The 288,358-nt window shown below is 30.0% G+C and overlaps 1 protein-coding gene across 3 annotated transcripts; it reads right to left on the bottom strand.

Annotated features, from left to right (window-relative positions):
* Positions 1-120,953: 120,953 nt before the first annotated feature.
* LOC147068210 (lachesin-like) lies at positions 120,954-263,015 on the bottom strand. Of its 3 annotated transcripts, none has more exons than XM_085952656.1 (11): positions 262,842-263,015; positions 261,444-261,677; positions 232,709-232,815; positions 192,715-192,922; positions 187,453-187,614; positions 166,134-166,262; positions 147,828-148,002; positions 141,382-141,491; positions 141,221-141,283; positions 135,516-135,728; positions 120,954-121,263 (listed from the first exon to the last, which is right to left on the bottom strand). In XM_085952656.1, exons 2-11 carry the CDS (start codon positions 261,523-261,525, stop codon positions 121,181-121,183), a joined length of 1,332 nt encoding a protein of 443 aa, XP_085808782.1. In that variant the 5' UTR covers positions 261,526-261,677; positions 262,842-263,015; the 3' UTR covers positions 120,954-121,180. The 3 variants fall into 3 exon arrangements, with proteins under 3 accessions (XP_085808782.1, XP_085808783.1, XP_085808784.1); XM_085952657.1 differs by having other exon boundaries at positions 261,444-261,659; XM_085952658.1 differs by lacking the exon at positions 135,516-135,728.
* Between the last annotated feature and the right edge of the window lie 25,343 nt (positions 263,016-288,358).

The raw sequence follows: 288,358 nt of genomic DNA, 5'->3' as shown, positions 1-288,358 counted from the left end.
AGAAGTGTATTATGGAAGAAAGAAACAACAAGTAGGCTAATCCTAAAAATATATATAAATATGAAAGATAGTACAGTATTGCCAGTGGTTTTTTGGCATCACTTTATTATAATTAACTTCATCTTTGTACAAGAAAGTTTTTTTTTATCATCCTTGGTATTTCTTCTATTAATTATGATTCGTGTCCTGATATCAATAGTCTACCCACTACACACGTCACACAGTAGGCAGTATATATATCTTGAAAACTACGTAACTATTTAATATGTGTATATTCTATAACCGGTGAAGTATTATTAATTGAATGGTGTTTATATGGTAGATATAATATGATGTTTTTCAAGGAAAACTTTGTTTCAAAAGCATATAAGGTAGAGTATTGTTAGTCATTATTAAACAAGGAAAGGTCGTCATAACATAATGAAGTTCGAATGAGTTTCTAGAAACCCATGTTTAAATAGTTCCATAGTCAAAAAGGATATATCGTATCTTATTGTTCATTGAAAAGTAATTCAAGATGGTACCAAATATATGAATATGTGCTATCATCTAAGCATATTTGATTAAAACGTCATGTGCGAAGCATTTCAAAGGTTTGACGTTCTGTATTAGTTTGACGTAGGTATTCTATTGATGTCTGAGAGCGAAATTGAAACTATTGTTCGCCATTATATAGTTTGCAAGTATATTATGTTACCTGCCTATCGAATATTCATATTATTTAATTAACACTCTGAATCTTGATTACAGCTCTGGAGGTTTAATTTGGTTGTATATGGTTATTTATATGGATTGAAATGAAATTTATAATAATTTTGAGCCAACAACCGGCTACAGACAATACATTGATGTGAGCTCATTTGATATTCACGTAAGGATAAACATATCATCAGGATACGTATTTTTTATTCATGCAATATAAAAAAAGTACAAAATAAAGTGAATAAAATTTAGATGCTTACCACACTAAAGAAAATGAAAGTATGTTTTACCCAGAGCCGAATTTACGCTTAAAAAGACCTGGGATAATACAAATTGAGGCTAAATTGAAGTAATTTTGAATCTGAATGTGAGTTTTTTAAATACCCTTCTTGCTTTTTTGTTCGCAAAATAACATACGTATTTGATAAAAAGCAATATATATTTTTTTTAAATATTTGAAACTTTATTGAAAGTAAATTATTTAATCGATTGGGGTCAATGGTATTTATTACGTAAGTAATTTTTAATTTGTGACAATATGTATGGAAAATGATCTTTCGTCTTCAAAATTAATTGAAAGTATATAAACCGAGAAAAAGAGAATCTAAATGTTTAGAAAGCTCGGTATCAATTTATTAGGCTATCGCCCTTTTAGCCCCAGAGTAAATCCGGTGCTGGTTTTGCCGGCCAGTGTAGTGTGGAGGTAGCTAGTAGCCCATATGAAATGGTAATAAATGATTTTAACTAAACTGGCTGTTTTAAAATTAATAGATGTTATGCTTTTTTCTACATAATATGTTTATTTTAATCGAGAAAATAAGTCTTTATTAGGCTCAGCTCACCCGTTTGTTTAACAAATTTATTCCCTAAAAACCGTTGAGAGATTCGATTATAAATATCATAATTCTTAATATAATTCCCACACTGCGGTGGTCTATCTACACGGAGGTATTTACCTTTTGTAAGTATTTTTATTCAACAAAAAAAATATTTGGTGAAAATTTGTAAAGAAGGTGTTTAGGAATATTTACGCGATAAAACAGCTTGTAAACAGTGATCATTCGACCCTTGTAAAAATGTAGGAGTTTTCCCGCAAAATGTCGTATAATCGGGCTTTCCTCGCCATTCGTGAGATTTTGCGAACAAATATTGGCCACACGATTACGTCCATTGTCCGAAGCACAGTCGGGGGACCATTGTGTGCCTCCGGAGACCGTATAATCCTAAGCGCTTGTTATACCTACAAATACCACTCGATCGGTAAATATGACCGCGATACGAAAGAGGACGAAGGCTTTTGCCCCCTTTGGTTGTATCTTTGGGTATGTTTGTTACGGCTCATTGAAACTGTTGGAACATCAAATGCCTCACTTTACGTTTTACATTTCTTTGCAATACTAGGAAGAGAAGAATCTGTTTATTCCCCTTAATTAAATACATTTTTTGCCAAAAACGTTTTATTGCACGAAACAGAGCTTGACAACAGTTAAATAATAAAAAATAAGAAATTCTTGTATTTAATAACAATTAGGCAATAAAATAAATTAAATATTCTGATTTATATTCATATTTCACAATATACCGTAATTTTTTATTAGTTATATAATATGTACGATTTTTTTCTTCTTTCGACCATGTCCGATCCTAATAGGATCATATGGACCTCCACAGAGTAGAAGTTTGTATTATCATATTTTGTTGACGAGATATAGATATCAGCCACTTGATCAACCTATTAGGTCCATACCCTGACAGACACAAATTGAAAAACAATATGTGTACTTACTTGCCAGACCCAGGATTCGAACCTGGGACCCAGGGCGTTATAATCCAACGCTTAAACCGCGCGGCCACCGTGGGTGTACGAATTCTTACTGTGACATTATGTTGTTTAACCACTTCACCACGAATGTTTCTCGAGTTCAAGAAAATAAGTAATATACAAGGCTAATAATATTATTGTTACGTTTGCTGTTGTTGACTGTATAACATGGTAATGCTTCCTCTCGCTCGGCCACCCTCCGACTGTCTTATTTCGTGCCAAAACTATCAAGTCTTGCGGTAATGTGGTATGTTAATAGCCAGTGGCGCACCCAGGATATAATATTGGGGGGGGCCCAAGGAGGAGAATGTAAATTAGTCCCATAGGCTCTTTTTCTTCTTCACAGACTAATTTATCGTTTATCGGTCTTTTGTCTATTGCACTCGGTGTACCTACACCATGGTCCTAACATCCTGAAACGGGCCCTCAGGCTAGGATATTTGGCGGCCCCCCTACCTACCGCTAAGATTAAAGGCAGTGTGAAACACTAAATTAACGTTTTCCAAATTGTGTTTTAGTTCAAATCAAGGGTACTTATACGGTGAATTATTGGCGATTTTTAATACATCTACTTTAATAATGGAGCTGTCGAGTATCGACACATAATAATCAAAAAATATATTGCACAATTATATAAGTAATTGAAAATGGTCATGGCCATGAAGAATAATAGCAGGCGACTTTTTTTACTATTAAAGTTAATTTATGATGTGTGTTTATCTCACTTATCTGGTCAACCCGACACGCCGGGCCCCCAATAACCCAGGCCCACAGGCTAGAGCCCTGTCAGCCCTCCCAAGCTATGACCTACACCACTCCGGAATTCGGGTGGACACGGAGAATTTTTTGACAGTTCCATTAGGGATTGGGTTTCTAAAAAACCCCGACATTTTCGAAATTTTTGTGTTAGAAATTAAAATCTAAGAAATTTTTCCATAAATGTGCTGGTGAATTACATTCTGATAATTTTTATTTTGGGGGGTGCCAGGGCCCCCTGGCCCACCCCCTGGGTGCGCCACTGTTAATAGCATCAAATTATCCTTGACTAATGTCACAAAATCAAATAAATTGTCGCATGTGATACAGCCCCACCGTTTTGAGTCGCGTGCGATTAGTCACAAGTGGGTTAAAGTTTTTTGACTCAGTGAGTGTATTTTTTATTGAAAAATTTTAGTGAAAGTATCTCTTCATTTATGAAAGTTGAAATATTAGTGATATATTGTACTTCCATTGTCTGCCGTTTATTTGATTTGTTATTTCCAATTTCGATTAAGTTTCGGCAGACAAATATCTTTTAATTTATTATGTGATTTTATGGAACAATATGATGATCGGATAATAGATGTTTTGATATATCCAAAACACTATTGAACAATATCATAATAGTTTTATCCAAATTCTGTGAACGTATTGTGTATAAGTATACAAATTATAATTACGGGTGTAGAGAATAAGTCATTTGTAAAATTTGCCGAATATTATTTAATTACTACGTAAACACTAAGTAATTTTAAGAAGAGTTACAAAAACCTCACACTTAAAAATTACAATGAACTAAATCAACGGTGCCTAATAATTGCAAAATCTATGATAATAATTCTTGTAATTTCCCACCTTCTTTCATCACATTTAATCCACTGGCCTTTTATTATGAGCATCAATCATGAATACGCCATAATTTGTAATGACATAATATTATTTATAAATTAAAAATATATTATATTGTTTACTTAATTATCATTAACCAAAGATATTTTGAATAAGTATTTTTTTTAAATGAATATGTGAATTGAGTATCTACGCGATTTTTTATTGTGTGTATTTGTGATTTTTTGGTTTATTAAATTATTTATCCATTTTTTTTGTGTTGTGTATTTTTTTATTGAATATTTATGTCAGTGTAATATTATGTTCTAGATCCATTATCTTAAGAGTCTTTTTTCAAATTATTAGAATACAAAAGTTGGGAAAAGTGTAAAGATATGACGTAAAGGAGACCACACTAAATATAGAAGATTAACCACATTAGAAAAGTCTGTAAACCGAAACTGAAAATAATGTCTAATAGCTATAGATAAATTAAAAAAAAAACAAGTTAGGCTATTATAATATTCACAGCTTTGTTACAGTTAACAAATCTTTCAGAAATATTAGGAAACCGATTCTTCTATTTTATGTCTTGTGACATAATTGCGATAGGGAAATTTTTCCGAGCTAAAAAAACTTTTATCTTGGGTCTATATCTCTTTTGTTTATATCGAATCAATATTTTAAATTATTCATGGGATGGAAGAGAGCGGCAAGTAATGCGAAAACACAATGGTAGAAAGCGGTATAAGGATTTTGGAAATATTCAAATCTATTGGGATTACTAGAATCGTATGTAAGTCCCCGTGAAAAGAATTTGTCTTGAAATATTTACCGTGTAGCTTCTATTGAAATGTATATAAATTGTATAGTATTTTAGGATGAGATTAGTCAAGGAATATTAAAGTAAACCTTTGATATTTATCTCAAGAATATCATAAATAATAAAATGAAAGTTTACTATTTTGATGGACGATAATCATTGAAGACTAAGCACGCATGTACCAAATTATTTATTCATTCTCGGAATTTAACTGTCTTTCGTATCTAAATATGACAACATCAGAATATCACTTATTGTACACTAATGTAAATGAAAGTTCACTTAGAATAGCTTCAACTTTTTTAGCAGGGAACTTTTTGTTTGCCTATGAAAGTTCTTCAAACAATAAAAAAGTAGTTGTGGGAAAGGTATACTGATTGTATTAATTTAATGGACATTGTTACTAGTTTATGTTTTTATGTTTTTAATAAAACGCCTTTATCTAGGTAGTACTTACAAGTCATCATAATATACCTATTTATATAATAATGTTTTAAATGTGCAAATAATAAATAATGTAATTATACATGTAATTTGTTTTGTATTTTCAATAATAAAAATTGGATATTTACAATAATACTATAGAACAATTACAAAAATTCAAAGAAATCATGTGGCTGAGGTTTGAATATTCTTGCGGCGAAATACTATATTTTGTGCGGTGGCAGACTACCAGTAACGGGAACTGAAAAAAGCGGATCATACAGTTTTTTGCAAATTTCCATAGTAACGCACGTATATATTAATATCAATAATTTAGTTGCTAGGACCCACTTAGCAACCAATAATAAGTTTTACTTTTTATGGATTTCTTCCGAAATAACTTTTCATACAAAACAGAATTAACTGAAAATGAAAAATTCTACTTAAAGATGCTAAAAGTATTAAAAAATGCATTGGCATCGTGTTCTGATATATCCTAAAAGTTTCAACGGGAAGCTTGTTAAAAATCAATTGCAAGATTTGTACCGGACAAATAAGAATACGAGCTAAGAAAAACGTTGTAAAATAGGTGATATTAAACCTTGTTTTTAATTTATTCCCAAAATGGTTTTGAGTTGTAGGTACTTTATTGAATTGTCGCAGAATATCTGAACTCTGGTTAGGAATCAGTGTTGTATAGTATAATAAATTGCATGTTAATTTGAATAATGAGAAATGAAAAATTAATATTAATAATCATAAATGCACGATTATAATGTGTAATCACCACAAAATAATTTATTGCCACAACGTAATGTAATCATCGTGCATGCATAGCGAGCCGGCTCTCTGCGATGTTTGTCGGACACTATAATTTTCTGGCATTTTCCGTTGCAAATATTTGTTCACAGAAGTTTGCGGAAAAGCTCAACTCATCTCATTGTTTGGATGGAATTATAATCGGGCGGTTACGCCTCAAATGCGACAATCCGCTGGATGTGTTTTGATAATAATTCGCGCTTTAATTCCCTTGCCTACCCAGGTAGGTAATGATTTTGATGCCGCTTTTAACGTATTGTGTAGGTAAGTAATACTTCAGAGATTTGAATGAGAGGATCTGTAGTTTTTGTTTGTTTAATTAAACAATTTATTATACAAACCGTGTTGAAGTTTTTAGATTTCATGTTAGATGACACCGGTATTTCACAACCGGTATGGAATTATTTATCTCGGTATTATACCGGTTTAAAATATCTAAAATACCGGTATTTTCGATATTAAGAAAGCATACACGTTAATGTTTTTCGAAAATGAATTTAATGTTATTTTATCATTGCTTACTACTTTATTGTATATTAAATTGAGTGTAAGTATAAGTTTTATGCTGTCAAAACGCAAATATATTGACTTTAACCAAAAAACGTTATATAATACTAAAACAAAATCTCTCAAATCTACTTAATGAATTGTGGCATTGAAATAACATATAATTTTGAAAAAGGAAACATTCTTGACAAATATCAATTATTCAATAATTACTATTGATCCAACGTTGGTAGTACATCCAACAAACATTGAATTTGAGAGACATTTACCTGTACCCAGACTTATAAATAGTATTTATAAAAATTAGCTGTTTTATATTATTATGATGTATAAGTACATATTTATTTTATAAAAGTCAACATAATAAAATAAATTAAGGTAGGTACATTAGGTTACTATAATTAGTGTTGTAAATAATTTTTAATAATTATATTTATTGATAGGTACTTACTTAATACCGGTATTCAATAAGAAATACCGAAATACCGGTATTGATATATTCATTCGGTATTGCAATCCCTAATGACACTGCAATGTAGTTATACTTTAATATTATATTCGATGTATTATTATGTACGCATTATGCATTTATTAAAAAAAAACAATGTTTATAAAAAACACATTCTTTATACATACCTTATATGGATTATATTTCATCTTAACAATAAGTTGTGAATACAAGAAGTAACTAATAAAACGACTGATATTGATGTCATCATCATCATTAGCCGGAATTGATCCACTGTCGGATGAAAAACTTTCTTAGCTCTCTTCTCAGTCTGTAGTTCTGAGCTGCCTATTGATATCTACCGAACGTTAGGAGTTCGTCGATCCAGCGGGTTTTAGAGCGTTCCTGTGGTCGTTTAGTGTACTATTATATGACAGAATTTATCCAGCTGTTGACCATTCGCCGAGCGACATGCCATCTCATTGGAATTTCATCTGGTTGGTGACATCACACATTGCGTTAACTTGTCTGGCTCCTATCAATTGGTTTATATTATGCTATTTCCGTGTTGTAATTAATATGCACATTTCAATGTCACATTTTTTATTTATCTTACATTAAGGGTCCATGTTGCTTAAGCAAGTTGTAGTAGCACGTATCGGTTGAACACGCTTAAGACAGAATGTTAGGATACTATTTAGGCGCCGAAATATGCTCCATGCCAGTTTTGGTGCTTGTTGGTGAATTATTATTTTATCTTTACATTATGAAACAAAAAAAAAAAACGCATTTTTTCATGCATACGCATGACGTAGGCCATTCGGGACTATTTTGTCACTGAATCCATGCAACCAGTCCATAGATAAATTCTCATATCTCTTCCCGACCTTACCGAAGCGCCTGTTTATATTGCGGTGCATATCGTAATTCTGTTTATTATACGCCACGTTGACGTTACGAGATTACTATATTGCGATTTAAATTATTTGTATCAGAAAGAATAAAATAAAATTAAAACAAGTTGATTTTTTAATGTTTTTATGAACTAAGATATATAAAATTAATTCAAAACCACTTCAAGCTCTTAAAATATTGTTTCTATGAGTGATAGAGTGTATACAGGGATTGTATAATGTAATGATAAAAACATTAAAATCTTTGAATCGTATCAATACAACCAATTGTTATTTGAGAGAGACGCTCGAGAGGGTCATAAACGGCTTCGTATGATGCCATTTTTATGAAAATGCTCTCAATACATCATGAATATTGTGTGCAGTATAAATATAATGGCTTGATAAGGATTTCGCAGCTGCTATGTACGACAACTTACTTGGGTTGGTTCGCGCGGAGCGAGCAAATAAAATTAGCATCACCGTTGAAACATGCGGCACTTTTTATGGACATGCTTATCGAATACGGAAAGTATTCGTGTAATGGTTTATTTAACGAGCGACACATATTTATTTAAAACTTTTCTCAATGCGATTTTACGTTGCAAGATAAACTTTCAACAACAAACTTGTGAATGAAAAGGCAGCGATATTATACATTGAAGAAACATTTATGTACCTGTATTATTTAAAAACTATTTTTAAGAACTCTATAATATGCTTCAAATACATTATGATAGATGTCGCGTATTGTTGATATGAATGTGTTCATGCCGTCACGGCGACATATTTAGTCTATGGTTTCGTCATTCCGAAGAATATTTTCAATCATCACCATCTCTATAAATTCAATGATGGATAGTGCCAACTTTAATGTATTAGTATTTTTAATTAATATTCATTATTCATGCTGATTTCAATTCATTTTAACAATTTCTACGTGTGCATTCGTTGAAACTACTTGCCGTATTACACCTATAGATAATTTTTTGAACATAACCCAACGTGGAGACCATAGATAATAGACAACATTCTTATAGAAATTACATAGTGCCAGCCGCTAAAAACAAAAAACACGTGATCAGTCAAAAATGTGTGGGCATGTAGAAAATGATAAAAAACTTTCATGAGTCATACCGGTGTCGATGTAGTGCGGCACGCGTGAAGTGACATCATTGTTGTCCTGGTGATTTAGGTAGATTTTGCTAACTGACAATGTTCGTTTAAAGCTTCAAAATGTGTTACGGGATGGGAGAATCAGTCTGATATCATTTTAAACACCAAGAAAAACGACAATACATATATTTTTTCCCGTAGCGCCAGCTTACTGTGACATCACGTGATAGTACGCGACGTGCATCATAATACTATATTTGAACCTTTAATCTACCCTTTCGCAACCGACACGACACTATTTATATATAAAATGACCGGATATGTCACGTGCAGCTCTCAGGGTAGTATATCATGCCTTATTTTGTGGTTGTGATAACCTATGTGTCCATTGCATCGATTGTCTGGACAAAGTGCCCACCACTACCCGTCATATATGCACAACCGTGGATATGCACGGCCGCTTTCTATGAGGATTTAAACGTGTCTGAAATAAGTGATTTTAAGTGCTCATTCCGTCCCGAGACGGAGCCGCACGGGACTTATGCTGCAACCATGCACCGTAGTGCTTAAAGAAGAAAGTTAAGAAAGAAAATGTTTGTTTTTGGACTGGCTCTGCTGTCCGCTGACGATAAGCGCTTTGTATACCCGCATACTGAGTGTCACAAATTGAAATGGATGAGTCTACAGAAGAGTCGGGACTATCCCGCTCCCCATACGACGCTGCAAATTTCTCAAATGCCGCAAAGTTGGCCTCGATTGCTACCAGATCTTCATGACCAATTGGGCCCATGTGAGGACGAACCCTGGCAAACAGCTCCGCTCGTTCGAATACCATAAGCGGGCAATCCCAGAGGATGTGTTGTACATCTTGGTGGTCATGCCCGCAGGTACAACCCGGCCCATCTACTATCAAGCCAAACTCGTGGAGTCGGGCGGCGAACGAGAACAAAAAGAATTCAAACGGGGAAAATGTCTGTGCTTTAGATTCTTCACAGGGAGTCGTTAGAGGACCGCACACTACTTACCGTCCTCCGCGATCACATTACCGTACGTCGTTGCTTTTGCAGTAAAAAGCTCTCATTTCCCCGTATAATATCATTATGTTCATATAGTGCTTGCAATAATTGTCCACAAGTAATTGTCGGGTGCACTCAGTCTAAAATTACACTGTTTCTCAGTACCTAATACTCGATACACTGCTAGATGATAACTTACAATAATTGTCGGTCCTTAGTCACCATTTAGTTCAGTATTCATTTAGTCCATTCGTTAGTACTATAAGAACATACAAACTAAATACTTTACGCTTCAAGAATCAAGGATAGAAAAAATAACACATATAGAATTGTTATAATAAACTATAACTGTTGCATGTTTATTTGATAAGAAGACTAATTCATTTATGAAACTAAACATATTATGAACATTGATCATACAAGATTATACATATTACTCTGTCATTACGATCTAACCTAGATGAGGCAAGTCTAATAGTATTATGACCTTTGTATCTCCATTATTGAAGGATGTGATTTCTTTCTGTGGGGTGCTGTGTTTATTACACCATATGAATTGTGTAGAGTTTTTTTTATAGTATGGTGAGGGAGGCATTAAATATTACATTTATTTTACTCTAGTGGATAGAAACTCGGTATTGAAATCCCGGGAGAGATTCATATTTTGTTCAACAAGAAAACCAAAGTAAATAACTTACACCACTATCTCTACTACAATATTTTATTTTGTCATTTTTGTCCGACACGTCAAGTGTTTAAGTAAGTAAGTAACAAGAAATCATAACAATAATATTATTCATTTGTGTTTCTATCAAATTTTTATGAATTCAATTAAGTATTTCATCAAAAAATCCATACTACCAAACTTCAACGAGTTGTAATTAATTTGATAAGTGGTTACAAAAATATTGACAATCTGGATATTAAGAGTTTTAATTTTAAAGTATGATATAAACTTTTACTCGTTCATATAATTCAATAATACAATATTTTTCTAAAAATCATATGAAACGTATTCAATTCCGGGTTCATAAAAAAACAACACATAATTTTCGATCTATTTTGACATAATGTCTAAGCCAAAGAAACATCTCGCTCGAGGAAGTTCATGGATTGCAGGACTAGAGCTGCTTTAGACTGAGAGTGAGAAGAAGGATGATTGGCGACGTGACTAGCTATCATCGGGTGTGTGGAACTGCATTCTAATTGTGGATTTACTGAACGAGCTTCCACACAAGTATAGCATATGTCTGAACCAAAACTAGTGGGGACATTCCAGATAGTTGATATGATGTATACATCCTGCTTAAAAGAATCCTCACTTTGCGACTGCGATGTGATGCAGAGAAACACATCGTGGAATTCTGAAATATGCCTTCCCCGGAAGAGTCTCAATGCCAAATCAGATTGATGCTTTGCCGGACTGTAACTTTTATGTCAGTACAATATTATGTAATATCCGGTCATACAGAAATTTTGAGTTCGATACACGGATAGATCACAGTATAGGTATACCAACATGCAGTTTTCTCAAAACCTGGGTGCTTATGTGATTATTTCACTTCTACTACTACACTATTATCATTCCGCATAGAGAGCTGTTGCAGTGTTATAATATATTATATATACTATCAAGAGAAAATTATAACAATAACTAATATTTCTGACTTTTTAATACGCTGTAATACATTGTAGGCATTTTAAACAAGTCAGTGAAAATCAATTCTCTGTTGGAGGCTGTTGAAAAAATCTCATCGGATCATGAGAATTATATAGTTGAGTCACGCATACTTTGTAGCTTATATAAATGTATATTTACAACCTTTTCCTAGATAATTCTATGTAATGAAACTATCCAAGCAGTGATACAGGCATTCAAGAAAGCATTATTTATTTAGTCTCTTCTTTTTCTGTTCGAAGCTGGGTACTTTGAACCTCCTGAATTGTTAAGTCGTATAATCTATCATGTTGCCAACGACTACGGTTGCTTTCCTCTCTACTGCTGTTTTATAGGTAAAACTGTTTCCAAGTAATGGATACGCCTGTATCGGTGTAACTAATTCCTTTCAATTATTTAATTGTTAGAAATGCATCGATTTAATTTTTTAATCGTAATTGTGAGTATATTTCAACTTTATTTTCTACAAATTACACCTATCTGCTTATCATCAAGCATCTACATTATATTAATTGATAGAGCGACCGCAAAACCTGAACAAAAACGATGCATAAGTGCGAGTGAGAAAGTATTCGGCACCCTTATAGTCTCTGCGACACGCGCTAGAGTAAGATAAAAGGTTTACAGATATGTAGAAGATTTTGTTGTCGGCGTAGCCGCCAAATCTTAGTTTTTTGCTTAACTAAGCGTCGATAACCTGCGAGCGCGTGTTGCTAAAATTGATATTTTTTGTGTTAAACATAAAGTCAGTGGTAAATATTTTTAGTTAATTAAGTATAAAAGATGATTCTGTGTGCTGTATTAAAATGTGGTAGCCGTACAGATAAGCAAAAAGATGGTATTACGTTTCATAGGTAAGTTGATACATGTTCGTGATAATTTATTTGTATATTATTATATATTTTTATATCAAGTGACCGTGTTTCTTTAAAATAACTTAAAATATGGATATTTTTACCTAATGGTTGCATTTTGACCGCTTAAAAATACTATATAACGTTAAAAAATAGAAAAATATATTTTAATTCTGAGCGTATAGTGCGAGCACTTTGGGCGAGCACTAGTGAAATGATCTATGGTCACGAACATTTGTATACGAATGCGTTCGCTCGTCCACAAACCAAACGCACGGCACGCAGCTTCATTTAGCAATGCAATGGGTGGCGTCTAGATGTATCTATTGTCTAAGAGCGACCGTCTTTTTACAAATACAAAGTATGAACCTGCGGTTGCTCAAAATATGTATTTTTAATACGTATTTGTTTCAGTGCAAGGATGACCGATTGGCTAACAAAATAATATTCTTCGTAAAAATCCAACATGCACTGTTTAGAATAATTACTTGTACTCATCATCACCATAATCAGCCAAGGTTAATTCACTGTTTAATGAAGGCCTCTCTTAAATAATGTAACTATTTTTGGTACGTAATCGTTTGTTATTTCGTACAACGACTTAAATTGGCAATTTTGTCAATCCAGCATATTTTAGGATGGTTCTGAGGTTATTCTATGTTATTGGAGTACCACTACATGACTGAATTTGTCCAAAGATTGTCACTAGCCGAGGTGATATCTTCGACCGACTGCCATTTCATTAGCTCGCTGATCTCTAGACACTCTTGTCTAGCTTTATATCCATTGCTGTATTGTATCACGTTGCGTTATGTTATATAAATACAACAACATAAATCACAGGACATTGCATCTTCTATTCATTGCTTGTAATATTATTAATAAAGTATTGCTTTGTGTAGTATATACTAAATACTGTACTTTACATTGTACTGTCAATAATGTGTACTACGGTAAAACAAAATATACGTTATAATTTAAGATTTTGAAGTTATAGGGTTATCTACATAAATACACGTAAATGTTATAATCCATTAATATATAAGACAATATTTTTATAATATGGATCAGAAAATACATCGTAAGAAATAATTCCTACCTATAGCTAGTATAAGGGGGACTATAAAGATTAGGGTGACATTGATAGACCCCTATTATATCGACTATGGTGAAGTCTATAAACCTGTGAGTTTGTCAATAAATGAGATTAGTAGTAATAATTTTAGCTTAGCAACTAATTTTTAGATACATTTGTTATGAGTTACCATGGTAAATATGTTTTTATAATGTAATAATCTTGTTTTTCTGCTCCTGACCATTTTCCATATAAAAAATGAAAACTATAATAAATCTATTGGCACAGCAATTAGTATGACTGAAGCTAGCGTATTATAAATATGAGGTATTATCTGAAGATTATTTGATTTTATTCAGTAAATCGGTAAGTACTTTAAATAAAAAAAGCGTGCTGGAATACGTTGATCATTTAAAAATATGTACATAATCGTATTCACCTTTTGTTCAATTATGTACTAATTTATTAATATCTATATTCTTACACTGAATGTACGATGATTATCAAGGAAAATTAAATAGGCGTCGACTTTATAAGTCTGTGATGGTCATTCAATATTTAATAATGTTTAAAGAGATTTTTATATAACACTTATGAGCAATTAAGCTAAACAAATAGTCAAAACGTATAATATTAAAAAATATTTAAAGAATGTAATAAAAAAATATAATACAAAAATACATATTTACATTTAACCCATACGATAGATTTATTACAAAATATAAAATATCAAGTCGATTTACACTTCTTATTAAGTAAGCAACATGCCATGGTGTATGACGTATGTCGTATACTATAGGTACATAATTATTTTGGTACATATATTTTATAAACAAACAAACAAAGTGAATAAATCAAAATTAGTAACTGATTAAATTATTAACAAAAAAATAAAATAAAGTGTGGTTAAGTTTTACGTCTTCGTCACAAAATAAATCCATGTATTTCCAAATATATGTCCAATGCTTTAATAAAGATGCTATGCGGTATAGTCAATCTACACCACTTAAAGTCTCCCGACCCTCTTTCCTACCATCAGTCTATTGAAAAGTGATTTGTTTGACTGCAATGGGTCATCCTACTTTTACCTTACCGTTTCACTGTCTCGTTTTATGTATTAATAATGAAAGAAAAATATACAATTTTTTCAACAGTCACTATGGTAATATTTATTTTACATTTATTATTTATGCCCTAAGTCTTGCAAACCAGTTCTTTTGTAGCAGTTTTTGTACAACAGATAATACTAGTTTATCAAGAAAAATGAAGATAGAGGATAAGTTTATTTGAAATATGATGGATGTATTAGATGTTGAGTTTATGTTTGTCTGTATTGGACTGTCATTTTTTGATCATAATTATTGTCCAAAAGGTAGGTGACAAACGTGATAAATTCGAGGTTTCCGGCAACGCCCATGATAGTCGAGCGGATAAAGTGTCAGCCGATAATCTCGTGGGTTCCGGATTCAAATCATATGTCTAGCAACAAAAAAAATACATGCTGTTTTTTCAATGTGTGATCCAGAGTATGGACTAATTAGGTTAAGCAACTCGCTAACATCCATTTCTCGAAAAAATACAAAAATTTGTTCGATACAAATTTGCCAAATCAAGGATGGATCAAATCGAGATTTCCACGGGTCTTCTACTGACATAGGATAATATGTGTGGCACCCAATACCGAGAGGCGTGAAGCCAAGCTGTGTGTAGTCAAATTATCCGTGTCATGATCTTCAATCATGATGTTCTGATAGAAGAAGAAGTAGATTATGTTTATAAAAATACATACATTAAAAACAAACGCAAATATTTACATTTCACGTATTATTATTCTATATTAAACACTCATTAAAACCTAACAAGGAACGTTTATAATTTGCAGGAAGTAGTCATGTAGGAGAAATGTTAATTTTCATTAAAATAAAATACGTGTTGAGGCAGAACAAAGCTCGCAGATAAGACCTGTATGACCTTTTCCCCTCTCAGGATTCCAACATTTCTGCAGGGGGAAAAACAATAAAAGAAAATGCCACGCGGATGCAATATAAAGGGCCTCCAAGAGATGTTTATCTTATCCCCCTGTCTGAGGAGATACCTGCGGCGATGAGAATTAATGTTCCTATAAACATATATAGAAAAACATTGTGGTCATTCTTGCGCAAAAGGACACGTCGTTTGGGCATTATTGCTCCCAAATATAAAGCGTACAACTTATTTCAGCGTGTTTTTCGCAAAATAGACCGCAAATGTGTTGGGAAAATTCAGTCTGAAATCGGTTTAAGTAACATTTTTATTACGGTTTATTCCAAAATTTTATAAATACCTGCTAAAAAATATTGGAAAAATCATTTTTTACTATTTCCTTAAAATAACGAGATTATTGGTTTATAATGCCGTGGATCCGCGTTAAAATCCCGGATTTGGAAAATTCACATATGTATTGTATTTTTGGAGTTAGATAATAATATTATTATGTATCCAATAGGTTTAACAAGAGACTAACATCCATTTCACACAAAAACAAAAATACAAACTCTACTCTGAAGGTTCCGACACGATCCTCTTAGGATCAAACATAATGATATAAAATAGGTAGTATTGCATAAACATTTAATATAACTGCCAAACGATCAAAAAAATTGTTATATCTAATATTGTACAATTATTTTGGCAAACTGAGGCGCTGAATCAATCCATTAAAAAATATCTTATTTTCTTTTTGACCATATTCGATCCTAATAGAATCATATATTACAGATTTTTTGTTTTTACGAGAAATGGATGTTCGTCATTTGCTGAACCTATAAGGTCTATACTCTGACTCCAAACACAGATTGAAAAACAATATGTGTACTTTCCAGACCCAAAAATTGAACCTGGGTCCCACCACATTATAAGTCAACGCATAAGCCGCTCGGCCATCGTGGGCTATATAGCTTTATATTATAATTAGGTAATAATTTTGTGCACTCAATTTTATTAAAAATGAAGTTGCACAAAAAAAGTAGAAAACTCTTCGATAACAATATTTTTTTATGTTAGTTTAAGTTTAATAACTTGGCGATGTAAAACCAACAAAGTGTGTGAAGAATAAAATTACTAAACATTTTAGACTGCCTTAAAGACAGTGTAGTTTGCCATTTTTTAAATTGATAAGAACAGATGAGTGATAGAAAATACAACTGTACCTGCATTATTACTTTGTAAATTTGTAAGTAATAATATATACATTTTGTTATAAACTACTTAAATTTAAAATGAAAGAAAATAATTACCTTTGTTTAGATAATTTTTGGTCTAAATTTAATTATTTTTTATTAATAATTATGTTGGTACGATTATCTAATTTGTGATACACATTGATACATTGGAAGCTAAAGATGCGCCTAGCACGTAAAGATTAAGGTGGCCATTTGATGTAATTAGCATGCTATTTAAATATTATAATTAAAAAGTAACTATCTAGTCAGCAGTCAATGTGTTGTGCGTGATATTTTTTTATTGTCTTTCATTACACAGGATTCATCTTTTCAAGCAGTCAGTTTTTGTATCATGTACTTTAAATAAATCAACCTGTGAGAGTATATTGCAATGGCAGTGCAAGATTTTGCAATCTTTTGTTTCGTCTTCCTTTATTCCTGCGTCTTCGCTTTTCCAAACGTTGTATTTTGTAAAGCAATTCCTCTATGTTCGAACATAAACATAGTTTTAGCAATGTTCACTTACATAAATAATAGAGAAACAAATTCTAAATAGTATCGTGACATAGTGCAATTATTATTTTTTTTAAGAAAAATCACACCCAATGGCTCTAAAATAATGCAATATTTTTGCAATTAAATATCAATGCTGGATTACGCAAAGTATTCCAAAAAATATATTACATAATATAATTATAAATTTTTATATATATTATATTATTAATGGTATTGATTATTTTTTTTAAAATTTTGTTTATATTTTATTTTGTTTATGCTGTACATGCTGTGGCCCTCCAAAATGTAGTTTTTAGGGTGTGGCCTTAAAACAAGACCACATAACCTCCGGCTAGCTCATGTTTAATCTTTATTATTTAAGTATTTTTCTAGTGGGTCCAAAAAAAGTAATATGTATTCTTCTTTCAAAAACTGCTACCTCCTATTTTTAATTCAGTTTGAGGCGGTGAATTTCACTACCATAAATCACCTACCACTCATGGATTCTGGGTTTAAAAACATATTATATATTGAATGAAAATAATAAAATATTATTGGTAGGTACATGTTATAATATATAAATTATTATGTAAAGTCATTTTCTACATAATATGTGGGATTTGAACTCATAGAGACGGCTTCAGAAACGGTGTATGAGCGATTACTCCAGCATGTGGGGTTCAAAGTAATTGTTTTAAGTATAATATTTACATTAATTATGTTTTAAATAAAAATAACGATTTCAATTATTTGAACAAACTAAAAATTTTAACAACAATAACATTATTATCATAGTAATTATTACTGATAATGAAATGTACAAATATATAAGATTATTCTTACATTTTTACAAGTAAAAACTGTTTCCGGGTTGTATTATTTTCAGAATATTGGTTTAACTTAAAACGATATTGCAGATTTCATTTTGAATATATCAGAAACATCTGAGATAAGAGCTTCCGTAGGAGAGAATAATATATTATTAAATATTTCGATATCATAAAATTCATTCTTACAATAACTGCGTTGTTTTTCCTTGATATGAAAATAAATTGTTCTAAGAATACTTATATAAATAATAACTACTAATATTTTCTACATAAAACATGTTTATTTTTTTGGATATTTGATTTGTTAGTAAATCATCATTTTGTTAAGCATATTGAGGCAAAATATAATTTTAAACTATACCTAAATTTATGTTGGTTTGTTATATGTTTCCATAGTAAAGTTCCGTTATAATAGATGAATGGATGATTGCAAGATGGCCGCGCGGCTTAAGGGTTTGCCTATAGCGTCGTGAGTCCCAGGTTCAAATCCTGCGTCTGGAAAGTAATCAAATTGTGTATGAAGCGAATATGAACTTAAAGGTTGAGCAAGTGGCTGACATCTATTTCTCGTAAAAAATGTGTTTATACAAACCTCCACCCTGTGGAGGCCCATATAACCTTGAAGTGATTTGTAAGTACATATTTCGATTAAGTAATAGTAACATAATTTGTAATTTGTTTGGAGTAGGTAACTGAATGTTTAAATATAATTTAAAGAAAGCATTCGTATAAAGTTTTTGCACATCTTTGCATTGGGGTAGATCCAATACGTATTGTGATTTTGGAAATCTAGGTATTTTTATCAGAAATATTTCTGGTCAGACGAATTTGATCGTGGGTTTGAAGGGGCTCAAATATAAATTGTTGTGACAATTTAAGTGCTCGGGGAGGGACAAAGTGAAGTTATTGGATGAGACTCAGCCTTGCTTGAGTTTTTGTTTTATTAGATGTTTATAGCCTGCCTCACTTATTCTTGCTTCAAGTTATCGATTTTCGATAAACGTTTCCCACCAATTGACAAAGGATATTAATAATCTCTTTAGAATAGTTGATGAAAATTTAAAGTAAAACTAGAAATTATTGAAATGTCGTAATTATTGAATTACCACTGCACTGATAAATTATTTAAGGTCTACCATACCAGTTACTATCAAATCTTTTATAAGTTTAAAAAAAACTTATCAATATAACTGAATGTATACGAAGATGGTGTTTGTCCAAAAATTGTCAACCCAGCAATTTATGCTTTATTTAAAGAATCATTCAAAAGAAAAAGAATAGTATAAATTATGTGTTTTTAATCAATACTGATAAATGAGAAAGGTTTAATGTTTGAGTAATTACTAAATGGATAGTCAAATATGTAGAAATTAGTATCTTATCACTGATTTTATATCAAAATACACAAAAGTAAAAATGATTGGACATTTAGATCTCTTGAAATTTAATTATTCATATATTGGTTCCTAAAGGGTAAATTGTTCAATCACTGTGTGCTATGAGTATTTACGTATTCATTTAAAAATATGCACCCTTAATGTAAGATAATTTCAGATACTATAAGTAACTCAACGTGGTATTTTACATGGTTACATGTTGGGCGTAACGCGAAAAGACAAAAAACAATGGAAAAATAAGCAGTTCCACACAGACAGCGGAAGAATAATAAGCGTTATAAAAGAGGTCGCCAAGCAAATGGGTCGGACATATTGCTCGGTGAGTGAATAGTAAAGAAGAATAAACAACCACAAGGGTGCTCTAAGCCCCACTGGATTGATGAATGTGTCAGCAAATACCTATGAATAGAGAATGGTATAATGCTAAATGAGGGTTTCGTACAGCAGTGGATTGAGCCTAGTTAATAATAATGAAACTAAATTTATATGGTTTATATACTTATTCATAATTGTCGGGACCTCATTTCTGAGGCTCGTGACCCGGATTGGTCAGCCAACTGATAGTTATTCCCTAGGGTTGGTTCCACATCTCTCGTTATTCAGCGGCACGCAGGGCTTGTGCCAAAGAAAAGCCATGGAATTCTTTAGTTTTTCTAGAGGGAGGATTTTGTTGTATTTTACGACCTTCAATTTATTAAATTTATTTTGTTTAAATTACATCCTTTCTGTGAAATATTTAACCGTACTAAAATATGTAACTCTATTTTTAAATTATAAAAAGAGTATTATGATTCTAAATTACCATCTTGGTGTAATTTATAAAATATTTACATAATTTAATTGGATTTATTCTTGAAACATTGGTAGCATAATAGACCAATCATGCGAGAACCTATTGTAGTGAATTCATCAATAAACGAATATGATGTTGTTCTTAAACAACATGTTTTTATTTAGCGTTCATGATCTGGGGTATAAAACGATCAAATATCATATCTTTTGAAGTCAGACTATGAAGTTACTTAAAATTGCACACAGTGGTGCAAGTAATTCAAATTAGCAGTGTCAAGTTGCAGCGAAGCGTTGCTGAACGCGTAGAGAAATTTGATAAAAGAATGAGCGTAACACGTCGCCCCGTAGAGCCCGCGTAGCTCGTAGCCAGTTTGGTATGCTCTACGCTGCACAATGCCGCAGTCCGCAACACACCTAATTGCCCATGAATATTGGATAATCTTGAGTCACCTGAGTACTGCACATACACGAATATGCTTTTAATGTGCCTGAACCAGTCGCCATGTTAAGTACAACATTTCCCCTTCGCGCTGGACCAACCATTCAAATCGTTTTAATGAGCAAACAAAAAACGTTATGTCAACTCAATAAAAGTTAAAGCTCACATCTTGGTCTAAATTTAAATAAATATTTTATGTAAATGAATATTTTACTACTATTGTGGGGATTAGTTGTAAGAGATTTTTAATTTTTGTTATTTTTTAATAATCTGGTAAAAGTACATTTATTCACCATCGTCAACTGTAACATGCAGCATTTTTTCAACTAATATACATTAATATTATTAAAAGTCAGTTGAAAAGTCAGCAAGCCGATATTAACCAAAAGCATAACATGATTTTGCAACTTGTATACTTACAATGAATTTTAAGCACACATATGACATTACCATTTTCTTTATCAAGTATGTTAAGGTTATACATGTATTAGTCAGTATCATGATGGTAACGTTTTCAATATAACTGCGCCACGAATATTTTTTATCATAACTGTACAATTTTAAATCAATAAAGATAATGTATTATTAACCAATATTTGTGTTTGCGACTATTTTTATTGACTTATAAACTTTTACTTATAAACATTTCTTTGAAAAAACCAGTTAGGTATAAAATAATGCTTTCATACATATCAGTTCCATGTTTAAATCCTTTTGCACGTATAGATAGTACGTGGTCATGTGAAACTGCTTCTAATCTAACTAATTTTTTTATTATAATGTTTTACTATTTGTAGGTCGCCAAGCTTTGGCGGTCAACGGCTGGTCGGCCCCAAGTGGACACATTGACGCCAGTAGATGTGTTCATAGCAAAAGTTGGGAAATGCCAAACTGCCAGCAAGTCCCATATGCTGGCCTCCCCGCGGTGACCTCCTGGCAATGCAGCGTACGCTGTAGCTAACAGCAAGGGGCGAAGGGTGACTGACCGGCGCCATAAAACTGGCCTTCTGGCTAAGGGAAGGAAATCCCCGACAGAAAAACCTGGTCGAGCCGACCTTCAGGGCCCTCGTGGCTCAGGCCTCGGGAGCGCTAGGCTAATCACCTTGCCTCCTTAAACAAAACAGATTAACAAAACACCTACACAGCAGCCTCGGACGACAACCGGCTCTATAAAACGACGACCTTGCATGGAAATGGACAATGAAACAGGTAGAGTAATCCTCTCTAACAACTCGAGTATGTGCATTGGGACATATAATGTTCGCACCCCCGGAAAGGACCTGCATGCCACACGCATCATGCATACCTACAGTGTGGACATCCTAGGGCTGAGCGAAGTGCGCTGGAAAGGAGCTGGGAGAAAGTTGATTGAGGGTTACTCTATTGTCTACTCAGGTCAGGAGCAATACCATCGCCAGGGAGTGGCAGTATTGATGTCAAAGAGAGCGGCCCGTTGCCTTGTAAAATGGGAACCAATCTCGGAGAGACTGATACGTGCCTCCTTCAAGACGCCTGGTAGCTCCTTGACCGTCTTTCAGTGCTACGCCCCCACTGAGGATGCCGACGCGCAGACAAAGGATGTTTTTTACAATTCTCTCCACGCGGCAGTCTCCGCCATCGCTCGAAGAGACCGCGTGATTGTAATGGCGGATTATAATGTGAGAGTAGGAACAGACCCGGTGCTTGGCCCCACGGTGATGGGACGGCTCGTAGAATTCGCCACTCTGAACGAGCTTGTAGTCGGAGGCACTGTTTTTTCCCACAAAGACATTTACAAATATACGTGGACGTCTCCTGATGGACGCACAAGGACGCAGATTGACCACTTCTTGTACAGCTTGAAGCATCAAAAGGAATTTCTCGACGTGCTTACTTACAGAGGCGCCGATATCCATAGCGATCATGAGTTACTTATTGGAAACATCCGAGTAAAACTCAGTCGCCAGGCGAGGCCTCCAAAGCGCGAACGAATTGACGTTGAGAAGCTCCGACGCCGAAGAATTCGGACCGACTTCGAAACTGCTGTACGAGATAGTGTAGATCGTATCTACGAGCGGCACAAATCTGAATCCGACCTCATTGAGGCGGATTGGAGCCTCATAAAGAGTGCGATTGTGTCGTCGGCTCGTACCGTCCTTGGTACCAGAAGGAGTGAGCAGCTAAAGTGGATGTCTGACGAAACGTGGGTTGAAATTGGTGAACTAGCCAGGCTGAAAGCCCTGAGAGACAAGGAGACAGACCCCGACCGAACCGAGGACCACCGGACTGACTACCAGACTCATCACAGGGTAGTCAAACGATCCGTGTGGTTGGACAAGCGCAATTTTATAAATCGGCAAATTGAAACGACAGAGGAGGCATCAAGCAGAAATGACACCAGGAAACTCAACCCGTGAAGGGCGGCTCTCGTGGTGCAGTGGGTAAGGCGCTGGTTTTCCACCCGAGAGTTCTGGGTTCGATTCCCGGTCATGACAAAAACATTTATGTGTTTTTCTCAAAGCCTGGGTGTTTGTGATTGTTCAAAATTACTAATAACCACCTTGTACGAAAAAGCAAGGACATGGTTATTAATAATTCTAAAAAAAAAAAAAATCACCCGTGAAGTCTGCGGCAGGCGACCACCGACTCCCAGTGCTATTCGTGGTCCCAGTGGAGCAATAGAGTCTGACGCAGAATGCATCAAGAAGATTTGGAAGAATCATTTCTGCGGAGTGCTGAACCGCCCACCCCCTTTGGATCCCTTTGACATATCTGCGGAAGCTTTACTTTTGGACATTCCCCGAGCGACCGACATTTCCGATTGCCCGCTCACACATGCCGTGATAAAATCGGCTGTGAAAAGGCTCAAGAACGGAAAGGCACCGGGGGGAGACGGGATTTATCCTGAATTCCTCAAGTACAGCTTGAGCGCAATCCTGCACCCTATGTTTCATCTGATGACAAAGGTGTGGGAAGAAGAGCGCTGCCCAAGGGACTAGGTGAACGGTGAAATCATCACACTTTTTAAAAAAGGTGACCCTCTAAGCTGCGATAATTACCGAGGCATTACGCTACTCAGTGTTCCGGGAAAGATTTTGGCAAAAATCATTTTGATGAGAATAAGAGACCCAATAATGCACGTCCTCAGGAAAAACCAAGCTGGGTTTCTACCTGGTCGAGCGTGTGCAGACCAAATCCACAACCTTCGATGTCTTCTCCAGCAGAGCCATGAGTTGAATAGTCCGATGGCTTGCTGCTTGTGGATTATGAGAAGGCTTTCGACAGTCCGCACCGCCCTTACCTCTGGATGATACTGGGAGCATACGGGATCCCTCCCAAGATCATTGCCATAATCAAAAGCCTGCACGAGAATAGCGAATGCTGTGTCAGAATTGGAGACACTGTCACGGAATGGTTCGGGGTCACGACCGGAGTCAGACAAGGTTGTGTCCTTGCACCGTTTCTCTTTATCATTCTCTTTGACTTCATACTACGGAAGTCAATACCAAACGACCGAGGCATACCTGTTACCCCCACGGTGAAGCTATGCGACCTGGAATACGCCGATGATGCTGTCCTATTCGACAACTCAATCGAGGGCATTCAAGAGACAATCAACAGGTTGCATAACAACTCCTCTCGCGTTGGTTTGAAAATCAACACGAAGAAAACCAACGTCTTGTGCAATAGTACCTGTCCCTGATCCAGATTTCTCTCTGATTAGCGATGGACAAAGCATCGAGAGCGTCGACAGCTTCAAGTACCTGGGGGTACACATCACGGGAGATGGCATTTTGCAGAAAGAGCTCGCTATCCGAATGGGAATGGCTGGAGCAACATTCAACTCGATGCGAAATGTCTGGGACTCACGATTGTACTTGGTCAAAACCAAATGCCGCCTATTCGACGCTTGCATTCTGACGGTGCTGCTTTACGGTAGCGAATCATGGCACCTTACTAAGGCTCAGAGAAACCGTATACTGAGCTTCGAAAACAGATGTTTGCGACGAATACTGGGTGTGCGGTGGTATGACTTTAGGAGCAACGAGGAGATAAGAGAACGTACCAAGCAGCCTCTCATCACGCTAAAAGTGAAGAGGCGATGTTGGACCTGGCTCGGCCACGTGCTGCGGATGCCAGTAGAAAACTTTTACCTGGCTTGCCTGTTCTTCAAGCCGACCGGATTCCGGCGTCCTGGAAGGCCGCTAAATACAATCTACAGAGTGTATACGGCGGAGCTACGGGATGCTGATTTGACCTGGAACGAAGCAAGAAGACTGGTGAGCGACAGGGATTCTTGGAGGCGCCGCGTAGTGTCCATATGCTCCAGTTAAGGGGCGGATATGGGCAAAGAAGGTCGCTAAGCAGATGCAATAGCAATGAGTCGTACATGTTGCTCGGTGATTGGACAACCGCTGGAAAAATACCGTCATACAGTGGTACCCAAAAGGTACTGCCTACAGGGACGCTTTAAAATCCGCTGGATGCACGAGCCCATAAAGTTTGGTGGATGTACGTGGCACCAAAGAACTAGGGACCGATCAGAACGGAGAGAGCTAGGAGAGGTCTTCATCCAGCAGTGGATCGACCCCGGCTGACAATGGTGATGATTTGTAGTAAACTCGTTTTAATATCAGTATCTCGAATCTATTTATAATATACTAGCTGAAGTACCCGGCTTCGCACAGGGTCGCTTCGTGGTTATATTTATCTTAGATATTTAAAAAATAATAAGAGGTAATTATTTTTTTAATATTAAAATATCTGTGTAATACAATATATCAATATGAAAATAATTCTAATAGGAGTAAAGGTCAAACAAAAGAACACTAAATTAAAATCGAATCCAAAATACGCAAACGTTATTAATGTTATTAATATGCACTAACAAACCAAAATTGGATTAAACGAACTTTGTATTTTATATAATACTAATTTAGAAACCTTTGCAGGTGTGCGCACAACAACTTACAAAAATTTCATCGCAATCAGATGAATAGTTTTATCAATTCAGAAACCTTGGCGGGCGTGAGCACAATACTTGATCAAAATTTCATTGCAATCGGATGAATGGTATAGGAACGCATACGAATAGAAGAAGAAGAAGATGGTTGTACTAATTCAAAAACCTTTGCGGGCGTGCGCACAACAACTGGTCAAAATGTCATCGCAATCGGATGAATAGTATAAGAACGCACACGAATAGAAGAAGATAGAATTGAAGAAAAAGATGAAGAAAATAGTTTTATCAATTCATTAACCTTTGCGGGCGTGAGCACAACACTTGATCAAAATTTCATTGCAATCAGATGAATGGTATAGGAACGCATACGAATAGAAGAAGATAGAATATAAGAAGAAGATGGTTGTACTAATTCAGAAACCTTCGCGGGTGTTGTCACAATTACTGACGAAAGTTTCATCGCAATCGGATGAATGATATAGGGACCATACGAATAAAAGAAGAAATAATGAAGAAGAAGAAGAAGAAAAAGATGGTTGTACTAATTCAGAAACCTTTACGGGTGTTACCACAAAAACTGATAAAGGTTTCATCGCAATCGGATGAATGGAATAGGAACTCATACAAATAGAAGAATATAGAATAGAAGAAGAAGATGGTCGTACTAATTCAGAAACCTTTGCGGGTGTTGGCACAACCACTGACGAAAGTTTCATCGCAATCGGATGAATGATATAGGGACCATACGAATAAAAGAAGAAATAATGAAGAAGAAGAAGAAGAAGATGGTTGTACTAATTCAGAAACCTTTACGGGTGTTACCACAAAAACTGATGAAGGTTTCATCGCAATCGGATGAATGATATAGGAACCATACGAATAAAAGAATACATATATAATAAAGAAGAAGAAGAAGATGGTTGTACAAATTCAGAAACCTTCGCGGGTGTTGGCACAACCACTGACGATCGGAATCGGATGAATGATATAGGGACCATACGAATAAAAGAAGATATAATGAAGAAGAAGAAGAAGATGGTTGTACTAATTCAGAAACCTTTACGGGTGTTACCACAACAACTTATGAAGGTTTCATAGCAATCGGATGAATGATATAGGAACCATACGAATAAAAGAAGATAGAATGAAGAAAAAGAAGAAGATGGTTGTACTAATTCAGAAACCTTTACGGGTGTTACCACAACAACCGATGAAAGTTTCATCGCAATCGAATGAATTGTATAGGAACAATACGAATAAAAGAAGATAGAATGAAGAAGAAGAAGAAAATAATGATTTTTCTAATTTAGAAACCTTCATGGGTGTGCATACAACCACTTACCAAAATTTCATTGCAATCGGATGAATGGTATAGGAACCATACGAATAAAAGAAAATAGAATGAAGAAGAAGAAGAAGATGATGATTTTTCTAATTCAGAAACCTTCATGGGTATGCATACAACCACTTACCAAAATTTCATCGCAATCGGATGAATGGTATAGGAACGCATACGGGACAGACACACAGACAGACAGACATACAGACAGACAGACATTCATTTTTATATATTAGTATAGCCTATACTCTTCGCGAAAGTGCAAGCAATAAGTTGACAAAGTTTTATCGCAATCGGATGAACGGTATGGCAGTGCATTCAAAACGAACAAACAAACAAACAAACCCACAAACAAATATTATTTTTTATATATTAGATACCAACAATTAAAAATTACGTTTATCGAACATCGATTACTTGATTTTTAATTGCGATTTTTTCTAATGGTATTACTTTTAAAGTATCAAAAATATGGATTGTAAAAATGTAGTTTCAATAATTTTATATTGTTTATACATTTATTATATTAATATATATAAATCACACTATTCAAGGTAGTCATTTTACTGTGTATCTGTTTGATTTTCTTCATTTTGTAGTCGAGAATTACAAATGATAGTTTTATCAGGAGAAAAATCTTTGCGATAGCGGTAAAGTGAAAACCATAAATTTTCATATAAACCGCCTGTACGTTTTTCTCTTGTGGCCTGCTCTCCGCTCATATTACAAAAGGGAAATAGGTACGCAAAACGTGTTAAGGTAAAATATGAACTGGAGACAACTTTGCAAACACTCTAAGACACATTTTTATTTTTACGCGCTACGATTCAATTTTACAAGCGATTTTTTAAAAATACCTCAAGAAATTCTTGAAATAGCCTATTCTCAAACAAAATTTTTAAGATACGGATAAGAAATAAAATAACCAGGCTTATACCTATTTTGTAAATTTTGGAACACTATATCTTTTCTTAAATAAAAAAAAAAACGCTTATCTTGGTTCATTTATTCATTCATTTGGCTGCAGGCATTAAAAGACAATTTATAAATATACACAAACAATTCGTGGGTCGGGATGTGAAGTCAGGTAAGTCACAAATTGTCATTTTGAGATATAGCAAAAACAAAGTTCAAAAAATTCCCCACATTCCCCTAATTATAGTTATGTTTTTTTATGGATAACAAATCAAAGTACATGTAATTGGCTTTCAATTATATGTCCTAGAAGTATTCTAACTATTTTTTTTCATTAAAACTTAATTGGTTTAAAAAAAAGGGAATTGACTTAACTGGAATTGCACAAAAAATGATTGACTTACCTTACTACGCACAAAGTAATATTGTTATTTTTTCATGTTAATCCGACTAATATTATCAATAAAATACACATTTTATACATAAATCTTATTGGTTTATTGAACAAAATATTATATAAATTTAAAAGTAGCATTTTTATAACTTTTTTTTTACTTTAATGTTATTTAAGTAGTGAAAAGGCACACAAACCTGAATATTATAAAGGTTCATCATTATCATTAAACTTCAGTATGGATTTCTTCAATGGTATCAGGTTAAATATCACTGATTATCTCAGATGTCTCAAGTGACTCATAAAATTCTCTATAATACGGTGAAATGTAACGGTGAAATGTATGGATGTAAGTCTATGAAATCTTTCGTCTTGTCTCGTTTTATATATGAAATTTGTTAAAATGCAGTCGTCTCGTCGAGAGTTCTTTTAAATTTCACTATTCCCGGTTTGTGTTTGTTGAATTGAAGTCACCTAACATCTCTCCAAACAAACTTATTCCCATCTGTGTCTATTTTTTTGAGTAGTTTTGAGTGGTCCTTTTAATCGATTCGAGTAGTTAAAAAATCTGCACGAGTCATTTCAGTGACTTTAAAAGGATTTTTCTTTGCAACCTCACACATTGATTTGGCCCAATCATGAGGATGTTCGATCGTTCCACAAATGTCTTTTTTTTCTTCTCAATTATGCGATGGTTACTATCGCACTCCATATGTGTGTGGCCAGGGACTAAAAAGTGTGATCAATTTTGTTTAAAGTCTCAGAATGTTGTACTGCTATCATGCACATTACAGCTACGTGGCTATTTTTGTTTTGACCCGCACATCTATCAGAATACATGATCACATGCTTAATATTATCATGTATTCCCTTGGTTAGGTATTTGAACAGGCATGAAGCGATATCGTTAGCTTCTCTATTAGCAAGAGTCTCATGGCATACATAGCAATATCCCTGGTTATTATCACAATCATGCACTGTCAAATGTCGTTTGTAAAAGGCCAGGAACTTTGCTGCATGTCAAATGTTACAATTTGGCAAGAGGAATCTTGCAAGTACTCTTTATCACAACTTTTAGCTGAATATGCAAAGTCAGCTTCGTCATGATGCTCTTTCAATTCCTCACGATTTTTATTTCTTTCTTCATCGTTGGTGGAATTCTTAATTCAGTTAAGTTTATCGCATTTTTGACAAGTATCCTTATTTGGCCGTTTGAATGTTAAGTTCGTGCCATGGAATATTTCTGCGTATAAACGAATATTGATGGGATTAGAGCTAATACTCTTCAAATATTGAGAATACATCACAGTTATTGTCAAATGTGGCGTTAAGTATTTTCTGAGAGTCCCTTCTAGAGTAATGACTCTCATAATGATGGAATTGAGAGTATATGTGTCTTTGCTATTTGCCTATCTTCTTCGCTATCTTTGTTTTTAGAGATATTTTTCCTCTTGCATCTTCTTGAATAAGTACCGGAAGTAGTCGCACGTTTTTTTCTCAAAACATATTTAAAAAAATGTGACTTTCACGTAATGTTTTTAGTGTACATCCTTTACAAATTGGTTTCTGTAACAGTTCAACAGTCAAATAATATTGAACTGTTACTTGGCAAAAATGTTGTTTTCCTGTTCGCTTTGTCTGATACAACTTTTTTTCGTATTTATAACTTCCATTATAGGTACATGTTGTGTAACTTTTGCCAGTATTTCGTGCAACATTTTTATCATTTCTGAAGGCTTTGTATCATCCCTTAAGTTAAATTTTTGGTGATTATTACTTCTCAATCGAGAACGAGGGTAACAGGTTAAAACATCGTTGTGATGTGTAATCGTGGAAGCACTATTTGAGCAAGAAGGGCGTGGTTCTTCAATGTCGGTAAATTAGACTGTAATAATTCTTGAATATTAAAATCAGGATCTTTTATGCTATCAATGAATCGTCAACATACAAGTTATTGGAGTATGTGGTTGAACCTAGAAGCAAGATTATTTGTTTGGATATTGTGTACGTGTTTTTAGATTTAAATAAATCAAATTCGATAAATTTGGTATATTTTTTATTATTTACAAATTATACACATACTTATTTATATAAGTCATAATTTATTATAATATTTTACTTAGGTTGTATTGTTATTTTTTTTTTCAAAATTTCTCAAAATATCTTTAAAAATACGTTAGATTCACCAAAAGCAACACTGAGTAGGTATGACGTTTGAAGGTAAGCCAACTATGAGTAGTAAGGTAAGTCACACAAAACGTTGACTTATCTGACTACTCATGTGATTTAGCTGTGTACACACCCCGTAAAATAAAAAATATGTTTTGACTGAAACTGCATCTCGCAAATGGTGAGACGTACGGCTTACCTGACTACACACAACGAAAGATTTTTTTTTTTTAGTATAGTGGCATTCATATCTCATTTTTGCTGTTTTATGACTTACCTGACTACACATCCCGACCCACGAATTATTAATCATAGACACCAACACAAATTTATATTGTTTCACATAATTATTACTAGAGATGCACCGGTAGAATCCAAGGATGGCATACACAATGCAGTTTTGAACTACATAGTAAGTGGTTCGAATTTCTCCGAACCGACATGAAGAAAACGGATTTATCATCTACTTATATTATACTAAAAATACATACGGCATGTTTAAAGCGTATATCTTTAAAGCTCACAATTTATTTGTAAAAAAGTTGGGAACTTGGGAAATCCACTATAGGGTCTATTAAAAGATGGGAACTTCATCTCTGATGCTTTCCCTTTATGCTAACAGACTAAACTTCTCCAAACCCATTGTTCCCATAAACCAGTTCTACTCTTGCCGAATAGAAAGATTTTTTTTTATGTTAACCGGCGTATATAATGGGAACCGATAATGTTATGATGGTTAGAGATGATGTTAGGAGGTTTAGAGTTTAGCGATACTTTTTTATACTATCTTAGAGTCGCTGTGTCACGCCTGAGTTTTAGTGAAGGAACATCTGGTTATTCGGACAGCCATGGCTAAGCAAAAAAATGCTTATGATAACCCTGTGTCAATTATGAATAGTGCTTTATTTTTTCGCATTTTATTTTTAAAACTAAAAAATGTCGATAAATTATTCTAGTATATTTTGTTATATTCAAACAATATTTAAATTATTTGAAAAGATGATGTTGTTCGATATGCACATATAGTAAATAAAATAAGTTTATCATTTTTGTGAGTAAGTAAGTCATAAGTGAAATTGACGTCTTTACTTTTTAAAACTTTATTAGCAAAATAACAAATCGTTCTTAGGTACCTTGTAATATTTAACATTTTTCATATAAACTTATCTTGTGTTGATAAAATCGTTACTTGGTTATGAATAATATATGACTGGACATAAAATAACACATGGGAATCAAAATTGGGAACCTATGAAGATCTTTCAGAGGATCGTTATCTGTAAAACCGTAAAAAATATTTTATTAAATGGTGTATGTATACAACCCCGAAAGCCTTTACGGAAGGCTGGCGTGCTATTTTTGGTATGTTGTAAAAATGCGATACTTAAAAAAAGATTTTTTTATTCGTTGGAATCGTCGATCTATTTTTCACAAAGGTATAATATTTTTTTTAATCATTCGAGTCTATAATATCTAATTCAAAGAACTTTATTACAAACTAAATATTTCACCGGTCAGCGTTGAGTTAGAGTATGGGTATTTTTGTGTCTGATGGAAATCTATTTTTATCTGGATACCAGACCAGCCGCAAGTGAATCGATATTGAATAATAAAAAACTAATTCTACATGCAGTTGATCCATGATAATTGGTTATTTTACCCGATAATTTCTTCTGGACACGAGCTATAAAGTATCCAAATATACTCGTATGATATTAAAAAAAACACGGTGGCCTATTAACCACGACACGTGTCGTCGGTCAAAAACTTTCTGGAGTGGTCAATCCAAGTCATTTTATTGGATATGATCAGTCGATATTAATCAGGAAATTTGATGGCTTGGATTATGTTGAAAAAAATATTATTAGGATAACATAATTAAAGTTTTTTTTTTTTTTTAAATAAAATGTATTTAAAAAGTCACTGTTATTTATATGTAGGTAGTAAAAAGACATGTTATTATGAAATTAAAAATACTTAATTATGTTATGTAGTATTATTTCAATAATTGTATTTATTCCAATACAGTTTTTGTCCTTATGTCATTATCAATTGATGATTGCAATTGAAAATTAAAAATATTTTAATATAGAAATCGGTCTTAGAGTAAATTGGTTTTATAAATAATAGTAAGTACAAAAAAATAATTTAATAACTGAAGTAATTAAGTGTTTGTTATTTCTCAAAGGTAAAAAAATAACAACATACAATGCCTATTTCTTTAAATAATTTTAATAAACATTAAATTTAATAAGTACAGTAGGTAATAATAAGTAGTATACAATAGTTTTGATTACTTTAAAATGTACAGATGATTTCATTGTATTTATTGTCAGAAACATTCGAGTAGGTAAATAAGCAATACATAATATTAATTATAATGACAATAGAGTGGCACTATAATGACTTAAATATTATTTACCCTATTTATTAAAATATTAATAAACATACAAATCAGGGCTTAAAACACAAACGTAAAAATATTTTGATTATGAAAAGTACTTCATGTATTTTTTAACGAGAAAATAAAAATACGTCTTTTATCCACCGCCAAAAGTTTTGTATGGTAGCGTATATAAACAGTATGTATGTCACATTCGCAACCTAATCTAAGAAGAATATACGGAATATATGATGCCGTATTTTTATGTGATATTTAGCCATAAAGTTTGTGATCTTCTTTTTATCCAAGATTGTCAAGTTGGCAAACAAAGCTACCTGGCATTAACTTTCCCCCACTTTAGCAACTCATAAGATGATAATAATGACATATGGACCACAACTCAAGTGAACGCCCTGAAGGGACAAGCTAAAGGAGAAATAAGGCAGGACAAGGGATGACAGAAAACATGTGAACGCCTTTATGAGGAGAGAGCCAGTGTAAAAAGTATGAACATATTTTTATATTAGACACCCTTCATTGAGTTAATTATAATAACATCTGGTAACGTTATCGTGAAGTGGTTTTAAGGTGTCTGTATTTCGTTTATTGTGTGAAAAAAAAATGGTAAAACCTTTAATGTGCACAAAAAAAATAAAAAGGTGAAATGAAGCTCTATTTTCACCAACTCATAATAAACAAACACGTTTAAACTGTTTATTAAAAAACAAAAGAGTAATAAATAAAATTATCACAATATAAAAATTGTTCGATGGTTTGGGCAAGAAAAAAAATAGTTAGAGCCGAACTAAATATTGTTGGTAATAGCGACCACAGACAATACATAATATATTATAGGATGGTCTACGATTTTTGTACAGTAAAAAAACTACATAATATAAAATCTGATAGTCCAAATATAAATGTAGGTATTCATTAATTCAGAATACATCACTGTCATAAATGCTCGTATACATAATATCTATTGGTTTACAGAGGTGATTATGATTATTATATTTATTACCTCTAAGAACTAAACTTCTTTGAGATCTCGTATTTAGGCATAACTCTTTTTTTATTTTTTAATATATTTATTAAACATGAACATTGATTATCATGACATGAAAATTTTCATCCAAAAATTTAAGACTGTTTTATTGTACACACACACACACACACACACACACACACATATATATATATATATATATATATATATATATATATATACGTAAGTATGTGAAGGTAATTCTCATATAATAAAAAGAAAAGTGTATAACGATATTAATATTCAAATGCTATAAAACAAGTTATATTTGAAAATTTCAGAATAAGGCACCAATGGTAAAATGTTTTAAAAAATCAATTATTTTACTTTCAGAATAATACTGAATACGTATGATATGGCAAGATGAAGGAAGATTTTCATATATGAAAGTGTTCGTCATTTCCTGAGCACCGCGCCGGATCTTCGCGCTTCAGAAGATTTTTTTTATAACCATGCATGACGAACAGAGAACTTTTTTTATTAAAAAAAAACTTTGGAAAAGTAACGACGACGAATACTAACAAATTTAGCACAATTGTAGATAAATTATTATATAGTATATACGTTCCAATTTAGGGGACAGTACGAATCTTGACATTATGAATTAGCCCGGAATAGAAAGAGTAGTTAATAATAAATTATAAAAAACATATTCAAGCTATTATAAAATAACATTTTTAAAGATACCGTTACCATTAACACATCACTGGAAGAATTATTGACGATTATATAGTGTAGGTTTATGTTTTCGGGAAAGTATATAGCAGGAATGTCGAACCTTTTTATTCATGTGTCTTAAATTAAATAAAGAAAATAACCAAAAAATAATGAAAAATGACAACAAAAACAATCAATTAAAATGTATTTTAGTACAATTTTCAATTTGCACAATACTTTTTTGTGAATATTTTTTTCATTCGAGTGAAATTTTTGATGTTTCTTACATTGTATCAGTTATTTGTATGGTGTGGTGCAAACACGTAACCAAAGGTCAAGGAAATTTCTTAGTTTAAGTTTGATATAATTTATCAACGAAAATAGCTCTAAGCAAACATTCTGTTAACACAATATATAAATATATTAAAAAATATATTCATTTTTATTATAAAAAATAGCATACAAAATTAGAAAATAACCTGCATCATGCCACATAAAAATAGTCGACGTATTTATCATCATTAGTATATAGATTTGTATATTTTTTACTAACTAGAATTATAATAAAATATAAAATTATTTTGAATTAGTCATAATCAAACAAAATATCAATACAGATTAGATGTTAAGTGATGACAATTTTAATACAAATATTAAAACGTTAAATTTACAAAAATAAAATATATATGTATATACCTACTCTCACAAGACCCGAAAGACCTCCAAGGTAGAATGCAAGAACTCGCGGATGTCAGTCAAACGGTCGGTCTAAAGATAAATGTCTCAAAGACAAAAGTGATGAGGAACTGTTTTTCGGACCCTGCGATTATCTGTATTTCTGGTACCCAACTCGAGCAAGTCAGCAGCTACATCTATCTCGGACAGCAGGTGTCCATAGACGGAAGCATGCACGATGAAATTGCTCGAAGAACAAAGCTGGGATGGAGTGCTTTCGGATGTCTGAATAGTATCTTCAAGAGTGACCTACCATTATGTCTTAAGCGTAGGATGTTCAACCAATGTGTGCTACCCGTGCTCACGTATGGCTGCGAGACGTGGACCCTCAACACGAGAGATGTCCAAAAGTTAAGAGTCACACAGCGAGGCATGGAGAGGTGCATGTTGGGCATCACGCGAAAGGACCGTAAGAGAAACGAATGGGTTAGGAAGCAGACAAGAGTACGCGATGTAATAGACGTTGCCAAACAGCTGAAATGGAGATGGGCGGGGCACATTGCTCGCCGAAAGGACGGCCGCTGGACAAATGCCGTCATCCAATGGTACCCAAGGGGTACGAAACGGCCACAGGGTCGCCCTAAAAGCCGCTGGATTGACGAACTGGTAAAGTTCGGCGGAAATACGTGGCAGCGAACGACACAGGACCGAGAGAGTTGGAGAAAGCTTGGGGAGGCCTTCATCCAGCAGTGGATTGACCCCGGCTGATGATGATGATGATATACCTACTCGAAAACATGACTAAGTTAATAATTATGATATGTACAATGTTTCTTTCAAGTTAATAATCAATCCATCACTTACTATCCGCAGAGTACCTACATTAAAATTTAAAATTTAATAGGCATGCAAACATGATATTCCTGCAATATGCAATTAATACATTATTTATTTCTTGAAGTTTCAATCTTATAGGGATGTGTTTGATGTAAAATATATAAATATTGCATTACATGCGTAATGTTAAAATATTATTGTGTGTAATTTGGTATTAATAGTAAATTAAACTTCATAGCTTTTAGGCACGTATAATATGCATAATTTGAATGTACCTACTACCATTGATTGTTTTAGTATATTGGATGAAAAAATAGCTATCTTGCAACTGTATAAAATAAGATCATTTAAAATACACCTTGTCGTATTGTTTACACTAAAAACTAATAGCCTTAATTCTTATACAACGTTATCTAAGTAATTTGTATTCTGTGTTAATTTTGAAAATAAAATTAGTTCGTTATCTCTACATAAAAAATCTCACTGGAGATAAGTGAAATTTGGGAATACCGAAATGCGGTGAAAGAGAATTCTAAATATAACAGATATTTTCAAGGAAGGTTTCTTTGTTTAATTTAAAATGTCGGTTTTGTTGTAATAATTATGTGTATTTTTAGTGAGATTTTTAATGGAATATCTCTAGATTAACTCTCGAATTGGGTGAGAATCGTATACCAACATTACTCGGTATGTTTGCGTAGCGTGGATGTGATCATCCAGGCGAAATGCTATGCAAAGCTCTTCGCCGTGTATTCGGGAATGATAAACTGACGCGAGTGCGAGTGCGTGGGAAGAAGAAATGTCACCATGCAGCGCAACGGTCTCTATTTACATATATTCCTCCCTTACTTCATCTCTGAAGAGCCTCTCACCCAGTGCTGTCCTTTCAAATAACTATTAACTATATTCATGAAAGACCATTAAGTAGGTATTCGGTTGAAAGCGTAAATATTTAAAAAAAAATGCACAAATATACAGATAAAAAATTTACAATTTCATGAAATATTTCATATAATTTGTATTATGTGGTAAAATTAATAAACATATTCCTTTTCATTTATTTTATCCTAGATTGAATTGATGAGTGGAATACAACAATTATAATAACATAAACATTCGTAAAATAGTTAGAACTATTACATACTTGCATTGGCGGGCTTAGGCCCGAAAAAGTGGTAGGTCAATTTTGAATATATTATTTTTATTTGCCTTTTCGTTGTATATTTAAAAGACGTATTGCAAATTGGCTTTTTATACATTATAGAAGAAATGCTAGAAATTATTATAGGTAGGTACTTACCTTTCAAAAAAAATGACAATTTTTCACATCGCCAACCCATCTTTAGCTGAAATTGCACACAACACGTTATAATTTTTTGTAAATTAAGTCCACTTTTCTTTCTTAACATCTAACTCCTCTTGGCTCATAACATCTTTGTTTGTAGACGCTTACCATAGTAAAATGTGTTATTCTTTATTTCGTTTAAAATATAATGCACACAATTAGACATTTTAAATTTAAGTGTCAGTTCAAAAAAATAAACCGTTGCGATAAACAATGCCACAAAACTTCGCAAAACGGTTATAAATCACTAAAAACCAAACATTATGTATCTGTTTATATAACAACTGTACCTAATACTATTTACATGAAATTAAAACAATCAAACACATTTAATAAATACTCCGTTGATACCTAGTAGCTTTTTCAACTGACAGAAAAAGTGTTGGCGTAGTACAAGTCGTACATCGTAGTTGACGTTTTATATCTGTTTTATTGGACACATTGAAAATGTATATCTATTTCATTCTTGGACATTGAGCAAAATGTAGCCTAATGCTGAGACAAAATATGAAGAAAAAAATAGCTAACTTTGTGTTTTCTCTCCGTCTCACATATGAAAAATGAGAGAGAAACAAATATTTTATTCCGGCATATTCTCAAATGACCGAGGTGAGCGAGTCAACGTGAGATATGTGTGTATGGTAATTACACACATGACGTTTTAGTCGATAATAATAATTATACTTGACATTGTACATAGATTGTAAGATATTTATTTTTGGAGGGTCATTGACCCTTTGGCCTAAAGAGCCAGCCGCCATTGCATACGTAGTAATTCACTACATATTATAAAAAGGGGAATATATATTCGCACAATTGAATAGACTGTTTTCATAAAGCGCTGACAACATTTAAAAAGATGTTCGTCACATCGGAAATGGATGATATTCACAAATCAACTACAACACTCAAATGATCGATTTGCACTAAGGAAAAAGTAGTCTTCACGTAACAATATACTATTGGAACCAATTAATCGTAAAAGAATACAAACACTATGAAAATTAGGTTTAATGATTTTAAACAATATTTTGGCAAAACATAAGTATGTATTAGGTACCTACTTTCAGATTCAAATAATACTATAAATACCTATTTAGAAAGTGACGTTAATTAAAACTTAGGTAATTGTGCCGCAGATGCCGTCATGAGCTTTTATGATTTTTTTTACGAAAACAGTTTATTCCAGTAGACAATTATAATAATATACCTTTTTCTGTCGGCACATAGGTTTTTCGATCCAATAATTGTTAATTTAAAATTTGAAATGCTCATAGATTTTGATACTTCATTATCACAATCTAAGATTATATTATTAGGTACCTAATATTAGGTTGGGGTAGGTTAGGTTATGTTAGGTTGGGTTAGGTTAGGTCAGGTTAGGTTAGGTTAGGTTAGGTTAGGTTTGCCAGGCTGATGCCCAACACCGGTGGACCAAAACATAAAAGACGGAAGCTCTACTCCGAGGTGGTCCACTCTGTCTTACTGTACGGCGCCCCAATATGGGCCGACGCCACCAAAAAAGAACGGACAAAACTCACCCTGGCAAGGGTGCAAAGACGAAGCGCACTGAGAGTCGCCTCAGCATACCGCACGGTCTCGGGAGATGCCATACTGGTGCTGACTGCCATCCCGCCCATTGACCTGCTCGCTGCCGAAAGGCAGGCAGTGTACAATGGGCGGAAAAGAGTCGATGCCAGGGAACTGACGATGCAAAAATGGCAAGAAAAGTGGGACGCTTCCGCAAAAGGCCGGTGGACGCATCGGCTCATTGGTGAGCTCATGGCTTGGTGCCAGCGGAAACACGGCGAGCTGTGTTACCACCTTACGCAGCTACTCACAGGGCACGGTTGCTTTGGAAGTTATCTTCACAAAATAGGGAAAGAAGTGACCTGCGAGTGCCACCACTGCGGAAGCATTAAAGATGACGCCGAACACACCCTGTTTGCATGCCCTGCATGGGAGGAAGCCAGAAACAGTCTTAAAAGCAAAGTCGGCGAGGAAGCAATGACGCTGACAAAAATGGTTCCTTCCATGTTGGAAAACGCTGCATCATGGTCGGCGTGGGTGAAGTTTGCATCGTGAGTGATGCAGAGCAAGGAAGAGGAGGAAAGATCCCGGCGAGGGGAGAAAGAGTAGCGGCATAATATAATGCAAGGTCATAGCTGCCCTCCTGAAGCAATGCATAAAAGCGGATTCCGGGAGGGCAGCTGGGAAGAGGAGGGGGGTTTTAGTGGGTAAGAATCCCACACTACTACCAGTCAGTCGCCGCTGACTGCTGGTGGTGTCTTAAGAAGATTTCCCCCCGCCACAAAAAAAAAAAAAAAGGTTAGGTTAGGTTAGGTTAGGTTAGGTTAGGTTAGGTTTGGTTAGGTCAGGTCAGGTTAGGTTGGGTTAGGTTAGGTTAAGTTGGGTTAGGTTAGGTTAAGTTATATTAGGTTAGATTACGTTAGAATAGGTTAGGTTAGGTTTAGTTAAAAAATGATACTTATACAATCTCATGACGCCATCTGGGCCACATTTACCAAAATTTATATCGATGAACCGACAAAGATATACCTAGGTGGTGTTATTTGGTTGTAGATTTACATCAAATAATATATGAACGATAGCAGCACGAATATACACATATTTATATTACTGCGTTAAACATTAATTACATTGACACCTAAGCATAATTTTTGCGATTGCCTTCTAATAATTTGTATTGCTGCTACAATTATTAGTTTGACATTTGTGAATTTCTACCTTTTCTGTGTGCGATATATTATTTGTCGGTGAAAACAATTTTACAAATGTGTGCAGTTGTCAAAATTGAGTGAATTTATATTTACAATGAGTGATTTATGATTTTTGTTTTGTGATACAAGCTATTTTATGTGATTTCATCTATTTATTTGTGAAATCATTTAATATATGTGAAAACTACTTTCCAAATGTTAAAGTTTTTTTTTTTTGTGAATTTTGATTATTGCATTGTCCGATTAATTCCCACCCTTATAAAAATATTTATTATCAATCATTGTTATAGTTTATATACCATTATAAGTTATTGGGATCGTTAAGAGGTGGGGAAATGAAAGGGTTAGAAAATATAATAAAGGGGCTACTGGTAAATTTCCAAGATGTGATAATAATTGGGTACAGGAGTATTTACGTTTAAAAGTTGATTTGTGATGAGCTTCTAGCATTTAGGCTTTTAAACATTGTTAATAACTTGATGTGTTTGTTGTTAATTTGTTTTTATTATTTGATAGGAATTCTCAACATTTTTTTTTACCTAAATTTAACTAAGCATACAAATTAAGAAAGTGTTAACTCTTATGCATATAATATGACAAATATTTATAACCAATTTATATATAAGTACAATATAGATACAATTATAATCATTGAATATTATTATATAATATTAAGTTGTTAATAATCTCTTGAAAAGTTTGTAACATTTTCGTTGCGGAAACGGAAACGACACGGCAGCCAAATTGAAAACAGATATTCTCAGTATATCAAATAACATTGTGAATCAAAATCATTAGATGTAGCCGTGGAATTTTCAGTTCTTTTTTTTTGTCCTTTGATTACTAAAACTGAATCAAAATAAATTATATGGTCGGAATCATGTTAAAATATTCAAATAAACAAAGAAACATTATTGTGCATATGCGTTTTAAATTAAATTTTAAATAAGGTTAGAGATCAGCATATTAGTATATAACATAATATACATCCCTGTATTAAGAGTATGTTATAGGTCTTATTCTCCCATCCAAGTATATATGACGGGTGGTGGTGGGCACTTTAACGTAGGTCTTATTCTGCAGGCACCAAACTAGAAGACTCCAACCTTCGCACTGGATTAGCCAGTTCCCACCGGCCATGGCAACTTCGCCGCCAGACTCCATGGGTTTGGCTTGATAGTAGATGAGCCGGGTTGTACCTGCAGGCATGACAAGGTGTTGAACACATCCTCTGGGAATGCCTGCTTATGGAACTCGAACGAGCGGAGCTGTTTGCCAGAGTCCGTCCTCACACGGGCCCAATTGGTCATGGAGATCTGATAGCAACCAAGGCCAACTTTGCGGCATTCGAGAAATTTGCAGCGTTGTATGGGGAGCGGGATAGTCCCAACTCCTCTGTAGACTCATCCATTTCAATTCGTGACACTCAGTATGCGGGTACGCAGGGCGCTTAACGTCAGCGGACAGCAGAGCAAGTCCAAAAAATAAAAAATAAATCTTTCTTAACTTTCTTCTTTAAGCACTACGTGGCATGGTTGCAGCATCAGTCCCGTGCGGCTCCGTCTCCGGGCGGAATGAGCACTTAAAATCACTTCTTTCAGACACGTTTAAAGCGTCATGGAAAGCGGCCGGTGCATATATGACGGGTGGTGGTGGTGGGAACTTGAAGGTCTATTTTACGAGGTAAATAAATTGTTTGCACAATATTTTGTGTATACTGGGCATCATTAATGATCTTTGTAAACTTTACCCAGATTTCAAAATTTTGCTTATTTGTCAAACACTACGAATATATTTTTTTTCGGTCATAACTACAACTGTATATGCCTTTTTAAATAGTTTGGTGTCTATGATTATATTTATGTAATACTTACGGTTGCTACGATCGAATAAAAACTAGATAATGTAATTCCAGGTTTATCATTCTCGATGCCGTTTCCGATATTGGTACAAATGTTGGTAAAATATGAAAAACAATTTTATAAAAATAATTTGCAGATACCGTAACCATAAAAACATTTTAATATTGAGAAATAATGTAGGTATAAGTGTTTTTTATTATTAAATAGAGAAAAAAATCCATATGAATTCTAACTTCTTACCAATATTGTTAAATTATCGTAAAAATCGTAATTTCTATCAGGCTTAATTCATATTTCAGTTTAGACAATATGTCACTTTTTTATTTCAAGAAACTTTGCTATTTTAACAAACAGACAAACAAAACAATACAAACTAATTCTGCACCACAGGATTCTAGGTTTTTTAATTCCTGGATATTATAGTCAAGATGTTGAGTGGAATTTTGAAATTTTAAGCCCTATTCGAAATATAGCGTTCAATTTTATTAAAATAAAACGATTTTAATAAAAAAAAAATTGTCATCAAGCTGTTAGGAGGGAGCGGTATTCTATTACGTCAACGGGTTCTACCACCTTGGGATACCACTGGTTTCGCCCGTTTTTTTTATTCAAACGGATATAACATGGACGCAGTGTATCACGAGGAAGAGACATTCATCTTAGCTCATAGCTGAGAGAGCATGTTTTAGGGTTTATCTGCGTTTTACCCGCGTATGTCTTCTTTATGGCACGCGTTTACCTTTGCCGAAAGCCTTTTTAGTGGTTGGTTCATACACGTGTGTTACTGCCTCTCATGGTTATAGAAAAAAATGTTAGTATCTGAAACGTTTTACCTGCTACATTGAAATACTTGTGTATGTGTAAATATTTACATACATATATGCGAATAAAAAAAATGAAGAAGAAAATATTTCTGAGAATATTATAAAGATTGCCATCACCATCACCATTTATACCATTCAATATGACCAAACTATTTTATTCATTTATTATTTAAAGAATTTCGGTACACAAATTGACCAACGTACTGTTGTTTTTATTTAATAAAACGCAATTTTTTTATAGTACTTATTCCACTTTTAATTAATATATTACCAACGTACATTAGTATGATTCACATAAACGTTCTAATCAAATAAAATTTCCATCTATTGAAACAAAAAATTTAACAAACTAAAAAAATGTTATAATTTTATGACAACCGAATGATTAAATAAAAAAATAAGTTATTTGTGAATCTGTAAGTGTTTACCTACTTATTATGTACACATTACCACTTGAAAGAATGCTGCTTGATGAAAATAATTTGATTCATTTTGAAGGAATTGCCAATTAGTATATCTAAGCTTTTTCGTATAAGTTATTGGACAATTTTTTTGGAATGTACAGTATTTTGCAATTGTACTTTAATAAGTTTGAAAGAAATTGATTATATGAGTAAAAATAGAAAATGAATTTTAAAAATATGTTATTTATAATATATTACTAATATTACTTAAACTATAACTATTATAAATAATGAAAAAATATAGATAAAAACAACTACTAGGTATCTACTTATTATTGTACTTGATAATTTTATTATTATAATTATATGATATAATAATTAAGTATTATTTATAGCAATAATTGCGTGAATACAAATTTACGTGTACCTATTAGGTACTTACATACTGGAGATGCAAATATTTTATTTTGCATTGTTAAATGTTTCAAATTCTAGTTGTAAATTTTTGTTTATAAAAATCACAATAATTATTAAATATGTGTTTTCTTTTAATGATAATTACTAGAAATAAAAGTTTATACAAAAGTTTAATGTACAATATTTATTCGAAAGATTTTAATATTATTTTCTAGCAATTAAAAGCTGTGTGAGTTTCCAGGGACCGAGGGAAATATTAAACTAATAAAGCGTATGAGGAGCATTGCAGGGAAATATTATCATTATTTTAATTGCCGCATGATATGAGCTCCATTTTAAATGATTTTGTATACAAAACGGATACCTACTTGTTGAAATGATCCATAAAAATGTGGGTATTTTAAAATTGTAGGAATATTAATTTAATTTTTAGTAATCTTTATTATTAATTTGAAAAGTTAGAAACATAATCAAATATAATAGGTATATAGGTATCTTTATTTAGACTACCAGTATTTCTCTTGCTTATTTTCTGTGTAGGTACCTACTAACTTGAAACTCACTACTCAGTTGCTAATAATATATGTATATGTAATGTATTTCGTCAGGGGCGTAGCACAGTATTTTAGTATCCAGGGTAGTCACAAAAATGCCCTCTACGTAATTCAAGTCTTATTTATACACACTTCTACCTATACTATCTATAAATATTTTAGTTCACTTGTGTATGGTTAGAATCAACAGATTTAAATAATACAAATTTAATAGCCCATAATGTAAGTGATTAAAAATGGACACCTTCTTAAAACTAAACAATACATTCAAGGATTCTCTTATATGCGGATTTAAGAATTAAAAATATTTTTCTAAGGTATTTACAAATTATGTTTGTTCAATCAACTGAATAATATTAAAAAAACATGTCATCGTATTTATTTATGAAACAAGAACGTTTTTCTATGTTAATAGTAGCATTTAGGTCATTGTATGCTAAATAAAAATATTTTTAATTACATATTATGTATCGTACAAACTGATATTTATATTTTGTATAAACGATACATGCTTCACCTTTGGGTACAGCTATGTATGACATAAAAATGCCCCAGCCAAAGAAAATAATACTACTTGTTAAAAAATGACAGTGATAATAAACGAAAGATAATTTTTAAATGAATATTAATAATTTCTTAGTGTAAAACGCTAACGTATGGTGTATATTTTCAATTTACCCAATAAATATGTTTCACATACAGATTCTTCATACTTCCTCAAAACTAGGACAAAGAACATATTAATTTACAAAATATAAAAATTTCAGATTGCAATGCGTGAAGGTAGTGAGAATAGAACTGCCTAATTATACTGAATGTTCCTAGTTTGATTCGTCAGGATGCTAATACACCTATGTAATTTTCGTATGCGTGCTTTTTTCACGTATGTCAATTATTTAATTGGGGTTAAATTATTGTAGCCATACGGACAAGATGATAGCTAATATTAAATGTACGTCATTTTTCTTAAACAAAAGATATCATTATTATGATATAACGTTATATTTCCAAATTTAAATTTACAACACAAAAAGAATAAATGAAAGCATTATGGCAAGTCAAAAATAATGTCAGTCAACCTTTGTCAGAATCGCATTATTAAATTTATTATTCGTAAGCCGTAGCACCACTGAAATGGCAAAACAAAACACTGTTCATTTACCATATCTGCAGTGAGCAGTCGCGGGTGAGATGTCGGAATATTATAACGCTTTTCTGCTTTCATACATACGGAGACATGTTAGTGTTCTTCGCTCACCTGTTATATCATACACCACGCGAGCATTATCCGCAAACGCGATTGCATTGCCGCGCAAAGCTGCTTCCGTCTCCGTCCGTTCCCATTATCAGAAAAGGAAGTGAGTGACTTACTAATTTGTAACTGTTCCATTACAGTTCGGATGGAATGTTCGTTTAATAATTATAATAGATGTAAAATAGGGTCATCAACAAAATCGCTGTATTAATAATAAATAATCGTATTATGAAATAGCATTATTATTACCATATTATGGTTATAATTGGTTTGTTATATTTTTATTGGATCCTTGACTTAATAGGGAGGTGATAAAGTTTTTACCTATTTATTGTATTGTTTGTTGTATAAATTGGAGTTAATTTAGTGTTCGTTTTTATAGAAATATATATTAGGTGTACACACTTTGGGTGCAAACACACATTATAAAACAATATGTGGATTTGTCAGTAAGGGGTTTTAACCAGGGACGACATTATAAGCCGACACGTTACCGATTCGTCATCGTGGGCGTTTAGGGCCGATAAGGAAACAAATTAGTACCTATTATGTATTGTTTTTTATTTTGACGTAATAAATATATATAATATTGTATATTTTTGTAAATTTGAAAGTAACTAAACTCTTTACTGACTATGTTATTTTTTAAGGGGAAAAAATTGTTTAAATCATTGAGATATGCAGTTTGAGATAAGTTTCTATATAAGGTGGATATTCATTACGTGTCATTTTGAGTACCACTTAAATTTCGTAATAAAGAGAATGTTGATTTGTTACAATAAGTCGTTGAAAACCAAAAAGACTTTATTTGAAAACACCCGTGAGAAATACATATTATATAATGAAAAGAAAAAATCTTTTTGAAAAAAAATATGACACCCATCAGGTTCGAACCCGCCCCTCTGGAATTTGTACTCTTGTGCCTTGACCACTAAGCTATGTGTGTCTTATCTACTTTCAGAAGTTAAATTTTTGGATTGATTAAAAAGACTTCACATAATAGTAGACAACCACAATATGTTCTCTGATTCTGGAATAATAACATAATAATTGTACCTCAGAGGCAGACAGATGCAAGTGCCAAATACCCAATTTTTCAGGAGAGCCAAAAAACAATTTTTATTTTAAACAAATACTCATATCTTCCAAGAAAATATACATAGAATGATCATTATTTTTTATATTCTAATTCAATTAAAGTACTTCTGGAATATGTAAGAAAGGAATAAATATAATACAATTTTATATCTAAAAAAAAAACGTAGTGTGGATTTGCATCCTTCTGCCTCTAAAAATATTTTGTTAATGTGGATTTGTATCTTATTTACCTAGCCAAAATAAAACAATTTATAACTTTAAAAATTTTATAGGTATAAATGTAACAAAGCAAAACACATTTAAAAAAAAAATATTATGTCAAGCCTGGAGGCCCGGGCTCAGGAGGGCCCCGATGTGGCGAGTCGACCAGATAAATGAGATATACATACATCACAAATTCTCTCTGATGTGGTTGTACGATACAATTTTTAATTGTCTATCGATACTCGACAACTCCATAATTCAAAAGGATGTATTAAAGTATACAAAATAACACTACAAAATAACACTACAATATAAACATTAATTTTACCGCGTACACCATTTGGAAAACGCTACTGTCGAGCATCACTCTGCCTTTATCGTTAGCGATAGGTAGGGGGCCTAAATTTGTCCAACGATTGTCCTTTCTTCGAGCTATGTGTCCAGCTCATTTCCATTTGAGGTTTTTAGCAGACTCTATCACATCATAAATCCTTGTCTGTTCCCTTATCCACTCATTCCTTTTTTTGTCCTTTTACGTTATGCCCAGCATGCACCTTTTCATATCACGTTGTGTTACTCTAAGTTTTTGGATCTCTCTTTAACTTCGGGTCAATGTTTCACACGCATGTGATTACGGGAAGCACACACTGGTTGAACACTTTGCGCTTTAGGCACAGTGGGAGGTCATTTTTGAAGAAATTATTCAGGCGGCCAAAAGCACTCCAGCCTAGCTTTACTCTGCGAACAATTTCATCAAATATACATCCATCTATAGACACTTGTTGTGCCAGATAGATGTAGTTTTTCACCTGTTCGAGCTGAATACCATTGATGAGGATCTTTTTTGGCCCGCAAAGCAGTTGAACATGACTTTCTTCTTTGATACATTTATTTTCAAGCCTACTCTGTTGCTTACTTCAGCGTGTTCCTGCATTCTGCTTTGGAGGTCTTCTGAGTCTTGCAAACTACTATGTATTGTCATCGGCAAAGCGCAGATGACTCACGTATTCTCCATTTATGGGGACCCTTGTCATTCCAGTCAAATTGCCTGAATAAGTCTTCAAAGATAGCTGTAAATAGTTTAGGTGAGATTGTATCACCTTATCGGACTCCTTTGCTGATAGGAAATGCGCGATGGTTTATGGAGATGTTGCTGCGCTACTGTATATATTATTGAAAATATTTACATAGCTCCCGGGGATTCCTTGATTTCTGAGTGCATCGAGTATTGAAAATTTCTTTATGGAATCGAAAGCTTTCTCATAGTCTATAAAACCCATGGATAGCGGCAGCTTGTATTCCTGTTACCGCTCTGATTTCTCTGATGACTTGGATATGGTCCATAGTGCTGTATCCTCCTCTAAAGCTTGTTCCCTGGCTGGTTCTCGTCTAGTACATATTGCATACGGTTTGAGAGAATTTTATCTTAGTAGATTATTGGATTTGCATCCTTCTGCTTCTAAGGTAGGTATGGCATTTGCATCTTTATGCTACGCCTTATAGCAACTAGGACTTGCATCTCTCTGCCTCTAATAAATAAAGCCTTTAGCATGACGATTCTTAAAACAACTCATTTTCCCCAAAAATGGAGTTTCATCCGTCTGCTTCTGAGGTAAAGATATTAGATGATAATATATAGGTACATCATCCATACTCATTTTGTCCAGTGTTCTTAATATTAGGTCTTTATATGAAATATGTACAGCGATACGCTCAAGTTTTTGGTTATAACCTAATCTTCTTTATCTGGTAAGAATGTAATCTCGGATAAGTTTTCAATATGGATACTAATTATAGTTAATAAGATTTTAAATGTTCACAATCTTTTGACGCGATACTTCGCGCGTGACCGTGGCTCCTACGTTTGGTCTCTGCCAGTGTGAATACCAACGAAAAAGTAGTGTCTTCTGCATTGCGTATCCGGCACATTCCAAGTTCGTAAATATGAACGGATCAAAACCCTGTAATGTGGTAAGTAAATATTAAAATTGTTCCAAGAATGAATTAGTACTTTCGTAACCATTACTTAAAGTGCTCAATCAATCTTAATATTTATATAACATGTTATTAGTAAAGACGGTTGATAAATGATAAAATTTATAACACTAAGTGGAATGCACATCTATTGTACCTACTGTTTTTTTTTATTTTTCACTGATAAAATAGCAATCTATGGAAACTTCAGCTAAATAATTTGTCACTTCATTAACCAAAGAGCATCATTGTTTACGCAATGAGAATAATTGATATGGATACGAGTAATACATACATAATAGGTTGTCATAACTCATAACCGTGGTGGTCGATAAATATTGTATCCCGAGAATTAATCATAATATAAAATAATTGTGACTTTACTACAGCAGTGACAAAAGTACTGCCGTTATTAATTTATTTCCTAATTCGTCCTCGTATGAAACCAGTTAAACCTGGTGTGTAATTTAATTGTACGGCTTTTTGAAAATAAAAGTTTGAGTTTATAAAATATCTATTTGTTAATTGTTTTTTCCAAATACTGAAGTATGGCATAACTTCCAGAAAGAGGTCTAGACAAGAGGTTAGAGAATAATTTATATAGTGCATTTGAAATAAAACTAATATTATGAATATTGGGATATCATTACATTGTGTGGAGTTTAAATCTAAATATGTAGTATTGATATGTCACTACTTTCTACAAACTGTCTAGTATAAATTAGTGGACAAAAAATGTGTCCTTTTTATTACACTTGCTATGAGAATAAGTAAAGATCAGAAAGACCCTGTTTTTCGTGTATCATTTATGATTATGTAGCCTTTTTGGATACTACTTAACGAAAACCATTAAGTTCCAAAGGTTAAGATTTTCAACAGAGTGGCAGGAAAAAGAGGCAGATGAATTGCGCCAATAGAGTAAGCAGGTGCCTAAATGTAATTATTGGAATTCATAAGTATCCAAATCAAGTCTAGCAGGAGATATAACATAATGAAGACAGGTGTTCCAGGGTGATAACCATCCTTATATTAAATTAGGTCAAATCAAAATGTATAAAAATTACAATACTTATAATTATTATAATATATAAATATTACTATTATGCACAACAGAATAAAATGTTTAAACCAATGCCAGAAGAAGAGTTGTACTTAATATTTGCATTATTAGCATATAAATTATTTAAAGTCAGCAATGTGTTTCTATATAATGTAATCTTTGTAGTTGAAAACGTTTTGTTGGGAAACTGCATTTCGCACTGTACGTTTTTTGGCGATGCATACTACCGACTTTTACTGTATACGCATTGTCATGCTTTCCTCTATAAATAGGAAAAAAATGTTTTTTTTTTTAAACGGATACTATCATGATTATTTTACATTTCCTTTATGTTGGAAAATATTTATAACATATAAGCTTTACATTGACAGTGTATTATTTGGTATATAAATAAAGAAAAATAATTTTTGGCACAATTTGATGAATGCAATACCTAGTTACCTATGAAGATAGTTTTTATTTAACATACATACATATAGAAAGAATGATGTTACGTATAAACATATAAACTCGGTAAAAAAAATCTAAAATCACGGTATTGTGGTGTCATCCGTTAATTTATTGAGAATTCTTTCTTAAAATGAATAAAATAGTTGTACATGAATTAGTTTTCTTATTTAGTATGTATATTTAAGTATGTGTTGTGGTGCTTGAGAGACATAAGATGACCAAAAAACGCCCCAAGATACATTGTGTGAAAGAATTATTAAGGTTCCATGGAGTTGTTTGGCAGCAAAGCACAATGTACTGCGAATGAAAAAAAAACCTTGATGAGGTTTTCATCCAGCGGTGGCTTGAAACAAGCTGTTTATGAAGTATAGGTAGTACAACTATTTTGTATAAAATTAGATATCAAGAATCAAATATAATAATGTAAAGTGTGAAAGAAGCTGATTTAGTGCTTTAATTACATTTTTATAGTAAAAAGGTAAAGAAATATTCGTTAAAAAATCTATGAAGTATTTTAGCAAGCGAAAAGAACTTTTGCATAAAGTGAAGAAAGAAAATTTTAAAAATAAATAGAAGAGTAGCTACCACTTCAAACTAAGGAGAATAAAAGAGCAACGGTGTCGTATTTATCACTTTACACTGAAAGAAATCTGATTAATTATTAGTGGACGCTAAAAGGGTACGAGCTTTGGACGGATAAAACGAAAAGACTCCAAAGCAAAGAAATGTGACTCGGGCAAGTTTTTCAACCCCTAATTTAATATACTAAAAAGATGGGAGTAGACGAGTGGTGTGAGCGAGGTGAGAAGGTGGCGTGGGGGCGTTAGGGGGCGCAACTTCACGGGCGCGAGACAGATGAGCTGAAAAAGAGGGGCGTTAAACTGAGCTCGCAAACAAATCAAGTGAGAAACGACAGGGGTTGCCGAACTTTTTGAGAGGCAAAGTAGGTATCCATTTTCCTAAGTGCGTTTGACCCTTTTTGTATACGTATTTGGTCCCGTTTATATTTTTGCTTCAACTTTTTTGAGCTCGGTCGGTTTTTATTTCAGTAAAATATGTTTGCATCCTTCCAGACATTTATTTTAAGATTCCATATTTTAGTTCTATTTTTTTATGATCTACGAGAAAAATGTTGTAACATTTTTCATAGAATATCCTACGAAGTAGGTACTCTATTTTTTCTAAATATTTCACAACAATTTGGTAGTGTCTACCAATATATTATTTAAATTTGAATACTTATTATAACATTTATCTTATATTTTATTACGTTCGATCTTCAAAAGATCATATGAAGCTCCACAGATTAAAGGTTTTTTTTACAATACATTTATATTAGCCACTTGCTTAACCTATTTGGTCCATACTCTGGATCAAAATATACATTGAGAAAAAACATCATGTATTCTTTATTGCTAGATTTGGGATACGAACACGGAACCCACGATATTATAGGCCAAAAGGTACTCATTAGTTTTAGTTGTCTATTTGATTTGATATATGAAATAATAGATAATGTCGGAACTTCTTACATATACCTTGTACACACACACACATATATATATATATATATTATATAAATAATAAATAAAGTAATATTTTGTTTTTTCGACTATATACTATTCAATAGTATGGGATCTGAATCGCCTCTCGATGATATTTTTTGTTATTTATATTTTACAAGAAATGTTTGTTAACCTTTTACTCAAAGTATTGGGGTAATGGTTTAAACCCAAATAGACACTGAAAAAATAACTTGTAAATTTGACAGACTCTACTAACTAAATACATGTCATTCATAGGTAAATATTATTCTGTAGACGATTCTCTTACAGTTATTCATAAATTCATTCATGTAAATAAATTATTGGCGACACTAATAAAAATTGAGTCACATTTTTGATTTGATTGGTTCAGCACGCAAGTGCTTTTAACATTTACACTGACAATCATGACGGGATTCTTAACCCGAGTCACTTAGACAATAAAAAGAAAAATTAATTTTAGAATTTAGAAAACTTGGATTTATTTACAGTATTTACAATACAAATCTTAGAGTGATCCGTGACGTACGTTAGTAATTAAAGTAATACCTACTTTGATTTCAAATACAAAAGCCGATCGCCAATGTAGCACAATTTAGAAAGCGCTTTAGTGAGTATTAAAGAGCTATTTGTTAAATTTGTCGTATTATATTTTCCCAGAAGTGTTTTCAAAATTATGTGTATGTACAGTAAAATGGTTTAATTTATGTGAAATAGTGCAATTTTGTGTACAAGTGTTTTTTTTTATATAATATGTAAATATGCGATGTTATGGTAGTATGATACTATAAAGTCCAGTGCTAAAATAAATAACCGGCATTGTTCAGGAATTTCAAAAGTTTGATAAATATTTTATCGGCTACAAACTAACAACTATAAGCCGGTGCATACTATTGTGATTAAACATTGAACTATCGATAAGAAACATTGCATGCAAAATGCAACATTTAACTGTGTTATCCACAGAGGGAAAATCCTCTCATGTGAACTTTGATAAATTACTATGACAACTAAAAGCCTTATCATATGCAAATAATAACCGCTGTACGATTTGTTCTTTGAAATTTATGTATGAAACAGATAAAGATCGCCGCATCAAAGAGAATTGAAAATGCATACTTCAAAATGTTTAAAACAGCCATATTGAAATCATAATAATAATAAACTATTGTTATTTTTCGTTTTTACATAAGTTTTAATAAATTTGACCTTCATTTCTTTCTGTTCTTATAGTAGAACTGGAATAAGTAAAGTTTCATACGAGATAAATAATAATAATAAACATACATATTTAAATTATAATTTTAGAATGTTATGCAAAAAATAAATATAATTCTCTATTTTGTCTTAAGTATATAATTATTTATTTTGTAGAATTCGGATCATCAAAAATTCTTATAATCAAGATTTTTCACTTTATTATATTACTATTTTAATTTTATTAAATATTGAAAAGATGAAAAATACGTACAAATAAGTCAATTGGCTACCTATTTATTTTTTAATACGATGATGATTCAACAGAATTATATAATTAGTTATATTGAATTCCACAAATCTTTTTGTTGGTCGAGTATCGGATTGTAGGTATTCATTACAAAGATAAACAACTGAAATAGATACTATACTATACTAATAGATACTATTTGTAAAAGAGTATAATTATTCTAGTTTATAAATAGAGCCTAAGAAAGTCACGCTAAGAAGAAATAATATTACAAATAAAAAAAAAATATTAAATAATAAACAGGTCAAAAGGTTAGTCTCACTTTTGTTATGGCATTCTAATAAGAATTATATATTATGTTTTTTTATACTCAAACTGGGACACTGATTTTTGAATTGTCAGTTAGATGTTTATTTTCTCTACTTAGGATACTAAGCATGATTCTGAATTACGCTCTATATAAAAAATAACGTAAATAACATTACAAGTAACAATAATTTTTCAGTTGATTTTTGTAGCATTTATAACTAGTAATTATATTACTTTGTGGTATTGACTTGCAAACACACGCTAAAGATAAAATATTTGCACACCAAATGTAAATACGTACCCGAAAATGTTTATGCGTACGCACAAACAAGGGAGAACGTGCAGGACGCAAACGGCGCCTTTATTACAATAAAAGAGTTAATCTAATACTACTTTCGCCGGCTTCTGATCCAATTTATTAGTCGTTTCATCGGCGGGGTTGTCACCTAGCGCACCCTTGCAATATATCCTCCCTTGCAATCCTCTCGCGCCTACCCCTGAGTCCGCCTGATTAGCTGCTTAAATATTTAAGTGGACGCCCGCCACCTGTGCCGCCCAGACAGGGGGATGAGACCGGGGTGCCGTCGTCCAGAACTTTATTTATTTCCTTGTTTATTTATTTACCTGCCGGATATACTTCGCGCCGGAAAATGCTCGATTGGAAAACTTAGGTGATGATAGTTGGTATATATACGATTTGGCGTGGTTAATTGATGAAATATTGGCTAGATAAGTGGACAGTTATTTGATTAGTGTTTCTGCTTTGCTTAAAATAAGCTTTGATCAGTATATCAATATTAACTTGCATTTAATAATTATCTCATTGAGATTATATATTATATTTACAATGTCATATTCTATGTTCATATTAATAACGTGAATAAATTCTTATATAGCTAGACAATTAGTGTCATAATATTTTACACAATATGTCAGTGTCGTTTTTTACCAAGCAGATAAGTGAAATATAAAAATTACTCATCTCTAGTAAGGTTAAAAAAGTAATGTTATAGAAGATAAAATAAGCTTATAGTGTATTGTTTCAGCATATTATGGTAGGTCTTATGCTTATAAGATATTATTAGTATTATGAAGCCTAACCCAACCTGGATAGAAGCACTGTACAACACGGTTTAGTTCGAAATTAATACTCGTAACAAGAATAGAGGTGATGTATATAAAACTACACGGGATTTGAGTATAAAAGTTCAAAGATCCATATCGTTTCTAACACTTTATTGTGTTTTACTGCTACTGAGAGAAGAACAAGAGATAAAAGACGAATAAAGTAAAAAGAACAAAAAGGCATCCCGGTAAGAAATAACGTTCATGAATTTTCATATTTCATGATTTTCAGGAGATAACTTTTCTTTTATTCATAGCTACAGCAAGTTGGCGTGATGCAAAGCACAAGTACACATGGCTGAAAGTAAAGCTTTTGTTATTCAAATCGTATTTCAAATTTTTCTTAGGAAAACTTAAAAAAGTTTACCTTGTTCATAAAAAACAGATTTTTGCAAGACAAGATGTTTTGTGTCACCGATATTTTTTTTTAACCAGAAAGATTGTTGATAACTTTAATTTACAACTAGTTATTATAAATATTCATAACATTGTAATTTTCATAAGGAGATTATTAATTAGCCTACATTACAATAAGTCTGGTATGTAATAATATTCTATGATTGTTAAAAAATATTTTTATCTTTGAAATGCGAATTTTAAGAAGTAGTTTTGGGGTTGTTTAAGAATTGAAGACATTTGGAGGTTGAGGTATACTGAGGAATTATACATCTACATAGTTTATAGTGGTGAAAATATCCGTTGCATATGAACGTGCAGACTGAAACGGTTTGGCCACGCGCATATAATTCCGAAAGAGTTACCAGCATTGCGGGATTCATGCGCATACCCTGAGAAGCATGGATGGCCAGAACTGAGATGGCTGGACTGCATTACAGGAGATTTAAAAATGTTCGACAAAAGTAACCGAAGAGTGACGGTGTTGGATCTTCTAGGATGAAAGAATTTTTAAAGGAAGAGGATCAAGACCCGCCGATGGATATAGTGCCATAGATAATAATGACAGAAAAATACTTATTATTTCAGATAAATTTTTACTTCTTCTCAAATATTACATGGTACCATGGTAGGTAAAATTTAGCTAAAATTTTCTGAAAATTACATATCATAAGAAGTCATCACATGAGAAATATACATGCATGCTAATGATAATATAATATCCATCGAAGCTACTAAACGAATAGCTTTAGGGATTAGAACTTACTTTTTCCTCATACTGATTCTGAGTTCCAAGAATGTCAATGAAATACTAAAGTAATGATGTATAACACAATTATTCGTATATTAGGTAGTATCATACGGATGTGTATACTAAACCATATCGGTGGCGATTGTCAACTCACTTGATAGGTTAAAAATATAGAATCTGCGATGCATCAATAATTATCCTTTTAAAGACAGAAGAGTAAGGAGAATCCCATATAATGATAAACAGGTATCTTTGATTCTCCGTACATATACAACTATTAGAATTAGGTGGGCGGAACCAGCAACGGATGAATGACTCGCAAATCCCTCCAAAGGACTGTTAAAATACAAAGACTTCACTAGAGAGGTAATATTATAAAAACAGATTCAAAGCAGTCATTGAGGAAGAAGGAGATTCTGACTGTCCGTTTTTGTTTGTAAGATTATAATTCAGAAATGACGAAACCAATATTGATGAAACTTGTACAATTTATAGAGTACATTGTTTATATAAATTTAATACAAACAAAATAAAACTTCTAGAAAATAATGTACCAGCTATCGTGGTAAAATAGCAGCGGTGGAATGATGATGTGAAGTGCGAGAAGAGCGCGCGCCCAAATTTCGCATAACGCACTTGCAACAATTATTTATCATTATAATTAGATAAGGTAAATTAGTCAGATAGTGGAGAGATGTAAAGTGCAGATAGAGGGTTCGTCTCATTGATTTGAATAAATTAAAATCGAATCAGTACCTACCTACATATTATATTTATTAATTTTGAAAATATATCCGTATTTAACGCAGACAAAGTAGCAGGCTATCGCAAGTATAATATTATATAATTATGTCATATATATAAAGATAAAAAGATAAAGAAGAATGATTGGGTATGTAGCTTCACCTATATATTACAAAGAGGATTAGAAACCTTGCAAGTTGTGCAGAACGGTTGTGTAGATAAATGTTTCGGTGTCCCAGACTTCTTAAAAATAAAAGCGAACAACAAATGGGGAGACATTATCTTCCATTCGTCATCTTTGTCTTTGTGGCAAGCTGCGGGCTGTAAAGCGGAAGTTAAAAGAGATAAAGTATTGTTGATAATATTTTCAAAACAAGTAGGTTCTATGTATGTTAGAGGACCGTCATATTAAATGCAACAAGTTAGATATTGCAGATACCATAAAATGTTATCCGCGATATGACATTATATGATATATATTATCATATCATTTACATATTATGTATACTTATAATAATCACACTATATCATAAAATAAGTCATGGATTACAAAATCAGTATATAACATAAGTTTAGAAAAAATCTTTTTGAAAAAAGTAAGCCATCCCGGCAGGGAATCGAACCCAGCATCTCCTGGGTTTACGTCCCGTCCATCACATTTACCGTTATGCTACGCAGTGATATACTAATTGCGATACATTTTAACTATTGGCCTTTTTAATACCTACTCATCAGCGTTCTTCTAAATGAAGATACTTTGGCAATCGGTTTGGTACTTTAAAAAGATTTTTTCTATTGGTTATAATATGTTTTCTCAGAAAATGTTTTTCAAAATTATGTATGTTCAATTATCAGAATGGTAGATTCTTAAATCTTGTGAATTATTCGTTAAATAAAAGAAATAGTTAATTATAAATTATTAGCAAGTTCAAGTAAGTTACATCATAAAAAATATAGGAGAAATCCACAACGTCGGTTAAAAATTGAAGTAATTGGTATCTACTTTGATTTAATAAAGCAAAAACCGATTGCCAAAGTAGCTTGATTTAGAACGCTGATGAGTAGGTATTAAAAAGGCCAATAGTTAAAATTTGTCGCAATTAGTATGTCACTGCGTAGCATATAGGTAAATGCGACGGACGGGGCGTAAACCCAGGAGATGCAGGGTTCGATTCCCTACCGGGGTGACTTACTTTTTTCAAAAAGATTTTTTCTCATAAAGTATTTTTCAATATTATGTATGTTCAATAATCATAATGGTACATTCTTAAATCTTGTGAATTATTCGTTGAATATAGGAAATAGTTGATATACATATACAAAATTAATACTATCGACGGAGACTAAGTACCTACTTGACGGTATTTAAGTTTGAATTCTAATTGTTTTAAGTTTTTTACTAGACCATGTTCTACTCGTTTCGATTTAGGACGGCATTTAGCTGGAGTAAATAATATGCTGTTCCCACTTTGTCATTTTTCTTGCGCATTGGTCAATAATAATATCATAATTAATACGTGGTGATACTTAATATCAAAATTGATCAGTACGATTTAACAAGCGTCGGTAGAATTTTAATTTTAACAGTATTTATTTTTTAATAGTTATATTCCAGTAATTATTAAAGGACAGTATCGTAGATTGATATTATTTAAACTACGTGGTTGACTTATTTATGACGTTTCATGTGTGAAAAATACGTATACAATGTCACATACGGCAAAATACTAGGATATAATGTTCGATTCAGCTAACTGTCTTCATATGTTATTAGATATGCCATAACTATAAGTGATTGTTCACCGACATTAAAATACTTACTGGTTATTATACACTAAAAAATATATAACAATGCCATAAAAATATCAAAGAACATGAACTGTCAATTGAAATGCTAGGTAGAAAACTTTAAAAATACTGAGTAATATGTATTATAAATAAAAAAAAATACATAAAAAGGCAGGGAACATAAATTTACTATGGGTTAATAATAAATATTGAAATACTAAGTGATTTGAGCTTTTGATTCAATGGACAATGATTGCTTGTAGTTATATTTCTATTTTATGACGTTTATATTCTTTTTCATGGTATTACTTATTCCATACCTATTATTTAATTAGAGATGTCTTAAATTTCAGCAGTTTGGTATTAATGCATTGTATTAAATCATTTAGTTATACTTACTAACCTAAATGATTTATTTTCATATTTTTATTTGATCAAGAATTATTGCTCTTTATTTTATGAGGGTTTAGAGAGTGCTATTTAAATTTACGATGTATAAAATATTTTATTGACCATTGATCAATTCTAATTTGTTGCGAAGAAGCGACTGGTGGTCACAAATTTATACTCGAGAGATTTCACCACACCTTGAACCGATAGCCATAAATCTCTTCAGCTTTTATTAACAGACTGCCATACAATTGAATTTCAATCCAATCACTAGTACAATGCGTAAATAATAACCAAGTCCAATTTGTTATATGAATCAAAGTGACACAAGGCCATAAATAATTTGGTTTACGTATTCGATCCGCGTTCATTTTTCGCCCATGTGTTTTAGAACTAATTTATGATGTGAGAAGGACTAGGGGCGGCTTATGAAGGCTACTCACCCTAAATCCTTTAATATTCAGATGGAGCGTCAGATATCGCGCAACCTTCCTGCGCTTACAACACACACGGTTAAACCAAATATTGTAAGGCAAGAGTTGCTAATAGTATTCACCGCATGCAAAAACCCACTGGGAGTTGATTTACTTTGAGAGCGTGGCTATATAAAGAGCAATTCGAAGTAAACCGTGTTAACTATGTTAAAAGATGTGTACCGGCTATGGCCCGTAACCGTACATGACATCTTATAAATTCTCAGATACCTGTTACTATGATTACATAATTTCATCTGAAATACCTTCTCTAAGTTAATTTATCTCAAAGGTTACAAAGTAAATTTCATGATACCCAACTGGCTCCATCTGTTATATTGTAACGCAGTAAATTATCGTATGTGTGTAATATTTTAGGTTATATTGAAGACAAAGCATCATAATAGATTCCTTATCATGAGCATAGCATACCGTAGCATATTAAATCTTTCAACATTAAAATAACGTCACTCCACTAATAAATAACATAAAAAGTTCGCCTGAAAAATATGTAGGTACCAACCTACACCTATCTTTAAGTATTTCTTAAGTAGGTACGTGCGTATACGTATAAATTAATATTAAAAACGTAAAAAAACATATTCGATAAGGGTTTAAAAATAAAAGTCACAGTTAGAAATAAATTACTTTAGTTAATATTATTTACTTTTATAAAATTAAATACATATTTATATATTAAATTTACTTTTTTTATGATTATATGGTCAAATATTTTAAGATTAAACATATCCAGCAAATGTATTAATTATAAAAGTATGTAATGTAAATGAATATTAAAATAAAAGCAAAGTAATCGAAATTTAGGGAGAAGCTGAATAATTAATCATAAGCCGCCATTAACATTTTCTTAGTACATAGTTAAACTAGAAGTAATTTTGAAATTCGTTAAATTTTTGAATTCATCATCCATTTAAAATATGCCTACAAGGTACATACTTTCTCAAAAACTTATTCTCGTGGAAAATACATTAAATATTAACGCATGTGAGATTTTCATTAACTTTTCAACATAAATATTTACATACAAAAGTTTTCACTCCCAAGAGACGGTGTTTGGTATAGACAGAGTAGATTTTGCCGATCAAAACTCGATAATTAATATACAAGATGAGTGATTGTTTTAGCTCTAAATAAAGATATTTAAAAATACATGTAAGTTTATTAGATTATTTTGAAACCGCACAAAGAAAACCAAAGAAGTAACGAGAGCAATCAAAAACTTCAATTATAATTTTTATAATCAACCCTAAACCCTAAACGTATGGGTTTTTTTCAGAATTTACGTCCGATTTATTAATCACTATGTGCATAATATTATGCAAAGTATATACTTTTTTGAGAATATAAATAATATAATATATTTAAATCATAATACCTTAATTCTATTTAAATTCCAAAAACAAGGATTTCAAGTTAATCATAATTACATTTGCTAAGAATACATATATTTCTTAAATAAAATAAAATATATTATCTTCATTAACAGATCGTTAATAAGCTTCCAAGTGAATTTATAAAATTATTTTATTTGGTTAACCAACAGGACCAATCACAGTATATAATATTGATAAATATACGATATATGAATACCTGATGGTCCCAATAATAATAAGCAGATACAACACAATTAAATAAAACAGTAAATACAGTTATGAAGTTAATCGTATACAGTAGTGGGAATAATTTAAAATAACGAAAAAAAATTCTAAGTACATTTTATAAGGAATTAAAAATATAATATGCAAATAGTATGCAAAGAAAGAACACACAATATATCTATCTATCTATCTATATATAAAAAAGAAAGTCGGGTTAGTTACACCATTTATAGCTCGAGAACGGCTGGACCGATTTTTACGATCATTGATTTGTTGGATTTGTCTCAGCCCCGAATAGCAGAATAACTATTAAAACATCGGAAAAATTCACGGAAAAGAAAATTATGAATAAAATTAATTTTATCATACATTTTGACATTTTGAACAATGAACCATTCGCGCATTCGAAAATAAAAGAAAATCACAAAAAATTTAAATCCGTATACAACGCCATCTCTGATACATGACAGAAGCAATAAACAAGAAACAAACAAACAAAAGAAAGAATGATAGTCGAAATGTCTAACTGTCAATGGTGTAGTGTGCCCAACATTTCGTGCTTCATGTCAACAGCTCAATTTGCTTGAAAACGATACTCATTGCGATTTATGACAATCGCTGAAGCAATTGTTTCTGCATCTCTAAGTCAGATACGCACTTTATTTACTATCATTATTTCGACATGCTTCCCATCGAATCCACCTGAACTGTAGAACAAATACAAGGATGACATGTCAGAAGACATTTTACATCGAATTCGTGTCAGTTCAGGGAATCCCGATCTCGAGGTGAATGAGGAGATACATAACCAGGCTTTGCTTTTGATCGAAGACATGTGTTACCTCACGTGCAGCAATTTGTTAGTTATGAATGCCAACGCCACGTCGTGGAATGTACGACGCTTTCAATCGAGAATTGGAACATGAATGTGAATATTATGATCGAGATGCATTGAACCAATCAGTTCGAATGAATGTGCCACTGTTGAACCCCCAACAGAAAGAAGTGTACGATCCATCAATGAAAGCAATTAATGATGAAAATGGTGGCTTATTTTTCCTCGAGGCGCCCGGTGGATGTATGAAGACATTCCTCATGTCATTGATTTTGGATACTGTGAGTGCGAGATCTGAAAATTCTGTAGCAAATGCTTCTTCTGGGATAGCGGCCACGTTGCTGGAAGGATGCCGAACGCCTCATTTAAAGTTGAAATTGCCCTTAAACCTGCAAAAGACTGAAAAACCGACATGCAACATTGCGAAACACTCAGTAATGGTCGAAGTTTTGTTAGCAAGTAAAATCATCACCTGGGATGAATGTACAATGGCGCACAAACGCGCATTGAAAGCACTTAATCGACCTATGAAAGATCTGCGTAACGACTCAAGAAGTTTTGGAGGCGCAATGATTCTACTATCTGGTGATTTCCGCCAAACACTACCAGTCATTCCAAGATCGGCCGCTGCCGATGAAATAAATGCTTGCCTCAAATCATCGACTCTGTGGCACTATATGAAGAAACTTCAGCTGACAACAAACATGCGAATTGCATTGCTAAACGATCCATCTGCAGAAGATTTCTCCAAGCAATTGCTGACTATCGGTAACGGCCGTGTTCCTGTTGATGAATCGAACGGATTGATTTCGTTTCCGCTGAATTTTTGCAATTTAGTCTCAACTATGGACGAACTCATCAAGAAAGTGTTACCGAATATCATTGCTAACCACAAAAATCACAATTGGTTGAGTGAACGAGCATTCTTGCGGCAAAAAACAAAAATGTGGATCACTTAAACTTCACAATTCAAAATCAAATCGTTGGTCCACTGCATTCCTTCAAATCTATCGACTGTGTAACAAACGAAGACGAAACAACCAACTATCCAACTGAATTTTTAAACTCATTGGATCTGCCTGGCTTGCCACCGAACAATTAACAACTGAGGGTTGGCTCGGTAGTCATCATGCTTTGAAATCTAAACCAACCAAAACTATGTAACGGAACGCGTTTGGTGGTGAGAAAACTCATGGGCAATTTGATTCACGCGACGATAATCAAAGGAATGTTCAAAGGTGAGGAAGTTGTCATTCCGAGAATTTCGATGATCTTAACCGATATGCCATTCGAGTTTAAACGAATTCAATTTCCAATTCGTCTTGCATTCGGCATGACGATCAACAAATTACAAGGCCAATCCTTGAGTGTTTATGGCCTAAATCTATAAAATGAATGTTTCTCTCACGGTCAATTGTACGTAGGATGTTCATGTGTCGGCAAACCATCTGATTTGTTCGTTTTCGCACCTGACAACAAAACAAAAAATGTTGTATATCACAAGGTACTTCAATGAAGGGAATTTACCCGAGTGCAATAGATCACTTAAACTTCACAATTCAAAATCAAATCGTTGGTCTAATGCATTCCTTCAAATCTATCGACTGTGTAATAAACGAAGACGAAGCAACCATCTATCCAACTAAATTTTTAAACTTATTGGATTTGCCTGGCTTGCCACTGCACAATTTACAACTGAAGATTGACTTGGTAGTTATCATGCTTCGAAATCTGAACCAACCAAAACTATGTAATTTATTTCATTTTGATTTGATTTTTGCATATTTATTGAACTTAATTCATTTTGAGTATTTTAATTCAGCTAATAAGTTAACACAAGATTATTGATTCTGAGGCGGTACAAAGTTTGCCGGGTCAGCTAGTTTTAATAATAAAATGCAGTTATTATGAATGACAAGGCTTGGAGCAATTAATATTGAAAAAGACGAAAGAAGAAAGCAGTTCCATTTAATAATTCACTGTGATGATCCATAGATCTGAAGAGTCAAGCCTCCGGACAATAGTATCCGAGATTGGTTTGAGGCCGATTATTTATACTAGATTGGTTATTAAATTTAAATTTTATTTGGTTTCTTTTTAATAATTTATTATTAAAATCATTCATCCAAATAATATAATATAATGCAACAATATGCTGGTTAAACGAACGATTTTTTTATTATTTTATTCGTAATGATTTAAGATATTGTATCTATCTTGTATCGGTTAATAACTACATCTTCAAAGGTGAATTTTAAGGAAATTACATTAACTTTCATGTTGTATAATTATGTCACCAGATGTCCCCAATGTTAAAAAACATTTCGTAAAACTTTAACCTTTTCTATATGTTTTGTTAATGATATAAATAAAGTAACTCGTTATGTTCCTGCAAGCTACCGTGTAGTCTTTATTCTCTATATAAAGCGTTTACATTTTTGAAAACAATAATTTTATTTAACACTAAAATTTTATACCCAAATAATTTTCAAGCTTATTTTAAAAATTAAAAATGAAACCTGTTATTTACCTATTTCCATTGAACTGTTATGATTCAACAAAGGTGTATACAATTGAAAATTCAGCGTATTGTTTCGGAAATGAAAAAAAGCGACGAAAAATAACACCGAACCACTGAGTGTCCGGAATGATCGTTGCTCAATAAAGGTATCCCAAAAAGGCAACATAAATCAATGAAAATGCAATTCATGAAAACATGATACAATGATATTGACGCCGACTTTCCTGTGGGGCCAAAAACAAAGCTTCATTGTGATTGAAAAAAAAAATCCACGTTTTTGTTGGCGAGCGGCAATTGCGTTGACATAACTAAGTTATATTATCAACGTATTTTAGTTATCGCACAGCTATTACCACGAGCGACTACCTGTATCAGTATTTTTGGATGTATAATGTTGTAACCCTAAAACTTTACATTCATTTTTATGGGCGACGGATACTAAGAGAGTTAATATCTCTTTACAACGGAATGACTACATCATAAATCATGACACATCAAGTATGTTTTTCTATGATACCACCAAATCAAGTTTATTTATACAAATTTAGTATTTTTACAGTAACAAAGAATACAGCATAAATTGAAAACAACTGAAACTTATTTTTTTTTCCGACCATGTCCGATCTTAATAGGATCATATGGGCCTCCACAGAGTAGAGGTTTGTATTAACAGATTTTTGTTTTTTTTTTACGAGAAATGGATGCCAGCCAGTTGCTCAACCTATTAGGTCCATACCCTGACTCACACACAAATTGAAAAACAATATGTGTACTTACCAGAACCAGGATTGGGACTGCGACCCACGGAGTTATAGTCCAATGCTTAACCCGCGAGACACAGACACGACAGAAGAGAACAGATTAGAAATTCGAAATTTTAACTTAGGAGTTCTCTTTGGCCCGTAAAACAGAAAGGAATGATGGCTAAGTTTTTATTATTAACATGACGTTTTGATGAGATATGTTGTAAAAGACGCCGCAAAACAGACTAAATATAGTGTATCTACGTGAAAAATGGAAGTCTAGCATTTGGGTTTGGATCGAAATCCTAAAAAAACGAAATCCTGGAACGAAATTCCGAATGGCCAAAATCCCGCTGTTTTCACATCGATAGGATGTGCGGATGGCAGCAAATTACAAATTCACAAAAGGAACAGAAGATTATTAATTATTTAGATCACCTTAAATTTCAATTACCACAATATATCGGCTTATATACATTGACGATGCATTAGTATGATGACAACAATATAAATTTGCCTGACTACAGTCATATCGTTTCACAGATATAATTTCAGACATTTTTATCTATGATGACGTCAACGCAACTATAACTTTTGTAGATGAACTTTTGAAAACAAAGAATAATAGCACATATATACTAGCATTTATGCATACTATTCTCTTGTTAACTTAGTGAGTCTATGAATATTAAATTACGAAATCATCAAAATACACATACAATTGTGCAAATACGATAGTATAAAATAGTAAATTTATTTCATGACATCAGAAGTAGGTAGATATTCGAAATTATGACAGTTGAATAAATTTTTATTTGATAATAATAATATTAATAATCACTATCCATAAAAGTAAAAATTAAGTTAAAAATAAAATAGAATATTTGACTAACCAGGTAGGTAAGTAAATTTTTTATATTAATTCACCATAACACGAAAATTGTTTTTCACGCTTCAAAACAATGTTTATTGATCCAGGAATTGACATGAATTTAGTTTTGTGATGCTCTTGATTACGCTATAATTATAATGACGATCTCGACTCACCGTTTGAGAATAATTCGTTTTTCGTTAGGTACGGTTTTTATGTTACACTTCAGCGTGATTCCTCTATCACGCATACCAAGTTTGACTTCAATAAGAGTGACAAATTTACCTACGTTAGAAACAATATTTTATTTTGCATATGTTAATTGTATTTCAATCAATAAATTTCTATGTCAGAGTTTGAAATATTAAAGGTAGGTCTGAGAATAAATTTGTTATCCAAATATTAAGATAAATGATTATTTTGTATTATATTCAAAAGTATGCTGTATTCTGATAGACCATGCCAAAGTTAGATAAGTACATTATTCATTTGGTATTTGCCTTTTCTTGATATTTTCCAACTATTATTTTTCTGACAAGTTGCTCTATCATCTGTCAGCTCAACAACTCTTTTCGACTCTATTACACGAAAACAACGTACCACCAGAGAAAAAAGATAATTTCTTAGAAAAAACGGTTGTCAGAAATTAATTATTTTGAAGTGAAATGAATACAAGTGTTTTAATTAAATTACTTATTCGAGTCGCCAGCAATTGAATTATTTTAGTGATAAAGTCCACCATTTAAAAAAGTTATCTATTAAGTTGTGCAGTGGGTCTATTCTATACTTCGAACGCTAAAGTGATAAATAGTATCAAACTTAGGGTAGGTTTGTATCAAAATATTACCACTTATTGTAACAATTACACGAAGTTGGTTTTTATTGTTGCAATAAGTGCTATATTATATATATCAGCACCTATCTTACTGCTGTAAAAATAAAGCACTTATTGTAACAATAAAAACCAACTTCGTGTAATTGTTACAATAAGTGGTAATATTTTGATACAAACCTACCCTAAGTTTGATACTATTTATCACTTTAGCGTTCGAAGTATAGAATAGACCCACTGGAATGGTAATTATTATAAGATTATTACATATAATTACGCCAATTATAAATTGACCAAACGGAGAATTGCAACGTTGAGAGAAACATAAGCTTATTTAAAAAAAAATGTTACAATTAAATATACTCACTGTGATTTTGACAAAAAAACACTATGATCTTACTACATAATATTTTAATGAATATTTAACACTTTGTTTATTAAGTATATTACTAGATACTATCGACCGAGGGTACTTGATGGAATTTGAATTTAAATTTAAATTCTAATGGTTTTAAATTTTGTATTATTTCATTTGATTCATTTTTTTGCCACCAGAGTTTCGCTTTTTGGCATCTTCAGGCACTATTAAAAAAACGACTCAAATGGAATAGTAAAAAACTTAAATTCATTAGAACTTTGTTTATTGTAGATCCTTAAAAAAATCAAATAGTTTAAGTTGAAATCCAGAATGAAATGCGCCAGTAGTTTTTTAAAATCATTAACAATGAAGCATACAAAAAAATGGAAAACATTTCTAGATTTAAAGAAAAACTATTTTTTTTCTGCAGTCAATCGCGGTCAATTATCCGTAAATCATAAATATGTAGCAATTTTTTTAAAATATTCTTTACATATATACTTATTATTATTACATTTATATATTTATAATCTAAATTTGGTCGATACCCATTATATTATACTTATACATGATTTTAATATAAATTATTTAGGTTAATATTAAAAAAATTTCGATGTTACTTTAACTTTACATAAGTACAATTTTATCATATTTTTTTGTCACTCGGCTATAACTATATTACATTTTGAAAAAACTCATAGTATTCTTCAACAAAATTTATAATTATATAATCACCGCCCAATTAAAATAAATCTACTCAGAATCTCTCATACTCAGATTTTTTTTCAAATTTACAATTCTAGTATTTTTATCATAGTATTTGTCTATATCGTATATTTTAATTCGCGGGCTTAAATTATAGTACATATATTATAATTATAGTACGGTTGGCAAATATTTTAAACATTATAAAATATTTAAATAAAAGTATATTTCGTATTGAAATAGATAGTTTGTCACTACTGCATTGCAACTTTATTAAATTATACAGAATCCAAATAAACAGGTCTTTGTCATAAAAAATAATACATAAAATGTTGCAAATTTCATTTCGTTTAGTATTCTAACAGTTGTGCCCCCTCGCAGAGGATTCAGCAAAAATTTTAACGGCCCTCGTCCCGATTCCTCACTTCTTGCAAAGGTAAAGCCTTCCACGAAGCCGCTAATAAACAGGACATCTATGTGGATTAACTTTATTCGTGTTTGTTAAGGCGCCGGAACTAAGATTCTCTCGGCTTTTGCCTTGCTGATTCGACAAAGTGAAGCTTAAAGTTGGTACAAAGCCACAGCTCTCTCTGAGCGGAGAAGGGTGCCGAACTAACTTGCCAAGTATAAACGATCCGTAAATGGCAACAGTTTGGCTAGGCAATTCAATGGCCTAAATATTGCTTGTAAACTATAATAGTGAACATATTACAAAAATCAGCTAACTACTTTTTTGTACAGTAAAATTTAAATAATCTTTAGCGATACTTAGCCACTACATATTATATCGGAATATCTAATAAATATATATATTAGAAAAAATGTTTTAGAAAAATATTGCTACAAGCCCACATCCACCAAGTTTCAGCTAATGTGCTTTACCAATATATTCACCTTCGCCATAACTGATCACGATGAAACTATTGAATAACTATGCATTGGTGGTATAAAATAAATTTTATGAGGTGTTCCGAATTGTGTATGTTCAAAAATAATTAATTTTAGATATTTACTTACTATTTATTTATTTACATTGCATAAAGATTATACATAATAATCTATTTTTCAAATATTCATCTCTTTAATATGAAACAACATAATATACTAATTATAACCAATTATTGAGTATTTACAGTAGGTATTTATTTTTATACCCGTTGTTCATCTACTTATTTTCACTAGGTTTGTTTTATCGGATTAGATCTTTAAAGTATCTAATCGTGAGACAATGAAAACTGTGATTAAAAATGTCACCGTTTGTATGATAAATTTACGAAAGTATGTTGGTAATTTTATTATAATATGATAATAATATAACACCTACATATTATTTATGTTGTATACGAGAATTTATTATTATCTCTTTATACATAATAATATAATGCATTTCCACCAAGAAATTACAGTTAATATCATAAAAAAAATTCTAACCTTATCGGCTCTATGCGAAGTATTTTCCTGTAGTATTATTTATTGTTATATTTACCTGTAAGTAGTATTTTCGGTAAACTGTAAAAATTTTTACCCCTTTCTCGTGTGACCAAACTTGCTTACACACATAACTTATGCAATGACACTGCATTTAAAAGTGATCAGGTGCCATAAAATTGAGGTCTCCATTCAACTTCTATCAAATTTTTTTTTGTCAATGAAGGAATTCAACGCATTAGATATCTACATGCTTTACAAACCAATTTCTCGCCACCGGTTTATAAAATAATACACATATATAATATTATGTATGTGAAGGTGCAGTTGATATTTTTTCCGATGTTATCGGATTGAAACGTTACATCAGTTTAGACGAGGTTAAACGATTTTTGATTCATTTGAAATAGAATATTATTGCTATATTTTTGTATTGTGTTCAGTGGACATTGGTGTTTTATGATGTATTTACATTAAGTTAAGTTAAGTTAAGTTAAGACGTAACTTAATATGTATTAATTTTATTCTGTAATCATAATTGTATCAATATAAAGATTACCTATAATAAGCAATGGTTATTCTTAGATATCTTCTTATTCTCAGAAGTGACGGTCTCTTTATAAGGTGAGTGATTTTAAAACTTTTCGTTAGCATTTAATTTTCATGGAACAAAAATAAAACTAAAATATAACCGATGTAAATCGAAAGGAATAATTAATATTTAACAGTTTTACATAAGAACCTTAATATTTGAATTTACTTATATTAACTTCATTAATGTCATAACTTATATTAATATCATTGTCCTGTAAATTTTATCAATTAAAGTGAGGATTTTGACTTTATAAGTATATTACGTTACCTGAAAATTCAGTAAGCATGATATTATTTAATATAGTAATAAATGCTTTTATCTTTTTACATCATATTATTACAAATAATTGTTTTTAATAAAAGATGCTTAAAGTATATTTATTAGAGAATGTTGTCAGAAGCATTAGTTAATAAATTATTAAATAAATAATAAGGGGGGTTCTATAAATATTACGATGACTCCATAAAAGATAAGTTCATGAATACTTATAAAAACGTGGTATAATGTCTGCAGTTAAAATTACTTCATTGTTTAATGACGAATTTAAACTTCAAACGACAAAACCATGCCTTTTACGATACTCCAGAGGGTTCTTATTAAAAAATCATTTAAAAGAGTATCGCTCTCATCACGTCGTTGTGTTCATCTGGAGCGCACTTGAAGGGTACTTGTGAAGTTAATTATAATTTTAATTTAAAGTTTTCTACTCCGAAGCTTGCTTTCCGCAACGACAGGGAGAATTTTCCTTAAAATGTTCTTCATTTATCTACTGCTACTGGCTGATGACTAAACGTTTTGCTGCCTTGCGTTGTCATAGCACTTCAACCTTTTTATGGCTTCTAAAGTTTATTATTCATTTGACGGGCGATAAATGTTTTAGGAACTTTGTGAAAATAAAATAAATATTTAAATTTTAAAAGTAAGCCACCCCTGCCACCAAATTTATACGGGTATATTTAATTACTAATGAAAAGTTTTTTTTCACATTTTAACAAAATCAACTGATAAATTCATGTATAAATTTATCATTGAATTGCTATTGAAAAAGTTATTATACAGAAAATCGCAATGGTTTAAATTGACATAATACATAAAACTTTGTTTCTATGTTAGGTAAAAATATTTAAGGTACCTAATGAAAGTTAAATATTCCCATAATTAATTAAAATGACACAGAGTAAGCATTTATAGTAAGGACAATAGTGTTATCTGATTTGAAGGATACTATCAACACTAAATCAGTTGATAATGTTATCCTTAAGATTAAACCGGTGATGATAGTTTTATTCAATTGTTTGAATTAAGTAGGTACATACTATGTATTGCATTTTATTTACATTCATTATATTTTCCTGCAAGAATTAGTAGCTAAGATGCATAAGCATAAGATGTATGACGCGAATAAAAATGATTTACTCTACGCCAGGGGTTCTTAACCTATTTGTGGTAGCGGGTGCGTTTGAGATTTGGGATAATAGTGGCGGGCGCACACATGATTTCGAAAAAAACAAAATTTAAGTAAATAGGTATTATGTTTTAAGTAAGCACATTTATTATATCGGTAGATTATACATTTATTTACATTTAAACGCTTGTGAGGGCATTTACAAAAAAGCATAAAACACCCATACAGTTACCCATGAAATACAATAAAGAGTAAAAAAAAAATATTCGAAATACAACAGGCTACCGTAAACAATTATCAAGGTTGTTATTAATAAGTCAAGATCTTGTTTTTGATTTTATCATTTTCATGGTGGAAAATAAAGATTCACACAAATACGTGGAACCAAAACAGGATTTAATTTTGTAAGCTTCTTTTTTCAAAAAATAGTACTTTTTATGGTCAGATTAATAATTTTCCGGGGGCGCACGAAATGGCTAAGCGGGCATGCGGAACCCATGCTCTACGCAGTACTATTTGCTCCGCTTAGGAATGAAAATGGTAATTAGCGTTTAACTTGCATTGGGGTAAATACATGGAAATCATCTTGTCGCTACTAAATGTTTATAAAAAGCTGGTGAAAATAATTATATAATGTACGAATTGATAGTAACCTAAACTCAAATGGAATATGCGTCCTCTGGCCGAGCGGTTATGTGTCGCTTATAATCTCTGGTTTAAATGCCGGGTTTATAAAATTGACATGTTCTTTTTTCAATGTATGTTTAGACCTAGAAAATTAATCTAATATTTTGAACAAGTGGCTAATATTCATTTTTCGAGAAAAAAAAATGTTAATAAAACGTCCACTGTACGGATTCCCATATACTTGAAATTTGTTAATTTTAAACAAAATAAATGTAGTTATATAAATAAAATGAATCGCTGAAGTTGCTATATAGTATGAGACATGAGAAATGTGATAGGATTACGTGGTAGTTATTCGCAATATGATATAAACTAGACGATTAGATAACAAAGGGTTCAGTTTTCAGTAACGCTGACGTCGCCATGACTCGCGTTCAGCGTAAGTAAGGCAGATTTAGTGTTGTTATATTTACGACGCATTACGTTCTCTTTACACGATACCTTCTTCTTCCGGCGCTCATACATCACTTTCTCCGCCAGCAAACATGTGGACTTTCATATAAGCTAAGCGATGTAATATCCGGGGTCCTTCGCGCCAGCCTACGTAACCCATCTCGTTATAAGTTTAAGTTACGTCCGACAATAGAGATAATGTTATGTGTAGGGCGCACCCTGGCAATAACAATTATTTTGTGTTGAAGTGTTAATGTTATTGCGCGGACCCGGAAGCCTGGACATTATTCCGGCGTGGAGGGAGGGAGATTCAAAACAAAATGGAATTCCCGCGAAGCCTTCGCGCAGTTGGCCCACATTTCCGACCGTATCGTGTAATGAAACATCATGCCGCTCTCATATATTTTTAAAGCTGTTTTCCAGCCAGAGCAATAACCGCAGATTTGCAATTATTATGGGCCGCTAAACAAAGCATCATTTATGAGTCTTGATTATTTTCATCTAGCACATCACGCGGTGGTAATATTTTTCGTTTTATTTGTAGGACAACTGGGACTCAAACTTTTTTCATATATTTTAGATAGCCTCCGATTTCAATTATATAAATAAAGAGAGTTTATTTTAATATTTGAAATAACTGTTAATGCATCTTTAAATATATTGTGAAATAGTATTAATACATTCAACTCAAAAATAATTTGATTTCACACATTCTTTCATTGTATATTTTTTTTTTTTTTGTAAAATAATATTTAAAAAACATGTTAACATAGTTTTGAAATCATTATTATTATAATAATATATGAAACATATAATTTATTATCTTAAATTATTCAAAAATTGTTAAACCTATTTCAGTCTTTAATTTCTTCAACAGAAACCTCAATCCCAAGAAAACTGAAAATATATTATAAACATACCTAAAAGGCTAAGCGAGTGAGCAAGATCAAAATAGTACTACTGGGTTGGGGTTATTGTCCTCATAAGTCACTAGATTTCTATATATTATACTAATATTGTACTATAAATTGTGCAAAAATGTTTGATACCTACTTTGAATTTGAGTAAAAAAATAAACAGCATTACAAAAAAAAACTAAAACGTAACAAAAATCGAGCGATCAAGACCAAGATCGTACCCATAAATTAGATCTATTATCCCGACAAGTCAACTGTTCCTTATACCTATTTCTTTTCATATAATAAATTTCAACTTGAAATTAATTATCTATTATTTTTCGTTTAATTTTAAAACATTTGTCACTTATTTTGTTATTATTATTGTTTATTTATATAATTTAATGTTATATAACTCTTTGTTTACATAAATGCATATTTTTAATATCATTGAAAGGTAGGTACCATCACTTAATAAATAATATAATAATTATTACATAGTCATTACAACTTTAACTGATAAAAGTTCAGATATATATATATACATATAATGCAATGCTATACGAGGCACATAAGTATATTGTGTATCTATAAAGTCAGATAAAACCAGTAGGTACCCAAATACGTTCACTTTAACAATCCCATGAAACATTGCCGATATAAAAGAAATGCAATAAGGTCTCTGACGTTTATACACTTGACGCGTGACATATTAATCTGGAGAATTCGGATAAAAAAATACTGCGAAATACTCTGTGCGTATGTAAAAGAGTATCAGAAGGGAAACACGTCCGACAGACCAAATCTTGTTATTCTATCAAGGGATTATGAAAAGAAATTCTCTTGTCGTGTTTCCTCCCTGTTAATAATCCTAGTACTCGCATGAGGAAGTATCTGGAGGAACAGGGAGATTCCTAATTACGATTGTGTCAAGCTCGACAGGTGAAGTTGGGGCGCGAACTTAAATTCGCGTCTGGCGGGCTCGGTTATAATAATTAAAATTGCACCTGGTCTAACCTTCTAATTAGTTAACAGTGATTGAAGGATGAGAAAAAAAATATAACGAAAAAAGTTAATTTTAATCGAAATTTTGATAACAAAAACTTATGGATTGATATCATTATACACTATAATTCAATTTTTTTTTTATTTTATGCTGTCAATCAATATAACAAGTAAGTCTTTTTATCTATAAATAATTTTCATTATTAATAGGTACCTAATATTGAAAAATTTAAGTAAGTATTTTTTTAATTACATACTGACGCATTAAATTTATTGTCTTAAAGCATATTCATTTTCTTTTATATATTATGTAGAAAAAAATAGTTATAACGTCATGTAGAACACACAAAGTCATTAACCTGGCGAATGAGTTTCGAATTGTCACGTTATTTACTCAACACTGCCTATATCAGAGATTTTAAAAATTTTGGTCGTATTGCTTAAAGAAATGTACTGTAAGTTTCCTAGATAACCGAATTGGTATCCTATTATCATAATATTTGAGATAATACTCTTTCATAGTTAGCGATTTTGAAGCACACAACCGTTTGTCTCGACGGTCAATTATGCATTTATAAATTGCTAAAACTATGAATTTGTATGTAGTTTTTTTTTATTTAAACTTAAAACATATACTTAATTAATAATTATATTATTGTGTGTGAAGAACAAATTTTTAATAAACGTTTAAGATATTATAAGAAACAGTTTTGCTTATGGATTATTATACTATTTTGATATTAATTTTTACACCACAATGCAAAAAAACAACAGTTTTATTACCTATGTTGTTTTTTTAAATAACAAATTTCTCATTTTAATTCAATGTGAGTCAATTTTAGGAATGTGATCAACAAACAATGTTATAAAGTAGCATAACATACGAAAAAAGTTAAATCAATAAATACACAAAGTTATAAAGCAGTTGTTAAAAAGCGCTCGTAAATAAAAACATCACACGTATTTATGGCCATTTCTTGCATCCGTATTTCGTACATTTCCAGAGAGTACAAAAGCGCTGCACACTTTTCCTCCTCACGCTAAATCTACTGCCTTCGATAGAAGTGGGATTTTTTCTACCCGAAAGCTCACCCCATCGTTTCGAGCCGACACCGGCGCGGCGTCCCTTCATAAGGCTCCGGGCGACGCCAACTTGCCACTTAGTAATGCTTGGCGTTCACCCGTCGAAAGAGGCCTATTTGAAAAAATAACAAAATAAGGTTTTAACATATTTAAAAGTTTAATTTGAGGCAAGCGTTTTATCGATTATAATTTCAATACACCAAAAACTTCTTGTCATAGATTTACTGCAGAGCCGGATTTACATTTGAATGGGCTTTGGACTAATGTATATCGGAGGAGGCAATTAATTTTTATTTCATTTAATTTTAAATTAGGTAAATAGTTTATTTTTTATAACGATTATTCTTCGATTTTTATATATAAAATCTCAATTTAATAAATACAAATCTAATCGCTGTACTACTACTAGGTAACATATTTATGATGGGTGGACTTATAATTAGTATAACTCCATTTTTTGGTCATTTTATGATAAGTATAAAAAAACAATCCAAATATTGGAACGCATCAGTGGCACTGACAGTATAAGTCGCAGATAGTCTTCAAAAATAAAAAATAATTTATGCGTCTATTAGACTAACTTATAACTGAAATGGATATCACGTGCACTTATACTCTTAAACCACAACAATATATAATGATTTGCAATAACCCTGATGGTTTTATCAATATTGTACTAATCTTATGGACAATATAAGCTTTATTGGTATAAAAATGAATACAGAAATTAATTTTGTAACTTTGTTTTTGCTCTCCTGAAAAATCGTCTTTTTAGACTCGCCCATGGTCCGCCCATCATAGATATATGGTAGTATAGTTGTTGGATATTGCAGTAAAATAATATAGGTAGGTACTTAGTTTCAATATATAAAATTTACAAAAGTAAATAATAAAACAATAATATAAAAAAGTGAATGTGCAAGTCATCAGAGAGGAATAAGAATATACTTAAATAGGAAAAAACTACCATTAAAAGTATAAATTAAAACTTAACCCATATAGTATTTTCAAAAAATAAAAAAAAACGTGTTTAAAATAAATTTTTGAAATCAATAGCGTTCTCCAATTGGCTACTTAACTATAAAATAGGCAGCAAATGAAACACCAAAATTATTCTACAATGGGATACCCTTAAAACTGTAAAGTTTCGAGTGATGAAGAGAAATTTTACATAGGTACTTAATGATTTTCTCTCACGGTAATTTGGAAAACAAACATTCCATAATATCATGTTAGTATGTTTAATTATTTAATTTATATTACATGAATTAGGACTCATGTTAATTAAAAGTTAAGTTATTTACCTTTCTGTTGATACTATATATATATAGAAGATTTGTATTCTTATATTTTTTATGGAGAAACTTTCATATTAAAATATATATATATTTATTATATATAAGTACATCATAAATAAAACAACAAACAAACATTAACAAACGATAAGTACTTTTTTCTTAAGCTTTTCTGTCGTAATTAGTATATAATTAATTTTGTTCCTAAATCCAACATATCGGACTCTATAAGTAAATTCACCCTCAACATATTATTTTATGATATTTATTTGCCCGTCAAACTCTATCGTTCAATCGATTAAGTTATTAAGTAAGTCACTACTTAAGATCTACTGGAAAAGCAACAGTCATTGAAAAATCTGTCGGGAAACATTTTTATTTATTATACCAAACTTTCATAAAATATTTTAAACTTTACAACAATGAATATATTTCTAAAATGTAAAAATTATCAATATTCAGAAAAAAATAAGAAATAACTTTAGAAAACATTCATGAGATTTAAGCCATCATAATTGGGGTTGAGAAACCATGTGATACAGGTATCAAAACAGTTGTATCATCATTCAAAAATAAAATATTATGGTGAGTAAAATGACATAATGAAGAGGAGACGATTAGCTCATTTGTTGTAGAGGAGTGGAAAACAACCTCCAGACGCTCAGTGTATCTAGTGGTAGTTAATTAACATTAACCAATAAAATAGCATTCTAAAAAACATAGAAATATATAGTTTCGTAGTTATTAATGGGTAAAAAAATAATAAAAAATTGCAAAAAATGCGTTTTCCTATTTCCTTTTTGTTTTCAGTTTGCGGTAGAAAGCAGTCTTATTATGGTCCGCCAAAGAGCGCAACAAGCAATAGGTAATTGCTTCCAGTGTCTGCATGCGGAGGTATCAACAGAAGAATACAAGGTAATAATAATGATAAACGTCATTTGACGTATTTTCTAAATCTACTGCTAAGCAATATTTTCGACAAAATTTCCCTTCATGACTATTTTTATTCGTTCATATGTTACAATTTAATTCCCGGAAGGGACCTTTAACATCGTGAAGTTGCTGTCAAATGTTGGTAAGTCAACATTTTAGTTATTTTGAGTGATCAATATGTGTATTCAGGTAAATATCTATGTCTAAAATACATTTTTGAACCTGATTCAGGCACGGAAAAGCACCTTTTTAAGTAGTCATATTATTGATAAAACTTTTAACTATACTTAAAAAGTATTTTTATACACTGAATGACAATTTTCCATGTATTTTGTCATCCCTGGAATACATGATTTAATAGTTACATTATAATGGATAAATTAAAGCACTATAACACGGTTAATGTAACTTTTGTAACTTGACATTGGGACGCGAACATTGCGATAAAACTGTCGATGATTTTCTTCCTTGATACCAACAGGAATGGATAGAAAACTATTAACATAATATGTAAAATCTTGTCTGCCAAAGGTTGATAATAATATTATGTATCACCGTTTCTTAATAAATAACCTTTTGTATATAATTCTTAGATAGTGTGGGCTATTTAACATACTGAAATAATATAATAAACTCAAATATATAAGAGATTAAAATTCAATTAGATTTAGGCTAAGACTCATTATATTAAACATGCCAAACTTTAAAATAACTATAACATGTTTTTGAGACTTACAAACTTAAGGCAGTAACTAGTGTCGTTTTCAATTTACCCTCCTTATGCATCTCATATACTGCATTATAATAATAGATGGCGTTACTATTTCTGGAAGCAGGTTTGGAACTAATTTTCAAGAAAATGTTTCACATTATGTTAGATATTACTTAAATTAGAAATACTTTGTTTGATAAGAGCAGTTTTTAATTTTAGAAATAGCCAAAAATTAGAAAAGGAAAACTCAAGTAAATAAGCAGGATGAGTCTTTTATAGTCTCTCATAGTGAGTACAATGTAACAGCGCTTTTGCATGATTAATATACCATTAATTAGTCAATAATTCAGGTTTTTCAAACAAAATCTCATATTTTTTTCAGCACCTCCAAAGAACATTGTTGGTTAACTGTTTTTAATAAAAAAATCTAAGTGAATCATTCTTTGTAATTGAAGAATCATGTTAATTGAACCAAAGATATCAAATAAAATAATAAAGATAAAAAAAAACTTTTTATATACCACGTTTTTAAATTTTCTGTTGAATCATAATATAAACTTGACAATTCTATGTATAAATAAATACTTTTTTTTTGTACTTGATAGAAATACTGAATACATGTAGAATACTGAAATGTCATTTGACATTTCATGTTAATTTCCATAGTAACGCACGTACATATTAATAATTTAGTTGCTAGGACTGGACACACAAGAACAAATTGGTACTTGACAAACAAGAATACGAGCTAATAAAAACGTGATAAAAATGGATGTATCCAAAAGCTATCACGTTTTAACCATAACCTGCTGTGCTATTTACACTAATATTTTATAGGGGATTGTGTATTTACCAAGCGCAAAAATACTGTTTGTTATGACCCTGTATTTTCGTTTTGACAACACGTTTGATAACTCTTATCGCGGAGTAGTCCTATGATATTCTTTAATTATAAATCGTTAAGCAAGAATGTACGACAACAGTCTTAAAACCAAATATAATGACAACTCAACGTAACTGTTTCAAGCAATATCATATGGAATAATATTTATTCGAGTCATATGCTGCCAAACAAATCCGCTAACGTAAGAAGTTAAAATTATTTAATATCTTCATATTGATATGTTTTGAAGCTTTGCTTGTTGTGTACACGGCAGTTTATTTTGTGTCTGCTATCTATATATTGATGACAAAAAAGTAAATGATTAAGTTTTTTTAAGTTAGATTTTCGGGGATCATATTTTTCTTGATTTGATCCATCTTTGGCTAGCTTACAATTTATACCGAAGCGCGCGCCGAAGTACAAGCCAACCAGCTAGATGGCGACACGAATATTTTTCCACTTGCTCCGCAAAAGCACTTGCATAAAACGTAATATCATCAAGTAAATAATGGCTCTCTCACAACGGCTTGTAACGAGGAGATGTTTTAATTAGTTTTATTTGTGCTTTCTTATTCCATTTTTTATTATTATTTTATTTTTCTCGCCCTCACTTAGTGTCATCAGCATTTGCGTTCATGATTACGAAACCAAATATTGAAATAAGGAACAAAAGCTAGACAGACAGAAGTGAGACCGGTGACAGTGTTTTTTTTATAAAAGTAAATAAAGTTAAGCTTTGTGAACTTACTACTATTGTAATGGAGGGAAAAAGTTTTTTACACTGTCAATATTATAATAATAAAAAGTTTTTATTGCGAAGTTTTATTGTCGTGTTTTCGACGTCTCCGAACAGATTTATGTAGATAAAAAAATAATAAACAACGTACATAGTTGAAACAATAAATTTGGTCTTGTATTTAATTTGAATCTGGTATGGTTACGGTCACACATATATTATAGCCCCTTGTAGTTGCGACAGATCACAACGACTCGTTGTTGAAGCTTCCACCAGTATATATATGTATTTATTTAAAAAAATATTTATTATAAGTATAACAAATTTTCAATTCAAAGTGTTCACAACAATTTAGTAAATAAAAATAACAGCTGGTATATTAAGTTATAACAGAAATACAAAGCGAAGAATTATTATCTTAGAAAAAAATAAGCAGTTAAATACAATTATATACTAAAACAAAAATAATTAAATAAGACTTAAACAAGAAGCGCATTGATCAACCGCACAGCCTTCGTTATTGGTGCCTGACAAGCCTGACATAAGGAAACAGTTTGCATGGCTGTGACCAATCATGAAATTGACGGGTGCATACAAATTCATATACCCGAGGATCAAGTATTCATTGATAGAATCAAAGCGCTGAGTGTCTGGGTATGAGGAATGAATAAAGGTGCGTAGAACGGACGAGCTGTAGTGAGTTAATATAGATTGGGTATGAGCGACTTATAGCTGTAAATTTTTGAACCCCATGGCGAGTTATATGCGGTTGACGCACGCACGTGTATGGATATCTCATCAAAATTTTGTTAGTGGCAGCTAGTACTAAATATAATTTTAACAATAATAATAAATAAAATTCAATATAGTATGTACCTACCTTCTTGCAGGAAGATACAAAATACCCTTTTTATATAAAACACTGATATTTTAGTAATAAGACGGCAGAAGAAGTATTGGCCGACCATATACAAGATATATGGATAATGTTGAGTAATGTCACAAGTAGAGCCGAAAGAAAAAGTATCTTTACCTGTTAACGGGATCATATCGAAAGAAAGTATAGATACTTCTTTGATGACCCTAGTCACAAGATATAAAGTCGGGTACTCATTAGCGAGCCGTAACTGTGACCGTTGAAAATACAGTAACTGGTGTAGACGCCAAATATTTAGTTCGCGAGCCTAATAAATAATTATGTCGCATCTAGATTTAACTGGAACGGTTACAGTTACGGCTCGCTAATGAGTACCCGGCTTAAGATACTGCCCAGGACATGGATTCTAGAGGATGTCAATACTTATACTGATTGTAGTACCAAAAAAAGAAAAATATCGCTATTAAGTGTATTTTTAATAAAATAATTATACATTCAGTAATTTTACAAAGTAAAAGAAAATATTATTGCAGGTAAATTCAACTAACCATAGAAAGTTTTAACAATCATTTTCGTCACTGTTTGGCCGGTGTACTCAGCTGTAGATGGTAATTTGCACGACATTAAACGCGGTCCTACTTCCTCAGACAAACGCTTCAGAATATATCCCTGAGGGCTCCGTACGTTCATTCATAACCATAAAGGATACGTGAAACTATCATAACCAGGTCTCATAAACAGCAATCATTGAGTAACTCTCTTGGGTTATAAAGTATACTTGGCTGGCTTGCAAGTAAGTAAGTTGGCTCTATGGCTTCGCGCAAAGATTTCAAAACTATTGGAACAGTCGTTATTCACACACACTGTCAACACGGTCGGTTTTGAATTTCATCACATTGATTACTATTAGCTTTCCATTATGAATTGCTCTTTGACAAACAGAAACAGTATGATAGATCTTACATAATATACACATTGTGTAGTATATACAAAGCAAAACTATGAAAATTATACGCATGAAGAATCACTTTAAAAGTTTGTTGAGTGTCTTGTAATAATTCCGCCCTTCAAGTTTAAGCTTTGTAAATTTATGTAATTTAGTTCTGTAATTATTGTTCACTACTTGATTTATTAATAAAATAAAAACTAAATTAACTAGGAACCTTCTTAAATAAGTATTCAGCAACGATCGTTTACTTATTGACATTAAAAAATTAAATGAAGTAATTTCCTAATTTTAAGAAGCATAAGAAATATACTAATAATTATTACAAAAGTCAGAAAAAAATCCATAAATTTTGTAAATTATTTCTTAGTTTAAAAAAATATTTATGTATTGCTGGCACAATGCAAAGACGTCAAAATTTAATATTGAATTATTTTTAATACTATCTATAATAATTTAATATTATAATATCATGACATACATTTAGTTTACAAAGACGTTAACGATTTAACGACGACAAAATTTGAAATGCCATAATGAATAGTGTAACTATTATGAATTATTCTTAATAAAAACAATAGTTAGAACGTGGAAGATGTGTGTTTGAATCCTAATACGTATGATTATGAGACTTTTCAAAATAATATATTTTCGATGAAAAAACATGGTTAATTAATATGGTGTATATTTTTTTTTTAATAAAACATATACCTAGTTATTGAAAAATATTTTTAAGACTAGCTTTAGTGATAACGATAAAAATTACCTACTGCATATTATTATAGTTGACTAGATATATTACATTATGTAGTAGTTATTGAATAAATGTATATTGACTGGATTCAGATTTATGAGACACTGATATGTAGTATTTTGTATAATATACTAGTGAAGTACCCGGCTTCGCACAGGGTCGCTTCGTGGGTATATTTATCTTAGATATTTAAAAAATAATAAGAGGTAATTGTTTTTTTGATATTAAAATATCTGTGTTGACGGCGGAACTCATCGCGATAAACGAAGCAATTAAATACACTTTAAGCGATGATTTCTCGGCGCAATCCGCTGTCATTTTAACAGTCTCCAAAAGCGCTTTACAACATCTTGCCGCAGCAACTCGCTCACATAACAGTAAAACCATAGCATACCACATCCTTGACCAGATCGACGCCAAGAAAAATAGAGGAGGAGATCTATGCCTTCAATGGATCCCATCGCACATGTGCATTGAGGGAAATGAAAGGGCAGATGATCTGGCAAAAGAAGCCGGCCATTCAGGGGTACCACATCAGTGGATACCAAAAAACCTGGACTGGAATGAGGCTATAAAAAAAATGTGCCATAGTATGTGGATAGATTTTCACCATAGGGCATCATTAGAAAAGGGGAAATGGAGTAAGTCAATTCTACCATCACCACGAGAGGTGCCCTGGTTTGTAGAGTCTTCTTTGACGATGAATGAGCTTAAGTTAATACTGAGGCTAAGAACAGGGCACACCATGGGCAAAAGATTTGATGTCCTCATGGGAAGAAGCGAATTGCAGCTCTGCGATGAATGTCATGTTTTAGAGGACACTGTACATATAGCACTGCAATGTCCCAAATATGAAATTCACAGAGTACAGCTGCGAATCGCAGATATCAAATATCGATATATATAAAATTGTAAAGTTATTTAACAGAATAGGAGTGAGGACCTGATCGATCCTGTGTTATACAATATGGCAATATGAAAATAATTCTAATAGGAGTAAATGTCAAACAAAAGACCACTAAATTAAAATCGAGTCCAAAATATGCAAACGTTATTAACGTTATTAATATGTAGTAAAAAAATCAAAATTGCATTGAACAAACAAACAATAAACGTTGTATTTTATATAATACTAATTTAGAAACCTTTGGGGGCGTGCGCACAACAACTGGTCAAAATTTCATCGCAATCGGATGAATGGTATAAGAACGCATACAAATAGAAGAAAAAAAAGATAGTTGTACTAATTCAAAAACATTCGGTCAAAATGTCATCACAATCGGATGAATGGCATAAGAACGCATACAAATAGAAGAAGAAAAAGATGATTGTACTAATTCAGAAACCTTTGCGGGCAAGGGCACAACACTTGATCAAAATTTCATTGCAATCGGATGAATGGTATAGAAACGCATACGAATAGAAGAAGAAGATGATTTTCTAATTCAAAAATCTTTGTGAGCATGCGCACGACAACTCACCAAAGTTTCATTGCAATCGGATGAATGGTATAGGAACGCATACGAATAGAAGAAGAAGAAGATGGTTGTACTAATTCAGAAACCTTTGCGGGTGTTGGCACAATTACTGACGAAAATTTTATTGCAATCGGATGAATGGAATAGGAACGCATACGAATAGAAGAATATAGAATAGAAGAAGAAGAAGAAGAAAATGGTTGTACTAATTCAAAAACCTTTGCGGGTATTACCACAACAACTGACGAAGGTTTCATCGCAATCGGATGAATGGTATAAGGACCATACGAATAAAAGAAGATAGAATGAAGAAGAAGATGGTTGTACTATTTCAGAAACCTTTGCGGGTGTTAACACAACAACTGACAAAGGTTTCATCGCAATCGGATGACTGGTATAGGGAACCATACGAATAAAAGAAGATAGAATGAAGAAGAAGAAGAAAATGATGATTTTTCTAATTAAAAAACCTTTATGGGTGTGCATACAACCACTTACCAAAATATCATTGCAATCGGATGAATGGTATAGGAACCATACGAATAAAAGAAGATAGAATAGAGAAGAAGAAGAAGATGATGATTTTTCTAATTCAGAAACCTTCATGGGTGTGCATGCAACCACTTACCAAAATTTCATCGCAATCGGATGAATGGTATAGGAACGCATACGGGACAGACAGACAGACAGACATTCATTTTTATATATAAGTATAGCCTATACTCTTCGCGCAAGTGCAAGCAATAGGTTGACAAAGTTTTATCGGAATCGGATGAACGGTATGGCTGCGCATTAAATACGAACAAACAAACACACAAACACACAAATATTAATTTTTATATATTAGATATATACAATTTGACGATCAATATGAATAATTTAATTGAATATTAATTATTGACTAAATAATATTATAAAGATGTATGGAAACGAAAATAAGTCGGAAAATCTTTATAATACCTTTTACCAGTTCATAAAAATATACTGCATGGTTATTAAATTAAATATAGTAAAAATGTTATAATTTACTGAATAATATATTTTGATAAAGGTGATTATGTGAAAAAACTATATGTCGCGTTAAATAATCTTTTTACGTAGGAGATACCAAGTACCTAGTGGATAAGTTTTATAAAACATTTACAACTAAGTTGGTATAATATGCTGAATGTTTAGAAAATATTATTCTAAAACAGTGGTTGACAAACATTTCTGATTAAACTATGTTGAAAAAATATAGGTTTCGCGAACGACGACATCTCATTTTTTTATAAAGAACACAATAGTTGTCATTTGAAGCAGTTTTTTAGATTCATTATTATTCTCTTCTTATTTCTCATTTATTTGAAAGCTAAGAATGTTTATTTGTACTATTAGTTTTAAAATGTCTGTCATAGTTTTTCTCTTTTATTTATTGTATTACTGGATTGATATATCAAACAAAAGTTGTCCGTCGGCACAAACCACCAGCCGTTGTATTTGGTCATGTTTGGAAATATAGGAACCAGCTTGCAGGGTACCCCTGCGCGGGGCATAGAGGGTTGATAGCGCAACGGCTAATGGTTATGTAACTGGTCAAATAAATGCATTCTGCAATAACAATAACAATGATGATTGACCGAGAGAAGATTCTTAAGGCGATTCTATGTATGAGCATATTCTGAAAACGATTTAAATAGAACTTATACTAAAAATTCAAACAAGAAACGTTCACAATTTGCAAATATTATCAGTATTTTTATTACAATTATGAATATTTAGCCCGCATAAATTAAGAAACATTATTATAATATGACTTTTTGTTAACGATCCAATTATCTATGTTAAATAAAATATTATGTAGCATTTATACAGTGATAAAAAGAAAGAAAAAGACTGCGTCCGTATTGCGAAAGTAGCACGTGTTCCATAAAATTACCATCAAAAATAATGAGGTATTAAAAAAACGTTTACGCATCATTTTTCAGCACCGCTGTCCACGTGAAAATAAATGCGCTTGCCTGTCGTGTCGGAACACTTGCTATTTGTCAGCATGCGAGAGGAAGTAATTATCTTTGAAATGTATTATGTTAGGTCATTTGCTAAGAGAGCAACTTTTGCCCGTGATGTTACTGCAGATACATACATAAGAATATGTTGAAAATTTACAATAATAGCAAATGCTTGCCCTGTACATTGTACTTAATGTTTACGGGTTCATTTTAATGAAAAACGTACCTTTATAAATTTTATTATAAACACAGAAAGTTAAATGATATATTTCTTCTTTTTCTTCCTGTCTCTACAACCCTATGTGTAAGACCGGATGTACCATAAGACCAAAGAGGCTATAGCTTGAAGCCCCCTAACTGGTAGGGGTCCCGGGTCCAAACAATGAACATTTATGAAGAAATTTCGAGATGGACAAAGCAGCTATTCCAATGCAGATATGGTCTAAAATCTCGAGAAAAATAGGTAGGTATGTAGTATCAATGAAATCAATAATTGTAAAAATTACGTCATTGGAAGAAATGTATACTATAGAAAAATTCGTATATAAGAAGCCAACGTAACCTGCATACGTATGCTATGAACATTTTGTGTTTGAAAGTCGTGCATTACCATACATTAAGAAAAAGAGACTATAAAAACTTTTTAACGTTTTGTAAATTGCAGTTTTAATAAGTTGTTTTTTTAGTCCCAATAAGTATTAATTCAGAGCCTCTTAAAGCGTAAATCTGCCTCTAACTATGTGGGTCTTGGCTTCTTCAAGTATTAATATCCCTTCAGTTTAGATACTAAGTTCATTAAAATTGGACTCGAAACTATCCTTTTATTTTATACGAAATCTTTGTTTACCTTTCTCTAATTTTTGTCGTGCATGGATCGTTCATCCCACATATTATATGGTTCAGTTTCAGTTCTCTAAGTCAACTCAATGTGATAGTAGGTATGCTATATATATTCTCATACAAAGCATACAACTTATTGTATCGCCGAATGCACCCTGACTCTATGCCATTAATGGGTCCAAAGATACCACGCAGCACGCTCCATTCAAAAGAACCATGAACTAGGCTTCTGAGCTATAATATATGACAACTGGTCTTATTCGAGTTTTATACAGTAGTTTCGGTTCAATGCTTTGAAAGTTACCACCTTGGATAGAGTTTACGTTCACAGTATTAAAAATATATTACTGGAGATAGCTCAACAGAAATTATTGTTCATTAATTCTATAGTTTAAAAGTTGATGTTGCGTAGTCCTGGAGACGCATGCTGAGAAATAAATAGATGTATAAAAGATGAATATTTTTTTTTCTGAGAGAAATAAAAGGTGTAATGGATAATATTCCCTCTAAAATATATCTCCAGAGAGTTTTGCGATATAACCAGAGAAAGAATCAACAGTTTGGAGAAAATATCATCGTTGTCAGAAAGGTCATTTACTTAATGGTGTTACAAAATGAAGGACGCTATGGACCAACAAACAAATGCAAAGATCTTCACAGATATATATAACGCGAACATTTTAAAGTGGTAACAATTGTCATACTAATTATGATATATCGATTAAGCTGGATTTAGCATCGTAACCTTATATTATAATAGTAAAAATCGTCGTTGGATAGTCAATGAACTCATATATAAAAATCAGTTGAATTTGTTTAGCTGACAAAGGAAAACCAAAGCACAACTATCACTTTTTAATATAAATGTAGACCAGATTTATTAAACGTGAGATTTAGATATCTAAACCAAGTGGTTGAATTGTGCAGATATGGATGTTGTTAACACATTGAAGGGATTTTGCATCATACGAACAGAATTGGCAATCTTTCTTGTAGGACACCAATTTAGTTGTAGTGCTTGCTGATAAACATAATTTCGTTGAAATTAAAATTCATTTTACTATAATATAGCAGTGACGAAGAGTGAAGGTAGGCTGTTAAGATCCACCATAAATAATGCACACTGAACTTTGTCAGTCATACGTATTTATTTTCATTGAAATAATACTACAATTTACAGATGGTGTTCGTTAGTATTTAAAATTCAATTAAACCCTGCGAAACCAAGCCATAATAGATAATAGTAAAAAAATACTCGTCTATCTATAAAATATCTAAAATTATGCAATTAAATCATACATATCTTTAGATATTTTCTAGATAGAATAATACTATTTTATCTATTATAGTTTGGTTAGGCAGGGTTTAATGAATTAAAAAAAATAAACCAACCATATGTGAAAAATGTATTCTTAATCCAACGAAAACCATTAAGTATCTATGAATAAAAAAGTGTGCACAATTTTTTCGTATCGCCCAAAATATACTAAAATTATTATGGGTTAGTTTAGGCACGGTTTAATTGATTTTTAAAAACTAACCAACACCATCTGTAAATTGTAGTCTTAGTTCAATAAAAACAAACACCTATGACTAACAAAGTTTAATGTGCACTTTGTATGGCGGATCTTAATAGCCTACCTCCACCTTTCGCAACTGTAATATAGTTAATAGTATATATAGTAAAAATGTGGTATGGTATGAAAACGTGCACATTGATTATAACACGTAAAAACAAACAGCAGAATGATTTAATATGGTATACGATACGATATAGTCTGCTAAGCGCTTCATACAAATATATATTTGATACACAGCCCAAAAATCATCGAATAATCTAGTAGTACCCTAGATGTATAGAAGTCTGAAAAGTAGAGCAAGAGATAATGCAACAACGGCAACAAGAGAAATAAAATCAGCTTTGATAGGCTTTTATATAGTAGTGGGCATTATATGCAGACTGATGACAATTGTATAATTATTTATCTTTTTATAATGATTGATTATAATTGCTAAATAAATTAAAACATGTATGTTTCATCCAGTTACAGGAACAGAACGACTTCCCGATCTAACGGTAAGTTGTTGCAAACTACTACAAACTCTGGCAACAAATGACCCATGTTTCGCGATACTACTCATTCTGTAGCAGATACGTGCAGTATGCAGCCCCTATGAGTGGGAGTTCAGAGCGCTCTGCGACAGGGGTCAGAAAGGTTCGGCGTAGAAGGACTTGCACATACCCAGTGAACTATAATAAATCATGGAATGTTTGTGTATGTATTTTTTCATCACGCTCTCGCATAGTGCATTTTGTTACCATGGTGTGGAGGGGACATATCATTACGGTTTTTACAACGATTGATAGATTGGTAGTCTTTAAACTAATCTCTGTCTAAGAAAAAGAATAATAGACGCATTGGATAATACCTATACGCAAGTCCAACACCCAATATAATATATCCTTAAACTGGTACATCTTAGTATTCATCATTATCATACAAAAATATAGCTCGGTTTAATTTTTACCGTAATTCCAAAGAATTTTTTATATTGACTTATTTCACTTTGTACATGAAAAATAATAATAATAATAATATGTAAATATGAAAAGGTGAGATGTGGGATTAGAACACAAACAACCTATAGTTTCAAAAACGGAATTTCTGTTATATTATATTTAACATGCTAAGTATACATACATATACGTTAAATATATCGTGACCTCAATACTACAACTAGATAACTTGATTTTCGCTGTTTTTGATTTAGCTATTGAATATTAGTCTACATTTCCTTCTCTAAAATATGATAAAACTAGGTAAGTCAGAAGTTAATGGGAACTGTATTAATTTTAAAACCATGAATGCATTAAATAAATGAAATTATATATTTACAATATTTTTTCATAGAATTGAACATTATTTATTTCTTCCCAATTAGACAAGCATGATTTTAAATTTCTATTTTTAAATAATAATTTCAGCCTAGATTTAAGTTAATCAAGTAAAGTTTAAATTTCATTTCCCCAACAATGACCAAATCAAAATTATCCAGTTGTAGTATTGAGGTGACGATATACATTTTTATATATAAACTGATAGGCATATCACTTCGTATCTATTCATCATCACATTTGAAATGTTTTATATTATGCACATTCATACGTTATGTTCACACAATAAATACATATTTTCATATATGGTGACTATCGCGTGATATATCAGTTAAGTAATGAATTACCATAAAACCCTGGGCTATCTATAATCAGGAAGCAAACAAAAATTGAAGTTTTGGTTGTAATGTTATTTGTGGTTAACTTTAAATGCAATGGGGTAACTTGGTCATGGTAAATGCAGAGTTTCGATTGCATATTTCGTTAATATTAATTATCTGATTACTATTTTTATATTATTAAATAATCATGTGAATGTGATACCAACTATAAATGTCGATGGTAGTCCTAGTTATTGCTGATAATTTGAATGCAATACAGTAGTTTATTGAAAATGATGATTATTGCATATTAAAATAGATGGTATATAATGTTACGATTAACAATACAAACATATTGTTACCGTATTGCATTCAAAGATAACCAATAACAAGTACTACTATTGTAATCGGCAATTCATTGAGACTGAAAAATATAGCTATAATTGAAGAGATAGGTAGTGTCATACTTAGGTTTTTAGGTTGGTTGTATGTATGGAAGGATTTAATGTAGGAGTAAGGAATAGGTATGGGAGGTGGGTAGGATAAGGATAGCATGAGACTCGGGGAAATAGGAAGCAGGGTCGTAGGTAGATTGACTTTTACCTCTAGGACCCCAGTTACCTGTCCGGCTACTTCACTCATTCATGTGATGTTCCTAGATTAATAAAAAGGCATAATAAATAAGGAATTAAAATGATGATCTCGGTTTGAGCGCCACTCTATGATGATGCATAGAGACAATAGTGATAAGGATAATTAAATAAAAAGCAAGTAAAGAAATTTCAACAAATGTATAATTAATGAATGATGTTTAACTTGCGGGCGACATTGTATAAAGTTGTATAATTATTTATCAGATGACTTACGAGCGCCTAACACAATATAATGTTCAGACAAAGTTAGAATTAAAATAAAAAGCTAGTTCGAATCAAAGGCTAGTTCGGTGGACCGTAACTTAAAAAAGAACAAAAGTCAATACCAAATACAAAAAATAAGCTCTTCAGTTTCCATCGCGGTCCTCGAACGTGCCGGGTCCATGGGGGTACCTTCGATCTCCTGGCCTGTTGGGGACGTCCTTCAGTGGGCCTTCATCAACGTCTCCAAAACGTCAGGACATCAAGGCCATGTGCCCCGGTTCCCGGGACTTGGAACTCGAGAAACACGTCTGCTTCGCTTGAAGGCTAAAAACTGAGAGAGTGCCGCTTCGCCTTTTCGTTCTCAAGCCGCTTTTTCGTTAGCGCCGGAAATAGTTTGGCGAACTGCGTACAAACTATCCGGCGTGATCCTGTCGATTTTTGTTTAGTTGCCATCCTCAAAAATCGTGTGTCATGTTATAAAATAATATGACATTAGTCCAATAACAATTAGTAGTCCAAGTCCTGTCCTAGTGGACATTTAGAAGGAGTCACGATCCTCAACGGAAAACACACACAAAAATCTAGAAGAAGATATAGATTTTTTAAAAATAAATAAGTAAGTGCCTAAAAGATATATTAAAAAACCAAGGATATAATAAAATACTTGGTTAATAAAATAAACTGTTATTCCATTAGGATAATAATTGATGTAACATGTTACCACCTAAAAATCGGATACAGAAAAATACCACCCACCTAAAAGATTATCAAGTTTTTTCTCACTGAATTTTATAATTTGATAAAATTTATTTGACACTCTTTGAAACATCTGGTCTATGAATTCTTTTTAAATTCAAAATTTCCTACTCGCGTGGCTTCAAAAGCTGCCTTTTTGTATGTAAATTTTGCGAACATGCACGGTGTGTTTAATTAATTTTAGTGCTTATAGAAGCCTTCTAAAGAAATGTGAACAGCGGTAGTTACTATTGTTAGACCATATTAATATTTCGCTATAAATTGTGAAATATTTTGAAATAACACATTCGATACAATTAGGTAATCAATATTTACATCTAAAATACGACGAAATATTATATTTTCAATTATGATGGAAATGAAATCAGAAAAATACTAATAATAAAATAACGAGGCAACTCATAACAACGCACAATTCCGAGACATATGGAATGAACTTGATCCAACCTTAATCCAGCATTAGATTTATTCAGACTTATGATGATGGTGATATAAGGAAAAAAAACTATTGAAGAGTTCATTAAAATTATTATTTAATTAATTAAAATAAATATCGAATTACATTCAATACATTGAAAATATTACGCACTATTAAATACATATTATAACATAATCAAACACAGAAAAGGTAAATATTTTTCACAATATAATACTATACGAAAAAATATGATTTAATTCAGGAAAATGTAGCGGGCAGCAAAGACGTAAGTATGAGATTTAATTGGCTACGCAACCTTTTTAGGTGACGGAAGATCAGTCATATCAGATCACCGATACATCAGATATTAGAGAAGACTAAGATGAACATCTTCTGCAATTTTGAAGAAAAATAAAATAAAAATGCGTCATAAAGCGAATCCAATATAAAAGTTAAATTGTGGCGCTTTTCATGAATGAGTTATATATTATTTGGTTTAACAGCGTAGCATAGCGTAGACACAATATATTGATCGAATAGTTAACAGAATGTTCTCATTAGAAGATTGTAAAGTCACTTACTCGTAAAGCTGCATCTATATGCTCCATATTGGAGTGAACATAGTAATTTATCTATGCACAAAAGCAGCTGAGATATTTTTTTTTCTATATTTTTTTCGTATATATATAATATTATCCATGGTGAAAATGAATCAATAAATTCATTAATTTAATCAAATTAGTGAAATAACCTAAAAACAACGATACGTTTAACGCTCCAAATAAAACTTTGTAAACAAAGTTGGTATTTGGATAATGTTTAGAGATTTTCATCGAATTAGCCAAGGAATTCGTAGACTTTCAAGGAAAGTTTAAGCATTCCTTGGAATGCAATTTAACTGTCTCAGAATTCAGCAACTTCGTTAATTTGTCACCGGTCTTAAATTCGTCGCTAGTTTTTTCGTTATATTGGTATTGTTATCGCGTATCAAAGTTTTGTAGTGGAAACAAACTAAGAAACAATTTTATCCATTACTTAAATTTTTCTTTTTGTTATTTTCACCTTTAAAATTACTTTAAATAGGTAGGTATACGAATACTTAAAATCTTTAATTAAATGTAGTTACTTAACGCTATACAGTGAGCGTGTTTTGAAAATATAAAAACACATTTATTTGGGTGTATGTATGTTGTTATTGCGGCAATAAAATATGTCATTAAACTAACATATGCGTTAATGTTTTAATAACGTGGTAAAAATAACATTGTATTTTTATGACTGGTAATAGTAAAAATAGAAACATGCCACTTATTCAATAACACCCCATATCCTTACATCCTACTATAAATACATCTACCGTGGTTGAATGAATAAAAATTATGCTTCAAAGTTGATCTGGACGCATGCCAAGATAATCTTTCCAAGACTCCGAGATTATGAATAGCATACAAGAGTGTGCAGGATTCCCAGATTGACTACTCATTTTGTTCATTCAGCCAAGTAAAGATGATAAGAGAACATATCTTTCGGTGTATAGCTCCATGCTAAGTAATTGTTTCTCATGGAAAAAGATAAAAAAGAAGGATTTATGTTTGTATCAGGATATTGTTTGAATCTCGAGTAGGTACTATAAATTCATTGTTTGTATATATTTTGAGGCATCATACTCGACAATTATTATTTATACGAGTATTTTTTAAAATATACTGTGATATATTATATTATGTATATAGTTCTAGTTTTATGTTTGAGTTTGTATCTATAAAAAATGGTTACGTTTCGTACATACAATAATAATAATAATTTTTATACATTCAAGATGGAGAAACCATTATCATTAGAAGACAATGACGAGCCGGGAGATCAAGACTCCGTTGGCTAAACGTAGAAGAAAAATATCTCCGTATCCCGCCAGGTAAACCGGCGTTCAAGAGGAAGTTAAAATGAATTTATTGTGGAGAATTGTGCAAGCAGCCGATAATGTGATTGATAATAATAACTTTATTAGAGAATGATAAGTTCTCAGAGTAGAAGAAAGAGTTCAGCTAAATATATCAATTGGTATATAGGTACAGATGATTTTTTTTACACAGTGAAGAAAACAAATCTAGGGATGAATATTAACTGAAGATGAACATAAGACTTATCAGCAGATTGAAGAGTAGAAATTTAATGTTTTTCAAACCTAAGAACACTATTTAGATATAAACTACCGTCAAAAAACCTGTAAAATTACTAAAAGTATGGTGTGAAACATATACTCTGAAGAATACTTGGACAAGTTAAAAAAATAAAGTAGCGTACTCATAATGATATTGAGCTTTTTGAGTAATTTAAGCTAACTATTAATAGTAAATATATTGAGGGTGCAAAGACTCACATAGAATATCTAGTCATAATATTAGATGCAAAGGATCTAATGCTCTCCTTAAGATTTGTAAAGAAAACTTAGTAGACACTCAGCTCTTAGACTATCCCAATGCAGATAAACCAAAAATGTAAAGAGTAATGCAGAGAGGCTGAGTGTGACCGGATAGATATAGAGCTCGGGATAGAGGATGGTTGTGCAATTCACCACGAGCCTTAATTGACTATAGCTTCAGTGTTATGTAAGTACGCTTCTTCTCGGTATTTTCCCATTAGCTGAGTTTCAAATATATTGTCAAGAGCTGTCCTTTATTTGGAGTTTCTGTATGATACACTGATTTGTCCTGTACTTTGTCAAAAAATACAAAATATTATGTGTTTACACAATATTTTGAAGATATCAATTACCTTTTTTAACATGCTTGCGTAAAAATATTAATGATATTTTGGTATCTAAGTAGTTGTGTCTTGCATAGTCAATTATTAAAATTTGCTTGTTATTTAAGAATTCTCTTTTTTGATTTCAAGGAAACCTCCTGTGTTTTCACATGCACGTGAATAAAATATGTATGTACAAACAAATCCCTCTAGTATAACCAGGAGTATTATACAAGTAAGTATATTGTGTATGTAATATATCTTAATAAAGTCTTGACGTTTTCTTCTTCAATAAAAATAACAGATGTGTCGTGGCGTCCTCGTGGAATTTTGACTCTTATGCAATGCCTTTTAAATAATTAAAACTCATAATATAACCAAGAAATTTCAACGTATTTATTATTATACGAAAATGCTATAAAAATAAAATTATATATATATACTTAAGAGATGTATGACAATGTTATTATGATATAAGTATTATGTTAAGGGGGAGAGGCATGCCAGCAAAGGCACCTAGCGGAAAAACACGAAGCTTGCAATTTGAGACATTTTTTTGATAATTGACAATTTTAACTGTATTAATTAATAAATATGTATCTGTAAACTTTAAAAAGATTTTTTGATATAAATAAAATAAAAAGGATTTCAAGTTATACACATAAATATTTTTATAAAAATCGATGTTTTTTAAAATAAATATAAAAAAATATTAAAAGGATGAATTAGTCAAAAATCTATACGTTAAAAAAATGAAAACTTAATAAACTAAATTTTAATAATAAATATGACCATAAATATAATGTAATATTAATGTTATTCGTGACATCAATATGTAATAAATTCACATTTTTTTAAATTGTAAGTTTATCTTTGACTCAAAAAAATCTTTTTAACGTTTTCAGATACATATTTATAAATTAATACAGTTAACATTGTAAATTATCAAAAAAATGTTTTAATTTTTTTTTTCAAACTTTTCCCGCTAGGTGTCTCTGTTGGTATAAGGATCCCCCTTAAAATGAATTTTAAATATTAATATTAGAATAGTTTTATGCTAGTCGGTCTTAGTAGGTATTTCAAATAATAATAAGACATTATTAGGTATTGGTCATAGATAATTTTATTGAGATACCTATCACTAATCACATAAAAGATGTTCACATTACTAAGGTAAACAAATATTATACTGGCTCAAACAAATTGGCAAAGTTTTTCTGGCATAAGTGACGCACAAATTGCCGCAAGTGGTTCACAATTAACCGTCTATGTAAGAGAATCAACAAAATTTGGGTCCGCCGAGTTTTTTCGCGTCGTAAGCGATTCCACCCCCGGGCCACTTCACACTTCTTCACTTTGATTTGTTTGCTCTTAGCGCCTTTCGCCCACCGCCCTTGCGACGTCCGCCCTACCCTCCCCCGCCCATGCCCGCCCGAGGCCCGGATAGCTAACAAACGCCCCCAGCCCACTTGTAAAACTTTTACAATGTGAACATAAATCCGCCCTCAACAATGCGCCCGCCGCGGCTCAAATGTACCGAAATGCTCGCGGGTTACAACCGTTAGCCGGCTGCGCATTTTTCTTGCCGTAATCTTTATGTTGTGAAATTTTGAATTTTCCCTCCATTTTAAGAACATTGGCACCAGACTCTCTCTAATAATTATTTTACGCCAAACAATAACGTACTTTCATGTAAATATTTACAAAAAAACCACGTCGATTATTTTAATAGATCTGATTGACGGAGTTGATTATCAGTTCAACTTGAAGCACTATTTAGTTTTTTAGTATCATGATTAATAATTGTTATGCATTTTTCTTTAAAAAAAATATACAATTTTATTAATTGATTTATTCTTTCACTAGTCTGGCAATAGGTTGTCAACGACGGCATCGAGATAAACATTAAAAAGGCACCGCCAACGTAATACAATATCACATTGTCAACAGCACTTATTAAGAGGTATCGGTGAAGCCTTAATTAACGCCAGCGTGTTTTCACCACCTGGGTGGTAGAGAGTCCTCCAGTGAAGGCGTACATAGAAAAAGTATCAATAATATGCTCAAAAATTTGAATTTTCCCATACTCACATAGAGGAGAGGGATTTAATCCACATTTATACAATATATTAAAAGCACATCAGTATAATATCCACAGCGTATGCGATTTGAACTAACGATATATTTGCTTCTAGAAAGAAGTTCTTTGCCTCGGATGTCCGCTATTCACGTAGCCAAAATTCTACAAGGCTCTTTGTTCCTTTCGATTGGGTTCTAGAATTTCTAGATCTTAGTTAGCATATTACGGGTAGAGAAATCAAATTGAAGTATGAGTTTACAATTTTGGGAAACGTTTCATAATCTCGCTGTCCCACATGAGGTTTGGTAGAAATATTTTCGAGAAGACAACACCATGAGATTATTTCTATTAGTTGATCTCCACAGTGTGTACCTACATTGATATTTTAGCTTGTAATACGTAATAATATGTACATAGCCAGGGTGATCATTATCTGGTCATCATTACGGGGTGAGTAGGTACTAGAGTTCTGAAACAACTCTTTACGCCTGTCCCTATCAATATTAGCAGATTTCCGTTCGGCACATAAAGTTGCGACAGTCGTTGGTAGTATAGTCATAAGTATAAATTTTTATTTGGAAGATCAGTAAAAAGGAAATGAAATTTGTATTTTAATAACACATTACATACCAGGCTTTTGTAAATGTAGATAGTACGTTTAAATCAAACTTCAATATATTAATAATTTATGTTAATAATATCGATTGAGTATGCATTTTTAGATACCTCACACAAAATAATTATACTACGTACGAGTATTTACACACATGAAACTAACATAGAACGAAGTATTTTTTATTTGTGCCTAATATACAAGAATACAAAAAAAAAACTTCCCTATATCTGGAGGGGTTAAAAAGTTTATCACACCGGCTAAAGAGCAATGCCACCTGCAGATATTGTCAAGTTACAATTTAAAAGTCAATATTAATTATTTTAATCAAAATAAAACAATAAAAAGATTTTTGTGATTTAATTATTTGTTACATTTTAGTTTATGTAACGGTCCATTCATCAAGAATAATTAACAGATTACATCCATATTACACTGTTATTAAATACTATTATTATTATGAACGTATTTTTTTTGAAATAGGTACATAATATGTAAAAAATATTTATAAAACATTAATTGTATAAGAATTAACAAAGAAATAAATGTATATTAGGTGTAAATGTATTTTACCACGATTTGTATTGGACGATTGAAGATTTTTAACTAACTTCCCGACTAGCTAGACATTTGAAACTTTTAGAATATTTTAGAACACGACGACAATGCATTCTTTTAATACTTTTAGCCATTTTTAAGCAGAATTATATTCATTTTCAGTTAATTCTGTTTTGTATGGAAAGTTATTATTGTTGATTCGTAAGGGGGTCCTAACAACTAAATTATTAATATATACGTGCGTTACTATGGAAATCAATATGAAATATCAAAATGACATTTCAGTATTCCATATTTATTCAGTATTTCTATCAAGTACAACAAAAAGTTTTTATTAATACATAGAATTGTCAAGTTCATATGATCCAACAGATAATTTAAAAACGTGGTATTTAAAAAGTTCTTTTTATCTTGTAATTATTTGTATATAACTGCCAGTAAGTGAATTTATTCATGAATTCAATTTATATGTAACAGCGCCCAGATGTCTGTCGCTTAGTTGTCTCGTCGTCCAATTCTAGTTAGCGTTATTTAGTAAGAATTTAATCAATGAGTTTATACCTCTTAATAAATCTCCCTGATTTCTATATTGTATTGATTGATCATGTTTTCCGACGATTGGTCGTTAGTGTTAATTTGTATATTAAACATTTTTATTATAGTACAGTAAAAAAAAGTGAGTGTGCCACGTATCCTATAACTACAAGTAATAAACAAGTAAGTAACTTTAAAATTACTCGCCGCATTAATATAATATAAACTATTTTCATAAATAAATAAACTATCTGGTACATACTGACACGATATTGTGTATAATATTCTTTTTACATCTACCGCGTAACGTTTACTGAGTACATTACCATTGAAATAACTTGCTATCAAATTGAAAAATAAAGCTTTTTATCAGAAAGTGTTGTTGCTGACCTCTGATTGTTTACAGCTGTTCTAAAAGATTGAAACTGCCTCCGCCTAGCATTGTTGAGTTAGGGCGTTTGAAAAAGGCCGAAAAGGTGAAATATAATAGTCATTTTGCTTCTTTTAAGGAATGGATACTTTCTTTACACTTTCAGCAAGGGTGTTGTTGTAAGTGTTTTTTTCCTTCTCTCTGCTGACCAACCCCTGTTGATTTACCTCTCGCCTGTTTATTTTTTATTCCCTTGCATGAGTTTTACGTGAGAGCTTTTTTATTTTTAAGAAGCTTTATTTTATTGTTCTTGCTGGGTTATTTCACTCAAACCGTTAATCGAGCACGAAGTGTGCGCTCCGAAATATTTCACCGCCTCACCTGAAAATGTGTTTAAGTGCTCCTTAAATAAAAAAATAAAATAAAAATGATCGGCATCAAAATAAAAAAAAACATGAAAATTATAATCATATTTATTTATATTAATTTAAAGAAAATAAACTAATGACAATTCACTGGTATGTAAATGTATATATCTTATTAATTTTTAACTGTAAATTAGACATAATTTTACTCTTGTTAATTGTCAATTTCTAATGGAAAAATATTGTATTTCTTAAAATAAAACAGAACGATATAATATTCTAATTGATTTAAGTTTTACACTATATTATTTCAGGCGTTTTCTGGGATCCGGGTTTCTCCTTTTGGCATTTTCAGGTACCATACGCACTTACCAATAGTAAATAAACACTGACAATGGGTACAGTGAATTATTGGCGTTTATATAATACATTAATATAATTAAAGAACATGAAAACCTTATTACCTACTAAGTAAAAGAATAAGTATAAAATCAAATTTTATAAATTTGAACTATTTGAAAAAACTCTGTAGTATATACATTTTAGATACTAGTGCAAAACTTAAATTAATAATAATTTCAATTCGAATTCCATCAAGTACTCTCGGGCGAGAGTATTAGTTTTATAATACTAAAATATAATAATCATTCCACAAAGTGTACATAATAATATGTACTAGTCATATCTTATTTTGTCCGAATTTATAGGACATTTTCAACTGACTCTCAAGTGAATCCCAACTGATTGTTATTAAATTATATAGTTTAATTAATGTTTAAATTAAATTAATTTAAATAAAATAAAATAATTTTTTTATTTTAATTAATTATATAGGTAACTACAGATAAACAAAATCATAAAGCGTATCTGGATATTACCATTAATTATTAGTTAAATGTTTTATTTTGTATTTTTTTGCTATACCTATAGATTAATATTTTTATGCAATATGAAGATTTTATATTGATAATGATAATATTTTCATGCTCCATTCTATACTAGTGTGAGTTCAATACTTCGATTAACTCTAAAACTGAAATCTTTATTAATATCCTATGAAAATACCTGCTAATAAAATGTAGGTATCTAGTAAAAAATAATCATAGCGTTAAAATACTTTATTTATAATAATATTATCGTATCAAACAATAATTTTAGATATGGTAAACGTAAAAGTTTATTCCCTTTACAATTAATTTAAAAATTTTATCACGATGTTCATTCATAAAAATGTATCTTTGTATATTTAATATTATACTCAATAATATAACGCATTTTTGAATGTGAATGTGGTAATATTAGTACCTACTATGAATGAGATATCATAAACGTACCGATGTATCTAAGGATTTGTGAAACGCTCCATTTATTATATTAAATTTAGTTGGGAATTGGATGGGAACAAAAAATTGGATGGGAAAATACCACTGTTAAATTTTATAGAATAAGACTAAAAGAAGAATCAGGCCAGTAAAATAATTTATTTGATGATTAAGGTTTATTTTACACCACATTTTCTATATAGAATATATTTTTTATATGCTTAGAATCAATTTATCCTATATACCTACTTACATATATCGAAACATCCCGTGCCTCTTGCCATATGAGATCTGCATATCGTAGATTGCTCTTGCAGCGCCGATGCAGAGATGCGGCTGTGCCATAACTTGTAATGCATATGGGCATGGCAGAGTCTGTATTGAGCCAACTAAGACTTGCAGATGAAAGCTATGGGAGGCTTAAAATCATATTAAGTATATATCTGAAATTAAGCTAAAAACCTGTTAATAGCCCAATCCCATAATAATAATAAAAAAAAATCACCGGCGACTATGTAAAAAGTAGTTGAAATTTATTAAATTTTATTTGAATCATCTATTTGAAATTAATGATAATTTTATTACAATACCATCATTGTTGCTGAAAAAAATTGATTTTCAGAACCGACCTTAGCTAAATCAAATAGGTGAAGCAAAGATTTTTAATGAAAAAACTCAATTACTGTTGTATGTTTATTATGTAGGCAATTTACATCAATCAACTATATTCTGTAATTTGAATACTGATTGTATTGTGTACTATCTATCTACCTCTACGTCAAATACAAATAATGAAAATCGTCCTTTGTATGCCTCTGTGAATTGTGTAGTTGCCGTAGCACGTGGGTTAAACACGACGTTAAGACATGTAAGGGGTGTGTTATGGTCGCAACTGGCGGATCACGTTCTGATCCAATGGTGTCGATAATCTTTTCTTCTCTCGCTCTCTCAGAAAATCTCACAAGAATCTCAAATGATAATAATATTCTTTTGTTTATATTATGGATAGCTTGTAAAATCTTTATTTGTAAAACAGGTATATCACTGATGTTGCCGTCACGTGCCACACAGTAATTTATTTATATTTTTCAATTATAATTAAGTAGGCTAAAATACAAAAGAGTTAATAATACCTCAATGGAGTCACTTCTATTTATAAAATGCGCAATAGCCACTTTCTGTAATGTTCAAATTAAATCACATTATTATTTTATTTAAATAAGAGTTGTATCTTAGTTACACTATAAACTAAGAAGTCTTCGTAACAGCGTTATTAGTTTTGACCGCACATTTTATTATAACAATATTAAACATGATAAATTGTTATCGACATTAAAAAGAATTGGACTGAACGGAAAAGACAGACCGATAATATAAAATGTGTACTACAACCAGAAAGCTTATGTCAATTTGGAATGGTTGATGTCGAAGGAGGTACACATTTTGTAGGGTATATGACAGGGTTAAATTTTATTGCCATTCATTTTTAATCTCAGCTCGGAGTTGATTTTTAAAGAGTCAATAATTCATAAATCCAAAAAGGCATAAACATTAATGGTAAATGGATAATTAATCTACATTATGGAGACGAATTAGTACTACTGGCGGATAATGCCGATAACCTTCAATGTATATTGACTAAAGAAACACCATTAGAAAGACGTACGGACTCATCTGCAAAAATCCGTTTTTATGGTTGTCAGGAAACGAAGCGTCTAGTTTCAAAAGCCCCTAAAACGGTTTTTGAAAATTTTTGAGTTAGATATGTATTTAGATGGATATTTTTGTTACCTATATGATGGCCAAAGATTGAACTTTAAAAAACGCCAAAAACCGTCAATACGAATGATCAAAAATTAGGGTAAATTTCAAAACCCGCTAAAATGATTAGGTGTGCTTTTAAAATATACCTAAAATGGAAAACCAAAATACTCTTTTGACTGTTACGAATTAAAAAATAAATACACGAAGTTCACAGATATAATAAATATGATTTTTTCTCTTTTTTCTCAAAACTACTTAAAATTGTTTTTCTCATTTTTCTCAGAACTACCTAAAATGGTTTTAGGGGCTTTTGGAAAAATATCTCGGTTGCGTCTATATGAAGACTAAAACCTACATAGAGCATGAGATCAAGATAAAAATTGAGATGGACAGAAGCACTTTTGAAAAAAAAATGAATAATCTAATATTCTGCAATCAAGATCCAGAGGCTTTCAGAGAAGATTCAAGGCCAAGAAGGCTGGGGAGTCGATCGAGGGCGACTAGGTGCTACATTCTACTTATTATTATACTAGTCTACGACGGAGTCGAGGCCTGGACGTTAAAGAGACGGACAATAAGAAGGCTGGAGTCTTTCGAGATGTGACTGCATATGCGTACCATGTAGATATCATGGGTTGATTGTCTTACAAATAAAAAGGTTTTAAGATGTACCAATAAGATAGAGAACTTATAGCTACTATAAAACACGGATTTTTTGTTTATGAAACCTTCGTAAGTGACTTAATATCCAAGGCGTTATGGATCTAATACGACTCGTTTAAGATAGGGAAGGATAATGCAAGTTTTTCGCCAAGCTTTCATTGAAAACGTTACCAAAAGAAAAAAGACATATCGATGTGTATAATTATTAGCTCTTTTATTTTTAATTTATTCATATACCTAGCTGTTATTTTTATTTATTTACATTACTACAGGTGATCACTGGATAAAATCAGTTATAAAGTGGTAATAAATGAGCACTAAATGACTACTGCGCAACCCTATAAAAACCGTATAAATCGACAAACTTATCAAGAAATTTTCAAAAGGCTACATTTAGCTAGAAAAGACTTTCATTCAATGATGTATTTACTATTGATCCAGGATGATAAGAATGCTGATATTATTAATAAATTATTTTTAATAAAATTTAATTTATTCATCACTGATAGCGCAACAGCCGGAGTAGGCTTTACTATCCTTAGTCATAGTTTCCAGTTATTTTTCAGTTAGTATATTCTTCATAATTCTCCAATCCGATATTCTGATCGCTCGAGCATTTTCGGTCACGGAATGCTACTATCATAATTTGGGTCTATAAATAATCATCCGCACAGATGACTTCAGATCAAAAACTTTCCTGGATAGTTTCTTAAACATTATCGTCATTTAAGTCAGAGATTATACTAGGTTACTCAAATTCTTTATAGACTTAACGAATTATAAAGTTTAGTATGCACCACACTCCATATTTACTATGGTTGACTCAACATATTTTTCGTTTATATAACAGAATATTGTTTTCAGACTTGTTCAATAGTTTGAATAATCTAAAGTGACAAAGTTATTTTATGGTTGTCAAATATATGCCTAGACAACCAGAATCAATCATATTATATGAAAATTAAATTTGATATCTTTCTTCTAAGAAGGAAGCGTTATAAAATATATGAAAACATATCCGAGCATAACGCAATATGCCCAATTAAAAATCTGATTTTATAAATTTATCGAGTAGGTACTTTTAATGTATTTATTATTATTATTACGTTTTTCTTAGCTCGTATTCTTATTTGTCCGGTGGTTCTTTGTCCGGTACAAATCTTGCAATCGATTTTTAACTAACTTCCCGACTGGCTAGACATTTGAAACTTCTAGAATATATCAGAACACGATGCCAATGCATTTTTTAAATACTTTTAGCCATCTTTAAGTAGAATTGAATTCATTTTCAGTAAATTCTGTTTTGTATGAAAAGTTATTTCGACACCATTATTGGTTGCCAGGGGTCTGGGGTTCTAGCAACTAAATTATTAATATATACGTGCGTTACTATGGAAATCAATATGAATGTCAAAATGACATTTCAGTATTATTTCTATCAAGTACATTTTTTTTGATCGTTTAAGCTAGTCAAGTCAAGTGTATATGATTCAACAGAAAATTTAAAAACGTTGCATATAAAAAGTTCTTTTTATCTTGTAATTATATATAATAATATTAAAATTAGGTTCTAATTTATTTTTTAAATGAAAAAAATGTAATTGTATCATAAATAAAATCAATTTAGTGTGAGTATGCAGTTAAATGTATTGTTGTGGTCACAACATAATTATTTAGGTATGTGTAACTGCTAGAAAAAATGTTTTGATAATATAACTAAATACTATTAATTAATGTTTATGAGTAAAATATATTAAATTAAGTGCCTTATTATATATTATGTACCTACATGAATTGTTATATTTTTTTTGTTAAAATTTAAAAATTATAAATTAAAATGTTGCTTAAGATATTAAAAATAATTTCGCTAATACTTGTGTAATAAATAATTTATACATATTATAATATTAAAATTATTGAGATCAATAGTAATCTAAGTAAATAAATATGTAAATGTGAAAATATTTACAAAAACTTGAAATTCAGACAAAATTATTATGGGTTTTGTTTTTTTCTACAATGGAAGTAAAAGCATTCTTAAACAATTTCGTTATTTTTAACAGTTACTTTCGTATTAGATAGATTAAAAATAATGAACGCATTAAATTTTATGAGCTAAAACCAAAACAAAAAAAGAAAAACTCAAAGTACTTAAGGTGTAAAATACTATACATAATGATGGGCATTTATTGCCATAAGAAAAAGCTTCAGCGTGGTTTATACGACCACTTAGGGTAGAAATTTTATGGGCGTCTAGGTTCATCCCCTTGTTGCCCATCCCACCCTAAGAAAACGTATCACAGAAAGGTTAACACTTAATCCTCAACTAATCTGTTGTTTCTGAGTTTTTCTTTACAAGAAATCGAATTCGCAAACATCCCCTTTGTGTTTCAGAATATCGTATAATAGGATGCTATAAACATATAAAGTGAAGTGATAATGCCAATAATAGACACCTTATAGGTGATTGTGTTTCTACTGAATATGATTAAATTGTAAATAAAAAAATTCCTTTCACATTGAACTCTTTTATTTTTGTGAAGTGAATAATCTGTTCTCTACGTTAGCTTATTGTATTTAGATCCGGGGAGACTGATAATGTCAGACATAGAATAAAACAATGTCATGCTATTTACGAAGTGTAATAGACTGGATGATTGAATTTGTATTTTTTGTCGTGATCCATACAATGGCACCCTTTTGAAAAAAATAAGTGTCTATTTTTATCAACAACGCTAAGGAGAAAAATGATATTTTGTTTGACATAAATATGTTAGTCATAATCAGAATTGAATATTATTTATTCACTTTTAATAAAAGTATGAATATAATGTAAAAAAGTTAAGAGGTATTTTATATTATATAATAATATAATGTTATAAATAAATATAAGTATATCTTATCTGTCTGTGTGTGTTTAATATTATTTTCTGGATATGGAAATTTTGACTTTATTTCTATTGAATACTCTCGATGATTGGTTTTAAAATTAAATTATAGTTTTACGGTTATTTGCTTCAAATTAAATTAAATGTATTAATAATAGTTGACAATACTTCCTTAAAATAATGAGAAACTGTTTTTATTTTTCACTTAGCTTCCATATTTCTAAGGAAAACCAGGTAGATAATCCATTATTATAGTAATATAAAGATTTATTTTTTGTTTATACTAATTGTACAGAATAAATGAGACACCTAATATAATTGTTAGAATGCTAGTGAGCGACAAGGATTCTTATATGCAACACGTGGTTAGCCATAATACTCTACTGTGTTACAATAATAATTATTAAATATTAAATAGCTTGTAATATTTGTTTAATTTTAACGAGATGTATAAAATGTATACCGTAATATGTATATTATATATACTGCACGGATGATCTTGGAGATGAAGACCGCATACACAGCATCCTTGAGGCTAAGGCTAGGAGGAGGGGAGCTTGCGACAGGTAAAGGGGAGTAAAGACGTTTTATAGAGACGGCCAAGATCCACATTATTTGACTGTAGTGAAAGAAGTTAATAATAAATTTACAAGTAATTTATAACTAACAACCATATTCTATTAGAAAAATCTTCCCAGATGGTCACGACCTATATATGATTGTAGAGCAAATAATGATGGTGATGTAATTATAAAAAACATTAAATTTTAATAGTTATCTCTGATTTTATTCTTCGTCAAAGTATTACTTACTTACTTCACGCTACAACGGTCCTATCTCGGAGCATAATGTATACCTAAGTTACCCAATTTCCATAGGTCCAGTACTACGTCTCACGGCCCTTATCACTTTGATAATCTCAATATCATTACATTGAATCGTACGCATTTTGTTATAACGGCGGACTCTCACCTTGCAACGATGTTATAAGAGCGATATGCACACTGCATGGTTAGATTTTTTTTTTTACTTAACCAATAATTATATTTAAATATTGTAACCCATGGTGGCCGCGTGGCTTAAGCGTTGGACTATCACGCCGTGGGTCTCAGGTTCGAATCCTGGGTCTGGCAAGTACACATATTGTTTTTCAATTTGTGTGTGAGTCAGGGTATGGACCTAATAGGTTGAGCAAGTGGCTGACATCTATTTCTCGTAAAAAACAAAATCTGTTAATAAAAACTTTTACCCTGTGGCCCATATGATCCTATTAGGATCGGACATGGTCAAAAAAAATATTGTAAATTAAGTTAACATTCGATTTTGTTGATTCGTTGTTATATGACATATTTTTCCGGGTCTTTCAACAGTTCCTTTAACCAATAATTCTATCTTGCCAAGTCTTAAAATAATAATTACTGGTTATCTGATACTGCTATGGACGTAATTAATGTAGTGTGGGATATTCTGTTTGGTAGTAAAAAATAAAATGAGTATGATATTAGATTTTTTAAAAAATATTTATGTTTAACTAAATTGTGAATACGTTAATAAAATTTAGTTTTCCCACTTTATCCACTATATTATTGCAACTACGGATATGTATAATTTAATAAGAAACATTTTTTTCATTACGAAATCAAAAAATGTCAGTAAAATAACATTTATTTGTTTTAAAATCTGTCATCGAGTAGGTATTTCGTAAAAATATTATTCAAAATTAATATTCAAAATGTTTTTCCAAATAATATGCATAATAATATGACGTATACTGACTTCTTACTCAACCATAACGTTTTATATCCATAATACTAATACTAGTATTGTCAGTTGAAGCGATCTCTTCAATATGAGATTACGATCATCTTTGCCTTTGAGAGTCTAAGACTTAATACTTCAACTGTGCACACGCAAGCAATGCACCTACAAACAGTCTACAGCAGTGCTTTATAACCTTTTTTGAAATACGACCAACTTTAGAATGACAAAAATTGATAACTCAGAGATGAAGATGGAAAGTGTGTAAATGGAAATTATATTCTACCTAATAATTTTTGGTAATCGGCTCTTGTATTTTAAATTAAAGTATTATAATTACCTGAATTAATAACTGGTGTCAGGATCACTCCAAATCTTGTTATAACGTACTTGCACTAGTTAATAAGTTAATAAACTATTTTCTTTATTCAACGAATAATTCACAAGATTTAAGAATGTAACATTCTTTTATTGAACATGCATAATTTGAAAACATTTCTGAGAAATATACAAAGAAAAATCAAATTATAATATGTGTTCAATAAAAAGAATGTTATTCTTAAATCTTGTGTATTATTCGTTGAATAAAGACAAAAGTCTATTAACAAATTTATGTTTATACGAGTATTGGATGTCAACCACTCTAATAGGTCCATACTCTAGGTTCCTGGTCCCATACCATTGAAAAACAACGTGTGTTATCCATACTCAGTATTCGAATTCGGGACTCACGAAATTGTAAGCTGACATAAACGTACCACTTAGAAAAAAAACCTAAGCAAAAGAAAGGACCGAGTGGGAAGAGTGCATCTCACCTTTCAGCTATCGGTCCGTTTATGATAAATGTAAAACCTTTTTTATATTTATATTTTAACTGAGGTATTTCAACTTCCGCCATCTACAACCAATTAAGGTAAATGACGAAGTACTAAATTAATCGTAACCGACGTCCGGCACTAGCCAAATTTTTATTATTGAATGTCGTGTAGGTACATATAAATACTGTTTTGTTTATTCGGTACTAAATATACACAAAGTTAAAGAATATTGGATTCTTTATTTTAGAAAAAAAATATTTTGAAAAGCCTCGGAAACATAATATATCTAAAAAAGTAAGATTGAGTGAGAGCACTCACTTGGCAAGTGAAATATGTGAGTTGCAGTCCTACTCGGTCCAAAGTTTTTTTCTAGGATTTTTTTATATTTTTTATTTTTGTACATTTATATTTATTATATATTATATGTACCTAATAAAGAATCTAAAATTCTTAAACATTGTGTATATAGAGTATTGATTCAAAAGAATACTACTTAATATTGTTGATAAGAGTTTATATAAAAAAAACATCTTTGCATGATGAACATGCAGATCCGAATAGATATGTAAAAATAATAGTATGTCGCAATAAAGAATTTACGAGCTTGTGTTCCACATCTCCCACTTTCTTAATATGCCATTGTGGTAAATATACTCGCGGAATTTCACCTGAATAAATCAGTTCAATCACCAGGTTCAGCAGCTCTTTTGGATGAGTCTAAGAAACCCTGAAATACGAATACCTGTCTCCTGGGTTTCGACATATTTGGACCCTGTGGACCGTCTGCTTTGAAGACCGGCGTTCGAGTGAGTGCTATTCAACTGAGTACCTGAGTCAGCGAATAAGCATAAAAATCCAAAGAGGTGGTGCAGTCGCTGTTTTAGGTCCTCTTGAGGTATCCAGAGAACTGGAGTAGGTATTTTATATACTAAGGAAAACCTAGTATAATATCAATAATTTTATAATAATTATTATTTTATTGGTTTATATATTATGCATGTATTTTTGTATCATTTAATTTTATACCTTTTTTCATTCAATTTGTTTCACTCTTTTATTATTGTTGTTCCTTTATATAATTAATTAGGTGATTATCTATATAGGTACTTTGCAACGTAATATAATATGTAACAATTTGTTTGCAATAATAAAATATAATTAAAAATAATATATTATTGCAGAATTTAAACATGCGACCCATGAATATCGCATAATAATAAATAATATGTTCATTGGCATTAAGATTGGCGATTGAGTTATAATATTTTTGTTTAAAAAGTTTTAATAACATTTTATGGCCCACTTAAATTTGGTTCGCAACCCATGAGTTTATTGAAACATGTGTATATTTTTATATAAAAATAAGATCTCAACCAAAGTAATAACAAGGTTTTTTTCAACATCTTTAATCTAACCTGAATTATACAATTAAAGATGTTAGATAACCGTGTTTAGTCGTAAGAAATAATACGGCATTAATTTATAAAATGTCCGATAAAATAGGGTAAAATATAAATGGAAATAAGTACTTCATCAATATACCTAATACTCATGTCAAGAGTATTTCAATAACAATGTAGGTATAAATGTGTCAAAATTAAATATTTTTCTATTTAATTTAGTCATTTTATTGCTTCCGATCCAATTACTAATTATTACCATCAAAACCTTAACATTATTAAAAAAATATGTCAAAAATTACATAGCAGGTAAGTAACAATGTTTTTGTGAATTGATTGACTAATAATTACAAGATAAAAAGAACTTTTTATATACAACGTTTTTTAAATTTTCTGTTGAATCGTATAAATTTGACTTGACTAGCTTAAACGATCAAAAAAATTGTATTTGATAGAAATAATACTGAAATGTCATTTTGACATTTCATATTGATTTTCATAGTAACACACGTATATATTAATAATTTAGTTGCTAGGACCCCAGACCCCTAGCAACCAATAATAGTGGATTGGATTACGGATTGCTTCCGAAATAACTTTTCAAACAAAACAGAATTAACTGAAAATGAATTCAATTCAACTTAAAGATGGCTAAAAGTATTAAAAGAATGCATTGGCACCATGTTCTGATATATTCTAAAAGTTTCAAATGTCAAGCTAGTCAGGAAGTTAGTAAAAACCCAATTGCAAGATTTGTACCGGATAAACAACCACCGGACAAATAAGAATACGACCTAATAAAAACGTTGTAAAAATAAGCTTCCTTCAATAAGGTTATTAGTTGCAGAGTCAATAACCTCTAGTGTTTTTTATGATATTTCTCTTCTTTTTATGATTCTGATTCCATCAGTACTTTTCGATCTTATGTATGTGTATTCATGATATACCAAACCCAGCTCAGTTTGTTAGTTAAATATAATTAAACCTTAATTAATCAATTAAAGTTGATTGCAAAGAAGTTTAAATTTATCAGCCGTTTATTTTTCAAATTTTACAACATAGGTATTTTAAATACATTTTTTTTATTATTTTTAATGCCGTTAAGGACATATTTTTCGCCCTAAATGTCCTTGGTGGTTTTTTATGATTATTCCAATATCGTGGAATATGGAATTTATTAACTTTGAAATTAACAGCCCCATATACCTACCTTCTAAGGTGCCAACTAGAGAGATAATGGAAAACGTCATCAAGAGCGGGATATACCTATCTTGATTTCCTTCAAAAATCTCTTCGCCTGTCTTTATCCAAAGTTCTCGTTTTCCAATTTAGTACCACAAGCTTATGTCATTCAGCTCATTTTAGTCATTCTCTAGTCCCGCACTCTACTGGATTTCTAATCGTTACTATCTTTCCTGGTTCATGGAACTATGGAGATCGATTACGTAGTATTATAGTATATAATATATAATATAATGAGGATATTCCGATGATTCTTTAAATTGTGAATGTGGTGCCAAAAAAACTGCGGAATACATAATGGTCAGTCCACTCGTTGTATCCAGTGACACCATTGATGTAATATGTAATGCAAATGGCGTGGCCATCATCCGTAGCCGAACAATGGCTGAGAAGAGTTTAGGAGAAACTCTCATACGGAAACGTAAGAATAAGAATACAAAGTAAACTAAAGGAATCAATTAGGATATTTATACATTTTATTAGTTCAGATATTAAAATAATCTGCAAGATCTTTTATTCAATAGTTCAAAGCATTATTCAATGAATAACAGGAAAATATACAAGGTTAAAGTAAGTTAATTATTTGGTTTATTTCTGCAATTTACAATTTGTTTTTTATTCCTCGATACTATATAAATGAGAATTTCGCTTTACTTAAAACAGCATTCGAGTAGTTATTAAAGTGTTCAAGTAAATAGTTATTCTTAGAAGTAGATCATTGAAAATAGTGCTGTTAGTTCAAACTCCTGCACTGTTTGTTTGAAATAAACACTCAGACTGAATTGAAACTTGATCAAATGATGTTCGTTTTCAAGTCAATTATCGATGAGATGCTTCTTGGAACACAATGGGAAATTCTATTTATATTAATGTCAATGTTTGATTACATACTTTATTTAGTGAACAAAGCAATCGTTAATGTGATAAAGGAACAATAATTTCAAATGGATAATTATTAATAATATTTACCATTTTAACCATCGAAATAGTAATTTATTATCGATACAACTACAGATAAGATTTTTTATTAGGTACCTATAGTAATATATTGGACGTATACAAAGATGAACCCCAGAAATACGCTATCGAGCACAATATATTTATTAATATAATCACCCACCATAAATACACCCACAACTTAATTCGCCTATGTGAGTATTAAATGTTATGACGTTATTGTAAAGGTGAAGAATATTTTTGTCTGTAATCCATAACACAATTAAAATTCCTAACGTTGAATATTTTTTAATCTGAAAAATAAATAATCTTTATGTTATTGACTTACATTTTGTAGCAAGTATAATACAATTCTGCCTATGGTTATTAAGAAGTCCATTATGATTATTAAAACATTACGTTTAGTATAAAAACCTTATATTGAAGACATATCAGTTAAATAGTTATTAAACCTACGATGGCCACGCGGCTTAAGCGTCGGCATATAACGTCGTGGGTCCCAGGTTCGAATTCTGAGTCTAGCAAGTGAATTTCAATTTATTTATGAGTCAAAGTATGGATCTAATAGGTTGAGCAAGTGGCTGGCATCTATTTCTCGTTAAAACAAAAATCTGTTACCTAATAAAAAAAACCTCCACTCTGTGGAGGCCCATTATAATCTTATTAGAATCGGACATGGTCGAGAGTTATTACAAATATCTTGAATAGTTCAAATAATATTAATTAAAATAGGTTAGTATTAAAAATATTAAAGTAACGACCTACTGTGGAGTGGACTTTGAACTCTTAGGTTTACATATTTTTATTTTCAGATGCATATTTTAATTCATGGTATAAAACATTAAAAAAATAATAATAAACAAATATTCTGTCACGGTATACTTATAAATTGCAGTAGTCTACATGCGCCGACTTTACTTTCAAATAAATGTACGAGTACACTAAGCTCATTTTCATGTGTATGCAATGTGGATTGCATGTCATACAGTTCTACCCAAGGGGTATTAAACGTCAACAGAGCTACCATAAAATTCACCACATCCAAAAAAATATTATATTCGACAAAAGTATGTATGGGCAAAGAATTGGGAATTGAGAAAAGTGGAAGTAACTAGCATTTGACTTAATTTAGCAGTGGTTTGACCTCGGTTTATGATGACGCCGATGGTGAAGTGTAAGAAAAAATAAAGTACATGTATAATGCCAGTCTTGAAACACCTTGGACTGAGGATATTTTATAGACTTACATAATCTATTAACTATTTCTCGTAAGGTGTTTTATTCTTGCTGACTGTGTAAGGGGAAAACTCTTAAGAATACTCTATAGATTGATGTGTAACTAAAAGATGAAAGTTGCTAGAGTAAGCGCTTTTCCCCAGCGTCTCACATAATAGAGTGAAATTTAAGTCTTTCGTTGATCGTCCCTGCAAACGATGGATTCATAAATCGATTTTACCTATCCGCCGTACCTACCTTTTAATCCGATGAAATGCATTTAGCAGTCAAAGTAATTAAAATAACTTCAGAGCTTCTTTTACTTTATTGTGTAATCAATACTTTTTTACTGCTAGTTGGCTATTTTGTAAAGTAATTAATTGGAAAACAGTTAACAGTGAATGCTAAAAGATTGCTGCAAGGGTTTGCTTTCATAAGTTTATAATTAGTTTAAACATCTTATTTTATATGAATAGGAAATACTATTTAACAAATCAGAGTAAATTTAAATTTGTTAAAAAACTTTATTTTATTATACTGACGTATTTTTTTATTTATACTAACGACACAATTTTGAATACCGTTAAATATAAAATAACATTTTGGATTTAGTGAAATTTAAATCCACGTCTATTGTATGCATGCGGATGCTTTGTCAATTAAGCTATTGAGCCAACTAACAGCTTTTGTGAATAATTGCTTAACAATAATAATTATGCGACTGAGGTCTCTTTTTAAAATCTGATCAATATTGACAACAATCTTTTGTAATTTTAAATATAGGTTCATATGTGGGCTCGAGATTTACAAGAAAAAAATGAAACGTTCTTGCAGTTGCTATTAAATTGAAATAAATTATTTCTTATTAAGGATTCAAAAATGTAAACAATCTTTAAAATTATGACATGTATAGTATGTTCAACGTATTAGTAATTGGAACAACTAAACACAATTGCATACCAAAAGAGTAACCTACATTCTATTTCTATAAAAAATATAATTTTAATAATTAAATAATTTTACCAACCAAAAATAAATGAAATGCTATTATATTGTAATATAATATGTAAACAATTAAAAAATAGCTGCAAAGGAGGATATTATTATTATAAATCGACATTTATGTAATAACATAGACATAAACAAAATCATAATAGGTATATTATTATTATTTAAGCTATTTAACCGATTTTCCATCATATAGCACTTATGTGACGTAAGCAATCCGACGTCACACGCCATTCAAAATGGCTGCTTCATCTGTCACTTTAATAATGCATTCATTACAACAAACGTTTGCTTGAGGCCCTTGTTCATTTTGTAGACTCTGTAAAACATTTGCGAGCTTTAAAAACAGTTACTAGTCGTGCTGTTTACAAAATACGTATAATTTTGATCCTTAGTCTATAATCTAGATAGTAGGTAACTGATACAATGCCTCGTAGCTATTTCGCTTGCAATATTTCTCATGGAAAGATAATATGAATTTATGTAAGATTACGATAAAATATCTTCGCTAAACGACCGCAAAAATAGGTACCTACTGCTGTATCTGGCATTAAAATATGCAATTGGAAGCATTCTGCATTCTTCAAAATATTATGGTACCTACCTACCTAGATAATTATTGTAAGATAACTGTAATAAACAAGGCACAACTTTCAAATACACTGGAAACATCAATAGTGTCATGCGGTGATTGGTATAAATGATAATATTATACAGAGATCATTACATATTATTATCTAAATCCATTTGAATTTCTGTCATTTATTCTTATTCTGTTTTGACATCTCATAATTGATATTAGTCATATATATATTCAGTATTGCCACCAAATGGAAATGTTTACTGGCAATACTTTATCTTTCCGTACAGTAGAATTATAAAATAAATGTGATAAAATAACTGATAAATTATTTAAAGTTCATAATAATTATTCACGTATAAATAATTATTACATTTATATGGTACCGTTCGCACACTTTCAGACACTTTCAGACACATTTACAATTTCAAAATTTTAAATTAATGGTCAGGGAATGAAATTTTATAAGCTTGCAATCATTTGGACGCCATGACACATTATGACGTCACATCATGACGTCGCTAACTAACAAATAATATTTGCACTTATGCATACAAACAAGCAGCATATAGCTTATAAAGTATTTGGGAATCTCATGCATACGACCCTTAAATAAATAAATAATCATATTTATTTATAATTTTTACGATTTAAGGACAATGATTTATTTACTTCGATGCAATCTACACGTATTTCATATTATTTGAAAATACAAATAAGCTGATGAAATAAAATATTTTTTTTAGTTCTGATAAAGCAAATAAATATAATTCATTTTCATCTAGTATGTATATTGTGGGTATGCTTTTCAAAACATTTTTAATATTTTTCAGCAGGAAACGGGTAATTTCATAATATATATGTCCTAAAATGCGTTGTGTATCTTTTGACAGTGGTTATCGTCTGCCGAATCGAATTAAAATCGTTGTTCGAAATTATTGATTTAATAATCATTTTGAAAAAGAATAGATGATTTAAAATTTTTGTTGACGTGTGTAATGCGATCTCACAGTTAAAACAATTTGCTTTTTTTATTTAATAGAATTAAATGACCTTAAAACTTTTGACTTTTATAATATTGTAAAGACCGGATTAGAGTACATGTAGTTTGCTTCAGAAAAGATATTATAATATGTGTGGTAGGCTCTCGTTCTAATATTTGGTATATGAAATTTAGTATACAGTTTTCATGCGTAGAATACATTTTTAAAAATGTAAAAGTAAAATAAGATAACCATGGAAATGATTTATTTATATATATATATTTTTTTAAGTGTTTATTTTTCAAAATAAGTTTTGATATTTAACAGTAGTTTATGATAAGTAACTGAATATAATTTTTCTGTTTAATAATCATGACGTTACGTTACGTACAACCCATTAGCGAAGTAACGCTGGATAGTGTGACATAAATCAGTTGTGTGTCGTCCTTCATGGTATAATTTAGTTAAAAGTGCCACCTGAACAACATCACAAGAGCAAATGGTGGACCCCAACACCAATCAAGGGCAGTAAAATCTTTCCACACAGGTAACGGTGAATGGAAAAAGTAAAAAATGTCCCAAACTTCCCATCGCTGCACTGAGCGATGTGGACAAAAAACGTGACGACACTGCGTAACGGTTTTTCGAGATTATTTTTCAAGCAACGAATTATAATATTATAGTAAAATGGTTAAAGTAGCTGCCCCTGTACGTGGATTTCTAATTTGTCATATTATTATGTTGGGGATTTATCTGGAGCGGAGATAACGAACAACATCATAATTAGTAATTATCATTGAAAATCAGCAATATAATAAAATTATAAGCTGAATGACCCATTAAGTAAAAATTTAATGGGTTTTTGTCTTATGAAAATTAAATTAATTCAAAATCTCTGGTGTGCTTATAATTCAAAAGAATACACAGCAAGCATTATTGTATTACAAATTCTTTCGTAATGAATAATCGTCTCCGTATGTTAAGGAACGCTATGGTTGGTTCATTCAACAGCTCCAAGTCATGGCGTAAGAGCTTTAAGGTCATAACAAAACAGTTGATATTAATTTCCCAACAGGGCTATAAATTTTGGGCGGAGGGTGTTCACAGCCCTAGGCGCTCCAACAGTTGCGGTATAGACAGTGAAGGCACGGGCTCAAGTAATGAAACAATTGAGTATGAAAAAGCGTGGTGTATTCTTAATTAAATTAAAAATTTATTGATGTGCTGCGGAAGGGTTCATCAATCTGAAATTTAATGTAATATTTTATATTATGGTATTATTATAAACGTTATAATATCTCAGTGAAAAGAATATACGATATTTTCAACCACTTATAAATTCATTTTTATTTAAATAATATGAACAATTTTATGTTAATTATGTTTTGTAAGTCGTGTGAAATATTTAAAAGAAATTGATTCTGTTATTCATTCTCATTCAAATTGATTCAAGTTTTGCACTATCATATTTAAGCACAAATGGCAAATGTCTATGAATACATAGAATAGGTAATACCTACATAGTGAAAAATTAAAATCAATTGTAATTAAAATTGAAATTCTGTCAAGTACCCTCAGTCTGTAGTATTAATAATAAAATAGGTTTAAAGTTATAGATGCGTCAATTGCAGCTCAGATCAGTATTTTGTATATATGCGCAATAGATGTCGCATAATCTACAAAATACCAGATAGGCATTAAATATCTCCACATATGAACTGATAGCATGGAATACGTACCCAGAAATCATATATCAGCACCCTAGAATCCTGACTGACAACCTCCACCAATTCGATACTATACTGAAAATTCATGGAACAGCATTAAGAATCCTATAGCACACTTTGCAGAAGAAAGAAATGTAAAAATACTCAAGAAGAGAATAGAAAATATAGAAATAGAATTGACATAAAAGATCAACTAAAAAAAGAGCTCATTACATGCAGCCGAGATGTGATGTCAATGATATCATTATGTAAAAAGGAGCAAAAGTATTGAAGACCAACAGTATTCATTGCAGAACCAAATTTTAAAGATACCAGACCACAAGACGAACATAACGATATTAAATTCTTTGAAAATATAATATTTATACCTACCACCAACACAGACAAATCCATAAAATCAGTGTGTATTAAAAAAGAATCATCAGAAATGGAATAGATTTGTCGAGGAACTCCCCCCATATGATAATCGGTAAAATAGAAATACATTGATACTATTGAATCCAGCGTTTCTTGTTATATTTTCGGTAAAAAAAAGATAGCCATCTTAAAGCTAAATAAATAATGCACAAAAAGATATCAATGTCCTTATAGGATAGTTTAAGTATTAAGACTTATGGTAGACATCATTTAACGATAGCAGAGCACTAAAACACACCTCATAAAATGACGAATACTATATTCTAATACCACTGTTTAACATTATTTAAAACAAAAATTCTACTCACCACCAACAAAATGACTACGCCGCCACTGGAGCATTTCAACAGGCAATATGTTTTATAATAATGTATTCTCAGCCACTTTCTTAGCGACAAACTCTTCAAAACTTTTTGTTCATAAAGATAAAATGTATTTTGGTTTTTAAGCATTTTATAACCATTAAAATATGTTATTATTTATGATGTAGCGCCATAAATCCTTTTTGTATTTGAAAATTATAGAGTAAATAATATATTAAAAAAAAATATAGGTATAAACATTATTTATTGAAATACAGTAGTTTTGGATATGATTGAATTTTATTTCAAAAAAAAAATACTCTCTGAAATTTGATACATATTTGACAGAAAACATAACAGAATTTCCTATTATTAAACAAAGATTGGCTACTTAGAATTAATAATAATAATATGGTAAAACTAAATCACTAAAGATGTTTCTTTATACAATATGTTATTGAATCTATATTAGGCTATCAATTAAATTGTTATGTCTATTTCTAAGGCGTGATTAAAATGAAAAATCTTTATAAACCAATAACAATATGTGCACCATAAAATATTCATAGGTTTAAAATTTATATAAGCCAAAATCTCAATCAAAAAAGGTATTTTTCCAACAAGAAGTTTCTACATAACGGTCTAAAGTATTATTTTAAATTTTATGTACAGCACAATATTAAAACGGAAATAATTATTGTTTAGCTCTAATCTAGTACGAAAAATAAATAAATATAATTATCAGAAAAGAAAATTAAACATCCAAGTACAAGGTTTAAATATTTAATACGTAATAATAATCTTACACAGTTTTAAAAAGTATGGTTTAAATCACAATCAGTAAAACCGTGAGTGTGAAATGAATCCGTATAAAAATTTTGTTTTATGTTCCAAGACTTTATTTTATATTTATAATTTAAATAAACTTAATTTAAATAGCCATTTAATGATATCTTTATTAAATAAATATAAACAGTATCTATGTACAATATTTGGCACTTTATACCTAGTTAAAACTAGTCGTTGCCAAGATAAATAAGATAGTTAGAATTTAATGTTGAAGCAATATATTCAATATAATATAACGACTAAATTCCATTTATTATTTTTGTATATCATGTAATTAAGAGTATAAATTTCATGAGAATAAACTATCTGCAAGATTGTTACTTTCGATATATAAAAGAAATATAACAAATAATTAAGTGGTTTAGAATTTCTAATAAATTATACATTAACAGATAGATCACTCAGTCATAATAATATATTGTAGTATTTGTGTATTTCTAAGCATTATAATTTATTATGAATGTTTCTCATTTAAACACTGAAAATGCTTACTTTTGATAATACAGAAACTTGTCTTGATGAAGTCAATAGATGCTATACATTCAATAGTTAACGACGTCTTTTCAAATTCCCATAAGATTTTTTGCAAGGCTATCTATTGTAACATGTTTAAATATTATATATATATATTACATTACAATATATTATATGTATGATATTTTAGAGTTAATCTTATTAACTAAATTTAGCTTAACTATTCTACACCTCAGTGATGATAATATTATTTTCGTTATACATTATTTAATAATAATAATAAGTATTGAACATTTTTGCACAATATAAATGTAACGTATTTCAATAAACGGCTATAATTTAAACTTTTGCTCAATAATTTTCAATATATCTTGATCATTATTATAATAAATAATAATTTTACACGGAAAGAGACAACGGCGATTCAAAAAAAAAAAAAAATACGAAGAATATTCTTTAAAAAAATCTAAATCAATTGTGAACACTTCAAATTAATACATAATCCAGCTATTAATACTCTAATATAACTATGTCCCTAATTAATCATAAAATTATAAAGTATCGCATAGGATATGTAGGAAATTGATTTATTTAAATTGTTATGACGAATACAAACTATCTTTTATATAAACACGCATTTAAGACGATGCTGTGTTGTGCATAAATGTTGATATGATCGTTACATATTTTAAAGTTCCCACAAAACAATGAGCCTTTATGCGATTGTCTATATTTGACTGGATATGTGTGTTTTGATTATTATTAATATAAATGGCAAAATAAATAAGGTGTTATACTGAATATACTGAAGTTAAATTATTATTTCATTATAATTATTAATCTTGGGAGCAGTTATTGTTTCACAGATATGTTGGTTTCCTGTAAATATACTAACACAAATTCTATATTATATAAATATATTATATATTTGAAATAACTTTTTTGACATGAATATTTGTAAACTCTCTTTCATATAGTTTTTTCACCCTTTTTAAGAATTTTGAAACTCAACACAGTATATTTAGAACGCAGAATAAAAAATGCAAAACAATTTTAGTAAAAGGTTTTAAAAAATAAATAAAAAGTATATATTACCAACAGTAATTTTAAACCAATAAAAATATTTATATTTTTTAATTTATACACGTAATAGAAGCAATGACATTCAATGTGTCTTATCTAATATAAATAAATCAATGAGTTTGTTTTAATTAAATGAATGCTTCTACGGAAAACAAACCGTTAGATTAGATGAATATTTTGCATATATTTTATTAGGTAATTGTTCATGTTTTCAATAAAAAATAGTAAAAAATTAATAACGGTATATTACATAAAAAATCTCCTTAAAGAAATTTTGTACGCTCCAAAGACGTTATATAACAATAAGTATTTACGTAGGCTAGTCAATCGAAAGTCTTTTGGTAAGCTTAAAATTAAATTTGAAGTCTGCTTACACTGTGATTCTGATTTGAAGAACGACGATGACAAGCACATACGACGATGTTCTCCATCTTACTGCTACATGTGTTCCCCCTGTGGAAAATAAACAAGCATATACATGTGAATATTATAATTTAATAACATGTTAACGATCACTTTATTTCGGATAAAACATTATTCAATAAATCATAAATATTTAAATAATATCTATACGGGAAAATACTGAACAAAAACGGGAAGGTTGTTTTCAATTTAGAATCATTTAATATAATGTTCATGATATTTATTTCTTATATAACCCATATACCCAAATCACAATAATACCGTTAACATTTATAATAAAGGTACACCAATAATGATAAATTTCATTTTATGATAAAGTATGGCTGACGTGGAGTAACTACTTATCTCTTGTTCATAGAATTAATTAACTAACCAATTTGAATTAGCGCTTATGTAACAAAATTTCATTATAATATATAATATATAAGTTAATTTCATAAGTTCTATTTTTTTAAATCAGTACCGTACCATTATGGATAGTTTTTTTTGAATTGTAAACCTACCTTCAGAGTGAAATAACAACTAAAGTTACATAATTTAAAACAAATTCTTCATTTGATAGCATTCCGTTCTTATACATAAGAGTAATAAGTATAGTGAGGTTTTATTTTTTTATCTGCTGCCGAATAGGTACCTTAAGAAATAAATAACATTCTTTAAAAAAATCACATTTATGTTATATGTACTTAATACTATAATACTAGGTCAGTGATTTATCAATTATTTCGTTTCAAAGCGCTCATAGTGTAGGTATTTTGTCATGGCACCCTATTAATTCCAGTTAATATGATGAATGCGTATGTTGTTTTGAAGTCTTGGAATCAACTTATATGTACCTATCTAGCTACTGCTATCCAGTAACATACTTAATAATTAAGTATCAAAGCCATACTAGAATTATTCTAGTATGGCTTTGAGCAAAGTCCGGTCTCTGACAATTTTAATCTCATCGTCGAAAAGAAAAAATTGTCTAGCCCTCGGAATCTTGATTCTCTCAGTAATATATGTATATCGACACGGTACATTACTGGAGTTATGCATATTATTTATCTCAAATATTGAATGCGTGTAAACGTCTTCATATTCTTGAATATATTTTTGTAACCAGTTATGTACCAGGCTATGTTAGGACCTGTTTAAAAACAGTTTCTATATTTTGAGAGAAAATATTAATGGCATAATACTGATGCATGATGCGGCGCCCCATAGATTGCTCGTGGCGTACACTTTTAAGACCACTGCATTAGTTAATATGTAAGTATACATGTTGTGTTTTAATGCCTCAATAATAAAACAGATAGAGTTAAAATGTATATAGATTGTATGATTTTAGTTTATTATTAAACATACACGTGTTCGTTCATTTTCGATGAATTTTTCGCTGTAAAATATCACAGAGCGTGCATTGAAACGATCGTTTGTGGATTAGTTGGCTCTGGTAATTCCATTTTTGACTTTGCATACGTGCACTTCATTTCAGAATAATTGGTCGTAAAAAATATTAAACAATACTTTGGGAGCATTACCTACATTATTTTGGCCAGTTTTTAATGAATACAATACGCATAAGTATGTGTTGTTTGAGGTCAAACATTAAGATGTAATAATTTGTAGGACCATTAAAAAAGTATGTTACAAAATGTTATAAAATTATAAAATAATATTTTTTTACAAAATTTATTTTCACTGATAATTTGAAATTCATATATGAAAAAAAAATATGTATACCTAAGTATATAAAATATTCGATTTATATTAATTAATACAACTATGTACACTTTTAAATCAACAATAATTATATTTGAGTTTTCCTCTTAGTGCCATCTTTTATCAAAAACTGGCAGCCAAATTGCACTACATCTCCTTCTATAATTAGAAAACCAATGTTTTGTACGTTAAGTCACTTACAAAGGTCATGTAGCCAAGATAGTTTATAATTATAATTATGTATTTTTACATATGCCTTCGGCTTATACCTCTCTTGGTACTTGAAGGAGTGAGCAGCCAAAGTAGATGTTTGACGAAATGTGGGACGAAGTTGGAAAGCAAGCCAGGCCGAAAGTCCTGGGAGACGAGAAGGCAGACTCCGACCAAACCGAGGACCGCTGGACTGACTACCATACCCAAGACAGGGTGGTCAAACAATCTGTAAATTTATGAACCAGCAAATTGAAGCAGTAGAGGAGGCAGCAAGCAGAAATGACACGAGAAAACTCGTCCGAATCACCCGTGAAGTCTTTGACAGGCAACCATCAACTCCCGGCGCCATTCGTGACCCAATAGAGTAATAAAGTCTGCCGCAGAATGCGTCAAGAAGATTTGGAAGAATCATTTCTGCGGAGTGTTGAACCGCTCACGCCCTTTGGATCCCTTTGACATACCTGTGGAAACTTTACTTTTAAATATTCCCCAACCGACTGATATTTCCGATTGCCCGCCGATACACCGAGATAAAATTGGCTGTGAAAAGGCTCAAAAATTGAAAGGCATCGGGGGGAGATGGCATACATCCTGAATTCTTCAAGTACAGTTTTAGCGCAATCCTGCACTCTATGTTTCATCTGATGACAAAAGTGTGGAAAGAAGAGCGCTGTCCAAGAGACTGGATAAACGGTGAAATCATCACACTTCACAAAAAAATATGACCTACTTAGCTGCAACAATTACCAAGGCATTATGTTTTAGTATTCCGTGAAAGATTTTGGCAAAGATCCTCTTGATGACAATAAGAGACCTGATAATGCACATCCTCAAGAAAACCCAGGCCGCACTTTTCTACCTGGACGAGCGTGTGCTGATCAAATCCACAACCTTATGCCTATTCTCCAGCAGAGCCATGAGCTGAACAGTCCGTCAATTTGATGCTTTGCGGATTATGATAAAGCTGTCAACAGTCCGCACTATCTCTTCCTCTGGATGATACTAGGAGCATATGGAATCTCTCCCAATTGCTATTATCAAATGCCTGCATGAAAATAACATATAGGGTATCAGAATTACTGTCACGGGATAATTCGGGGTCACAACCGGAGATGGACAGGGTTGTGTACTTGCTCCGTTTCTTTTCATCATCATCTTTGAATTAATACTACGGAAATTGATACTATCTGACCGAGGAATATCTGTTACCCCCACGGTGAAGTTATATGACCTGGAATCCGCCAATAACGCTGTCCTCTTCGTAAAGTTAATCGAGGGCATTCAAGAGACAATCAACTAGCTGCATGATACTCGTCTTGCGTTGGTTTGAAAATCAACGTAAAGAAAACCAACCTTTTGTGCAATATTATTTGTCTTGATCCAGATTTCACTCTGGTTAGCAATGGGAAAAACATCGAGAGCGTTGACATATTCAAATAAGTGGGGGGTACACATCACGGGAGATGGCATTTTGCAGAGAAAGCTTGCTATCTGAATGGAAATGGTTGGAGTAATATTCAATTCAAAGCGGAGTGTCTTATTCGACCGCTAAATTCTAACGGTGCTGCTTTATGGTAGCGAATCGTGGGACGTTACAAAGGCTACGAGTAACCATATACTGAGCTTCGAGAACATGTTTGTAATGGATACTGGTTGTGTGCTGATATTACTTTCGGAGTAATAAGAGAATGCACCAAGCAGCCGCTCATCACGCTGAGAGTAAAAAGGCGACGTTGAACCTGGATCAGCCATGTGCATCGGATGCCAGAAGAAAACCTCAACTTTGCTTGCCTTTTATTCAAGCCAACCGGATCCCGGCGTCCTGGATGGAAAAATACTATCTATAGACTATATACGGCAGAGCTACGGGATGCTGGTATGACCTGGAATGGCGCAAGAAGCCTGGCTAACGATAGGGATTGTTTGAGGGGCCGTGTAATGTCCTTGTGCTCCAACTAAGGGGTGGATATGGCCGAAGAAGAAGAAGATTTATGCCTTTGTTACCAAGCCCTGCATTATGAGTTCAAGAGTACATCGAAGTTTATAATGTATGTATGTAGCTTTATTACCTACATTATATTATAGAGATCTCTTTATTGATAACATATCATTGTATGTCTAAGTTTATTAATGATCGGATATTTAAATTGTTACCTTTTTAATAAATAATAAAATATTATTATAGTATTGTATAACTTTTATATTTTATTGATATCTACTTAAAATGACCAAATTTTCTATCGACGAAACATTTTATTTTCTGTATGTTATTGAAATAGTGAATTTTGTAGCCATAAAGATATTTAATTATTTACGATATTAGAATTTGGCGACGAACTGTTTTGAATACAATAGTGTATTTTTGACTGAAACCGCTAACAAAATATCAGCATATCATAACACATTAACTGGAAATTTACGATTAGCGATCACCGTAAATTAAATGAATCTACGTTAAAACAAAATTCTACTCACGCGATACCGGCAAGTGGCTTTAACCAGTAAAATAGAGCTTTTATTACTGAGCTTTACTATCTATTTATGATAAGATAATAGGTAATGAATTTAATGACTTGTTAAAAACGATGTCTAGTAGGTAAAATCTATCTAAATAGTTAGAAGAATTGAAAAAAAATCACAACTATAATAATTATATATCTAGTTGTGAAACTATGAAGATATCTCAAAACTATCATAAAATTATGATAAAAGAGGATTCGTGTTTTTTTTTATAATTTATTTATTAATTCTTCTTAAATGCTAGAAAATATAGACAATGTAACATATACAAATAATTAAATAATATGCATTCATCACATAAAAAATGTATTTTTATGAAAGTATATTATATTGAAATGTTACTTATATAATATAGTAAGAATGCAATAAATTATGAACAGTCAGTACAGAAAGTAAACAAAAAAAATGTCTTTATTCGGTATCTTCTTCTGTATATGTTGCTTATCTGTGAAATTATGTCATATAATATAATGTGTAATCCGTTAGTATCTCCTATATATTATTATCCTAAGAGATTTTGGAAAACGCACCATATTTTTTATTTAAATACCACTTTGTTGATTATTTAAGGAATTCACTTCAATTTTTGGAGTCCCAAATCTACTTCCATTTGAATCGGGCACAATCTGATAAAACTCGACACAATCACAGATAAAATCATTTTTAAATCGCGTTTTACATCCGTCACCATACATTTTCGCTACTTTACTGTCTATCTACCGCAATTTGATTATAATGTCGCTTAATACTTTCTGTTTAATCGAAACTTCAGAAATCAGAATTAATATTCCACAAATCTGTTCAAATCTGTAAATAGCACATTGGCGCATTATTGAGTTTTAACTAGAAATAAATACATTTTTCCTCACTAATTACTACGAAAATATAATCTAAAACCATGTCACTGCTTTTTATCTGTCAAACTTATAGACTAATGATTGTCATTTGTTTTCTTTCGCAAAACAAGTTCATTTGACTTGTCAGAATTCAAATTTAGAATTTGCAGAATTAATCGAAAAAATGTGACATTTCTATTAGAATGTTAAATAATCAATATCAATCAAGATGAGTTTTCTATTAATTAATAACAAATTTGATTTTTCTTTAAATACTTCTTTGTGGCTGTTTACGCACTATTTTTTATTGAATAATTACCTAGGCTACTAATTTCCATGGATATAGTCATATTAAGTTGCCATTGCAAACAATGAAATAAATTAATACGAATTGTTATAGTTGAGAAAATTTGTGATATTGTATAATATCTACCAATTTTTACCATCCTTATCATCATCAATCTGGACCTATCCACTGCTGGATGAAAGCCTCCTCAGCCTTATTCTACTCCTTACTTACACATGAAAATCAGTGATATTATACTATCTATATTTATAATGCCATTTTTATCACAAGCCTTAATAAATCCACTGCTGGATGACGGCCTCTCTACGTTGATTGTATTCTTGATAGTCTTGAATTTCATCATCATTATCAATCCACTGCTGGACGAAGGGTTCCGCAACGTGATTCTACGACTATCGGTTTAACAAATTTGTGATATTATACCTATTTCTATCATCCTTATCATCATCGATCTGAACCAATCCACTGCTGGATAAAGGTCTCCCATAGCCTGATTATACTCCTTTCTGTCATATTAATTGCTGTATTTATCAAAATCGGTGATATTATATTTATCGACATATTCATATCGTCACCATCATCAACCACAATCAATACACTGCTGGATGAAGGGTTCCGCTACCTGATTCTACTACTATAGGTTTAACGAATTTGTGATATTATACATATTTTTATCGTCCTTATCATCATCGACCTGAACCAATCCACTGCTATATAAAGGCCTCCCTAGCCTGATTCTACTCCTTTATGCCATTTGAATTGCTGTATGTATTAAAATTGGTGATATTATATCTATTTATATTGTCATTAGCATCATGAGCCTGAATCAATCCACTGATGGATGAAGGCCTTTCTAATTTGTTAGTATTTCTGTCGATCATATGAATTGCTATATTTATCAAAATTGATGATATTATATTTACCCATTCATAATATCGTCATTATCATCATCAACCAAGATCAATCCACTGCTGGATGAAGGTTATCCCAACCTAATTCTACTCTTCTTAGTCACATAAACTGCCATATTTTTTTTAAATTTGTGATTTTATATACCTACCTATTTATATCGTCATCAACCTGTATCAATCCACTGCTGAATGAAGGCCTCTTTAAGCTGATTCCACATTTTTAGGTTTTATAAATTCCTGTTTTTATCAGAATTGGTCTATTTCTCTCAGATATAATATGTATTGCTTTATTATTTATTAACATTTGTCTCAATATGAATGTCCCGCACCGGGAAACTATATTGGCTAAGGTTAATTTTGAATTTAAAATTTGATTTGTAAATATTATTCTATTTTTTACATACATTTATTTTTTATAGACAATGAAACAAAACAATGTTTAAATTTGTTTTTTATGCTGCTAACCTTTTTCTATTATGTAAATAGGAGCCGAAAGAGATTAATATTTGGATATAATGGGTCGCTTTTTATGATAATCACATAATATTGCTGTATATTCGAATGAATGAGATGTATAATTATTGCATTAAAATTAATATGTCATTGGTAGCAATCGGCGATTGTCAGCTGTTTTGCTAGGCCTAGCAGCCTGAAGTGGTGTCAGGTGATATTGTGAAGGCTTGACTCCAGAATATACTACGCATATGACTCCAAATTTGTATTGGCAGTGACGAGATGCAAATGGTAAAACTGACAAATCAGCGAAATGTCAAAATGTCTGACGTAAATGAAAATCCTTCCCGAAGGGAAAACTATGGCGCCGTTTATGCATACTTCACAATTATATTAATATACAATACCGCCAAGCCGTCTGCAAGACCTAGCGAGACAGACTGGCGAGAGCCAGCTGGCTCAGCTAGTACAGATAAATAGAAAACTTGTTGAATTATTGAGATATCATAATATTATTAGAGGTGTTGGATCTATCTCCCAAAAAACAGAAATGGTAACAAAAAAAAGTACGATAACGTAAAAAAAATTATATGTAAGTGATTAATAATTTATCCGATGTTGAATAAAACACATGAAAACGAGGTTAAGTTTAAATTAAATATATTATTATATTTTATGAACTCGGAACACAAAATAACTTTATGTAACTTTCTAGTTGGTCACTGAATTTATAATGTAATAAACTAAAATATTTGGATATTGGCCTATTTTAGAACTAATTATTCTATCCAGCATATTGTTAATAATAATTCCCTTTCAGTTATTTTACGTTAGACTAATAAATACAATTCAGGCATGTTTTATAAATGTGATTTGGCTATTATACGCAATATTATATAAAAAAATATTTAACAAAATATGGGGGGACATGCTCGTCGAAGGTCAAAATTGAGTTTTTATTGTATTTTCAAACCATGCTCCTGGACACTCCTTAAACGTTGTAGATAATCTATTTATATAATTTTGAAGCCTTATTATTCTTTATAGTTATTTTAAACATTTGATGACTGCATGAAGTATTTTTGTTACATAAAATAGTATTCTTTTAAACCTCTCGCTCTAATGTTTTAGAATATAGTCATATTTTGGTACAGAACTGTGCAGCGGTGTTAAGATTTTTTACATTTATTAATTTTTAAACGCATTTATAAAATCATTAGTATAATTTATTACGAGATAATTTTTGTAAAATATTCACGATAAAAAATTATATTGATAATCTCTGTGATCCCAAATTTGACAAGAATTAGGCATTTTATTATTCAAAAAATCGGCAAGATTAACACATTTGAAGATGATTTTAAAGATATTTATTACAAGCTATGTCCTTGACCATTCAAGTGTGATAAACATCTTATGAATAATGATTGCTTTATAATAATTATTGACCTAAGAAGAAGGTGGTGTTTTTTTGAAATACGCCATTTCTTTTGTCATTCCCTAGTAGTTAAACTACAACATACGGCCGTAGCCATAAAATGACAAACTATAATTAAAGTAGGGAGTAAAATTATGTTAACGCGCGTGTTTGAACATGTACCTAACCGAATTTTTTTTTATTTTTTTTTTAAACGGTACATGTTCAAACACGCGCGTCAATATCATTTTACTCCCTACTTCAATTAGAGTTTGTCAATTTATGGCTACGGCCGTATGTTGTAGCTTAACCACTAGGGAATGACAAAAGAAATGGCGTATTTCAAAAAAACACTACCTTATTCTTAGGTCAATAATTATTATAAAGCAATCATTATTCATAAGATGTTTATCACACTTGAATGGTCAAGGACATAGCTTATAATAAATATCTTTAGAATCATCTTGATATGTGTTAATCTTGCCGATTTTTTGAATAATAAAATGCCTAATTCTTGTCAAATTTGGGATCACAGAGATTATCAATATAATTTTTTATCGTGAATATTTTACAAAAATTATCTCGTAATAAATTATACTAATGATTTTATAAATGCGTTTAAAAATTAATAAATGTAAAAAATCTTAACACCACTGCACAGTTATGTACCGAAATATGACTATATTCTAAAACATTAGAGCGAGAGGTTTAAAAGAATACTATTTTATGTAACAAAAATACTTCATGCAGTTATTAAATGTTTAAAATAACTATAAAGGATAATAAGGCTTCAAAATTATATAAATAGATCATCTACAACGTTTAAGGAGTTTCCAGGATCATGGTTTGAATATACAATAAAAACTCAATTTTGACCTTCGACGAGCATGTCCCCCCTTAATGAACATGTATATTTAAAAAAAAGTAATAGAGTCGTCTATTATTTAAATAAATTATTCGGAGTATGTGGGTCTATACATAATGGGTATTATATTATTAACTAATATTTTTACATGAGAAGCTTGTCAGTCATTCACCTAAGCCCTAATCTATTGAGTTCTTGCGCTAGATCAAACATACATTAAATGATTAAACAAACAAAAATTTTCTGTCAACTACCAACTAGGGTCCTTACTTAGGCAATCGATTCATATAACTTTTGTTCATTTTCTGATTTCTGATCTTTATATTCAATTTTTCGAGAGCTTTAGATAGAATATCATATTTTTTAAAGAAATAAACACTCTATGCTCTTATACAATAAGACCCTTCTATGAAAATTAGTACTTTGTGTTATTATTATAATTAGTGCCGCAACTTTGTACCCATCTATAAAACCTCATTTTTAGTATTTAGTCTCATACATTCTTTGATACTTCATTTTATATAACTTATCCACAGATTATTAAAAAAATCTATAGCCTGAGTGGCGTCTATTGATATTTATTTAAAGCTTGTTTTGACAGATATAACTATAATGCTATATACATTATATACCTAGTTAACATGACATGTATTGAAAAATATCGACTTTTTATAACAAATTGCATCTCAAAGGCATGTCAATAAACAATTCGACTTCAAAAGTAGCAATATGTTGACGGTATTAATAATTTCACTATTCGTATTATTAAAATAGTTTAAATAAAATTACTATTTAGTTAAAAAAAAATTCCTTCACTGGCAATATTATCCAAACAACTGTAGCTTTAACTGTCTTTTGTTTCTATTCATATGAATATTTTATATTTCAGATCGATTTCGACCTAACTGTAATAATATATAAAAGCAAATATGAAATTGAAACAATATTTTCTATTATTTAGTATTCAAATACATCGGTATTATTTTTACTACGATATGTTGTTGATTTGAATTCATTTAAAAATCTACTATAGCTATATAATTCTCATATGCCTGTTTGTCAAAGGATTATACGACCGTACTAAGAAATGAAATTTCAATAATTGTGAAATTTTCTATGTATTATCTATATATATAAAAGAAAGTCGGGTTAGTTACACCATTTATAACTCGAGAACGGCTAGACCGATTTTTACGATCTTTGATTTGTTAAATTTCCCTCAGCCCCGAATAGCAGAATAACTATTAAAACATCGGAAAATTTACGGAAAAGAAAATTATGAATAAAATTAATTTTTCATACATTTTGTATCGAACGGCTTTTGACTGATATCAATGGATTTAAACGATGGATCTCGCGCATACGAAAACAAAAGAAAATCACAAAAAAATTAAATCCGTATACAACGCCATTTCTGATACATGACAGAAACAAGAAACAAACAAACAAAAGAAAGTATGAACATGGCGTTTTTGACAGTTGATTCAGTTCAGCCTCAGATAATACCAAAAGACTTTGTTATAGACAAATAGCGATCTTGATCGTGATTTTCAAACGATAAGTTGCCTTCTAAAATGTTCACTTCCTGAGGTTATGAAATTTCGCGTATCGATAATTGCTTCATTATGTAATTTTGAATTGTGTGATTAATTTTCCAACCAGTCCAACGGAAAAAGAAATTATAAAGAACATTCATTTTCTTATAGATTTCGTATGGAACGGCTTTTTTGATGATGTCTATTGATGATATAGAACTGATTGACTGATTTCGATGAATTTTTTTTTGTTCGTAGTAAGAAAATCACAAAAAAATCCGTATACACCGCCATCTCTGATACATGAGTATTGCAATTCAGTAAAGTACATCAAATATATCTGCAAATATGTCACCAAAGGCAGCGATATTGTGGTTTTTGGCGTTCAAACTCCCAATACCAACGATGAAATCACGCACTATCAAGTTTGTCGATATGTGAGCTGCAATGAAGCGGTTTGGCGTATTTTCTCATTCCCCATTCATGAACGTCATCCCACTGGTGTACATTTGGCGGTGCATCTAGAGAATGATCAATGAGTTTATTTTAATGCATCGAATGTTGCTCAACGTGCTGTGACACCTCCAGCGACAACATTGACCAGTTTCTTTTCAATTTGTCAAAGCGATTCGTTTGCACGAACGTTGTTCTACTCTGAGACGCCACGTTATTACACTTGGAACGCTTCATCGAAGAAATTTCAACGTCGTAAGCAAGGCGATGCGGTTCCTGATCATCCGGATGTGCATTCTAATGATGCTCTTGGTCGCATTTACACAGTTCATCCGAAGTATGACGAATGCTTCTACTTGCGGTTGTTGATGGCAAATGTTCGTAGGCCGACATAATTTGAATCACTTCGAACTGTCAATGGTGTAGTGTGTCCAACATTTTGTGTTGCATGTCAACAGCTCAATTTGCTTGAAAACGATATTCATTGGGACATGAAAATCGCTGTAGCAATTGTTTCTGCATCTCCAAGTCAGATACGCACATTATTTGCTATCATTATTTCGACATGCTTCCCATCAAATCCACCTGAACTGTGGAACAAGTACAAGGGTGACATGTCAGAAGACATTTTACATCGAATTCGTGTCAGTTCAGAGATTCCCGATCTCGAAGTGAATGAGAAGATACATAACCAGGCTTTGCTTTTGATCAAAGACATGTGTTATCTCATGTGCGGCAGTTTGTTATTCAAGTTAGGAATGCCAACGCCACATCGTGGAATGAATGACGCTTTTAATCGAGAATTGGAACGTGAGCGTGAATATGATCGAGATGCATTGAACCTGTTGGTTCGATCGAATGTACCAATGTTGAACCCCCAACAGAAGAAAGTGTACGATACGTTATTGAAGGCAATTGATGATGGACATGGTGGTTTATTTTTCCTCGATGCGCCTGGTGGAACTGGGAAGACATTTCTCATGTCATTGATTTTGGCCACTGTTCCTGCGAGATCCGAAATTTCTGTAGCAGTTGCTTCTTCTGGGATAGCGGCCACGTTGTTAAAAGGATGCCGAACGGCTCATTCAGCGTTGAAATTCCCGTTAAACCTTCAAATGACTGAAACACCGACAAGCAGTAATGCGAAACACTCAGCAATGGCCAAAGTTTTGGTAGCAAGTAAAAACATCACCTGGGATGAATGCACAATGGCGCACAAATGCGCATTGGCAGCACTCAATCGAACTATGAAAGATCTGCGCAATTACTCAAGATGTTTTGGTGGCGCAATGATTCTACTATCTGGCAATTTCCGCCAAACACTACCAGTCATTCCAAGATCGACCGCTGCCGATGAAATGAACGCTTGCCTCAAATCATAGACTCTGTGGCGCTATGTGAAGAAACTTCAGCTGACGACAAACATGCGAGTTGCATTGCTAAACGATCCATCTGCCGAAAAGCAATTGCTGACTATCGGTAACTGCCGTGTTCCTGTCGACGAATCGAACGGATTTATTTCGTTTCCGCTGAATTGTTGAAATTTCGTCTCAGCGAAGGATGACCTCATCAACAAAGTGTTCCCGAACGTCATTGCTAACCACAAAAATTACAATTGATTGAGTGAACGAGCAATTTTTGCGGCAAAGAACAAAGATGTGGATCACTTAAACTTCACAATTCAAAATCAAATCGTTGGTGCAATGCATTCCTTTAAATCTATCAACTGTGTAATAAACGAAGACGAAGCAACCAACCATCCAAATGAATTTTTAAACTTATTGGATCTGCCTGGCTTGCCACCGCACAATTTACAACTGAAGATTGACTTGGTAGTTATCATGCTTCGAAATCTGAACCAACCAAAACTATGTAATCTATTTCATTTTGATTTGATTTTTGCACATTTATTGAACTTAATTCATTTTGAGTATTTTAATTCAGCTAATAAGTTTACACAAGATTATTGATTCTGAGGCGGTACAAAGTTCGCCGGGTCAGCTAGCTTAATATAAGTACGATTTGTGTTTAATTAAGTCTTTTTTATGGCAACACTCTTAAATTAATAACTCTCATTTGAGTATGTGCGAGTAGCAGAAAAGCATTTATATGAGTAATATTTTATAATTTGTATTCATTTATTCTTTTAGTTTCCTCGTAGAAAATTTAAACACTCAATTATGTTTTTCACAATTTATGAATATTAAAAGAGTAAATATATATTTCATGTACTTTAACGGTCAACATTTAAGAATTTGATGTATTTATAAATCTAAGCATCAACAAAGAATACAGGGAATAAAAATAATGCACTTTATTCTGTCAACCTGGTAAACAAAATATTGCAGTTATCTTCCAAAATGATTAGTTAATTCCACGCTTCAATGAAATGACGTTTTACCAAATATAGTATATGAACGTTTAATTCAAAGCACAATCTAAGTATTGACAAGAGAGTAACCGAAAAAGTACTATAATCACGGATATTTTATATATCATTATATATTAATGAATTATACACTTTTGTGCTATTGTTATTATATGATCATTAAATTTTAATTCATATGAAAAGATATGGCATAATATTACCATACATACACATATTTTCAATTCTTCTTTTTTTTTTCATTTTCATTTTAGTCTTCATATAGCCCATTTTTCCAACCTTTGTATGGAACGTTCGCTCCAAAAACAAACTACCTACCTACTTTACTAGATGACTAGATTAAACTAGATTAGAAACAATGTATGAAAACGGTTTTTTTTTGAGAAGATAAAAAAATTTCTTACACAATCCAGTCTTAAAATATACAAATAATTCAGGACATGCAAAGTAGTAAAGTAAGTAGTATTGATTGATTTTATGATGTTAGTAAAATAAATAATAGTAATAAAAAAACATAATATAACGAAAAGGAAACAAAATATTTAAAAAAAAAAACTGTTCCAAAGTGACGATGCGACGAAATGAGGTTTTTTAAATTTTGAAAAGTTATCGGTCCAAGCTGTCAAAAAGTGCGAATTTGTACAAGGTCATTTTTGTGCAATGTGAGTGAGGTATATACCTGACGTATCGTTTTGTCGCAGCATAAGATCAGTGTTGGGCTTGGAGCGTGAGGGCGGCAGGTCGGCGGACGCAGGCTGCGACTTCCCGTCCCCGGGGCTGTTCGCGGCCCCCCCCGGCCCGGTGCCGAGTCCCGGCGCAGAGGCCACGGGGCCTGCCGCCGCCTCTCCGCCGCGCGGGGGCGGGGAGTTCGCGCGCGTCGTATTCCGCCTACCTGCAACAACATTGCACAAATTCACTCTTTCAGGGGGCGACAGCGTCATGCACGTGATTTATGACGACCGGCAGCACTTGCAACGGTCATGTTTCATTTCGAGAACTATGTTTCAATAAAGGAATCCGCAGAGAGGACCATTGATTGATTTTTTTCATGCAATCGTCACATTGAAAAAAATATATTTTTGTTTCTATAAAAAATTACACTGAATATAAGGCTTAAAATACAATAATGTGAAAAAAACGATGCTTAAGGGGGCTTATAAAAATTTTAATTTATGTTTTCGAAAAATATTGATAATTATTATCATTTCATATCAACGATAATTATTATCATTAACAATATATTTCTATAAATTTCTTGTTAAATAAAGATAAATTAGATTGTTTGTTATTGATATTAGTAAAATCGTGTTATAAGATATTTTGATAAAATAGTTACGCATTATTGTTTAACTTATACGCTTGTATTATATTATAATAAATAGTCTGTTGAAGTTTAGAATTGAATGTGCTGTTTTGATTGTTTATAAAATATATACTCGGATATGCAATATTTGGCGTTTTTTTTGTTATTGACGATATAAGATTTTTTTCACAGGAGTACATAATATATTTTTATTATTTAGCTACTTATATTAAATGCATGCACGTAAATAAACATTCAATATTTAGATAAGTGTATTATTGATATTTTAACATGCACACATACAAAATAATAAAACCGAGTGATAGCGATTTGTTTTTATACGAAAATGATTTTCCCGCTGTTATTGTAATTAATTAATTTATTAGTATCCTATTAGAGGTTGAAATACACGTGGTGGAATAGATAAAAGAAAAAAAATCAGTACTATTATGAAAACATATTATTAAAATCATATTAAAATATTAGTATATTAATAAATAATAATAATTTAAAAAAATAACCGATGCGTTTAATTGTGTATTCGCAATAAATTTGATTTTAATCTGCCTCTAAAATATATTGGACAACCAAGTCAATATAGTCAACTTTCAACTTTCACTAATACAATGTAATATACCTACCTCTAAAAAGAGTTTTAAACTATAAAACGATACACAATAAAATATGATTGTAATAGAAATACGTTAATGTACCTACATAACTATTTGTTTCATTTCAGCGAAGTGGTCGAAAATGATTTGTTCAGTTATTCTTTGCAATTTATTGTTCTTACAATAGGGTTTTTTTCTATAATCAATCTATCACAATAATATACCTATCCATAGGATTTATTTATATGGCCTTCAAGTTATCTTTTTAATGAAATGTCAAAATAAATATGTGCCTGTTTGTGACGCACCATTAAATTCGTGATTTGCTGTCGATATTTTTGACGAAAAGCTCTCGGCTTTATTTCGTAAATTTTATTTATTGTTTCACATTGACAACGAAAACAATTAAAATGGTTATAACTACAGATAAATTACTTACTTAACCGAAGTTTCTCGTTAAAAATGTGAAATTTTTATGGGCATTGGGTAGGTAATTCTAATTATATACATCGACAGAATTACATAAATCTATAGGTTGGCTCTGTTATAACTTACTAACAGTTTTATAATAAAATATTAAAAAATAAAAATGAGTAATTACTATTTAAAATAGGTACATTATCGAGAAAAAAGTCTTTCCGAAGATAATAATTATTAATCTCGATATTGAAAATAAAATAATATGAGGAATTGTCTACACTATGTATATCAGAGATCTCCAAACTCTTTATTTTACCGTCCCTTTTTATGAAAAAAAAACTTCTTAACGCCCCTTTTGAAATATATTTTCTTTAATCGAACAAAACAATAGTAACAAAATTTATGATTTTTATAAACATAACTACAAATTTCTACATAATATACAACGTAGAAACGTACTGCACATAATAAATAAAGATGTTATTATAAATTAGATGCCCCGATGCTTAAAATAAAAAAAAATATATTGAAATCAAGAATAGTAAGATTCACATTAAACACAGACTATTTCGAGAAACGAAACAAGTCGAAAAAACAAACGCTTTGCTTATAAGTGACTAAATAAATCCATTATTTAAATATTCAATATCATATTGTCTATAGTTTTCTTAGGTTCGGTGAAAAAATACATTAGGTAGATACTTGCTAGTTTTTACAGCATTGGAGCAAATTACAGCAAAAATGAAAAATGGGTAGATGGAAAGGTTTTTTTATGAAATTAAAATGCAATTATTTGTATGTTGTGTGTTTATTTGGAAAATATGGTAATAACTACCAAATAACTGTATGTTTTTTCAAAAATTTTTTTTTTTTTTTGTTTCCATCGTCTCCTTATTTATATTTAACACCTCCCAATTGATTACAATGCTATTATCGTCTCCCCGGAACGTTCCAGCAGATGCAATGACGCTTACTTTGAGAAACACTGAATTGTAAATGCTATGGAATAAAAAAAATAGTCAGTGAATAAAGATAAAATTGTAGATAATTATAATTACTTCTTAGTTAAGCTAGAATTTACTTGCTGAGAATTCAATTTATATTAGATTGATAGTTATTATTTTTAAATGTAATCTTTTAATGTTTTTGGTAATAAAGGAGATGTGAACTTGTAATTTCATTGTTATGGTCTGAGACATATAAAAATATACGTCAAGTAATGTAGAAATACTTACGTCAACATAATTCTTTTTAGACTTTTGTAAGCGTGTAGAAAATAATATTTAATCGCATCGTAACATTACGTACGGACTAAGTCGTATATCTTTCAGGTCTGTGTTCTAATAAATGAAACGAACATCCACTACTAAGAGCATTAGAATTTATTGGAGGAAATAAAGGCTCTTTAAATTACATGCAATTCCTTTTCAACTGTTTGCCGTATGTTCTATGTTCTGCTATCAACTGACAAGTGGCTTCATGGAAGCTAGTCTATGAGTGAGGCACAAAAAGTCCTTTAGCTACTGATTACAGTACAATGCAATTCATCAGTGACATTCTTAGGAACAAGCAAGCTTAGTATAGAGTTACAACCACAATGTAGTTACATAATATCTATATCTCATCGTACACATTGTATAATTCCAGTGTCGCCTGTCAATTTGTATACAGATTCTGACATTCAAAATACTATAAAATAAACTAATAACAAAATAATAAAGTATTTCAATTTTTATTTAATGAATAGTATTTAAACGATTTGACAATAATATAACATTCTTTTTGAACATACAAAAGTTGAAAACACCCAAAGACATACCTATACAACTGCTAAAAAAATCTTTTGACAAAAATACGACGCCCAGCAGGACTCGAATCCGCGTTCACTGGATTTGCGTCGATGTGCTTTATCAATTATTGAGCAGTCGGCTTTTGTGTTTTAAATCATCACATACCTTAATTACTAACCAATTATAACAAAATAAGGATAACATATTTTTATAGGTTTTTAGATAATTTGTTTTATCTCAATATTATCAGGGCTTGAAATGCACCGGAGAGTCATCCCGGTTCATAAAACCTCTAAAATTATCAATTGTGTTACGTGGACCGAAATAGAGTCTGAGATCTGAACTAAATTGACCATATGTGTGAATTATTCGTTGAATAAAAGAAATGTTTTATTAAAATGAGATAATATGTTAAATCGGAGGTTTCTGTATTTAATTATTGTAGTTTACCCGAGAGACTGGTATAAAATCTGTATTTAATTTATTTACGGTAAAATTCTAGTTAAAATAGTCCTACTCGAGATATATAATATATTATATGGGGGTATATAGAACATATTTTAAACTATGTGAAACAGAAAATACAAAAAAGATATATTAACAAACTATTTCCACTACCTTATTTAACAGCTAAAGACAATAATTATGTTGTTAACGATTAATAATTATTATGTCCATGAGCTGTTAAAATAAAATAAAATATTTTAAAAATATATATTTCAGAAAAAAATACGAACAGAATGAAAATAGGACTACTTTTTTGTGACTGTGTCGTCAGAGAAACTTTAGAATGGAATCTGGAATGAAATGGGAATACTGATAATAAAAAAGAGAGTAAAACAGAACGAAGCCTATGACACAGCCGTCAGTGGACTTGACATAAGGGTATTAAGTCTTTATGTTGCGGTGTTGGAATTTACAAGTATTAACTCAAATTTGCTAAATCCGTGGGCACTGTCATATTATAATGTAATATGTTTAGAAAAGGGTTAAATCGTCATAAAGTTTGTAAAAAAAAAGCTCATGTGGACACGATTCATTTGTATTCAAAACTACTATCGCCGATCCGGAAGCTTTTTGACTCAGTGTATATTATTATAATATTCTTGTAATTCAGTACAATCCATTTATTTTTTTATTATTTTATACTTTTTACAATAGAAAATAACATACCTAGAATATTCATATTTATATCAATACAAAATATATCTTGGTTTATTTAAAAATCGCCTATATTATTTTTATTTGTAGAATTTAGTAAAATACCTCGTTGACAGAAAAAATACGATTATAAAAATAAGATCGCTATTATAAAGTACTTATATTTAAAAAGCGTAGTGGACTTCAAATCCAGCGTCCCACATAAATCTCATGTTGTTTTTTTTTCTGTGTGTTGTACCTATCCGTTTAGAATTATTTTGCTTAACTCATTAAGTGCTAACATCGCGACTGGCGCGTTTGGAGTACTTGGCCATTAGATATAATTAACGTGTTATTTAAATGTGGTAATTAAAAGGTCAGCAGTGATTGTGTAAATATTGTTGCAATTAAATCACGAGACCAAATTTTTGGACAATATAATAATATAATGACGATTTTTTAGTTGGATGAATATTAATTATTGTGTATTATTTAACGTTACAATTATAGTAATATTAAATTTATATTGTCTGTCAAAACAGTTGATGAGTTTACTAATTAATGGTAACACACTATCTACATTGATACTAAACTAATTTATTTTAAATTGTACAAATTATACAAACATAACGCTGTTTTGTCTAGTTTACTAGTATCAGTGATACATATAGGTCTAAGCTTGTTATTTGATAGGTAAACTATACTTGTCATACTCCTTCTGTCTAACCTTCGTCACACAAACAAAATGTGAGCAGACATGTAACTTAAAACTGCGACTTGCTAGAAATTGAATCAGCCCTTACCATACAAATGGTCAAATGGGTAAAGGTATCTTTAATACAATGAGACGTCTTTTAGGTAAGTAATATATTAATTATTATTAAAGACATGAAACTGGCATATTTACTTGAAGTACTGTTTCTGTATAATTTTTTACGAATTATTTACTATATTGACGATTAGGATCGAACTAAGTATTGTATCTTTATTTCTATTATAAAAAAAAACGATACTTTAGAATTTATCCGAGCAACATTAAATTTCTTTACTTGTATTTAAGTAGTGAATAAACTAAAAAAGATTACGTATATATATGTATAAATAAAAATATAGTGCATACCTTCTTTATTGGCATTACTTTTCATTTCTGTCGCCTTGGGTGATGAAGATGGCATTGGAATTTCTGTAATAAAAATGAAAATAAATATTAACATTCTATAATAATTATTTATTACTTAGGTATATAAAAATAAATTATAAGTTTTAAAAAAAAATACTAACCGTATAGTCTAATGGAGCCTTCTGTCTCTCCAAGTGAGTTTTTTGATATGCATCTGTAATTTCCAAAATCTCCAGACTGTAGGTGTCGAACCGTCAATTTCATATGAGCTCTGTAACAAACAAATAATATTTAAGTGAAATAAATAAAATATTAATCATACAATATAAATCAATAATAATTTTGTTTTTATTATTGATTAATTTATATAGTGGGAACTATGACATAATAATATGTTTACGAATGATATAAATGGCCAGACATATTCTTAATGGCATATCATTAAGTACCATATACATAAATTATGATATAAATCAGAAAAAATACGAAAAGTTCATTAGATACTGTTATTTTTATAATGTATCTTTTTATATCTAATATAATTCAAGACACTTCTTATCGATTTTTAAAGCAATATTTAATATTGATAATAAATAAATGAATAACTAGGACGTAACTTTATTCTATTCAATAAAATGAATAACTTCTGAAAAGTTTAGTATCGTTGCAGATTTTTTCTACCACCAATGAAAAGAAATAAGAATGTCCTGGTACCGTAAATTTCATTTTTAATGAATGCTTTCAATATATGAGATTTGAAAGAAAACTTTTAGCAATGAAAATCAAATGAAAGTCCTTTTTAAGCTTTGTTCAATATAACCTATGGGAACATTATTTAACCTTTTGTAATTGCTCACAAAACTCAAATCAAACTTCACCCACCCCGTTTGATATAACCCCTGCTATTGATCTTAAACTTTGCAATGAAATTGAATTTACGTAAACATTCAAAAAATAATTTTTAAGCAAACAGGCTGACAAAATATTACAAGGGTCGTGGGTATTAGCGCGGTGTTTGCATACCTCTTTTACATTGTGTTTTATAGACGTTGAAATTTTTCAACTAATAAAAATGAAAATTCATAGAACACAGACGCTCATTATTTATATGGAGAATACCGTTGGACAAGGTTAATTTGGAAAAGAGTTTTTTAAACTATAACCATTTTTAATATTCTCAAAAAATTAAAGGGTCTGTTATATGGTTTTTTTTATATCTGAAATTGCCTGAATATTCAAATAAAATAGTGCTATTAAGGTGATAATTAAAAAAGGTTAGATAGCTGAAAACGTGAGATTTATTTAGTTATACAATTTTAGTATGCGTTTGTTTTAAAGTATTTGTAATATCAAATAAATCGAAGCTTTAATATTCTTTTTTTTTAAAAGAGGTATTACTAAAAAATATTTCATTATTAATAGTTATCCGGATTAAGTAATTGCAAGTCAAATAAAAAGCCTGCTATCATAAGTAACAAAAAGAATAATACATAATAGAGAAACACGCATCTTTATAAAATGTGTTAAAGAATTTATTATGAATATCGCCATTTCGGTGGAAATATAAAAAGTATTCGAAAACACGAGTTACCAATATTTCTCGTAACGAGTAGGTATTAATTTGTTTCATATAAAATCAATTGCCTTATAAAGGATAATGTTTTTTATTCGTGTTATTTGGTAATTAAAATTATTGTTTGTGGTAAATAAAATATTTGTAGAACAATTTAAGTTACATACGTAGGGTAGGTATAAATTATTTATCTTAAAATCGTAGATACAGATTTATCTGATACAAGATATTATGTGCCTTAATGATTTTCTTATGGAGCTGTAAAAAGACTTTTTTTATAGAAAAACGCGGTAGAAAAAAACACATAGTACGTAACGAAAAAGAAGTGAATACTCGCAAAGTGTTGTATACCTTTGATCTATTAATCATAAGAGGGTTTTAATATCCATCTCTTCCGGCGATCGTCCCCCGGGCCGAGCTAAGTTATCGCGTTGGAGGCTTATTGGATGGATCAAAATAAATAACGAGCGATACGAATCGAGGGTGGAAGGGGAGCGGACTGGGAAATGGCCACTCACTCTGGGGTCGGATTTTTTCCACGATTAAATCGTCAAATATTGAGGTGAAATTAACTACGGTTGCCACGCTCTACATATTGAATGTGAAGTAAAATTTAACTTGATTAAAATACCTGACGTAAAATAAAACATTGCAAAAATGAGCAGGACGATGTTATACTCATATAAAATTTAATTTGAGAAGTTGTTTATCAAGGAATGGTTATAATAATTTATAATTAAATGATTATATTAATTTCTAATGGATTTAAGTTTTGTACTATTCCATTTAAGTCGTTTTTTGCGACCCGGGTTTCGCCTTTCGGCATCTTGGCGCCGTGTACACTCTCCAAAGGCAAACACACTTTGACAACGAACACTCTTAACTCTAGCTTATATAATAAATCAATACAATAAAGTAGGTAAAAACTCCATTACCTACATATCAAGTCAAAGGTCACAACAAAATACAATAACAAATTATGAATAGTTGAAGTGTCAGAAAAATAACTAATTTTACTAACCTTTTCAAATTACGTAAGTATTACTTCTTTTTAAGTGACAGACAGTAGAATGTAGTGTACTTATATGTAATGCCGGGTCTACACTGGCAACATTTCGCCGGCAACCTCGTTAAATTCTACGATAATTATCATACTTATCGTAAAATTTAACGAGGTTGCCGGCGACATGTTGACAGTGTGGACCCGGCATAATATTAACAGTATTTTGTATTATCCGTGAGCATATAATATAATTAGGTTACTCATTTGGATATCGTATTCAGTACATTGTATAAAGATATCAATAGAAAAATCATATTATTATTTTAACATAGCACTGTCTCGTATAACTTTCAAAGTACGTAAATTTCTTTTGCCTATTGTTTACCTGCCTCCAACTGGCAGACTTTATAATTGGTAGGTACCTAAAGTATTCAATACATGATACATTGCAATAAAGTGTGTGAGAAATAAAATTTAACTAACTTAAAATATTAACTGTAGATATATTAAAAATTCACAAATAAAGGAAATAGTGGAAGAATCTTGTTTGAATCACACTTTAAACTAATAATTTAAAAATATACTGATGTCAATATATTTCCCAATTATTGTGATGACTGAAAAGGTGTTTATTTTAAATATATTTGGTTTACATACTTACAAAATATGGCATGGAGGTGGTTTGGGATTTATCGTATAATTTTTAAAAGTAAACCGATAGTTTTTAATTATCTTGTATTCATTCTAAAAATATATATTATATTATACTATATACTTACATATAATTTTAAAATTTTATGCATATCAGAAATTGTATAATATTTAAATAAACAGATACAAATTATATTATATTTTATTGAAAACGAATCTAAAGACACTTTAAATGTTTGGATTCCTTGTTTTCTGCATAAAATAACTGTGTTTATAGTTACTTTTTTTTAACAATTATAATATTAATAATTCTATTGACTATTAAAAAAACTTCTGTATGTATTAAATCATACACTACATGATTTTGTAAAGGAACACTTAAACAAATAAACGTTAAAATAAAGAATTCATATTTATTTTGCATAAATAAACCATTAGTTTTACAAAGTTGTACTGTTTTTGTTAACTAAACAATTTAATTAGGCCTTGTTGATGAAGCCGTTGATAAAAAAATAATGATGAATAGGTTTCATTGGAGTTCTTTTTTAAGTTGATTGTCGTTTCATAGCAATTTATTTCCTGTTTTATCTGACAGATGCCTCTAAATATTTTCATCAACATCGAAGTATTTTGTAAGAAAATTGGAGTTAGTATCTCTAGGGATGCGAACAATTCAATTTCTTTCTCAAGCACTTTTTTAAGCTTTGTATTTTTTCACACAAAAAATACATGCGAACGATTTTCAAGTAATTTTTCTTTCTTTCAAAAAAAAATCAAGTGTCAGGGGAAAAGGGTACAGAAAATACTTTTAAGTCAAAATAAATATTAAATTTCACACAATACTTCTATAATAAATCTAAAGTCTAAAACAACAATGAAATACTAATTTGGGTTCCTACAGTAACATAATAAAACCACTATATTGTTTTCAAAACTTCAGTAGGGACAATTCATAATTAACTAAAATTCAGGATCTAAATATTGATATATTTATTATAAATAAAACTCTAAAAAAATATTGAGTGAATTCATGTTTATGCGATTTATGTGACATAAATATGTATTTATTTATTAATTATAACTAACATATCAGGTAGGTATATCAAATTTTATGAAAATAATCTTCACGATATTTGTAGGGGGGGTCTTTATTCAATATCTGTTAGATAGGAATTTGAAAATAATTTACCTACAGATATTATAATATACTTACGCATATTAATGCCGAAAGGCAATATTATTTTCATTGCATTTATTTCAATTAAATTTGTGTAAATAAAATACCTAGATCAAAAAGAAGAAGAAATATATACGCATATGTAGGTTGACGGTGTCGGGTAGTAATTACACAAATAGTGTGTATATATATATATATTTTTTTAAATATTTGAATCTAAACCGTTGTTTTATAACTTCTTGCAAATATTGTTTAATTACTATATATAATTATACATATATAAGTAATAATTATGTAGAAACACATATCAAAATTTTTAAAATAATAATTCATACTTAAGCAACTTAAGCGTCGGACTATAGCGTCGTGGATCCCAAGTTCGAAGCCTGGATCTGGCAAGTATACATATTGTTTTTCAATTTTGTGTATGAGTTAGAGTATGGATCTAATAGGTTGAGCAAGTAGCTGACATCAATTTCTCGTAAAAACAAAAGTTAATACAAAACCTCCACTCTGTGGGGAGGCCCATATGATCTTATTAGGATCGGACATGGTTTAAAAAAGAAAATATCTATACTGTAAAGGGTTTATAGTTACCTATTGAGCGTAGGTATTTATTAATTCCAAAACTTCCAATTAACTAAACAGATAGTAGAGAGAAGTTTTCGAACTTTTTGTATTACAAACACAAAAAATGCATCAGTAGCCTGATGCTGAGTACCTCCGCTACACAGAAATACATTGGGACATGTATATGTCTGAGAGCAATTGAAGACACATATCCACATTCCAATGTACTTTCATGTGGCGGATGTACTCAGCATTTACTCACTAACCAAATATTTTTTCCAAAATTGATTTTTTTACCCAGTCTCTCAAAAGGTTACCGACCACTGATGTAGATAGTGTTTGTTACTTTTTAAAGTCATATTAGATAAAAGTTAAGTATATAGTTTGTGCGTTTTTATTTAAAAAAAAAAAAAAAACTTCTACATTAGCAAGACATTTTCATCTACAGCAGTAAACATTATAATTGTTTAGTCTAAGCAGGATTTGATGAATTAAAATACATATCAATAATAAAAAAAAATAATATAAATTACTTAATAATGTATGAAATACTAAAATTCTAATAATAAAATACAAAAAAAGTTGCATTTGCAGGGAATCGAACGCGAGACGTCCGCGTGGTAGGCTAGCATTCTACCACCGAACCATTCATAGATATCCGTGTTTGTTAAATATTTTTATAATACAAAAGAAAGAAAATAATTGTTCACCACAGCAACTCGGAATTTTATTTTTCATATTGTATACGTATTCACTTATTAACGTCTAAAGTGAATTAATAATTAAAATAAAACACATTAATACTAACATAAAATATAAAAATATTTGTCATAAGTGAGATCCAACCTACTACGCCTTGGCAAAATTATTGTACCTGTAACACAACTTAATTTCATAACTCTATTCCCAGTTGTGAAATTTGCAGTTGTTATAGGTACAGTAAAAATCATAGCTATGACAGTCCCGTGCTGTGGCACAAAGGTAACGCGTTCGGCTAGTAGCCGAAAGGTCAGTGGTTCGAATCCACTCGAGTGCGATTTATTTTTTCATCAGTGATGCCAACCGTACTATAATTATAGTACAATACTATAATTTAAATTTCGCGAAAAATGTAAAATACTATAGTTTTACACCAAATATGCCAAAATACTATAATTTCAAAGGATTCAAGACGTAAAATGTTCCTGTACTATATATTTTTCAGAAATACTATAATTTTTACACCTTTGTACTATAATCAGCATAGAAAAAGGTGGCAACACTGTCACCCATCCGAGTAGTATCCGCGCCCGATGGTGTTTAACTTCGGTGATCGGAAGAGAACGTTCGACCACTCGGCTGACAACATTCTATGTAACGCTGGATTTTGTGTCCACAATTTTAATATCATGGCCAGCAGTAAGACACATTTTCCAATACATGAGATTAAAAGTTTTATAATCGAAGAATTGTGGGGTAAGAATTATGTATAAAGAATTTAAACCGTAATAAATTATGGGGAACAATATTTTTAGATCCGTTATTGAAACGTTAGTGAAATTTAAATAACGATATTTAATTTTTAAGATGTTAAAATACACATAAAGTACTCATTTAGAATTTATGAAACCTACATAAGACTAAGTGTGTTTACCTGTAAGAGTTCTCATTGGTTATGATGCCATATTTCTTAGTCGGTAGCACCATCACGTTGTCATATACCCAGTAGCTGATGGCGCGAGGATGCGCTTCTGTGTGACAGTCCACGGTGACGTCAGTTCCTGCAGGAGCACCGACAAGCTGGTTAGGGACCCATATCATCGGCGAAACTAAAAACAATAGAAATTGTCCATTATTTTAAAAGCATGAGAGTGCATGATTTGAATATAAGATACTATATTATATATATTATGTAGGTAATCTCTGAAAGAACTGGTTGATAAACACTAAATCATCATAATACCATCTTAGGATTTTGACCGATGATATTAAATGATCTTAAATAAGATTTTCATTATTGCAAATTGTTTAAAAAAGTTATAAATAGCTTAAAAGATAATACATTTTCAAATATTCTTGAAGTAATATTTACTACCAATAAAATAATAATTATATAAGTACTACTAATGTTTTATCGTGAAAATATATAATATTCCATTAAACTATTCTTTTTATTAAATAAGTAAGATACACGATTTAGGAATAAAGTATTCGTAAATGAATATACCTTATGAAATAGACACCTTAGATTTTATATAAAAATATACATTTGGTTGCTCCGTATAGAATTTATCAAAAATATTTTTCTAATAGGTATATTCCTATTCCAAATTAATTAGGATATATACTTAATACGAATAAAATATTTGTCAGGGTCACCATTCACATAAATTTATAATCTATTATGACTGGTTTTGTCCGTTATTTTTATTTATATTTAGACCGATATTTTCAATTGACTCCTCGGTCGCCAAGAATCATTTTGGGCCAAATATAAAATTATTTATTTATATTCTAATTCCATGAAGAGTTAACACATAATACTATAAAATTATATACTTTAATTGAAGTAATATCATATTTATTTATTATTTAGAAAAAAGAGTTTATGCAGTTTTTACAGAGATTGGCCAATGCACCATAATATATAATAAATATAAAAATGATTTAATTACAACTAACAACCAATAAAGTATAAAAGAAAGTATGTTGAAAATTTTAAGTAATATGATAAAAACAATTACAATTTATTATTAAAGCTACCACGAATATTATAGTTCCAAAAAATGTCGATCGTTCAGTTGATTTATTAATATACAGTTATGGTAGATTGATATTATTTACTATGTGTATAATTAATAATGCGGAAGGCAAACGAAAACCTAGTCGACCTCATACAAGATGGATTTAAAGATCTTGGTCATCATAAACGAGAAGGAAGCAGCTTAGGACGAACCAGGATGGAAGCAAATGTTAGAAGAGGTCAAGATCCACATACGGTTGTTGCACCAGGAAAGGGAAGAAAAATAGTTCATTTGCAAGCTGATAATTGTAGAAATATTGAAGAAAATTTACAATCACCAATATAAAATAATATCATTTTGTTAATTGTGTTGATACGTAACTTTTAATAAAATGGTTTATATTGTACCTACCTATGTCATTTTGAAAAATTCCAATTTACAGTATATTAAATTAATGATGTGTTGTATTAGTAAAATTTAATTTTAATCGATTTTTGAATTATGAAGCTATCAATAAATCATAAATTGCGTAATAAAAATATAATATTAGCTGTGGTAAATTTTTGGTTAATCTAAAATATTCGCAATACAGACAACTAAAATGAACCGTATGTATGATGTATAAAATTATTCCAAGTATTAAATGGATAAGTAAGCTGGGTATTTTTTATAACACATTTACAACGTAATCTGTATTATGTTCAGTGACTTGGGATATGCTGAAAAAGTTGAGCATTGCGACACTGTGCAGTCACGTACGTTTTCCTTCCTTACAAAACCTCGTCTACTTTTTGCTAAGCCGTTTATATCTTGCACAACAATGATATTATACCCTATCCATGCTGGGAATGTATTGAATTGATTGTAGTTTACCACAATGTTGACTGCTGGCAGTTCATGTATGATTGGAACTCTTATATTATTTGCTTTTACAAATCTTTGTGAAAACCATCAAATAAAATAATGTATTAAATTTCAATTTGCTATAAAAGTTTTCATATTATTTTCGAAGAAAGTATATTCCAAAAATACGGTTAGCATTTATAAATCGTTGTTTTAAGAAGATGATAAATGTTATTATGATATCTATATTTTTATGTCGGTATATACCTTAAGTAAGTAAATGCTCCGCTTACTACTAGGAGCATCCAGCAGCTGAAAACGAAGCTTGCAATTTAATACAATTAATTAATAGGTTATATTAAAGTATTTAATTTATTTAATACGTATCTAAAAACATAAGAACAAAAATAATTCTTTTTTCAAATTTAAGATAAACTTACAATATAATAATTACAAGGTAACTTTTTATATACAACGTTTTTAAATTTTCTGTTGAATCATATAAACTTGACAATTCTATGTATTAATAAAAACATTTTATTGTACTTGATAGAAATACTGAATAAATATTATAGAATACAAAAATGTCATTTTGACATTTCATATTGATTTCCATAGTAACGCACGTATAATTATATTAATAATTTAGTTGCTAGGACCCACTCAGCAACCAATAATAGTGAGTAGTAAATATTACTTTTAACGATTTTTTCCGAAACATACAAAACAGAATTAACTGAAAATGAATTCAATTCTGTTTAAAGATGGCCAAAAGTATTAAGTATAAGAATGGATTCTTTTGTCGTCATGTTCTGATATATTATAAAAGTTTCAAATGTCTAGCTAGTCGGGAAGTTAGTTAAAAATCTTGGACAAACAAATTTTTACTGCACAAGAAAAAATCTGGACCGGACAAACAAGAATACGAGCTAATAAAAACGTGGAAATAAAAAATAATCATTATAAAATGAGTGTTAAGTCAGGGTCATTATTATCACATAGCATTATTAATTTACGGTTATTAGAATGTAGTAGATTTTTTTTGAAAGTTTTAATGTATTTTATATTTAATAAAAATATCGATTTTACCAGATTGAATATTGTGACAACAGAATAGATTAATAAATCAGAAATGTGGTAGCCAGTCGCCATAGACCAATGTTTTGAAGTCGGTTTAAATTTGCTAATTTATGACCGTGAGGACATAAAACACAAAGCACACTGAGTGGCTTTAAATATTGACGATATTAAATGAACGTTTCGTTTACGTGACAAACTTTAATGCGTATTATGATACAGACGTAACTATTCAAATCGACACATTCTTTAACACGTCGTGTTTATCCCATATTTTTCCGTACACCAATTTTAAACATTGTTACAACCTCGCCATGAAGGCAATCAACATCCCATTATTTTTATATTTCCTGAGTGTGACTATACAAAAACTAGATTATGACACAAATTTAATTCAAAATGTTTCAATTAAAAAACTTATATATTATTTAAAGATGTACTTAGATTTGATGATCATATTAAATATTTAATATAAAAATATTACTACGCGCGTCCGAGGTGGCCGAGAGTTAACGATTCGGTTTATACAGTCGTGAGTTTTGGGTTTGACTCCCGATTATAATAGCAATTCACAGGTTATTTTTTTCAATGTCTCTTTAGACCCAGAGCATGAACCACTTAGTTAAAAAAATGTGCCCATCAAATGGTAAAGCCAATAAAATAAGAAACTGTTGTATTTATATAAGTACTTATTTAAAAAAAAAAATACATTATCATTATTTTACACTATTAATTATTTTATTTTTCATGTAAGTACATATTATAATATACGAGGAGTATTTTTTTATATATAAAAATTGTGTAGGTATTTAATAAGTATTGAATTCGTATTCATACATCTATCAGTACACTTAAATATAATATTATCATTTGAGAATGAATTCTGCAATGAAACCAAAACGTCAAAAAAGAAAGATAAAAGTAGCAAAAAATATAATATGCGCGTTTGGATGTCAAAATACTAGTTAGGTACCTGCCATTTGAAATGGTACTTCAAAAAGATTGTTGAAAATATATTTATATGCTTTTAATATCATATTTTTTCTCATCATAAGAACACATATTTGACGATCACATAAAATACTACATTTAATACTTATTTAGGGTACCTTTGTCCCACTTTAATTAAATAGAATTCATTTGAATAAACTAAATAAATGATTAACAAATGTTCCCAAGTTTAATGAGAACGAAAATGAATTATAAAACTGTTTTACCCGCTAATTTTAACAGGTATGGCTAATTTGCTTGTTAAATTTAACGGTCGTTGGTTCTTCAACTGTTAGCAGTGAAAGTCGCTTAATAATATACACGTGGTCATTCCGTTCTATTGTGGAAGTTAATCGGAATGGAAATGTTCACGCTTTATTAGAGAAGATTATGAGAATAATGTATCCAATAATACAAACATGTCCCGGTACAGGCATTTATGTTTATTTGGGCCGGGAGAATGGCATTACTTGGTCGGGTTATATTGCTGCCATGGGATTTGTATGGACGCCTTTTAACGAGTATGTTTAAGTGACGCATTTATATGTTCATCAATTCTGTAAAATTGACTTTCTCGTTAAACTTGACCGCCTCGACGCGTAGAGTAGGTATGTGAAAATGTGACGGTAGAAAGGGGCCTACTTAATTATGCTGTTTTAGCGTACACATCGCCCCGTTTAGGATATCCGTAATTGGAACACACTCGTTAGGTAGACGAGCAAATTTATCTGTATTATATTGAAATGGATAAAAAGTCACTTAAGAATTTACTCTTTATGCCCTAAGGTATCATACATGAAATATGTGCAATTATTTGAAACATAAAAAGAGTATGTATTTTTAAGAATTAATATTTTATTTTTAAATGTTCAAATCGATTTAGTACAGTTGTCCATGTTGTCAAACATAGTACCCTCAAACCAATGTGGGTGCGCGGCCATGAAATTCATTAAATATTGCTGCGCATTACACCGATTTCTCCTCGCATCATTTATTTATGAAGCACTAACTCGGTCAATATAAACGAAAATTCCTTTTTTTGTTTTTGTGCTATACAAAAAAATATATTCAAACCACCAGATTATTTATTTTTACATATTTAAAAATTAATTGAATTTAAAAAAAGCGAGGTTTTTGTTAAATGTAAGTATCTTGGAGCTTGCGAAAGAAAAACGGGTTAAACTTTGTCGCACAGAAACATATAATTCCGCACAGCAGATTAAAAGAAATAGAGACAATATTTGCTATGGGTATTAGTTTATCTTATGATCTATAAGGCATTAAAATGAAATGACGGTAATGCAATATGTATAACTATAAATTATTATTATAAGCATACTATCTTAATAAATGTGTGTTTAGAGCTTATAATATTATAATGCTTTTTAAACAAAAAGAAATAGAATAGATATTCAAATATTCCAATATTTTTTTTACCGCATTCGATATAAAGAAGATTCTACAGGCTGCAGATTTTAGTTTTCACTTTATCAACTTATTAGGTCTATACTCTGGTCCAAATACACATTAAAAAACAACATGTGAATTAGCCAGACGCGGGATTTGAACACGGTACCTATCCACGATATTATAGGCCGACACGGTAACCGCTTGGATATCGTGGGCTCCAACTAAATCTACAATTACACTAATATTTAATGTTGTTAAAAATCGATGAACAGTATATATTATTAGCGTGAATAATAACAATTATTTGGAGAAATTTCATATTCTATAATTATAATGTAGACAGTATACTGCATGACGCAGTGAAATAAAATGATTTTATTCGTTTGCGTTTCATAGGTATTCGAATTCAAAATAATTTCAATTCATGTTATGAAAACCCTTTTCCGGTAAGGGTTTCCGCAAAAAATTTCGACCGAGTTGCATCGGTACGGGCATGTCACGCGAAGGGGGAAATTTGTGAGTTTTCTTACGTCGAGAATTTCTCCGCATAGAAATGACCGATGTTGTTTGGCAACGGATTATTTTTCGATTGGAACGTGCCTGGATTACATTCAAATGGGAAGCGAGTCCCAGCTTGTATTCTCTGTGCAAATAAATTTCAATTAATCTAATGCCCGACCCAGCATATTGCCACCACTATGGTCCAAGTGCTCTCTTGTAAAGGGGATTCGATCAGCGCGAGACGTATTAAAATTTACAGGATAGCAGAGAGTTAAAATTTTGAAAAAGGTTTGTCATTTATAATTCATTCAAATTTGAATATAATAATTCGCTTCGATGAAATTTCCGCTTTCTCATTCAAACGAAATTTAAAATACTTTTATTTGTTAGTAATTGAAAGACTGTTTGAAATATAACTTCATTATTTAATGATAAGTTCGGTTTTTTAAGTACAAAAATGCTTGTTTTGTGTTAGTCCCGGTTTCAATAATGCCATAATTATATTGATTAGTGACACAAAGCTCTATGCCGTAAATACATCGGTTAACTAGATATAGTTGAGTAGAGGGTCCTATATTTAATAAATTGTATAGTGGCAAAATCTTTATTTGCGTTTATCTAAAAACTGTGATGTCAAGGGAGCTAATGTTTTTAAAAATTACCTACTAAACCTAATTATACATAGCAATAGTCTCGTCTTCATAAATACCAAGAAAAGTATATTAGATAAAATATACCATTGAAATATTTTAAAATAATTAAAATACAATTTATATAAATCCATAACTTTAAAAATAATCAAATTAATGTGTCAAAGATTACCTTATAAAAAATGTATTATTAAGATATAAATGTCATCTTTTATGTCTCAGGTGTACGTTAATATGAGCGATTCTATGATTATGGCTTTTGTTGACTTAAAATTATCATTTGGGTTAAAATTATCGTTAAGCTCATTGAAAAAAATTAGGTATAATTATTTTAGAATATATAATAGGTATATAATACTCGTACCTTACTATTCATTAAGCAGTGTCTTGTTTGAAGATTTATATCAAGTATACTTACATATTATATAATATTGTTAAGTTAATATTATCCCAACACACTTTGGAATTTTTATGTTAGTTTTAAGTTGCATGAAAAAATGAAAACACTCTTTTTGTTATATTATTAAAGCGATCGGCAGGTCGTTGTTATTTTAGCTGTTTGGTTTCATATTGAAAATATTAATTTTTTTAAACATAGATTTAATAATAAAGCTTTAGTGCATGATAACGCATCACTAAATTTATGTTGATTTATGATGTTCATATTTCGAAATAATTCAACAAAACCACGATGGAAAAGAGGAGTTATTTATTATAAACATAATGTAATATGAAAATGTGGGTACATTAAATTTATTATACCAGCTTACAATTGCAACAATAGAATTATATTAAACAGATTATTCGTACAATTTTGTAACGGTCTAAATTGAAGCTGTTGAACATCAACCTTTTTAATAATTATTGGTTACAGACTCTATTACCGATTTCATTTAAATAATTTATATTATAAAGATATGCAGTTAAATAAGTAAAATACAAAATTTTATTGACATATTGCACTATATACATATATGAATCCATTTACTGGAAAAAATATTCAGCCTCATCTAAAGATTCTTATAAAAATGTTATTTTTTAAATACATCGTAGTTTTTATAGTGTGATTTTCAAATAAAAAATAATTGATACCTATTTATTATTTTGATAATTAAAAAAAAATATTTATGATTGCACACATACAATATTTTATTGTGTAATGTTAACACAAAAAATACCAAAAAGATATAATTTTAAAAAACATCAGAAACAACATCTATTAGAAAAAATCACAGGAAAAAAAATGAATCAAATGGGATTTTAATTTGCATCTTTTTCACTGTCCGGGTCAACATAACAACTACGTTAATCTAAGTTTAAAATCCGCCAATACGATGGCAACTAGCTTGGATCTAACTTTTTTTGGTTTTTTTTATACGTAAGTTCCAATGAGATTCATCAAAATTGTGTATTATTTTATTGTTTGGTTTAAATACATTGTTGACTTTTATATGAGGCTGAATTGGATGTTTTATAATAAATTTAAAAAAAATACGCTTATAAAATTGTGTTTATTTTTGTATACGTAAAATTAGTGACAGCGAGCGAATAATAGTTAACTGGTCAATATATCATGTAGTGTTATCAAAAGACTATGATGCGATATATTATACACTAAAGGTTAATATAAGGTCATAACTAAATCTCATCTGCTTTATCACGTGTCTTGGGATTGTTGTCGGGTTATCAGCTATTCTGTACTTAGTTTATTAGTCCGAAGAGAATAAACGTGTCATTTACGATAAATTGTATAGCCCAATGGACAATGTTTATAGGTCTATATTGTACGAGAAATTTCATTATCGGATGCTATAATATTTTAATTTGTGACAAACACAGAATGTAGCTACTATTTTACAACACAAGTAATTTATATTGTTAAGACTCGATTGATTTTTTAAAGTTAACGAAAATATTTTATATTTGATAAATCATACACAAGAATGCAACATATTTTATTGAACATGTATTACATATACATTTGAATTATAAATTTAGAAAAAATCTACGAAAAAGTTTACCGAATCACACTTGATTGCATAATATGGTGATATAGCTACGGGTACAATAACTAACGAAAATCCTAAGAATATAAAAGAATGCCTTCAATGTTGTATTTAAATCCCATTTCTCTATTTTTTTCTAATTTATTTTTCTGTGTAGTTGTTCCAAGGTATTAAGGTACATATATTTAATTTAATAATTCTCATATTGGTTAATATTTAAATTGACGAATATATTATTTTCAGTACGTAAAATATAATTCATAAAATTTACACGTAAATAATAATGTAAAGAGAAATTGTCGGTGCTTTCAAATTAACGATTATACCTAATATAATTTGATATTAAAAAATATTGATATGAATTTAAGACTTAGTTTCGTTCATTTAAGTATCAAGAATGTTATGTTTCTCAAAATTCTATCTGAAAGCAATTCTAAGCAGGCGAAATGACCCTGTTTTTATTATTCAATAAAAATGCTAAATAATCAACTACGGTCAGTCGCACGTTAAGCACCCGGCTTATGCGTCACGGTAACACATTAAAAGTACAAAGTTATTAATACCCGCTGAAGTGTTATACCCCGTTTAAGCTCGAGGGGATGACGCGAGGGTGCAAACCGGGTTAGACGGGGTAGGTATGGGGCAAAAGTAGGCTTTGTGGGTTTTGTTACGTCATGTCGGATGTATAAAGACTGGCAGATTGTGTGCGGTAATCCCAATAGACACCTCCGCCGCTCGCACAGGTTGTTAAACTGAGTGGCTGTCTAATGTTCTTAGTTTTAACCCGCGCCCCTCCGTCTCGCGGGGTGCCGCATTTTCCGGCACTGCGGCGCGCGCCTTGTCAACTGATGTTGTGCTCCCCCAAATAAAACAACACGGCATGTGTGAATGCCAATGACATACAAAAGTAGGGCGAAACTGCCAGTATTCGACACTTTTGGATTAGAATGCTATATTTTCAAAACAAAAAGAAAAAACATCAAAAGATTTTATAACATTTTGGAAAATTATTTATAAAATTATTATAAAAACATCTAAAATTATCGTATCCCAATTAAGGAAATATAATATAGTCAATTTAGAGATTTAATTTGTTAATAGCGCGATTAATAATGGACAATGGTTATTGATTTATTTTCCTTTACTTTAAACTAAAACTTTTTAATCATATTTAAGTATATTACGTCAGTTAACTAGAATGAGATAGTTTAATCAAACGCATTAATAACATGCTAAAAAAATTTTCTTTTGAATAAACATTAACTAAATTGCAATTATTAGGATGCTATAGACGTGTTTGCAATCAAGCAAAAAGCTTTCTTTAATCACTTAAGCTCTCAGAACAATATTTTTTTGAACTTATGGAAATATTATACTGCATTGATGATATTTATTGTTGAATATTGTTGTTGTTGGTAAAAAAGGTAACAATGTTTCTACGCAAAAAAAAGAAACAGAAATTTTACGTTGAATTAAATAATCAATGCAAAATAATTGGTTTTGATACAGTGTATATATAATTTTTTTAAGATTACAAAAAAATATTGGATGGAATCCATTATATCCGCTTAGGAATGAAAATGGTAATAAATTTCTATTTTTATAGTCGTATAGTGTTGATGTTTGTTTTGTTCATCTATGAATTCTTTGTGGGAATGTATGTAATTAAAGTTTTAACAAAAAAATATTTGAAAACAAATATATAATTCAAGCACGTTAAGAGTAGTTGAACTAATGAACCATTACTTTATGTAGGTTATTAAATATTTGATTACATAAAATAAACATTAAAAACTCTCCAAAAATTAGAATATATTAGTTCTTATAATATGTAACAAATTAACTCTTATTGCTGCAATATGGAATAAAATACCCATACGTACTTATAACAAAAGTGAATGTAGGTTAATTGTTTTTAATTATTTTATTCTGAACATATTCATAAATAAGTAAATTTTGTATTTTTATGATTAACTTCACTATTGAGGGTCATTATGAATTCTCAAACGCTTTGTATAAACAACGCTTCAAAATTATATTAAACTTGATTCAAAAGCTGTTTTGTAATTCTGTTAGCTTTGTACTCCAGTTTTTGGATGGTAATAGTTTGTGAAATTTAATGTATGCGTATGTAATGTAATGTATGTATGTTAAATACCGAATAACGATATAATGGTTAATAACAATGTTGGCGTACTAATCCGCATATATGTCATTAATTTAGATTTGAAAATTATGCCAATGGCTGATAATTAATCTGGTACTAACACGTAGTGATATATTCAAAATTAGTTAAATTTTCTAAACACAATAATAAATCATATAATTAAAATAGCTGTTGTTATTAGTTCGGACTTTAAAAAAATATTACTTATATAATGTTTAAGTTAATATAAAATTGAAGAGTACATAGCGTAATGCTTAATAGGTTGTCAATAATTAATACCGCCTGTTTGAAGCTTGTACATATTTTAACGATGCTGTTTTTCGGTAGCGTGTTATGTCAAATAACAAAGCCTCAGAGCTATCGTATACTGAGTTTCGAGAACACATGCTTGCGGTGGATACTGTAACGAGGAGATAAGAGGGTGAACTATGCAGCCTCTTGTCACATCGAAGGTGACGAAGCGACACTGGAATTGACTCGGCCACGTGCTATAGATGCCTTAAGAGAGTCTCTTATTCAAACCGACCTGATTCCAGCATCCTGTAATAGTGTCTACCTACACACCGCGTTTTTACATTCTAAAGTTGCCGAATGTAAATAAGTTTAATTTTCATAAACTAGAATTACATTAAATATAATTAAACGCAGAATATTTTTATTACACGTAAGTTAAAACTCAAACTCATTTTAGTTTGCATAATAAAATAAGTAGAAAACTCACTTAAAACTTCAATAAATGTAACGAAATTCATTGTGGAATAACAATTGTTACTACCTAATTACTATAATTCTGGACTTACAACCCATCGCAATGCTTCTCTATATTTTGACCTCGTTCAACGTCAATGTTATAAGTGGAGCATGATATAAGAGGGGTTTTGCAAGGAAATGATTACGCATTCAATATTAGGTATACTTGGCAACGACTAAGGGTATAAACCTTTCAATAAAGCCAATAATCTGTTTTAAAACTAACATCAAACCCATTCCACCATGCTATTAACGTATATGTACACGCTCTTGTAATTTGAATTGTCAAAACGAGAATCGTTAATACTTAATTTATTTGACGTTTATTCCATTTTATGGGTATTTTTTCTTTAAAAGTCATTTTTCAATGTACATTAATAATTACGCATGCCTTTATAGGTATAAATAATTATATACATATAATATAATGCAAATAATATGATGATCATCTACCAGTATCAGAAAAAATATCATTATAGAAAATGTTATTGATAAATAAGGTTTCTTCTTCTTTTTATACCATATCTGTTATCAGACGTCGGCAATAAATTGGGCCATTTTCTCCCTATCTATCTTCCTTTCAATAGTAAGATGCAGAAGGTGAGATCTCTCGAGATACCTCTGCGTGACCAAAGTATACCAACTCTATTGTTATTATTTCTCTGATTATTTCTTTGATCTGTTTCATCTTGACGTCATCACCTCGACATTTGTAACTTTGTCTTTCCAGCTGATATGGAGCATGCGTCTGTACACTCTTATTTCAAAAGCTTCCAAAAGTGCCCAAGCCTCACTTCAAATATTAGGACTGCCAAGACATAGCATCTAACCATTCTCATTCCCCAGGTGGTCGTGGCTATATAATATCTTCTTTAGTCGTGTAAAAGCCCCCCATGGCTTTCTCGAAGCTTTCTTAAACTGTCAATTTATTGTAATATAGTTGCATTGTCGTTATTTAACTATTGAATATAACGTTATTTTAAATGAATTAACTTGAATTGTAAATAAATAATGAAAGTCATATATAATTTAACATATCTATGCATGGGTGCACGATGAAAATTAATTTCAAATTTAAGCTTACATAACAATATATACATATTTATAAATATTCTTATTCATTAATCTATTTTTCACTACTTGTATTCACTAATCTAGAATCTAGATAACAAACAATAATTAATTCCTATTAAATTATAAAATGCTAAATTGGTTATTTTACTTATGCAATCATTGCATGCGATAATAGATAAAACTACATATACTTACCATCAAATCATTGGATAATAAAATACTAATTACTTAAAAAAATATATTGTAGGTATCTTGTTAATGTAAAAATTCAATTAAAAAATACATTGAAATAAATATTATTACGAAGATTGAGGAGTATAATATATACTTCTGAAGACGGGTTTGAATCCCGATTCTAGCAAGATACTTTTTTTCATTTCAATGTCTGCTTAGATATATAAATCATGTAGGCGACTGAGATATACATAATATGATTGTAGTAATTTAAAAATAAGATACAACAATATAATTCACTCAATGTGTTTATATTAAAATATCATAATAAAATGACTATAATAAATTTACATTAGGAACAATAAATGACAAGTTTTCTCTATTATTTTCTATTTTCTATAAGCCTTATGGTAGATACTAGAGACTTTCAGATGAATTCTTTTACATTGTCTTTTCACCTCATCAGTATTTGCCTTATGTTAATTTTTTCTGACACATTGTTAAAAATATAAATCTTTAAAAAGCTTTAACAGTGAGTCTAACGAATAATTTAAGATAGATTTTATCGAATTTACATTCTTATATAGCTCATGATATTTTGTTATAAACAACGGGTAAAGTAATTCATATGACTATCTTAAATTGAATAAAAAACTCTAGAGCACTTGATTATAAAATGTGAATACTCAATTGATGGAATAATAATCAGGAAGTAATTTTACAGTTTCATAACCCTTTGCACGTCACTGGCAGCTCAGTGTTTTCTGTGGTTGTCAGGCCTCACTGTTAAAATGATGTATACCGTAGAACAGAGATGAGACGGGTCTTTTATTTGGTCCCGCAATCGCTCTACGAAAGTGGCATTCTCTTAAATAACAACTTGTAGTGAACGTTTCTTTTGTCTACGGTTAGTTATTTGACAAACGCTTATGAGCCGAATGAGCGGACACATTGTGACCGGTTGACGTACTGTCGTAGGCATTCGTAGCATCTTCCTGCTACGCCGGTCGGTAAATTCTGTTAAAAGGAAATTTAGGTCGCAATTGTAGACAAGTTTTGTCAACCGTATAGTTTATGGGGCGCAATTTAACGCACTTTGTTTGGAATTCAATGAAAATCTGTTATTAATCGTATTCTACCGAGGTAGGTACTATAAGTAAGTAGCAATAATGAATTTATTATTTATTTGTAAGTAGGTACATATTATATATAATTATATAACATGAAAAATATTTACTTTTAATACATAAAAGTAAATAAAATATATTTACTTTCAATAGTAATTTAATAAACAATAATTGGTGCTGTGATTTACCTATCTATTTATTTATGCAATCACTAACCAAGCCGAAATTTCGTGGGAACATGCATGTGACGTATTATTTCAATTTGCGTTAATAATCAGGACCATCTTTCATATTTGTATTATTCCATTCATTGCATTTTTCATGAGTATGTTTCATATATGTTGCATTAAATAAAGAATAAAATAATATTCAATTTTATTTATTATTCATTTTCATATAACAAAATTTTTTGATGCTCTTGTAAAGGCCCTAAAATTATACTTGTTGGAACTATTATTACAATGTTTATAACATTAAAAATAACTGCATTTAATACCAAGGCTTATACAATATAATGGTTTAACAATAAATTTCCTCAATATATTATTTGCATGTATTTTGTTTTATAAATGATAGATATTATTACAAATATAATATGTAATTTCTTGAAAAGAGTATTAAGTTTGCATATATTTAACTTTTCATTACATTTTTATTCGTCTTTTACAACTTTTAGTCCTCGGGTATCACGATGTGTATCCTAGTCTATTAAAATATTTTGAATGTAACTGAAATCCAAGATATTTAGGTAAATAGCTAATAACCTTTTTTACTAAGGTTCATTGTTATTTATTGTTTGTCAGCTAGTTTGGTTGACATTTAATTAATTGTATGCATATTTGTTGTATAAACATTAAACCTCTTAGAAAACGTCAGACCTCATTTCTCTTAGAGCGTTCAATTCTCTTAAAATAACAGTGAATACTTCTTGGATTGTTTCGTTTTTAAAAGAATAAGCTTTTAATCCTGAATAATACATTTGTTTTTCTTTTTGTAAATGCGATTTTTTGTTTACATAAGGCATCTTCCATTGTTTTTTTTTTTTTTCTTTATTATCTTCCATTGTTAATATTGTAAAATGGGATTCCAAAGGAAGCGGAAATAAAATGACAGTAAATTGTCACGTCATTTCCGGTATAATAATATGTTATGTTATACAAGTTGTCAAATATTTGAGAGTAAAATAAACTGGCAACAAAAAGCTTTCTATTTCGTAGAAATGAATTTTAAATAAAATACGGTCATTTTTATGAAACAAAATGAATGAATGAATTTTCTCTAGAAAAACAGTAGATATTTTGGTACTGTTCGGTTATACCGGAGCCAGCGGAAAACGCATTTTGAAAATAGTCGATAAACTGGATTATTTGTTAGTTTGGGTTAGTTTAGGTTCGGTTAGGTTGGGTTAGGTTAGGTTAGGTTAGGTTAGGTTAGGTTTGGTTAGGTTAACCTAACAAATAATCCAGTTTATCGGCTATTTTCAAAATGCGTTTTCCGCTGGGTCCGGTATAACCGAACAGTACCGATATTTTTAGTAAAGCGATATGTATTTTTATTCATAATGTAAATAAGGAATAATATTTATAACAATCTCATAATATGATATATTATAATTTTCTTCTAATTTATAAGTATATCATAATTATGTTGGCAACTACAAACATATTATTACAATTAATTATTTTTGAATCACAAATAATTTGATAGTTTAGATTAAAAAAAAAATTTAATGCAACTATAATATTATTTCGTGGATAGATAAAATAGAAACGAAACTACTATTATATAACTATAGTGCTAAGTCATGCAATGTATATATATAATATGGCCAAATGCTTAGTCACATTTAAGTGATCTTAAGCAATGCTTAATCTTATACTCCACTGAAATCGGTTACTATCGTGAGGCGACGATAGCAGTGAAAAACAAACGATGTGTTTATAATAATAACGACCGAGCAAGCCTAACTTAACGGTGACATATTATATGCGTTTAGCCAAAAGATTATACCAGCGTCACCCACTTTTAATATACAGATTATGATTAATACTTACTTAGTTTTTCTGAGATACCATTTGGATTTATTTCATTAGACATTGGTTTTAAGAGGAGGTTTTTAACTTTTTGTTTGATGCTTTATGGTAACTTTTTTATAATATTATGCAACATATAATATATTACTTCATATTGTTTTTTGATATAAAAAATAGTATTTAGTTAATTTTACTTTAAAGTTACATTCATTCATTCAACAACACTGAGTAAATTATTGATATTTTTATTAGTATGAAAAAAATTAGCTGTTATTCCATCATAACTTATACCACGGTTTGCAAAATGACAGAAATTACTGAAGATACTATTTAAAAATCATACATAATTTAAGTATATTTATATTTAGATTTTTAATGGAAATTAATTAATTAATATTTAGAAAAAAACAAATCAAATGGCTCTGTTATTTATTTTGTTATATGCACAAGGGTTTGAAATAATCTGTATGCAAAAGACCAAGCGTTTTAATATGAAATATCTTTTGTAAAACCAAAATTAGAATGGCTTGTGTATTATAAAACTAACGGCCGTTGAAAATGGAGGGTTGTTAATTATACTAATTGATAACTAAACAACATAGGCTGTTGATAAAACAAGCTTCCAGAATGCTGTAGGGAAAACAAAATGTTCGTTTTACGGCAGTTTTGCTAAGCATCGCCCGTTATCGCAAAACAGAACACTGTATCCTCAATTGGCTCAACATATTTTCAATACGTCATTTGGATAATTAATTCTCAACGACTTGTACCTTTACCTAACGTTTCAGCTAGGTACTTCAGTCCCATTTGCAAATTGTTAACGTTTTATTTTATTTTGCTCTAGAGATTTTTGTTTCAATCCGAACAAAAAAAAAAATAACATTTACAATTTTGACATAATTTAACATTAAATGTAATAAATTCTTATTTATCGTTCAAGGTAAAATTGACAAAATTTATTTAGTGTATACATACTGTGAAAATGAAAAAAATATGTATATATGCATGCGTACAATGTCACTTTTGGTGTTGCCATAATATATTAGTAACATATTATATAAAACAACAACCTAACCTATACTGGTTATCAAGATGTTGTAAACAAAATGACAATCTGGAGTTTTTAGATTTTTAAAATAAAGTTCTCAAAGGAAAATATTTTTAATACGTTTCTTTGAAGAATCATTATTTTTTCCTGGTATATTGGTATTCATATTTTAACTGTACACCTTCTTAAATGATCCATTATGCTGACGCAATGGTTGTCTATAACAGCATATACCATAAGGGGTTGTTTTTACACGTTTAGTACTGATCATTAGTAATCTTTTCTTTTTAAAACGCTAATTAGTAGAGTTTACACTTGTTTGACAAGTACAAGTGTATAAAGGTTCAAATACATTATGATCACGCTATGTATTGTCATGTGCTGTCACAGTAAGCTTTTGCTACGTGAAATAGTATATAATGTCGTTTTTCTTGGTATTTAAAATGTTATCAGACTGATGCTCCCATCCCGTAGCACATTTGAAGCTTTAAACGAACATTGTCACTTGGCAAAATCTGCCAAAATTACCAGAACAACAATGAAGTCACCTCACGCGTACCACGATACAGCGACACCAGCATGACTCAATGAACGTTTTTTATTTTTTACATTTTCTACATGACTATGCATTTTTGGTTCACTTGTTTTTTGTTTTTAGTGGTTGGCACTATGTATTTTCTAAGAATATTGTCTATTATATATGGGCTGAAGGTTGGGTTCTATTCAATTATTATACAAAGGCCAAATATATTCCATTTAAAAAAATACGGCATCTTATTGCGGATATGAAGATCTCTTCATATAGTTGTGTTTGTCAGTATTGTTTTAGCTTTGTTTTTTTCTGTCTTATATGTCATTAAATTCATTTAATTCTGTTAAGTTTCCGTGCATTTGTCTCCTATGTGACGTTTTATTAAATTACGTCTTTCAGTAAACTCAGTCAAAGCTCACTCTAGAGCATAGCGATCTGTCTTGGGTATCTGGTTCTATCTGGAGATATTCCCAGGCGTAAAAAAACTGCTGATGGTTCACATCTAAACGTTTATCATTTTAATTACTAAGAGTTATTGACATAATATTATTTGATAGGATACTTCAATGTATAAGTTGTTTGTTTTTGTCACTTTTTGAATTTATAAAGGCCTGTTGTGTTGAATATTCTTAATTTGAAAATATCTCTCCGAGGCGGAGGAAACCGGCCCAGATATTAAAAGTGTAATAAGTACGATAAAAATTATCATCTTATTAAATTTAAAAAATAATAATAATAAAATGCATTTCCAACACGAATTGATAGTTAACATAAAGAAAAACGAGTATCTATTTATAAATTGGAATACAAAAAAAAAATATGAAGGAAACTTACATTCAACATCAACAATGATCCTTTTGGAAACTGACGGTGGAACTCCATTCGTGGCTATACATAGATAGGCTCCCATCTCCGTGCGACTTATCCGCGCCAAGTTGAGCTGCTCTCCTTCGTGCACCGTTACTAGGAAACAAACAAGAAAAACAGTGGATAAACACTTTGGACTGGTGCTATCAATACGGAGCCAAACATATAGTCAATCGCCAAACGACGGCCAATCGTCCGCTCGTAAAGCCATTAGGAGGTCATTGAAAAGTTTCTACGGCAATAAAATCAAATCACTAGTAATTTGACCCATTCTTTTCTCTAGATGGGACGGTTTAACTTCTCTTGCAAAGGTTCTCCCGACACCAAGTTGGTGGTGTGAAAGCGATAAAAGTCCCGCTACGCATAATATTGACACTTGAATAAAATAATGCACGGAACTTGAGTTTTTGATACGAATTCGATACAAAAGTTTAACAATACGACTTTGTATTCGAAAATAAAATAAACAGCATAATATTCATGAACTTTTAATACCTACTTAAATATAACAAATACTGTAACAAATCGTCACCCTGTTTATAAGTTGGAAGGAGAAAATATTTGTTTTCAATTGTCATTAGTTGTTTATGTACCTAGTTTAGTCTCTCTTCACTCAGTATTGCTATATTTTCTCAAGCATAATAACCAAAAGTATACTCTTCCGTGGATTATATAACATATATTTGAATTCAGTGTTTCTGACTATCACAATATAGTCAAACTACTTTAATATCCATATACTTTTTTAGGTATTAATAAATTGTATAAAATAAGCCTGATTTTTATAGTTTACTAGTTGAAGTCACCGGCTGCGCTTATTGATATTGATCGATATAACAAAATTTTATATATAATAATATATACATAATATAACAATATTTATCAGAAAAATAATAATTACATTCTTTAACGATAATAATGCATGTCAAAATGCAAATAATTCTGACAGTAAAGAGATTAACATCGACATTACGACATTACTGTATATAAAATTATATATTACCTATTATTTAACCGATTAAAAGTTTTCAGCTTACAAATGTAGTGCACAAGCAAAATTTTATTTTTGAATTTCTATAAATACTTAACAAAACTTCACCGCAGGCGACTTTTTACCGCACATGACATAATTAGAATTTATAAAATAAATAAAATATAATGAAAACTATTTAAAATAATATCTCTTTTACATTTCAATTTCGATTGATTCAAACTGATTATGACCTGATTTTATAACCTGGTGACGAGAAATTGCCAAGTTATTATTTTTCGAGATTTAAAGGTTTATAACTTGCAATATTGTGCGTATTATTGGAAACATCTCGCTTTCTATTGTCAAATATGTAAATATGTCAATAATGGACACTGCCAGTTCCAATCCAATCTCTTTTCCAATATATACTGAGTTTTATTTTTGTTTTCATTTTAAATATCTAACCTTGAATGGACTTGAATGTTATTTAGAAACACACATTATTTAAACGGTGCATTTGAGGCGATAATATACCAGCGCCTCGGTAAAATTATATTATATAAACGGTGCAGTTACGTTTGCATAAATTTTAGGTTTCAATAGCAGTATCAAGAAACGTAATTTTTAATTTTTATATGATGTGGCAAATTTCGCTTCTCTTATTCAACGCCAATGGATTCGTTGCAAAACAGGTAGCTGACTTTTGTTATATAATGTTTTGAATAATATGTTTACGATAAAAAAAGAGACAGACTATTCCAACCATAAATAAGTTATGTTATAGGAATTTAATGCAAAACGAAAAGTTTGATAAAATTTGGTGTAACGATGCCATAACTTTCTGTGATATTTTAATGATAAGACAAAAGTAAATGATTCATACTCTCGTGAGTTATGTAATTTATGTGAAGCGGCAAAAAAATGTAGGAATTTTTCGAAAACTTTCACACCCCGGCTTCAGTGTGCTTAACCGTCGTGAGCACAAATGACAAGGAATTATTGCGGCGCGAAGTAAAACCCAGTCGACAAAATAAAAAAAGATATATGAAGCTGTTAAGGTTACGAAGAGAATGTGAGCGATGAGCGGCTTATAAAAAACATACGTGCCTACGTGATATCCTTTATGTGCCAGAGGTCTTTTTTAAACGGCAAAAAATGCGTATAACGTGACACTGTCAAGAAAAATGCCCGAATGTGCGTAGAACGGAGAATACAATACACCATCAAAGGCTTGTTGACAAACAGCATTCAGTTTTCGAGCGCCAAATTTGGGTAACTTCCGCATTTGAATAATGACCGCCAAAGACGTTTGCATCTTTCCTACGCCTCGCATATTTTTTCCAGGCGGTGAGAGAAAAATAAAAGCGATCATTTTTTGATATGGATACGTTCTTGCGTTGATTCTATGTGCTTGTTTTGCTATAAAAAAATAGTGCCACCTACAACAAACAAAAAAAAATGAATCTTGTCATCGATCTTAAATCATCGGATTTTTTAAAAATAAAAGATAATTATTATAAAATGAAATTACTGATTAATTTGGCAAATCCTTTTATGCTTCGGTGCCAAAAAATAATTATAATATTTAGTTATACTTATGGGTTTTTTTACCGAAATAATTTTTCATCATAGCATAGGTGTTCAACCTTTTGACTTTTCTTCAGCTACATTGAATGGAAAGAAATGCTCTTCTATGGGGTACACAATTTTTTTAGTTCACCATTTATTTCCATCCAAAATCAAAGTCAAGAACTTTTTTCTAAATTTCTTTACGAAAAAAAATATACGTCTAGAGTACAAGTTACTTTTTTAATATTTGACAGAAAGTTTTGGTGACATTGTAAATTCCGGGACACAACGTGTAGTTTGAGTTTTACAACTATTCTTTTGCAGAAGAGTTTTCGCTCGTGGCAAATATGGCATGGGTGCAATACGTTGGCTATAACTGTACCAGAGATATGTACCTACTGACGGAATTTAAAAATATGAAATTAATAACAATTCAATTTAAAACTGTTTTAACTCATACATACTAATCATCTAAAACAATAAAGAGAAATAAATGATATGTATACATATAGTAATAATCTGTTGAATGACTTCAGATTAAATGATTTTACATTTTTTTTTTTAAATCATTGAAATGTAATTTGATAAATTCTTGGAATGCGTAGAATAGAAATTTATTTTTATTTATGCAAAGAATATTTAATTTAAGTTGAAATATTTTTAATTAAAATTAAACTTTGGTAGTATTATGAAAATAATCCATTATTAGGATACTAGATATCTTTAGTGGTATAAAACTCTACATTAAAAATGCCAATATTTATAATAAATATTATGATAACATCTTAAATAGTCATTTAAGGGTGTCTAGTAATTAAGTGAGACATTTGCATATTTTAGAATGATATAAAAATAAAACAACAAGTAAAATAGTCATATTAGATATGAAAAAATGTGTTATTGAATAAAATCCACGAATTAAGATGAAAAGAGAAAATATTTCATTTTTGAAAAATTCACCAGAAAAACTTTTCTTATCGAAGAATGCCAATGTTTGAAAAGAAATAAGGAGGTTGAAAACTATAAATTTCAGTATGAAAGAAGGGTATACAGTTTTAAACTCAATTACCGAGTTAATAATAATACGACTCTCGGGAAATGGCGGGGCGAATGCGCCAAATGCAGACAGGAAGCATAACAGAATGGGACAGCTATACATATTGTGGTATTACTTTATACCTATAATAAAATGCACACAATTTTCCTGAAATAATAACGCAAGTCGTCTTTGAATGCTTATAAAGTGAAGCGCCACTTTTAAATCAATTGATTAATTGAAATAATTCTCTTATTAGAGATTGCATTGTGTGAGAAGCGTTCGGAGATTGCGCATTAATGCATTCATTATTCAGTTAAAACTGTCCCCGAGCTGCAATTGTATTTAAATTTGAATAGAGGAAAACGATTTAAACTTATCCAATTAACTGAATTTAAATGTGTAAATAGCTGACAGTATAATGGTGAAATTGGTTCATTATTTAAATTGTAACCTATTTTTCCTTTTTGAGTGTTTAGTGTAAATAATATTCTCTGTTGTTCAAAAAACTTACCAATTAAACATGTTCATAGTTGCTTATAAATATAATGCCTATTGCATTGTTTAAGTATTTTTTAATTAATAATCCAGTTGAGTTAATGTAAAACTACGTATGTAAAAAACATCAGCTATATAATAGAGATTTTTTTAAATAACCGACATTTAAGTGTTCCTATTTGATTATTATTAATTATTATATATGAGGCATCTAATTACAAAAAGCGACAAGTCCACAATTCAATATTTTCGGGAAACAACGTTTTTATGTTTCTAGCTTCAATTATTTGTTTTAACGTGAGATTTTTTTTTCTGTTGTATTCTATGTCGAAATTAGAACCAAATGGAAATTTGTTTAAATAAAATTGGACTTAGCGCTACTTGTACTTCACTTTTCAATTTATCCAGCATAAGGCGCATATTTCCGTGGCACTGTCATAAGTTTACCAGATGCTACAGCATGGGAGACGCCCTTTTCAATATTGAACGTTCCCTTATTGGTTGACTTACACACGCGCAAAATCAACCAAGCCTTAAATAATATGAAAAATGGACTTGGCGCTTTTTGTATTTTTTTTTTCGTAGGGATATGTCGCGTTTTGGAATTTATTAATCAATACATATTGTGTACAATTATACAAAGAATACGTGCGTATTTTTTCTCGATTTTGACCAAATGTGGACTTATCGCTTTTTGGAATTAGACGCCTCATATTTATTATATATTATATTAATTATTTTTCATAATATAATAAAACCAAAGTAGTATGTACTTATACCCACGTCTTACAAAACGCATTATTCATTATTTTTTGTTAATCAGTAAAGTAACGTAAGTCAATAAAATATAATATTGATACTCAGATTTCTTATGCAGTATATCTACATACTCGTAATATAAAGAATTTAACACCCAGCGGAAGCGCAAAAATGCATTTACATGGTTTTTAATACTCAGTTTTGCCAGAAATCAACTTATAAGCAGTTTAACTGAATTATATTAAATGAATTTAAATGAATTGTGTATGAAATTATTATTTTTTCTTGATAGTAGTTATATACAGTAATAATAACATTCGATTGAAACTTTAATACAATTTAAAATATTAAAATGGTTTCATATAATAATAAGTTATTGTATTTCTTTTTTATTGAAAACTGATTATTCAGAATTTTAGAAAGCTCTTTATCATAAGAAAAATATGTACCAGTCATAAATCAACCGATAGTAGGCGAGAGCATATACCCAGTGAGTGATAGATGTAACATTAAGTCTCAATCGGTCCATTTTTGTTCTAGGATATATTTGTCATGGGTTTATCTCTTAGGTTAACTCATTTTACTTTGTGTAACTCATTTGGCTTTGGTTGCATGCTCAACTTATTTAAAACTATAAAAAAAACAATGTTGGCTGTGTCGAAATAATATATGGTGGTCAATCAACGATTGTTATATTTTTGTAATACCACATAACGTGCAATTGTTTTGAACATCACTGTGGGCAGGTAATGGTTTTTTTGAAAGATTTTGTAAATCTATCGGTATGACCTATTTATTATCTGCGTCGAAGGATGTTTGATTACGAATTGTATTTATAAAATATTAAGTTTGTAGTTGCCAGTTAAGTCAAATAAAAGAACATCAAATTAAAATCGAATCCAACATATGCAAACTTTATCGTGATCTGTCGTGAAAATTCAAAATTGGAATTGACAAGAAAGGCAATTTGAACAAATAAACTTTGCATTTTTTATATATGAAGATATCAGTTGGAGCCAAATAAACATTTATTTTGACTATAATAATTAAGTATAATATAGATACATTATAAAAAATCCCCGATGTTATTCAACATAATTGTGATTAAAAAACATCTTAATCGGATGTATTGTTATAGTATCATTCTATATTGTTTGTAAAGTTTTATAATTATTATTATTCAATATATTTTCATTAGCTTTATATGCAATAGTGTAATAATTGAATTATGAGCATAATAACTGATAACGAGGATAACAAACATTAAATTAAAGTATTATAGTCGGAAGTATAATAATAATAATATGTAAGATACTCCGGAATAGCGTTCGGCAGAATTTTGATTAGAGCATCTTGTTTCGAATCTTAATAGGGTACCTTTTGTTCAGGCGCTTACCCGTAGACGGTGTACAGGAGTTTGAATGCAAATTCCAGATCTGGCAATAAATGTACAACAAAGTGTAACGAAATTTCATATGTTATCTTTGCCAAGCATAATTTTAGAACATTGCCCGTTTTAATCAGCGCAATGGGAGCACTTACCAAGATGAATTGTGTAAACTCAGCTTGCCGTAAATAAGGCAACAAAATTTACGCGATGTAATATAACAAGCCTCGTTCTATTTTCCGCGAAAATTGCTTTGTTTCGTATATCTTATTCATGCACACGTGTTGATGTGCGTAACATTTCAACTGGCCGTCCGTTTATGGATTCTTTAATTTACGGAAAAATGCATTAACGGATTGCATAAAAAAAGAAAAGAAAACTGTACTATGGGATACAACAATACAACGATGAAAACTTTTAAATTTAAAATGCTTAGTTTATATTTATTTAAAATAATATTATATTATATGCATATTATTTATTATCATTCGTTTCCAAGAAAGCAGATTAACACTTTCATTAAATGAAACGTAATAAATATTAACTCTTTTCTAAAATAATAAAATTTACAAAAAATTTACAAAAATTAAAAAAAAACAGCCTTTTATAATATTTTATATTGTAATATACTATTACATTATGTATTTATATAGAAATGACATAACTTTGGTTGCTTCTTGTATTTAACTCCAATTTATTTAGGTTTTTTACTATTTAATTTGAGACATTTTTTTAAACCCGGGTTTTGCCTTTCGACATCTCCAGGCACCGTGCGTACTCACCAATAGTAAATACATACGGATACAGAATACAGTTAATTATTGTATAACAATTTAATACAATAAGATATTGTGAAAATCGTATTACGATGTAAAATCAAGTCTAAAAACTAGTTTTTGAAAATAAATTAAAATCATATCATTTATTATAACTTAAATTCAAATTAAAATTCCAATACTCTCAGTCGATAGTATTAATTTTAAGGAATAAACAATTATTAATCTGTAGGTAAATTAATTATGTATAACATCAGTATTCTTTTATCTAACTGAGACTAATCAAAATGTATAACTATTTATAGAATCTTCCAATCGATTTCTCAATATACTCAGAAACATTTTATTGGTAAAAGATTTGACACAGAGTGGAAAAGGAAATAAATTCTCATGCAGTCTAAGGAAGTTTTGAATCGAATGACAGGCAATTCAAGTTATTAGATTCTTATAGTATAAGGCATAAGATATAGTCGATAAGTATTTGACATGCAGTTGATATTTGTATTGCAATGAGCGCATATTATAACAACTGACAAATGTGTCCTATAAAACGAGTTATCTCTCAGTATTGTTTTGTTAGAATGATGGTATGGGAAATGAGCTTACGTGAATCGAGTCGACTGGCGAATAGGTAATGAACCGCGTCTCTCTTTGTAAGTTGAGAAATTGAATTCAAACAAACCGTAAAACTATTTCAATCATCTTAGAAAAGTTTTCCGGTGCTTTCATTTAAGGATTCCAAAATAAAGTCGTGAATGTTTTTAGGGAAATATAAGTCAAACAATTTAGTGTCTCATTCAATTTAAATCACAGAAAAAACACTTAAAATACACAAAAATTACTATAATACATAAATTGTGTATGACTATTTTACTAATATATTCGTATTTATCCAATTGATATTTAATTCATCCATTCCACCCAAGAACTGGACTAACCCATTATTAAAAGTTGTATGCCATTTTTTGTTATCTTACCATCTGCAACATATTTTCGCTAGTTCTTATTATTCGACATTGAGATTTTTAGCCAAAAGAACACTTGCTTGCTATTACAAAAATGAGTTACTTAAAGAACCTGAACAAAAAATAATCATAATTACATGAAAAATCATTTTGCACGCGTATAATCTTCACAATATACGTAAGAGTAAAATAATAGACATATGCATAAACGATTTAGTTAAGCTAGACGTGAAGCCAGTAAATATTGGTATGACTGATGGTGAACATTTCGATGAATTATTTAATTTTTTTGTGTGAAATATAAAGTTAGTGGTAAATGTTTATAGTTAATTTAGTAGAAAATATGGTTAACTGTATTGTTAATAGTATAAGGTTTCACATGTAAATGAATAATAATAATATTGGAGGTTCTACAGTGAGTTATATGCAAAGAAAATGGCTTCACATATACGGATTTTTTTTATATCTTTAGTATTATTTCTCTAAGGTTACTTACTAAAATAGAATGTCATATTCAGCTTTCTAAGAGAGCATTGGCGTGAGTTATTAAATATACAGCTATTTATGGTATAGTTTTTAATGAAAAAAAATAATAATTTTTTTGAAGAAACCGATATACCTACTTTGTTTTAATGTTGTGATGTTACAGCTTGCTATTTTGATTAATTAATGTGGATATATTGCAAAATACTTTGATATATCAGAATCTGTTGTATATATTACACCATCTTTATTCTTTCTTCTTCGGCCATATCCGATCCTCACAGGATTATATGGGCCTCCACAGAGTGTAGGTTTGCATTAACAGATTTTTTTTACGAAAAATGAATGATAACCACTCAACCTATTAGATAAATACTCTGACTCTAACACAAATTGAAAAACAATCTGTATGTTTACAAGACCCAGGATTCGAACCTGGGACCCACGATGTTTTATATTTCTAGTTAATATGATTAAATAATTGTAGAGTAATATGAGATTTTTATTTATAAAACTCGGATTCCAAAAAAATCATATGATGTTCTATAACCTCAATAATTTTATTTTTTTTTCAACTTTATATATCAAAGTAAAAAACCCTAAAAAATTCATTTATTCTTGTAGTTTTTTCTTGTGTAACCTTAAATACTATATCTTAAGAACGTAAACCCTTTTGGCCAATCGAACCTACAACTACAGATTCAATAGAATTGGTAAACGTGTATGATATGATGCAAGGAGAAAAAGTCCCGCGGATAAAACTTCACGGTAGACAGTGTATTTTATATTTACTGTCAAAACGAGACGTTCATACAAAGCGAAAGGAAATATCGGTTTCCAGACACGCAAACAAAATAAAAGAAAAATGTCATACTTTTGCCAATATTTTATCGTGCGATCTCACGTACAAGCATGTATATGCAAAACGAATGACTTTTTTATTGGTAAAAATAATTAATTTTTGAATTGATTTATTTATTGAATGCCAGAGAATTGAATACGTAATTTATTAAACGACTTAGCGAGATTTTAACAATTTAATATGAACTGGGTTGCGGAAGATTTTAATCAAAACTTTAAATATTTGGTAGATTGAAAAGTTTACAGATTTTTCTGTTAAATTAAAATATGCATTAATTACAAGGTAACTGTGTCGATTTATTTATTATCAACCTAAATCTTACATAAGATATTATAAAAATTCTTATAAATAAGAAACATATTTAAAAAATATTAGAAACCATATTAGGAAAAATCCTTGAAAAATAAGTTCTACCGAATGGGGCTAATTAAACTCACGTTTTCAGGTGTTTTACTTATAAATACGTTTAGTACCTATGTAAACTTTTAATTTTTAAATAATCTTTTTAGTTTTCAAAAAACAATTGATTCATTTAGGCGCTGTATTGCGAAAAATTTAAATATATTAAAAAACAATGCTGCATTGTTATAGTATATAGGTACGTATATTCAGTCTTGAATATCATATAATTAAATTTAAATATACTTATTAGATCGTCAGTTAATTTATGTACCTACCTACTTTCATATAGTCAAAGTCTGGAATACAGTTATCGAAAACAATAGAATTTCGAGCGGGTTACCAAGACTGTGAATAATATTAAGTACCTATACCGAATTATAATGATGTAATATAAAATTATGCATTTTTTCTTATTATGCTACTTAAATAATTCGATAAAAGAACGAATCACGAATATAAAGAAAATTATTTAACATGATATTTTTTTAAATGTTACAAAATCATTGTGAGTTTTTCTTGTTTTATTGATTTTAACATTAACACTGTAAGTTAAGTTTATAGAAAACTAATATATTAACATAAATAATAATATGTACTACACTATCATATTCTAAAAATATATAGTTTATTATTAAACAGCGAAGATGATGGATGCTCATTTTTGCCATTATTAGTAAATATTTAACGGGTGGTGTTTTTTTGTTGTATTAGTCGATTGACTTTTAATTCTTCGTGTAGGTATATCTTGATAATTTTTGTTTTATGTATCAATTTATGATGATGTTAATCAATAAACTAAAAACAGTAAAGAATAAGCGTACTGATATTATTTTTAATTGTGTTTGATGCTGTTAAAGGAATTTTATAATGACAAAATAATTGTATTTTAGTTTTCTGTTGTATAATTCATGATACGGAAAAAACTTTTAATATATTCAAATTGGCAAAAAGTTTATTTCGTAGTAGTGTTATTTTGACACATTCTCATAAAATTTACATTCGTGGAGAAATTCGCAGAAAATTTAAATTTTATAATTTACAAGTTTTGCCATAAAGAAAGTAATCTATGGGTAGTTTAATTACAAACAATACTTTCACAGGATTAAAGAGGATGTGTTATGTAGCTAAGTAAATTTAATATGAATACAAAATATAATTATAACTATTTTAAAAAGTTTTTATAGTCTATTTAAAATGATTGATTTCACAAGTGAAGCATTATTAGTATATCAAAATAAATTTTACATAAAATAATAACATGAATGATAGAATACAAGTTAGATGAAAATGTTATATTGTGAGACCGTGTTAATATTTATCTAAGGGATTATATTGGTGTATAATCATAAAATAATAAAAATAAAAATAAGAGTAAACAAAGAAACTTTTACCAAAATAATAATTTAATTGAAAATTGTATATAAATAGCAGGATATTGAAAAAAACTTAATTATTATTTTGTTAGAAGATAATATAATATTGGTGAGTTTCTATATTGATTATCAGTTTTAAAATTCATGTATTTGAAATTATACCCAACAAAGCAATGTTTTATGACATTTTTTTTCATTACGTGTTTTTCCCCAAATTGCGTCCCTTAACAAACAAATTTATATCATTATTCATTGCGCGCGCGAGTCCAATAGAATTTACTTTCAATATTCCGCGCATGCAACGGAATTAAAATTTACGGCCCATTCGACTGTTCAAAATTCACTTTCGGATCGCGCCCCCTCTCCTCGTCGATGTGTGTTCGACTGGCTTTTTTCGCGAAAAATAATGCAAACACTGTACTGGGAGGAGACTATGTTCTACTGTCTGTTGCCAGATCGCGATGTTTTTCTTCTTCTCAGAAGTGCGCGATGGTTTCCGTCATAACCATCCCTGCCGCGAACGCCACTGTAGGCGCGCGTTCACCCCCATGAATAATTTATATTCGACTCGAGTCATGTTTTCGCAAAGGGGTAAGTCATACCTATTTTCCGAAGGCCCCCTGCTCCCCGCTTGTATGCTCATATATACATATTTTAACAAGGATACCGGTAGATATTCACGTATATAAATATAAAATATCACTAAATACAAACGAATCCGCGGTACGAATATCGAGACGAGAAATTTGATGAACAAGTCCCTTGCGGCACAAATGCCGTTTTGTTTTTAATAGATCGCTGTAATATTGAATAAATATTAAAGCTTTGTGAGAAACATTAATCAGTTTTGTAGTGTGTTTTATAGTCTTTGCAGTCTTTAAAAATGGGCTAAACAATAATTATTGTGTATATCAAAATTATTAGATTTATTGAATATTGGTATTAATTTTCCATTTCTATTTATACATTTAGTCCGCTTTCAACGTAAAAAATAATGACATTTTTGCGCCTCAAGAAAATGTAAAAATAAAAAATATTTACAATAATCTAGGAACAATTATTGTCGATAATTGCTCTATGTCTAACTTATAAAAAAATGAATTGGCAAGATATATACTGAGTTTGATAAAAGACCATGATCTTGATAACAATATTGAATAGTGCTTTGATTTCAAGCACTATATATTATCAAATGTTTACATATATATTATTATTTTATAAATTATGATAAAATGCTTTGATAAATAAGCAATCCTCGTCAATGACACTCAAATCGACCGGGTCAACAACAACGTCTATCTTGGGAAACACTTGACGGTGGTATGTATGAAGAGATTACTCGCAGAATCAAACTTGCATGGAGTGTATTTGTGCTACTAAATAGTATTTTAAAAAATGACCTCCCATTGTGTCTTAATTGTAAAGTGTTCAACCAATATATGGTACAAACGCTTATGTATGCATGTGAAACATAGACTCTGAAATGTAAGAGAAACCAACAAATTACGAGTAGCGTAACATGGTATGGAAAGATGCATATTGCGCATAATGCGTAAATATCACAAATTAAACCAATGGACAAAGAAGCAGACATGAGTACGAGATGTGATAGAAATCAGTTATCAGATGAAATAACAATGGACTAGACATGTCGCTTAGCGAGTAGACAACCGCTGGATAAATGACGTAATATAGTGGTACCCAAGGGGCACTAAATGCTCACAAGGACGCTCTAAAACCCGCTGGATAGACAAACTCAAAAAGTTCGGTGGATGTCCGTGGCAGCTAAGAACTAGAAACTGAAAAAAGTGGAAGGAGCTAGCTAGGGAAGGCCTTTATCTAGCAGTGGATGGATGATAATGATGATGATGGAATTAGAATAATAATTTTGCTTTATATTTATACATTTTCTCTGATATTGTACATAATAATGTTTATTGAACTATTTCTAATTAATTTCTAATTGATGGACGAACATAATGATTCAATAAAAACTGATAATCAGCTACCCATAAGACGTATAGAAGAGAAATTCTGTATCTCCAGTAACACATCTCAAGTTTTATGCAATAAAATTATGAAGGCAACTATGAATTTGAAATACAACATGCTGCTTAGTTTCATCTTGTCTGTATTTGAATGTATGGAAATTATTACTACATATTGTATGAGACGACGTGCAAGATCTTTGGAAATGCAAGGAACTTGGGACGTGTGTATTGAGTTGAAACATGGCGGCATCATCACCTTTGCGTGAGAAATAAGTTCCAAGTCAAAATGTTTATCATGGGATCAAAGGCTCCATTCTCAATTGAATCAAGAAGTACGCTGACTTTATGCTCACGGAATATTAAGACTTGACATTACAAAACGCAAAACAGCGTGTTCTTCCTTATGTAAGCGTATAACTTTGAATAATATATTTGTACGCGTTTTCAAACTTGGCATATTTGTCAGAAAATATAGGTACAATATTTTTATTTCAGCAGAATAACTTCTCTGCCCCAAAAAATTAACTTGAGATGACATAAAAATAATTTGAAACTTTTTAACGTAAGAAAGAGAATGAAATATCAGATATTATTGCGTAAATCAAAGAATGTGTATCTTCAACATTATAATATCGATACATTAAACAAAAATAAGAAAGTGATGTAGAATTATGTCTGCCATATAAAAGAAAATATAACATGCATAATAACTGGAGAAGACGACAAGATACTAAATATTTTGATCATGTGGTTATTTCGGCAGAAGTGACCTAGAGTCGAGGGGTGGATTGATTGTGTGGAGTGTGATTTGAGTATGATGAAAGGGTGGAAACCCAAAGAAGAATATTCTAAGATTAGGACCTAGCGGATGTGACTTACGAAAGAGGAAAAATCACCCCAATTATGATGTAGAATCGAGAATAAGAAGAGAATTTATATCTCTTTATGATATTATATTTTCAGTTTTACCTGATACTATAAAAAAAATATTGTTAGCATTTCATAATTTGAGAAAATATCAACGTAAACTATTAATGTACGTAATAGTAATACCTCGTTTACACGTACATGGATTTACTGCTGACAGTACGTATTATTGTGCAAATTGCAAGATTTCATGCTTGAATCAAAAAAGTTCAGAAGCTTCTGAATTTTCACGTCACAATTGGACTGTTCAATATCTGCGCCTGCACTGTAGAATGATAGTGACAAACCTGGCGGTAAACAAGTGAACCACACAGCGCAGAGACTCATTTTGAGGTTAACCAATTTTCACGACGTGTCAAATAGTACCATAAAATGACAACACCGCGTCTTGCTTACGCTTGAAGAATGAGATTGAAGAGACATTTAGCACTTATTTGTAAACAGTTGTTATCACGATAGTTTAAAATACACACTATGGGTGCAAGAAAATCCATGGCGCTATAGGCGTTATATTTTTTTTAATCAGATTTTCACATTTAAGGAAGTAACTAACTGTACGAGTTATATATGTTTCTTTATACTTATTATGTTAGAGATCAGTGTTGCCAACTGTACAATAATCAATTATAGATTCCATTTTCATTCTGCGAAAAAGGTAAAATACTATAATTTTATGCCAAATATGCTAAATACTACACATAATTTTGAAGAATTCAAGACGAAGAATGTTTCTGTAATATAGTTTTTTTTCAGATACTTATACTATAATTTTTATATATTTTTGTAATATGAGTATAATCGACATAGGAAGAGATAGCAACATTGATTGGATAAAAATAAACTCTGTAAGATTAATAATGTTGTATTAAAAATCCCTGATACGATTCTTCTTTCTGGAAGTCATCATTAAAATAAGATTTTTTATTTGAAATATTTATAATAATAGGCTGTATGTAAATTCATATTAATTGATGGTCAATTTATTTGTATTTGATATTTTTTTCATTACTGGCTGATGATGGTAATATGAAAAATATATATTTCCTTAAATTGTTGTTTTCAGTGTACGTTTTTACGTCAGACTAGACAACAAAGCCTGAGCTAGCAGAAAGCCTGTTTAAATATTTAGTGGCTGCCGAGTGAGCTTCACTTACCTCTGTCAATTCCGTCCAAGAAAAAAAAACAGATGGTGATAAGATTCCGAATACGGGGAAACAGGTTTATTTAAATATTGTAGGATCCGATACGACTTTTCATGCATTTGTTTTTATAAAGTTCTTCGCAATACGGATATGCAAAGCAAGGGCCCAGTTGTTTTCACTTGGTATCTACCGTTTAAAAAAATTGAAACACATTGAATATTTTAGAATTCGGTGAAAATGTCACATTGACTATGAAATTCCGAAATCTTCTAACTTCACGAATGTACATTTTGCAAGAGAGTGATAAAATCCTTTTCATTTTGTATTATTATATTTTTCGGTATTCCAATACCATCTTTTAATATATAAAATTGTAATAACTTACAGCTTTCACATAGTGATAAGAACGTTATTTCGTAAATCACATGAGTTACTTGAACTTGCAAGTAATTTAATTAACTATTTTTTTTATTCAACGAACAATTTACAAGATTTAAGAATGTAACATTCTATTTATTGAACATACATAATTTTGAAAACATTTCGATGACCCATGACGCCGGTTAGTAACTAATGTAATTAATACCTACTTTGATTTAAAATACAAAAGCCGATTGCCAATAGTATCTCAATTCTGAAAGGACTTTAAATAGTATTGTAAGGCCAAGAGTTAAAATTTATCGCAATTAGATAGGATACCTGTAGAATTGTAGTCGATGTGAGGGGACGCGAAACCAGAGAGACTCAGGTTCGATTCATGCTGGGTGTCGTATTTTTTGAAAAAAGATTTTTTCTATTGGTTATATATTTTCTCAGAAGCATTTTCAAAATTATGTATGTTAAATATTTTTTTGACAAAATATAAATATCTATGGTAAGTGCATTATACAAAATAATGTTGAAATATATGGTGTATTTTTTCATAGATCTGTAAAGAATTTAGATTTTATATAGGTACCTTACTAGTAATTGGATAATTATATTCATAATTTCATATAATAATTAATAAGACTACAAAACAGTTATATACCACCAAAATCACATAAAATACTTCATAACAGCTGGATATATCTATTCAAAGTACAACTAAGTACGAGAGTAGTTTGAAAAGTTTGTTAAACATCTAGCAAAACACATTTTTTAACATTTTTTATTCTTCAACGTATAATAGCCTCCCCAAATTTTTCTGATTAAATTAATGGGAAGGAAGAAGTCGCACGGAAAAAAGTCTGGAGAAAATAGTGAATAGGAAACTACTTTGATGCACAGTTCATGATAATTTGTAGAACGGTGCGTTGTCATGGTAGTATAGGTTTTTTGTGCACCAATTTTTGTTGGTTTTTGTGCAGTTATACACTTGAAATGTCTACAGTCTCAGCAAGTAAGTTCTGGTACATTAACGTATTCATTCATCCATAAATAAACAATTTTAAAGAGGGCTAACTAGTGTGTAACTAGTGCACATTCCCAGTGAACTTTGTCCAAATCGCTTTTGGTCTACGTGAATGGAAACTTCTTCATATATTTTTTGACGGCACGGAACTCGTTTATCCATTGCAAGGACAAATGAAAAAGTGTATGATTCACAATACTATCAAATAATAGTAACTACACGTAAAATTTAAGTGAAATTTTAACAAAAGTCATTTGAAAAATAATACTTGCCAGCAGTCATTTTACATTATGAATGGGGCAAGGCTTTTGTGACACGTTAGCTGCAAAATTCGATCAATTAGATAAATTCGACAGTATGTTCATAGATAGAGAATTGTATGATTATACGTTTATCGACAACGGTTACAATATTTATAGTTGATATTAATCTGGAATTGCGGTTGTTATAGCGTGTAGATTATGAATCGTCCAAAATCAAAAAAGTAGGATAACAAAGACACTAATAAAGAATATTTAAATATTATTATTTTATAAAAAAAATCCGTAAGTATAAAAACAACACTTGGTTTTTAACTAAGCTTAATAATGTTTTATAACATCAATTTATAACAACGAACGCTAATTAGAATACTTGGTACAGTGTAAAGAACGCTCTTACTTAAAGGTTATATTAATTTAAAAAGTGTTAAATGTGTGCATTAATTATTATTAAAGTGCAATTAATTTATCCTTGGTTGTTTTATGTCACGTGGGAATATTATTATAATCCACAGCTTCAACCTTCAAGTGGTCTTAAGACTCCGAAGTACTAACTTGACTGCTTACAATAGCGGACAGCCAGATGTCTCTGAACAAAAGCATCGGTTAATTGAAATGACAGGATAGCTATTTAAGTTTCAATTGAACAACATAATTATTAATTCAAGCGTAAATTTCTAAATTTTGTCAAGCAGAGATAAATCAAGGTATTCCTTTCTTACTGATTAAGACAAATAAGTGGTAAAATACTTATTCCTAGTAGTTATTAATCATTATTTAAAATTCATTTTATGATTATTTTTGTATTATAAGGATCCTGCCAGAATTTCAGGGGAAATTCTGGATTTCTAATGAGTAGCGAATCATATATAGTGGAAATTTGAAATTGTATTTATAACATTTTTATCAAATTTTAAGATATCGTATTATAATGCTTTGTTTTGATTTGTATTTAATGTTTTATTACCCTTCACTGTAGTTGGGATGCAATTGTATTAATACAAAATATATTATTATATAGTATACGAGTATATGAATAAAATTGTCAAGTGAAACTACTTACCGAAGTATCATTTTTAATTAAGTCTAAATAATTAGCTTTGATAAAATAGCAATATTAAATTAAATAATTGTAATCATTTTAATTTTTCTTTTATTATAAAACAAATATTTTATTATACGTGTGTATTTAAAAAAAGTTCTGGTATCCGCCATCATTTTGAAAGTTTTAAATTAAATGCCATCTATATAAACACAAATAGACATACCAATTCATGTACATTTAATTGACAGGTATTTTTTTTTGATTGTATGATAATTCAGGCTATTATTTTCAAAGAAGGTAACCTCCATTTTTACTTTTTTGTATTTCTATCGATTATGATTCTATAAGTACATCTCCATCATATCTTCATGAAATATCAAATCTTATTTCATTTGTTATTGAAATATAATCAGGCCAAATGTTAATTAAATACCTAGTCGTTTGTTTCCATACGCAGCTATTTTTATATTTTAAGACTAACTTTAAACATATTTTTTTAATAATTTCATTGACGGTTAAGATATTTTTTTTTGTTATTCGCTTTTTAATTGTTTACTAATATGTTTGCAAAAATAACACATTTGCATTCATAAATTTTAGTGTGCTTGAAGATTTTTACGGGTATCTCAAAATGATGGAATATTGGGATTATCGAATTTGAAACCAAAAACCTCAATTACATCATTATAACCATTTTTTTTAATTATATCAGATTAAATAAATTAATAAAATATTGAAAAAATATATTTTTTACATATTTTATATATGTTTTGTATGTAGATACATTTATTTATATTGTCCATTACATAATTTTATAATGTCTTTATTTGAATAAAACCATAATATAATTTTCGGCAAACCTGTTTATATTATCAAACGATGGATCCAAGAAGTGTAATAGCCTAATATATTACAAATTACGTACCTATATAAACTGCATGATCATTTATTCAGATGAATATCTAAACATTTGCATTGCTTTCGTACTTGGAAAGCGTATATCTACCATGGATAGATAGATATTCGAAATTAGGAATATTCTCTATTGTAATTAGCTGTATTTCATTTGATATATCTATAACCACAATGCAATTTATTATAATATTATTGTTCAATGATTGCAGATAAAAGTTAATAATAGTTTAACAAAATAAACAAAGTAATGATAAATACTGGCGTCTATTATTTTGTTCCCAGTGTTATGAAATATTATTGGCAGTGTACAAATTTATTTGCTAAGTAACCGTTATAATAATAAAACCAAAATATTACAGTTTATTCCGAGTGTGGTGGAGGTAATTTAACTTTAGTGTCGGTTAAAAGTTTTAATGGATTTTTTATCAAGATGGTTATTAAAATATTGCAGTCCATGTAGACGAGCTGCGGCGCTCTTGGCTTGCTTTAGTAATTTAAAATTTTCAAATATGTTGATGATAACCTTACTTCACAACTTAATGTATTTAGCGAACAGAAATCTTAAAGGAAAAATTGGAAAAAAAAACCTTTAAAAATTCAGTTTTTCAATATAAACTTTTTCGCGTATGTGTTGTTATAGATTTAAAAACAACGGTTCAATGTTAAAAAAATATTTGTTTTCCATATAATATTCCTTGAAAAAATAGTGTAAAAAATGATAATATGCTGAATACTAAACATTTATAATCTATACTTCTAAAATTAAATAGTTTATATTATGTCATGCTATACATCGAAATAAAAGCACCAAATAGGAAAAAAACTAGAATTTTAACCACTTGATTTCAATTAATAAATATGATCTGCTATTATTTAACATTCAAAATATTTAGACAGACATTTAGAAACTTAAAGACATTTCTAGATACTTTTACATAATTTTGAAAACAATTCAGAGAAAATAATATGTTATAACTAGGAAATCCAATCCCGAGCCAAAATTCTGATCCCGGGATTTCGGGATTACAATTTGACAATCTCGGGATCCCGGGACTGGTCCCGGGATTGGCATTTTTTTCCATTGTTAAAATAAAATTTTTATATTCACATATAACATATAACTATAAAATCGGTCAAAAATAAATCTAGTATAATTTATACTATTTAAGACATTTTACATTAATATTGTATATCTACGTTCAATCTTGGAAATACATAAGTTTAATGGAGTAAATAATATTGTAATATAAATAATAATGTGAATTTAATATGAGATTGCTGTTTCTGATAGTAAAGACTTAATGAATGGATTAGCGAGATTTAAAATAGTAAAGCGAATAATCATGGGGTACTTATGGCCTTTCCGCTTCATACATCTAATTAGACAGCCAAATATGAAACTGCCGTAAAACGTATGAGATCATGGTGGAATTACTTTGTTAAAAGTGCGAAGCATTGTTTTTTTCAATCTTCTTCATTTTTAATAATACATGTGAAAAAATAAAATAAATCGGCAACTTACACATGGGTATAAATCAAACTTCATTCAAACTTAGTTTATTTCTAATGTAGTGATTTTTTATTATAAGTATTTTTTCTGTAATATTTTTGCTTTTATTTTATGTTCCATAAAAATTGATAAAAAATAAATCCCGAAATCCCGGGACTATGTTTATCAATTTTTTTACGGGATTCGGGATCCCGGGATTGGAATCCTTAGTTATAACCAATAGATTTTTTTTTTGAAAAAAGTAAGACACCCCAAGGAATCGAACTTGCATCTCTCGGGTATCGCGCCCGTGCACATTGATTATTAAAAACCATTAGGTAGTTAAAATTTGTCACAATTCTCGTTTCAAGATTTTTCTATTGGTTATATTTTATTGTTTCAGAATTTTTTTCAAAATTATGTATGTTCAATAATTAGAATGTTACATTCATGAATCTTGTGTGAATTATTCGTTGAATAAAAAACTAATTAATTTCTAGATATAATTATATATACATACTCTATTTACTAAACTATGTTTTTATTCAAATATGTTAAGAACGAAATTTGTATAATGCTTCATTTCCCTTATTACTAGTTAATTTAATCGTAATTAGGTTGAATGCAGGTGACAAAATTGACGAATATAATTCGAATAATAATAAAAACTTGTAAGTACCTATGTTTATTATGTTTTTTTAAAATTATACACTCAGATATGTTAATTGAAATAAATAATTATTTAAGCATCAAATATCGTTGAAACCTTTTTTATATTTTAAAAGAAGATTGGTTTTACATGACCTGACATTATTAGATTATAATTAATCTGCATAATCTAAAAATGATGTATTGTGGAAAATGTTCTTTTCCTTCATTGAATGCAAGAATAAATGCCACATTGACATAAGAATACAAATCTTATCTGAATGCGCATATTATTCACGTTAGAATTAATACATAATTAAAACTATAAAAATATCTAAAAAATACAGTAAGATGCGTGGATGTACATATATTGAAATTGGATGTACTAAATACCTTTTTTCCGTTTATCCACGGAAATTGTTTGGCCATCCTCCCTCCTCCACATGATCTTTGGTGGCGGAAAGCCATCTGCTTTGCAAGTGAGACTGATGTTTTGGTTCTCACGCACTGCTACCGTTGACTGAGTGCTCTCATTATCCAAAATGTTTGGCGGTACTGAAATGAAAAAAAAAGACATTTATCTGGTTATTTCGGTAGGTTGGCAAGGAATGGTCAATTGATAATTATAACTCTCCGCCTAATATTAATAATGTATTCTATAATATTTATTTAAAGTTATTGAAACTATTAACACACTGTAATACATAGAAAAACTTCTGTTAATTAAACATAAACTCTATGTTTGATTAAAACAATGTTAATCGAAGTCAACATACATATTTACCTACATGTAATCAATATTGATATTATTAGTTTATAATAATATAATATAGTGAAGAAGGCATGGAAGTTTAAAATTATTAGTATTATTTATTTTACGAGATTTATACCCCTTAAAATACTGGTTATTATTATTTTTGTCTCAGCATTAAGATGAATGCTCTGCTTACTAGATAATATAACTTGCAAAAAAATACGAAACTTGTTAATAATTGAATATTTTCATAATAAACTAGATATCAATGATAATCCTATAAAATAATGCGTAATAAAATCATAAGATTCTTTAACGAACATTCGTTTTGGTATTTTTTAGTTTAGTTTTTTTTTAATATTTTTAATTTTTTAATTATCATTAAATTATCTCAAATTGAAAGCTTCAAATTTCTCCTCTAGACCTCTGATAAGCATAGCATTATTGGCACCTTGTGACAAAAATTTTTCACCATAGGAAAGTTCAATTAGATAATATAAATTATATAAAAATGATTTCAATAAAAATCATTATTATTTGCTAAATTAAATAACAATAATATATTAAAACTATGAATTATTCAAAATTATCTTTTCCAGACCATTTAAAGAACAGCAAAGAATATATATAAATAGAATCTGCTTATCGTTCGTATTACACATTATTTGAATAAATTATTGTATTTCGATATAAAACATATTTATTCATTGTGTTTAATCATCAATAAGTTATTCGTATTTTTTTTATTAATCTTTAGTCTATATCACTAGATGTCTATTACGATTCAGAAAGTATTTTTTTTATTCTTATCTTATTTCAGTGTAACTAAGTAAGTAATGGTGGATAACAGTTTTTCTTATAAAAGAGGTTGAATATAATTTTAGCTTATTTGAATGATATTTTAAATAAAAAAATATTACCGATTTTACTACTTACGTAAATACGTGTGCTGGATATAAATATAATGAAGATAGGTACCTAAATATTGTATGTGTAATTAAAAACACGTGAACTAAAACATTAAATGGTTATTGTCTTAACATGGTAAGTACTCGTATCTGCATGTACCGTAGGTATGATGGTAGGTATTAAAAATATTTCATCTGAACACAGTGGTATAAATAAAATTCGACGTGTGTAGTTCATATGTGCACCCAACTTACACACATCTGTTTATTCCCTCTTAATTTTATGTGTTGTAAAAAATGTCTAACTTTCGCAAAAAAGGTATAAACGGCCCATAAACCTGCGGTTAGTACATTTATTTTGTAAAAAAGGAGTGCTTTACCTCTCTCTTCATATAAATTAGAATTATTCTACCTAACTGAATGATACTGCCACGGTGATAATGTGTTTAACACTTTATACAATAGGTACAATTGAATTATTTATTACGTTTTTAGGAAGTCCATTCTTGGTTATACAATTTCAGGTCAAATTTAAACAAAACACTAATTTAATTAAATAATTATCATAATATGATAAAACAAAAGATCTGATGCACATTGTATAGAATGTTGACGTTTTCAAAATCTAATTAACGACAAGAAATATGCATTTTATTTTTAAATCGACTGACAGATACCAAAATTATGACTAACATGACAAAACTGCTATTGGCGATGCAAATCACGACTTATTATTTAAAAAAAATTGGTTTTCTATCAATTTAAATAATTACAATATAATATTATATAATTTTGGTGATAATATCGTATTATTACTGAACAATATAGGTACATTGAATAATTATAATTGTTAATTAATACAAACTTTACATATTTTAATATTTACGTATTTTATTAGATTGTTAACAAAATTATTGTTCTTCAATGTGCTCTGTTGTATTAAGCACAGTCATTTTATTAATATTACTGTATTTTTATGAAAACGTATACGTATCATTAAAATGTAGCGAGCTTTATAATTTGTCTGGAAAGTATGTGTACAAATTAAAATTGTGTATAGTTTTGAAATCTCTTTAATTAGGTTTATCAAATTAAGCTTTGGTATTAATTGTGGACCATATCAAACGGTTTTTCTATAAATTGTATAGAAATGAATTAAAAACAGTCAAACAATTTTCTTTTAAGCATTTTATTTTAAACACTTTAAAATATAAATTATTTGTAAAATGTATTAAACTGCATGTTTATTATTACATCGATAGACACCCCTAATAGCATTATACTCTCCATTACTCAAGACAATATGACTTTAAATGTCAATGCTTTTATTATTAAATTACAATATAATTTGAAAGTCGAAGGTAAACTGACGAAAGTTAGCAACACTGACATCCATAGTTATGTTAACAAACCTTTTTTACGAAGAAGGAACCCTTTGAAATGGATCAGCCAGGTTTAATTTTGTGGTAAATTGAGCAAAAATTGACTTAAACTGCTACTACTTTTTTATAATATATTTAAATTTAAAATTTTTTTTTAAAATTTGAAGTTCTTGAAACATTTAGTTTATTATTATATTTTTAAATATTTATTATGTAAGTTTTAAGAAATATCTAAAAAATACACCACGGATATATGACGTTAAATTGACGCCGATTGTTCAGAATTAATTACTTGTTTAACAGCGCGTTAAGTCAGCGCCAATTGTCTCCAATATTATTCATTATTCCTTGTACTAGAACTAGACGAATTACACAATAAGCGTATTTTTTGACCGGTAACGGGATCAAAACGGCAGTCCACGGCTTTATAAATGACTGCTCTATTGAATCTACTACCGCAAGTGCATTCTTGATAATGAATATATGTTATACTAACTCATAAAAATACGTTTTTAAATAACTCAATATAAAATAAGGTAACCATTGTAAACCCAACTTTATAAACTACACAATATTGATAAAAATAACCACAAGAATGTAAGTAGTTATCACTGAACAATTTCAATAAATGGTTATTTTATAAGATTTTTTTAAAAATACATAAAGAATTTGAATTAATATTTTTAGATTAGAATTGATAACTTGAAATATTTTTAGGAGATTAGATATATATATGTATATTGAATGGTATCTCTTACATTTCCGCAAATAAATATCAATAGTATCCACCAGTGGCGGCTGCTCTAACATCATCCAAGTTAGTGTACATGTCATTTTATAGAATCGTTATTCATAAAAATCAAAAGCTATCTTTTTGAAATATACAACGTATATAATATATATAACCATATTCATTTAAATGAACAGTGCGCACCTCAACGTCATCACTCCTTAGTCATAGAAATGTGCGGAACCAAATGTATGACGGACTAAATATGTACCTATCGTGGAAATCGGAAGGTGTTTTTACTCTACTTTTGGGAAAGTTGTGGAAGTTTTAAGTAGAAACAACGCTAAATATGTATTATGTTATATTAAGGGGGGACATGCTCGTCGAAGGTCAAAATTGAGTTTTTATTGTATTTTCAAACCATGATCCTGGACACTCCTTAAACGTTGTAGATAATCTATTTATATAATTTTGAAGCCTTATTATCCTTTATAGTTATTTTAAACATTTGATGACTGCATGAAGTATTTTTGTTACATAAAATATTATTCTTTTAAACCTCTCGCTCTAATGTTTTAGAATATAGTCATATTTCGGTACAGAACTGTGCAGTGATGTTAAGATTTTTTACATTTATTAATTTTTAAACGCATTTATAAAACCATTAGTATAATTTATTACGAGATAATTTTTGTAAAATATTCACGATAAAAAATTATTTTGATAATCTCTGTGATCCCAAATTTGACAAGAATTAGGCATTTTATTATTCAAAAAATCGGCAAGATTAACACATTTCAAGATGATTCTAAAGATATTTATTATAAGCTATGTCTTTGACCATTCAAGTGTGATAAACATCTTATGAATAATGATTGCTTTATAATAATTATTGACCTAAGAATAAGGTAGTGTTTTTTTGAAATACGCCATTTCTTTTGTCATTCCCCAGTGGTTAAGCTACAACATACGGCCGTAGCCATAAAATGACAAACTATAATTAAAGTAGGGAGTAAAATTATGTTAACGCGCGTGTTTGAACATGTAGCTAACCGAATTTTTTTTTATTTTTTTTTAAACGGTACATGTTCAAACACGCGCGTCAATATCATTTTACTCTTTACTTCAATTATAGTTTGTCAATTTATGGCTACGGCCGTATGTTGTAGCTTAACCACTGGGGAATGACAAAAGAAATGGCGTATTTCAAAAAAACACTACCTTATTCTTAGGTCAATAATTATTATAAAGCAATCATTATTCATAAGATGTTTATCACACTTGAATGGTCAAAAACATAGCTTATAATAAATATCTTTAGAATCATCTTGAAATGTGTTAATCTTGCCGATTTTTTGAATAATAAAATGCCTAATTCTTGTCAAATTTGGGATCACAGAGATTATCAATATAATTTTTTATCGTGAATATTTTACAAAAATTATCTCGTAATAAATTATGCTAATGGTTTTATAAATGCGTTTAAAAATTAATAAATGTAAAAAATCTTAACACCACTGCACAGTTATGTACCGAAATATGACTATATTCTAAAACATTAGAGCGAGAGGTTTAAAAGAATACTATTTTATGTAACAAAAATACTTCATGCAGTCATCAAATGTTTAAAATAACTATAAAGGATAATAAGGCTTCAAAAGTATATAAATAGATCATCTACAACGTTTAAGGAGTGTCCAGGATCATGGTTTGAATATACAATAAAAACTCAATTTTGACCTTCGACGAGCATGTCCCCCCTTAAGATAAGCAACTGTTATGCACATCCACCGAAAGCAATTAATTTTAGGAACGCCACTGGTATCCACTATATACTATTTTAATAAAAAAAATGCATTAAAGAATTCGTTAAAATCTTACCAACAACTTGAAGATATCCGACTTGGCTAATCATCGGATTGGTGTTGACCTGACACATATAATAACCTCGATCTTCTTGCTGGACTTGACTGACATGGAGTAGCCACGTCATGGCGTTGTCGTGCGACACGCTAAAGCGGGGCAGGCGAGATATCACGTGACGGTGGATCGTGAGTATCATCTGACGGTCTATGTGGATCCATGCCACCTGCAAACAACAAAAATAGAAATATTATAATGCAAGAAAGAAAAGCATTTAAGAATAATTAACAGTGAAAAGAAAACAGTCAAAAGCTTTTATGTGATTTTCACATTGAATACGTAATGAATCGAGTTAATTATTATATAAGTAAAAAAGATAATAAGAAAAACTCCACGTTTTATTATATAATGAGTTTTTTCATTACGGCTTTCATTATTTTTTTCACTGTTTTTTTAATCTGTTTTAATTTATTAGTCTTATAATATTATGTATCTCGAGTTTCATAATATATTAGATAACAGTTTTTTTCGTATAATATTATACTCAATAATTCAATGTGGATCTTGGCCACTTCATGTAGAGGATTCTTAACCGTTTTTACGAGTAATTAATGTTGGCCAATATTTCAACCAATTATGTTCGACACACATTGAAAAATAACATGAAAATATTTCGAACAAAGTTTCTTGAATTCTGTTTTCACCATTTATTTGCCATTTAATGCCATACAATGTATTTGAATACAAAATTGTGTTAAAAACAAAAAAAATTATACTACATTGTTATGTCCACAATATGGTTTTTTTTAAAATAAATAAATAATTTAAAAAAAAGTAATTAAACTATTATTGTCTAAAAATTCAAACGTTTTGTAAGTCAATGACAATGACATTAATATGGACGAATCATCTGGAAAAGAAAATGACACTCACTTTATTGTCGAGTCTGCCGAATGGCATAATCTGTTCTTACGCCATTACAATAAAGGTGATATTTCTATAAATTCCTGATGCTTTTTGTTGGGTCTACCGAATGGTTCGGTTCGAACGGGTTCGCTTAAATGAACATAGACATTAGAAACACTGCTCTAACGCCATTACAATAAAGGTCATATTGCTATAAATTCCCAATGCGTGATATCGCACAATGGAAATTGCGTGACGTCTACCTATACATGCGAATGCGCGAATGCGCGAATTTACTTGCTAGCTACTGTATTGAGTGCATCGTCCATTGATAATCTCATTGGTCAATGACTGTCACAGTTCGCATTTATTGTTACCTACTATCCGAGAAAATATTCTATTTAAAACGTTGTTTTTTTATATCATGTTATATAGGTTAATAAGTATGACTGTAATATGTATCTTCACATGAGTTGTTAAATCGTTAATTTATATAATTGTTCAATTCGTGAGAGGGTAAAATAATTATACTACGATACAAACAAAATTATACAATTAATTATTACACTTTAAACCAATAACAATTTAAAAATAAAAAAAATATGCTATCGTATTTTATCTAATTAAAACCGGCATTAATAAGTATAAGAGATTACCAAAACACCAAAAAGTAGGAACACATTATGTTTTGCAGGTATATAAAAACTCCTTTAAATGTCATAAATTATTGCTTTCAGTACCTATCATAAACATTATGCATAATGTAATATTATTAAATCTAATTTTATTATCCGTAATGCTACTTATTTTATGAAGGAAAAACAAATCCCCATGGATTACCAGATATTTTTATGAAGCCAGTGAATGGGAAACAAAATAATACTACTGAACGTAAATGTTTTTTTTTCAAATTAATTCAATTTAACCACAAAACATAATATATTGATATAAGAAACGTTTTTTATTAGTCTACAAAATAATATAGATCAAGTAAAATCCCCATTGCTGCTATTCAAATGAGCAAATTGTATTGCAGCACAATGTGAAAAATGAAAAATTTAGACAATCTGTTAGTAATAATTCACTGAACTCCTATTCTAAAGACAAAAAAATTTAAAAGAAAAAGGAAAACGTTGAAATACTTGTCCCATGATATATTATTTTAGACTTACCTATGATTTATTATAAAGGTAGTTTATACAAAAATTCATACCAATTATGGAAAATTACAACTATAATTCATTTTTTTTTGTTGTATCATAACAATAAATTAATGTATTTAGAAATTATGTTAAAGGCAAACAATGTTTAAATATGTATTGGTTAATTACTTATTTCGTTTATAAGGTTTATAAGATTATAGTCTTTTATTTTTACAAAGAACGATTGCTTAAAACTCATTTAGTGCTAACACTGCAACTGGCGCGTTTAGAGTCGTTGGCCATTAGATGTAATTAACGTGTTATTTAAATGTGGTAATTACAATGTTAGCAGTGATTGCGTTAATATTCACATAACCCACTGAATACTATTTCGATTGATTTGAGCCTCCGACCCACAGCTTCAAAGGTGTGCGCTTTGTAATAAGCTCATTGTGGGAATAAGAGAAAAATCATTTATAAAAAAATGTGTCAAATACTGTAGCCTATCAGTTATACTACATAACGTTTATCAAAAATAAAAATATTGGAGAAGCTGAAAATAGCTCATTATTTTTGATATATTTGACTGATTTATCAGTAAAATTAGTATGTAATAACATTTTAAAACTGGCTGTAAATTTGTCATATTTGGAAGTAAAACATATTAAAATTATTTAGAATAATATAAATGTTTGAACTGCCAGATCGATTCAAATCTAAATATATTGATAACTAATGTAAAACTTTACCACCGCTCTATGGTAGCTGGCATATAAAATATTTCTAAGGATTTTTTTAAAGTTACTATTGTAAATTGTATGTTGGTACTATTAAAAAAAATCTGTTAGTATATGTACAGCATGATTGAAAAATATTGAGTCGTTGACAATTAATATTATTTGTTTTATATGCATATACAACAGATTTAATTTAATTTTATATACCATCGAAAGATGTTTTTTTTCATTCTATCATTGCATCCAAACTATAATTTACTTTCTTAGCGAATATAATAATTCTAGAAATACCTAGTTTTTTCGACGCCATTTATTATATATTACTGTTGTGTTTTTTTTTTAATTTTTAGTGATTAAATGCATATAAATTCACGGTTGAATATTCACTATTAAGATGTCGTGTCAAATATATAGTTTACGGTATTAAAGTGGTCATTGAACGCTTAAAAAATGTCTTGAACCTTAGCGGAGAGCCATTTTATCACGCGAATGTTTTCGATATTTACATAAAAAGGGTACTTTTACAGCATACGAACGGCGTAGGAATTCAAATATATATGAGCATCAATAAATATGATATTTGCCTTGTAGCTTTTTTATTTTCCTGAAAATATTTGAAAGCCAAATCCAAAAGTCGTACTTCACAATTTGTAGTAAAAGTCAAGAGGTATTTTTACAAAGATGCTCAGCTTCATGTGATACTTTTTTTCATACCAAGATTATTTTCCACCCTGTATTCATTTATAACAAGCACGCTAGCTAAATTGAAAAATAGAATAATATAAAAGATGTAGTCACGTTTATTAATATTAAGTGTGCGAACTTATTATCTTTATTTTTAGTGAAAAATGGTACAAAACTCAACTACCTACTCATTTTATTGCTCTACTGTTCATAGTCTTTATAGTACTAGTCCTTTGTTAACAAGAATCCATGAACGTAAAAAAAAAATGATGGAGAATGTAGGTTTGTATAAATAAACATATATTTTTTTTTAATAATGGTCTACCTAAGTATATCTTATTATTGTTTTTTCGACTTAAGTGTGGTATAAATATGAGAATTCTGCCATTATTAGTAAAATTAATTTGTGTCTCTCTGATAAACGAATTTATACCAGGAGTATTTGTTAATAATAATTGTTCTCGCAAGGCTCAGATTAACCTATCATCGGTAATGGTACTTTGAGGGAAAATAATCGTGTCTAACCAAAGTGCTTCAGCTATTGATATATTCCATTTACATGATGGTGAGTTCAGCTAGACATTAGGTATATTTTTTTTCAAAAAATACTCAACGTGTTCTCCCGCGCTATCCGTTAGGTGTTCTTCAATTTACCTTCATGGTTTTTTGAGTTACTCTTTTTGTTGCTTAAATTGATATCGTTATACCAATCATAACTTATCTTATTTATTTTTTCATATCATGCTATTAACGTCTTGTATTTATTTATTTTAATATTTACTATAACTATGTAAAATAAATTTGAATGGTGTCAATGTGTTGGTTGTCATTAAGTTTTCAATATCAATATATCAACAAAATACAATACATACATAATAGTTTTTTTTATATTGGTACAGTGAGATAACGTATATTTTATTAGGTGGGCTGGACATGTCCGTCGTATGACACATATATGGATCCCGTAAAAATTCTCATAATTACCCAAGTGACAACCGAAAGGTATAAGAACCACGGTTCTCGTGACTTGATGGACTGTAGGGAATATGGAGCTGTTTGACGTGTAGGCCTGGTCGGATACCTACTGCTTGATACTGAGAGAAATGTCTGAAAGGAGTTAAAGAGAAAAAAGGTCGATTTGGGCTAAGTCATAAGAAAAAGAAAAGGGTCTATCTAAATAAGAAAGCTTATATATATTGTATATAAACGAGTCTTTTTCTTCGATACTTAATATATAAACAAAATTTAAAATGATAATTTCTTCTTATTGAAAATATAATAATAATTATTATATCTCTGAGTCCCTAAATATTAAAATTAATTCACATGTGTGTATTAATATCTCGTGTGTACAACACATGAAATTTTACATCAATGTTAGTACCAATGATCCCACACTTTCGCCACTCCTATCCATATATACAGTCCATTAAATTTAGTATTTTTTACATTTAATTCATGCTTGCCTAATACAGCATAAATACCTATCAATAATAAAATGTTTTTACTATACGCCCTGTAGAGTGGAGTATAAAAAGAGCATCCTTGAGTGCATGTTAGAATTATATATTTGGAGAAAATTACATGTTGTTTGTCTACTAGTATAATATGTTTGATTCACAGCATGAACTTATGGGTTATGCAAACGGCTAACAACCTTTTTTGTTAAAAAAAATGTCAACGTCTACTTAATGAAAATGGTAGCATTCAAGATTCAAATTATATGTCAATTATTATTTTGATTGTTATTATAAAGACATTGGGCGAAGCCCATACGCGAAAACAAAACGGTAATGTAAGAACACCGAATTGAAAACCACGAAGAATGCCGTTGGCAGGGTGCTGAATTTAAATGATTTAAGATAGAAACCCTAATATGGTTTAAGATTTTGTGTGTATTTTGTTGTATATTTTCATATAAAAATATCTCTTGCTATATCTATATCTTGCGCACAGTGGATTTTTATTTTCAAAGTAAAAAAAATACTCCCAACATCTTAAAGCTTCAAATTCTTGTAAATAGTTTCGGCGGTTGTCGGCCTTTATAACCTTATAGGTGATATATATTGCATTGTCTGTTTTCAAGAGGGATTTATGGTTTCTTTTCGCATTTATTTGAAAAACGTTCAGCGAAGATGGAGAAAAAAACGAAAATGACTTTTTCCACGTCCCATTTTGAATGAAGACTTACCAATATTTACAGTTCACTTATACTTTATGATACTATCATTAGTTTTAGTATTTACTATTTACATATTCGATTATATTTAAATATTAAATGTATATTTATATAATTATATTATGGGTATTTATTTAGATAACTCATTAAATAAGCAATCATGATATTAAGTTGTAATATAAAGTTTTTCATTGGGAGAAGAAAGATTCCAATATATAATATAATTTAAATATATCAATGTTTCTGCACGTTTTGGATAGTAATTTATAAATTTTGAGTATACGAAGATACTTCAATGTTATATTGTTGATGAATTTATTAATGTAATTCTATTAACGCTTTCGCTGCTGAAGAAATAATGAGTTTTTAATTGCCCCCTTTAAAATGCACGTTAATTACATCGATCGGCCGCCTGGTCATTACGCGCCGTGTGCGTCTTCCGCGTCCAAAGTATTAATAAACTTATAATATTTTACATCCGTTTTATGATATTAAGCATAATTTTTAGTATCTATTATAAATACAACCATACATTTATTTATGTTCATATTCATAATTTATGTGCATTAGTATATTATGGTCAAGTTTGAAACAAATATAATATGAATATAATGTAATTAATATTCAGCTGAAATTTTAATATACTTACGTATGTTTTAAAGTGCTATGCCGAGTTTCCCAAAATAAAATGATTTATTTCCATCTTTCCGTCTGAAATTTTACCGAGAAGTCCATATACTCAGCTGTATCACAGAAACTTTCCCTACATTAAAATGTCTCATGATACAAATTTGTGATTGGTTAATGAGGAAATGGTATCATTTGAGTTCCGAAACAATTTCAAATTATGGAAAGTCCTGCGGTTGAGTTGGGTGATTTCATTGGAAACTTGTCTTTGAAAAGTTGGTATTTAATAACAACATAAATTACTTCCATTTATTGTAAATTCACATCGTTTTGAATGTAATTCTTACAATAGTTACGAGTGATATAAAAATATGGTAGTCATAATGCATAACATTATTAAAACTTTTAACTATAAATATGTAATGCAATGTATATAAATCAAATTATTTAAAAATATAGATAATAAGGTAATAGACGTTTTATTTTGAGAACCAATTTAAAATAATAAGACTATTGTGAATATTATTTTACGTAGGCAATATTATCCGTGGCTTTATCCAAATCGCTTTGCTTTAGGTATATTTACATGCTATAGTTTAAAAAAAAAGAATAGTTAATATTTATTTGTCTATGTATTGTTTCCAATTAACATGTGGTCTAAACGAGAACTCAGCCGAGCTTTCTTATATAATAATTTGCCTGTGTCTCTCTTATAACTACATATTTAAGTAATCAAGCTAATTGGTTGTTTGTTTCCCTAAGGACAAGAACGAACTGATTGGAAGAGCTATAACTATGTTAAACTAAATCCCTTCGAATATCAACATATTCCACTTACGCGAGATTAGTTTAGGTGCATGAAGCTAAACCTTTGAAATAGGGGCAATTCAACTCATTCGGTATAGATACTGACATGTACCTACTATGAATAATGCTTTTCAAAAAATATTATACTATTTTCATTGCTTAACCTTTTTTCTGTATCTATCTTGAATATCTTACACTTATAATTTTACCAATGTTAATAAATGATTAAATGAAATTTAATTTAATAGGGCCTTCAGAGTCATGCACGATGAATATTATACGTGGAATGGAATGTGTGACTTGAGTTTTATTATTAAAAATAAGTTAGAATCGGTCAATATTTATTTGATCGAGCATTGTTGAAAAACCGGCTTATATCATATTAAATGAAACATTATTTTATAGAGCTAAATGTTAAAAATGTTTACTTCTATAAAATATCTGATATTAAATACATTGACATGCATCTATTAAATAGTATGTGTATTGCTCGTTTTGCTTCATATTCATCTATTTCTTATTTACCTGGAGACCTGTTTGGTTGAGTGATCATCTCTAAAGACATGGGTGATGGGTTTTTATCCCGCAGCTAATAACCAGCAAAATTGCATTTTTCTGTATTTAAATGTATTTTTGGTTCAGCATAATGGTACAATTGGTTTATTGCATTGCTTAAGACTATTCCTTGCAATATATAAATCCATTTCTTCCGTTTAACAGTGAACGTGCGTGACAATTTTTTTAGACAAATACTTTAACGATAACTTGCACCGGATATGATGTATGTATTTAAAATGAGAATTACATCGTAATACATTTTATAATAATTTCAATATAAATTGATTGTCTGCCCGGCAAGCAAACTGCTCCCAACTGCCAGGTGTCGAAGTTTAGTGCATTTTGCTGTTAGCGATTTATGAAAACAGTCTTCTCAAAATTGATTAAGCCAGCTGGCATATAATATTATGTATTATTATTTGTAATAATAATTGTTTTTAAATATTTGACTAAATCAAATAAAAATTACCGACAATACTTACAAGACCACCCGAAGTCGATTTTAGCCTAATCCCGAAGGGGTTTTAATATAGTGGATGTTAAGTTAATTTTCTTATAATTATTATAATATAGTATTTTTACGTTATAAAATGTAACTTAATATATTAATCACATACCTACTTGAAAAGGTGTAAAATTAATACGCCCTACGCTTTAATCATAATACATATCTTTATGTTTTATTCAGTTAAAATAAAATTATTATACTAAATATTGTCCATACCGTTGATCCTTTAACTGTAATTAATACTTGTTTAATGATAAAGCATAATAATTGGATATTATTCTGTCTTAAAGAATAAAAAAAACAGAGCACGTTTTTCCTAACATAAGTAAGAAATATCTTCAATGAGAGTCTGTTTTAAATTATAAGGCCAAAACAACACGACGGATAATATCCAATTTAAATTCTGAGCTTTCCTTAGGTACAGTTATAAAATCAGTTTTTAGCATTTTTTCTTCCTTTATAACCTATATTGAAATGTTTTTATGTAAGATTACAGCTTCTTTCCAGCTATATTAATATATCTGAAGGCATCTAGAGCAAATAGATTTCCAGCCGGGTGCACCAACTCGTGAAGAGAGCATTGCATAACAACGTGGCGCATACTAGGTACACCCACACAGTGCTTCCCAACATTTTTAACATTACGACACCCAATTAAAATTATAAATTTAGCAGAGACTTGTACAAGCAAATTGCTTTCAATGCATGTGTTTAAAAGTAAGTGTAATAACTTCAAAATGTGTTAGTTATTTATAATTATAACTGGAATTTGTTTTAAAGAAAATGCTATGTAATAAACAACATGTGCTGTATTTTTATAGTTTATTTTATGTGTAAATGTATTTAAATAATATATTTGATATATAGGTACTCATACTGAAGATTTGTATTACGCGTAGTTGTAAACAAAATGTGTGCCCTATGTAAATACCATAAAGGGTTTGGATGACATTGAGTGTTTTAAAACTTCGCAATATGATACGTAACCTAATGGAGAATATAGCTGCAAGCGATGTACAATTAAACATTTCTGACAAGAGATAACCATTATTAGTTTATAGGTCACCTTTAAATCGGATAAATTGGAATCAAACTCTATTTCGACATAACAGCATACTATGTGAAAGAATATTAAATATTTATAATGATATCAATACTTGTTTTTATATTATACAGGTACATACAAAATATTATTACAAATATATACCATTTCTACCAATATCGGTTATTTCGTTAATTAATAATATTATTATTTGAAAATACTAAATTTATAAGTGGCATTGTTATTAAATATTTAAAAAATATTGTTGTGCAGTGTAAAATCTCATACGTATATTATGAATAACATTCCAATTCATTTGATTTATGAAATAAAAATGTTAAAATCTTTGAAATAAAAACATAATCACAATTTAAAGCGTATGTCTAGGATGGATAGTCGAGAAGATTTAGAAATAGTTAGAGTCAGCATAAAGTTAATGTAGAGTGATTTTAAGGACGTCATTTTCAAGAGCGACCTTATATTTTACTAGCGTACATAACGTGACATGAAAAGGTGTATGTTAGGCATCACGTGTATATATATATATATATATATATATATATGTAACAAATCAAATATATATGGGAGTAAAAGAGAGTAAGCGACGTAATTAATTATGACAAAACATGTAAATAAAGATGAGCCAGATATATAGCTCGTAGATGATCACTAGATGAGTGTCATAACCCGGTAGTATTTGAATGATATGATTAAAGTTGCATCCAGAGATATTCTGGATTGACGAACTATTAGGATTCGCGTATTTAGTAAGGGATTTAAATAGGCTGATGATGTGATGAGGGGGGGGGGGGGTATGGACAACCACAAAAACAACACTAAGAAAACTTAAAACACTTGAAATATGAGTATACAGGTGGGTCTCGTGGTGCAGTGCGTAAGGCGCTGGCCTTCCATCCAGGGGCTCTGGGTTTGATTTCCTGTGAGGACACAATATATTTATATTATTTCCTTAAAGCCTGGGTGTTTGTGATTGTTAAAAATTAGTAACAACTACTACTAATAATAATAATAAAAAATATGGGTATATAGGCGCATGCTCTATATCAGTTGGAAAGACAAAGTTACAAATAAATGTCGAGGTAATGTGATGAAAAAAAAACGAGAAAGTTAGCATACTTTGGCCACATCACTTATATCACATATTCATATTAACTTATGGATCTTAATTATTATTGCAGAAAAGATCTCCAATATGCTGATTGGCTCAAGAACCTCAAACACTGGTTAGAGCTCAGCATTCTATTATAATTTAGAGCAGTGATAGATAGGTAGAAAATGAACATGGCACGAAAAAAAGAAGATGATGATGGTGGTGATAAAATAAGTAGGTACTAATTTCCTAAAATTATAAAAAATTAAAAAAAAAACTCAACGAAGTGTCTCGCTAAGTAGTCGATAAGTGATTTGAATAATGGCAGTCCCATAATTAACTGGTACCTGAAAATAATTTAATCGATAGCAATCGAGCGAAGTTTGCATAGCGTAGATAAAACCGGCGAAGTCGTTGGATTCACGCTCTATGTAAAGGCAATAATCCTGAGACGTAGAGAGACTGGCCCTCTTTAAGTATTCAAGCCGCATTCGGCCCAGCGTTACCCCCTGTTCACTATAACGAAAACGAAAAATAATATATTATGGATACTGATCTGTCTTTAAAAGCTGTTTGTTCAGTGCGGCGTTAGTACTTGGTGGGTCAGGCTTCAGGGTAGGAGCTTTACGAAATACGACAGGGTATTTAATCGCTTTTCGATTTTCAACTAAGCGTTTTGACTTATTCACGGATCGCAGATGTAAAAGATGTAATGCTACATTCATTAATCGTTTGATTACATTAATATAGTATTAGTATCTATTACGTTTAAAAAACTATCAACAAGTTTTTATAATTTATGTAACATCAATAAACTAAATCATGATAACGGTTTTCTACCATGTCATAACTGCAAATTGAAATTGAAATTATTGGATCTTTTTTAGAGTTATACTATAATTTAAATCAAATTATTTTAAACACACGTACTAAGTAAAATAATATTACTATTTTCAGATATCTTTAAAATTATTAAAGCGGTATTATAAAATATTCAACACATTTGAGTCGATGTTTGCCAAATTGAGCCTTAAAACTATTGAAGTGCACTTGTGTAATATAATACATAAATCATCAGTAGATTTCAAACTGTGTAAAAACAATCTTAAAAACTGCACAAATTATAAAGCACTTATTTCACATTCAGTATAAATTTACTAAGGATACATTTACCGATCCCAATTTACCAAACAATGAAAATATATGTATGCTTCTAATAAGAGTATTGAGTATTTGTTTATTTAAGTGGATATTTTTGAAAAAAAAAATAACAAAAATATCAGCGATAAAATATACTATGTTAGTATAGTATACAAATAAAAAGGACAACTAATATAACCATAAAATATAGTTACAAAAAGGCGTAAAACGAAATTAATTCAATGAAGACGATAAAAAGCATAGCGCATCACCAAAAATACTGACATCTTTCCTCAGTGTGTTCATCAGTCTTAAAGTGCTTCCAATTGACGATTCATGAGTCCAACTCTGCGGCATAACGAAATTGAAAGTAAAAAGTTAGTATAATTAAATAATTATACATTGTACGAATCAAATTGTATGCGTCGTAGTTTATTAAAATATAACTTTACACACCTATAAATATATTTTAACTGTAACTATGTGTATGTCAAATTAAAGAATTATTTTAGTAGTTACTTACATGGATATATTTAATGACGACTTCATAGTCAACGGTTTTTTTGATATTTGGAACTAAAACTTTCATTTTAGTTTATAAATTGTGAATTATTAAAATTATAGTGTAATAGTATATACCATTCATTAATGACAATCATATTATATATTTATTTATTGTCATGTGTGAACACTCTCATTATCTTTTTTGTAAACTCAAATATTGATATTAGCTGATATGGCATGAAACGAAGAAGCAATCTATATTATTGAATAAAATGATTTACGATAGTAAAAACCAACTAAAAACAGCCGTCATGTATTTTCAACCGTTAAATATACAGCTGAATTTTATTTTGGATAGGTAATGTTATTCACAGTCACCCCTTTTTTATTAAAAATCTATTTTCATTCACGTGCTCAATATTGTATTTCTAGGCAAGAAATCATATTTCCATGACTTTTCTATGCTGATTCAGTGTTTCTAGTATGTCTTATGATATGGGTCGACAGGAGAAAGCCGATTTTTGTGTCGCGCGATTTGATTTACCCACGCAACACAAGTAATATCGGTAAAATATGAATTTTAATCAAAAATATGGACCGAAACAAATCAACAAAGGAAATAAAATTCGTAGAGTAGACAAAAAAAGTAAAAATTTCATGAAAAACTGATTACAGTGAATTTATTTTTGTGAGCCGTGTTGTTTACAAGTGAAATAATAATTATTTGAAAGGATTTTCGATGAACATGAAAGACAAATGAAAAATAAGTATTACGAAAATATAGTAAAGTTAGTGATTGGAAAAAAGAAATTTCTTTTCTTTCTTAGAGTATTTTTAAATTGCAAGTAATTGAGGATTCCCACGTTGATAAGGGTATAAAATAAATATTTGATTTATTAAGTTTTTGTCATCAACTATTTCTAGAAAGTTTAACTTGTTTGACAAAACTATTTCGTAAACTTATAACGGGCACTTAGAGATAATGGTCCTCAACCATACAAAAACTTTCTAAATCATTCAATAGGGAGCGAAAGCGCTGACATTAAGCAAATAATATCACAGTAAGTTTCATTTAGTCTGTCAGTCGATGTCTAAGTGAGTCGGGCTGCTCACCCGCACCCCCTCTTCATATTCTAAGCAATTCACGTCCGATGCGAGGTTAAATCTATAAACTTTCCTGTGATACCCAGTACCCAGCGGCGCAACCACTGTAGACTGAGTGAGAGGGTGACGCTGAATTTATTTATATTTGATAAAATTATTCAGCGAATATATTACATACCATATAATCGAAAGTTTTATTTAATGAAAAATATATTAGGTACGAGTATATGAAAAAAAATCGTTGCGTGTACTTATGTACGCGTGTTAGAAGTTATCCTTCTTTGGCGTAGCAGAACAAAAACAAAACGTGTGATGAACTAGATTCTTCGACAGCTCTAAATAATCTAGTTAAATTATACACTAAAGAGAAAGCGCGTTGATTTATTTCTATACACTTTAACTAATATTACTAAAATATTTAATTATTTCTCGTTCATTTTATTTTTAAAGTGACAAATGTCACTCTGACGTTTAATCGTTTGTTTACGTAAGGAATTGCAAATGGTCGACAATAATAAATTTGTTGCCTGGGCAACGGAATAATTCAATTAAGTAATTAATTAATCAACGAATTAAGATTAATTTTAAACTTACTTTTTACTCTCATTAATAGTGATTATTAAGAGTTTCGTTTTGAAATACGTCAATAAAACCATACACTGCCTGATATTAGTTTGTATTGAATATTGCATTTCGTAGAATTAAGGTTAAGTCAGCCACAAAACGATCAAATCAGTATTGTGAACGAAAATGTTTGAATGCACCTTCTGAGACTAAATCAATCTGAATGTGGATAATAACCAGTTTGAAATTAGAAAGCATAACAAAACACACATACTTAGATACACACAAATGTAATTATATTTACAGTCGATAAATCGTAACCTCTTATATCGTATCAAAGTCGTTATGTGATAGGTAATATTAAAATGTATCTATATGTTAATACTTATATATAAAACAAAATAAACATAGGCGTTTTATATGTCTAAAATCCATATTAACACTTTTTGTGAAGATTTTAGTTCATCAAGAAAATCATTAAATGTGTAACATTTTTTTCAAAAGATTCAGCGTTGGTTTGGTGGGTCTCTCATATTATACAATCCCTTTTCGCTCTGCCCACAAATTCATAGCAATATTAATAAACATTATAGAAACTTAAAATCTAAATTTAAATCCATAAGAATTTAAATTCAAATTCCATCAAGTACCTTCGGTCTATAGTATTAATAATACTAAATTTTAATACTGATACCTGGTAAGATTTACTATATGAATAAAACACGTGTCAGTTTTACAAAAATATTAGGTATACTACTTTTAAACTATCACTACAACTGATATATTTAAATATAATATAATCATAAATTTCGATTCAACAAACGATAACATTATTATAATATATTAATATAACATTGTCATATCATTAGTTTATCATAAAAATGTACTTTCTATATAAATAATTAATATCAAAGATTGTTGAATGAAATATGTTTCCCTTTCTTTAGGACGCCACTTTGCCTACTTACCTTACTCCATTCGCCGATATTTTTAAAGGGACGGTTATTGCTTTTCGACTATGGAGAAGGCTTGCGGAAAGCCGGTCGTATAAATTACACGTACTTTCCGTAGCAAGTTATCATTTGCCGCCATATTGATGGCTCCATCCACCCTGGGCATAGGTGTATTAACGAATTCGTAAAGTTTTCCCAGTCATGAGACCCAGAGAATCGTTCTGGTGTCCAGATTTGTAACTTTTTATAACCGGGATCAAACGATAAAGTTTTTCGAACGAGCCGTACGCGATACGATTCTAGAATGAGAAACCCACGGAGTTGTTCTAAATGTGAACAGTATCAATATAGACTTAGCATTGTTTTACGTGTAAATCATTCGTTGCATTTTGCAATGCTATTTTTAATTTTACCTAAATACCTAAATTCATACTTGATTTAATACAACATAACACAGAAAATTCTCAAATAAATTGTGATATCTAAGTTACATAAACATTATATAAAAAGAGTAGAAGGTGTATTTTTTTAAATTTACTTATTCGTTACATTATTAAAAATCGGTTTTTGTATGTATGTGTTTATTTTTTTAAACATTATATTATATGTATTTATTTATAAGTGAAAAAAAGACTAAAATTTAGTTTTATTTGAATATCTCCATAACATATTTACGTAATACAAAATGAAACGAGCTTTAAAGTGAAAAGAAAAATTTATTTATATCTTTAGAAGAGAAGTTATTACCTATATTAAGATATTTTTATTTATTTACTCCAAGATAAATATGAGTCTGTATTTTAATACAATATTAATAAGTATTAAAATATGTATTTGGTGAGATATATAAAAAAATATTATTGACAAGATTGTAACAAAAACCAAAAATTATCATTCACAAAACTATTTATGTTATAATATATTTGATGAATTGAATTTGCAGTGGAAATATTATTATATGAATTAATTAAGTAGGTACCTATCTTTCAAAAGTATTGGTTATGTTTTCAAAAATACGCTTAATATAAACTTCATCTATTTTTGAAAGACTTATATCTATCATATTATTTATTTTATTCAGAATAAGACTTGATAAAAACTGAAAAAGAAAATATTTTCCCCAAAAGGTCAGAATGTCTATTTGTAAAAATGTACTAAGCAGCCCAAGAGGTTGACAAAATACAAGCAACAAGTGATTCAAAATCCGCTTTGATCATTATTCTTGAAATACTTTGAACGACCTGTTATACCGATGAAAGTTATCCCTCCTTTGCGAGGCTTTTCAATTACTTTAAAACTCATTTTCTCAGCATTCTGTCCGCCTTTGTATTTGGCCTATTCAAAATATTTAATGCATGGGAGAGAATAAATCGCGCAGCCTCATTCTAATGCAGGCGACGATGTAAAATCTTTTAAACAAGTTTAAAGAGATGTTTTATTCATTTACTAAAAAGTTTGAGAGCCAAAATTATATTTACGAATAAAAATATAAAATCAAAAAAGCATAAGACCTACACAACATTTATTTTGTATCATCACATTAATTTTTCACACGAATAGTTAATATCCCAAAATACAAGTAACTTACACTAGTATCCATAAATTCATATATATTTGCACCAATTATTACCTTTAACTTCCATTCAAAGTTATTTGTTCGATACCTCTCCGATCACTCTAATTTTTAGTGGAGTAGCAACATTGATGCGGCGCGCATCCGATTCAATTCGCTCCACTAAGTATTTTTAGGTACGGAATATTAGCACCGTATAGTGCTATATCAGTGACGTGTGATATAAAAGTAATGTGAACCGTATGTGTGAATATTGTGACTCTTGTGAGTCATCGACGACGTCCAAGAGATAAAACCAGTGCTCAGAGAGAGGGATATGCTTGTTAATAACTCATTCGCTGCTGATTAGATAATGATTTTTTAATTACCACCATTAAAATGTACGTTATATACATCGATCGGCCGCCTGGTCATTACGCGCAAGGTGCGTCTTCAGCGTCCAAAGTATTAATTACAACGCCAGATGAATGTCCGTGGTTATTTATTCCTCCATACAAATCCAATACAGTCTACTAATTTATCCATCATAATATTGGTAACTAAGTATGCTGAGACTATTATTTTTATTAGGTATTTCTAATACCAAATAAGTTTTTAACATTCGATTGGAGGCACCACCCCCAACAATTATGGTGGATACACCCACGGTGGCCGCGTGGCTTAAGCGTTGGACTATTACGCCGTGGGGCCCAGGTTCGAATCTTGGGTCTGGCAAGTACACATATTGTTTTTCAATTTGTTTCTGTCAGAGTATGGACCTAATAGGTTGAGCAAGTGGCTGACATCCATTTCTCGTAAAAAACAAAAATCTGTTAATACAAACCTCTACTCTGTGAAGGCCCATAATGATCCTATTAAGATCGGACATCGTCGAAAGAAAGAAGATTATGGTATGAATGCTTACAAATATCTGAACATATTAAGTAAATTGATTATTAAAGATATTTATTATTATATAAAGATAAAGTATACTTAATTTATGTAACATTACGCTTTCGTATAATATAGAAATTAAGATCCTATGATTGGACAACTCCGGCAGCGATACTAATAGAAATACTAAAATAACTAAACTTTTGACAGGCATATAAATTTCCTATACCTTCTTAAGTAATAATGTTTTGAACTTGACTCAAACTCACTATGAGAGATGGGTTAAAATTTAGTAAGGAGAAATAATATTAAATAATGGGAATACAATACTTTGGGTATCGCTTTAGAATATAAAGCACATATAAATGGTAAAATTACATCTTTTTTTACTACGTGAAACTATTTTTGTGGAAGAAATCTGGAGAAATAATATAAAGAAGAGGAAATCTTCAGAAAATAATATGGTAACACAAATTCTCGGCCACGTTTTCAAATATCAGCCACGTACACATTCTATGTGTTTCTCTGTGTTATTACATAAGATATAGTAGAACCAATAACCCTGAAGATTACGTTTGTTTTTGGTTCAAGAAAACGGTGAAATTTGGCCTTCGTAATCTTATAACTTCTTATCTGATAATATACTTTAATCGTCACAAGATTATTCTTGCTAGAAATAATAAAGGTTATTATTTTTCTTACTAATCATATTATAAAGATAACAAATACACATTTTTTATTAATCGTAACATTCATTTGTGTTTTTGGCGATTATTTTTATATAACTGCAAACATGTGATTTAATAATTCATCAGACAAATTATCTTCCACTCCTTGCAGTGTTGTTTTCTATCGAAGATATGTGAACAATTTGCAAAAATCTTTATATATAGTTTTAGATTTAGTTGTATCAGACAGACTCATTTCGAAATGAAGCCAGTTACGGATGTTGCGTAGACAAGATAATCGGTTTCTCCCAATGACTTTAGTGCCCTCAAAAAGTATAGTTTATCATATTAAAAAATAGTATACTGATCATTAATATTTTATATTCAAAATAGTAGAATCTTAACTGATAATAATAATAATAATATATATAGTATAAAAATACCGATGTAATAAAAAAATAAGCAGTTATAAAAATATTACATTTAAGTGTTATTATTAAAATAATATGACAAAATGTATATTATAATTATTGTTTTTTATAGAATGAATGAATATTAGTTTAAGTACTAAATTATAATACAAAAACGACTTGTTTTATTATGTTACGTTGTCGTAAAAGTATTAAAATCAATAATTTATGACTCATTTTTGCTGTATTTCGTTTTCATTTTTATAACATAAACAAAATATAAATGAAACTTTTATTTATTTTCGAGTTTTACAAAGAAAAAGTATAATGTAACTGCTACCTTTGAGATTGAGGCATGTATTATACTTGTTGAATGATACCTATCGTTATATTAACTAAAATATATACCTATGAGCAAATATTAGAATTTATTTATTTTCATTGTAATAATTAGAATATCACACTATTTTACATATTTTAATACAACATAGTATATTTTTATCATTTTTTTTATCTGTTATGATTAATATTTTACTAAAATTATGAGGATATTTTTATAAAGGTATTTCATACAAAAAAAAGATAAAACTAGATAAATTTAAATTGCTGTAAAAAGCAAACAAGAAAATTTCCCATAGAATACGTAGATAGCGTAATACAAACGGTAATAGTGTGAGAAATTTCAAATCACATAAATGATAATCCACTTCCGTTCTTCGTCTAAGCCCTAATGCATTTCCTGTCTTGCTCGCAACGCTATATTTCTTCTCAATCGTCTCCAGTCTTCCCTCTTCCACTCGCTTCTCTTTACGGCAGTACTAGGTATTTTATTGCCATGCATTATTTGATGTTACTCCCCGCTCACTTTTATATTGCCTTGAATTTTCTTTACTTTTCCGCCGTATATTTTTCTCCCTCCTTTGCCCAACGATGTGGCTGAAGAAAGAATATCCAACTTGGCTAATGCTGTACGGACAATTCATCTTCAAAGATGTATGATTATATTTTATTTTATTATCGCAATTTCTCCATGGTTTAAAAAAACACACAAACCCTTACAAAGGAACCCAAATAATAAAATAAGAACATAAGAAGTTGTTGAAAGAGAGTACCTACACATTGTTTACACAATCATTATATATACCTACATAAGGGTGGGTCAATAAGTCCTTAGAAAAGCCGACAGGTGGCGCGACTAGTACTGTAAGCGGTTTGTTTTCATGCAGCGGCACTACCGATTCAGTATGCTGCGAAGTTTCAATCAGATTGGTCGGGTTGTTGTGTGTTTCTCGTACATTTAAAAAAAAATTTTTGCTTGTTTACAAAAATGGAGAAAATTGAGTTAAGAGCTGTTATTAAACATTTTAATATAAAAGGGTTAACAGCAAAGGAAATAAAAAATGAGTTGGATTTAGTTCACAGCATATCTGCTCCTTCACTTGCAACTATTTATAACTGGTTAAATGAATTTAAACGTGGTCGTACATCAACAAAGGATGAACCACGCTCAGGACGTCCTGTAGAGGTGACTACACCAGAAATGATCAATAAAATCCACGAAATGGTGTTAAGTGACCGAAGATTAAAGTTGAGTGAGATAATTGAGGTTACAGGGATTTCAAAAGGTAGCGTCATTTCTATTTTACATGACAAATTGGGCATGAAAAATATTTCTGCAAGATGGGTGCCGCGTTTGCTCACAGTCGATAATAAACGCAATAGGGTGGTGGCCTCTAAAGCCCTGTTGTCGCTCATGCAACGCAATCCGGATGAATTTTTTCATCGCTTTGTAACTGTAGATGAAACATGGATACACCACTATACTCCCGAGACGAAAGAACAGTCAAAGCAGTGGATTGCGAAGGCAAACCATGTCCAAAGAAGGCGAAAACCGTAAAATCAGCTGGTAAGGTTATGGCTACTGTATTTTGGGATGCACGTGAAATTATTTTCGTTGACTATTTGGAAAAAGGAAAAACAATAACAGGGGATTATTATGCATCTTTACTGGACCAGCTAAAAAACAAAATTGAAGAAAAACGGCCTCATTTAAACAGGAAAAAAATCCTCTTTCATCAGGACAATGCCCGTGTTCACACATGTTTACGATCAATGGTTAAAATTGAAGAATTGAAGTTCGAATTGTTCGACCACCCACCGTATTCGCCAGATTTAGCCCCCAGTGACTTTTTCCTATTCCCAAACTTAAAAAAATGGCTAAGTGGACAACGTTTTTTTTCAAATGAAGAAGTCATCGATCGGACAAATGCTTATTTTGAGGACCTTCCGAAAATTTATTTTTCTGACGGTTTAAAAAAAATTGAGAAACGTCTAACCAAGTGTATTGAGCTCCAAGGAGATTATGTTGAGAAATAAAAAAAAAATGCAAAAATAAAAACTGTTTTAATGCTTTTTTCTAAGGAATTATTGACCCACCCTCGTCACAGATATTATAATATGTTAACTAAAGTTTTAAATACATTAAATATAAGCTTAATATAATTACATATGTTCATAGATACAGTTTACCTTGCTTCAGTTTCAGCTTAACGAGTTTTTGTGGTTTATGTCATTAAGAATTTATCATACAATAAAATATCAGTAGCTACTACTTATTAACCAATCATATTTTAGTTGATGTATTCTTGTTTATATTTTGAAAACTTTGGATGTACATATTTTTATCGATAATTCTATTATATAATTCGGTTAGTTTATGTTCACCAAGTGATATTAATTTCAGTTTACTTATAGTATATTACTAAAAATAATTAATAATAGTATTAAGTATCTATAAAAAAAAAATATGCGGTGCTGATAAATGTAGTGAAATAATAAGTATTTTAAGAATTAATTATATAAGACAACTTTGCATTATGTACAATAGAAAATAAAATTAATGAGTTTTTGAATAATATGTTGATTTAAAAAAGAACGGAAAAAATACAGTAATAATCTAAAATAATAATACAATAACAAACTTGAGTGAAAGTTACCAATAAATAATATATTACTATATTTTTCCGTCATCCATTACGACACATTAAAAAAAACAATACCAACTATATTATATTATTATGTTATATTTAGTTATAATATAAAGACTCGCAATTGTGTACATCTTAACGAAAAGCTCATGGTAATGATTCTGAAGGAAAGAAAAAAAAGGAAATAATTGGGGTGAAACAGTGGTTTCTGTTTCAAATTAATGGAGTCAAAGAATGGAGAGGGAGCTAAATAAATGCTCTCTCTTTAGTCATCAACTGTAGAGAAAATACGTGACTAAGGAGGTTTTGAAAAGAATATTGCTCATTCTCTCAACAAAATGGATAGCTGGATCATAATTAAGATCTTTGGTCGACTGGTTAGGTAAGTCTGTTGTCACAGAGTTGGATTAAGACCAGGTCGTGGATAGTTTTCATGTGCAAGCCACTGTGAAGAGTAATGTTGCAAACTAGTCATGGTCCGTGATTATTTTAGGAAACTGATCCTATATTATCAACTTCACTTAGCCTTTATATTTTAAAATGACAAATTTATCTTTAAATAAATTTCAATCGTAAATCTTCCAAAGAATTTTTTTATACATATAATCTTCTTGGAGACGTTTAGTACACAGGTATAAATGAAATGATCATGCATTATATCAGAATTGCAGGGCAATTTTTATTTCCATTAAAATAATGATACTAATGATCTGAATTTTGTATTTAATTACAGTAGAATTTAATAAACTATTTCTTTTATTCAACGAATAGAGCAAAAAATTTGAGGATATAACATTCTACGTACCTATTGAACATATACATTTGGAAAACATCTCATGCATATACTCACTAGAAAAAAATCTTTTTTAGAATAGAAAAATATGACACGAAAAGATGACATGACAGAATTATCAAAGATGATTTCGAATATTTTGAGTCAAAATTGATTTGATGGGTAAAAGAATAACTTTAATTTATTACTATGCTGTACATTGAAGATACATCTGAATATTTTTTTAACTAATTATTGTACGATCTGAATTATCTATATATATATATATATAAATATATATATATAGCAATTATATAAAGTTCAAAACGTTATATATATAAAACGTAGTATTGATAATGGACAATAATTTATAACCTTGTTTTATAACATCCTTTCTAAAGATTATTATTATAAATATTTTTATGTGAGCTTTGGGATTGAATTGTTTTCGTCTAGTTGGTAATAGTCCAAGGTTTATCGTCTCGCTTTTTAAATTTGCGGGATGTGCATTTAGAAGGAGGAGAGAAGTACTCTTTCCTCCGTAAAAGTCATCCAATCCAGTCAACTTGTGAAGAGGTTATATCACTTTATCGAAATCGGTACTTCTCCAAGATAGAATATAAATAATGATTACATTTAGATTGCTCTGTATTCAAAGTCTTGAAAAAGGATTCTGCTAATGAAAGTCACGAGTCTTGATCAATTGATAGTCGTTTTAAAAAAAACGGTTTTTTCTTTATTTCACTGCAGATTTTATTGCTTGCTTTATAGTCAGTTCACGAAGTTTTAAGATTGTGTTTTATAAAAATATTTTTTTTCCGAAAACGAAGTGTTTTGATTTTATTGTCGATTTAGATGAATAAAATATAGAGTACTATTTTATGATGGATTGCAGAGTTACTAGAGACGTTTAGCGATCTCATACGAATCACGAATTTTAATTCAATCTATAATCATTATGGTCAGAATGCCGATGATCAATTCGATATAAATAAAAAGAATTATAAGTTATATACATTTTCTACAAAATCCAATATTTTTAAAATTACCAAAACACACCTACAAACTATTAAGTATTAAATGTTACTATACATAAAAAAAAATTATTTAACTTTATTTTAAATATAAAATAACCTAAACGAACGCAGGATTTATATTTTTTTTTAATTATATGTTAATCTTTGAAGTAAAATAAAATTATATTCTATAACTCTATATACATAATATTTGAAACACTTTAAAATATAAACCATGAGTAGGTATATATATGCTTCGTATTTAATCGCTGAATGAGAATTCTACACTTCACTTTAAATTGATTATATTATTAAGCCTCGAAAGTACTTATTTGAAATAAATTAATAAACAACTTTCGTCTTATTGAGAAATAAATTCAGGATGTATCCAACACAGAATGTAATAAAAATAATCATATTTTTCATAACACAACAATATAGTATGTATTTGATAGCAGCACATTGATATCTGCAATATTTTGATATTTAGTAACGTATAATTATAATGATGTTTGAATATTTTATATATTATATGATAATAATTGAATTTTATTGTTATTTTATTTAACAATCATGTTATATTTTTAAATAAATAAAACTATTTTTGTATTAGTAAGATTAAAGTTGACTTTTGTAGCCATTATTAAAGTAGTAGCTAAATAATAAAAATCATAAATATATTAGACGACCTACAAATTACAGCAATATTCAGTAATATATTATTCAATATGAAAGCTTTCATAATCAAATTTCTAATGCTTCTTTGATTCCCCTAGCATTGCTGATCTCTGATCTAGATATATAAATACATAAAATAAAATGTAATATATAGTACTTATTCTTAATTATTTTAATAAATTTAATAAGTTATTATTAATTAGAACCGTTTCCTTTACACAAAAAACTGCTGAGGCCAGTTATCACATATGGATCAGAATGTTGGGTGATTAACAAGTCTGGAAAAGGCATTTTAATTTTTGAATGAAAGATTCTGAAATACATACCTATTTGGAGGCAAAAATGACGATGGAGAGTGGAGCATATTACGTTATACGGGTCGTCATATTCAAAGAATGGACTTGTGTTGATCACACCGGAAAGTGTTGGGAGATCCAAATTGCGGTGGTTGGAAGGCATCCCCTACTATGCATGATACTTATGAGAAGAAGATTGCGGAAGATAGACTGGACTGAAAAAGGCAACTTAAGGATGCCAGAGCCCATCCCGGACTATTGAGTTACGAATGGTGATGATGATTTTTCCTGTTTAGATTCTGTAATTTACTTTTATTTCATATGGTGTTAATATTATATATTGAAGATATTTTATGAGTGCTTAAATGAAAATAAATATTGCTGGTTTCGTTTACGAATACGTTAAAAACAAAAATAACGGCTTTATTACGTATGAATATGCTGCGCAGCGGGTCTATATGTCCTGGAGTGCTGTAATAATTTAAAGGTAGAGTTAGAAGCATGCAAAGTGTGGTAATATAAATCGTGAACCGCAGAAATATGTTTGCTTCCTAAGTAAGACGTGATAGCACTTGGAATCGGCGACGCTGTTCGTAATAGCAGAATGTGCTCTGGAATTAATGAGACGAATATTGAAATATAACACTGATGCTGATGAATTCCAGTTTTCATTGTAAACATCATTATTGAACGAATTTTTCATGGCGGTTTTCAAGATTTAAATCGCTTCAATCGTACGTTTGTTTAGGCAAATTTGAAATGAAACTTTTACCGCGAGTACGACGATTCTGGCAAATTTAAATAATAAATGTGCAAATATTGTGAAAGCTTTACAAATTTTCAATATATTTTATTGAGAAAAAATCTTTTTTATATTGAAAAACCATATAAAATTGAGCCCGAGATCACGTGTTTTTTATTACTATTTTTAGCCACATATTTTTTTGAAAAAAATAAAATAAAAACAATCTATAACGGAATCAAAATTGACGGCTCGAGACCAAAACGTAAAATTTTCTAGTTATCGGCGTAAAATTTAAATATAGGTAGGTACATATTTCAATAACAAAATGTTGTTTTTTTAAACATATTAATAAGAGGCTTTCACGGTTGTTTTTTATCGTAGTAGATTTTTGGGTTTCCACTGTGTGTCCTTCTTCCTTCTTTACTCGACGTTTTGGGCTCGTTGCAGAGGCCACTATCAAGAGATTATCATTCAGGCCATTATTATCTCTTGATAATAGCCTCTGCAACGAGCCCGAAACGTCGAGTAAAGAAGAAAGAAGGACACACAGTGGAAATCCAAAAATCTACTACGATATTAATAAGAATTTAATAAAATTTATTGTCTAATATTCAACAACTAATAAATTGTACTAAACACAACAAAATAAAGTAACTGGAAAAATTGTATAATATGATCCCATTAACCTGTTTAAAATTTATGTGACCAACCTACATAGTATACGTGGGTTGTTCAAGATGTGTAATTTATAAAAAAATGTTTAACGAGAAAGTGCAATAGTGAATCGTTGGTCTATTAAAATTTCTCCCGGTATTCCGCCGAGCGAATATATCCTCCTCTCTCGCTGATAATCACTGATATAAACAATATTTACTCGTCTTCAGAAATATTTCAAAAACTTTTTTTTAAACTGAATTCATCATTACAATTACAACTGTAGTAATACTACATAAATCCTTAAATAATAATTGTCAATCGTTACTGATACAAGATCTTTTCATTCACACTCATTACAGAAAAATCATCGCAGTTATATTTTAAAATAATTCATCTGAGAGTATACGTTAATAAAAAATATAAATTTGTATTCCGATATATCCACAAAAAACCGGCTCTCATTCTAAAAAAGGCAAATAGTGATTATACAATCATCTAAAATATTATATTCTTCTACGAGTCAAATATTATAGTAGATTATATTTCTGACGAGCGGAAGGAGTTGAATTTAATAGTTATAAAACCACCTAGTAGTACCTACATGTATCTCTATGTACACAAAATATTTGCAGGGATACGTGTTTGAATTATTTTTTCTCAAATTTTGTAAGTATATAATGAAGTAAGTTTTGCAAACACCGAATCCAAACGTGTAGTAAATGTAGGTATATGTTTTAACAAAAATACAAAACGTAAAGGTAACTGCTTTTACAATTAATTCCATCGTTTAATATGGGATTGGCCCTTATACCAGGTTCTATTAATGGTTATGGGGGTGTATCTAGGTATTATTTACATGTGTACAAATTGCAGTTTATGGAACAGAAGTATTAGAAAAAATTTACGCGTATCCTGGCCACATGCGGTTCACGACATTAAAATATCTAATGCGAAATTAATTATTTCAATGTTCACTCACGTAAAATTCATCGGCGTGTGTTTAATTTAAGTTGCGTGATAACAATAATTATGTAAATGAGTAATAATATATTCGGGCCTCGTAACAATTCAAAGGGACACTAAAACGATTGGAAACCCCCTCTTTTTGCATGACCATTAGCGAAGGTGCTTTTGGACTGCTGCTATGAGCTTAACCTCACATCGACTTAGGAGGTATCGCGATGAAAGCACACGAATAATCCATTTGGGAAGTTTCACTGGATGTCCGTAAATTAATTTCACTTAAAACAATTATAAACAATCATTAACACTTTTTTTTTTAAAATATTAATATTGTTATAAGTATTACACATAAGTTTTTTTAGAATCAAAAGTATACAAAAGTAAATATTTTAAAGCTATTTATGAAAATCACTTAATATGTTTTGATTTATTAATTACAATTAGTGATAACGCATAGCTTCGTAAGCGTAAAATACGATATACTAGCAATAATAAAGTGATTTATTTTAAATCAACGTGAAAGACAATGATCATCTCACCCAAGCTGTTCACTTCGGCTGACTCTGATAACTTTGCATACTCGTGATCAATTATTCTAGTATTAGCTCTAACTAAGCACGCACATTTTTTTATATTATTAATAACCATGTTCTTGCTTTTTCGTACAAGGTGGTGGTTAGTAATTTTGAACAATCACAAACACCCAGGTTTTGATAAAATCACATAACTATATTGTGTTCTCACCGGGATCGAACCCAGAGCTCCCAGATGAAAAACCAGCGCCTTACGCACTGCACCACGAGATTCGCCAAGCACGCATAATTGTCTATGGTTGGATGTAGCCGCACCCGTCTACCTACATCTCACCTCACCAGTTTACCGCTGATATCTATCTACACATGACAAATTATTGTTGTAAGTATATTATTTTTGAGAAGTTTTATTTTGTAATTTCGTTCAGTGGGTCTATTCTATACTTATCGACCGCTAAAGTGATAAATATTATCAAACTTAGGGTAGGTTTGTATCAATTGTATCAATAGTAGCAATTACAATAAGTTGGTTGAAATTGTTGCAATAAGTGCTATATTTTAACAGCATCTGTCTTGATGCTGTTGAAATATAGCACATAGCAGATTATTTATTTGTATGCGAGTATAATGGCACACCGACATTTTTTCCCTCATGCAATTAACCTGTAACTTTAGGAGACTATTTTTTTCTTTAAATTGATCAAAAAAATAGAAACTTATAGATTAGGTCCAATTAATAATTTTGCATTGTCAGATGATAGCTGCCCCCTATTTAATACGTTAATTTTATGTTATTATATATAATTAAAAATATGAAAATATCATTACCTTACTTTTAAAATGTTTTTGTAGTATTAAAACTCATTATTTCTGTCCAGCTTATGAATCAAATAATGTGGGGAGGGAATTGAGGTACCTTCTCATAAAACGGACGAATATGTCCACAGGCGGCCGCCACAAAGACATGGTAATCGGTTTACTGCACCACTAGGATTGTTCTCTGAATAAAGAAAACATACTAAACATTTACTTTGATAACCCGAATGCTACTACAGTACCTAAATGAAATACACTTATTATAACTTATTAAATGATGCTATGTATAAGTAACTATTTAATTTATCCATTAACTCGTATGGCGGCAAAGTATAAATAACACAACTAAAACAATATCAAAATTCTAATGGATTTAAATACAAATTACATCAAGTACCTTCGGTCGACACTCGATAGTATTAATAAAACAAAAATTATATTGTCAGTAATAGTTAACACTAGAGAGACACCGATACAGTCTCAAACCATGTCAGTGTATTTGTCTTCTAGATAAAGTATAAGTAACCAGTAACAGTCTTCCAGATAAAGTATACAGAATGCAGGTTTTATTAATCTACTCAGTGGTTTTAATTTATATGTGCGTACACATAAAGGCAAAGATTTTTTTTTCACTTGTCGGAAAAAACAAAATGTCGGCAGAACAAGCGATTGATACCAAAAAAATATTAGCATATTGTCGTTTTTTACGCCTACAAAAAATATGTTGGCTTATGCAAGTACAACAATACATCTAAAGGGTCTCTCCCAAACATAATAATTGTTGCAATATTTAATTTTTTATAAGACATAATATTTGCATTGTAAAAAATAGTTAGAAAATATAGTTTACTTTACAAATGATATTATAAAGAAAATTACAATAAATTCTACAAGTTGATAGCTATTTCTATAAATTATATTATAATTTTTAAAAGATTTCTACAAATTAAATGCTGACTCAATTAAAGGTTTATTTTAGTTTTATCATCGCTAATGGCATTATTAGTTTTTTTATTTTTTGTATTAAGTATGTAAAATTTTTCTAATCATACATTTTGTGATTGTATGACTCCATAACGTGGCATCTGATATGAAGTTGATAATATAGTTAAGTACACTATATTATATTTGTTTTAATTTATATGTTTGGCTGTATATCACTCCATCTGTAACGCACGAACAGTCTCACTCTGACGCGCGTAATTTGCATGCGAATGAGTTTGCATTTTTGTTGCGTTACCGCATAAATTGAACAACCACGCAGCATCCCTTTCATGCGCACTGCACTTAAATGATTAGTCACGTATATGCATTTTGCTCACACGATTACTTACGTAAAATACTCTGATTTTATCGAAGTTAAAACCTATCAATCTATATTGATGTACAAATCGACGCGTTGACCTTAATTGATTTGCTTATGATATTATTGTTACACAAATACTATTATCGGGCGCATTGATAAGAATATTGAAAGGGGCCATTTTGTATTTTTGCTAGTTTATTTATAATATTATTGACGTTAGATACAACATTATAAATATTTTTTAATCAATTTCATTTAATTTTTAATCCCTACATTAAATATTTCTTAGCCATTCGTATTTATATCTTTATATTATTATTATATCTACTGTCTAATACTATAATTATTGATATTGAATATCTGCCTATACTTCTATATACAGTTTTTTTTAATATAAGTTCAATTGTTTTGGTACACTAATATTTTTTCATGATATTTTTTCTCCAATATTTATATATCTTTTGGTTTAATTTATAATAAAGCGATCAAAATTTATAATAAATAATCATAGCTTATATACCTCCTACAATACATTTAAATAGATTAAGTAATTTTCGATTGAAAATATGTTTCATGTTGAAAAGGGTGCGGACACTAACATCATCCAAACAATGGTCACCAAAATGACGGCATTACACTTCACTGAACATCAAAATGTTTACACCTCAAGGATCACTAGGCAGAAAATATTATACTCTTGAGCTTCAAGAAGAATGATTTTTATGGTTCAAAAATTTGAACAAAAGGTATACAGAAAGTTCAATCGTGAGACAAGATTTTTTTTACGAATTACATGAAAGTATAAATGTAACGTAGTACACGTTAAGTGTAAGAACTTACCTTGAAAAATTATAATGCGATTATCTTAACGCGACGATGTCATGTTTTCTTCTCTTCCTTTATTTTATAAATATTAAATAAAATAAAACAAGTGGTATGTGTATCCGAAACTATAACTTAAAGATCGCGTAGACTACCAAAACGTCATCTCTACACACAACTTTGGTGGAAATATTTCATATATGCGAAATGTAGTATTTATATTTTTTAAACAAAATAAATATTTTATGTATCGTGAAAATTCAACCTTCAGATCCAACGATTACCGGTCACGTACACTGCCAATATGAAAATGCCAATATCACGTTAGACGGTTAGATGATCATTTTACATTTATTTTAAACTACATTATATACGAAACTAGTAAGTACTAGCAAGCGATTGTGTGCCTTATTTATTATATCCAGAAGTTTCTTTATAAACATAACTAATCAGCGCGTCTAAAGTTTAAAGACATGTGAAGAAACATCTCTATAATGTTGGTATTTGAACGTATAATTACTTAATTCATATAGAGTATCTATTCAAAATATAATTATTATTACCATGCATTTAAAGAAGGAAAATATACATTATTTATTTTACATTTAGTAATCTCTACCAATTACTACTTCAAGATATTTACATCACATGAATAAATAATTAATATATATTATTTTTTTTGTCCATGTCCGATCCTGATAGGATCATATGTGCCTCCACAGAGTGGAGGTTTGTATTGACAGATTTTTTTTTTTTTTTACGAGAAATGGATGTCAGCCACTTGCTCAACCTATTAGGTCCATACCCTGATACACACAAATTGAAAAACAATATGCGTACTTGCCATACCCAGGATTCGAACTTGGGACCCATGGCTTTATAGTCCAACATTTAAGCCGTGTGACTACGTGGGTGTCATTAATATATACTGTATCACAAAAAAGGGTATAAAGAGTGAACACAAAAATCGAGAGTGTTCATGAAATTACACAGAATCAGCTAAGACCCTTTTAAACTATACTTGATTTTATGTACTATACTTGATATTATATTGTATATATATGTACATGACATCAGTATTAATATAAACTATGGAATCTTTGAAAAATTTAAGTTGCCTTTTATGGCTCGTTATAATCATTTATCTGGCAAATACGTTTTGTATGCAAAACGTAATGATATCGGTGACAAATTACGAAGATTTTTTATTCCTAGATTATGTCGAACTTAAGTTAGCATATATTTATACCTACTCATTGACAGCTACTTATATAGGTAAATCACTCTACAGTGAAAGTAATTCGCTATTGTATTGCTAATTGTTGACAGCATTAAAAAGAGTATTGTAGCAAAATATACGAATATAATAATATATTATGCAGATCACCCATGGTGTCGCAATATAATGAATTACCTATAGCTCTCTAGGTATTTCTAGCGACACTATTTATAGTCATGAATGTAATGAAACTATTCGTCAAGTCAGTGACGACCCGTGGGGTAGGCAGCTCTTGCGTTGCATAGGGGAGGCACATTAAAAAGGGCGGCGAATAAAGAAACAAATACAAATATCACAATTTTTGAGAGATCTTAGTTTAAAAAAATATCGAACCATAAAAAATTCTGACAATATAATGTGTTGTATATTATTATATTATAATATTCATTGTAATATATGTTAAAATGGTGGTTTATAGAGCATAGAAAAAATTCACAAGGGTGCCTCCCATAGATGTATTAAAGTGCCTCCAGACCTATCAGTGCATTGACATCCACGTACCTAAAGCCAGTTTCATAGAAAGGTTCTAATACTTACGAGATGTAGGTATTTATCTGTTTAAGATAGCGGAAAATAAATAATAAAATATATACGTACGTAGGCACCTAACTATAACTAAACATGAAGGGGACGACATTCTAAGGACGGCAGTCAGTGCATTAAGCATAGTTGAGCTAATAGCTATACCTCATAAAAACAGTCCATTAAGATAAATTCCACTCCGTCTGAGTCTATATTAGAGAGAATACGGTAATATACCCTTATATTGTTAATATTGATTTATAATAATAATATAACAGACGCTACGTATAGAATGAAATAGATTTTAATTTCACATTTGTATCGTGAATTCCAATGTAATACATTATATCTCACATTGAAACACAGTTATAATATAGTCGTATTCCAGAAACTTTCAACCATGATCACTATTCAAGCGAGGTCAAATGCTACGAATGGTTTTCATCCCGATGGAATACCCCCGCTCTAATTTCTGGCATCCTAAGATTGCGAACGAAGAGTCCAGAAATGTTCCCAACACGAGTACGAGAACACTATTTATTTATATTTATGTACATTTAAAAAGCAATATGATAATAATCTAGTATTATTTTATAACTCCAGTCAATGTAATATTATTTGATATTCTTATATTTAGCTACATATAAATGATACGGGTACATTGTTACAAAATAAATCGATGAAATATTAGGTAGGTATATTGAAAAAAAAATGATAAATTCTAGAAACATACAGAAAAAAGTTAAACCAAGTGGCACTCGAACTCATGTCTTTGATTTTCAATGTGAAAGCCTTCCCGTGTGCTTATTCCGTATTATTATGGCTGGCGCCAGGCATGTGTTACAATTTATTTAGTAAAGTAATTTACATTAATTAATCATAAACCATATTGCCTCCTGGTTGGTGGAATTTGAAGAAATTCAGTTAAAACATAGTTATACGAAGAAATTCGTATGCACCATAGAGGCATCGATAGTTTTGTGTTTTTTTCCTATTATAAAAAATCTAACATTCCTAAAATCATATTTCTATTCTGTGGGTATTGAATAAAAAATAAAATTTGAAATATTATAGTATACCTCATATTATTAACGTACTCTTTTTCATATTTTCTAGCATTGTAATTGTTCATCATATTAATATCGGCTACAAATAGACTCAGTGAGATATTTTTGTACTTATTTTACATACTTAATTAAACTGGTATAATTACGAGTATGTACTAACATCAAACTTTGACATAGCAAAAAAGCTAGGACACAATGCTAGGGTTAGAAAAATGGCTAGACTTTATGCTTACCATATGCTACAAGTCTGGAGCGTAATAAAATACAGCCCGATAAATTTAAATTTTATTTTTCGATAGGTATTTCAAAACAATGGTTTATTATTATAATTAAATGGAGAGAATTTTAAAAATATTGATACCTCTTGATACTCATCAGATATTAATTTATTTATATGCGACGATTCTATATGACGTTTGAGATTTGATTAAACTATAATTATTTTTAATGCAATTAAAGGGATTTGAAATATGGTGAATATTAAAAATATATCGTGAATGTGACGCAGTCATCACAATAGCCAAAACGTAGTTTTGAAGAGCTTAGATTCACAGAGAGTGCACTTATAATGAAGAAAAGTCGGAATTATAATTGAGAGAATTTTATCTATTTTAATATAATATAATATTATTGTTTATAAGTCACGTTATTATCGGAAAGGTGACTATTTTTAGGTAGGTATATTATATTATTATAATTATTTAAACAAAATTTTTCATTATAAAAAAGATTTTTGACGTAAGGAATACCTGGAATTTTATACGTTTTTAATACTTTATAAAATATTTATGAAATTAAGTACCTATGATCATGTTTTTGAATCACTGATTTTCCGTAGAATCTAAGAATATATTGTGCATCGCATTGCAAGACAACTGGACCAAGAAATATGCTGCAATATACTGCAGGTCAAATTGGATATGCGCCGCTTCATTAGAATTTCAGCAGCTTTGAGATATTTAAATGGTTCGGCATATAGATAGGTACCTAAATCTAAATAGAACAAGATAAGTCAATAGTTTTTACAATATTACGTTAAGCACCTTCTGGAACTAGGAGAATTTTTATATATTATATTTTTACTAAAATCAATAAACTACAAATATCATTTAACATTTATTAAAAAAAATTGTGAGCATATTCCGAAAAAGAATATTGTATTAAAAATAATAAATTAGGTTTCTTCTATTAGATACTAAAATACTCTAAATCTCTTATTGAAAACATGTCTGTCACATTATGAATGATTATGATTGCTAAATAATTGTTTTATCGGTATACATGTCAATAAAGAATAAAAAAACTCTTGAAGAAATTGCTTTATAGACAATTAATGATGATAACAGAAAAATGTTGAATTCACAACATGCTACGTTAGAATATATTATGAAATGAAGACTTTAATTCTATGAACTCTTGAAATTAGCTTGATACCGTAATACGTGTGTAAATGTATTAAGAATTCAATTAAGGCGAACTACTTACTTTATAATTATTATGAAGTACCTATCTGATAACATATTATATTCACTTGATTCAACAAATACTTACGTTAATATATATTTTTTTGTTTTATAAAATAAAATTATATATTTGAGTATGTAGGTACATACTTGTATATTTTATTTCTTTAATGTTTCTTGTATGGCACTTGGTCATGTACTTCACTGCAAAACATTCATAAACATTGATACACAAACCAAAAAAAGCTTTTATCAGCTGTAAATAAAAAGAAACCGTGTTCTCCACACAACCCTAGGGATATCCTTCGTGCAATATGTTGGAAATTTACTAGGGTATCCGGTTTCTGTTGGTTGAATTTACCTCACGCGTTTCACAAAAATGACCACGTAAGGTGTTTCATGCACAAAATATTCTAAGCAAACTCCGGAAGAAAGGAGTTCAATAAAGATTTGTAGATATAAGACACCGGAGTAGCGAACTAACATATGTGACCTGCTCACCACAAGGAACGAACTTTCTTTATTTTCTTTATTATGTGTTTAATTTTTTTATTATTATTAATTATTATGTGAGTAGTTTCATTAATCATACTAATTTTATAACTAACATAAAACTCAACATAAAACATATGCAATCAAAAGAGTTATTTAAGTTAAATACTAATTTTATCGAAATAAATTGTCAAATTACTACAGTGATAATAATTTAGGAATACCTACATATTTTTTTATAGAAAATATTATAATATTAGACTGAATACTAATTATTGTAATTGTATTAATTTAAATATAATACCTAAGTATTGCGGCACCTTTTGCAATAAATGGTGGAGATCGATTTGTTGATTGGTGCTTTTTTAATATTTATTAGTACAGTAGAACTACTAGTCGTGTTATAAATATATTATTGATTACATTTGAATTGCCATCAAATAGTGGTTAAAAACCGCTTCTTATCATATTATTATGTTGTTTCTGTCAATGACCAAAGCAAAGTATTTTTTTGTGTGGATAAATTTTTTAGGTAGTGCCTATGTTAATAGTTCTGGATTGTCTTTAAAGAGTACATAATATAGATGAAGGTACGTATATAAAAAAATAAATTACCATTTTACCATATGAGTGAAGCACATGATAGTTTTACATAGTGTCGAGGTTATATTATCAACTTGATTTTTATGAAGAATCATTAGCCATTCGCTCTATGGATTGGGTATTTGTACTGTATCAAGTAAGCTTCCAGTCGCGAAATTACACGTTTAACCTACGGGTTCTCTACCAACTAGACCACCGTGGGTACGTTAATTATTATGATATTATTAACAATAAAAAAAACAATCCGATTGTAACTAGTGAATAAAAGATGAAATTGTTTATTACATAGACTGTTTTCCGTTTTTAGCATTTCCTTTTTTAAATTAATTATTTTATTACCGGATTTCAAACGTATTGAAAAAAAACCATTATAGAGGGCGAAGATACCAAAAAGGTTGGTTTTAATGAAAAAAACCTATGAATTGAAAGTTTAATAAGATTGATTTGGTTTAAATCATTTACAAGCAATCTCCCAGTCCGGTCCACATTAGACGGGGTGCTTTCGTAAGCGAAAGATTTACAACGGGTAAATTCTTGCCAGGAGCAACTGAATATTGAATATCGCGAGCGGTCTAGCTGCCCCGTTCTGAATTTTGTTTTTCTTTCTATTTTTTAAGCCTCGTATTCTAAGTCGGCCTTCCTCACACGACCGGCCGTGAAATGTGGCAGGAATCCCAGCATTGAAAAACGGTTCTTTATCAGAGTGAAATAAATTGAATGGAACGCAGCACGGACTCTTTATATCATCCTCAAGGGAAACAAATAAATCATCTGATGTAATGGTTTTCTTTGAGAAGTTTTAAAGTAATCAATTGTGATGGAATGTTTTTATTATTCTTACATAAACACACACTGCAAAACTCTTTTTGTTTGCAGGAGGTTGAGAGAAATTGCGATGTTAACATAATGGACACGCTAGTTGGACAAAAAACCCTTAGATGTTTTCGAATTCTTTTTTTATTGTTAATAAAATACCCCAAGGTCTGATTATTTTATGATGTATTTGTGATATGCATAATAAATCAATTTCCAAATTATTATTCCGAAGTGGCTAAGTCAAAGGGTTTTTGATACGTTGTAGCGAAAACGACTTAACAATGTTCTAGATTACTTAGAATGTCATATTAATTTAGCAACCAAAAGTGATATGTCCAAAATGTTCCATGCTTCACATTGTTATCAGTACTACATAGATTTTTTGCTTGTATTAAGTCTAGTTATAAGTAAAACATTTTTTTTTTCATTCTCATTTTAAAAGTTTATTATTTATTTTGAATACAATTTCCATGCATGGCATTTGTGGATCGGTATGAATTCTCTGCCTATTATTCGATGGATTAACATTTGTCGATCCTATGTATAACCGTTGTCCAAGTAGCTCGTGAATTAATCTACATATAAAGTTGCAGTAAAAGATATAATGTTTCTTGAGAGAATTTCATTAGCCTACCAAGCATCTGCTCAAGATGCCCCATGGCGTTGCATTTTTTACAGAAAGGATACTCACTCCTGAGTTTTTGTATGCAATGCTATGGTAGTAGTATAATATTGTTATTAAATATCAAATCAATCTCTAAATACCCTGGATGCACACAATGAGAAACATCAAACGCTTCGAAAAATGGACCAAAGGACCGAGTGCAGTGCATCAATGTCACATTCTCTATTATTTATTATTGTATAACTCCTACGGGTCGCAAAACCCTTAGAAGTTAATTAAATTCGCCAAACTGCTCTACATGATCGACCGATACAGATGAATAGGATAAAGGCCACACCGCCTAGATGTATCATAAACAGTTACAATTGCCCCAAACAAACGAACGTAGTTGCTTTGACAAAATGGATATCTAAGATAATAATTCGAGAGCATTTGCCTTTCGATAACATTCCACAATAGACCCGTAACACATATGCTAATTTGTTCTTTCCATTGAATACTTATTTTCGTACGATATGAGCTGTATTTTATGGACTGAATTATGCCTAAATCTCTACGACAATTTTACAGCCGTTTTCTAAAAATATTAATAGGTTTCCAATACTGATAATAATAATGCATTTTGTCTATGTTTTAAGGGAAATAAATTACATTGAAATAAATGTTTTTCTACAGAAACAACAAACGTATATATAGGTAGAAATAATGATATAAAGAATTATAACTAAACGTTTGATATAAATAGAAAAAATAATTATCAAGCCAAATCATCGGGAATTTAAAAAGTATTACTTATTTCTAAATTTGGTATGATCACAATATTAAAGCTAGATTTGATATACATAAAAAGGATTTCAAATTATACACATTTTCGTTTTTTTATGTAAAAATCGATGTTTTTTAAAATAAATATAAAAAAATCATTAAAACAATGAAATAGTCAAACATTTTTATGAATATTAAATAAAACTTATTTTCCTATATTTTAATAATAAACATGCCTATAAAATAAATGTAAAAAATAAGATAGGACCCTTTAACCGATTCACACTCTCTAAATTTTTTCGACTTCGAATAAAAAAATATTTTTCTTTTTAATATTTTTAGATACGTAAGTATTGATTAATTTAAATACTTTAAATTTAAATTATCAAAAAAATGTCTCAAACTACAAACTTTCTGTTTTTCTTATATGTGCCTCGGGTAGGTAAAGTGCCTTAACGTATAAAATCAGTGTACCTACTGAATCAAAAACATCATTATAAATATTGAGAATAAATTATGAGAAATAAGAATAAATTAATTGGGATGGTTGTATGGTACTTGCTTATAATTAATATGTTGTTGCATATTTTATTTTATCTTACCAGAGGGTAGCAAACCAACACTTTTATTATTACCACGTTTTTATTAGCTCGTATTCTTTTTTCACATTTTTTCTTTTGTGTCCAGCCCTAGCAACTAAGTTAAGAATATATACGTGCGTTACTATGGAAATCAATATGAAATTTCAATATTCTATATTTATTCAGTATTTCTATCACGTATAAAAAAAATATTTATTAATACATAGAATTGTCAAGTTTATATGATTCAACAAAAAATTTAAAAACGTGGTATTTAAAAAGTTCTTTTTATCTTGTAATTATTTAGGATTAACACATACCAATTAAAATGTATTTGCTGAATTATGGTAGATCCATTTATACAAGATTAAAATATGCTAAAATGTCCTATAGTATATATATACATATAACGCTCAGATGGCCGAGCGGATTAAGCGTCGGTTTATAATGTCTGGAAAATACACATATTGCTTTCAATTTGTATTTGGAGTCAGAGTATGGACCTAATAGGTTGAGCAAGTCGTAAACATCCATTTCTCGTAAAAAAAATGTTAATACAACCTCCACTCCGTGGAGGCCCATAAGATCCTCTAAGGATCGAATATGGTGAAGTTGTAATAGTCCTATAGGGAAAAATCCATTAAAAATACCGCTTTTTGTTCATTGAATCGGTATCGTCTGAATGTGATTATAAGTTTGTCGATTTTTTCCTCAAAAAGGCCAAATTACCATGAAAATAGTAATAAACTCTAGTAAATACTTGCTATGCGATGAAAAAATGTTACTAATAATCGTAAAATTCTGTAGAATACTTCAATTATGTAACAGAAATGACTAAATATTCTAAAGTATCTAAGCTTTGCGGAAATAATTCTCAGTTACAGATCTTCAAATTGAGAAATTTATAGTTCAATGTAGGTATTTACAACGATTTGAACGAGATGTTAATTCAATTATTACCTCTAACTCAATGATGCTTTATAATATAATAATTATTCTAATACCAAAATTCATTAATAGATAACATAGAATTCTGTTAGATATAAATATTATTATGGCATGTGAGTACCTAACGTTTTGAAACCACTTTTTGACCTTTCATTTGATTTTTTTAAAATATTATTTATAGAACATAATTATTTTAATACTAATTATTAATTTAATTTAAGAAACCGGTCCAGTTATAAATTAAATAAAAGTGGAATAAGTACGATAAAATGTTGCGTTTTTTTAATTAAATTATTAATACAATTCATTTCCACAACGAGACAGTTAACACAATAAAATAAAATAAATTTATGATCAATATGCGATTTTGTAATTACCCATAAAAATGCGCTTATCATAAAATGAAAGAAATTACAAAAAAGTAAAGGAACATTAAACAATAATATTGTTATATTTGTGAACATTTTTTTTATTCAACAAGTAATTCACAAGATTTAGGAATGTGACATAATTTATTGAAGATACATATTTTGAAAATACCTCAGAGAAATAAATAACCAATAAAAATATATTTGAAAAAAATATTACCTAGGGCAAGTACGTTATAACAAAAATTTGGAGAGATCCTGACACCGGTTAGTAATTAAGGTAATTATTAATACTTTGATTTTAATACAACAGTTGGCTGCGGAACAATAATGCACTTTAGAAAGCATTTCAGTGAGAATTGTAAAAACCACTAATGAATTTCTTCGTAATTAGATAAGACACACATAGCATAGTTGGTTGAGCACATGGGCGGCAATCTCGGGGGTGTGTTTCGAACTCCGCTGGGTGTCATATTCTTGCAAAAGATTTTTTTCTATTGGTTGTATATTTTCTCTGAGGTGTTTTCAAAATTATGTACGTATAATGTTATATTATTTACGATACTATAAAATTCAAGAAAAATTTGATTTATTATTTCTAAAATTCTTTTGTTTGCTCAATGAAAAAATATTACAGTGATAATAATTCGAAACAAAAACTGAAGTACGCTGGCAGTATAATAAGACCATTATTTTAAAAAAGAAAGATGTTTTCTTTCTGCTGAAATATATTTTATACGGCACCTGTAATAAATTATTTCGCTTTGAGAATAAATAGGACATAAATAAAAACAAAAAGTACCTTATATGTTCCCAAATTCTCCACAACGCAAGGCAAATTAGCATCCCTTCCTAGTGCAACTGTAACATTTGGTATGGGCTCGGCAAATCGAGGATCCTCTGTTAGCACTGAAACAAATATAATACAAAGTATATCATACCTATATAATATTATGTTAACAAAATTGAGTACATGTTCATATAAAAATCAAGCACACCGGTTTTTAAAGCTTACGGTAAGCCTTCAATAATACATTTTTTTAATGTGGTCAAAATAAAACGGATATCCGAATTGAGAATATCTCCATGTTTTTTTAAACAAGGTTTACTCAGTTTTTTAAATCTTAAAATACGCGTCAATGGTTGCTTTATACAATATGGTTTTTTCTAATAGTAATCGTATTTTTATGTGTAGTTTTATTCTATATCTCCTTATAAAAGTCTATTTCTAGAATTTAAATGTCTGAAGTGAAAAATCACTCCACATAAATACGGTGGTTAACAAACGAATCCAATAAATTAATGATATCTCCTCATATAACAAGCTGTCTAGTTAATGTAAATCTTCTCATATTCATCAAAGTCTTCCTGCTTAAAGTAGTAGATTTTAGAATAGTTAAAATAATGTGAATGCAATTTACTGTAGATCCAGGAGATTTTAGAGAAAATGTGAGGCCCGAATTAACCGGTATTTTTAAAGCCCCTCTCCAAAAATTCAAAGTTATGAAGAAGAAACTATGAAATATTAGTAGTTTTTATTTTCATGACTGCATGAGCAAATTTAAAGATTGATTTGGAATAATTGTAAGTAGATGCAATCTTGCAATTTTATTTAGTCGCTTTAGACTCATTGTTGACTGTAGAAAGTTTTTAATGCTTTTTATTCACTTTTTACATTCACAGACACGATAAAAAAACCAATGCCTTATAATTAACACTTATCAATACGATCACGAAAATTGATATTTGTAAATATTAAAATCTGTCCTCTCTGATATGATCTATATTATTATATCAACTAAAGATTAAATTGCTTATAACAATGAATTAACACGACAGGTTGAATGTGAATATATTTTTAATTTCGTCGTTATAATATAGTTATATATCTGTATCACTGATAAAGTGACTGAAGGCATTGAGTCAAAGTAGAGTGAGACAGGGCTACATCATATCCCCAGTGATATTTAATATATATTCAAAAAATATCTTTGAGGAAGCTGTAATGGGTTCAAAAAAGAGGAACAAAGTAAATGGGTTTTCTCTATAACTTGTTTTCATTGCAAACAGTCGAAAAAGTTTGCACATACCCTTTAAAAACATGAAGGAAGACTGCAACAAATACCCACTTAAATCTAAATACAAAAAAGACAAAATACGCCAGTACCAATAAGTACCAATAACCCCTATATATGACAGGGCGTGCGATGTTAATGGAGTGACCTTATAGAGGGCACATTCGTTTATATCTACTTGGATTTGTACTTTGGATGATAACTGGAACCATACCATTAAAAAGAAATTCGAAATTGAGATAGGGTTTCTTTCCACGACTGAGAAAAATACTTCATAGCCACGACCAAAACCTGGTACTCAGAATGAGAACGGTTAGACGCCATGTATTTTCAGTCCTATTATACGGAGTGAAGGCGTGATTTAATGCTCAAAAAACGGAATCTTTCGAAATGTGGGTGTACAGACATATACTATGTATTATGTAAAAAATCCCAGTTTTAAATGTCGAGGATGAAAATAACTGAAGACCTAATCAGACACGAAAAAATTGGCATACTTTTGACCACATCATGCGGCACTTTGAGTGATATCAATTTCTGCATCTTGTCGTTGAAGAAAAGGTCACTCATAAGCGAGGTTGTGGTAGAAGAAAAATGTGTTAATATTCTTAGAGACTTCCCTAAGCTCAATTCAATTTAAAGCTGCGATAGAGAGTGAGAAAATAGCCGTACCCCATTACCGATGTCTGATAACGCAAATGGCACAAAAAGAAGAACATCATTGATACAACGAGATATTCTCTAATTTTTTCTTTAGTTCCTACTTGACGAATAAAATGATTTGCGTATTATAAATATATATTATATTTATAAATATTCACAGAATACGGTATTGTTCATTATATAACATAAAGCACATTTCGATATACGACTTTAGGCCGAAGAGTCGTTCATTTTTTACTTTCCCATATGGTTTTGTATTGTTGTAGAGAGCGTAATAGCTATTTTTTTTACAAATTTAATATAGCCAAAGATTTATCATTTAAAATTCAGTTTTTATATAATACTATTATAATAATATGTACTCGTATAATTTTGTTGTTAATTAAAATTGTCAAAAATACGATTCACAATATTAAACGCTGTATGAAAATATAGGTATAATAAAGGTGGAATTCAAAAAAAATGCTTTATAATTGTTTCTAAATTAATCTACGGATCAGTTACATTCTAAAGCTATTTTGCAAAAAATAATTTACTTAACAGATGCAATAAGTATTATATATATTTAACTACATATTTTGTATCGTAAATAAATTATTTAATACTGGCGTTGAGAATTGTTTTAACATAGAATATACGTTTTATAACTTTGCAATTTTTACTACACCGATACGCCTCTTTATCTGATTACCTCGCATAAAATTAAATCAAATGATATGAACTTGTATTAATATAATATATTATGTAGTAATAAATACATAAATAGATAATAATAATACGTAAATATTTTTGAATATAAATTATTAGGTAGTACATCATTTTCAACCTAGAGTCGGAGTGGAAAGTTATGAAGCGTATACTCTACCAGATATCTGTGGCATGAAGAAATATCGATGAAAGCTATTATTTTGTTCATCGTATATGTATGAAAATCAGTAGTGTGGTGAGGCTGTAACGTAACGGGATAGTAACCCGGACTTCTTTTAAAGGCGTGTGTGCGCTCCGGTATTTTTTCAAACAGTTTCAAACAAATATTATGTTATGTATATATATAACACTCAGACATAATTCATTATTGTGAGGTTCAATAGTTTTAGTACAAAAGAGGAACTTGTTGGATGGGCGTCGAGTAAGAGAAAGCAAATCAATAAGTTTGATGTCAAAAATAGCAACCATAACAATAATCATATTTACCATGTTTTATTTTTTGTGCAGTACCCGTAACTACTTTATTTAGCACTACACCACCATTGTATATGGATTATATACCTACCTAATTTTAATGATTTATTTAGGAATTAGGATGTTATGATTCTGATGATAAGTCATACTAAAGCTCTCTCTCTATCATTGTAGTATTACGAACATTTATTATTATAGTCACCATTGGATAGTCGTAATTTTCCAAGTATTAGCAAAGAGTAAATGCAACAACTCGTGAACTCAACACGGCATAAATAATCCGTTCCGGTGTTGCCACCGAAGATTTTCACAAAGGGGTGTAAGCTCTTTTACAAACTTAGCCGTTGTATACACGTTCACTTGTTCTCGGGTAAACGTTCCTCAATATTGTTACATCAAATAAAAGCGCCCAAAGCCTGGCATGTTTGTATCTGATTTATGTGTGTTTTACAACGTCACGGCATGTAGGCGACTGTGTCCTTGCTTGTAGCGTGGATACAAGGGAGGATAATGAAAATGATAAACGAGAAGATAGCAACTGAAGACTTTGAGTAACTGTTAAGAATGAAGTGAACAAATGGTTCTGTAATTTTTGAAAGACTTCAGATAGGTATGTACGTCTACATTTTAGAATTTACTGTTATCTCATAACGCTTGCCGCTTGGTATAAATGTAGTGCTAATTTTAGCGTGTTTTCACGAAAATTAACGTTGTTCGGTTTATCGTTGAAAATTTAAGGTTGTTTATTGGAAGACTTTTATCTTATAGCAGAGATGAATTAATTAAATTTCATTCATTCTTAATTTTTATAAATAATAATCTTTAGTGTACTTAATATTTAGTATTTTTTATTAGAGATTTCATGACAAAATATATAACATGAATAACAAATTTGTCTTTGATTACATAAACTTTACTCACTATGAATTATAAGTAATCTCATGTTCCTAATTTTTATGTATTTTTTTAATGATAACATTGTATAAAAAGATTTTAAAATATCCCAGCATATACTAAAATAATATTTTCTCTCATGAAGTATTAAGTTGTACGCTATATTATTAAATAAAAACACCGTACTTACTTACTTTACTAAAAAATTGAATATAATAGACTTTATTTTACGTTTTATTAGTATTTTTCACTTAACTTTTACTATTTATAATTTAATTACAATTTATTAAAAACTCTTTAAATCTTGGCCACTTTCAATTCGACACTTTAAGATTGTTAAGTAACTTTTGTTTGGATAAATAATAAATATATATTATATTAACAATTTTAATTGTGAATAAATGAATTCATTAAAAAATAAAGCGGATTTTTACAGTAATTGATTGTTATCCTTTCCTCTAACCTTTTGGAACTTTGCGTTACATAAAAAATACATGTATGATAGGAAAATATTCGTGCCAAGTTAACCCACCGATCAGAGTTATTACGACTCACTTGCTACTGTTAAAAGGAATTAATATGTGGAAACTAATAAAAGTTATTGTACTAAAACAGATGATATGGACATATTATTTCTCATCGCTTTCATGTAGGTTGTGATCACTTTGGAATATTGTTGGGTTCTAAAACATTTTTCCGCATTTTCTATTAGCTTCCGCATGGCGGATAGAAGGCGTTTTATTATGAATTCTGTCATTTGACCTAAAGTACTACTTAAATAAATTAACCTTAAGGTGCTTTATTGGTATTCGTAAACAATGTGCCACATAATACTATGTAGGAATATAAAATATAGTCCTTCATTTTCAGGATTCTGCAGTATCGACGTTACAGTGTCACATTTAAAATGTCCAATAGTTATCGTTATTTTTCCCATAGGTTCAGTATTTTATACCACACACAAACTATACTCTTTTTTCTTTATACTATTGCGATTTTTTAATGTATATATATATACTGTTTTATTTATTGATGATATTAAAAGTAATGAGATAATAATATGTAAGTTGATTTCTCGTGACAGTAGAGCGATTTCGTTAAGCACACATCAAGTTTCAAGTATGAAAGTCACGCAACCACTTAAAATAAGCTCATCTTTAGCTGACCGTAAAGGAAAAGAAGAGTTAGGCGACCTAGATTGAGGTTTTGGAGTATGTATAAAGAGACATGGCATCCCTGAGGCCAAGACAGTGGAGGAAAGTTGTGAGTGTAAAGAAGTTTCCTGGAATTGGGTAACATAATATGTACATATTGAGTTGTAGTGCCGATAATATTGATAATAAATAAAATTCTAAAACTTATCTTAAAAGCAAACAAAATTCTAAGTACAATAATTTGTTTCAAATCGCACCTGGCGTCGTTACCTTTGTAATAAATAATACACCAAGTTTCCCATGTGTCGTTTTTTGTTCGGCGGTTTTCCCTTTATTGAGTTGAATGATATAATAATACCATTATTCACAACAGATGTTGCCCCACGACAAGACACACGTAAGACACTGCGGCTTAGTTCCGCTGCGGTTTCAACTACTATTTGACTCGAAGGCTTGACGCTTCTTACATGTTAGTTCTACTCGACACGACTTAGTTTGTTTGAGTTTAACTTGTCTGGAATTATTTCAGATATGTATATTATTACCGCTTATGTCTATAAAATCAGACTAATGACTTAAATTAAGTGCATATTTACATTTAATGTCTTGCATTTTGCGACGAAAAGATCCATTATAGTGATAAGTACGTCCCAAAGCGCTAAAGCCGTGCATAATATTATTATTTATTATAACAATATATTATATGTAAGTATATAAATACTGCAGGATAAATAAATGTCATATATATATGCCAGTCAGTACATTATATATTATCATGTTAATGAATTGTATACACAACTTGGTGGTTTTCTGCCCAAATATGACAACATTTATAAAGATATAACTTCTTATCGTTTGTAATTTGACATTGCAAAGTTGACATTGAGATTAAAGGAATTATTTATGTTGTATTTATATGGCAAGATATTTCTAATATATATGAATGTATGTATATTAAAGACTAAAATATTTTACATAGATAACCATGTAATATTATATTGTAGGTACGGTATATAGGTAAATGTATATTTTAAAAGGGTTTTTAATTATATTTTAATGTATAAATATTTTTGTTAGATTATAACGGCGTATATACTTAGATTTCGAAAATCAATGCAATAAAAAATAAAAATGAAGTAATAAGTACAAGGTTTATATTATAATATACACTATTTTTATCTTATGGGTTTGAAAGTTTAAAAATTCCCAATAATAATAACGTTATGTTACTAATGATGACAGTTTAATACTAAATACTGTCTATACTTGTAATGAGCTAAAATTATGAATATCTACTAGGTCGAGCATTAAAATATAATCTGAATACGTGAAAGGCTTTATTTTATATTATGCTTTGAAACAATGTTTTAATATATTTTAATGTGCGTGTACGAGAAAGTTATAAAGTATATTTTTTGGTTAAGTAATTTAAAAAGCCTTTTAGTGAAGGGTGTGAATCAATATGTCAGATCAAAAACTACATTAGTCTCTAATAAAAATACATTGTTGATAAAGTTATGAAGTCTATGTCAAATGATATTTCCATGAGAAAAATTATAAAATTTCTACAATGAGGCTGCAATAAATTCTAGTCTGAGTAGGTATGTTAGAAGGTATCTACAAAATATTGACATTACCGCCTTATCTATGCATATGGAGGGTTCAGAATTCATGAGTGTAAGTAAATCAAGTTTTTATTAACATATTTTTCACCGTCAATGCTTCGACAAATATTAAATCTATCATCTACAGTCTACGCTTTTAAGTTATGCCGACAAATGGTGCTAATTTTTCTGTCTGGTAAAAAAATATCTAGAATTTAAGAAGTCAATAAAAAACATAGTACTTAAGTCAATTTCATGTTACCTTTAAATATATGAAAAATGTAATTTTATTTTATTGTAAATACAGCTTGTAAATAAAAATATTATTATTTTATATTTGCATTATTAATTACCGCCATTTGATGATATTAGTTTTAAAGTCGATATCTTTCATTTGAAGCGCCTAGTTTCAAAAGCCCCTAAAACGCTTTCTGAAAATTTTTGAGTTAGATATGTATTTAAATGGATATTGTTGTTACCTATATGATGGCCAAAGATTGAACTTTAAAAAATCGTCAAAACCCATCAATACGTATGATCAAAAATTAGGGTAAATTTCAAAACGTTCTAAAATGGTTGGGTGTGCTTTTCAAATACCCCTAAAATGGAAAGCCAAAATACTCCTTAGAATGTAATAAATTAAAAAATAAATACATAAAGTTCACAGATTTAATAGATATGATTTTATCTCATTTTTTTCAAAACTACCTAAAATAGTTTTTCTCATTTTTCTCAGAACTACCTAAAATCATTTTAGGGGCTTTTGAAACTAGGCGCTTCATTTGTACTTATTTTTATTTACCTTGATTCTGATTCTGATTCTGAAACTACCTTTTTCATGGTATTATTAGTAAAAATAAAAAAAAATCGTTTGTTAGTTAAATATAATTAAACTGGAGGTTAATTGCAAAGTTTTTTGTATTCATCAGCCGCCATTTTTCATATTTTACGACTAACTTACAACGTGATTTTTTTATTAGTTTTAATGACAGTAAGGAACATTTATTTCCATGTTCACCTTTTCTAATTGTTTACTAATACATTTACAAAACAAAATCGAGGCCTTAATGTTAAATAACATTATCTAAAAAAGTGCAATTTTACTGGAGAGCCAAAAAATGCTTTGTTAGTTTCTTGTACCTCAACATAGGAGATGTTTAATTGAAACGTAAAACTTAATGTTATCTTTTTTGTAGATAACGTTATTTGATTTTAAGCACTCGAAATATTTTTAAACAGTCATCAAATTTATATATTTATAAATAAGCTTTAGGGTTTGTTGCAATCAGTGGCGAGGTATGGAGGTAGGCCGACATGAATAGTGCACACTAAACTTTATCAGTCATATGTATTTGTCAGATACGACTCCTCCACTCTTTGCTATTTGTTGCGATTATCTCAAAATGGGGAATATGGAGACTACCCATTTTGAAATCAATAGCCTCATTTGTTCATAATATTAATATGTAAGTTAGAAAGCAATGCAATTATTAAAGCTCCGCTTAGAAATTTAACGACTCACTCTGATTGGATTTTGATTCCCGTATAATATTATGTATATATAGTACTTACAGTATATTATATCATATTATATTATATTACAAAGGACTGCGAATTAGAATAAAAACTTCCACATAGATAATTTGGAAACACATCCGATATATTAAACATATTATAAAAAATCTGAAAAATGGTGCCGCGCGGGACTTGAACCAACATCCACCTGATTACGACAAAGTAGTTTGTTACCTACTTTATAATATATTGTGTAATATTCCTGAAGTGTCTTTATATTATATGCGTGTAGTACTGCAGAATATTATATTTTCAAATCTTATGAATTAATCGTTGAATAAAAAAATTGTTTAGAAACTACAACTATTAAAACAAAAAATATTTTAGTCGACATGCATGCAATAAATAATTGATATATTATATTCTGTCAAAAAATAATCATTATCTGCAGTATTTATTTTATTGTTTATACTAGGTATTGGCAACCTTTTCAGACGTATGGGCCAGATTAAAATAAACGTTTAATTTTATATTGTTGATAAATTAATCTGTGATAAGAAAGATAAAAATACAATAAGAATAAGTTCTGAAATATACAAAAATGTTAACAGTAGGTATCATAGGGTATGTTTTATCACAGTTTCCATTTTTTTTGAAATATTATTTTAATTTAAAAGTGGGTTTTTTTTTTAATATTTAGATTTATCTTGCTGAAAATAATGTCATTTTGTCAAAAAAATAAATTATATTCATATAAAATAAACGAATCCTAGGATTAGAGCATTTTAAATTCAAAAATTTGAATAAAAGTATCAACTGGAACATAATAATCGTCTGGAATTATTATTGCAAATTCTAGTAAAAATTCTCATAAACTAAATTAGGTGTGAAAAGATGTTTTAGCAAAAGAAAAATAGAAATAAACTATAATCAAAGGGTTCAATGATTGATATTTTTTAGCAGAATAAAAATAAAGAGATTTCGTTGCATTAATAATATAATTAATTAAAAATGTACTAATATTATATTTTGTATAATGAAATTCCGCTATTGAAAACGACCAGGTTTTCTGTTGATGTGTCAAAAAATATACCTATATAATAAAATAAAACAAAACTGATTAAATTTTCTTACTTGTAGACATAATACTGGTTCCATGTTATAGCAGGGTAATCAATTAGCAATGTACGGTGTAATTTTATTTAGAAAAGTTATTTGAGAGGAAGTCATCTAAACCGTACCTACTGAAACTTGAAGAAACATTATACGTATGAAGTTTGTAAACACATGCCTTGAGCATGTAACTTGTACGTCTATAATGTGTATTGTTGAAAGGTTGTAAGTTAATATAGAATAATGTATTGAATTTGAGTAACCAGTGAGACCAAATATTATAATATAATATATTAACGATGGGCAGGCAGAATAATAAATGTAGACAGATACTTATACATAAAGAATATGAAAGTATATTATAATTTATATAAAATATATTATTTAAGTTTATTTTTTGATATTCTTATAATATAATAATGATATGGTTGAATTTCCAATTATGATTCTTTAGCATACCAATCGATATTATAGTTCCAAGTATATTTATTTATTGAAATCTTGTATATGTTATTTTAAAAAGATTTCGAAACATTTATGGTATTTATATATTATATAAATAATTATTCCTGATGAAATAGAAATAATATTGGTAAAGAAGTTGTCTTCGTATTAAATATTTCAACATTGCATTATTCGTTTTTTAATTAAATTCAATCGTTACTTTGGTCTAGCGCCAAAATGACATTGATTCTACAATAAAAAATAATACATATATTATAGAAACGTGTAATTCCTTATTAACATATAAATATGTAAAGATATGAGGATATATTAACAGACTTTTTTTTACGAATAATGGTTGTAAGTCATTCTCCTAACCCTAACCGATCAACTTACTTCCACTGAAGTAAATAAAAATTTTAAAAAAGACATTCAATTTCTTTGATTATCTACAACCTACGGCTATGAATACATACTAAAGTGGCCGCTCTACTAACTAGGCAAACGTAGTTATAAATGCACAACTTCAATTTCTTTTTTAAACAGCCCGCTTTTATTGTTATTGAAATTATTATTTTGTCCAAATTTATGTGGCGATGACTTTTTAAATATGACGATAAACCGTATTAATTTTTTCATCCTTTTTTTAAATAATATATTTTAATAAATATTAAATAAGTAAATAATTAACATGTGAAATGATCTAATAATATTTTCAAAACAGTAAAGGCATGTGAGGAAATTGAGTGACGCAATCATGACACGGGATTAAAAATAATATCGCCACAATACTGAAGCTCGTGTGGATATAAATTATTAAATATCAAAGAGATTGATTATTTTATAGAAAAATCTATTTTTAAAAATGACACCGTCGAAAAAATTTATCAAACTAACTTTAAACTGTAAAAATAAAAAAACCATACACTGAAAACGTTCAATTTATAAGATTTTTTTTATTGTAAGTATACCTTAAAATTCTCAAATAATCATTTATTTTTCCTCTCATAGTTTTAGAGTTTAAAACCATTATTTTTTTCGTTTCGGTCTTCGTTCCGGATTAAGTAAAAAAACATATATCGGTTCGGTTCCGGTTCGAATCCCTGGTTTTAATAAGTTTGTTTTTATTGCCTGTACAATTCGATGTATAATGAATCCGCCTTATGTAGTGATTTCGTAACAGAATTTTGTTTTACAAAAAATTAATTTTAGCCACTTAGTTCAAACATAGCTGATGTCAGATCAGTAAATACATTTTTTTAATATAATTTTTCAATAAAGTGTATTTAAATGCATGCGTCGTTTTCCCATTATTACATTCTTTAGTAGTACAATACTCCTCTCTAACGAAGACAATAATAATGTTTTGAATCCTTTCTATGGTGTTATATACAATTTAAACGATTTAAGTATTTGAATGTCAAAATATATTTTGATGACCACAAAAAAGTGATAAGTACAACCAATTGTAGTACAAATATAATATTATGAAGTCTTTGAAAAAAAAAATGTGATTCCATGAAAAAAAATAATTAAACTAATTTAAAATATATTAAAAAATATGTAGTGTGCTTTAGTATCAAACACATATTATTTTTAATATTGATATTATAATAAATAATCCATTATGGAAGGCAATAATAAAATCGAAGGTACTCGTACCTACTTATTGTAATACTATATTTATTCAGTGAACATTGGAAAGCCTTAATAAATAAAAACGGACATGTTTTTATTTTGAGGTAACGTCTTGTTTTACTGTTAAATAAAACGATTTAAATAAAATTTTCTTTGCGTATTTTCACTAGTGTAGTATGAAAAAATATTGAAGTCACCATCGATAATTTAATTTGTCTTTAATGTCCATAAAAAACGAAGAACAAAAAATCGTTTCCAGGAAATCGCCCGTAAGACCGGATTATTAATTTTCTATAGGAAATTCCCTAAAAATACGGCGGTGATTGCCAAACTGAATATTTTTAGAGGGGAAGTCGAGACACCGCACACGTCTACTCGCGTGACTACCAGCAATCCATCATCTCCTCGAACGGGGATTGTTATGCTAATTTATATAGTAATGAATCGTGTATAGATGAAACGTCATGCAGAGCCAATAGATTTTTTATAGGTATTCCGAATTGAATTTTAACGAACTTTCTCCATGCGACGGATCTACGTTTCAGCTATGCTATTTATTCGTTTTATTAGACGGATTTTTTTCATCCCCACTGGCTCAATTTTAACGTATTTTGGTTCCAGTAAATACTGAATACGTCAAATATGTTGTATATATCTATAGCTAATTTAAATAATTTTTTATGCGCTTATAATATTGAGAAGCTGAGAATCGAATGAATACAAGTAGTGCACTATGTGATCGCGCTAAGTAAATCGACTTAAAATTTTAAACATCGTATACATAAATGAAGTATTATTATTTTTTAAGTAATTCATTATTATTATTTCAAGAATATTTTTATAGATATTATTTATGTATTAAGTATTTTAATGATAATAATCTAAACAAAACTATAAAAAAAATACATTTTATACACAGCGGTCCATGGAATTTAATCCAATGTGAAGACTAAAATGTTGATGACTTTTCATACATTAATTATTATTGTCTTCACGCACACAAAGTGCTAATATAACCACTGTCATAACTCATAATATTTTATTTACTTATGTGATTTATATTCATTTAAAAATCCGCACCTTAATTTACAATGGAAAGTCGAATTCATTAAACATAAGAAGGTATGTCAGTATTTTTTTATATACTATAATATGCCTAAAATATCTAATATACTTCAAATATGTATACGAAATCATGGTCACTAAAATCAATCTTTATGAAAAAGAACAAAATTTAATCAACAACGTTCACAATAATTTCAGTTTGAACCTTGAATATACCATGATTGATTTTTAATGTATTTATATTCTATGGTAGCAATAAAATATGTATATAAAATACCATTTGAATTGTCCTTAGATATTTCAAAGGGGTATTTAATGTGAATTTAATATCACTTTTTAACGAAAGTTTAACATGGTTATGATTCCTTGCATGTCTTTATTGTCAAATGAATTGTTATAATAATTAATAATGATATCTTGATACCAATTATACATTGTAATTTAAATATTTTTGATTGCGTTATTTTAAAAATATTCGGACTGTTAAATATATAAGAATCTGTAGTGTAGTTTAATCATTTTATTTTGGTATTTTTAATACAAGTACGTATGTTTATTCACGATAAAAATATTATTAGGTAATACTTTTTTTGTATTGTGTTGTTTTTTTATACAAAAAATGTTAGTAATTGGAAAATGTGTAAAATGAAGTGTGTAAACGTTGCGCATGTTCATGTATTTTTTTCGAGAAATTCGTAAGTACCAAGATAGATCTTTTGAACAATTTTAATTAAAATTTTATTTAAAAAAAATATTCTATGGTTAGAAAACACACAGCCTAAAACCTAAGAAACATCATTGCTCTCTATAGAATTTAATTAACCACTTTTAGGGCTGCGGTGTTATATAAACGTTTTCTTTGGTTTTAATTGCTTTTTAAATGCTTCATTTAATTTTCACAATTTCTCAGTACTAAGCGTTCATAATGTTGCTCATTGGATATCTTTAAATAGCACATACACTAGTAAACATTGAGTAAGTTTAAATTAATTTATTTAAGCACAGAGATAATTTTCTTACTAATTGTAATCTTTTGAATTGTTTAAAGGATCATTGAGTCAAATAAGTATCTATTTTATACTCACTTTCAAATAGGTACAATATAGATATTTACATAGATAACTTCAGTTTATTTATGTATAATATACATATTATGTATTACAATAAAATAATAATACATTTTTCATTGCACATTTATACGTATTTTTCAATATTATATTAATAATAAAAGTAAAATATTATTTAAAAAAATGGTTTGTATAAAATTAGACATATACAATATATATTATAATATCTCCGACACTCCCTTTGGTCTTTTACAGTTACACTATATATCAAAACCATATAATAATATGATTTTTTTAGTTAACAAAATCATGGCAGTCTTATTCAAGACATTTTTGACCCGTTAATAGTATTATTATGAATTTTAGTAATTTTATATTGTCGAGGTGCAAGATTAAATAATAGCAATCATTAAACTTTACCATTTGAGACACACTGTTCTGTAAATATTTTCCAAATATGTCCAAACGGAAATAAATCACAATAGGGATTTTACGTTTACAGCATAATGTAAACAGTGATGTGCCTTCATTGTTTGCAAATGGAAAATATAATATTTTTTCTTGGCCGAGATGTCGCGCAGTGGATCTACACTATCGATTTTCTTTTCAAATGACAAGCTTTCAGGTAAAATCAACATTAACTGATTGAATAATGCAATCGTTAAATCAAAGGTCTTTAACGTTTTTATGGTGGTTATGATTATGAATAATATGCTAAACCATTTTTAATGTCATCGTATGATATTCACATTGCCACGTAACGTCCATTATCGTTAGCTTTTTGTTCATTATGATCGAAAATACAATTTTGGATAATGCTTTTTTCTAATGCGTAAAAGCTGTTTTTAATCTGTGATACGCGGGTTGCATGAGTATTTGGTGAATTGATGTATTTTGTTCCGCTGAAATGTGATCACGACCATTACTATTAAATTGAATATTAACAAAAGAACATTTAATGTAATTATTTAACCTCAAGCTAAATCTAACACAGTTCATTGGTAATCTAATATATAAAAATTAATATTTGTGTGTTTGTTTGTTCGTATTTAATGCGCAGCCATACCGTTCATCCGATTGCGATAAAACTTTGTAAACTTATTGCTTGCACTTGCGGAAAGAGTATAGGCTATACTAATATATAAAAATGAATGTCTGTCTGTCTGTCCCGTATGCGTTCCTATACCATTCATCCGATTGCAATGAAATTTTGGTAAGTGGTTGTATGCATACCCATAAAGGTTTCTGAATTAGAAAAATCATCATCTTCTTCTTCTTCTTCATTATATTTTCTTTTATTCGTATGGTTCCTATACCATTCATCCGATTGCAATGAAATTTTGGTAAGTAGTTAAATGCACACCCATAAAGGTTTCTGAATTAGAAAAATCATCATATTCTTCTTCATCTTCATTCTATCTTATTTTATTCGTATGGTTCCTATACCATTCATCCGATTGCAATGAAATTTTGGTAAATGGTTGTATGCACACCCATAAAGGTTTCTAAATTAGAAAAATCATCATCTTCTTCTTCTTCTTCATTCTATCTTCTTTTATTCGTATGGTCCCTATACCATTTATCCGATTGCGATGAAACCTTCGTCAGTTGTTGTGGTAACATCCGCAATGGTTTTTGAATTAGTACAACTATCTTCTTCTTCTTCTTCTATTCTATATTCTTCTATTCGTATGCGTTTCTATTCCATTCATCCGATTGCAACAAATTTTTCGTCAGTAATTGTGCCAACACCCGCGAAGGTTTCTGAATTGGTACAACCATCTTCTTCTTCTATTCTATCTTCTATTCGTATGCGTTCCTATACCATTCATCCGATTACAATGAAATTTTGATCAACTGTTGTGCTCACGCCGCAAAGGTCTCTGAATTGTTACAACTATTTTCTTTTTTCTTCTATTCTATCTTCTTCTATTTGTATGCGTTCTTATACCATTCATCCGATTGCGATAATATTTTGACCAGTTGTTGTGAGCACGCCCGCAAAGAGTTCTGAATTAGTACAACCATCTTTTTCTTCTTCTATTCGTATGCGTTCCTATACCATTCATCCGATTGCAATGAAACTTTGGTGAGTTGTTGTGCCCTTGCCCGCAAAGGTTTCTGAATTACTACAATCATCTTTTTCTTCTTCTATTTGTATGCGTTCTTATGCCATTCATCCGATTGTGATGAAATTTTGACCAGTTGTTGTGCGCAAGCCCGCGAAGGTTTTTGAATTAGTACAACCATCTTCTTCTATTCGTATGCGTTCCTATACCATTAATCCGATTTCAATGAAACTTTGGTGAGTTGTCATGCGCATGCCCACGACGGTTTCTGAATTAGAAAATCATCTTCTTCTACTATTCGTATGCGTTCCTATACCATTCATCCGATTGCGATGAAACTTTTGTCAGTTGTGTGCGGTTTCTAAATTATTATTATATAACATACAAAGTTTGTTGTTTGTTTGTTCCATCCAATTTTGATTTTTTTTTTACTACATATTTATAACATTAATAACGTTTTCATATTTTGGATTCGATTTTAATTTAGTGTTCTTATGTTTGACCTTTACTCCTATTATAATTATTTTCATATTGCCATATTTTATTACACATATATTTTAATATTAAAGAAATAATTACCTCTTATTATTTTTCAAATATCTAAGATAAATATAACCACGAAGCGACCCCGTGCGAAGCCGGGTACTTTAGCTAGTCTAATATATAAAAATTATTATCTGTGTGTTTGTTTGTTCGTATTTAATGCGCAGCCATACCGTTCATTCGATTGCGATAAAACTTTGTAAACTTATTGCTTGCACTTGCGGGAAGAGTATAGGCTATACTAATATATAAAAATGAATGTCTGTCTGTCTGTCTGTGTGTCTGTCCCGTATGCGTTCCTATACCATTCATCCGATTGCAATGAAATTTTGGTAAGTGGTTGTATGCATACCTATAAAGGTTTCTGAATTAGAAAAATCATTATCTTCTTCTTCTTCTTCATTATATTTTCTTTTATTCGTATGGTTCCTATACCATTCATCCGATTGCAATGAAATTTTGGTAAGTGGTTGTATGCACACCCATGAAGGTTTCTAAATTAGAAAAATCATCATCTTCTTCTTCTTATTCATTCTATCTTCTTTTATTCGTATGGTCCCTATACCATTCATCCGATTGCAATGAAACCTTCGTCAGTTGTTGTGGTAACACCCGCAATGGTTTTTGAATTAGTACAACCATCTTCTTCTTCTTCTTCTATTCTATATTCTTCTATTCGTATGCGTTCCTATTCCATTCATCCGATTGCAATAAAATTTTCGTCAGTAATTGTGCCAACACCTGCGAAGGTTTCTGAATTAGTACAACCATCTTCTTCTTCTTCTTTTTCTTCTTCTTCTTCTTCTTTATTCTATCTTCTTTTATTCGTATGGTCCCTATACCATACATCCGATTGCGATGAAACCTTCGTCAGTTGTTGCCCGCAATGGTTTTTGAATTAGTATAACTATCTTCTTCTTCTTCTTTTATTCGTATGCGTTCCTATACCATTCATCTGTTCCTATTCCATTCATCCGTTCCTATTCCATTCATCCGATTGCAATAAAATTTTCGTCAGTAATTGTGCCAACACCTGCGAAGGTTTCTGAATTATTACAACCATCTTCTTCTTCTTCTTTTTCTTCTTCTTCTTTATTCTATCTTCTTTTATTCGTATGGTCCCTATACCATTCATCCGATTGCGATGAAACCTTCGTCAGTTGTCACCCGCAATGGTTTTTGAATTAGTATACCTATCTTCTTCTTCTTCTTCTATTCGTATGCGTTCCTATACCATTCATCCGATTGCAATGAAATTTTGATCAAGTGTTGTGCTCACGCCGCAAAGGTTTCTGAATTGTTACAACTATTTTCTTTTTCTTCTATTCTATCTTCTTCTATTTGTATGCGTTCTTATATCATTCATCCGATTGCGATGAAATTTTGACCAGTTGTTGTGAGTACGCCCGCAGAGTTCTGAATTAGTACAACCATCTTCTTCTTCTTCTATACGTATGCGTTCCTATACCATTCATCCGATTGCAATGAAAATTTGATTAAGTGTTGTGTTCACGCCCGCAAAGGTTTCTGAATTGATACAACCATTTTCTTCTTCTTTTTCTTCTATTCTATCTTCTTCTATTCGTATGCGTTCTTATACCATTCATCTAATTGCGATTAAATTTTGACCAGTTGTTGTGCGCAAGCCCGCAAAGGTTTTTGAATTAGTACAACTCCCTTCTTCTTTTTCTATTCGTATGCGTTCCTATACCATTCATCCGATTGCGATGAAACTTTGGTGAGTTGTCGTGAGCACGCCTGCAAAGGTTTCTGAATTAGTACAACCATCATCTTCTCTTCTATTCGAATGCCTACCTAAACCATTCATCCGATTGCAATGAAACTTTGGTGAGTTGTCATGCGCGTGCCCACGAAGATTTCTGATTTAGAAAACCATCTTCTTCTACTATTCGTATGCGTTCCTATACCATTCATCCGATTGCGATGAAACTTTTGTCAGTTGTTGTGCGCACACCTGCAAAGGTTTCTAAATTATTATTATATAAAATACAAAGTTTGTTGTTTGTTTGTTCCATCCAATTTTGATTTTTTTTTACTACATATTAATAACATTAATAACGTTTTCATATTTTGGATTCGATTTTAATTTAGTGTTCTTATGTTTGACCTTTACTCCTATTAGAATTATTTTCATATTGCCATATTGTATTACAAAGATACTTTAATATTAAAAAAATAATTACCTATTATTATTTTTCAAATATCTAAGATAAATATAACCACGAAGCGACCCTGTGCGAAGCCGGGTTCTTCAGCTAGTAAATAATAAAAAATATACGACATTGGTATGTAAGCATAACTATTATAAAGGTATCTAATAGTTTTTGGATATTTCTGTGCTTGATTTTTGTTACATAAAAAGCAATATTGTTTAATGATATTAATACTGAATATTTTTTAATATCTGTATATCAATATTACGTGTTGATATTTGAATTTTATAAAATATGTCCATCATGAAATGGAAACAAACTCATTCATGACATCACATTACTACTACTTAAAATAATGATATGGATCCTAATGATTGCTTATTTTAAGTAATACCTAGAAGAAGTAACGTAAACTCTTAAAATTCAAGTAAATTATTAACATTCTGTCATTCGATTAAGTTTAACCAGGAGAGTGCCATGAGAGTTTTATTTCACAACTTTATTATCAAAGTCATGTATATTTTATGTCAGTTCGTGTATTTATATTAAAACAACGATATTCAAACATTATTATTTTTTATTTGTCATCATTCTATGGGTATTTTATATTATTTTACAGTGATTTATTGTACCTACTCTAAAAATAGTTGGCTTCTAGGTACCTACTACCTAGTTAGTAAAACTTGTCTGGGAGTGAAAAGGTTAAAAACCAATACACTATTGTATAAGAACCGAAATACATACGTTAAGCGTGCAACATAGGAAACGGCACTAAGGTACCAGCGAATGATATTCGATGCACTCTTAATCAATCAATTCTGATTTACAAAATATCATATTTACATTTTGTTATAAAATGCTTCGTGTAGGTACATAAAAAAATTGTCTGCGGTACAATTTTGTATAGTAATGAAATAGGTACAATGAAAAATTGTATTCGCGCTATTTTTCAAACCTCTTAATAACATTATTAATGTTTTCATATTACATATATATATTTACATGATTCGGTTATATTGTAATGTATTTTGACCACCGCCACAAACTATACAGTATGATATAAAATAAATAGTAGGTATTAGGTATACGCAAATTAATAAAACTTCTTTAACATGATTATCGGTGAGTAACATAAATTAAAAAATAAAAGAATTAGTAATAGTTAAAACTTAACATAGTCATATAATATATTCTAAAGAATCAATCATTAAAAAAATAGGTTGCTTTGAATTGTACTAACAAATAGGTTAACCGCATGATAGACATCGTCATAAAACATCATATTATCAGTACTCTGATGGGTGGTGGCAACCGCAGAATTATGATGTAATTAATAGTCGGAGCATGAAAGTTACAAGTTAGTATATATGAAATTATTGTGGTAGGAATATAAGGAAATATACACAGGTATTGTTAAGAATATGTAATGTATATTGTGGTGAACATTAAGGCAAGCAAGACAGGTGAAAAAAATACTTGGTCATCTGATTAACTTTGATCACGTTGTTTGTAATGCGAATAATGAAAGCTTTACATCAGTCAGTGTCACGTGGTACACAGTCCGCAGCCATTTGTTGGGACGTTGTCACATAAATTACCTTTATCAGGGCGAGGAGCTTTAACTGATTTATTCGATAGCGATAATGTCACTTTTATGACTTTTGCTCGGTCTCCAATGATTGGGAAAATGTTATATGACAATTCAGACAAAAATAAAGCGATCGACCTTCAGACCGAAATCGAAATTACGGATGATCAATCATTTTTAAAGCGGCACAAATCACTCGTCAAAGTTCAATTCAAAAGCTGAAAATTATATGATTTTTTAATCGGATCTCGTAAAACATGATCGTATTCAATCATGTACGTAAATCAGTTTTGTGTTACTTCGACAATGTGTAAAGAATATCAACTGTGTAAATAATGGTGAATAATGAAATTTGCCTACACTTCACTTTTATTTTATTAAATTTTAATAAAAGATCGGTAGACAAAAATGCCAAAGCAAAACTGATGTAAACAGTTGAGTTTCCAAAGATAGTATATAATCTATTATAGACTAACATAGAACTAAATGCATATTAAAATAGGTAACTAAGAAATAAAAAACGATCATGTTAGTTATTGTATTTTATAATTTGCACTATTTACACAATTTTATTTACTTCAAGCTCTGCTCTTTTCTCAAGATATTGCTGTAAATGGTATATTAAAAATATTAAAGATGAAAGCGGTTTCGGAGTAAAAAAAATAGTGAAAAAATCAATACGAGCATATCTATCTATTTCAAAATATTAAAAATATTAATACTTTTTTATATTACCGATTTAAAGGCTTAAAAGACCTATTATTACAAATTAAAACATCGTTATACTTACAAATTAAAATAGTATCCTCTTATTGGTATATCGTATTGTATAGTTATTTATCTTTAAGTTTTTCTAAAGATTATTGTTTTTATTATATTTCATATTAAACTTAAAGAAACATCGCATAGGTACCTGAAAAACAAAAATGTGTATACTTTGAAATATTTTTTACTTGTATCGAATCGAACTTCGGTATGGTCACCATTTATTATTTGGGAATAATTGTTAACATTAATAAAATGAAATGATTATGTAGAATACATATAAATATAAGTGTATATATGAGTAGCTGAATAAATGAGTTTTATCTTAAATTGTTTTTTTAACATTAACGGTGTATTGATACAAAAACAAAAGTATCCCTTGGGTGTATTTGCACTTACTTATTTCCGAAGTTTCTATCTAAATTTGTAAAGTTTTAGCAACAGCATGTAATTTAAAATTCCATTCACAGTCGTGCTTTTCCCAATAATTTGTTCCTTTCGTTTAAAACTCGTACTTCTAAAAGCTTTGCGCAAAGAACATATTTTTGGAAGGATGTTCATTAATTATAAACATGCTTGTCTGGTACAAGTTAGCAAAATTAAGAGATAAAAGTTTGACATGAATATTTTCACTGAAAGAAAAAAGTTTTCTCAAGAAAACCTTTGTTTACACATCAATCGTATTTTGACCACCATAGTTGAATTATTTCGCAGCAAATGTTATTTATACAACGATTCATAAAATTTTGGTTATTTAGATTAAATAAACGATGTAGTTAATGACCTATATTACTAAAAAGTGTTGTGATATAACTATTGACAACAGATACTAAAATACTTTTAGAGAAAAGGTTAAAATATGCTAAAATTTATAGAAGATACCGATCACTAAAATAAATTTAAATAGTTCGTTAGTTTTATTTGTAAATCTTATTTAAAATTAAAAAAGAAGCTTTTACATTTACAAGACTCCGTTCTCTAATTAATATACGAGAATCTTGACAGGAATTAAATGTTTGAAAGTCTTATAATGTTTCTTTACGGTGTAGTTAAATAAGTAAGTAGGCAACTTATATAACTACAGTTGTTTCATAGCACACCAAATTGAGTTACTTTAGCGTTTTACAAGAATATGAAAACTATATATTTAAAAATATTTTCATATGCGTGACGCTAAACAGCTTTTAGTTTGGCTCCTACTATGAGATATATTAAAGCAGTAACGCTGTCATAAAATAGCTCTCTGAGAATATGCTGAAACAATGGCTGTTAGGCATACTTAAAAAGGCGCAGCTACAATCACGTAAACCATACTGACTATTTTTGTAAATATTGTAAAAATACGTTTATTAATATTATAATTTAATAAATATAAATTAGTTTCCAGAACATCCAATGTATCATCGGTATTTGTAGCATATTGTGATTCATACTTAACGGTTCACGTGCGCTACGTAGGTCAAAATGGAGATTTTATGGTATTTTTTCAACATAAGCCTGGACATTCCTTAAATGTTGTAGATAATCTATTTATATAATTTTGAAGCCTTATTATTCTTTATATTTATTTTAAACATTTGATGACTGCATGAAAACGACTTGAAAAAAACGAGGTTTTTTCGGTTAGGTACATCTTCAAACACGAGCGTTAACATGATCTTACTCCCACTTTAGTTATCATTTGTCAATTTATCGCTACGGCCGTATGTTGCAGCTTAACTACTGTGAAATGACAATAGAAATGGCGCATTTCAAAAAAATACTACCTTATTCTTAAGGCAATAATTAATATTTTATTACATTTGAATGGTCAAAGACATAGCTTATAATCAGTATCTTTAAAACTTTCTTCAAATGTGTTAATTGTGCTCATTTTAGGAATAATAAAATGCCTAATTCTTGTTAAATTTGGGATCACGGAGATTATAAATATATTTTTTATCGTAAATATTTCACTATATAATGTTAGCAACAATTTTACTAATGGTTTTATAAATGCGTGTAAAAAATTAATAAAACTGAAAAATCTTAACACCACTGCACATGGATGCACTAAAATATGACTATATTCTAAAATATTAGATCGAGAGGTTTAAAATAATACTATTAAATTTTATGTAATAAAAATACTTTATGCAGTCATCAAATGTTTGAAATAAATATAAAGGATAGTAAGGCTTCAAAATTAAATAAATAGATTATCTACAACGTTTTATATTTACCCCTGACTAAAAATATTTCCAAAAACAATAATAGATCTATGGCATTTAAAATTAGATATACATGCAGCATTATAGTTTCATTTTTTTTTTTTTTTACCATAATATGGAAAGTATCATCATTTTCATTTTTGAGATTTAAATGTGTGTAAAGAAAAAAATAACAAATAAATCTTCTATTATTTTTAGAATATAATATCTGATATTGTAAAATATTAAATCTTCTATAATGTTTCCAATTTTACCGCGTATTTTTAACGTTATAACGTGAATTAGAATATTGTATCGAACAACCATTTTTGTAAAAAGAAAAAAAAATGTTCCTTAAAAAATTTTGACCAACATAAAAATTGATTAAGTTAAGTAGGTACCTATATTGTATTTCTTACCTTACAGTTATAAATTCAAAATACCTAAATTGATTACAAAGTTTTTGCCAAATAGAGCCAAATTTCGTAAAAAAAAAACTACAGACACCTCTCTTCTTAATAAAAAATATTCTTAATAAATAATAGGAAATATACCATCCCACAAATAATATAAATCTGTTATTGTCAAATTAAAGATACAGATACCAACATGTTGGTAATACCTGCTTAAAATTATTTTAAAGCCGATAATACTAATATAATGCTAATACAATTATGGGAATCATCTTCCTTAGGTTATTCATAGAATTTGATAATGAGAGCAAAACATAACATATGAAAAACTAAGTAAAATATTAAAGTAGGTACTTAATTAAAATTTCAGGGTAATGAGAGGCAGTGTAAATTCTTCAACCCTTCTAAAATTCTTCAACATTTAAGAGATTCTTGTGTAACAACATTTTTAGTTAAAACAGTAAAAAGCTTAAACATATTATAATTAAGGTCAGGAGCCTGTAAAAAATGAATGGGAAACATATTCAAATTTACTTTTACAACCTTAAAATGAATTAGTCATTATCTTGGTAGGAAGTTAAATCTATTGTGTTGTACAAATTATTGTAAAATGAACATACCATTTACTACCATTTATTTAATCAATATACATGATTCGGAACAATTCGGAATTATGCATTAGAAATATATCGGTTACTGGAAGAACTCGAAATCTCATTGAATATGCTTTACTGACTGAGCTACCTGTATTCATTTTAATGAAAATACATAGTTTTGAAGAAAAAAAACTATTAGAATACTTATTTGTAAGTGCAATGTCATCTATAATATAAAAATTTTGTTAACACCTGACGCCATCTATAATAGAGATGGAGAATCTATGACACGTGAACCATTTTTGTGTCACGTGCGAGTAAAATTAGAATTTGTAAGCAAAAGTGTAGTAGTATTTTATACTCCATGTATCATATAGCTCAAATATACTTCATTTGGCAACATTAGTTGTCAGCATTGAAAATAATTACGCGATATTTTAATTAATATTTTTCCTTGATTTACCGTTAGCGATATATAATAAAGAAGTAATATTATTACATATTGCAATTTTAAAAGAGTGAAATTTATTATCCGATACGTATAATATTTAATCGACAAAATAGCATACCTCTACTTTGGCCATCTTTTTTCTTAAAATATGACTGCCAAAAATTTTTTTCGGGTATGAATTATTACAAATTAATAAAAAGTTAGAGATCATCTTAGATTTTGGTTGAAATTTGTGTAGATTTATATTTTTATTATAAACCACGTCTTTAATTAATTTAACACCAGACATACAAAAAATATCTCTGTGTATTAAGTATAAAAATATATACATAATTATGGCCAGTACTTTACATTATTTATTCTGGTAAACTGACAATAAACCACTGTGTAAAAACAATAGAAATTCGGATTTTTATTTTATCATTATATGACGGAGGACTATTTTTTTTTAAAGATTTTTACATATTAACTGACACACTTGTAGAAAAAGGTTTCCCATCTGTGATATATAATCTTGTTAGTAATTAATTCTTTAATTACCATCTTGATTGACCTTCCATTGGTAGAATTTGAAGCGTTACGGATAAATTCACTCAAAAAGTGTGAGTTATTCAAAACCAAAAATACATTAGTATCAGTTTGAATATATACATAAGAACTATTTAAAATAATAGTTTAATTGGTTTCATCATAATATATAATTAATTATATCTATATAACTTCATAAAAATAACTAATTTTCCCTAACGCCTTTTATCTTAAGCAAGGTCGATTTTATTATTATGATCGATATGAATGCTTACATTATAATTATAGTATAAACATTCAATAATATCTTAATTAATACTGTATGTATCTAGCGGATTATTATCTTACTTTCAATACAAAGGTGAAACAGTGATTTTAGAGCTTCGAGATAGATTATGATCTTCAAACATGTCCGTACAGTGGTTATCAATAATAATTGGAATGGTCATATGTTAATAAAATATATTTGTTCAATACAAAATTAAATTTATAAATAAATAATAACATAAAATTGTTTGAATGTCCATTTCAGAAACCATAGCTTATGGTGCGATGTATTATATCAATACCCACAATTGACAGGATACATTTTTTATTATAGTTTTACAAATAAACTTATTTTTAATTGCATACGATTTAAGCTCATTTTACGAAATCTGATGGTATCCATATACGAGGGTGGGTCAATAAGTCCTTAGAAAAGCCGACAGGTGGCGCGACTAGTACTGTAAGCGGTTTGTTTTCATGCAGCGGCACTACCGATTCAGTATGCTGCGAAGTTTCAATCAGATTGGTCAGGTTGTTGTGTGTTTCTCGTACATTTAAAAAAAAAATTGCTTGTGGAAAATGGAAAAATGGAAAATGGAGAAAATTGAGTTTAGAGCTGTTATTAAACATTTTAATATAAAAGGGTTAACAGCAAAGGAAATAAGAAATGAGTTGGATTTAATTCACGGCATATCTGCTCCTTCACTTGCAACTATTTATAACTGGTTAAATGAATTTAAACGTGGTCGTACATCAACAAAGGATGAACCACGCTCAGGACGTCCTGTAGAGGTGACTACACCAGAAATGATCAATAAAATCCACGATATGGTGTTGTGACCGAAGATTAAAGTTGAGTGAGATAATTGAGGTTACAGGGATCTCAAAAGGTAGCGTCATTTCTATTTTACATGACAAATTGGGCATGAAAAATATTTCTGCAAGATGGGTGCCGCGTTTGCTCACAGTCGACAATAAACGCAATAGGGTGGTGGCCTCTAAAGCCCTGTTGTCGCTCATGCAACGCAATCCGGATGAATTTTTTCGTCGCTTTCTGACTGTAGATGAAACATGGATACACCACTATACTCCCGAGACGAAAGAACAGTCAAAGCAGTGGATTGCGAAGGCAAACCATGTCCAAAGAAGGCGAAAACCGTAAAATCAGCTGGTAAGGTTATGGCTACTGTATTTTGGGATGCACGTGAAATTATTTTCGTTGACTATTTGGAAAAAGGAAAAACAATAACAGGGGATTATTATGCATCTTTATTGGACCAGCTAAAAAACAAAATTGAAGATAAACGGCCTCATTTAAACAGGAAAAAAATCCTCTTTCATCAGGACAATGCCCGTGTTCACACATGTTTACGATCAATGGCTAAAATTGAAGAATTGAAGTTCGAATTGGTCGACCACCCACCGTATTCGCCAGATTTAGCCCCAGTGACTTTTTCCTTTTCCCAAACTTAAAAAAATGGCTAAATGGACAACGTTTTTTTTCAAATGAAGAAGTCATCGACCGAACAAATGCTTATTTTGAGGACCTTCCGAAAACTTATTTTTCTGACGGTTTAAAAAAAATTGAGAAACGTCTAACCAAGTGTATTGAGCTCCAAGGAAATTATGTTGAGAAATAAAAAAAAAAATACAAAAATAAAAACTGTTTTAATGCTTTTTTCTAAGGAATTATTGACACACCCTCGTACCATTCGGTATAAATATTTAAAAATTTGTTTTTATGATTATGAGATGTTTCAAATTATGTATATTCAATGTACGAGTACCACATTAATGTGTATTATTATATTGTATAAAAAAATATTTATTTAAAGTGCATGTACGTTAAAATAATTAATTTGGAGAGATACTTACAAATCAAAGTACATATTTTTAATATCTTAATTCAAAAAAGATTGTCGCCAATATCAATCGAATTGTAGATAATATTTCTGTGACAAATTTTAGCCTTCTTAAAAATATATAAATCATATAATTTGGAATGGGATAAGACGCTGGGGCTCTCTTTCTGAGGCTCCGAGTTCGATACCCGGTGAGATCACAATATATTTATATTGTAATCTCAAATCATGGGTGATTATGTAATCGTTTCATTTCTACTACTACATTAGAATGTAATAATGATATTTTTTTGTAATCATTTTCATTGCTGTTGATAATATTGAATCGCAAAAATAAAAAATGATAGAAAATATTTGAAAATACGAGTTACTTCGGCAATTGTTTAATACAATAAAATAAAAATCTTGTATAGTTTTTAATAAAAAAAATACAATACTATTATCCTTGTTAATATTAACATTATATTGAATATACCTGTAAGTTAACATCGAAGTAATAACAAAACCATAAGCTGTTATATTACTATTTATTTTGTGATGTTAATATCTATGCGCGAACGTTATTATCGGCAGCTTTGATTACAGCTCGAAACCATATACTGAATAGCAATTCTTGTAAATTAATCTGCACAGACAAACTGATAATATTGTATTATCTTAAATAAGCCATTTTCTATAATCCAATAAGATATATCTTTGACTACCTATACCACATTCGCGCGGGATTGTTAATCATAGGTATTATTATAATTGGCCATATGTTTACTAAAATTATTATAAATTTGAGGGTTTATTTAAAATTTGAAATAATTAAATATAAAAACCTTGATTATAAGATAACAACAAAAAAATGGAATACAAAATGTGTTTTCAATAATTTATTATTATTGAAAAAAAACACCAATCGAAACATTACGTAGAAACCTAAGCTTTTGAATACAGAATAAGAATTTTGAATTAGAAATCGAAAGTGATTGTTAAACATTCATCGTAAGTATGCCATCAACTAAGATAGAAAGCATTCTTTGCGCATTAGGCCAATATCGACGATGAGGTTGTCAAATTTAAATTCTGAATTTTTAAATGCAACTCAATTAAATGGCTGGCAATCTGACAATGATCGATTGATGAATTATACATATACTAATTTAAAAAATATGGTATTTCTAAAATTATTGTCCTAAATTTTTTCCGTCGGGAAAAATATTATGCTGACATAATTGAACATTTTATAAACATCGTTATGTACATCAATACTGAAATAAAAAGATAGTGCATAGTATAATAAACGAAATAAAACCACAATAATTGTCAGTAAAATGTTGTTTGTAACTTAAAGATATTAACAATGTGATTTATTACGGTTTTATGAAACTAAATGTCTTTCAAAATCTCTGTCATAAAAAACGAATATAGATAGATATTAATTTTGTAAATATATTAAGATATAATAATTAATATAATTTTATATAAATATCATGATTTAAAATAATTGATTTATTAAAAAAATAGCAATTACTGTTTATATCTTTTCATTTCTACAGTTTAAATTTTTGCACAAAAGTATAAATACAACAGTTATTTTTTTTAACAATTTTAGAATAATAATATACTGTGCCATTTGTTTTTTTTACTTACCATTATTTTAAACAAAACTAAGTTAATAAAGTAAATTTACCTTGGCAAATGATAGTGAACACCTGCAGCAGGGTAATTGGAAGATGGCGGCCGCGTGGGGCGCCACTTCTCGCCTGCGACATCCTTTTCTACCACTTCTCACCTACGCCGCATTAATCCAAGTCCAAACACCAACCCCATAGAAAATCCACTCCTATTAGGCGCGTCATGAGTTGCCAATAGTCATTTAACTATGTCTTCGCCATAATCTTTTCATCTAAATCATCAAACTCATCTAATCAACAAAACACTTTTTAAAGTACTTAACAAAAAAAAATAGAATTTTTGCAATCGAGTAAACTCACTACCTAATATATGACCATATTAAATGATTTGTTAAATATTATTAATTCTGATATAAATGTCTGTTCATAAAAATATTGTGCAGTAAAATATTTTTTTATAAATAACTGTGTTGTAAATTTAATATATTTAATTTTGTATACGTATAAATGTATTCCTAAATATTGAAGAAATAAATAGTATTTTTATTTTATTCATTAAAAGTAGCACTATAATAATAATTACCATATATTTTTTTAATGGACTTTCATTATGATGAAGATAGATGGTACTGTGTTTATTATTTTATTAATACTGATTAAGCATATATTATACTATATTTATTACAAAACCGATTAACGGCTACTTGTAACCGGTATTTATATAATTTTGCGATATAAAAGTAACGAAATCCAATCGAGTAATCTGATGATGGCAAAGTTTTAAATTAACTTCCGCAACATTTTGTTAAAGTTTTAATCGAGAAAGCTTCACGGCAGGTCAAATAAAAATGAAACATTAAAAACTTTGGTCCATTATTCTTGCAAAAGTAGCGAGGAATAAGTCATAAATAAAATTAGCGAGCTGTTGATCATAAGTAAAATATACGATGCCCCGTTGCTAACGATACATATTTTACGGCCAACTTTTATTTTGCCACTCTGAACTCGCTAACGCAACTTTCTTCTTGCAGCTCGCCCGCCTGTTTATCTTGCCATTTTATTTGATACAATGTAATTAATAGCAAAAGTTTGAATGTTTACTTGAAACTATTAAAATTATTTATTTCGCTAAAAGTGAAACGACTTTGATAAGAACTTGGTAACTACCTACTATTTTAATAATATTGATATAATATTTTAAAACCCCCCATGTATTAAAATAAATAAATGTTTTAGTTGTAGTAAGAGTTTCAAATTAATTAGTGTTACATTTCATTAAAAAAAGGAATTCTTAATTTATATAAAGAAATAAAAGATGGATTTTATAATTATTGATATTTTAAATAAAATATTTTAATAAAATTAAAAAAATACAAATATATAGTTTGAAAGATAATTTTATATTTTGGTAAATGAGTGGTTAATTTTATTTAGTAAATAACTAATATATTTACTCAATAAAATTTCATAATCCAAGTCCAGGCAATCACTTAAAACGCGCAATTTCAATGCACTTAATTCGCATGCAGTTGGCCGTTTGTCTGCCGCGTCAACGGTAAAACTTTACGAGACTTTCGGAGTGATCAGATAGACGTCTCGGCGACAAAAATCTCTTTCAGAGCGTCCACGCCGTGCGACCGCGGGCGACTGACTGCCGATGGCTCCGCTACCAACCTTCCACAGATGACCGGCGCCTGCGCATGACGGCAAAATAAGCTCGTGCAACCTGCATCCCGCTGCGCTTTCGTCAACTTGCCCGAGAAAATAATATCAATTTTCAGGTCGTTTTTCATCCCGCGCCCACTCCGCTGTGAGATTTTTCCCACCTCGAGAAATCGTTTTCCCGTGAATTGCATGCGCTGCTTCTAAGAAGGTTTATTAATTTATGGCCTGGTGCATTTTGTAAGTTACAAAGTGACAAAACATTATTGCTTATTGATTTTACATTGTAAGAAGAAAATAACAAGGGTAACTATGACACTATGTATCTACTCTGCAACAATGCTATCCAACCTCACCGTGCTACAACATTTTTGCAGTAAACCGAAGAATAATATTTTGAAATATGCCTTTAAAAAAAATATACACATTTAATTCATAATGAAGGTGTATCAAATAATCATAGTTGAAACAATAATCGCATGTCAACAGACATGTTCGATAACAATGAATAAAAGTATTGCAGTAAATACTAATATTTACTTCGTACCAATTACATTTTATAAGTAAAGAATACACATACTATAAATTTAACAAAGATTTACTGAACCCTCATTAAAAATTATTACAAAGTTATACAAACGATTCTTTCAATGAAATTCTAGCATGTTTCAAATAAAACACAAGTTTTTTATATATTTAGATTAATGTGAAAGAAATATTAAGAAATTATTTAGCAAATAAATGTTTTCTTCAATATTTAACTCGCATTACTACTAGGGATGAACATTAGTGAAAATAAATATATTTGAATGTCGATGTCTTTTGAGCAGTTGTAACAAATTGTTTAGTAGATTATATTGTGCTTACACGGTATTAATTGCTTGCAGCACAGTGCGTGGTCCGTTGCCTCATACTGGTTTTATGGGACACACCTTTTGGGAAGCTCTAGTACTCTATCTATCTTACTTGCTTAAAAACAATGTGTGTGTTATGATACTGTGTGTTATAAATAAACATTTTGCTTATAAAATGTCTAGTGATACTTTATTAGGTAAGTAATAATTTATTTGACGTTGTCAGGATGTCTTAAACTATATACTTCTTTCATATTATAATATCATAATAATATGATGACATTAAACGTTTTCCTTTTTATTATGAAAGAGCACAATATTAATGAGTTTAATAATATATGAAATGACAAACTGAAAAAAATTATCATTCTAATTTGTCAATAAATTAAACTATTTTTATTGTGAATCTAGTGAATGAAACACAAAATTTAAGAATTACAATTTTCAATTAAATAAACTTTTTTTTTTCAAAATACAATTTAATAAGTAAAAAAGTGCAGTGTCAGGAATGCGGTGGATATGAGTTAAAGTTCAATTCAGTGAAAATATTTTTTTTTCTGACGTATTATGAACGATATGAATAATAATAACTGTAAGACAAAATAGTAATACCGTTGATAAACAAAACGACCTTATTATAATTTATTAAAACACAAAATAACTTATGGAAATAAGATACTATGCATATTAGAGTAAAATAAATTAATATTATTTTAAAAAAAGTCTTTGAAATAAAATAGTATGTCCAATTAACTCTTTGTAATTGATGTTCTTAATAAAAGTAACATACTGATATTGTTACGTATGATATTGTATTTATCTTTAAAAAAGTAAAAATAAATTTAATTAGTAGTTTACAGCATTTAAATTATCAGAGTTTATATTACGTTAGAAACTGGATGTACGGATACTTGAATACGTGTATTAAATAAGGCTCTAAGTACCAAAAAGTAGTATTGCCTGTAGTTACAAAATACTGAGTCATTGCAGTAAAATTTCATGAAGCAGACCTTTTGGAAAATGTAGTTTTACAGTGTGAAGCAATTACGGCAGTTTCTATAATTTTAGGTATTAAAAACTCGCAAGTGTCAACACACCATCTTCAGCTATTTTATATTGAATGCCGTTGACCACTGCAGTGCTACTTACACCATTATAAATAAAACACGCCAACGGACTTACAACGTCGACCGGTTTAATTATTTTGCTGTGTTTTTTGACTTGCTTGAGGCACTTAGACCATAGTTGAAGTTATTGGTGTTGGTATGTAGAATATTTTTCTATAAAAATGTCAGTTTTTATTATTTTGGTACTTAACGCCTTAATTAATACACGTATTCACTTAAAAAATGTACTTTTAAATAAAAAGATACCTACTGATTTTAAATATAACTCTTCGCGAAGATACGTCGCCAAACCCACATCAGAAACCTTACATAAAACAACGACTACCGTCCCGTACAATCACTTTATGCCCTGCAAAGGTTTGTAACCCTCGATAAATATTATAAAATAAATATTTCGCAAATGAACATGAGGTTTCTCAGCGTCCTTTGACACAAAGCAAACTACCTGTTTTCCCTTCTCGGTAAAAATACATCCGACCCCGATGGAGAAAGCAAAAAAATTACCGTTGAAGTCGCCGAGGCAATCGCAGTTACATTTGTTCGAAATTTAGGAAGAACCCCGCCAGCCCTTCTCCCGCATCTTACGAAGGGGTAGACGAAAATAATTCTTTAGTACGGATCCACCCGCGAATATAGTAGAGACGTCTCACGCACCCCCTTGTCTTTGCAAGGGGGTCGCCTAGAAAAAAGTAAACTCCACCCGTCTTGATTTTATAAATCAGTATATCCCGTGTAGTATTCCCGTGTTAATATATAATCGTATAACCCCTACCACGCAAGAGTGAAATAAATAACAAGTGATCCGTGAAACCTAATGCAAATTGAATACCACAAGGTACCTAAATAAATAAGCCAAAAAAAATAACGGCAGTGTAATGCTAAATCTAAGACCTCTTTAAATTTAATTGTAATAGGACCAATGCTTGTCCATGCTTTAGTGTAATAAAACATAATTCTGCGCGGATTTATAAAATAAACATCTGTGTTATCAATTTTTATACTTGTGCCCGTTATAATATTGTCTCTCACTCACCAATACATCGAAGTACCTACCCGAATGAAGGACTCCACAACACACACTTGAGTTTGAAAAGGTATTAATTACTACATAAAACATCAAAAATATATTCCTCTAAAATAGACCATGCTCTTACTTCAAATTTTGTAGTACACAATATAAATCCATTGCTACTTTTATTAGAAGAGAAAAAAATCAACTCACTGTATGGAATTATTTGTATATGTATTATTCAAAAGCAAAATATTATATTCCAAGCAATTCGATACTGGACGTAATTATTGCTGAGTATAAACTGGGTGAGCCAGCTGGCTAACGGCCAGAAGAAGCTCTCGTATTCAATAAGCACGCCAATTTACACTACCAATACCAATACTCAAATATTTGTAACTACCTACTCACAGAGTTTGGATTGTACGTAGAAGGATGTGTATGCAGTTTTTATATTACTATATTACAATACTCGGTGTGCGATATTTTGGATTTCTAATGATTATTAATAATTAAGAATGTTCGGTTTTAGTGTCTTTTAAATGAGGTATTATGAAATATTAATATGCAATTTTATTCATTATGTTATTAAAATGTTATTGAAATAATATTATGTAATAAAATGCTTCAATGTATTTGTTGATTATTTTTGTCACTTTTTGAATTTTTTATTATAAAATACCTGTTGTATTAAATAATTTTTAGTTGAATATGTCCCTCGGAGGCGGACGAAACCGGTCCAGATATTAAATAAAAGTGGTATAAATACGATAAAAAAATATTTTATTAAATTTAATTAATAATACAATGAATTTTTACCACGAATTGACAGTTAACGCAATAAAACATATTGAGGAAAAAAATTATCATTCATTAAAATACCCATATAATTATTGTGATTTGTTTTTAAACAATCTTGTTTTGGTTGAAATACCAATGCAAGACGGATTTATATCTGACAAATACGTGTTATATTACAAATAATATGGAAAAGTGATAATGCATAATTACCTACAATTAATTGAATAACCTTGAACTAATTAGTTAGATTTACTTATCCTTGAAAGAATATTTTTCAACAATTAATACTAAGTAACAAATAATATTAAATATAGATATATTAAACTGTTATTGCAGAAGCAAAATTAATATTGACTATATTACTAATAATAACGACCGCATCGACGGACATTGTGAGTGTTAGTATAAGTGGTTTTGTTTCTGTGTTGTACCTATTCTGCACCCTGTCGACATACGTGAAGAATAAGTAAAAATATCGTCAGTTTCATATGTACGTACAATGTACATAAAAATGCAATTTTATACGGCGATCTAAATAATCTAAATAATGTATTTGCTGCCCATATATGTATAATAATTTTCAATTCGGTTTGCCGTTCTACTGGCAGTTTAGTTATATTTTGTATTAAAGTAGAAATATTTCATCAATTTAATACATTTTTCGTTATCATAGTGGTTAATGTTTCTAATAAATAATAAAACAATAATATTATGTCTTCATCAAAAAATAAAAGTATGATTATTTTTTTGCAATATCTACATACAAAAAATGGTACAAAAGTGTACTATTAAATAGTATTATTTATCTTATTTATATGTTTTAGTTAAGTCCAGTTTTAAATTTGACTTTTGAGATATTTAAATGAAAATTTTAAATATTTTAACGAAATAATGCACCACTTTTTTGGTTTAGCAACTTCGATTGAAAAAGTTAATATTGTGTTAAAGGCATATTGACAATACTGTGAAGTTTTCTACAAATAAACCTGTAATACAAAATTATAATTTAATTCTCGTAGATAATTTATGGCGTTTCTAATCATTAAACTTAGAAACCATTTTTTGGCTTTATTTTCATAATATATTAAATTAAGTTCCGTCTAATTAATAGAGAAGGTGTCTACAATATTGGACAGTCTTACTTCGTTAGATTTGTAAAAGAGGCAGTGTCAGTTGTGATGTTATATGAATGGTCATTTTTAATTATCGTCAGTCAGGTCGGTTAGCTGCGACTTAGCCATATTCATCCGTCACAATCGTAAGGAGAGTTAAGTAAAGGGAGATACGTGACACCAGCTGAGCTCACCCCTGAAGATATTTGACACCCAAAGTGTTAGGGCCGTCGCGCGTCGTTGCGCCGACCATTTATCATCGCCGTTCGCACCCCCTGTGTATACAGACTGTTTCTCTATCAAAGTGTGATAACGGCCGCGTAACAACTGTCGCCTACGCAGCTTCTACGCCGACGTAGACCCGTAGCACGGAGCCTCGCGTATTGGCATCGCCTACGTGGTAAATGAACACGTCACATTTGACAATTAACACACTACTATGTTGTGACACTCACCGCGCTGGATAATCATTTTGTGCCTATGCCGACTTATAAAATATTACACAAGATATATTACAAAGCATGTGAACCTATACAGCAGAAACAAAAAATATATATTTTTAGTTAATATTTTTTTATATCATGAATATGTAAAAAAATTAAAATATGACATCTAGTATTTATTAAAAAATTATAAATATGAATATATCAAAAATATGCACATAAGAAACACATCATAAAAATATTTGTAGTGGTTCTAAATGTTTTTTTTTATGTAAAATATTAGAATGTACATTACAATCACGATTAAGAAAAACTATGTCGCCATTTATAAACTAATATTAGTATAATAATTAATATTTTAAATAATATCTTGATACAAAATTATATAAGATGATCGATAATATTAACGAAATTCGATAATATGCACCTCATCTGTATATTATAGGAAAATTTCGTCAACTGAACTGGTCAACCAGATAATTTTATTCGGCATAATATTCTTCTAATCTGTGTATTTATAAGAAATTCCGAATAAATTATATTCAACTAAAAACAAAAAAACTATTATTCTACTGATGGTTTAACATATTTATTTTGTATCATCAGTCAGAACCTTTATTATGGTACCTATCGTTATTGTTTGACATGGCGATGACCAGTATATTTAAATTTAATAAAACCGTTTTATAAAAGCGATTGTACACTGGCTCAAAAGTACTTACTTCATTATTGAATAATAATTTTTCTATATTGTACTTGTCAATCGTCTATATTCTTCAGCAGCAGCTAACAGGGTAGGTACCAACATGAGTTCATTCAAAAACCCTAAAAGAAAGTGATATATGTGGGCTCGAATTATATTTGATCCAAAAAATCAATATTTTTATTAATATGTAAATTTATACGATGGTTCAAATTAAAATATCTACATTATAATATAAATCAATAAATATTTTTATTTTTATGTTATTTAATATGTAATATAGTATTACATCTACTAAATAGTAATTGAAAATCTTCACCTAGGTGGTCGAAGGCAGTATTGACAGTTATAATTTATTATAGATTAACTTCTGGCACTGCAATTAGATACCGTAAGGAAGCTGAGAGATATTCTGCGTATTGAATGCTATCTAGCATATCACCAATAACATTTAAAAAAATAAAACGTATAGGTATGTAAGGGGAAAAAAGGTAATCTTTCAATTTGTTATCATTTTTTTTAAGATTTATTGATCCTAAAACTAAATATTATACTACAACTTTTTTATGATTCTATAATATATATTATTATAGATTTTAATTATTATCATATTTTATATTTCTACTAATAACATTATTATCATGTAATACAACTAAATTGATAAGTTAATAATACTCAGTTAATAGAAATACGTGTGTGGTTTCGAGGTAAAAGTGGTGCTTAATTCTGTTGGATTATAGGTGAGATAATGGTTTTTAAATAAATCCCTGTTTTAAAAATACTCATGCTTAGATGTTAATTGGTGTATTTTTTTTAAATGTCTTTTACATTATTTATGTATAAATAAGTTTTTGATATAGTTTTATTCTCAATATTTTGAATATGTAATTTTACTTAGAGTTAAAAGTGATTTTCTCAATTTAAGGTATCTTTAAAAATTAAAATATCGATTTATTTTTCTTACAAGTGACAAAATCTATGAATCTTTATGCGAAAAAGCACAATTCTTTGCACACATTGCCATCAAATCTTAATTTCGTAAAAACGCGTCTTAAAAACTTTTACCCTGCAACAGATTCTAAATTTACCCAAAAATATTTTTTTCTCTTAATTATCACGATAACCTCTACTCTGTACATTACAATGATATGCTCGACTTTAAAGTAAAAATGTTCACGTTTGTAATATTTTATTTTATTGATATGACATAAATGTGAAATGTTATCGAGTAGACGACGGAATCATCTAATGAACCTATTAATGGGGAAAGGTTCCCCCCCTAGTATCGGCACTTCATTATAGAGTAGCTCACACGATCACTAAGTCTTGAGCATGGATTTGTAACAGGAACTATCAGAACTAATATCCTTAGTTGGCTAATGGCTCTAGGATTCAATCGGATAACCGTCTTATCCTTGTCGGATAAGATAATGAAACAGTATGGCACATTTGCAAAGCTGTAGGGCGACAATTTACCTGCTAGATAGGATAGAATATACATACTCCTTTAATATTTTGCTCACGAACTTTACCGAATGGGGAGTGTAGTATTCAATAAATTGGGTGTGGCTGAATAAGGACAGTTAAGATTCATATAAATCATTTAAGTAATTAGCTGCAACTAAAAATAGCTTAACAAACATACTTGGCCTTTAATATAATAATCAGTAAATTTAAAATACACGTATGTGTGTAATATTAAAGTAAATATAATATAAAGATGTTTTCCCTGGATACGAATATAATAATATAATATATTTAAAAAAAATGTATCATTCCAGATTTATTATTTAAATAAATCATTAACAGTTATAAATATCCGTTAGGGTATTTTAAACTCATTATATATCGCCTTAATTGAATAGAATATGTACCTAAATTCAAATGGTCATGATTTTACTTGTGCAATGATATCTTGCAATCATAGCAGAAAATTCCATTTCAATTTTATCAAATAGCAATTATACATTTTTCTTGACGTGCCAACATTTTAAAAACTGCCGTTTTCGTTTTTAGAGCCATAAAGCCAGTTGATTATCGCATAAGCCAAAAGACCACTGCAACCATCGCCTAACTAAAACCATACCGTTATAATATTATATAATATATTCATAAGAATAGAAATATATATATATGAAATATCATATTAATTAATCACATTAATAATAAATGTGTTAGATACACTTTAACCAATCTCGTAAATATGTAACAAAATATACTTATGCGGTTAGAAAAATCATATTAAGTATTTATAAATACATTTAAAGCGGTTAATTTGGTATGCATACTTGAAAAAGCTTATTGTGTGAGTGAAACATATGTGGGACTAAATATTTTTCAATGCGGTGAATACAAAGTGACAGATAAAATATTGTCATGAATTACCATCAAGTGAATACTGAATCACTTGAAAATTATATGTATGTTTACTGTGAAAATGTACACAATCCATTGCATCAGTTTGTTCAGCAATATTATAACTTGACCGTCAGCTGCTGCGACGACAAGTTAGAAGCAGCAGTCCTGACAAGCTTTAGTGGCAATAAATTATTACTCATACTTACAAAACGGAATACAAATCAGAAAATAAAATTAACCGAGTCATTTTACTTCTAACCACTCCAAACAAGTTCTATTTACTTAAAATCGTTGGCTAGATGTTAATATGTTCATAATAATAATATCTCGCCTTAAACTCACATTATAATATAAATAAGTTGAAAAAGTAGTTATTTATCTTTTATGAGGCTTGTTGATGAAGGCAGCCACTTTATTGCATAACTTAGTTTAATGTGTTGTCTGGCAAGTTTTTGTATTGAAAAAATTCTATGAATACCAAAATAGTTTTTAACTCTATTATTGAAACATAATATTATCATATTCAAGAGGCAAATCCGAAGAAAGCGAATTTGTTATAAAACATCTCTGCGAATTATTTTAAACAAAATATCATTTTCATATTTTTATACAAGGTGACTGGCTCTTGTCAAACTAAATTTGAATGTCTAATAAAATCTATTTTGACGAAAAGGTTGCTCGATCATTTCTATGGAGTAACTTATTTGGAGATTAAACTTTAATTTAGGCTCCTTTTACTTGTACATATAGAAAATTGTAGAAACATTTATTTACAAAATTTAATGTATTAAAGATTAAAATATTAAATAAAAATGTTGCCTAGAATTCTTATATCTTTTTATTGAATTCATTTTTAATTGGTAATCATGACAGGTGCACGTAGGTATATATCGAATTATTATATTTTTTACTTTTCAATGAATTCATAATTAATTTGTATTAAAAATAGTATATTAATGTATAGTATATTTACAGTTTCAAAAATATTAAGTGGTTAATACATTCAAAAATATTCACATTTAGATAAATTTAAAATAAAATAGGTACTTTACAAGTGTTGTTATATTATTATATTGCATTGCACGTATGCTAACGTAATATTTCATCGCTTAATCTCATCTTTGGTATATACGAGTAATAGTGAAGTAAAAAAATATTATTTTAATTTTATGTATAAATATAATTTGGACATCAATCATTCGCTGATGTGCATGTCATACAAAAAAAATATATTGTTCAAATCGTACATTAAAATAAGTAATATTTTTTTTTATTTAGCTGTTTTAAAAAAGCTTAATTTTATATCGGGAAATGTGAAATTACATTTAAATAAAAAAAATATCTGGGCATCAATAATTTATTCATAATAGTCGTAATACATTTGTTATGAAAACAAGTGTCATGAAAACTTAAAAAATTTTGTCTTCCACTCATGTAACCTCTTAACGAATTTATTCAGTATTTTTAATTTCTCTAAATGATCTTTTCGTTGATTGCGATTATTAATAAATTACGGTTTTATTTTGCATACTAATGTATACAAATGGAAATTTGCATTTATTGTCTAGACATTCTATATATTTGAAATATACTATTACATAACTAAAATATTTAATGAAAGGGTGGTTGTACATTAATTAAATTTATTGAACTACATAATTAACGAAGGTCTAAATGATCGAGAATATGTCTAAGAAAATATTGATGTATTTGTAACAATAACGCTGAATTTTATAAAAAGTATTTTTGAAGTTATACTTCTTTAGGCGCGTTTGGAAAATCATATCAGAGTGTATTTTTGGCGTGTGATATGTAACAAATAATTTATTTTTTCAGACGAAACAAATCGCACTCGATTGGATTCGAACCACAATTGTTCGGTTATCAGCCGAACGTACTGTCTTTACGCCACAGTATGATAATGCAATCGTGACGATTATACAGTATAATATTATATAGTTTAGAATTGTTCCTTTACTTAGGCAGCGAATTTATTATTATATGTACGAAGAATTGTTCCGTTGCCTAGGAAACGAATTTATTATTGTTGGCCAAAATAAAATGAAAACAACAACAAATATTTAAATATTTTATTTTGTGATATAAGTTAAAGTGTCTAGAAATAAACCAGCGGCACTCCAAGAGACGGGTCTCCTTTATTCTAGCTTTTATTGATATGGGCTATTAAAACGTCAATTCTATCTTATATCATACTTTATTATTTGACAGATCTGAAACACGACGCCTCGCATAATGATGTGATCATAGACGATCATATTGACCATAGAATAAGGAGTATAGATTATTTTGCTTGGTGAAAAATATTCTTTCGCGTTGTGAATTGTACCTACTCCTTTTTATATGTGATTAGCTGTAAAAACTAAGCTTAATATTTTGAATAAGCGTGATAGGTACGTTACTTTTGTTTGGTATTACATATTTAGTTTATGTGAAAACTATTTTCTAACTGTTTGGATATTTTTGGTTGATATTGTGAATTTTGACCAACACGGTATGCGATTATTTTATTTTCAGTATTGCCACTAAATAATTATATTAAAATTTAATTCCACATCGGATGATTTACATTTCCTTTTCACATAGTTAATAACAATTCTTTTAAATATTATTTTAATTAAAACTATTAAGTACATTTAATTAATATATATATATATATATAATTAATAATTAAACTATAAATCTACTTTTTACATGCATAGTACCAAGTCAATCTTAAAAGAAACCGTGAGATGGTAATAAAAACACTACGGGGAAATCAATTGTATGGTATATTTATTAGCGGATTTTTCTATGGATAATGAATTAAGTAGCCGTTATTGAATACATAAAAATAATGACAAAACTCGATCAACAGGAAACATGAGGATACATTTATATAATATTGTATAGTGATCTAGCTAGAATTCGTAGTATGAATATTTTATTTTATAGTTGATCGGCAATAATTAATTATTGATGCGGAAGTAGTAAGAATATATATTTGAAATGAATACCTAACCATTTTTATAATAACCTTTTATTGAAAAATATTCAAGATCCATACTTACAGAATATTGAAAATTGAAAGCTTATGTGGGTACCCAATGTATGAAAAATTCGTATATTTTAACATTAAAAGAGCCGACGAAGTAAAATAAATTCCGCGCGAGATCGTAGCCTCACCTGTAACATAGGTATCAAACGTCAAGCGGTAATGTACGGGCGGTAGTCAGGTGAAGGGTTTCAGATGAGATCACCGAATAACACACATTGATATGGTAATGGTGACCTTATCGTTTGCCGCGCTAAGAATCAATACCGCTCGAGAGCAGACCTGAACTCTGTTTGATCGGGAGGTTAAGCACCGTCATCACTTTAGTAAAATGCGTGACTCATACAAATTTTATTGATATGAAACATATATTTTTGGATTAAATATCTTTAGGTTAAGTAACAAATATTATTAGCCACCATAAACTTCAAGAAAATACTTAATCAGTAGAGCTTTCGATGAAAATGTTTCGTAGGTATGTTATAATCTATTAATTAGTTATACATCATATTATTTAATTAAAAACCTTTAAAATACTCGTTATAACGGTAATATTTTCAATGTTTCAACGCATTTTTCAGAAAATCTGATTAAAATATAATTTATACGTTTGAGATATTGTGCTGACGGAGGATGCTCCACATTCTACTGATGGACAAGCGTATAATGTATCTATACTGAAAGAACTTGACATCAAAGAACATTTCTTGGACAACTGCGAGAGACGCGTTCTCCAATTCTTAAGCAACGTGGCAAGAAGAAATTTCAGCTGCCTGGAGTGATCTTTGATGGCGTCAAAGTAAGGATGTTACAAGGACATGCACATTTCAGATAGACCAAAACCATCAGGACTCAATCAACAATAACCCAAGAAACAAGATTAGCGCAGGATTGCTCTATATGGAAAAGATTGTTGGCTTTTAATTTCAATGATCACCATCCTCAGTAATGACGCATTACACATTACTTGAAAGATATTACTAATTTATATAAAAAAACTGCTATTATTGTGAAATTCAAAGAAATATATTGTAATAGTGTTTAATATGTACATTATTAGATAATATTCAAATTATTATTGAACGCCGCTATTAAAAAATAAACTTTAGAAGGTGCAATCGGCGAGCAACTAACTGTAGTTTTTAGATGCGTTGTGTGTTGTACATATCGCACCGTGAGTGTAAACCATAGCAAGTGCAAATTTTTCAATTTCGAGATTTAAATGCAAAACAACTGCAAAAGTCATAGACTTGATAATGTAAAATTGAAGTTACTGCAAACTTAAAAAATTTCATTAAAAAAGACAGATATTTGGGTTTTACAATACAAAGATTTACTTCCATTGATAATGTAAAACCATAGTATCTGCAAATGATTATCCATGACTAATTGTGAAACCCGAGCATCAGACACATTCTTTTGGTGAATGCAATGTGGCATTGTTTTTATTATTGTTATAGCAGGCAATTATTGAAATGATTCAGTGTTAAGACTTAGATAACGCATCCAGACGTATTCTACAATACATTATTGTTTCCTTTGATTCAAGTAGTGTAGTGCAGTGTATTTTATTTTTATCAAATATGAGTTTAAGGATTCGAATGATGGTGGAGTTAGCTTTAAAAGCTGAAAAACTTCTAAAAAGGTAAGACTTTGTGATAAATATTATACTAAAATGATATACAAAACTAACCTTAATATTATTATTGTTATGAAACTTATTATTATCGACTTATCTTATGTACCTATGTATTTATTTTATGCACCTACAATAATAAACTCTTTCAATTAACACAACAGTATATCAATTAGATCTATGATATTTTTGTTTTTGCAATGTTACAGATTTTCAAAAATGTGACAAGTACATTTCCTGATGCTGAAGAACCCATGTTGGATATAGATAAGGATGCTGCTGGTTTGCAAGAGGAACAATGCCCATTATAATATAGGCTTTTTTCAACCAAACAAGGACCTATGTGACTTTTGTGAAAAATATAAAAATTGCAGTAGCGAAGAGAAAAATATATTTCAAGTTAAATAATATATGACATTCATCAAAAAAAATAAACAATTATCGAAAACACAGAAGGCGAAAGACGAATAAAATAGTATGTTTCTATAATCTGCAGGCCGTATTATCAACACCAAATGCCCAGATATCAGTGCTATATTATAAAAGAAAGCTTTCAACCTATAATTTTAGCATCTTACACACATTAATAATAAAAATGGTTACTGTTTTGTTTAGCATGAAGGGACTACAAAAAAGGGGGCCAATGCAATTGGTTCTTGTGTTGTAAAATTTTTGGAAGACCAATCAATTGGGAAGGAAGTCATTTTTTATTCGGATAATTGTGCCGGACAGAATAAAAATAAATTTATTACAGCAATGTATTTATACGCCGTCCAGAATTTTAATATCCCAAAAATCACACACAACTTTTTGGTCGTAGGACACACCTAGAATGAGGGTGACTCTATAACACTCTTGCATAGAGAAACAAAAAAATAGTCTTGAAGTCAGGTCCAATTTATATACCAATACAGTGGATTCCAGTGATTCACTGGAAATTGGCACTGACGAAATTTTTGATTTTCACAAGTTAGCAAATGAAATGGGCAATAATTTTCAACTCAACGAAAATAGTAAAAAGGTTAGTTGGGTAGACATTCGCGTTATTGAAGTGAGGAAAAACAATCCGTATTGCCTGTTCTATAAAAATAAGTATGAAACAGAAGTGTTTGATGTAATAAATATTAGAAAACGTCAGGGCGGACGTCAATCAGTACAACCTCAACTACACAAAGCATTTATAAAACCACCTCGGATCTCCGAAGCAAAATTAAATGACTTGATTTCCCTATGTTCATCAAAAGTGATACCAGAAATACACCACAATTTTTATAAAAAAAACTTTCATCCAAACATTTAAATACAGATTCAGATAATAATTGACGTCGATAAAATTAATTACGAGTATAAAAACATTACAATTATTGTAATTTGCTATTTTTATTTTGGTTTAAAATTGTATGCATCTATTTTAATAAATTATAGTTAGTAAGCTTAAAATATCAAAATATTATAGGTAAATATCATTCTTGATTTATTTAATAATAATATAATATATAATATTATAATGGTATTACCAAAGTTCCCAATAAAAATCTTACTGCAATTCAGGTAACTGCGAAATATCAACATTTTCTATGCATCATGAAAGTGTAAAACCATAGCAACTGCTAAAACTTGTAATCTTGATGGATTTATATGAAAAAAAATAAAATTAATAAAAGAACATGTCATAATGTATACATACACCAAATATTATGGTTTTATTATAGAAACTCTATTTATCCTGACCAAATGAAAACTTCAAACCATTATATCTCCAAACTATGTAATTTGCACATACGTTGGTTTTACACTCACAGTGCGAATATGATTCAACTAAAAGGCGGACATGATTGAATAAGAAAAAATTAAGTAAAACAGGTTTAATTTCAGCTGATAATGATGTTGATAGTCAAATATAGGCTTTCATGTAATTTTATATTTACATGTACTTGGAAATCGACAGATTTCCTGACATTTGGCTACACAATAGCACTTGCGTAGGTAATTAATAACATAAAAATACAAAATGTTAAATCCTACTGATCTGGAATTGGGCCTAAGTTGACATTTGAAATTACCCCCATTACATTGCTATCCTGAAAAATTAGAATAAATAAAAGTATTTATAAATAATACGTAGTAAATTTAATATATTTGATACAAAGAGATTTAAATATTTGACATTATTTAGAATACTACTAAGTTTAAAAGATACTTTTCAATATATTATTTTGTAATAATTATATTCAATTAAGCAATTTTAAAAGTTACTGAGTGATTGCATAATTTTATTTGTAATAATTTGAGCATTATTACGTAAATTATAATGCGAGTTAATATCTGAATTCCATTCTGTGCACATGTCACTTCTGGAGCGGGTCGCTTTATGTAGCAAAAATGATAGATTTATGTATTTGCAAACGAATTCTGACACAATATTCTATAAAAGCATGGAATTTAAAGTATACTTCGCACAAAAATATACCAAAAATATAGATTCAATATATCCATATTTCACGTAACTCTTCAGATAAGAAATTTTATAATGGTTTTTTGATGATAAAAAGCAAATATATAATATTATATACTTATCATTATCAATGCATGAATTAGATTTATTTGTGTTGATAATAATTATAAGTGCCTACTATAAATAATTTATTGTTATATAATATATTATTATGATACCACTACCACTGTCAGTTTTGTTCTAAATAAAATATAATGTAATAAATCTCTGCGTTAAAATACAAAGTAAATCATTCAAATGAGTAAATATTAAAATATCTTTGAATTTTGTCATGTGCTTAGGATTATCATAGTAAAAGATATTAAAACACTAGCTCTAAGGATTTTTTTGTAGAAATAAAAATAAGATATAAGTTCTACCTTTTTGACCCCTGATTTTTTATTATAGAAATTGTATTTTGTACTATATCATAATATTTAGTATATTTTAGTGGACTATTTAAAAAATATATTATTACTAATATCTTACATTTTTTATTATGTTATTTATTTTTTCTTATCGTGTTGTATATATTACATTGTAATTATTTATCTAATATATAAAAATCAATATTTGTTTGTTTGTTTGTTCGTATTTTATGCGCTGCCATACCGTTCATCCGATTGCGATAAAACTTTGTCAAATTATTGCTTGCACTTGCACGAAGAGTATAGGCTATATCTTATATATAAAAATTAGTATCTGTCTGTCTGTCTGTCTGTCTGTCCCGTATGCGTTCCGATTGCGATGAAATTTTGGTAATTGGTTGTATGCACACCGCGAAGGTTTCTGAATTAGAAAAACCATCTTCTTCTTCAATATATATCTTCTTTTATTCGTATGGTTCCTATACCATTTATCCGATTGCGATGAAACCTTCGTCAGTTGTTGTGGTAACACCTGTTAAGGTTTCTGAATTAGTAGAACCATCTTCTTCTTCTTCTTCATTATATCTTTTTTATTCGTATGGTCCCTATACCATTCATCCGATTGCGATGAAACCTTCGTCAGTTGTTGTGGTAACACTCGCGAAGGTTTCTGAATGAGTACAACTATCTTCTTCTTCTTCTATTCTATCTTCTTCTATTTGTATGCGTTCTTATATAATTCATCCGATTGCGATGAAATTTTGACCAGTTGTTGTGCGCACGCCCGCGAAGGTTTCTGAATTAGTATTATATAAAATACAAAGTTTGCTTGTTCCATCCAATTTTGATTTTTTTTTTACTACATATTAATAACATTAATAAAGTTTTCATATTTTGGATTCGATTTTAATTTAGTGTTCTTTTGTTTGACCTTTACTCTTATTAGAATTATTTTCATATTGCCATATTGTATTACACAGATATTTTAATATTAAAAAAATAATTACCTCTTATCTCTCTAATATGTAAGATAAATATAACCACGAAGTGACCCTGTGCAAAACCAGGTACTTCAGCTAGTATTATATAATAATTATAATGTAGGATTGTCAAATTACAATTATAATAGATTTTTAAAACGCCATAGAAACCTTTTTTTCTGATTGTCACCAAAATTGACATTTGTTAGTTTTTTGATTTTTTGCTGATTTGACTTTCGTGCAACTTGAAACAGGCTCATTATTTTATGAAAAAAATATCTTCAGCGATGATTTTATTTTTAGTTAAATGGCTTCATAAATAAACACAATTACGGCTATTTGGTTAGTTACTGTCAATTGAGAACACTACATAAACATGATTCCTTGCTTTTTCCTCCACCTCCGCCATATTTACCCGTTATGTAAGTGTATACCGTGGCATAACGAACGTTAGACGCCCTTCAAAGCTGTAATGAAGGTATCCTAGGAACGACTTTCCAAGACCTTGGTTGTCGTGCACTAGAGTGTGTATGACTCCTACTTCGATATAATGTATTATGATCAATTTTAAATGAGAAAAAACCTTTCCGCTTGCCGTAAAATGCCAAAAAAAAATTATAGATTTTTTCTAGCATGAATTAGATGATTTGGCACAGCCTCAAGGGTTCCGTCGCCGTGGCCGGCCCTCCCTAACCCTGCAGCGGTGTTACAAAAGCGACCAACGTGGTCTTACATGGCGGGAGGCGCAATAGTTGGCGATGGACCGAGGAAAGTGGCGCAAACTTGTGCTTGCCCTATGTCCCAATGCTGGGTCGTGATATGGTTTGAGAAGATAAAATATATAACTCTTATTTGGATAAGCCTTTATATAAATGAGATAAAATTCTGTTTTGCTTTTGACTAAGAATGTAATAATATATTATTATGCAAATTCATAAAAATTCAAAAACCTTTTAATGTGCAACGTAAGAAAAAGCGTATTATACGAGGGTGGGTCAATAAGTCCTTAGAAAAGCCGACAGGTGGCGCGACTAGTACTGTAAGCGGTTTGTTTTCATGCAGCGGCACTACCGATTCAGTATGCTGCGAAGTTTCAATCAGATTGGTCGGGTTGTTGTGTGTTTCTCGTACATTTAAAAAAAAATTTGCTTGTGGAAAATGGAAAAATGGAAAATGGAGAAAATTGAGTTTAGAGCTGTTATTAAACATTTTAATATAAAAGGGTTAACAGCAAAGGAAATAAAAAATGAGTTGGATTTAGTTCACGGCATATCTGCTCCTTCACTTGCAACTATTTATAACTGGTTAAATGAATTTAAACGTGGTCGTACATCAACAAAGGATGAACCACGCTCAGGACGTCCTGTGGAGGTGACTACACCAGAAATGATCAATAAAATCCACGATATGGTGTTAAGTGACCGAAGATTAAAGTTGAGTGAGATAATTGAGGTTACAGGGATCTCAAAAGGTAGCGTCATTTCTATTTTACATGACAAATTGGGCATGAAAAAAATTTCTGCAAGATGGGTGCCGCGTTTGCTCACAGTCGACAATAAACGCAATAGGGTGGTGGCCTCTAAAGCCCTGTTGTCGCTCATGCAACGCAATCCGGATGAATTTTTTCGTCGCTTTGTGACTGTAAATGAAACATGGATACACCACTATACTCCCGAGACGAAAGAACAGTCAAAGCAGTGGATTGCAAAAGGCGAACCATGTCCAAAGAAGGCGAAAACCGTAAAATCAGCTGGTAAGGTTATGGCTACTGTATTTTGAGATGCACGTGGAATTATTTTCGTTGACTTTTTGGAAAAAGGAGAAACAATAACAGGGGATTATTATGCATCTTTATTGGACCAGCTAAAAAACAAAATTGAAGAAAAACGGCCTCATTTAAACAGGAAAAAAATCTTCTTTCATCAGGACAATGCCCGTGTTCACACATGTTTACGATCAATGGCTAAAATTGAAGAATTGAAGTTCGAATTGGTCGACCACCCACCGTATTTGCCAGATTTAGCCCCCAGTGACTTTTTCCTTTTCCCAAATTTAAAAAAATGGCTAAGTGGACAACGTTTTTTTTCAAATGAAGAAGTCATCGATCGGACAAATGCTTATTTTGAGGACCTTCCGAAAACTTATTTTTCTGACGGTTTAAAAAAAATTGAGAAACGTCTAACCAAGTGTATTGAGCTCCAAGGAGATTATGTTGAGAAATAAAAAAAAAATACAAAAATAAAAACTGTTTTAATGCTTTTTTCTAAGGAATTATTGACCCACCCTCGTATCATTTGGCCGTCGACGTAAGAAAAAAAGTAGTTGTTTTTGCTACAAAAAGTTACTTTGTGCATTACATTCCACTTTGGTGCACGTAATCGACTATGCGCATATCTACGCCATATAGCTACGCCTCTACGCTTCTACGGAGATACGAGCCACTCTACTACGCCTCTACATTTCTCGGTCGGCTTGTACATTCTATTCGGACGATTTGAATTCATCGAACGCAAAGTGAGCTTATAAACTTCCTGCGGTCGGTCCCTTGCAACATAGACACTTTCTTTGGCGGCATTATATGCGTAAGTATATGTTTTAAACTAAAACTATGAATTCGTTGAAATCATAATATCAATCTCGATTAAAATAAATAATAGTAAACCATTTGGAAATTCAAGAAAATTTGTACGTGATTTTGTATGTTTTTCATTATTTATAATTCAGCGATCCGCTCTCACACAGTTCTAAAGTTTAATACACTTAGTCAAAGCACACTGTAGTAGGTACGTGATAATCTCAGTCTTAAATAACTAGATATATCCAGTTATAGCCAACTGAAGATATCTGATATCAAATTTTATCAAACACAATGTTCGAGGAAAGATTTTTTTTCTCCACAAGTGTACACTATCTGGCCAATTCTCCAGTTTCCCCATAACCTATTCCTCTTTCATACTTATTTTTCTATCTGTTTCTAGAAAACTTCCGCTGGGATACCCCTTGGGTAGGATCATTGGCATCCTGTCATCGGATATTTTTCTATGGTGCCTACTCACTGTAGTGTTTACACTTAAAAAATCTACGAATTGTTTAGAACATTATTATAAAACTTATAATAATTCATTTATAACTTTAAAAAATATAGTAAAATTTCATATCATGGGCAACCAGAAATAACCATTAGCTTCTAAGATTAATAATAATCATCTAAAAACATATATATAATATAAAGAATCTAGATAATGTTAATAATATATTGTGAATATAAATTTTATTATGCCCAAAAGATATATTGATAACAATTTATATTATGTAAGTAATAACATTTGCGAGGATTTGGGGTTGGAAAAAAACTGTGAGTAATTTTCACATTAGTTTGCACTTCGTTACATTTCCCTCTCAGGTTCAGCAAAATGTTTCAAAGTAGGTCATTTTGCAAAGCTATAAAATACTTACTTGATTTAATTGATCACTTTGATTCTGATCTCATTTATATGTAGATACTTACATTGCAAATAATATATATGATTATTTTCGAGTCATGTATATTTAAACTAAGGATTTAATATAATATAACAATACAATTATAATTTATTTACCTTATTTTTACAATATTTTATTTACTTGTAAAAATCAAGCTCATAAAGTATACCTATAAATTAAATCTTTAAATAATGCGGTTTAAAAATAACATTTATCATATGACATTTTACGGTGAAAATATAATTAAATCAATTAAATTGATATTTATTAAAGTAATAATATTTATATAAAAATGCTAATTATATTTTAATTAAGTTTAATAAATATATTGTAAGGTTTAAATTCAATATCGGCTATTGCGAGTATTTCTCCCCCCCCCCACTACTAGTGGTGCTACAGAAGCGATCTACGAGTTGCACGTATCAAATAGAGGAAGGTACTAGATGTGTCGATGGACCGAAGGAAATGGCGCGACCTTATACTTGGCGTGTTCTCCGATATTGGAGCGTAACGAAGTGCAGTAGCGGGAAAGTATATTTAAAATTACCTTATTATAATGAGATAGTAATAATAAGAGTATAAAGAGACAACAGTACGCAAATAAAAATGATGCAGTTATCTATATAATATTATATTGTATGTAAATATAAATAGCAACGTAAATAAAAATATGTAAAAATAATCTTTATTGAAATAAACATATTAGAAATAAATACATAAGAGTATGTAATGATTATGTTTTAATAATAAAATGATCGAAGGCAAATAGCTAATAAATTAAGTTTTAAAATTGTAAGTGCCCGATTATCCAGTTAGCTTAGGATAAACGACTTTTCATCAAACACTAAACAGCTGAGTTTCACACTTATCGGAGACCTAATTAGATGCAGGCTTTCTTGCCACCTCTACCTCTTGTATTTGGGCCACTTCAGTGGTGTGCTTATGATTCATGCAATCATAAATTTAATGAATAATTATTATTAACATAATATATTATTTTCACGTTTCTTGATAATTGTAAATATAAAAAAATAATTATCACTGCATACCTAATGACGAAAAATATAATCTGCGATTATATTGTATAATATATCAGTTTTTTGCACATATTACCTTTTAGTTTACGTTTGGGCCTATTATAGTAAGGCTAATCCTATACGAATTTCCTACCTATGTCTCATAATTATTAATGACATTCAGACACTACCAGCACATTAATAAATAAATGACAGGCAGCTATTTTCAGACCATGGACTGCCCTAACGTCATCAAAAAGGTAATTCAATTGCAAGTTACGGCTTGACCAATGCCGCGTCAATCACCGTAATTCATAATTAATCATAAAATCATTACCCACTTATCCATCTCAAGTAAAGTGTACATGTGAGAGTGATCGTGTTAGTAAGTGAGTTAGTACCTGGATTGAATCCCTGTGCAACTGCTCTCCTTCCGCATCCAAATCATCTCCTTCCTACAGTCCACTAAAAAGCGCCGCTAGTTTATTACCTAATAAAAAATTATGAAGTCATAAAACTACAATCCATTATTTTAAAATTCATTAGTTTAATTAAAATTCGTAAGTAAGCATATCTTCAGCCCTCTTCATTTATTATAATCCATATAATATGTATGATGCTTGTATTATATAAATGAGTATATTTTTGGCAAAATATACATGCCAATTGATAATGTATAGCTGATATAAGAAATGTCAAAATACACACATTCATATTAAAAAAACAAGTTGCAACCAGTTAGAAAAAGGATGACAATATTTCAAATGAAGTTTTCGCGATCATTTCTATAATACGAACACTATATTTTGTTACATAATATTATGTAATAGTAGTTGTTATGACTATGCAAATGTTATTATAATAGGTAATAAATAATATGAATATGATATTAATGACCAAAAGCAAATAAACTCGAATGTTTTAAAAAATATTTCTTAAATAAATACCTCGATAAATTGTTATAAATGAAAAGAGTCCATCTTTTTTTATAATTTCGAGAGTAGAAGTCGTTAAAATTATTTTTATATGAATTAACGATGTATTATTTTCAGATTAATCAACACTAGAAAAATATGCTTGACTACTTATTCAATATTTATGTGATCATTTGTATAGAGATTCCGAAAGAATAAAAAATATTTTAAATATATTAAATTATTAAATTGGTATTATAATGTATCGTCATTCGACCATTTACGAAAGCCACTGAGCGGACCCAACCTGCCCGGTCCATTATTTATGTTCAACCACTTGGAATCCACACCTACGTGTTTATGCGTTAACTACACGGTTATAATTGAGCAATATCCCAAAGCTTAGGTTAATGTGCATTTAAGGTTTGCCCGGCTTGGGTGAATGCTTACACAAATACATTATAGCAAGTGTTTGATGAGCTACCCAACATGGGTTAAATACAGTGGTGTATTCATCTTTACTACCTCACAAAGAAAATGTAAAAAAACGTCTTGTTCTTTATAAGTATTTAGTTTTTTGTTAAATGATTTCTAAATAAAAACATAAGATTAAAATAAACTTTTTATATAGCACATATTGTTGATTCCGTTGATGGTAAAAAGGACGTATATCTTTGTAATATAAGAAATAAAGATAGATGACTAGCAATCCAATATAAGTCGTTGAAGAGTTTTGTAGTTCTTTGATCACTTAGTTATAAGAAATAACAATATTTTGAAACATCATCAATCAATGGTGAAGAAAGAGATCCCCTACTTGGTGGTTCAACTTGGTGAAGGACGCAGCAGAAGTCTTCTTATATTTAGACAAAAATAACGACGTGAGATTTTTAATGGAGTAACAAACCTCAAATACCAATGATATTAAAAAAAAATAAAAAGAAGAATACAATTTAAAAAATACTAGCATAATAATTTTAGATATTTTGTTGTAAATTTTATATGATAATAATTTAGATAATTGTAAAATCAATTTAATAATAAGTATATTATTAAAATTTAAACCAGTTAATTTTATTTTATAGATAACTATTGAACTATGTTGACGACATCTAAAAAAAGTCGTCAATCAAATTGACATTTTAAATATAAAAATAAAGCTATTATCTCGTTTGAAATTTTATTTTTTAAATTTTGTATTTGAAATTTCAAATCAATTGTTATTTTTAGCCCGGCATGGTTAATAGATACTTTAAAGTTAACTATTTTTTATAGTTTATTTATAGTAATAGTTTTAATTAACGTTGTTTTTCCTTTTATTTAACTACTGGATTATTAAAATTTGATCCTTTTTACCCTTACTTACTTTTAAATAATATATCATTCAATGAAATGGTTATGAGTAATATTTTGAATGCAATATGGTTGTACAAATTTAAACTGTCGATTACTATATATTATATAGTAAGACACATTTTCTTAAAATGTATAATTAATAATTCAGTAAAGTTTATCATCTGCATTTTTCTTCTTAGTAGGTACCTAATATTTGAATAATAATAAAATCGCTTATAAACTATTATAGTATGCTAAAATATTCCTTATTTAATATTATTATCTAGATCTTATATTTACATCGTAAAGATAAAACTGATTTTTATGATATGTACATAATAAATGTAAGCAAGCTTTTTTTCATTAGCTCTATAAATTATATGTATATCTAGAACGCTTTACGTAGACATTATTTGAATGAGAAATCCAAACACATACTATTGAAAACCAGTTACCGACGACTTTGTATGCGGACACTTTACCACTCATCCATTGCTGGCGGTTATTTTAAATATATGACAAAAATAACTAACAACTTAAGTATTTAATACTTATTTCAATATTGATGAATTGTTTTATGATCGAGTGAAAAATGCTTTGTGGTTAGGTTTGGCTAAAGACATCCACCACTGACCAAAAAATTAAGACGACATGAATAATAGAGCTTTAAAAGAAATTTATTTATGTAGCAATAATATTATAGTAAGCTATTAACAAGTGCGGAAACAAGGAATAATAACTCATTATATTTTTATATTACTATAATAATTTACATTTATATACAGGTAGTTAGAAACATAAATCGTTTTAATATATATTTTTTATGCCTTGACTTATCTTTTTATATGTGGTTTTAATGAAATCTAACCAATTTTAAATCAATATTTATAATTTCAAGCAATTTTCATGGGTTATTAATATTATATGAAACACTTTATTAAATTTACCGATCATTCTCTTTAATTTTTATAAACAGTTTTTATAGTTCTCCAAGTATGGAGAATTAATAAATTTAATATTGCACGAAATAATGTACTTTAAAATAAAACTAAATTTAAATACTTTAAAATGGTAAAGTGTAAATGTATAGACGTAATATGTTCACAATAATCAGATGTGATTTAATTCAATATGCTTTGAATTTATTCAAAATCTTGACAACATTCAAACTTTCACCCGTACAATCAATCTTTAAATTTGTAAAGTGACTCCACACAAGAAAAACCTGTTAAAGTTAAATATAAAAAGTTTGTATGGTATAAAACTGAGTAAGTTTAAAACTTTTTTTAGAAGATAAAGTATATTTCAAACCGCTATCACAACGGGGAGGCTGCGTCTACTAAAACAGTTTGAGTGAAAATTCAGTGCAATGTTGATAAATCTTTTTTGTATTAAATTTAAGAAAATGTATAATATCTATCTGTTTTACTAGATTCAGTTACTGAATTATCAGTTGTAGTATTATTTTTCAGTTTAAATTTATATTGTATTATACACAAGAATGTAATTAACTTCTAGTATATTATAATTTACTAGCTGAAGTACCCGGCTTCGCACAGGGTCGCTTCGTGGTTATATTTATCTTAGATATTTGAAAAATAATAAGAGGTAATTATTTTTTTAA

This window comes from Rhyacophila brunnea, unplaced genomic scaffold, assembly GCF_057557595.1.
Source record: "Rhyacophila brunnea isolate RB1 unplaced genomic scaffold, BYU_Rbru_1.0 scaffold_3, whole genome shotgun sequence".
Lineage (NCBI taxonomy): Eukaryota > Metazoa > Arthropoda > Insecta > Trichoptera > Rhyacophilidae > Rhyacophila > Rhyacophila brunnea.
This window is presented reverse-complemented; position numbering and strand designations above follow the sequence as displayed.

Excerpts from the sequence above, each read along its gene's own strand:
- LOC147068210 (XM_085952656.1), bottom strand. The coding sequence starts at position 261,525 with ATGTCGCAGGCGAGAAGTGGCGCCCCACGCGGCCGCCATCTTCCAATT. Across the intron at positions 192,923-232,708 it reads AGAATTTGGGAACATATAAG|GTGGCATGGATCCACATAGA; the intron begins GTACTTTTTGTT and ends TGTTGTTTGCAG. Across the intron at positions 141,284-141,381 it reads AGGCTCCATTAGACTATACG|AAATTCCAATGCCATCTTCA; the intron begins GTTAGTATTTTT and ends TTTTTATTACAG.